Raw genomic sequence first — 271,031 nt, forward strand, 5'->3', positions numbered from 1 at the left:
TCAGTAGAGAAATCATGGAAACACATTAGAAATATTTGAAACATCTGAAAAGTGTGTACCTACTAACTGCCTAGGCAAAAATGGATTAATCTTGCAAATACACTATCAACTCAACATTTAAGTGATTGTTATTGAATCAAAGGCACAGTTACATCATAGAGAGATAGATAAGTGGACAAAAAATTAAAGGAAAATGTTAACGAGTGTCCCGGGGAACTTTTAAGACCTTAAATTGCCCAAAATTAAAAATGTCGAGTGGGCTGACCCAACTTGCCTGGGCATTCCATCCAGCGTAAACGATGTTTTTTCTTCGGCCCCCCGATGTATCTTTTATACTTCCAAATATTCCAATTTTGCCCTTGATAAAAATTTCGGTTCGCAGAAATCGAAGTTTTTTCTAGTTCAAAGTCAGGAAAAATCCAGTTAACAGAACGTAGAAAACGGAGGAAAAAGAACCATGGGGCCCTCAAGAGAAAACATCAGCGTAAACATCTGGATAATCTGGAATGCGACGTGGCATCCGGAAGGTTCAGTGGGCAAACATAGATAAATGGGTTCGAGTTGGCTGGCATAATTTCTTCATGGGCTTCATGACCCACTGGGCCATTCTGACCCATATTTCAATAGTTTTTTTTTTTTTTTTAACTACATACCACAAACAATTATCCGTCAAATAAATCACATGCAATCATATGAAAATAGAATTTTTCTACTATTCTTCTTACATATGAAAACCTTAATTAGTAAACTACAATTATAAATTTATGTACCCACTACCTAGACATGAAATAATAAAAAAATCAAGAGAACTTTTTATTAATAAAATGAATATTGTTTTTAATGCTATAACAATTTTTTTTCTTTAACATGAGCAAATGAAATTTCATATACACAACTTTGTAGACAATGCTCTAAAAGGTCATAACTCACCAGAAACATATGAAGAATTCACTGGAACTCACTATTCTCCTGTCTTTCAAAGTCATAGGTCGTGCAACCCACTACTCTTCTGTCTCTTGAAGTTGCAAGTTATTTTTTGTCAAATTTGAGAGGGACTTGAGTTAATTAATTCACTTTCCAAATTTATTTTTTACCAAAGCTAAGAAAAACTGTTTTTTTAGTATTTTTAATGGATCTTCTGAAGCCCAATTGTTTGGTTGACCTAATATGAGATGGACCGTCTTAAGTTAGAAGAGGTCTGCTATCTCATCTAAGTGCTTTTGGATAAAAGTCCGGTCTGCATATCAACTCAAGACAGCAATTTCATGTCTAACCAATGTATGAATCAATTTCAAATTTTGATTATGGAGCATCACTAACAACAAAAGAAATATAGTACCATGAAAGCTTATCCAGCTTCACTAGAGTCTATAGACATAATCTGGTAAAGTAAATATCTGTTTTGAATTCTTTCATATGTTTGTTTGTATTAGAACTTTGAGATACCAAGTGGAAATGATCAGGATATAGAAGTCTTATAACCACAGTACAAGAAAACAACTCAAAATTAAATACATGCATGTCATTTTCTATGCTTCCTCAAAAACATTAAATTACTAGTTCATGATAGTTCTTATAAACCAACATCTACTACGGTTGCCAAAAACCAAACAACAAAGTCTTTTTGGCATTTTCCTATTTTCTTCTTACCTTCTTGGATTCACATTGGAATTGATTGAGTTTATCAAAAAATTTAGATGCATATATATAGTATTAGTGTGTTAGGAACATATAAAAAAAACATATTGGTTGTTCACGTGGCTCTTTCATTCTGAAAGGGACCTGTGATTTTATTTTGTTTCTGATATGCCATTTGGTTGTTCAATTGTTCAATTAATGGATTTAGTTAAATAGAGGCAAGCCAATTGACAACAATGCAAGAGCAAGGAATACTCATTCCTAAGATAAGTTTGAATCTCTCAAACAGATACTCCAAAATTGTCAAAGTATCAGTGTCTAACACGTATCCAACACCGATAAAAATATGGCCGATGTTTAATGACATTGATACGACACAAGATACAGTTGAATGGCATATACGGCACGAGACACGGCAAAGTGATGAATATTAAACAATTCAATTAGACAAGTGATGAATATTAGACAATTCAAGAATTCATCGAATCAAATCCAACATCTTATATGTTAATCCAAGAGTCAAGTGATGAATATTAGACAATTCAATTAAATGGAGCCCAATTTCTTTTGGATAGTAATAATAAATTTTCTTTTTTCTATATTTATGCTACATAGGTTTGAATAAAATAATTGTTTCTCATCATCCATATTTGGCTTAAAAACAAGCATACAATGAGTTGAACACCACACTTTAACCGGAAACCTTAAGGCGATAGGTTTATGGATCCTCTCACTTATAAAATATTCAACATCCACTTTTCTTTACAATGTGGAACTTAACTCACTTGCCAAAACACAACTAAACATGCATTTGTTAATGTAATGATTAATGAAGTAGAGCTTATCACTTCTATCTTATTTTGAAGTACCCCAATTCTATATACTAGAAAAGATTAAATGGCATCAAATTAGCAACATTGCTTTACACATTCATGCACCAATCTGAAAAGTTACGCTCACACTAACCTACTCTTGCCTTATAACGGATCAAATATTCAAATCTACCATAGTGAATAAATTAATTAATGTTATTCACATATTTCAGCACCGACTATAGTTCTTGTGGCGGGGCCTGAATGGGTTGAGAATAACAGGAAAATACGGTTTTAGTGGTCACAACAAAACATCACGCAACCCACACAGACACAACACACAATACCTCTTCAATATGTGAAACTAGTTTTGAGTGTCCACTGTGACACTTCCAACAAACACTGATTGCAGGCACATGATTTTCTGCTCATAGAGTGGTCCTGTTCTGTGTCATCCATCCAGCACTTGCAATGCTCCTGCTCCAGCTCCAGCTCCAGCCACAATATATGTATCATCTATGTAGCACATCTGATCGAAGACATGTCTGATGTCTGACACGTACCGTTGTCTGACACAATACCAATACATGTAACTACATATCATTAATTAATTAATTAATTTTTTTTTATAAGTATCGACGTGTTAGTGTCCCTATTTCAGAGCATATGATCTAATTTCCAATTTCATTTTTCTCTATAGTGTATATGGCAAACAATTAATTAATTAACAAAGTGTACATTTTCCACTACTCTGGCCCATTGTTGTGGACTGTTGAGTTACACCCTCTTCCCATTTTTTTTTCTCCCTTTTCCATTATGTCTGCTGTCCCACTATCAGTTTTGTGTACGAAATAATAGACATTGTAAGAAGTAGGTTCTATTACTAACATTTGTTTTCGTGTGGAAACTTTCAAAATCTATGATAGCAGTCAAATCTTTCAAGGTTATCTAACTTTCCTCATACATAATAATTGGTCTGCAAAAGCATTTTCTATGGACAATTTTTAAAGTTTTAGTAGTTTATATTTGGATTGAATGTCAATTCTATAAAATCACTACGACACTGCAATTTAAATTGTTTTGCATATTGTTTTCAATGAAATGATATAATTTTTTTTGAAAGGAATTCTTAGAAATGAGTATTGGGCCTAACTCAACCTTACAAAACCGGCTTGTAAGGTGAGGATTGCCTCTAGTATATAAACACTTAGTCATGCCATATCTCAACCGATGTGGGACTCTTAACACACCCCCTCACGCCCAGCACTATTGGGTTTGGTGCGTGGATATAAACGGTAGGTGGCCCGATAGCGGAAACCTGATAACAGGTGGCCCAACGGATCGGGGAGAGACTCTGATACCATCTTAGAAATGAGTATTGGACCTAACTCAACCTTACAAAACCGACTTGTAAGGTGAGGATTGCATCTAGTATATAAACACTTAGTCAGGTCATATCTCAACCGATGTGGGACTCTTACCAGGAATGAAATGATGTAAATTGCTTATGTAAAAAAAAGACAAAAAGATTAATGAGGAATTGGAAATATATGAAATGAATTTCAGAGAGGAGGGTATACATTCAATTATGCATGTCAGTTGTAGGTGATGTAAATCAGAGCATGCTGAATTTCTGAGGATCTGACCTGGAAATATTATTGGTATTATTATATGCAATAAAAAAATTTATATAAAAGTTTTCAAATTTACAATCTATTCTAATTCTTTTTTTTAATCCATGTTGGGTTTCTCAGGATCATTGTTTTTCATCATAATTTTAACAAAATTTATACTTTAAAATTTTAACAAAATCAAGGTATTACCATAAACTATATTGTCGGTTCTTAATAATTATTTTTAGGGTCATGCTAAACAGTGCCCCTGGGGCACTAGTTAAGCATACTAAAAAAGGAAACAAATGATAAAGTTAATGATGAGAGAGAATAACTTTTCACTTCATTAAAACATTGAATGCACAATTTACGAGATAAAATTTCTATATTTGTATCCTTAACTAGTGCCCCGGGGACACTGTTTAGCATTTTCCTTATTTTTATCTTTATTATTTTCTTGCAATATTTTGTACGTTGATATTACTTGGACTGAAATGATGATGGACTCACCTTCTGAAAAAGCCCAACCCAATAATCGTAACAGTTGTTGGGTCATATTCACAAATAGCCAGATGTACGGAAAAAGGGGTCACAGAGACAATGAGAACGTTTGAAAACTTTTTCAGTCAACCAAAAAAGAAAACTTTTCTATTTTCTTTTTCAGAGTTTACTTAAAGTTTTTTTTGACAGAAGAGTTCACTTAAAGAAAGTTAAAAATATGTAATATCTTAAATGCTTATTTTAGCATTGTATTAAATTTGTAAGAATCACCAATAATAAAATGAAGTGGTAAGGGCCTTGAAACCCCCTTAAACATATAGTTACAGATTCGATTCCTAACAACGCAAAATAATAAAAGGAAGAACAAATATACAAAGAGGAAGAACAAAACCAAAACAATAAACAAGGATAAGAATAATCAATCCTCTATAAAATATTTAATTGGCTTGTCATATTTGTGATCTTTTAAGTTTCACAAAGGAGTGGTTTTGGGATCAAGATTTACTGCAGTTGTAAATCCCGATCTGAAATGGACGGATGAGATCTAAAACAGCGTGTAACTGTGTGAAAAGTTTACTGCAGGAAATCCTGTTCCGTGGTTTTGGTCTATCATAGTAAAAGGTGTGGTGTTGGTCTCTATAGTTTTAATTTGCTTAAATAATGAAGTTATAAAGTTCTTAATCAAATAAATTTGATTCCTTGATTAATATTATATTCAATTGCTAACAATAAATTTGATCTAAGCCATAATTTTAAACATATCATCAAGAGCATATTCAATCAAGTGAATATGACTTTTAATTTTCATCGATTATGATTATTTATTATAACTATACTTTTGAAGAATTTGGTCTAGTGGAATGAATTAGACTCCTATAACATAGAAAATTAATTGAAATTTGAATCTCAACTGAGAGATGTATATATGACTCGTCTCAAATAAAATTATTCTTAGTAGACAGAACTTATAGGAAGTACGTATAAAACAAGAATGATCTTTTAACTATTTTGTTGATCTATACTTGTATTAAAGTTGTGAATTAGCTTTGGGAGATCATTATACTTTGAAAATGAAGGAGTTTTATGCCCTACTTTACACTCATTAGTGCATCACTTTTTTGAAAGACATTTGTGCCTAAATCTCTTAGTGCATATGTAAGAATGTCTCCATTCATTAGCACTTTTTCTTTGAAGAGAACTCATTAGCACATTATTATCCCATGATTAATCTTGAATTTGCCTAAAAGCTGCCATACTTTATAAAAGGACATAAGCTTGTTTAAGGGTTTGGTTAAACCAACAACAACATAATACCAACTCCTATAGCTATAGATGGTACTATAGAGGAGTTTTTTTAATTAATTAATTAAGATTATACTAGCTACCATATGAAAGTGTAACACTTAATTATACTACTGTGGACCATGTAATGTCGTGGAGCACATCAGCCTAAACGGCGTTAATTTCGGTGATTCCTTGCTTTCTTTTTTGTCGTTTAATTGATACTCAAAGTAAGTAGTAGTAGTAGTAGTAGTAATAGATTATATGAGATATTAGTATTTGCAATTTTTGCATTTGCTAAGGGAAAGGTGAAACTCAAATTTCAAAGCAACACATGCTTGTATGGCTGTATTCCGATCTCGCTTATAACCAAGAGGAAGCTAATATTCTTCTCTCTCACTAATTGTACACAATTAATTAATTAACTATTACTACTGGATGGATTATTACCATGCATCAACAAAAGCTGAATCACTTCTCAAATCTCGAGTTATTATATATACTATATAATTGTCATTCATGTTTCATTCGGATTTTGATATTAATATTATTGAGCGATATTCATCTCACAATATATATTTGACCATTTTATACAGATTAAGACTTTTGTACTGTTTGAATCTATGTTAAAATGTTTGTAAACACATGACAATCTTGACGCTACACCAATCGTAGTTACGACGGTGAAATGGTTTTGAATATGGTTCCAAACAAACCTTTCTCGACATTTTGACTAAGATCAAGTGTTAGAATGAATGAGAATTGTGACACACTTGAAAAAACTACGTACATTGAAAATTTTGATATTTTTTGCGGTATATCTTTTATTATTAAGACATAAATTGGATATCTAGTATAAGAGATTAACTCTAATACGAACTAAAATTTAAATTTTAGCCAAGAGAAATCCTATATTTAATATTCGTCAATTTTCATATAGGATTACCTCTAATGAGAGCATAAGAAAAATCAAAACAACTAACATTATGCAAGTAGGTTGATGATATTTGGTGTAAGGCCTGCCATGAGTGTCAGTGGATTTAGGTGTTGTTTTAGTTTATTTTCTGTCTTGTGATGTGATCGTATGTGTTTATTTTACGTACTATGCTCGTCTTGCGCTCAATTGCGTTATTAATAAATTTTGGCTATTAAAAAATAACTAACATTATGCAAGCTAGTCATATAGTTTTGGTAAAGTATCATGTTATAGAAATTTGCATAATTAATCATATACACAATATATTGATGAACTTTTAATATATAGTACAAAATTACTTAAACATTTTACAAGATTCTTATTGTCTTAAACACTGACCATTTCATTAATTATTATTGCAAGTTGATATTTTTGAAGCCAAAGTAACATGCAAATTCACTACTACTACTTTGATTTAGAATTAGAAGTTTCGCTAGTTGCATATTTAAATTGATAATTATAACCTAAGAATTAAAAACGAGGATTGCAGCATTGGCACATTCTTTAAATCAATTTTTTTTAGTACATTTTTTTTGTCAAAAAATCCATATTATAATATTTTAATTTCTACAAATCCTTAGCAAATTGATACATTGATTTTATTACTAATACGAATCCTTGCACATACAAATAATAGACTTTAACAAAGTCCACATGAAATTTTCAATTCATGCATTAATTAGTTTTCTATAGCTTTGTGACATTTTTTAATACTACATGCACACACTTGATTTCTATATATTTTTAATTTGAAACCAAATTTCTCTTGTGTTGATTTTTTTGAGTATAGATCTTTATGAAATCTAATAAACTAGGCTAGCTGGTTGTGTAGCACACCACACATGTCTTGCACATTGTAAATTGAATAAAATTGAGATATAATTTAACAGCCAGCATATGAGTCAGGTTGGCCAAAAATAGTAAAAGATAAGCATCACAAGTCAATTACATTAATATGTAGACATTAGCAATTCATTAATTTACTTTGGCTAGCTAGAACATGCAACATCATGTTTGTTCTGTTCTTGCTTTGAGATGTACTATAGTTACTTCTCATTCACAACATGCTCAAATATTCAATATATACTAAATGATAATTAAATAAACCGACAATATTGTAACCTTGAGAAAAAAGGGTGCATATTACTACACAAACAAACTATTGATTTTATAGTAACGATATAAATTAATAACAAAATTGTACTACGTATGAGTAAAAAGGGTAATATGGGTAGTTGAATATATGTTATGTTATTATAAGACAAACACATGGAATATTAATTGGATATATAGCCAAAGCATTTGACAACATAACAATTGAGCCATAGAACGACATGTTGACCGGATATTCTCTAATCACAAGCTTATTGTTGAAAAATTCACGTAAAAACACAAGAAGAGAGAACAAAGAGAAAATATAATGATTAAATAACGTAAACAATTGGTCGTGTTGTTGTAATAAGATAAAGAAAATTAATTAAAGCAAAGTTTTCATTTCCCGGAGAATCTAGAGCGCATCAGGCGCTGACCATGGCTTCGGAATCTATTAACAAATGGAATTAATAACTATGCAAATTGGTAATGATATCTTGCTGTCACATTAATCAACAAGTAAAAACAAAGAATGACAAAGTATAAAAAAATGAGGGATCAAGCATGGGGGTACGAGCATAATTGAAACATACAACAAGCCATAAATGCCATATGTTATAATATGACCATATGCAAATTCTAATGTTTATAAAATTGACTATTTGATCCGATAATTTTCCGAGTTTCTCGGACTCTCTAATAAGTGGTATTAAAATCGTAGTTCAGTTTGTTGTGGAGCAAGAGTGAATTCTTGTATTAGATTAACTATAAAAATTTGCCTAGGTTTTTTTTCTACCGTAGCCCCATCAATTGGTGTTCTTCCCTTTACAACCAAACTCATCACTTTTGGCTCATGGAGCTGTGTTTTGAATTTTGATGGGTCGATTACTTTTGATTCGAGATCGGAAGTTGGGGTCTAGTTGCATTTTTATGGGTCGGGTCGATGTCTTCTTTGGTAGTCTAGAAGCTGAGAAATGTCCTTATAAGAATGAGATTAGAAGTAGATCTCTTTTAGGTGGTGTTTGTTTTGGTTTTCTTCATTGGTGTTCCGCTTATATACGACGTCTTTGTTTTGTAGTTCTTCTATTCCGGGCCTCTGTTCGTTTTGTGCAGAGACCGATTATTATTAATAATATATTTGCCGTTAAAGAAAAGGATCAACGATAAGGTGTGAGAACTCATAATTGTAGGAAGATTGTTGAATTTCAAGTGTGAGTAAATCTCTCATCGACTATAAATTAGAAGAATGTTTGGATTTATAAGAGGTGACTCATTAACTTAATGTTTTAAGACTTTAGATGAAGATATGACATCTTCTTTTCTTATAATCTTGAAGCATTTGATTCGATATTTCTCTCAAGCTCTTCCGAACAAAAACAAACGTATTTGATCTAAATTTTTTAACTCATTTTAACTTATATTTTGGGACGGAAGAATTATTGAAACGAGAATATATAAGAACAAAAGAAGAGAACAAAGGAAGAGACTATAGCTTAGACAAGGTCACGCCCACGAGTCACGTGAGAGAAGCCATGTTGATGCCGAGGAATATGGTAGGTATATTGGCGATTGGAATACACGCGGTGGATGTGATTGAAATATTCTAATTCCAATTTATGATGATCCGATAGACGACATTTGATTTTGATGAGATGAGGTGAGAGATACACAAGACATGGAATATTTGAACACGGAGAGGGAATATTGGATATTGCAACATTACATGCTATGCTATGCTACATCATAATTAATTAATTAATTAATTAATTAGAGACAAATACGTAGCGTTGAAATTTTTAATGTTAACGTTGTAACCAGACGATTGTTTTGGAATCCTTTCTACAATTCCTCCTACTTGCACATTTATTTCACATGAAAGGCTATCGTACTGGACCTCCATAGGATTTCATGCTTCTTAACTATTTTGTCTTTAATTATAAATCTCACGCTTGAGAAATTTTGGACAATATCGTGGAATCTCTACTGAATTTAGAGAAAAACTTTATACCAAGGTTTCAATAACATATATGTCAAATATATATTATGACAATAATTAAGAGTTACAAAGGGAATATATACGTACTAAAACATAAAAGAATTATGAATGTTTAATTATGAGTTAGAATGTTTATCAACATGATGATGTAACGCGTGACAACCGATGCACAAAATACGTTCAATTGAGCGACTCTCAACATATGCTTCTGAAAAGAAAAAAAAAAAAAGTATATATGAATAAACCAAATTCCAATCAGAATAAGAGGGATCGTGAGATTGTTCAAGCATGAGATATGATTGTGCAATTCAAGTGAAGGTTTTATCGCTATTTCTCTATATGCAACAAGATACATCTTTTTTCGATTGTACAAAACATACATTTGTCTTTGTAAAAAAATAAAAAATATATTTGTGAAATGAGTGACCTAACAAAACATGCACAAAAGATTTGTGTTTATTATTTTTTTTTTTTTGGTCTAGTGATTTGTGTTTATTTCTAATACTTATAATTAGTGATGATTTGTCTAATTCTTTTTTCTACGCTTTTGGACTATGGTAATTACAATGGAGTTAGAGAGGATCAAATCTATGACTTCATGCAGACTACCCAAATCTCTTACCACTTGACTAAACCTACTTGCTTTAGACGGGGTAATTAGCTAGCTATATGATATGATCAACGTGATTTGGTTCTTACACTTTTAGACGGAGATATATTTATGACATTGGTTGAAGGGATTGAAAGGATGGGATAAGGAGAGATTGATTGATTCATTAAATATGGTCTACATCATTATGTGGCTCTGCAATCAGCTGGTGTCACCGGACATCACAAGCTACGCTTATAGTCATATATTCCTTCCTCTCTCAGTTTCTCATCAGTGCCCATTTTTTCTCTTCTTCATTTTGATTTTCGGGGTATCTCTCACGTGTACAGCTTGCTCTTTATTTGTATCCATATATATACGTGCCAACTACTTTTAAATCTTATACTAGTATATATGAGTATGAGTATATACCTGCATGCCATTCAAAAAAAAAGAAGAAAAAGAGTACATGTTAATTTTTTTAAAAGAAAAATGCTACCTGAAAGACCGGTTAAAGAACTAAATATAATAAAAATGTTTTGAAATTTATCTATTTTATTTTTTAAAGTTATAAAATGTAACCTAATTAAGAATTGTTGATAGAAATTGAATTCGAGTTTTTCTGTTGATCTTATGGAGAACTTACTATTAATCACTTAAACTCAATGTTTTAGTTAATAGACATTCATTTTTTCATAAATAAAAGTGAGAATCTTATTCACAAATATTTTATTTAAAATATCAAAGATATATTAAAAAAATTAAGTTAGCTTGATTTAGAGTTGGACTTAGACATGAAGAATGTCAAATGTTCATAAAAAATAATTATCAATTTTTAATAGTTGACTATTTTATTTTTTTTCAATGAACTAATTAAAAACATATTAACCAAAATTCATTTGAATAATGTACATAACCAGATAGCATAATATTTGATGTGGTTGCAAGACATATATATATAGTCATAGTCAAAGTAAATAGTAGTGACTAATATCCATTTGAACCACCAATTGGTCATGGTTGGTATCCCATAGCTATAGTTAACAAGAGTTAACCAATGAGATATGATGCCACATGTAAGGGGGGGGCTATCTAAGGTATCCCTAGAAGAGGAGGATATTTTGGCCTGGCAGTCAATCCTCGTTCATAATAAAAACGGGAATATTCCAATTTAAGAAATATGTATTAAAAGAGAAAAATAAATTAAACTTATCATAATAGTAGAAACAAAAAGAGCAGGGAATTTTAATAAGTCACAATCCATCAATGTAAACTATAGTCTCATTTCCCGTTCCAATATTCCATTGAATAGTACCAAATTTGTTGTTTTCTCGAATCCCAACCATATGCTTTGCCAGAAAACTCCATTATATCACTGCACCATTATTTTCATTTATGAGTAAATGTACAAAGAGTAAAGGTACAGACTCCTCATCACATTGAGACTCTTTTTTATGAGATGATGATTCAGTCTATTGACATCATAATACGTAATTTAGAGTTTAAATGGTGCTCTTAAAATGCCATTCAAATAAATAAATAAATAAATAAATAAATAAATAAATAAATAAATAAAATGGTGCTCTTAAAATAGAATTTTGTTAATCATATAGTCTTATCTTACTAAATAAATTAGTGTATGCAGCGTAGAAGGATGCATGACTTGGTGTGTTGTGACACAATGTCGGAGTTAAAAGAGTTAAATGATAAGAAGATTAGTAGTTTGATCTTTATGTTAGATTTAAATCACTAAATTAGGATTAAACACATATACATGCTGAACATATTATGATATATACTTTAGTGCGGAAACAAAATAGTCATAGAAACATGTATAAAATTATAGGATCGACAAGATGATCTTTAGGAATACCTGGATCCATGATGAAAAGTTCTTTTACAGTGATCCTGAAATACAAAGAGATGGTGGCTAGATTGGTTCTTCCTCAACCGGTACCCTGATGCCTTGATTCTCTTCAGATGGGGAGAAGAGAGTGTTTTCTTATGTACGGTGTATTGGGGACCATAGCCTTATATAGGGTGATGGCCCATTAGGGTTCCCATTACCCCGAAATGGGCCATCCTGACATCCACCCATTTGAGCCCATATCTAACTAATTAAATAATTAATTAATTCTAAATAGAAATCTAATAGCCTTTTAACTTTATTTGACCACTTAATCAATTTAGGCTCTTAATTGATAAATAGCTAATATAATTAATATAAATATATATGCCCACATAATAATTATTGGAATATAATAATTGAATAATATAAAATATTCCAACAATCTCCCACTTGGGCAATATATGTTAATAATTATATCATAGTTCTTTAGGCGCGCATCCGAATGCTATTTATCTTTAGATTTCAACTTTACAATCTGGTCCACCTCATACATCAACAATGGGACCACCGCGGCTGTCGTCACTGACGTATAACGTGACGGAACCCCGATGACCACCACATCAATGTACTTGATGACATAGATCGATATGGATGAGTGGCATGAAAATTTCATGCAATGTGATCTCTAAATCATGTCTATTTCCAACTGGTCCAACTAAAGTCTTTATTGAGATCAAACTGAAGTTCCTTAGGTGCAATTCAAAATTAAAATATTTGCACATAACCAAAAACTTAATATTGTTATAACAATAATATCTTATAATAAGTTTTATTTCTGCAGAAAATCAAACATAACATAATGTTTGTACCAAAATTGAAACCAAAATATATAGAACATAATACAAATAAGGAAAAGACTCCCACTAATCTAAGGCAATCTCAAAACCTAGACCCATAGGAGCAACATGCCCATGAAAAGCCTTAGGCGTTAAACCTTTGGTTAGTGGGTCAGCTAGCATCAAGTCTGTCCCTATATGTTCTATCAAAAGTTGTTTCTCCTGAACTCTCTCTTTCACAACAAGATACTTTATATCGATAAATTTCGACTTTGTGGAACTCATATTGTTGTTGGAGTAGAGCACAGCTGCACTATTGTCACAATAAATCTTCAATGGCCTCTCGATGCTCCCAATGATGCGTAGGCCTGTGACAAAGTTTCGCAGCCAATTCGCATGATTTGATGCCTCAAAGCAAGCCACGAACTCTGCCGCCATGGTAGAGGGAGCCACTAAAGACTGTTTGACAGACTTCCAAGAAACAGCTCCTCCAGCCAAGAGGAAGATGTAACCAGATGTGGAACGTTTGCTATCCGGGCATCCCGCATAATCAGAGTCAGAATACCCAATGATCTCCAAGTTATCTGACTTCCGATAAGTGAGTACGAAGTCTCTAGTTCTCTTCAGGTAGCGCATTACACGCTTTACTGCTATCCAGTGCTGCATACCAGGGTTGCTCAGATATCTGCCAAGAACTCCTACAATGAATGCTAAGTCGGGACGAGTGCAAACTTGAGCATACATAAGACTCCCCACAGCTGAAGCGTAAGGAACTTTATGCATCTCTTTCTTTTCAAGATCCGTAGTGGGGCACTGATTGAGACTAAATTTGTCTCCTCTAGCAACGGGTGTGTCTCCTGGTTTACTGTCTTTCATGGAGAATCTATCCAAAACTGTATCAATATAGCTCCTTTGTGACAATCCCAAAATACCTTGAGAGCGATCTCTAAGTATTCGAATTCCTAAGACAAAGGAGGCGTCCCCAAGATCTTTCATCTCAAAATTCTTTGTGAGAAATCTCTTGGTTTCGTGCAATAAGCCTATATTGTTGCTTGCCAAAAGGATATCATCTACATATAATACCAAGAAAACAAATTTACTCCCACTGAACTTTTGGTATATGCAATCATCAACTGGATTAGCTTCAAAACCAAATGAGGATATAACTTGATGAAATTTGTAATACCATTGACGGGAAGCCTGTTTAAGGCCATAGATGGATTTCTTAAGTTTGCAAACCACAGACTTTGGGTCTCCTGACACAAAATTTTCTGGTTGCACCATATATATCGTTTCTTCAATGTTTCCATTTAGAAATGCAGTCTTTACATCCATCTGATGCAGCTCTAAATCAAAATGAGCTACTAATGCCATTATGATCCTAAGAGAGTCTTTCGAAGAAACCGGAGAGAAAGTCTCTTTATAATCAATGCCTTCCTTCTGAGTAAAACCTTTGGTGACAAGACGAGCTTTATATCTCTCAATGTTACCCTTTGAATCCCTTTTGGTTTTAAATATCCATTTACAACCAATGGGTTTCTTTCCTTCGGGTAATTTAACGAGATCCCAAACATCATTGTCAGTCATCGATTTCATCTCATCCTTCATGGCATCAATCCACTTAAGAGAGTTTGAACTTCGCATAGCTTGACTAAAGTTAATAGGATCATCCTCAGTCAAACCAATGCCATCCTCATGTTCTTGAAGAAATATAACATAATCGTCCGAAATTGGACACTTCCTCTCTCTAGTGGATCTTCTTAATGGCAGCCCTTGAGGTTGTTGAGTTTGAACTATAGGTGGTGCTTGAGGAAGAAACTCAGCGTTGTCTTGTTCTTGAGGGATGTTAGGAATAACATCATTGTTAATTTCTGGATCTGTTTCTGGAACAACAATAGGTACAAAGACTTGATCATTGTCAGTAACAGTTTCTTCATCAAAGACAACACTCCTTATGTTTCCTTCCCCTCCAAACTCTACATCCTCAAGGAATCTTGCATTTCCCGTTTCAAAAATTGTTCTAGTGATGGGGTTATAAAACTTATACCCGTAAGAGCGTTCGGCGTACCCTATAAAATAGCAGCTAATTGTCTTTGCGTCCAACTTACCTTCATGAGGCCTATAGGGTCTTGCTTCAGCTGGACATCCCCAAATGTGCAGGTGCCTAATGCTGGGCTTTTTCCCAGTCCATAGCTCATAAGGGGTCTTAGCTACTGCTTTACTAGGTACTCTATTAAGGATATAAACTGCGGTCTTTAATGCGTCTCCCCAAAATGACTCTGGTAGAGAAGAATGACTAATCATACTCCTTACCATATCTTTAAGAATCCGGTTTCGTCGTTCTGCAACTCCATTCATGCTGGTTTTCCCGGCATTGTGTATTGCGGAACAATTCCACACTCATCAAGGAAAAGCGCGAAGGGCCCTGGACGTTGTTCCCCTGATCCATCGTACCGACCATAGTATTCACCATCACGGTCAGACTTGATAGCCTTAATTTTCTTTCCAAGTTGAAGTTCGACTTCAGCTTTGAATGATTTGAACACATCCAGAGATTGAGATTTCTCATGAATCAAATAAAGGTATCCGTACCTCGAGTAATCGTCTATGAACGTAATAAAATACCGTTGTCCATTCCAAGAACCTTAAGGGAAAGGACCACATATATCAGTATGAATTAATTCTAAGACATCCTTAGCTCTTTCCGCATGAAAATTCCTTTTGTTTGTTTGCTTACCCTTGATACACTGAATGCAGACTTGAAAGTCCGACAAGTCAAGGGATCCAAGAATACCGTCTGACATAAGCCGCTGAATTCTCTGTTTAGAGATATGACCTAATCGCTTATGCCATAAAGTGGCAGAATTCTCATTTAATTTTCGTTTCGTACCATGTGACTCTACTTGCATTATTTTGTTATAAGGACATTCAATATCAAGCATATAAAGATTATCATTCAAAGAACCGTAACCAACAACATTTGAATCATATGAGAGACTAAATTTATTATTTCCAAATGAACAAGTATAACCAGATTTGTCCAAAATAGAAATAGAAATTAAGTTCCGTCTAATAGACGGAGCAACATAAGTCTCAACCAAATCCAAATGAAAACCGGTCTTTAACAATAATCTAAAAGTCCCAATAGCCTCAACTGCAACTTTATTGCCATCGCCCACATAGATGAATCTATCAGCATCACTTGGCGGACGGCTCCACAGACAGCCTTGCATGGACATACTAATGTGAGTAGTAGCACCAGAATCTACCCACCAAGTATCCTTAGGTACAGAAACTAAATTAATTTCAGAACAAACAAAAGTGAGAAAATTACCCTTCTTTTCATGCCATGATGCGTACTTGGAACAATCTTTCTTCATGTGTCCAGCCTTCTTGCAGAAGAAACATGTGGACTCCTTAGGTTGTTCCCTTGTTTTCTTGTTCTGGAAAAAATTTCCCGCAGTTTTCTTTAGCCTCTTAAAGTTAGTCCCAATTAGCATAGAGATAGAGTTGATTTAAGCAGTGAAATTAGGAGCTGTGGCAGCAACAACTGGATCGAAGAGAGAACAATAAACATACAATAACATTAGTAGGCATGTCATCAAATAACCATATGGACATGCACAATATTCTTTATATGCAAATTAAATAAGACCCAAACAAGATACCAAGCACACCATTAATTCCCAATCTTTGATTGCAAGAATTAACTGTAAGCGGTACTCTCACGCAACGATCAAATATTGGTAATAAGTCCGGTCAGATAATGTGCGTCTTTGACACCAACCATTACCCACATGGAAAGAAAACTTAATAATTACCACATATTTATCATCACATGTATGCAATTGTTCGGCCAAACTGTGTCTTCCTTTTGGCCGACTAAAACAGCTCGCATGAACAATTACACACTACATCTTTTATAATTTAAATTGAATCAAATTTACGCAACAGAGATTACTTTTGCAACATATTGTTTCAACCAACTCAACTAAAATTATTAGACATTTTAATTTAATAAATTAAGTGGGAAGGTCTTAAAATTCACATAAACATTACCTACGAATGTAATGTCAAAATTGTATGTTATCTGATCGTTTAATAATCAAATAACTATTAAACTAAGAACCTAAACACAAAATTGTGTTTATATCAAGTACATGCCAGCATGCTGGTTGTACTCATGGGGTATGAGATAAGTAACTAATTTCTTTCATAAAGTGCACACTAATTGTGCTCTACGGTGGGAAAGAACAGAAGGATACAAATCCAATTGATTTTACTTTATAATAATAGTGAAATTGAAATGAATCCAAATAACCACTGATATAGTTTCTCAAAATAACAAATACCAATGAATCAAAATTAGCCAATGTTGAATTTAATCAAATGAAAGAAACATCATTAGTTAAGGCTAATTAAAATTAAATAAGCACATAAAATTATGCTCAACAAACATAAGCAGTACGTAGGGGAAGGAAAGGTACTGTACAAACACATTGAATTTATTTTCATCTGTAGCAAAGTTAAAATAAATCCATGAATAGCCATTTACATAATTAAATATGAATGACGATGGCAAGCAAATTGTTACTTATTAAAGTGAACCAAGCACACTAATTGTGCTCAAAGTGTACTGCTACGTGGTAAGAAAAATAATACTCGTTACTATTTATTGTTCACAATAAAATTTAATTGAGTATTTTCTTCACAAAAAATTTAATTGAGTACCAAATAGCCATCGGAACCATGGTTTCTCAACATAATAAGTACCAATAAATAAAAAATTGGCCACAGAAGTTGAATTTAATTAAATGAGAGAAATATATATGATCGGCCAAAACTAATTAAATGGACAGAAAATGATTCATATAGGACAATTATTGAATACCAATGAATCAAAACAAAATTAAGGTGACCTGATTTTGACAATTAAAGACCATAATTGACAATAATTCACAATAATGTTGACAAAATTAATCTGAATTTTTATGTAAAGAAATTGATGACAAAAAATAATAACCGATACTCATATTTGGAAACCAAATCAAATATGTTAATTTGTTTCAAATTAAAACCAAAGGAAACAAATTAGAGTTATATCAATTTATTATTTTTAATTGAAAAACAAGTCAACAAAAAAAAAAAAATTCACTCGGTGAAAAACTAAAAAAAAAAAGAGAAAATAACTTCAACACTAATCCACCAAAATTTTCATGTTCACATTCGATCAATTTGATAAGCCAGATAAAAATAATCACATATATGACATAAACTTGAACCATAATTTGAACAAAATAATTCAAATTAAACATGTATGATAAATATAATATATAAAGGCCACATAGTGAACCGAAAAACAAAATTATACATATGTATGCATAGTGCACATATATATCATAAATACATATATGATACGAACCCAAAAAATGAACACTGCCATGACCACAAATAAAAATTGCAACCTCATAATAGCAACAAACGAAAAGCATATACGAACAAATATACATACTTTCAAAACACTGGATTCATGGCATGCATATATGAAAGCCAAAAAAAAACAAAACCGCAAAATAAAATATAAAATAGATAAACACAAACTTATGTATATTTTATTCTGCGGAATTAATTATAAACGATACTTAAAGGCAATCATATTCATATAAACACAGCCAATCGAAATAACATTAAACCAAATACCATTAAACCAAATATGACCGAAAATATAGATATTCATAAGGATCAATGATGACGTTAGTCATTACATGGAAATAAAGACCATTTTCAAGTATTTTTAGAGGTTTTTGACCTAAATCATGAAGAATGAAACATTGATTTGAAGCTACATGCGAAGAAAGATAGCAAATGAAAATTGGTGGATTGTATAGTATTTTTACGCCTAAAACGGAATTATTTCCGCCTGGGGCGGAAATTTCACTGAAGAACCAAGATTGCTCACTGTTTTGCCGTTTCAGGCGGAAAAAGCTGTGCCTGAAACGTAATTCTTTACGCCTGAGGCGGAAATTCTGTGCCTCAGGCGGAAAACGTTACTTTTGATCATTTTTATAAAAAGGAAACATCAGATCTGGATCATTATCGAAGTTTTGACACTGGGAACAGCATTTGGAGCGATTTTGGAGGATCAAGAGCGACCAAGCAAGGATTCAAGTGTGGAAACACATCAAGATTCTTCTTGTAATCATGCTTTCTTTCATTTTATTTGATGTAATTTCTGAATTTGCAATGTCTAGCTAAATTCTCATGATTGGTCCTTAGGTGATTCTAATTACTTTTGATCTTGAACTATGTGATTGTCATATGATATGATTAATGAATTACGAAGTTAGTTTCTATTGATTGTTCTTTGTGCTTAATGCTTTGTATGAATTCGCGACTTATATGATGATTGCAATGATTTGTTTTACTATGACGATAGGAATAACTCATCGATCTAGGAACGATTGATCAATTAATTTTCACTTAAGAAATTTTGGATTGTTAATTGAGATTAAAAGATTAAAGGTTGTAAACCTCAATTGATCATAGATTACCTAAGACATTAGGAATCGATGATCAAGGGAGAGGATTATGTTACCAAGACATTGGGCATAATCACTTTTGATTTAATCTAATCATGAAACTAATTTGAATAATTCGTTATCATACATGGCGTTACCAAGAGAAATAGTAATTAGATGACCCAAAAAGGACCAATCGCTTTTCTTACATCAATCTAAACACCAAAGCAATTCCAAAGTTTAAAAATTTGAACTTGAAACCAAACAAGAACCCCCTTTTACAATTTATGTCAATTTACATGAGTATGTCTTCAATTTACAATTGATTTACAACAATCCCTGCGGAGAGAACGATTTTATTATACTACTTGACGGCTATTTAGTACACTTGCTAAATTTCTATCAAGTTTTTGGCGCCGTTGCCGGGGATTGTTGATTAAATCAACAAGGCAATTGAGTCATACTTTTACATTTTATTGTTTTATTGATTAAGTTTTTGTTTATTTTAATTATAAATATATAAAAAAAAAATATATAAGTTCTGAATTTTATTTTCATTTTCATTCTTGTGTAGTGCAGTTGCTTCTTAAGGTATTTTCTGGTTGTTTATGCAAGGTAGGAGAGTAGCAAGAGAACTTGTCTTTGATCCGGAAATAGAGAAAACAGCTAAAGCAAACAGGAAAGCAGTTCGGTTAGCCCGAGAGGCTGCCCGGTTAGCAGGTGTTGCACAAGAAAGTAGTGAAGAAGCGGTTTCTAGTCCAAACACATCGGACAACGAAGCCAACATCATGGCTGATAATCCACCACCACCTCCACCAGTTGTGCCTGAGAGGATGTTAGGTGACTATGGGCAAAGAAACAATGGAGAGCTTGCCAATCTGGGTTTTCAACCGCGAAATCATGTGTCATTTGATATCAAGAATTCAGTGCTCAGCGCCCTCAAAGAGAATCAATACTCAGGGGCAGAAACACAATGTCCAAATCTCCACCTGGAGCATTTCTATGAAGCTTGTGACTATACAGACCCACCAGGAGTAACTGAATCAGATAAAAGATTAAGGCTTTTCAAGTATTCGTTAACTGGAAGAGCTAAAGACTGGCTGGATACAATACCACCTAACACCATCAATACTTGGCAAGAGCTAGAGATGAAGTTCATGGATAGGTACTTTCCAATTCACAAGTATCTTGAAAGAAGAGCTGACATTACAAGTTTTGAGCAAGGAGACTCCGAAACATTGTATGATGCCTGGGAAAGATTCAAACTGAGCCTGAAGAAGTGTCCTAAGCATGGGCTCGATAGTCATACTCAAATGCAGCATTTCACACAAGGATTGAGAGCTCAAACTAGAATGTTTCTAGATGCATCGGCAGGTGGATCTTTGAAAAATAAAAATCAAACTCAAGCTAGAGAGTTGGTGGAATCCATGGCTCAAAATGAGTACAGAGTTGAAAATGATCGTGGTGCAAAGAAGAAAGCAGGCATGATAGAGCTTGATACTCAAACTGCTCTTTTGGCCCAATCTACATTGATGAATTCTCAAATGGCAGCTGTGTTGAAACACCTCACTAGCACTCCTAATGCCCAAATGCCAGTTATGGCAGCTAATGAAGTGAAATGTGATTTTTGTGGACAAGGGCATGCTAATGGCCAATGTTTTCCTGAAGGGTCAGAAGAGGCAAAGTACCTAGCCAACTTCAAAAGGAACAACCCAAAGTATGATCCATATTCAAACACTTATAACCCAGGTTGGAGAGATCATCCAAACTTTGGTTGGGGAGGAAATCAAAACTCAAATCAATCTCAACAACAATCTTCTTCACAAAACTCTCAACAACGGAGACCTTCTCAATTAGAGGATACACTTACTCAATTCATAAAGGTGACTCAAGGGAACTTCGAAGCTATGAAGGTTAGCCAAGATCAAATGAAAACCAACCAAGATATTGCCAACAAGAATCATGAAGCTTCAATTAAGAACTTGGAAACTCAAGTTGGGCAATTGTCAAGGCAATTCGCGGCTACTCAAAATAATGGTTTTGAAGGTTCTACAAAGGATAATCCGAGGAATGAAAGTTGCAAGGCGATTAATTTGAGAAATAGAGTGGTTCCTTCACCTGAGATTGTAACGAAGAAAAAGAGTGAGTCTAGTGTTGAGGGAGTGAAAGAAAAAAATAATGTTGAGGGAGAAGTTGAAAATGAGAATGAGGGAGAAGTTGAGAATGAGTTGGAGAAAATGATTGAGATTGAGAAAGAGGAGTTAGTTGAAGATGAGAAAGAAAAAAAAATTGAAAAAGAGAATGATGAGAAGTTAGTTGAAAAGAGAGGCAAGGGTGTAGAGGAGAAAGAAAATTCTGTCCATGCTAAATTGCCATATCCGCGCAAGAAGAAGGCAAAGGCTAATGATCACCAACAATTCAAAAAGTTTATGAAGATGCTTCATGATCTCCAAATTAACATTCCTTTTGCTGAAGTGTTGGAACAGATGCCTGTTTATGCCAAGTTCATGAAGGAACTTATGACAAAGAAGCGGAAACCTCTTGACGATGATACAGTGGAGATGACAGAGGAATGTAGTGCCATAATCCAAAAGAAACTTCCTCAAAAGAAGAAGGATCCTGGAAGCTTTACAATACCATGTTCAATAGGTAACATCTCCGTTGGTCGAGCTCTATGTGACTTAGGAGCTAGCATCAACCTAATGCCATTGTCAATGATGAAGAAGATACCCGGAGCTGTTGCAAAGCCTACAAAGATGCAGCTCTCTTTAGCTGATCGTTCTATTGTACATCCTTACGGCGTACTTCATGATGTTTTGGTAAGAGTTGCTGAGTTTGTTTTTCCGGCTGATTTCGTCATCCTTGATATGGAAGATGATGCAGATGTAGAACCGTTATTATTGGGTAGGCCATTCTTAGCTACCGGAAGAGCATTGATTGATGTTGAGATGGGAGAACTTATGTTGAGAACACATGGGGAACAAGTCATGTTTAACGTGTTCAAAGCTATGAAACACCATGATGATGAGCCACAATGTTACAAGGTTGACGTGATTGAGGAAGTGGTAGAAGATGTCTTAGTGGAAGAAACACCATCCCTACCATTAGAAAGAGTAATTGTTAATTCCATTGATGATTTGGAAGAGGAATGGGACAAGGAGATTGAAATTTGTCTCCGTCAACTTGAAGCATGTAAAGAAGAAGAAGCACAAAATGATTTTGAAAACGTTTACGCTGTGGAAGAGAAAGTTAGTGGTAAGGAGGACTTAAAAGTTACTATTCCGGAGTTGAAAGAGCTCCCCCCTCACTTAAAATATGTTTTCTTAGGAGAAAATGCTTCACAACCGGCAATCATAAGCAGCAGGTTGAGTTCTTTGGAAGCAGAGAAGCTAACTAGAGTCTTGCGAGAAAATAAAGAAGCCATGGGTTGGAGCATCTCTGATTTGAAAGGGATTAGTCCCGGATTCTGTATGCATAAAATAAAAATGGAAGATGAATACAAACCTGTGGTGCAACCTCAAAGAAGACTAAATCCAACCATGAAAGAAGTGGTGAAGAAAGAGGTTCTTAAACTTCTAGAAGCTGGTATGATTTATCCAATCTCGGATAGTGCGTGGGTTAGTCCTGTCCATGTGGTCCCGAAAAAAGGTGGTATGACAGTTGTGAGAAATGAAAAAAATGAACTGATACCCACTCGCACCGTCACTGGGTGGCGGATGTGTATAGACTACAGGCGGTTGAACTCGGCAACAAGGAAGGACCATTTTCCTCTTCCATTCATGGACCAAATGTTGGAAAGGCTTGCAGGGCAGGCCTATTATTGCTTTTTGGATGGATATTCTGGGTACAATCAGATTGTGGTAGACCCAGAGGATCAGGAGAAAACAGCTTTTACTTGTCCTTTTGGAGTATTTGCTTACCGGAAGATGCCTTTCGGGTTGTGCAACGCACCGGCCACATTCCAGCGGTGTATGCTATCTATTTTTGCTGATATGATGGAGGACACAATCGAGGTATTTATGGATGATTTTTCTGTGTTTGGTAAATCTTTTGATAAATGTTTAGCCAATTTGAATGCCGTATTGAAGAGATGCATAAGTACCAATTTAGTTTTAAATTGGGAAAAATGTCATTTTATGGTTAAAGAAGGTATTGTGCTTGGACACAAAATCTCTTCAAAGGGCATTCAAGTTGACCAAGCAAAGATAGAGGTTATTAAGGAATTGCCTCCTCCCGTGAATGTTAAGGGAGTGAGAAGCTTCTTAGGACATGCCGGTTTCTATCGGCGTTTCATAAAAGACTTTTCCAAAATAGCTAAGCCCTTAAGTAACCTCCTCGTGAAGGAAAATGAATTCAAATTTGATGATGAATGTTTGAATGCTTTTGTTGTGATTAAAGAAAAGTTGGTCACCGCGCCCATAATCGTTGCACCTAATTGGGATCTCCCTTTTGAATTAATGTGTGATGCAAGTGATTATGCGGTTGGAGCGGTGCTTGGCCAACGACATGCGAAATTTTTCCATGCTATATACTATGCAAGCAAGGTTTTGAATGAAAACCAAATCAATTATACAACTACTGAAAAAGAGTTGCTTGCAATAGTATTTGCTTTGGAAAAATTTCGCTCTTATCTGATTGGATCGAAAGTTGTTGTTTTTTCAGATCACTCGGCACTTAAGTACCTCCTCACAAAAGGCGACTCAAAGCCTAGACTCTTGAGGTGGGTACTACTTTTGCAGGAATTTGATTTGGAGATAAAAGACAAGAAAGGTGTGGAGAATGTGGTCGCGGACCATTTGTCAAGGTTAGAAAATCCAATGGTGACCACAAAAGAGAAGTGCATTAATGAAGAGTTCCCGGATGAAAAATTGCTGATGGTTTCTAAAAGGCCTTGGTTTGCTGACATGGCTAATTTCAAAGCAGGAAATGAAATTCCGGAGGACTATTCCTATCAACAAAAGAAGAAATTCTTTAGAGATGCTAACTTCTATTTTTGGGATGATCCATACCTATTTAAGGTGGGGCAAGATGGCTTGATCCGTAGATGTGTTGATGAGGAAGAGGCACAAAGCATAATGTGGCATTGCCATAGTTCTCCATATGGTGGTCATCACAGTGGTCCACGAACAGCAGCAAAGGTGCTTCAAAATGGTTTCTTTTGGCCGACACTGTTTGCAGATTGTGTAGAGTTTGCTAGAAGATGTGATAATTGCCAGAGGACCGGCAATGTTTCAAAGCGGGATGAGATGCCTCTAAACCAAATGCTCGAAGTAGAACCTTTTGATTGTTGGGGGATTGATTTCATGGGACCTTTTCCATCTTCACGGTCTAATCTTCATATATTGGTGTGTGTAGATTATGTTACAAAATGGGTGGAAGCTATTCCTTGCCAAGCGAATGATTCTCATACCGTGGTGAAGTTCCTTAAAGAAAATATTTTTACTCGGTTTGGGGTTCCTAGAATTCTCATTAGTGATGGAGGCAAACATTTTTGTAACAAATACTTGGAGAATGTCTTGGAGAAATACAATGTCAAGCACAAGGTGGCCACTCCATACCATCCTCAGACAAGTGGACAAGTTGAAGTATCTAACCGGCAATTGAAACAAATTCTGGAGAAAACGGTTTCTACTTCAAGAAAAGACTGGTCAATGAAGCTTAATGATACACTTTGGGCTTATAGAACCGCGTTCAAGACACACTTGGGGTTCTCTCCGTACCAACTAGTTTATGGCAAAGCATGTCACCTACCGGTTGAGCTAGAACACAAGGCATATTGGGCTGTGAAATTTTTAAATTTTGATGCAGGTCTTGCGGGTGAGAAAAGATTGCTTAAGCTGAATGAACTTGAAGAATGGCGGATGCAAGCATATGAAAATGCCGTGATTTTTAAAGCAAGAACAAAGAAGTATCATGATAAAGGGCTGGTAAGAAAGGAGTTTAAGAAAGGACAGCAAGTCTTGTTATTCAATTCTCGTTTAAGGTTGTTCCCGGGTAAGCTGATGTCTCGGTGGTCTGGTCCGTTTGTCATTAAGGAAGTTTTTCCACACGGGGCTGTGGAAATTTTTACACCAGGAGAGGAGGAGAAATCTTTCAAAGTAAATGGACAAAGACTCAAGTTTTATAAGGGAGGAGATTTCAATCGCCACAAGGTGGCAGTACTTTTCGAAGACCCTTGAGGTTTCGAGACCGTCAAGCTAATGACGCTAAAAGTAGCGCTGCTTGGGAGGCAACCCAAGGTTTTATTTAACCGTAATAGTTTTTCTTTTGATTTTTTGTGTTTTGCAGGTCAAATTAAAAAAAAGAGGAGTGTGGAAAGTGTACAACCAGGAAATTACGTTTGGGGCGGAAAAAAATGGAGCCTAAGGCGTAAAAATAAGGATGAAAAGTGGGTGCTCTCTGTTTTGCCGTTTGGGGCGGAAATTTTGCCGTTTGGGGCGTAAAAAAATACTGAAGAAAGTGGCTGTCATTTATTTTTCCGTTTGGGGCGGAAGGGTTTACGCCTCAGGCGTAAAAATTCTGAATAATTTTGGGTGCTCACTGTTTTGCCGTTTCAGGCGTAAAAACTCACGTTCTAGGCGGAAAAATCACGTTTTAGGCGTAGAAACACATGAAACCCTCATTCTTTCTCTCAAACTTCATCTTCTTCAACAAACCTTATCCTTTCTCTCAAACTTCATCTCCTTCCTCACACGAATCCTCCATTAACAACCATCCAAACCTTCAAACCCAACACAATTCCTTCATTAAAACAACAACCACAACAAATTCACTCATTATCTTTCACCAATTTTTCCCTCAAATCCCAAACCCTTCTTGAACCTAAACCTTCCAAATCCTTCAAAACCCCATTAAAACAACAACCTCTCTCACACCCATAACACCAAACCCACGAAAATTTCTTCCATCCAACTCTATTCTTCAAAACCCATCATCAACAACAACCAATTCTTCAAATTTTTCCAAAACCCAAAATCAAAAACCCTTCAAAACCCTACACGAAAATTCATCCAAAACCACCATAAATCTTCATCTTTTCCATCAATCACCCATAAACCATTACCCTTCTCAATCTTTACCTTTCTCACCATGAAGAACATATTCAAAAAATCCTCAAAAGACAAGGAAGTTGAAGTTGGGTCTTCAAAATCAAGGTCAAAAGTGGTGAAGAAAAGGAGAGTAGTCCGAACTCCTACACCGTCACCTTCGCCTTCTCCTCCACCATCACCGCCTAGAGAGCAATCACCACCTCCTCCACCACCGGTTGTGACTGAAATTCCTCGGTCACGTTTTGTTCGACAAACGGCCTTCAATCGGTACCAGACTCTCAAAAGTAAGTATTTCAAACCCGAAAGGCGTCTCACGGATGAAGTGCTAGCATTTCCCTTAATTGAAGCAGAATTCCGCAACAGGCATTGGTATGAGTTTAATTTCTGTCTTCGGTCTGGAAATCGTACTTTAGCATTAGAATTTTTGAGTAATGCATGGCGAGTGAAAAATTCGTCACCACGGATTGCTAAAGTACGCGGGGTAGATGTAGACTACTCCCCGGAAACTATAAATAGGATATTTCATTTTAATGTTCCTGAATTCTGTGTTCTGAATCATCGACGTGAGAATAGGGCAACCATGGCATCAGATAAGCGTGAGGCTTTAAAATCTCAGCTGACTGCACCCGGAAGTCTGTGGGTGAGACCATCTAGACAGCTCCCACCCCAGCGGTTTAAAACCGCTCATTTGTTGGATATTCCACGGATTTGGGCTGAATTTTGGATAAATAACGTGGAGCCAAGTGGGAACAATTCTGAGATTCCTATGGATGTAGGGCTAGCCCTTCAAGCTATTTTGTTAGGTGAAGACATAGATTTGGGCACAATTCTGAGTGATGATTTGTCTGCAATTATCCAGAAAGATCCCGGGTCATATAGTTTAACACATCTCTGTTTGATCACTAAACTGTGTCTGGATCAAAATGTTGCTACTTTTGATGATGATCAAATGGAAGAGCCTAGGAAAGTCACTACGGCTTTTGTGAGAGATGTGAGAAGAAAAACCTTCGGGAAGACATTCATTCCATTTGCTGATGTGGATGATGTGATGGATTACACGGTTGAGGGAGGAGGTGAAGAAAGGGAGGAGAATGTTGAAAACATGATGCACCATGACATACCACAAGGTCCGGAAATGGAGAGTTTTCCAGCTCCACAATTTGATGTGAATGTTCTTGCTGACATGGTGTGGAAAATGGACATGAGCACCCAACAGGGCATTGATATGGCGGACCACTATGACACTTCATCCGCCTTATGGCAAGCATCCATGCGTTACCGGGAGCAAGTCCCGGCATATTTCTATCCGAGATATCCAACAATGCATGAATTTGATGAAGCTCACAATCAAAGAGTTAGGAGCATGGCGGCTACACATGAAATGAACCGTGCTACCTACATTCGCCAAAGGAGGGCAGCTGGCCTTCCAGATGAAGGAGGGTCCTCATCAATGCAATTTCCTGGAAATCTGCCTCGTTTTGATCATGATCACAACATGCCCGAGCAGGATTGAGGTTTTGTGCCATTCACCTTTACTGTCCTTCTCCTCTATAGATTCTTTTTGGCCTGTGTATTATGATTCCTTTGTTTAATTTGTTGCATGCTTGATGTTGGTCTATAATAAGTACTTGAGCTAGTCGTTTTGTTTTCTTTGAATGTTTTAGTCTTTTTGAAAACTTCACACTATTAAAATTTGTTTGGCTATCATCTTAGATTCAAAATTGTTGACCAAATGTGTGATATGAATTTGTGATGTTTTTGATTGTTTCGGATGCATCATAGTGATGATTTAGGCAAGGCTTAGGGACTCTCACAAATATTGACCATAGTTTAATTCAGCCAAAAACTGTGAGATTTTGAGCCCAAACACTGATTTCTTTTGATGATTATGAGAATTCCACACTTAGCTATGTCTCTAGAATTTGCGCATGTTCTCTTTAATTGATTTATTGTTGTGATGTACACACGAGGCAAGTTGTTTGGTACCTTGAGCCTGTTCTAGCCACCCTTATCATTGCTTATCCGTTGTTTAACCCCTTTTGAGCCTAAAGAAAAAAATGTTTTGTTTGTATCTGACCCAAGTTATCAAAATAATATAAAAAAAAAAAAATGATTTTCTTGGAGAATTAGATACCTTTAGTGGTTTTTGCACAATGCATTACACTAAGTTTGGGGTTGCTTTTGGAACTAGCAACAACTTAAGTTTGGGGTGGATGTACTATACTAGAGAACTAAAAAAAAAAAAATCATGAAAGAAAAATTCCAAATTTTGAAAGAAAAAAGTCAAAAGTTCACCAAGAAAAGAAGTATCGAAAAAAAAAAGAAGAAAAAAATAAAAAAAAAAATAATCATGGTGACCTTCTTGAAAACAAAAAGGAATTTTGTGAAAGAAAATTGTTCTCTAAGTATAAATTCTTACAAAGTAGGGTGGGGTGTTGTATCTATTCGACTCAGTGGTATCTAATTTCAAGTTTTTTTACTCACTTACCAGAAAAGCCACCATCCACCTTTTAACCAGGCCACGTTATAACCTTTAAAAGTCCTCTAATGTGTGTGCTCATGACATGGTGATTGATTTTTGAGAATGTCTGCAAATTTATAGTAGTCTAGTTATGATGTGTTGATTGAGTGATTATATTACCCTTAAACAGGAGAGTCGGTGAGGGTGTGAAGAAATTAAGTATGGTCAATCTTTGTTTGATGCTCTTTGTTTTGCCTAAATTTGAAACTGTGTGTACTTGAATCATGACGAAATTGATCATTGAAATATCATGCAAATTACGTCTAACTTGATTGGGTTTGAGTTTGTTTAGCCAGATAAATCGAGGTAGTGTTTTGTTTTCCTAGAGATTGAGATATTCCTTGAGGACAAGGAAAAGTTCAAGTTTGGGGTTGTGATGACGTTAGTCATTACATGGAAATAAAGACCATTTTCAAGTATTTTTAGAGGTTTTTGACCTAAATCATGAAGAATGAAACATTGATTTGAAGCTACATGCGAAGAAAGATAGCAAATGAAAATTGGTGGATTGTATAGTATTTTTACGCCTAAAACGGAATTATTTCCGCCTGGGGCGGAAATTTCACTGAAGAACCAAGATTGCTCACTGTTTTGCCGTTTCAGGCGGAAAAAGCTGTGCCTGAAACGTAATTCTTTACGCCTGAGGCGGAAATTCTGTGCCTCAGGCGGAAAACGTTACTTTTGATCATTTTTATAAAAAGGAAACATCAGATCTGGATCATTATCGAAGTTTTGACACTGGGAACAGCATTTGGAGCGATTTTGGAGGATCAAGAGCGACCAAGCAAGGATTCAAGTGTGGAAACACATCAAGATTCTTCTTGTAATCATGCTTTCTTTCATTTTATTTGATGTAATTTCTGAATTTGCAATGTCTAGCTAAATTCTCATGATTGGTCCTTAGGTGATTCTAATTACTTTTGATCTTGAACTATGTGATTGTCATATGATATGATTAATGAATTACGAAGTTAGTTTCTATTGATTGTTCTTTGTGCTTAATGCTTTGTATGAATTCGCGACTTATATGATGATTGCAATGATTTGTTTTACTATGACGATAGGAATAACTCATCGATCTAGGAACGATTGATCAATTAATTTTCACTTAAGAAATTTTGGATTGTTAATTGAGATTAAAAGATTAAAGGTTGTAAACCTCAATTGATCATAGATTACCTAAGACATTAGGAATCGATGATCAAGGGAGAGGATTATGTTACCAAGACATTGGGCATAATCACTTTTGATTTAATCTAATCATGAAACTAATTTGAATAATTCGTTATCATACATGGCGTTACCAAGAGAAATAGTAATTAGATGACCCAAAAAGGACCAATCGCTTTTCTTACATCAATCTAAACACCAAAGCAATTCCAAAGTTTAAAAATTTGAACTTGAAACCAAACAAGAACCCCCTTTTACAATTTATGTCAATTTACATGAGTATGTCTTCAATTTACAATTGATTTACAACAATCCCTGCGGAGAGAACGATTTTATTATACTACTTGACGGCTATTTAGTACACTTGCTAAATTTCTATCAATCAAGCATGTCCTGCTCTGATGCCATTTGTTAGATTTAAATCACTAAATTAGGATTAAATACATATACATGCTGAACATATTATGACATATACTTTAGTGCGGAAACAAAATAGTCATAGAAACATGTATAAAATTATAGGATCGACAAGATGATCTTTAGGAATATCTGGATCCATGATGAAAAGTTCTTTTGCAGTGATCCTGAAATACAAAGAGATGGTGGCTAGATTGGTTCTTCCTCAACCGGTACCCTGATGCCTTGATTCTCTTCAGATGGGGAGAAGAGAGTGTTTTCTTATGTACGGTGTATTGGGACCATAGCCTTATATAGGGTGATGGCCCATTAGGGTTTCCATTATCCCGAAATGGGCCATCCTGACATCCACCCATTTGAGCCCATATCTAACTAATTAAATAATTAATTAATTCTAAATAGAAATCTAATAGCCTTTTAACTTTATTTGACCACTTAATCAATTTAGGCTCTTAATTGATAAATAGCTAATATAATTAATATAAATATATATGCCCACATAATAATTATTGGAATATAATAATTGAATAATATAAAATATTCCAACACTTTATTCTTAGTGTCTTTTCTTATAAGTATAACTAGTATTTTTTTCTTATAAGTATTATTAGAATGTATTAGGTTTAAGTGATGATTAGGGAATTGTCTTATGACTCTTAAATTCGATAAATAAGTTTTTTAAAGAACAAATTATCTCTTTAATTTATCACTCTCATTAAGGGTAGATCCAAACATATTATTCTAATCCTTTTTATACTATGTCGGATTCATTATTACAAAATCAATTTGTAAGATGAATGTCAGTTTTTATAAATTAAAATCGATTATTTCAAACTTTTTTTTTCCCAGTAATTTAATGGCTAGCTAGACTTGCATGCTATAAGTGTGGAGAAGTGAGATTTCTAGGATCCAAACTTCAACTCTCTAATAATATATTTTTTTGTTTTGTTTTGTTTTTTTTTTTATTATTAACCCTCTGGTTTATAAGGAAGGGCATAGTAATCCAGAGTTTGGCCGTGAGGTAAATAAAATCTAACCAAAAATTGTTTACACCAGGAATCAAACTCGAATTCTCCCGTACGTACGTTCTTTTTAGTGTGAGCCATTTTTTAAATGGCAAATATATTACTACCTCTGTTTTCTTAAAAGTGTCCGGTTAAAATGATAACACAAAATTAAGAAAGTTGATTTTTGCACCCTATCGTCCTATTATACCCTCATTTTAATTCACTAATAAATTCCTTTTTTTTTTGCACCTAGTACTCATCTTATTTAAATCTTCAATGAACCATTATTAGGTAACAAATTTTGTTTAAATCTGAATATAACAAGGAAGCAACAAACTTTCCTATTGTAAAAAAAAAAGAACAAACTTTGTTTTTTTTTTAAAAAAAAAAGCTTTAGTTTTTCAAATATATATAAAAAAAATATATTGAAAAAGATAACAATAATTGATAAAGAGTATAATTGACAAATCGTATCCTTAAAACACAAACTGGACAGTTCATTAGAAACGCTAAATATGATAGAACTGGAAACTTTTAAGAAAACGGAGGGAGTATTAATCAGGTAGCTGCAAAAGACAAACAAAGACAAGTAAAAAAGAACTACATAAGTTCATAACAGAGGCACCATATATATGCGGAACAACGAAAAACATCAAACAAATACCACCTAATCCTATACTCATAAAGGCCCCCCTCGGCTTTCAGGCCAACGGAGAAGACACCAACATAGCCCAGAAAGATGTCACTAGACACTAACTCCCGATCTCGAATCAAGAGCGACCGACCATCAGAGTCCAAAAACAGCTCCAAAAGGCACAAGATGGATAGGGCAAACGTAGAATGAGAGCCTAGGCAAACAAGTTGCCGCTCGAAGACATTAACAATTTTTTGTTGTTGTTGAAGATAGACGAAATGACAAGTCATTGAAAAAACACACACAAAATGAAGGGATTAAAATTCGAACCTCGATCATGTTGTTCAATCTAATAATTTTAGCATTTCTGTTAGTTGATTTAGGATTTATGACCAAATGTTATCTTTATTCTTGATAGAATGAATAATTTAACACATTTTTATTTGATAGAATTTGAACACACATTTACTCTTTCATTTAATAATATTCCTGTATAGATAAGGAAAATGAACCTGAGTACTCCTCAGCTCTTTCTCTATTCTCACCCCCTTTATATTATAACTTCTTTCTTTCTCTCTCTGTGCATAAATAGTACCTTTGATGACCACTGCTACTAATCTCTTCTCAGACCTCACAGCTTCCATAAATAAATAACACTAGTACACTGCCCTTTTTCACTAACTTTTCGCTCATACAACCATCCCCATAAAAACTCTCTTTTTTCCTCTTTTTTATTTTTCATCTGACTAAGTTACTAGTAGTCTCTGGAAAATTTAATTCATCTCTTCTATTTTAAAATATAAATACAATTCTTAAATTAACCCTAGTTGGATCCTACTAAAAAAGCTATCTCATCAAAACCAATGCAAAAATCATCATGATTCACTCATCATATAATCACTGCTTTAAATCCATCTTTTTCACCTTCTTCCTTCCTTCCTTCCTTCCTTCCTTCCTTCCTTCCTTCCTTCATTCATTCATTCCTTCTATTCTCTCAACTCATATCTCACTTATTATTCCTTCTCTTCTCTAAGCCTTAATTAATTATCCTCTTTTTTTCTTCTCTCTAGCTAGTAGTACTATTATAACTTTTTCATGTTCACTACTAATTCATCACACCCTACAATAATGCAAACTTTATTTTCACCTTTGTTAGAACCAGACCTATCCTTAAACATAAGTCCACCTTCTATTTCAGATTCTCAAGTCAAAGAAATGAAAAACTATGATAAAGGATTAAGTACTAAAGCACTTTATAATGATAATATATGTTCAATATCAACTTCTGATTCAGCTAGTAGTGAAAGTGAGTTAAGTCATGAAAATCCCTTTATCTATCATCATCAACATGTACATCATCATGAGCCAACATTGAGATTAGGATTTGGAAACTCAGATTTGATGAATCCACATCATCATAATCATCATCTTCATCGTCATCAAGTACAAGATGTATCAAGAAACTTCAACCATCAACACTTCCAACCTCACATCTATGGTCGCGACTTCAAGCGAAATACAAGAGTTGTTAATGGTGTCAAAAGAAGTGTTAGAGCTCCAAGAATGAGATGGACCACTACCCTTCATTCTCATTTTGTTCATGCCGTTCAACTTCTCGGTGGTCATGAAAGTAAGTACTTCATTCATATACCGATATACATAAACATTTATATGATCAACGTTTATGCTATAAACGTTTAATAAGTTATTTATCTCAACTAATATACATGATTAGTTTGAATGTTTGATACTTCAATATAGAATATTATTATCACTTTTGAAACTCAGAAGGTCAGACTCCGACCTTCTGAATTTCATACTAATTGTCACTTAAGACTATACAGATGACCAACGTTTATATTTTATAAACGTTTTAATAAGTTGTTTATCCAAACAGGACTAATACAGTACAAGACTAGTTTGATATAAAATGTTATCATTTCCCAAACTCGGGTTTTTCTGAGTCTCATATTAATTGTTGTTTAAGGTAATAGATATTTATCTAATTTTGGATGTGTTGATTAATTATATGATTAATTACTTGCAGGAGCAACTCCAAAATCTGTGTTAGAATTAATGAATGTGAAGGATCTAACCCTAGCACACGTCAAGAGTCACTTACAGGTGGAGAAAATTATTCACCATATAGTCTTTGAGTTTAATGAGTACTATGAATGAAGTTTCCATTTTCACCTTTAAATTATTTTCTGACAAAAGAAAGAAAAAATAGAGAGTATATAATTATAGTCTTATAAGTTGGTTCCAGTAGTGGAGAAAGAAAAGTAGAACAAGCACTAAGGACAAAAGGGTATCTAAAAATTTATTCAAGATATTAATCTTTAACTTTATGGACTTTTTTTTCTTCTCTCATTTTTATTATTTTTCATGCTTGGTGTTTGTTTGTTCATGCAGATGTATAGAACAGTGAAGACCACTGACAAATCAGGAGCAGGTGATTATTTTTTCATAATAATAATTTCTTCTATTAATTATTACACAATTTTTGTTTGTTATATATTCTCTTTGTTTTTTGTGAGATCTTTGATTTGAGTTTGACAGAAGCTAAATCTATGATTTTTTTCAATTAGAGTAATGATTTTGTTTGTTGATGAAATTTTGCAGGTCATGGTATGGTACAGACACAAGGGATTAATAATATTGTTCCTTTGCATGGAGCTAATTCTTGTGAGAGACCAAATTTACCACAAGACAGGTAAAACTATATAATAATTTTTTCTCTGCCACATATTAATGTGAATGTAATAGTAGTATAGACTAGTAGTATTCAGTTATTACTCCTATTGACTACATTATTCAACACAGGGCTATTAAAATTTATGTTAATGTTCTTTTGAGAAAAAAAAAACGATGTTAACCAACGTACTCCTTTCTTCCGTTCTAAAATATAAGTAAAAATTAGTCGAGAAAAGTAAATGTATTTGGTCCAAATTTTAAACCATACGTTTCTTTGACTTATTTTTGTTCATATTTTGAGACGGATGAAGTATGTGCACAAAGGATAAAACTTAGATACATTTCTTTAGTTCGTATGACTCTTAACATAAAATTCACTTTTTGTAAATATAAAAAACTTTGAGAAAATCATGAATTTTAAGAAATCATAGTTTGTTAGGAACCATACGAAAAACACTTAAAGAAATGCACCTAAATTTTGTTCATGCATAAATATTCACACAAATGCCTTTGTGCTTGGTTCCTTTTTATTTAAAAAAATATCCCCAAATATATCTCAATTTTTTTTTTACGAATTAAATATATCTCAATTAGTAGCTACAAAGACATATATGTTTTATAGGATACTATAGCTTATAGCTGCAGAGATATCGATCCGTTTTATAGGATACAAAATTGAATCTAAGACCTCTCTATTTATTCACTTTTAGAGTAAAATTTTGTTACTAGACTATTCAATCATAAACAAAATTAGATAAAAATTTTAAAAATATTAGTAGATTTTATCTTGAAAATATTTCTTGTTTGTTTTTGGAATTTTTCTGCTTGTGTTTTTTGATTATGGTGTTCTATGAGAAGGAGTGTACTAGTATACATAGATTTTGATGAAAAATGCCTAGGGCTTTTATAGGTATGTGGGTGTTCATTTGTTACGATGATGCTTTTGGATTACTCATTCATTACATTGTCAATGTCTCTTGATCCCAATATATGTAGCAAAAAGTCTAGCTTTTGGTGCTCATCTCTATGAAGTACAAAAAAAGCATTGTTCTTTTTTGGTGGTACTAGTATTAGTAACATCTTAGATTAGATAGATTTATATGATCTCTTGACATTTTAGGTTTTAGATTTCAATCAGCAGTACAAAATCGACTATACAATTTTTCAAAGTCAAATATATCTCTGTTTTTTTTTTATGAATTAAAGGTAAATTCTTATAATTTTTAGTGAAAAATGAATTTTATAATAATGTTTTATGTATCTAGGCTTTGTTGTACTCCTTGTACAGAGAGCCCTTTGCTATCATATCATTTTGCTCTTCCATAAAAAAATACAATGTTTATAAGTTTTACATTTAAATTAAATTTTTTTTTATTAAGTAGTCTAGTAACATATAAGAGTTACACATTTTCAGTGTGGTGAAACGAAGAATACGAAATTCAAACTCTATCTCTTTTAATAATGTTTTTGGTAACTACCAACTGAATTAGGACATACTTTTTTTTTCTTTTCTTTTTAATAGGCATATATACAATAATTGTGGTTTAATTTGTGTCCTTGTTGGTTGATGTACGGTAGTAAATCCACCTACTATTTATTTCACTCTAAATTATTTTTTCTTTTCAAGGACCATCCTCTTAAAAGTACACTATGATTGCTCTAAAAATTATTCCATACAATTGACCCCTAGCTAGATCTTAAGTTGATGTTTAGAGATTAAAGTTTCACTTACCAAAATTAATATTGTCAACAATGTTGTCTTGTCTCCTTTCTAGCCAGTAATGAGGATTGTAAAGGAGCAATATCTTAACCAACATTGATCACAAATATCTCACACTATTATTATCAATTAATAGAATATTATTTGTAATCATTGCAATATCATTTGTTATTATTATATAATTATTTGTAATCACTTAGTTGCCAAAACTAAGCACATGTAAATTGGCAATTACTTGTATATATACGTATTGAGATAAATGGAAAAGATATAGCCTTACAACATCTTTATGGTATCAGCTTACCTATCCTAGCCTAATAAGCTTTTCACGATCCAAAAGAAAAAAAAAAAAAAAATGGCCGACCAAACTTCTCTTACCTCTTCCTCACAAACAGATCTTATTGAATTCAATACCAACACTCAACTACCCATCAAACTCAATTCCAAAAACTATCCTGCTTGGTATAAGCAAATTCACTCTCTCCTTGTTGCACGAGATGTAATAGGCTTTATTACTGGTGATACACCATGTCCTTCTGTTACCATCAAAACCAATGGCAAAGAAGTCTCTAACCCTGCATACAAACTATGGATTCGCCAAGATAAACTCTTATACATAGCTTTTCTTGGCTCGTGTGATACTGAAGCTCGCTCAATCATGGCTTCAGCAGATACATCTCGTGAAGCCTTCCTTGCTCTTGAAAGAGCTTTTAGCAACCGATCTCGTGCACGGATCATGTCTCTCAAGGAACGTCTCAGTTCCATCAACAAAGGAAACTCCTCTGTTTCGGCCTACCTTCAATCAATCAAATCCATTGCCGATGAGTTATCCCTCATCGGACATCCTTTAGATGATCTCGATCTGGTTATATACGCCCTTAATGGCTTGGGACCTACCTTCCGTGAATTCACAGCGTCTATACGCACTCGTGACTCTCCCATCCTTTTTCATGAACTGTATGACAAGTTGATTGACTTTGAGATGTTTCTGCAGCGTGAAGAACGCACAAGTTCAGCACTACCAGTCACGGCCAACCATGTTCATCGTCGTAATGGACAATACCCCGCTCGTGGTCGTTCACATGCACAAAATACTTACTCGGGTAACCATACAAAGACAGATGTAGTGTGTCAGTACTGTGGCATACCAGGTCACATAGCCCGCAATTGTCGCAAAATTCGTGGTTATCCTAAGAAACAACGCAATCCATCTGCCCATGTTGCTCAAATTGCGAGCCCATCTTACACCGCACCACCTTCGTGGCTCTTTGACTCTGGTGCATCACACCATGTCACCAATGACTTGCAGAACCTTTCCATAAATGGAGAGTACAATGGCAGTGACCACCTTCAAGTTGCAAATGGTAATTCTCTACCCATAACACATGTTGGTTCTACATCTATCTCAACTACAACATCTCCTCTACATCTCTCTAATGTTTTATTTGTTCCCAATATTACTCAAAATTTAATTTCTGTTTCTCAATTATGTCAAACTAATAAAGTGTCTATTGAATTTTTTCCTTGGCATTTTGAGGTAAAGGACTTGCGCACGGGGGAGATACTTCTTCGCGGATTGAATGAAGATAATGTGTACAAGCTCACTCCATCCCACCGCTCACCTCATACCTCCATGGCTCAAACCACCCCTACCCTTCCGCTATGGCATCAACGACTTGGACATCCATCCTCTCCACCTCTGCTACATGCTCTCAAAACTAGCAACATCTCTTTCACTGGATCGTCAGAAAAATGTATTCATTGTCTTTCTAATAAGAGCCATAAACTCCCTTTCTCTAAGTCCTCAATTTCTAGTAATAATCCTCTAGAAATTGTATATTCTGATGTTTGGGGACCCGCTCCAGTTTATTCAATTGATGATTTCCGTTATTATGTTATTTTTATTGATCACTATTCTAAATATGTATGGCTTTATCCAATGAAATTCAAATCTGATGTTGCATTACTTTTTCCCATATTCAAAAATCTTGTAGAAAAACAATTCAAAACTAAAATCAAAACCCTATATTCTGATAATGGCGGAGAATTTATTAAACTTCGCTCATTTCTCCAAAACCATGGCATATCTCACCTAACCACCCCACCCCATACACCTGAACATAATGGTTTATCTGAACGTAAACATCGTCACCTAACCGAAACCGCTCGCTGCCTCCTCAACCAAGCATCCCTCCCTACTCAATTTTGGTCATTTGCTTTTCTCACTGCTGCCTATCTCATAAATAGACTGCCTACCCCTGGTTTAAACATGAGCACCCCCTACCATATCCTCTTTAATCACCCTCCAAACTACACAAAATTAAAAACTTTTGGTTGCCTATGCTTTCCGTGGCTCAAACCATATACCCATAATAAACTTGAACCACGTTCTGAACCATGTATCTTCCTTGGCTATAGCCTGACCCAAAGTGCCTATATTTGCTACAATTTCAAAACCCACAAAACCTACATCTCTCGACATGTCCAGTTTGTCGAAAACATATTCCCTTTCTCTCAAAACAACACAGTTGTTCCATCATCCACCATAATACCTCTAGAATCTCCACCAACAAACACCTCGTTATCCTCCTCCATACCAGTCTCTCAACCGTTACTTCCCACCCAGCCAAACACACCTAATCCAACAACCGACACACAACCACCATATCCTAATATTTCAGAGTCACTTGTTACCGAACCGCCATCTCACTCAACCCCGGAGCACACATTATCTACGGTTCAATCTGTTGTTGAAGTGCCTCCTCCAACGCCACGTCCCTCGGGCCATTCCATGGCAACTCGTAGCAAAAATGGTATTTTTAAACCAAAGAAGCTTTTCTTGGCTACAAAATATCCGTTGCCACCCTCCACAGAACCAACATGTGTATCACAAGCACTCCAACATGCCGAATGGAAACAAGCCATGTCCGATGAATTTACTGCACTCATGAATAATGGTACATGGTCTTTAGTCCCTCATCACCCTCATCTCAATGTCATTGGCAATAAGTGGGTATTCCGAATAAAGAGGAACCCTGATGGTTCCATTGCTCGTTACAAAGCACGTCTTGTTGCTAAGGGTTTTCATCAACGTCCTGGAATCGATTACAAGGACACTTTCAGCCCTGTCATCAAACCACAAACAATCAAAATGGTTTTATGCATTTCTCTTTCAAAAGGTTGGGATCTTATGCAAATGGATGTTAATAATGCATTTCTGAATGGAACTCTCAACGAGGAAGTCTATATGTCACAACCACCTGGTTTTGTTCACTCATCTTATCCAAATCATGTGTGCAAACTTCACAAATCATTGTACGGCCTAAAACAAGCACCTCGTGCATGGTACAATGCGCTACACTCATTTGTGGTTACTTATGGGTTTTTTAAATCTAAATCCGATCCATCTCTTTTCATCTATCACAAAGACGGCATCATGGCGTACTTCCTGGTATATGTTGATGACCTACTTCTTACAGGAAACTCTTCCTCCTTTTTGAAAGATTTCAAGACCACCTTGGCCGCTAAATTCTCTCTAAAGGATATGGGAAATCCAAGTCATTTCTTAGGTGTCGAGCTTCTTCCAACCTCAACGGGCATTTTCCTCTCTCAGCAACACTACATCCGGGACATATTGCAAAAAGGAAACATGCTTGATGCAAAACCTGTGTGCACTCCCATGGCAACCTCTACTTCAGTCAGCTCTGAGTCCAATATACCCAATTGTGATGCAACACTTTACCGTAGCATCATTGGCTCATTACACTATTTATCCATCACTCGTCCTGATGTTGCCTTTGCAGTAAACAAACTATCTCAGCACATGCAAAATCCCACAACCACTCACATGCAGGCTCTAAAACGTATCTTGCGTTACCTTAAGCACACCATCTCTCATGGATTGCATCTCGCTCGCAACACCTCCCTCACTCTCACTGCATTTTGTGATGCCGACTGGGGTGGTGACAATGCTGACAGAAAATCCACAGGTGCTTACATTGTTTATCTTGGTTCAAATGCAATTTCATGGTCTTGCAAGAAACAATCCACGGTTGCTCGCTCCTCCACTGAGGCTGAATACCGAACGATTGGCTCCACGACCACAGAATTGTTATGGTTACAACAGCTGTTGAAAGAACTTGGCATCCAAATATCTCACACACCAACAATATTCACAGACAACATTGGTGCCAATTACCTATGTGTCAATCCTGTCTTCCACACAAGGATGAAACACTTAGCCATTGACTATCACTTTGTCAGAGACCTTGTTGCAAAGAAGGAACTTCAGGTCTCACATGTTCCCTCTAGTCACCAGCTTGCCGACCTACTCACGAAGCCTCTCTCACGAACTCGGCATGAATTTCTTACTTCCAAGATTGGTGTCGTTGAGATCTCCTCCATCTTGCGGGGGCATAAAGGAGCAATATCTTAACCAACATTGATCACAAATATCTCACACTATTATTATCAATTAATAGAATATTATTTGTAATCATTGCAATATCATTTGTTATTATTATATAATTATTTGTAATCACTTAGTTGCCAAAACTAAGCACATGTAAATTGGCAATTACTTGTATATATACGTATTGAGATAAATGGAAAAGATATAGCCTTACAACATCTTTAGATTGTTGGGTGTATAGTTTAAAAATCTAACACCTACCTAATCAAATTGAAATATTTTGATGTTGACCGTTAAAATATTGCATGACATATATACCTTCAATAGCCAATCACAAATTGCTGGCCATGCCATTTTGAACTTTACATATTTGGAATTGGAATTAGGATTTTGAAATTGTAGTTTTGTTTACAATATGGGCTAAACCATTTCTTTAGCTACTTTAAAACATATATACTTTCTATATTAATTTATTTATTTATTCTCCCTCACTTTATAAATTAATAATTCAGGACATGTTGGCAACCATCAAAAGAGACAAATACAAACAATACCTCAGAAAAATCCGAAATTGGTTTGATGTATTCTCATTTCAAGGAAAATGATACCATGGTAAGTTTTGAGACATATATATAGGGTCAGAAACTGGATCTAGCATGTGGCTTTGTAGTTGTGCTCTATAGTTTTAATTTGTTGCATGTACTTTATTTTTATTTTTTTGAATAGTTTATGACATTAACATTAGTGAATTGTACTATTTAAACAGGTGAAGAGGTTGGATTCTACCCAATTGTCACATTCCAACTCCATGATTGACTTAGAATTCACACTTGGAAGGCCTAATTGGGAAAAAGACCAAGCTGAATCATCAAGAGAATTAGCTTTTCTTAAGTGTTAAATTAATTAATAATTAATAAACACTAATTAACATTTCCTTGTTATTAGTTAATTAATGAATACTACTACTACTACTACTACTACATTGCTAGGAAATATTCCATGTGAATGATTTAATATATCTATCTAAGTTTTGTATGAAAAGGAAATGAGGAATATTGAGATAAAAACATATGCTTGAGTCCAAAGAATTTCAGGGTATTGTCTTTGATGTCATTTTCGTTGCAAGGTATAAACATTAAAAGAAATTAGAAGGGCTCTTTCAAGATATGGACCATGACTTTTAGTTAGGCCAAATAGGGTCCATTTGGGACCTTATATTGGACATGTGGGTCATGTTTTATGCCACACTTTCATAACATCGTTCTCATCATATATGTAATGTTCCAAGAGGACCTTATATTTGAGGTTAGAACAAAATTCAAATTATTTTTCACGAGGATATCCATATATATTAGAAGAATGTTGATATTTGATACAACATTTTAAATCTTTTCCATTAGTGAAATTCTAAAATTACTGGTATTGCATCAACATATTAAGCTACTAAACTAGAAAAAAAAATACATTGACCATGATGCCGTCTGTCGAAGACTTGGCACATGAAGGAACATGTTTATTAGTTTTGGAGGAAAGAATCGTGCAAACTAACTAAATTTCCCAATTTCTACGTGTTTTTCTTGAAAATAAAAGCCAAAGTTTGGAAATAATGGTTCTGATGTGAGGAAAATGTGGATTGGTTCTCTTGATCGCGAGTGTAGGCCTAAAGTTGAGCCGGTTTTGATGAGGAAGAGATATCAAGTCGTCCAATCTTAGCCTTCTAGCTGGGTTTTCAAGTCAGGAAAATGCGATGTTTTAAGTTCGTTGCATATCAATTGATTTAAAAGATGATTTGCAAGTCAGCTACCGGCTGCCTTGAAAAATACCCCACGTTCCACGTATACTGTATCGGAACACTCTATCATGTTTGCTCAACCGGCATAAAAAGATCTTTAAAACTGGATTAAGAAGTCTTTTCTCCAGCATTGAGAAATTCATGACAAAGTAATGAGAAACAATTGTTAAAAAATAAAAAGCAGCGAGAAATTCATTCCGCAATGTTTGTGCACACGACATAAAATAATCTGTATAACCTGATTAAAAAGTTTTTCTACGTCAGTGAGAAATTCATAACTAAGTGATGAGAAAAATAGTAAAAAAATAGAAAATTTAAAAAACAATTTTCAAAGAGTATGCATAACTCATTTGATTGAATTGAGACACCAGAAGAGTTTGGGTTGAAACATAAATTTTTATATATCGCTAAGCCATTATGAACATGAAACCTTTTCAAACATATATTTTGAAAATTCCTCTCAAATTAAAGTTGCATCTACATTGCAATTGAGTTTGGGTTGAAACATAAGGGGGTTATAGGGACTTAGGCTTTTGTGCATTAGAATTGAGTATTAGGTCTAACTCAATACTATAAAATCGGATCCCTTGCATCCATCCAACGATATTGGGTTTGAGGCGTGAACATAAATGGTGGATGACACTCGATTAGAAACTTGTGGAAGAGGCTCTCATACCATCTTAAAATTGAGTATTAGGTCGAACTCAACATTACAAAATTGGTTTATCTAGTGAGAATTGTCCCTACTTTATAAACACATATCCAGACCATCTCACAACCGAGGTGAGGCTTCTTAACACTTTGTGTTCGTAATAGCAATGGAGAATTTGTGATGGCTCAAACACATTGGAAGGTTGTGATGATGTCAATAATTGAAGGGGAAGTGAATGTACTCCTTGAAGCAATTCGACTGGCAAGCAATATGGAATGTGATTTTTGAAAGTGAAGCTCAAATCCTAGTTGAGTCTATTTATTCCCAGTCTAGAAGTATATCTGAATTTAGTGCTATTATTTCGAGTATTATTTATACTTTGTTTTTACATTTCAATTTTGAAGTAATTTTTGTTAAGTGACATGTAAATATGAATATGGTTCTACATATCCTTGCAAAGCCAAAAACTAGAGTTTATTTTTTTAATTTTTTACTCAAAACCTTGAATTGGTTATTCTGTTTGATATGGCCCAAAAGTACTGCACTCTATAGGATCCAAGTCCAAGTAAAAGGCCCACCCATCTGTTCACATTCTTCGTGTCAATTGTCATATTGTACAAAGGAAATATATACCTATTATAAAAAGAGATTTACTTATCGCACCCCTGACAGACACGACTTAGTGTCAGTTACATTAAAGTCCATTGAACATCCCAAGTTAGCCATGGCATTAGCGCACTGATTGATTTGCCTCCTAATAAATATGAGAGACCTTCACTTTCCAATTCTTCTCCAACAATCTCCTAATATGCTTAATCAACGAAGAACCCATAATACTATTAGTTCCTCCTTTTACAACCACAATGTCGGACAGTTACCGAATCAACATCCAATTCAATTGCTCTATATAACCCAACCGCCACGCATAAGGTAAGCCTAAATGCACTACACATATTCGCAAAACCACCCAATCAATTACCACCTCGCCACGAAGAATACCTCCACAACCGGCGGACTATCCTTCCATACTTACATTCCCCATTCGTATTCAACTCCACTCAACCCCTTTCCAATCTATTAAGCCAATGTATATTTGATTCTTCCATACAAGAGGGTGAGTAACAGCAGCAAGATAATAATCCTTTGCCCGGTTCATAATAAATTGAACTTTGTTGTTTGGCCTAACAAATGACTCATCGTGAAGTTCTTTGTTTCGCCCATCCAAACACAATTGAACTTAGTAAAGGATATTTTCAATCAGGTCAATTTTGGGTTAATTATATAGTTGGGAATAATAAATTCTTAGTGGGTTTACACGTGCTAATGCTTCTCTTCCTATTACACAAAACAAATAGTAATTTCTAATATGAAATCTCATATTCGAATTTGAATAAATAATCACAAAAAATGTACAACTTAATAATCTTATTATTATCTATTGAGTTTTACCTTATGAAAATGATTTTTTTATTTTTATTTTTTTATTTTTTTTATTATCATTATATTAGTACCAAGTTTTCGCCGCCGTTAGCAATGACTAATCTGATTTGAGAAATCTGTGGGACACATAAAATGAGTTCTCATTTCTCAACCGAATTTTCTCTTTTTATCTCCATAGTATTGATTTGTATTTGATGTTTTAGAGTAGTATGTATATTAAACCGAAGAGACTATGAAGTTATTGTTCAATAAATTCAACTACAGTTTTTTACTAATAAATTCGACTACAGTTATTTTTTACTAATAAATTCAACTACAATTTTTTTTTTTTGACAAAAGACTCAACTATAGTTAAACCTATTGATTAATAACTTTTATTTTTATGTTGTCTTAACCCCTAATTTCAGAAAAATTTACTTTGATAATTTAAAAATTCAATCAAATTTAAGTAAAATCTTCAAGAGAATTATTATTCCCAAAACATCTTATATGCAACATCGATATGTCATGTAATAAAATATGCTACTAGCTAGTCTTAAACTAAAGATAAAAATCTAAAATTGATTAACAAATTACACTTTTCAATCAAGACTTCTTAAAGAATCTATTTCTTCTATAATCCAATTTCATTTTGACAATATTCTTTCTATAATCCAAATTCTAAATTCAGTGTTTTACACAAAGTAAGACAAAAAAAATCGATTATTATACCATACCCCCCACCGTATAACAACCAACAACTAACAAGACTATTAACTCTAGTTAAGTTAACTAACCCATGATTGTGAAATGCCAGTTGTAGAAAACATGGAGCGTTTAATCTACCGCAAAATAATGCAACGATCAAGCTCAAAAATAAGCAATGTCAAATCCCAAAACTCAAATTCATTCACATTTCATTTTCACACATACGATCCAAATCAAAACCTGAACTGAATTCAATTATTAAGAATTAAGAACCAATGCTAAGAGGTGAAATCGTTGGTTCCAAAAGCGCTAGGCACAGCTCCACCGCCACTGTATCTTCGAATAAAGTTCTTGTGGCGGTTAAAGCGGAGAAAGTGATCTCTAACACCGCATTAGCATGGGCGCTTACTCATATAGTTCATTCTAGCGACTCAATCACACTTCTCGCCGTTTATTCTACCGAAAAAACCGGTATAATTAAATCTTAATCCTGTTTAATTGGATTTAGTTTTAATCATTCAGCAATGATTGAAGTGATTAAGTTTGATTTGGATTGTTTTAGGAAGAAGGTTCTGGAATTTTTCAAGACTGGTGGCCGGAGATTGTTCGAATGGACACGCGGGAAAGTCGCCGGAGGAAATTTCTGATATCTCTGAGTCTTGTGCTCAGATGGTTTTTCAGTTGCACAATCACATTGAGGTAATTTTGAAATTTACCGCGTTTTTTTATTTATTCTTTTACTAGTTACCGCGCTTATTCGTAACTGAATAATTTCCATGTAAGCACAATGAAAGCGACTGGTCTTTTACTTTGTTAAAAGTACGTTATATATCATTCTTTTAATAATAACGACGACTTTTTGACTATATTTGCGTTACGCTGTCGTTTTTGTCTCACTTATTATTAGTCTCTAATCTTGTTGGCACTTTTTTTTGTTGAATAAATGCAGACATATATGACATTTTTTTAATATATTTTATTAATGAAATTCAACTCAATAATTTTGAATTAAGTAAAAAAAAAAAACAAAACTCAATAATTTTGAACAGTAAGTTTTTTGTTTTAAAAATAATGTATATTTTCCCTAGCCAAAAATCACGAATTTTATTTTCAGTAACATGGCAGAGTTTAGGAAGTTTCTGATCTGTTCTACCTTGACTGTAGTTTGTATGGATTCGCATGTGCTTGATAATTCTTGTCTTGATTAATTAATTTAAGAGGATTTGTATATGACGAGGCATTAATAATAATTATCAAGGTTATCAAAACCGGACCGGACCGGGCGGACCATGAACCGGTCATGAAAACTGTTCGGTTTTGAACAAAAAACGGATAGGAAACCGACCGGCAAAAAAACGCGTGAACCGGGGTCGAACCGGGTTGAACCGGCGAACCGGTCAGACGGTTCAAGCGGTTTTACAGATTTTTTATTTATTTTTTTAAAAAAATAAGGCAAAACGACGTTATTTTAAATTTTTTTTTTAAAAAAAATCTGAAACAAAACAACGACGTCGTAGGAATAGAAAATGTTTTTGTTTTTCATCTATTTTTCATTTGGTTTGAATTATAAATTTTATTTTATTTTGACTTGTGATATTTTATCTTTTTAATGTGTAAAATTATGAAATATTGAGCAATTATTCATATATATTTATTTATATATTAATTAAAATATATATTTAATTAAAAACGGTTCGACCCCGATTGAACCCGGTCCGACCAATTGAACCTTAAACCGGTGAGCTCGCCGGTTCGATGACCGGTCTGGTTCTGACAACCTTGATAATTATAAACACATGCATGAAACTTCTAAACAGGCGGTGCCTACACAAAAATAATTTAGATTGTCTTTCTACGTGTATGGTAGCGAATTATATAATTGAATAAGTGAATTATTTTGTTTGAATTGATTAATTTATATTGCTATAACAAATAATGGTATTGCATACTTACATTGGAAAGCCTAAAAAAGACTATAAGCACAGAAATTTGGTTAAAGTTTACTGATCTAATTAAGCATACACTAATATCTATTTCATTCGGTTCATCAAAGTTTATATGATCGAATCAGATTTAACATTTCTTAGAAATGGGTGTTGGGCCTAACTCATTTCTACAAAATCGGCTTGTAAGGTGAGGATTGCCTCTTACTTATAAACCCTTATAGAGGCCAACTCACATCCGATGGAACTTTTTAACAACATTCATAAAAGTTAAAGTAAGCTTCAAATGTAAAAATCACTCATATAAAAGTATTTACACGTTGAGTTGATCCAAAAAATGAAAACCCTCACGTTGACAGTAAAATTTGAACTCACACTCTTGTCAAGTTTGGAATTTGGATCGCTTTCTTATCAATTGTGCTATCTCCCTCCCTATAGTGTGGCTAATGCTCATAAATTAGGCCTCTCATTGTAATTCATATGTGTTGGTTGTAAACTTTAGTCTAGTCCACCACCAACAGACAAGTCAAGAAAATCTCGATGGCTTTCAACTGCTAAATATTCCGTACCCTTTTGTGTAATAAATTCTCTCAATAAACCATTCTTCTCAACTTAACTAATTAATCTTCCAAATACTTAACCATTTCCTTCATTCAAGTTCTTTCGACATGATAGTTTTGTATGGAATTGTATATTTGTTGAAATTGACTAACTTTCTAGTTTTTGTAACTGCAGGTTAGAGTGAAGATTAAGGTAGTCACGGGAACTCCCAGTGGTGCTGTGGCGGCTGAAGCTAGATGGAGTGGTTCACATTGGGTCATACTGGACAAGTAATTAAACATGAAAAAGTATTTCTTTTTTTCTGAACTAAATTAGTTTGCATATTTAGTTAATTGCAAATATATTTTCTCATTAGCTATACTTAAGAGACTAATATTAGCAATCAGCTGAGGTTAAGCATTCAATTGATATAACTTATAAGCAATTATTTTGAATGACTATCTGCATAACATAACTTTCAACCAGAAATAAGGACAACTTTTTGGTGCTTCATGCCTGATCTGTGAAATATTTGTTAGTGAACTCCTTGATGTTACTGAAACAGGAAACTAAAGCAAGAGATAAAACATTGCATGGATGAACTCAGCTGTAGCATTGTGGTTATGAATGGCTCACAGCCCAAAGTCCTCCGACTTAATTTAGGAGGACACTCCGATGAACTTCAAACTCCATTTTTCTCTTCATCCTCTTCGCCAGGTATAGAAATTGGAAAGCTAAAAGGCCGCAGATTGAAGCATTCCACCCCAGTTGGTAGCCCTGAAGTAACAGGTTCTTCTGTTACAAGAAGTATCGGAATAGATTCAGTGTCAAGTTCAGACTCAATGACCTCTCCTTTCCTAGTCTATAAAGAGAACCCTCTGTATGAGGGTCATGGATCACACAAAACAACAAACAAATCAATCAATAGGCCAAAAGATTTCAACTTCCAGCCACCGTTATACTTTAGTTTGGATAGGGATAGCCCACCCCCTTCAAGGAAACCCCCAACGTCATCTGTGACTAGTGATAAGAACACTGAATTTTGGATCCATCAGAACCACATTAATAATGAGAAGCTTCATAGAGCTGAAAACAGGATTATTCAAAGAACTAAATCTCCAAATTCGAAAACTTTACTTGAGAATTTTCTACACTGTGATCAAGAGAAGAGAACAAGTGAACTTGAGTTTAACAAAACTGAAAATAGAAGTTATGTCACCAGTTCAAGCATCAGAGATAGCCCTATTCCTTTGGGTAGAAATTCCTCTATACCTCCTCCCTTGTGCTCACAGTGTCAGAACATAGCACCTGTATTTGGAAATCCTCCCAGACGTTTTTCTTACAGAGAGATAGAAGATGCTACTGACATGTTCTCAGACTTGAATTTTTTGGCGGAAGGTGGATTTGGTGTGGTTCACAGAGGAATACTCAAAGATGGCCAGGTTGTTGCAGTGAAACAATTAAAACTTAGTGGCTCTCAAGCAGATCTTGATTTCTGCAGGGAAGTTCGGGTATTGAGTTGTGCACAACACAGAAATATTGTGTTGCTGATAGGATTCTGCACAGAGGACAATGTGAGGATATTAGTCTATGAGTACGTATGTAATGGATCCTTGGACCTCTGCTTACATGGTATAGTATAGTATTCACCAACTTTTTACATTTGTTTCTATGTTCTTTTTTATATACAATTCTTCTGCTTTTCTCTCTGTCTATTGGATTGATTGTGAACTTTGATGAATTATGGTGTGCTACTGCGATTTTGATAAAAGCTACACTTTTAAGCTACAACAAAATCATAGTTTAATTGTGATTTCATCAAACTCACTGTAATTCCAAGTTCCCAACCATCCACTAAATGTTCTTTGCAACTGCTCACATCAAACTCTATCATTTGTTGAGTATTTAACAGGCAAAGAGGGTATACCTTTGGATTGGAACTCGCGGTTAAAGATAGCGATTGGAGTTGCCCGAGGCTTGCGCTATCTCCATGAAGATTGTAGAGTTGGTTGTATAGTGCACAGAGACATTCGTCCCAAAAATATCCTCTTAACCCATGACTTTGAACCTCTGGTAACTGTAGCCAAAAGTTTACTTCGGTTTTTTATTTTTATATTTTTGCAATCATGTAGTTTCAAGATAATGATGCATAACAGATCACATGGAAAGAGTAAGTGTTAAATCTAATGATTTACCATTAATTTAGGTGGCTGATTTTGGGCTTGCTAGATGGCAATCAGAATGGAATATAAATACTGAAGATCGCGTTATGGGAACTTCAGGGTAATTCTATTATGCATCTTTATCAGTTAAGTTAGGACGACACAAATTACAATTTTGATTCTAATCAAGCTTACCTTGCATGAATCTTAGGTACATTGCACCAGAGTATCTTGATTCTGGAATTCTTACGTATAAAGTAGATGTATATGCATTTGGAATTGTTTTATTGGAGCTAATAACAGGTCGAAGAAATAATGAGTTGGAACAGCTCAACGGACATTCATACCTTTCTGAATGGTTTCACCCCCTACACATGTTAGACCCTAATAATATCTTACAAAACGTTGGATCTCTCAACCCATGCTTGGATTCTGAGGGGTCACTAGAATCTAATCTTCAATTGCAAGCCATGGCACAAGCTGCTTCATTGTGTTTACGTTTGGATCCTGATCATAGGCCTCCAATTTCAAAGGTTTGAATGATTTAGCTTCTTTTTTATAAGCTTGTTGTCGTTGCTTTTACTTTGTGATTCAATTTCAATATATTAAGAAAAAATTTCTTTTTGTTCTGTGATTGTAGATCCTCAGAGTGCTGGAAGGGGGAAATCCGGTTCGTTCGTTGGGTTTAGACATCAATTCAGTTGGTAACACAAGTGGTCGCTTAAGTGGTTTGAGTTCGTATACTCCTCCTAAAGGTACAATAAGCCATTCTCGCATGTTATCACATTGATATCTACACTGGCTCTTGGACTAGAAGGATTCTGTTGTTGTCAATATGGTTCTGTTATGTTTGTGACCTGCATGATAACAATTATTATCTATTTGAAGCATGGTTGTCTCTCATAAGCACATACATTACAAGCACCGTATTTGGTGTTTAAAAATCAATATCTTTGACTACTCGCAAAATATAGTTTTGTAATTTAATCTCCCGATAGCAGAAATTCATGTAGACAATACAATGTGAGGTCACTAAGAGCATCTTCAATGCCAAAATATTAAGAAATCAATTTGAGTTGTATAACCACTATCAACTATCAAGTGATTTCATTATAACAGATGATACTTAAATAATTCATCCATATTTTACTCTAATAGTTTGATTTGGGATTTTTAAGTAATTCATCCATACAAATACCTCTATTGATGTACAATTGGATTTACCTCTAACTCTGTACAGTGAGTTTTCTATACAAAGTTACAAACAACACAGCAACCCCTTGGCTCAACAATTTTTTGTTTTCTTCCCTTCAACTGTTATTTTTTTTGCTAAAATAAATCAGAGTAACACAAACAGAGGAATAATTATAGAACATGCCACCAATATCATGTCTTGCTACACTTGATGTACACCATATATCAGTCATCAAATAAAAAGCACTAGTTTAAAATGACAACAAATTTCTATGCACAGATCATTTATCATGCTGTGACTAATTTTCCCTTCAATCTCATTTATAATAAACAAAGAGAATTCAGAATTACTTTTCAAAAAAGTAACTATTTAAGTCACTACATTAGTACCTTACGTTGTCACAAGAAAGAATCCAGGAGTGAGTTTCAAATGTATTTTCACAATAAGTCCCTCTATTCTCTTTGACTTTCTTTCTTATCTTTCTACATTTTGATATTGCAAATCTCATAACAGCCATGATTAAATTCTATGATCCCTTCATCTGTAAGACTGTTAACTAATTCAAGGATTCCCTGTTCCTATGAATCCAAAGTAAAACCCATTATTTCTATATATCATACACTAATATTAAAAATACCTGCAAATGATCGTGCATATCAGAAACAAACTAAGAAGAGACAACTCAGACAAGTGAATGTGAATGTCTCCCACAGAAATAAGGGAACAGCTAAGCTGTAACAACTGTATCTTGTATGCACACCCTCGTGTAACATTAATGTAGAGTTTTACTATAAACAAATACACCTAATTGCTCAATTTAAAATTAGTTCATGATGCATGAATCATATTTCAATTTTCAATTCAAGAAAAGCTGATTACATATATCTGATCAAAGGAATAAGCTTTGCTGTTCTTTCCCACTTTGGAGTTCTGATCCTCTCTCACAATTGACTCACACACACATGACCCAACATATGCTTACTATTCAACTACATCAAAACAATTATTACACAAATTATATTACATTACATTACATAAATAAAGATCATCATCTTCTTCCAAATTGCCTGTCCCAGCTTTACAAAAACCATCAATCAAAGTCAATTAATTAACAAACAAAAAATTATTATACATACATACATACATACGTATTAGAAAGAGAAACAACAACACAATCATCCCGGAGAGAGACGTGGTAGTAGTATCATCATAATAGGCCAAACAAGCCCAAATAATTAATTCCTCCTAGTACCACCAGTGCGACTCGAAGAAAAACTGCTATCAGATTCAGAAGGTAATGAATCCCCATCAAAACCCATACGTACCTGCTGCTGCAGACTCTCGGAAACACTCCAAACCTTAACCGATTTATCCAAACTCCCACTGTACAATACCCATCGTTGATCACCTCTAGCATCAGAGTCACGATCCTGTTCCACCGCTAAACACTTAACGGGACCATCATGTCCCGTTAAAACAGACACACAGGTGTGAATAACACCATCTCTTTTCCACACACATATAGTTTTATCAGCTGAACCACTAAATACCAAATTCCCTGCAGAAGATAAACACAAAACCGCAAGTTTATGACCTTTAAGGTTCCCACCGTGTGCAAACTGCTTATTGCATTCCCAAAAATTAACTAACCCATCAGAAGCACCACAATACACCATTGTTCCTGTGGGATCAACTGCTAAAGCAGTTACCGCGCATTCTTGTTTTAAAAGTTGTTTAACCTGCACGTGCTTCGTTCCTTTCCCACGTGCTTCCCTACGCCACACTTGAACGGTTCCATCCGCGGAACCAGAGAAAACAATTCCGTCGTTTGCACAGACAACGGAGTTAACAGCGTCTTCATGGCAAGTAATTGATTCCAAGCACTTGGAATCGGAGATTCTCCAAACTTTGATTGTTCTGTCCCATGAAGCTGAGTAGAGGTAGGTTTTGTCTGAAGAAAGACTGAGACATGAAACAGCATCAGAATGTTTGATCCATAATGCAGTTCGGTGTTTACGAACCTCAACATAATTGCTTGGTTTAATCGAGCTTTTGAAAATATCCTTGAGTGTTGGTAATGTTCCAGCACGTTTGTGAATGCTAGGGTTCTTGAGAGAAACTTTCCAAACTCTGATTTTACCGTCTTGGTGACCGGTGAAGATTTTTTGACCGGAGATTATTATTGCTTTTACCAATCCACTGTTGGATTTGAATCCGCAATATTCTTGGAGATTCTTCCACACGCGAATGTTCTTGCTATCTGAGCCAGTGTATAATAAGTCACCGGAAGCTGCCAATGAATATATGTGACCTTCTTCACGAACAAGTGAACCGATTAGAGAATTCTGTGAGGGTGCTTCTTCGTGTTGTGACCATTGTGGCTTTGAGAATGGAGAATTTGTTGTTTGATTCCATGGCGACATCATCATTGGTGAGCCCTCACCACTTAACCTGAATTTCAAATTTCAAGTTAATCATAAGTTAGCAACAATTAATTATTTTAAAATATTTTGGAAATGTGAATTGCACAATGCTCATGCATAGAATCCAATTTGTTAATGTTTGCTCTGAATAGATAAACAGAGTATATTAGTTGTTATACTAGTATTTAGGTTCTTAATCAGGATTTGAACTCTAATCCTTCACTTGTCATTTAAACTTGGCTTAAACCAAATTGAACTATCAAATCTATGGTAAACATTAACCTACTAATATCTACTATATAATTTGTTTATAAAATAAAAAGAAGAAAATGGAAGAGGAGAGACCTGCCGGGGTCATAGTTGTAAGGGCTCATGGGGGATGCCGCACTGCTGCTACGCATGGCGTAGTCATCATCGGTATAGGCTTCCGTGGTGGAAAATCGGGGTTCTGATTGCATGAACTCAGGTCGAGGAATATTGCCATCGTTGTTATTTTTGCTTTTGCTTTTGCTTTTGTTTTTGTTTTTGTCGCCAAACATGATATCTTCTTTTATCTCACTATCACTCAAAATGTAAATGTTTCTTCTTCATTCACCGATTCAAACACACCATAGGAGCAGGAAAATGCAAAACCAAAGAATAAAGAAAAGAAAGAAAGAAAAGGAAAATCAAATGAAGACTTTGATTGATTGGTTGGCCAAAAGAAATGGGAGAGGAAGCATATAAAATTGTATAAATATGGTTATGGAAATGAATGGTAAACAAATAATTTGTAGACACGTAAATGAAATTCATTTCTTAATATGTTCTGACAAAATATAATTTTGGGTCCGAGATATTCGCTTTTCATTGGTAAAATATAGCATTGCTTCTATTGGTAGAAGAACCATTGTTTAGTATTAATGGGTTTCGTGGTCTTAATTTGAGTTCTATTTTAAGGTATAAATAAACAATCAGGTTTTTAACCATACGGCTAGTAATCTACCCAAAAAATGCAATGCATGTGAAAATAATAGTCTTGATGTATAGTTTTTTTAAGACAAAGTAACAAGCATAGTTAGAAAATAACACAAACAATTGCAAACTTCTATATTCAAATATAAATGAAGAGGTGTTTAATCTAACAATATCAGCATTCTCAGTTGAAATATGTCTTACAAACTCGCTTACGAAGTTTGTTTATCCATTTTAAAATGGAAGAACAATTATGTGAGCGGATAAAAATTTTAAAGAAGGCGCTGAAACTAAGAAATTTTAAAATGGAAGAACAATTATGTGAGCGGATAAAAATACGAGACTAATATTGCAATTGAGTCAAAATAATATTAAATATATGATTCATCATTTAACATGACTACATAACCATATTTTTTATTTTTAATATTTTAAAATTAGTGCTTGATTGGTCCTCTAAAAGTGGGATAACAATATGATGACCTTGAGCATGCCTCTTAAGGGAAAGGTAAAAAAAATTGAGAATAAATAACTATAGTTAAATCGACAAATGCATAGCTAGCTAGCTAGCTAGCTAGGAAGTTAAACGTCTTGACTTACTAATATCACATTTAGATAAAGATATCTTTCTTCTACTCCATTGTGTTTCCCTAAAAAATCTATAGTTCCAAAGTTCAAGTAAAAGATAACATTATTTCGTGTGATCTTTACTTGAGAACTCACCATAAATAGGCCGGTGATCTCATCACTTTTGACTCGTCCCTTTCTTATTATTTTTATTTTTTTATGTATGTCGTAGCAAATTTAATGTGTTTTAAATTTCACATTATTTAGAAAAATGAAAGTTAGACACTTTATAAATAAGATGACTCACATAAACCTAAGTTTTGGACAAAATAGTGATGTCCAACTCATTTATATAATTATTTTGAGCTCAGTGTAAATGATCTTCCGACTACCTCTATAATGTATGGGACGAAATGATAAAACATCATAAAACACTTAATTATAAAAATATAAAATGAAAATTGAAACCATATTGGAGTTTAAAGGGGGGCTGAAAGTAGATATAGAAGTGTACGATCCAAAATTTCAATCCCAAAAAGATACAAAAAGTAGCAACCACCACGTACGAGTGACATTGATGGTGTTCGTGGAGAACAATGCTTGTGACACGCAGCAGCTGTTGATGGTATCATCAACTTTGTAGTTTTTACAACTAAAAGTTAAAATACATTGAGTGAGGTTGTGACGCGTGGAAACACTGAAATGTGTGCCCCCAACTGTGTTGTGTTGCCAAATCTTGCCAAAGCAATATTGTAAGAAAGAAAACGTTTTCTCCATTTTACTCTTATTAGACAAAAATACCGTTGCTAAAATAATCTACTTTGTTGTGTAATTGTGTTAGTGTTGTGTTACCATTGGTAAAATAAGCTTTAGACAAAATGTTAATGGTAAGCAATCGATCAGTGGCACTTGGCAGGGATTGAAATGTCTTTGTGAAGGGGCTTATTAGTTTTTGTTTATACATGTTGTTTACGTAATTGTGTTTCAATGGTTTAATTCAGTAAATTAAACTTTTGTTTCGTGAATAAAGTTATTTCAAGAACCATTATAGTGGTTTAATTATTGTAGAAGAACGTGATGCACCTCCATCTCAAAATGAGTGACACAGTCGAAATCCGAGTTGATGGAAATTTTTAACTCAAGTTCAAAAGATTCACCCGAACTCAAACCCAAATCAACGGGCGAAACTCGAGTTGATTGGGTTTGGGTTCTGGTAACACCCGATACCACGGATGTGAGTTTGGGATCACTCATTTCACACCCAAAACCCGAACACCCACCCGAATATATGTTAAATTATCTATATTTTGCATTTTTAAATGACAGATCATGTTTTGTTTTAATTCCCATCAATGACAATATGTTTTGCTTAAATTTACAACATATAGTTTGCTAACCGATTGACAATATGTTTCAATTCCATTGTTTTTGCTTAAGTTTACAATATGTTTTGCTAATTGGCTTGACATACATTGTTTAATTAAATTTGCAAAGTAGTACAAAATGCGTTGCGAGTTTGAGTGAAAAAACCTAAACCCAATGGATGTGACCGTGAGTTCGTTTTGCAACCAAACATCCTATTGATTTGAGTTTGGGTGTGGTGATTTCGGACGTGAGTTTGGGTAGTGTAAAATTCGCACTCGTGGGCATTCGTCGTCATTCCTAACTGTGTCACTCAAATTGGGATGAAGAGAATAATATGTTTCGACCAATAAAATTGAGTTTTTTAGCTGAAATCTAGGAAGTGAATTAACAACGGTGTAAAAGTAAAACATTGTTTTTATATTTTTATTCTTTACTATTAAATTATTATTAAAGTAAAAATAATAATTGGGCAAATAAGTAAACTACTACCGCTCTAGTACTAAATTTTCCTCTTTATGTGCATAAATAAATGCAAGTGAGCCAACAAATCAATCTCTACAGTACACTTTGGAGAGCATTGGAAGGTAGTTTCTTACTCAACTCAATTTTTATTAATGGACTATTATGTATGTATTATGGCTATCATAATTGGCATTAGCATTAAAATTCCAGGTAGCTAGCTAGCGAGGATATAGCTCTGTATTTGAAGCATGATTGAGTGATTCTTGAGCTGATGAATTATGACCCCATGATTTCATATCTTCAGAGTTTCCACAATCCATATGAAATGCAGGTTCCAAAGGCATTGGAAGAGTGACAGAATGACTATTAAGCATCACTACAACAGAAGCCATTGTTGGTCTACTACTTATATTCTCTTGAACACATAGTAATCCAATGTGGATACATCTAATTATTTCATTTCTTGAATCATTGTTTAATGTTGGATCTATGATATTTGTTGCACTCCCTTCCTTCCAATTTCTCCATGCCTACACAAATGTGCCCAAATCCAATTACAATACAAATTTAGATATAATTACACATTAATTTACACTTCTAAACTAATTTAAATTTACAAACAAATATTATAATTCAATGTTTTTAATGATAGAGAAGATAGGATATTGGAATGAAAAGTACGACTTACAAAGCTCGAGAGATACTCTTCATTTTCCTCATCACGAATGCGACTGTTTTTTGTACCACTTATAATTTCAAGAACCAATATACCAAAGCTAAAGACATCTGACTTCACTGAAAATTGTCCGTGCATTGCGTACTCAGGTGCCATATATCCACTACATAACAATATGGACATGTAACCTCAAATTAACCAACAAAATTCTCAATTGTGTAAGTTTTTTTTTTACCAATTTGCATTTGCTAATTAGCTAATGATGATATCAATAACAACCGATACTTATTTTGAATACTTACTAGGTTCCCACAATTCTATTTGTGTTTTCCTGAGTTTGGTCCACAACAAATAGTCTTGCCATGCCAAAATCGGCTATCTTAGGATTCATCTCTTCATCTAAGAGAATGTTACTTGCTTTGAGATCACGATGAATAATGCGTAGTCGAGAATCCTCGTGAAGGTATAAAATGCCTCGAGCAATACCTAAAATGATTTTGTACCGCAATTGCCAATTTAATTGTGCTCTCTTAGCTCGATCTGCATATAACACACACAACCACTTGAATCTTTGTAACTAAGATTAGTATTCAACCACAACCTCATACAAAAAATGAGGTTATTATGAACAAACTTACCAAAAATAAAGTAATCAAGACTTTTATTATGAACAAACTCATATACAAGTACTCTTTCTCTTCCTTCTAGACAGAAGCCGAGTAGTCTAACTAAATTTCGGTGTTGAAGTTTAGCCACTAAAACCACCTCGTTCTTAAACTCTGAATCTCCTTGTCCAGATGTCGTCGACAACCTTTTGACAGCAATCTCTTCTCCATTGGCAAGCTTACCCTGAAAATGGATATAACTATTTTAGGAATGATAAGTTTTCAAAACAAGTATATTAAGAGTAAAACATATTTCTATTAAGGTATAGAAATGTTTAACAATGCTATTTTACTTTGTAAACAATCCCGAATCCGCCTTCTCCAAGTTTATTAAAATCAGAGAAGTCATTTGTAGCATTACATATGGTGTTGAAGTCGAATTGCAAGGATTCGGAAATCTCAATTTTGTCTTCTTCATCTTCTTCTTCTTGAATTTCTACATCGAACCGATAAAAAAGTTTGTCATAGGTTATAAAACTTATACTATTTTTATAAGCAAAATTGCATTACATGACCATAAAATTTAAAATGTGCTCAAACCCTTTGCACAAATTAAAAGAAGGAATTAAAATACACATTACCTTGAAACCTTTTCTTTGGCTTCCTTAGTCTTCTTAAATAGATAAAGATAAAAATGAAGACCATAACAACGATAGCAATTGGTACTCCTACAGCTATGCCAATGATACTATTCTTGTTGCTTTTTCCTGCACAAACCAAATTTCTCCCTGTTGGACCATATGTATTAAAATAATCAACGCAGAAAAATCTAGTAGCAGCTAATTTGGACTCTAATGAATTTAACGCCACTTCTATCATCAACAAGTTCTCGTGCATGTGCATGGTGCACCACTTCTCAATAACTCTACGACGAATACAAATTTTATAAATTTCACCGTTAGATTGAAAGTTTATATCACATAGATCATTCATAGAAATTTTTAGAAAATTTGAGAATAATTTGATATGTTATTGAGACCCGTCAAAATTAACGGTATTTAATAAAAACTCAAAAGCCGTTAATTTTGATGGGTCTCAATAACATATCAAATGATTTTCAATTTTTCTAAAAATTTATATGGATAATCTATGTGATATAAACTTTCAATCCAACGGTAGATTTTATAAAATTTATATTCGTCGTAGAGTTATTGGCAAGTGGTGCACCATGCACCACTTGATCAACTTGTTCATATTAAGCGTGAATTTAAAGGGATCTGGATTCCTGCGGTTGTGAATCACACAGTTTTCACGCTGTTTTGCATCTCAGCCATCCATTATCAGATCGGACGGATCAGAACAATTATTTACAAAATTATTCAAAATAATCACAGCCACACGATTATGATCGGACAGTCCCTAGCTGTTACAGCGTCCTGCTGTAACAGCAGGAAATCCATTTCCAATTTAAAGTCTCCAAAAACATCATATTCTATGGTGATAGATACTGAATAACACTCAATTATAGATTTGAATAAAAAGAATTATATATTCGTGGACAACCTTATGCCCATTCAACAACGTGTAGTCTTCCTTGGTTTATGATCACAAGTCTTAAGCACAGTTACAAAAATATAAGGTTAGAATTATTTTTAAATAACTAAATCATTAAAGAATAAGACTAAAAAAAATCATTAAAAAATAGAAATAATATTTTAGTGAGTGTGCCCAAAATATTTATATTTGGTCTTAGACTCTTAGGACTATACAAGAAAATTGTTCATTTAAAACGTTGCAATGTTGCATAACCACCTATCGTTAGTTGGTTCAGTGGTAATTGACGCTGAACTTAGTAAGGATGACCACAATTCGACCACTCGCAACTGCGATCGAGAGGAAGCTAAAACACTTAATGTGATAACTGACATCCAAATCAAACTAGACTGGTGGTGAAAACAAAAAAAAAACGTTGCATAACCAATATTAGAGAAAATCTCATCCCCTTCATTTATTCACAATTTAAAACCATAAATTAAAGAAAATTCTACGGTGCACTTGTTAAAACTTAATGTACCGGTACTATAAAAGATTCAACCAATAGAAAATTAACTTTTGTCCACATCATCATTTATATATTATATTTTAAAAGTCAATTAAACTAATAGTACCGGTACATTTTTCTATACAAATTTAACCCCATAAATCATACAAATTATATTTCAATATTTAATTTAATAGGAGTAATTTTAAAAATCAATTGATCTTCATCATTTAAATTAAAAAGCAATTATATTCATCTCTCAAGAACACAATTGAAGAACAAATTTATCCCTTACTAAACCTAACCACCCTTCCATGAGAAGATTCAAAATCTCTCCTTTTTAATCAAAGATTTCTGCCCAACTTCATCAGGGACATTCTGCCAAACTCTTTTGCACCTTCAACGGAAACAACACACTTCACACAATACTTCACAATATAAATAAAAAAAAATACTATATATATCTCCAAATAATCAGTATAATTAGAAAGTTTTGAAGGTAAATAATCATCATTCGTGTAATATAAACACCCCTCCCCCTCCCCTGTACGTGTATCTCGCATGAATCTTTAGAAAATCTCCACACATCAATATTGCATATATATAGTCTCCTAATAATAACTAAAATTGAACACATCAATTTAAGAAAATAGTGACAGTTAATTTTTCCATAAATACAAAATTAGGTTTTAATTTAATCTGAAAGAACATAATTGAAAATGAATAAATAGAAATTATAAGGTTTAATTTGAAAAGGAAACTCACATATAATCCATATTCACATTTGCTCAAAATTGAAAACCTAATTGAAGATTAATCAACGAAATCAAATAGGAAATTGAGGGGTGAAAAGTATAAAATAAAATATTTTGTGGTGTTAAATACATAAGTATTGGTCAAATTTAATTGTTACAACATGTCAAATACTATTCCCACATGTCAAGTAACTATTGGTCAATACATTTTATTGTACCGGTACATACTAATCTTCCTATTGTACCATAGAAGCTCCCATATGCAAACATATATATTTTTACTAATGTGTACAGAAGAATTCCCTCTATATTAAAGTTGTTTAAATAAAAAATAGAAGTACTATAATAAGAAAGAGTACTCACTCTAACAATCTATTCACTAGTACAAATATGACATATTACACAAGTAGTTTACATCTGACGAGCATATGTCAGATGTAAAACGCTATATGGAGTAGCATTTACATCTGGTACTAATATCCACTGAAGGGAAAAATATATAGACATAACTTTTTACATCTGGTTTCAATGTACCAGAAGCATAACCGAACGCGGTGGCAATCCTGTAATTATGGCGAAAATTGTCTAAAATAAATTTTCATCTGACCATAATATCCCCCAGATGTAAAACGTCTTTCAAGTGGAAATTATACTAACGCGCTGGCCATTTCCTCACCAGTCACCACTCTCGCTGATCTCTCTTGAACCAAAACCCTAACTGAGCCTCTCATCTCTCGAACTCTCACATCACTCTCTCGAACTCGCTCATCTCTCTCGTTCCCTCTCCCTCTCACTGAATCTCACTATCCCTTTCACGCGAAGCTCACTCTCGAACGGAAACCCTAAACACATCATTCACAAAATTATTCGTATTTTCTATTGATTCGTTTAATGTTTGTTAAACGGTGTTTGTTTGTTTTTCGTTTTGTAGTTCCATCAGTACCAGGTTGTCGGGAGAGGTTTCCCAACGGAATCAGATCCAAACCCAAAAAAATTTCGTATGAAGCTTTGGGCTACCAATGAAGTTCGTGCTAAGTCCAAATTCTGGTAATCAAAATAAATCTCATTTCGATTTTTTGATGATTGTAATTTTTTTTTTTCATTTTTAGGTTTATGGTTTCTTTTAGTTAGATCTGCAGTGTATATGGATTCTGATTGATGTATTAATTTTTTAGATTTCTGAAGTTGAAGTTGAATGTTTTTGTTTTTAATTTTCAGTTTATTGATTTTGACTAGGTATTTTTTGAGGAAGCTAAAGAAGGTGAAGAAGAGCAATGGTCAAGTTCTATGCTATCAATGAGGTAAATTTTTATCTCTGGATATGAATGTTTGGAAATGAATATAAAATATTTGCAGGAGTTGTTGAAAATGATTATACCATTTAGTGATTTTTTTCCGGTTAAGTATTAGAAATTTCTCTGTTGTTGTTGTGATTTTTTTGTACTTGGTATGTGGTTATTTTGGTCTATGTTATGTTGCTTTGAGAGTTTTATGTTAAGAATGTACTTGGATTGTGATATCATAACTCGAGTTTCTAGCTTTTGTAACCAAGTGATAACAGGAAAGCTTGTTGAATGAGGTTACTCTGTAAATGTTCCTTTGATAGTTGATATGGTACAAATCAGTTTCTGTGATTAAATTGTAACAAACATTATGCATCTAAATGACAGTCATGGTATAGATCTCGGAGAAGAATAATTATGTGTATTTGAATCAGGAAATGGCTGGTTCTGTTTTTACTTTGGATGATGGATGTCTCAGTGACTGGTTTGGGGGCATTCTATTTTCAGCAGGACAACAGGCCAATGAAGCAGTTCTAGAAAAACTATCGTCCCTAAGTTTCACTAGGTGCATTATAAATTCCTCTGAACTTTATTATATTTATATATATATATATCTTTATGCCCGATAATTGGAAACTTGTTTAACTGCAAGTCTTTGATCAGCTTGCTTCAAAAATGTCCTATGCTTCAAGTTCTTATAATTCATAATGTTGAGGACAAGGTTTGTGTTTAGTCAAAGCATAGTTTCATCTATATAACTTTGATGTGAAATTAACCAATTTTTATGAAATAGAGTACTCATATTAGAAATTACATATTATTGCACTGTAAAGCAGTTAGTATGGAAAATGAATATTTTATCTTATTCAAGTGTTTTGTTGTCTACAGGAGCAATCACCAGTACTAAGATGGGCTCCAAGCGATGTGTTCACAGTTGTCTTGTATCCCACCTTAAGTTCATTAAATTTCAAGGATTTCAGGGACTACAAGATGAACTATTTATTAAGTATGCTTTTCGAAATGGTATGGTTTTGGAGACTATGATAGTTTCTGATATTTCCTTGGACCAAAAGAAGTGCCAGATTATGAAAAGATTATCAAATGTACGAAGGGCATGTGGAATGTGTCAACTTAAATTTGCCCGAGCTGTATCTCCTAAGGTGTGATTTCTCAACCCTCAATCCATTATCTTCGTGTTGATACCACATAAAATCAAACTCACTAACATTGGATTTAGTTTGCACCATTAGTAGCTCTATCTTGTTTTTAGATCATGTGTCACCACATTTCAAATAATATTGTGGTGGAATTACCTTTGTAGATGAAGCACTTTCTTTTATAATAAGCTTTGTCCAGGTTTTCACTATGCCATATATATATATAGTAGTATTAGATAGCAAGTATGGTTATGTATTTTGCAGTCCTTTGAGGAATAGGCTTAATAGGATTGTAAATATCTTTTGACGTTCATAATTTATCTAGCTGAAGACTCTTTCGAATTTAAGATTGTTCACTTGATCAAAACCTAGCTGGAGATGATTTAACGTGACTTCATATTAACATTGATTCAGGTGATTCATCATCTGCTTTCTTTAGTAGCAGTAGCCTATTCAATGTTGAGTGGAGAAGGGCAGCTGTACACCTACATGGTCCTCATCTCCGAGACAACAACTCCCGGAGTCAATTTGAGATGGTAATCTTGCACTTAAATTTGAACTCCGATATGTCATGAATTTTTTTAATTTGTTGATGATATCCATATTTTGTTTGTGAAGGTATCTTGATGTAGCTGGAATGAAAAGGTCAAAAGTGTATCTCATCAATGGGGTTGTAATATTCATTGGTTGGCTGGTAGGTCAAGTCATTACAGTTTAAAATATATTTTTTTCACCCATTGTGAATCAGATTTCGTGTTGAATTCCCATTCTTATCTTCTGGGACATGCTTACCGAAATGTGGTCCGTCTGCAGGTTGCTAGAATACTTTTGTTCGTGTACATGTTTTACCATGCTTACTTGCACTTTGATCAGGTAATAACTGCTGATACACTTATAATTTAATAATTGTCTTGTGCCCGGTGCTTTGTAGCAGACATCTTTATACTGGAATTTTGGTCTGTTAATGTAGCTACATATTTGCTTCCATGATAATTGGCCCAGAACTTAGATCCATTTATTGCTTACAAGATCACTTTCTCAATATCTATTTATAAGTATGATGTACCGTAGGGGAGTAATTTGTGGTTTTCGTGTGGGGAAGAAGGTGGGATTTTGACCAAAAAAAATTAGGTGCAGGGGCTGGTATTTAAATGTAGTAGTACGTTTTTCCATTTGGTTTATTTTGAGATGTGTTAGGAGTGAGCAGGTCACACAACTATATACTTTGATCACACAACTATTTGTATAGGTTTTCTATCTATATTAAAGGCAAATGTGTAGTCAATTTTTTTTAACATGTTTGTGATAGATATTGTAGTCTTGTTTGGGAATCTGGATAATGCTTCATTTCTTTTGTAATTTCTCTTCAAGCAAAGTCTGCATGGTTAAATCCTGGATCTCATGCCAGTATTCAATTATTTAACAGGTTCAGCAGATGCACACCTTTGGACAAATACTAGTTGTTGTGCCGGTGGTGCTGTCAGTTATGAACTTGAGCTGGGCAACTTGTTTTCTTGACCTATATAATCCTGAGGTAGATTATGATGTCGATGATGAGGCTTAGGAGCTAGCTAGGTTAATTTGTGTGATGTTACAATGGATTCATATTAATTATGATGTTTTGAATTGTAATGACTTGGTATTTTGCTTGAATGTTGAATTAACATTTCGGATGAATGACTTGGTATTTTGGTTGAATTGTAATGACTTGGTATTTTGCTTGAATTGTAATGACTTGGTATTTTGCTTTAATGACATTTGATCATATTATGTAATTGTATTTTGGTTGAATGTTGAATTGTAATGCTATTTTAGTTTTTTTTAATTACAAAATAGGATTTAAAATATATAAATAAATAAAAAACGTAGGATTTTGAAAAAAAAATAAATTAAATAAAGTTACTATTTTACATCTGGTGGACTTGGTCAGATGTAAAAGATCCAATTTAATTAAAATAAATAAATTGGTCAGCTGAAACACGAGAACAGAGGTAAAAGGGGATAATTTTACATCTGGCGAATGTCAGATGTAAAAAGCGTAAACTTACTACTTCTTGTACGTCTACCTCTGTCTGAGTTCAGATGTAAAATGGGGTTTTGGCCAGATGTAAAAAGTGTTTTCTGTACTAGTGATTTTAACATTCATTTTTTTTATGAGATAAAATTCACATTGATCGTATCACTTTATGCAGGATATCTATTCCTAAAATATATAGTAGAATCTAAAATGAATTTCATCCAATAAAAAAAAAAGAGTTTCAGAATAAATATGTAGAAAGTAAAGTACCTTGTGAGGTAGTGTTGCTACCGATAGTGGCGGGCGGAGGAGGAGATGGTGGTGGCGGCGGCGGCGATGCTCTAGGTTCATAAAAAAGAAAGGTCTCAAATCTCATATTACAACTAGGCCTAACAACTCTTCCACCAATCTTATTTTTACAACAACTGGGAATTTGTTGAAAAAGACTCTCACCCAAACATGAATTACAATCACTCTCAGATAAATCAGGTGTACACTGAACTAAACCATATATAACCTCATACTTAGGACCAGGTAAACTTGATGCAGCGTATTTAAGACTAGAATCACCTTTCATAGCTCTACTTGTTAAATTTCCCAACAAATTTTTAACAACTTCATTGGACAAAACAACATCAACCGAATCATTATCGTTACTCGAAGCAAACTTAGGACTATCTTCCATGACGCCTAATATTAATCGGTCCGAATAACGCAACATGCATTTTTCATCTTCAGACCAAAAAATCGCTTCTTTTTTATTTGGACAAACACGTGTAAGATTTGCACTAGCACTTCCGAGGCAACTTAGACAATTGTTCGGGAAAAGATCACCTCGACATAGTCCAATTGCGTAGACTTTGTCGAGGTTTTCGCCGTGAGAAAAATTGTAGAAACCATAGTTGATTTGTGTGTTGGAAGTGAGGGTGGATAAAAGTGTGTTGAGGTTTTTGTGATAGGTGCTATTGGTTGTGAAGTTGCCTCTATTGTTACTATTATCACAATTGTAGTGGTATAAGTTTATTTTATCGAATACTGGTTCAGCTTTGGTTTGAGATGTGAAAATTATGATTAGGAGAATTTGGAGAGAGCAAAGTAAGGAAGGAATAATAGTCATATTGATTTTCCTCTTGGAACCAAAAATTGAAGTTTCTGGTTGGTTTGTAATTTTTTGTGAATTTATAATTGTAAATGAATATCATTTAATATTGACAACTATATGGTTGTTGGTAGGTATATAAAGGAAAGGGCTATACACAGTGGTTGTTATTGTGATATTTTTGGTCTTCAATGTCATTTAAAAAATTATAATAATTAAATATCATTCAAGAACATATTTCTCCTCCTGTATATAGATTTAGTGATATATAAGCAAGAGTTCAGTGTGAAAACTAATAGTCATTGTTTGAAGTTTTGACTTTCATTAGCAAAACATCATTTTCTTGATTTTTCCACTAACTAGATATTCTAGAATAAATCAAGACAACTGAGACATAAATTAGTCCACAACATACCTATAAGGTATCCGAAAGTAGACGGCATGCACTTTTGAACTAGTTTTACATGATTTATTTATAAAATTCATAGAGTGTGTTACCACCGGTCAAGAAATTAGTAGATGATTATAATATCCTTAGTTAAGTATTTGGTCTTACCAGTTAATAATAATTTTGTTTTGTTTTTGTCAAAAAAAAATTACTAATAATTTTGTTTATTTTGTTGGGCCAAGCACTCGCTGGCTTAATAATTTTGTAAAAAAGTAGATAAGCAATGTGGGACTTTTCTCGCTTAATAAGTGAGGAGACCTATAAACCTAACACTGTTGTGAATTCGATTGAATCACACCAATAAATTTGATGTGTGGAGCAAATACGATTAAGCAATCAAATTAAGTGAACGGCAATAATAATCACAAAACAAGGATAAACAGCGAGAAAGAAAAGGACACAATAAAATCGTTTATCCAGTTCAGTCCAATAATGACCTAGTTTGGGGGAGAGAGCAGCTCTTCGTTCCACTATCAAGCTTGAAGTACTTGTTACAAAGAAATTCTCCAAAAGAGTTACAAGAATTAGTCTTGATCCTAATTCTACCCTAAGCCCGAATTTCTTTCCATGACCAAGAAATTCAATATGAAAGTGTTTCCCAAGGTGATGGATCAATCCCAACCCTAGTGTTTGCCCAAGAGAAGTTCTCTTATAAACCATAGTATTTTGTTGGTTTCAGAAACCCTAAAAACCTCTTAAAAAAGTCAAAAAAACGCATTGCCTATAAATAGGCTCGTGAAGGTTGTGCCTCGCGCAGGAGGCAGGAGCTAAAGCTCCACCTGCGTATCACAGCTGCGCCTCGCGCAGGAGGCAGCAGCTCAACCTTTTTTTTTTTTTTTTTTTCTGATCATAATTTCAAGGCAATTCCAACAAACACCTTATTTAAGTGAGGAGAAATGCAATTTTGACCTCCCAATTTTTTTCGATAATTTAAATTTTATTGAAATTATTTAACCAAAACAACTAATATTTGAAAGAGAAATGCATGCTAAACACGTATCCGAAGGTTACGAAAATAAAAATCATAATAAGTGGGGAGGTTGAACACTTTATAAGTGAGGAGACCCACATTGCTTAGAAAAGTCTCACATTGCTTAGAAAAGTGGAGGTTGAACACTTTATAAGTGATGAGACCCATAAACCTAACACCTTAAGGTTTTGGGTAAGAGTGTGGTATCCAACTCACTTGTATAGTTGTTCTTGAGCCCAATGTGGATGGTCTCTCAGCTGTCCCTCTTGATTGACCCAACAGAAGTAACATGTGATTTATGTCCGAGAAGATGTAACACTAGTGCAGAAACTGTAGCACTTATGCTTAGCGACTATGAAGAAGTCCAACCGTTTTGAGATATAATTATCATCTACTTACATTTGAATCAAAATCTTAAATCTTGGATAGCAAGTTTGGCTTGATTTTGTCTTTGCTAAGACACTCGCGCTGCGCAACATTGCATTCGCAATGCTTATGTGCGGTGACTATGAGCTAACGTTGGAAATACAAACTACATGTTTGGCTACGAAAAAGTTTTTTTTTGTTGGATCGAACTTTGTAAACTATTATAATAAGCACTTATATGTGTTCCTAATTCATATATATATATATCATATCTTGGTTGAGGACTTCAATTTTTTATTATGAAATCAAATCGACTATGTATTATGGCTATCATCGATATGATCAAAATCTAGCGAGGATATGGCTCTGTAATCGAAGCCTCATTTACTGATCCTTGAACTGGATTATACTCTGATGATTTTGTCGTGTAATCTTGAAAGTCTTCAGCTCCACTTTCTACGTAAAACGCAGGTTCTAAAGGTATTGAAAGAGTGAAAGAATGACTATTAAGCATTAGTACAACAGAAGCCATAGTTGGCCTAGTAGCTGCATTTTCTTGAACACATAGTAGTCCAATGTGGATGCATCTCATTATTTCATTCACTGAATCATTGTTTAATGTGGGATCTATAATATTTGTTGGCGATCCGTCCCTCCAGTTTCTCCATACCTACAAGAATTTTCCCGTACGCAAAATGTATCGTAAGTTAGATTTCGTTCAACTTAATGTAATCTATACTTAATGTTATAATTCTATACTTCGGATGACAAGGAAGATATCATGGGAAAAACTGAAAAGACTGCTTACAAAGCTTAGTAGATACTCTGTAGTACTACCACGACGAATGCCACTGTTTTTGTGGCCACTTATAATCTCAAGAATCAATACGCCAAAACTGAATACATCTGACTTCACTGAAAATTGTCCATGCATTGCATACTCAGGTGCCATATATCCACTATACAAACAATTTTTTTCATAGTCATGCATATCCTTAGTTAATGATATTAAAACCAACCAATACCACTTTAAAATACTTACTAGGTTCCAACAATTCTATCTGTATTTTCCTGAGTTTGGTCCACATCAAATAGTCTGGCCATTCCAAAATCTGCTATCTTTGGATTCATCTCTTCATCTAAGAGAATGTTGCTTGCTTTAAGATCACGATGGATAATGCGTAGCCGAGAATCCTCATGAAGGTAAATAATTCCTCGAGCAATACCTAAAATGATTTTATAGCGCATTTCCCAATTTAAGTCGGCTCTCTTAGCTTGATCTGCATAGAAATGTACAAAAGAGATATGAGTCTTAGAACTAGGTATTTAAGCTTAGTATATAATCACAACTAAAGAAATAGAGATATGTTCCAGTTCAACATATATTAAAACCTACCAAAAATGAAGTAATCAAGACTCTTATTATGAACAAATTCATATACAAGTAGTCTTTCTCTTCCTTCGATACAAAAACCGAGTAGTCTGACTAAATTTCGGTGTTGAAGCTTAGCCACTAAAAGCACTTCGTTCTTAAATTCTAAATCTCCTTGGCCAGAATCCCTTGACAACCTTTTGACACCAATCTCTTGACCATTGGGGAGTCTACCCTGAAAATATATATATATATATATATATATATATATATATGTTAGTCAAGAATAGTAAGTTTTTAACAAGTATCTTAGTATTAATTGATATTTAATAGTGTTATCTTACTCTGTAAACAGTCCCAAATCCACCTTTTCCAAGTTTATTAGAATCAGAAAAGTCATCTGTTGCCTCTTTTATTGTGTCAAAGTCGAATTGCAATGACTCAGAAATTTCAATCTCATCATCTTCATTTTCTTCTTCAACTTCACACGAGAACAAGTTAAATTATAAAAAGTTTCATGTTATATGAGACTCTATCATTATAAAAATAGAATTACTGTAAAAACAATAATAATAATTAAGTAATGGTAAATGAATACTTCAACTTACTTTTAAACCTTTTGCTTGGCTTCCTTACTCTTAAAGAGAGGCAGATTAAAATGAGCACCATAACAGAACCAATTGGTACTGTTATGGCAATGATAGTGATAGTGTGGCTCTTTCCTGCATAAACCAAATCCAGAATAAAATGTTATCAAGTTCATTAGAAGACATCTAAATCACAATATTTGAAAATGTGTTACCTATAGTTAATTATAAAGGCACATATACATCTCGAATTAGGCGCGTCCCCGTGTTGGACACGTGTCAACCGACACTGACAAATATAAGTGTCTGTGCTTCATAGATACCTATAGACCCAAAATATTGGTTTAGGGACTAAGAGTCTGTTTAGATTGACTTATTTGAGGTTATTTATTGACATAAATACTTATGAGACTATTTTGAAGAATTTATGAACATAACTTATGACATGTTCTAAAGCTATTTTCAGCTTATTTTCATAAGTTAACTAAGAAGATATTTTAACATAATAACAAGTACCTGGAGGTGGAGGAGGAGGAGGAGGAGGAGGAGGAGGAGGAGGAGGAGGAGAAGGAGGTGGTGGTGGTGGTGGGGGTGACGGTGGTGTTGTAGGATCATAGAAGAGGAAAGATGTTTCAAATCTCATGTTACAACTAGGCCTAACAACTCTTCCACCAATCTTATCTTTACAACAATCAATTGGTATTATTGCAATAGATTGAACCAAACATGAATTGCAATCTGACTCAGACAAATCCGGCGTACACTGAACAAGACCATATATAGTTTGATCATTAGGACCGCGTGCACTATCCGCGGCATATTTCAAACGAGAATCACCAGACGAAGCTCTGCTAGTCAAATTATCAAGCAAGTTGCGGACAACTTGATTGAACTCACTCAAATCACTTGCATTTAACATATTGTGTGCATAATATGCCGGTCCTGTTTCCAATAAACCAAAAATCGATCGGTCAGAATAACGTAACATGCATTTTTCGTCTTCATACCAACCAATAGCTTCTTTTTGGTTTGGACAAAGCTGTGTTAGATTGTTGCTTGAACTTTTGAGACAACTAAGACACTCATTTTGTTTAACATCGCCTCTGCAAAGACCAATCGCGTTTACTTTGTTTGTGTTTTCGCCGTTTGAGAAATTATAGAAACCGTAGTTGTTGATTTTTGTGTTGGAAGTGAGAGTGGACAAAATGGTGTTAAGGTTTGTGTGGTAGATGCTGTTGGCTGTATAGTTACCTCTGTTGTTGAAATTACAAAAGTAGTGGAAGTTTTGTGTGTTGTTTGCAGCATTGGCTAATTTTGTTGATGAAAAAAATATGATTAGGAGGAGAAAGGAAACTATATGCAGAGCCATAGTTGATTTTGATTTTTTTGTATACAATGAGCTGGGAATCGAACTCAAAACCTACAGCGTACTACCCAAATCCATCACCACCACCGCTAGACTAACTTAAACTTAAACTTAGTGGCTTATAGTTGATTTTGATTTTGGATATAATAGAGTTGCTATTAGTACTAATATTATGATTTTGTTTATGGAAAGTAGCTTAAAGGAAATGAAAGTAACTTAGATGATGTTGCTTCATGGATGCATCATGCATGAGTTGTTATTATGACTACTAAAATACTAACTAACTACGCGGTTTATTCATTCTCCTTGTCTTGTGCGTCGAACACACGTCAAAATTAATTAAGTAATTGACCCGTTTCCTTAAATAAAAAATGAGCATTGCTAAATGGAACGACAAGTTCCAAGCACGACAACGCACGACCTCTTTAAAACAGATTGAATTTCCTTTTATAATTGATAATTAATTAAACAGTTATTTAGGAATATGTATCTAATTTGATTTATCAATAAATAATATTTTTACAGATATAAAAAAAAATATATATATTTTTACCTGTTCTTATTGATCTTACTTAATCAGAAAGGACGACCGTGCCGATGTTTCGCTCGTGTGAGCCCTTGTTGAAGCGGAGGGCCTGCAGGCACTCCGACGCTCAAGTCAGTGAGGTGAAGTGAAGGTTTTCTGTGCTAAAGTATACGTACATCGAGGAATGGCAAGGAGTTGGGTATATATAGGCCCCAGTGCTAGGTCAAGGCCCTTGATGACATTAATGACCATCAAGTGGCTGCCGAAAAATGGCTGGAAAGCTATGATGAGCAGTTAATGCTCATCATTCCGGTTAACGGCCGTTACAATACGCGTAGGTATTGTGACTGTTGGTGTGTCGAACAGGTCGTCGAGCATTGTTGCGTTAGGGCTTTCTCGGTAGCGGTTGCTCGTAGTATTTTGGTATCCGGGCGTCTAAGCCCGGTCCAAGACACTTATCATCGGGAAAAAAAATCATTTTTAGGTTTATATGTTTGATGTTTCACAAACTAACCATGATATTGGTACGGATACCGTTAGCGATGATTAATTTCAGTCTCTAGTTTATATTACGAATCAAATACATTAAATATTCTATGAATCTAAAAAATTATTTCTCTTATAATAAATACCGAATTGTTTGTAAATTTTAAACAAGCCGAACTTAAGTTGAAAAAAATGATTCATGTCGAACTCAAACTAAGTTTTGAGTGGAACCAATTTTTATTGAATCGAGTCAAGCTCAGAAGAGTTCGACTTGACTCATTTTCAATCTATTAAAAATTTATACAAAATATAATACTCTATAAATAATATAGATTGCTTGATGTAAAATTGTTGTTTTTGGATGCCACCGTTTGCTATAAAAAGATAGGAAAAGAAGATATAAAAAAAACCTCAACAAAATGAATGATCACCGCTTGGAATAAAGATGTCGTGCGTATGAGACGACAATTTGAGTCGTGCAAGAATGAGCTTACCAAAAACGTTTTGAGTCATGTCGTGAGAAAAGACCAAATCAACTATGTGGATCAAACTTTTAACATTGCATATCCTAGTAGTTGACTCATACATCATGTTTATATATATATATATATATATATATATGGGGCTGCTAATTTAGACCCAGTTGGGTCTAAATTAGCAAGGTGCACCTTTTGAGTTGGACAAAAATACCCTTTCTTTTTTTTAAAAAAAAAAAAAAAAACATATTGGCGCTGATCCAGTGTCGCGCGCCTACCGCAGGACCACCGTTACAGACCGTTGATCTCCATCAGACGGCCAAGAGATGATCTCATCATGGTTGTCGGATCAATCAGACAGTCCAGATCATCCATCTCCATGATAAGCCAGCGCGTGCACCACACTAGATCTGCGCCTGGAGAGAGAAAATTTCATTTTAAAAAAGCAGGACACGTGTCAACTGCTGGGTGGTTGGCGTGTTTTTTTTTCATTTAATACTTTAAACTCAATTATTTCGTTGTAAATTAATTTTTAATTTTTTTATTTTTATACCAAAATTCATAATTTTTTTTTGTCTACAAATAGAGACTTGGTTCGTTTGATTTGGACACAAAAAAAAAACTCAATTTTTCACTACCTTTAATTATCTTTATATAATACTGTGAAACCATTTAGCTGGTAGAATGGTTTCACAGTATAACTCTCTGAAACCATTTTACTGGTAGAATGGTTTCAGTGAGTAATTTTTTAATTGTTTGCTTCTGAAACCATTCTGAAACCATTTAGCTGGTACAATGGTTTCAGAGCGTTGTACTTTGAAACCATTTCACTGATAGAATGGTTTCAGGGGAGTTGATTTTTAATTGTTTGCTTCTGAAACCATTTTACTGCTAGAATGGTTTCACAGTATAACTCTCTGAAACCATTCTTCCAGCTAAATGGTTTCAGAAGCAAACAATAGTTTTTAATTACTGTTTTATCTCATTTAATTAACGAAAAATAGTTTCAGGTCTCAAAAAATTTCATAAAATATACCAAAAGTTCCAGAATATTATCTAATATTTTATTAGAAACAAATAAAAACACAATTGGTTTCAGAGTACAAATCTATGAAATTATTATTATTATTTGTTAAATGGTTTTAAATAATCAGCGGAATTTGTGAAAATAATTTCATGACTTGAACTAGGGAGAGTGAGGTACACAAGAGGGTTCTAAATAATTCATAGTACTTTACATAAAATTTTGGAAATTTTTTATGGAATTATAATATTTTTAATTACCTTTTTACTCATTTAATTAACTAAAAATAGTTTCGTGTCTCCAAAAATTTCATACAATATACTAAAATTTCCAGAATATTATCTACTATTTTATTATGAAAAAAAAAAAAATAGAGCCTCCCTGAGGCCGCACGCGCCCCCACGCGCCGCCGGTGAGAGTGGGCGTGGGCGACGCGCACTGTTCATCGTCCCTCCCACCCGTTTTATGCAGAAACGGGTCGTGCGACCCGGTTTTTGACCCGGTTCGATCTCCCTCAATACTCAACGAAACTCGACGTTCCTTATATGGATTTTGATCGTTTTTCAATTTTACAAAGGTTTCCGGTATTATTTTTTGAAATCGGCGTTCGATTCGCACGTAAAATGAGGTCAAAATTTGGAAGAAATTTAAAAAATGTAATAGTTGTTCTATTGTTTCAAAACAAAAAAAAGGGTATTTTTATGATGCAAATTACGTACATGCCCCAGTTGCTCTATTGTTTCAAAAAAAAAAAATGGGTATTTTTGTCCAACTCAAAAGGTGCACCTTGCTAACATAGACCTAACTAGGGTCTAAGTTAGAAAACCCCTATATATATATATATATATATATATATATATGTATGCTTTTTGTTTTATTTTTATAAAAAAAATCTGATTTTTTTTATAATAAAAATCAGTACTTTATTTTAAACAAAAAAAATAGTTTTAAAAATTACTCATTTTTTAATAGAAAAGGTTTTAGAATAATAATAGAACATATTTTAAAAATAATTTTACCAAACAAGTTTTTTCATTTTCTCTTTTCCAAAATAGTTTTTGAAAATAGAATTATCAAACAACTTTTTTTTCTTTTTCTTTCTAAAATTGATTTATAAAAGAGTTTTTAAAAACTAAAAACAAAAACTCAATCAAACAAGCCCTAAGTCTCTTGATGTCTCTTGATTTAGTCTTGCAACCTTTTGCGCACAAGAATGAATCATAGATATTGTTAACATTGCAGAATATCTTTCAAGGGAATTGATTATCTTCATCAAGGGGTATGATTATCTTCACTCTTTGAAATTTATATGCAACTTTTATCATATTATTCTTCATCTTCTTGTTCAAATTATCTACAGCAGACCCCTAACACAAAGATCTAACAAAAAGTTACTATCACATTGGATCAATCAATAATTTGAAAAGCTATTAACCAAACAAGCACTTAAATGTGTTTGTTTCTATTCGTATATATACCAATCTTGGTTGAGGAATTCAACTTTTTATTCTAAAATTGAATTGACTATATATGTCTTATGGCTATCACCTTTATGATCACAATCTAGCGAGGATATGGCTCGGTAATCGAAGCCTCATTTATCGATTCTTGAATTAAACTATACTCGCAAGACTGCATCATGTTATCTTGAAGGCCTCCGGCACCACTGTCTACATAAAATGCAGGTTCTGAAGGTCTTGAAAGAGTGAGAGAATGACTATTAAGCATTAGTACAACAGAAGCCATATTTGGCCTGCTAGCTGCATTTTCTTGAACACATAGTAACCCAATATGGATGCATCTAATAATTTCATTTACTGAATCATTGTTTAATGTGGGATCTATAACATTTGTTGGGGACTCTTCCCTCCAATTTCTCCATACCTACAAAAAATTTCAAAATGTACTGTAAGTTACATGTCATTCCACTTCTAAAGTAATGTAATCTAACACACTGTAAAAACAATCAATTCCATACTTCTGAGTTCTGACCACAAAGAAGATATGATGGAAAGAAATCAAAGGACTATTTTACTTACAAAGCTCAGTAGATACTCCATACTCTCCCCACATTGAATGCAACTATTTTTGTAGCCACTTATAATCTCAAGAATCAATACGCCAAAACTAAATACATCCGACTTCACTGAAAACAGTCCATGCATTGCATACTCAGGTGCCATATATCCGCTACAAACATTGTGAATAATTATTCTCAGTTATACAAAATCTTTTCATAGTCAGGTATCTTAGGTGTATGATATTAACAAACAGCGAATACTTTTGCGTACGTACTAGGTTCCCACAATTCTATTTGTATTTTCTTGAGTTTGGCCTACACCAAACAATCTAGCTATGCCAAAATCTGCTATCTTTGGATTCATCTCTTCATCTAAAAGAATGTTGCTTGCTTTGAGATCACGATGGATAATACGTAACCGAGAATCCTCATGAAGGTAAAGAATTCCTCGAGCAGTACCTGCAATGATTTTATACCTTATTTCCCAATTTAAGTGTGCTCTCTTGGCTTGATCTGCATAGAAACATACAAAAAGATATATGAATCTTAGAACTATGTAATTAAGCTTAGTCTTCAACCTCAACTAAAGTAAAACAGATGCATTTCAGTTCAACGTTTATTAAAACCTACCAAAAATGAAGTAATCAAGACTCTTATTAGGAACAAACTCATAGACAAGCAGTCTTTCTCTTCCTTCTATACAGAAACCGAGTAGCCGAACTAAACTTCGATGCTGAAGCTTAGCTACTAAAAGTACTTCATTCTTAAATTCTAGATCTCTTTGACCTGAATTCTTTGACAACCTTTTGACTGCAATCTCTTGTCCAGTGGAGAGCCTACCCTAAAAATTTGTTAGAGTCATGAATAGTAAGTTTTCAACAAGTATATGAGTATTAAATGGTACTGTATTAAATAGTGTTATCTTACTTTGTAAACAATCCCAAATCCGCCTTGTCCAAGTTTATTAGATTCAACAAAGTCATTTAGTTGCATCTCTTATTGTGTCGAAGTTGAATCGCAATGACTCAGAAATTTCAATTTCATCATCTTCATTATCTTCTTGTGCTTCACAAGGGAACAAGTTCAATTATAGAAGTTTTCATGTAATATGAGACTAACATTTACAATAAAATTCATTGCAGTTTAAATTAAACTAACATTGTGCAGAAAATAGTAAAGTCATGGCAAATCAACAGTTCAACTTACTTTTAAACTTTTTCCTTGGCTTCCTTACTCTTAAATAGATGCATATAATGATGAGCACCATAACAGCAACGACTGGTACTGCTATGGCGATAACCGTGGTTGTGTTGCTCTTTCCTGCATAAACCAAATCCAGCAGCATGGGCCATTTCATATTTTAAGATAATAAAATATTCATAAGTTTGATTCTCAGAAAATATTCATAAGTTCAACTTTTGTAATTGGTTTGTTTAGCATTCTACTTTTGTAATTGAACATTGGTCACTCTTAGAATTCAGAGTTGGCCTAACTCAACCCTCTACAAAACCGGCTTGTAAGGTGAGGATTGCCTCAAATTAGGGGTGATCGTATCCGAACCAATCCAAAAGTAAAACCGCAAATCGAACCAAACCAAACCGAAAACCGCAAAAACCGCATTTGGTTTGGATGTATTTGGATGGCTTTCTTACTGAACCGCAAAACCGCAAACCGCAAAAACCGCGGATAACCGCAAAAACCGCATTAAGTTACTATTATATATTTATATTCCAATATCGTAAAAGAAAATATATTTATATTCCAATATACATGCCCAATTACCAAGTCAGTCGACCAAATTAATCGAACTTCAAGTTGTTTTTATTTTTTGTACTGAAATTTTATTTTGGTGTTGTAATGTTATTTTAAATAAACAAATTTTATCGGTACCGTGATGTTATTTTGAAAATTCAATTTTTTTATATATTTAAAATTGTAAGTTACTATAATGTTATTTTGGATAAATAATTTTTGTTGGTACTACAATGTTATTTTGGAACTTCAATTTTTTATTTTTTTTTTATGCTTAAAATTGTTCGGTACAATCGTTATGTTTTAAACCGCACCAACCGAACCGATCCAAACCGCATTGGTTTGGTTTGGTTTGGTTTGGTTTGGATGACTTTTTAAAAATCAACCGAACCAAACCGAACCGCATGCATTTTTATCTCGCGGTTAGGATGACTTTTATGCTCAAAACCAAAGCAAACCGCACCGCGATCACCCCTACCTCAAATGGTGGATGGCCCGATCAGGAAATTGATAGCAGGCGGTCCAGCGGATCATGGAGGAGGCTTTGATACCATCTTCGAATTCAGAGTTGGACCTAACTCAACCCTACAAAACCGGCTTTATAAATACATATTCAGGCCATCTCGCAGCCGATGTGGGACTTCTTAATAGTCACATTGATATCAGCACAACTTTTGTAAGGATTTAATTTATATACATTATTAGGGTAAAAGTTCTTTACACCGTCAATCAATCATAATCATCGGTTCATTAAAGTCGTCTGCCCTTAATCATAAGTACTTCTAAAATCACACATATAAATAATAGTGTTACCTTAATTTAACAGAAAAAGTACCTTGTGAGGAAGTTTTATTGGTGGTGGATGGAGGAGGAGGTGATGGTGCTGTAGATTCATAGAAGAGGAAATTGGTTTCAAATCTCATGCTACAACTAGGCCTAACAACTCTTCCACCTTTCTTATCTTTACAACAATCAATTGCTATACGCGCAATAGATTGAACCAAACAATCACTGCATTGAGACTCAAACAAATCCGGAGTACACTGCACAAGGCCATATATAGTTTGATCATTAGGGCCACTTGCACTCCCCGCGGCATATTTTAAACGAGAATCACCCGATGAAGCTTTACTTGTCAAGTTATACAACAAGTTCCTAACTGCCGAATTGAACTCATTCAAATCAGTTGCACCCCCCATGTTATTTGCATAATAAACAGGTCTTGTTTCCATTACTGAGCTAAATATCGAATGGTCTGAATAACGCAACATGCATTTTTCGTCTCCATACCAACCAATTGCTTCTTTTTGGTATGGACAAAGCTGTGTGAGATTTTTGCTTGAACTTTCGAGACAACTAAGACACTCGTTTGGCCTAACATCGCCTCTGCAAAGACCGATTGCGTTTACTCGGTCTCTGCTTGTGTTTTGGTTGTTATAGTTATTGATTTTTGTGTTGGAAGTGAGATTGGAGAAAAGTGTTTTAAGGTTTTTGTGGTATGTACTTTTAACTGTATAGTTACCTCTGTTGTTAAAATTACAGAAGTAGTGAAAGTTTTGTGTGTTGTTTGCAGCATTGGCTAAGTGTGATGGTAATAATATGATTAGGATAAGGAGAGAATAAATTAAAGAATGTAACAAACCAGACATTGAAGTTTTTTTTTTTTTTTAGTTGTTGGATATGAATCCTATGAATTATGAGCTTCTATATTGAGATGATTGGTTGAATTGAAGGGCTTGCAAAAGCGTGTTAATCAAAGGAAATTTCCTTTGTAAATTATAGGTTATTATGATTTAGTGGCTATTACACTCTTAGTAACTTTTTTAATAAAAAATTCAAACAGTTATCAATGTAGTTTTGGTCTAAAAGAAGAGTAGTTAGGCCTAGTTGTAGATTTGGAGTATACTGCACTTCTTTGATTGCCAAAGAATCCTCTAGCTAAAAGTTAAAGATTACTCCCTCAATATATGGAGATTTAAGAGGCTACATTCCCGCGAGCATGTGCGGTTTTGTTTCTCGTCAGAGAGATTGCCCGCTTTGAGGTTAACTCTTCATGGTTTTGTCCTTCGTAAAAAATACACCTAAGTGGTTTGAAAGGTGTGGGTGTTGTATATAAACACTCATTAGTCTCGATTACCAAGCGATGTGGACTATTTTGGTGTATCCAAAACATTAGTTAAGGTGTAAAAAAATTCATGTACAAGTTCAAATAAAAAATATTAATATTAACAATTAATTATTGACTTTAAGTTTCATATAAATATTTTTTGCTATTGTTGTAATCACATTTGATATTTTTCATATATATTACAAAAAATGGGTAAAGTAATTAATGTCTATATTTTCTATTTTCTATAGTGTTCAATATGTTTTTAATTCTTATAAAATTTAAAATATATATTTTGTCCCTATAAAAAAAAGTGGTTTTAAAAGATAGATGTGTTAAATTCTGGATTTTATAAAAATTAATAAAAGAATATAATAAGTTTAAAAGATAGATGACAAATTGTTTTTTATAATGGGATATAATTAGGGAGGTGTGAGTCATAATTGTAGTACCTAATCAGGTTCTTTCCTGGATGCCTGTAAGTATGATAAAAGTTGCTATATCACTGACTAATGGGAAATTCCGAAGTCTCCTAGTAATTACAGTATCATCTTCCTTAAGCGTTTTTTTTTTTTTTCCAATTTTCACCACTAGTATTCGATCTATTGGATTATCTAATTTGGTTCGAAGTCAGTCTAAAATCAAGTGGTTACAGTTCCTCCGATCACAGTTTTAAGAGATTGAACCGTGATCCTTCCGATCAAGTCCGGCGCAAAAAATCACTTAACCAACTAATGATCAATTATTTTATCCAATCTTTTGTTATTGTGTGCAGAGAACCTCCAAATTGACCCCTCAATTTACTTTTGAAAAATCTACTATACATTTGGACTTTATTAGTTAGATTTAGTTTTTTTATAAAAGATATAAACCTTACCTTATTTTGTGCCACTGGTCCCAAAAAAAAAATTGCAACAAAAATATATTATTCATTTCATTCACTTTAAAAAGTGACAAATTTATTTGTCAACTTGTTCATCTCTTAGAATTTAGAGGAGAATAATATTTAAGAATGCATGAAGAAGAAAATAAACTCCTTTTTGTTTTTCAATAAGAGCTTAACTATGTCTTTTCTTTAGCAGAATTTCTTTTGCTATCCTATTAATTTTCTCACGCATTCTATAAAATAATCAAAATATTTTTGTCTGCTACATAAGTAGTAATATTAATAAACACGTGTGCCTAAATATATTGAATTAAATTTTGCAATCAACCATAGCAATAATAAAATAAAAGGTTCAACCGTTGTATTTGTTTTGTCTTTGTGAAACTAAAGTTTAGATATCATATTCTCTTTCATTTAAAGTTTCATTTAAAGCTAATTATAGTTAAAATTATTTTAATAATAATTTTGAGATTAAATTGTATGTAGGAAAAATAATTCTAGAAGTTGTCACATTGACTTCGGGCTGTGAAAAGAGGCCATAATTTCATCTATTTAGGCTCATTCTTGTTCGATGCTTTGGTAGTTTTCTTACTTATAAGCCTCATTATCCTCATTGAGGTATTTTTACTATTAAAACGTTTGTTTAGTGCTTAATAATTAATACTACATTTACCCTTTTTAATAGTGATTTTGATATCTAAATAATATTGTGATCCTTTTCTTGTAGATTTTTTTTCCATTGGGAAAGTTGACAACTATGAATATGATCTATGGGTGTTTTTTTATGATCTATGGGTGTCTTGCATTTATTATATTTTGTGGCTGCATTATATTTGACACATACAACATTATCAAGAAGAGGTTCTCCTATGCTCAGTATAAATATGTCATCTTCATTTTCCTATATCTATGCTTCTTATATTTAGTGCTGCCGAGTGGATTAAAAAAAAATTGTAGTGCTGCTGATTGAAGATTGAAGATAATAAAAATACAAAGGAAAGGTAACCTACTCCTCCTTGCGTCGACCTGCCACCATCACCGGCGGCGTTAACCTACTCCTCCTTGACTCATTCTATTCTAAAAAACTCCATTAAAGTTGAAATAAAGGTAAAAACTAAATTTTACAAGTTAGAGTTTCTAAAATTTGAAATTAAAAATCACAATTTTACTATTTTAATCGTATTTCCCAATTCAACTCACATAGTTTCTCAATTCCCATCATTCTTTTTCTCCCAAAATCAATTACGTTTTTTTATTATTATTATTAAAAGGCTACTTTCATATTTCGCACAGAGCCTCCAAAAACTCGGAGACGCCACCGTTAATTTTACTATAATATTTTTAGTGATTAATAACATGATTTATTCTAGATTTTAAAGTAATGGTTTTGGTTCTCATGATCTTTTCTTATTAATACTTTTTTTTTTTTACTAAATTGATTGTTTGTAGTCTTGTTTAAATAACCAAAACAGAGCAGGACTTCCTTACCACATATTTAAATACTCCATTTTGCATGACTTTTGGTCTTGGTCCCCTGTTTTTAATTTCTCTTGAATTCTTTTTCTTTTATCAATTATCATATAGTCTGGTGTCTAGGGTGAATAAATTTTTTTTTTTAATGGCAAATTGTTAGTACGTTGATTGTTATGTTAGTTTTTCTACACCTTTCAGGACTTGAATCTGAACCTCCAACTCATTTAACTCTTTGCTCAACTAATTCAACCAATTGAGCTACCTATCACATAAATTTTTAAGGTGAATAAGTTTCTGTACCAAATTTTAAACTCCAATTTTTATATATTGCATGTAATATTCATATCACCTATGCTCACGGGACAAACTAACAAACCTCTATTATGTCATGTATAAGTAGTTCAGCTAGTAAATCAAAGAAAGTTGAAAGAGTTATAAGAAGAAAGTGTTGAGTTGAGTTCAATTCAAAAAAAATATTGAGACTAGATTGCACATGTGACATGTCAATATCGAGCAAAGGAATATAGCCAAACAAAAGAGTTAGCAAAAATAAATAATTTTCACGTATCAACATAAATGGACAAAGTGAAAAAAAGAATCTACTGTCCAAGAGTACATTTCAGATTCTAACTACATATACTACAAAATTCCAAATCATATACTAATAGTAACATTTTATTTTGAAAATCTAACTCCATATAGTACAATTGGTTCCAAATTCAGTCCCATACACTTCTACAATAGATAGCGGACTACATCTTTTATCAATGCCACCACCCTCATCCCATTCCTAAACTGACTCCTACCAACCAACTCTTATAGTACAACAATGATTGATCACCCACCAACAACTCCATGATCACTCTAATTGAAGATGAGTTTAATGGGAGATGTACTAACATAAATGAAATCAAGACATACTAGTAGTAGTTTAAAACATTACAATTAATAATACACATCCAAAATTAACAATCATATTAACTAGTAAAAAAATAATTAAAAAAATTATTAGAAATTAAAAACTTGCTCTCTTTAGAGAGGTGAGGGTAATAGAAGTACCCAAAGCAGAATTTCCAACTTGAATCTCAAAGGAATCATACCTAAGAAAAAGTTCAACAACCAAAAGCCTAGAAACCAATGTGGTGAAATCTTTACCAGCACATTGTTTATTTCTAACACTTGGAGATTCAGTTTCAGGTCCATTAGACCAAACCACATGTTTCAACAATGCCTCCCCTTCATCGCCAACAAACCTATCCGCGACAAATTCCTCGGCTCTATCGAAAACCTTAGGATCCTTAGTCGCAAATGGTTGATACCCTAACAACAATTCCCCTTTCTTCACCAAAAATCCATTCTCGTGATTCTCGATTACCATATCCCTTTTCGCTCTTCCAAATTGTAATGGAACCGGTGGATCAATACGAAAAGCTTCATAAACAACCGATTTCATCAAAGGCATATTCTCCATTGCCGCCATAGTAACCTCCCCGCCTGCAGCCCTAACTGCCTCTCTAATCTCGGTAGCAAGCTTAGTATGCAACCTCACTCCACCGCGTCCAATCCATTTCATCACATTCGGGAAAAATAACTTAAATCCACCAAACGAATTAAAACACGTTGCAAACAATAAATTATGACAAGCCTCATCTCTCGAAACACCCAAACGCTCCGCCTCATCAAGTGCAAATCCCGAAGCATTATAAAAGAAATCATACAATCTCTGATAATCTTTCTTAATAAGCTTAAACGGAAGACGAAAATTATGAATCATAGTATCTTCCACAAATTTCGGTAGACCCAGTTTTAAAACTGGGCCTAACTGAAACAAAACCCATTTCTGAACCATTTTTGGGCCGTCAAGCCCAAGTTCGGTGTCAACAGGGTTAACACCGTACAAAGAACGACTCAAGAAATTAAAAGCAGCTTGATCATTAGCATCACCAAAACTAGCTTTTCCACTTTTAGCAAGCTCATTCTCCACCGTACCAAAAAGCTCATTATAACACGATCGAAACTCCGGGATCACGTGGTTCCGGCGAGTTTTAAGTAGAAAAAACATAAGGTTTTTGAGCTGAGTATGTTTAGGATCAGATGGATCAAGATAAGAGAGAACTCTATAACCACCGGTGAGTTCAGTTGACGGAGTATAAGTTCCGGTGAAGACATCAGTTTTATCGACTTTGTTAGTGTCAAAGAGGATAGGGAAACTTTTAGCGTCGAGTAAAACGACGACGTTTGGATTCTTAGCGATGAAACCACCGGGAGGAACATTTGTTCGGAAAATTGTAGATTGATATTTTTGGATTCTGGATTTGAAATATTCATCACGACCTTGGTTGTAGAAATAGTCGAGACGTTCTTTGTATGGAGTGATGAAAGGGATGCCGTAGTCGCCGGGGATTTTACGGATCGGAAGTTTTGTTGGGTGTGGTGGTGGTGTGGTTGAGAGAGAAGGTGGTGGATTTGAAACAGAGGATTTGATTGGTGGAAGGAAGGTGGTGGATGATTTGAAACGGTTTGATGATGTGGAGCGTTTTGATTGGTGTTTGAGGAAGTTGTGGTTTGGAGAGGGAGTTGAGAGAGTAGAAGAAGCCATGGTTGAAGTCTTGAAGATTGTTGAGTTGGTGAGTAATGGTGTTGAAATAATTAAGGAGTATTTATTTATAGAAGAATAATGTTGAATTTGTGTGTAGATTTATTAGGTCTGACCATCCACGAGCTAGTGTGTTCTTTTATTGACCTGACAAATAGTAGTAATGATTTGAATAGTAAATGTAATGGAGATGTGAAAATTGTGTGTATTTACCTATAGTTAGTTGGTTTATTGATAAATGTTGATGCTGAACTTGATAGGGAGGATCGCAATTCAATCTCATGACTGGAATTGACAATGATTAGAACTATTTGATGTCAGAACTGACGCTCGAATCAGATTAAACATGTGTTTAAATCTAAAAAAAATATATATATAATTGTGTGAATTTATTTTGTTGTTGTGGTGTTTCCGGCGTTGTTCCTTTTCTTTGTATAGTGTTCTGACCGGTGTTGTTACTTTTGGTTTTGGTGTACACACGGTCACGCGTGTCTTTTCTTGTTTTAGAACAACACGTTGTCAAATTCAACAAAACTAAATGTTTTATTTGTAGAAACACATTCATGTACATGTATAACACACATAGATGCATGTATACACACATGGAGAGCAATAAAAAGGACTTGGATTATATCCTTTCTTTTTCTTTCGATTTCTCTCATAATATATATTTCATCCGTCTTGAAATATAAATAAAAGTTGTTGATAGACTTTGTTTGGTTTGAAGGAAGAAAAATTACGGAAACCGATGGATAAATTTAGACTAACTCAAATCCAAGTTCATCGATTTTCGTAATTTTCTTTTCTTCCACTTTCTTCCACCAAACCAAACGAACCCTAAAAGTGAATGTATTTTGTCTAAATCTTTAACCAATGGGTCCGATTAGTTCTATGAAAAGAAAGTGGGAGGAAAGAAAATCACGCAAACCAATGCATGAACTTGGACTAATGTTAGTCTACATTCATGCATTGATTTGCGTAATTTCTTTCCTCCCATTTTCTTTCCTTAGAACCAAACGCACCATAAGGCTATGTTTGGATTGATGGAATGCGATGAAATGGAATCGAACGAGATGGAGTATAATAATGTTCAATTGTTTGGATTTGTAAAATAATAATGGAATGAAATTGAATAGCATGGATTAGATTCAATATCACCACTTACCTTCAATTTTGTTCCTCTCCTTGTTAAAATATCCAAACAATGGAACGGAAGATTTATTCCATTCCGCTCCACCTCATTCCACCCCACTCTATTCCGCTAAGCTTCATTCCATTTTATTTCATTAATCCAAACAGAGCCTAAGCTTCTTTGACTTATTTTTGCTTATATTTTGAGACGGAGGAAATACATGATAAATGTGATAAGTTGGTAATGTGATAGAAAAAGGAAGATAAATAAATAGATAAATTAAATGAGCGTTGGAAATATAGGGTCCGTTTGATGCACGGGATAAGAGACATGATATGATAACTGTATCATATATTGTCTCAATCTAGTGTTTTGTGACACAACAGGATATAATAAGTTAATCCTGAAGCTTATCATATTATGTGTCTCTAGTTAAATTTTTTATCCTGGATTTGAGCTAGGTTACCAGCAGGACAGGATAAGAAAAAATTTGCTGATTTATTTTATAAAATATATTTTAAAATAAAAAATGAAAATTAATAAAACATAAATAATAAACTAATTTGATAGTAAATTAATAATAAAATAATTATTAAATAAAATATTTATTAGTTAATGATATGAATTAAGTTTGTTAGGTTCAAAAAAAAAATTAATTAATTTTTAAATATATATGTGATTTTCTCACAAGGGTAATTTTGTAATTTATATAATCTAAAAAAATCAAAATTCTACTAAAATTACAATATTTTAAAGTAAAATAATTATTAAAAAAATTTCAAAATAGGGATATTAATTTAAATTTTATAACAAATTAAATATAATTCTTTTGTAATAGTAGTTTCATTATTTACGTATGAGATATATCATATATTTATTTAGTTTATCTAACATGTATAATTGAGTTATATATTTGATCATGATTCATATAAAAAAATTAATTTGTTTATTTTCTCAAGATTTTTTTTAAAAAAATTTATAAATTTATTTGATTACTTATTTATATTTTTATTTATAAAATTCAAAGTATTGCGAAATAATTTTTTGTCATTTAAATATATTATATATCTTATCATATTATTATGAGAAAGTATGTATTAAAAACATGAAATAATAGTTATCATGTTTGTTATCTTGTGTGGACCAAACACATGATAGGATAACTAAGGATAATTGTTATCCTGCTGATATCATATCCTATCACTATCATGTTTTATATCCTATCATGTCACTATCCTATTATGCGCACCAAACGGGCCCATAAGGTGTTTGAAATAGTAGATATATTAATTCATCTCTTGTTTTTGGGAGTGTAGCAGATTTTTCTGATTTAATGTATCAAATTAAATTTATCTTTTAATTTTGGTTTAGTCGTAGAGCAAGTCGTAAATATGGCTATATTATTTATTAATAGGTGAAACATACACTAATCGTTAATATTTTGAATGTATTTACCCAATAATCAATGATAAAAAGATATATAAGTAAATTTACATGTGATATTCATAACTAACTGTTAATCAACTTTTAATTCACATGAATATAGTTTTTCTCATTGAATGTTGGTTAAATACTCTCAAATTATCAACGAGGTAGTAAAAAAAAAAATCTTGCTAACATGTGCCCCTATGCCACACGTTAAAGAACTCAAAGGTGGAAAGCTTACATTGAAAAAAAGTAGTATTTTGACTTTTACTAAATTGAATCATTTTTAGGCAGATATTTCTATATTGAGTTTCTTACCATGTGTCCTTAGAACACATGTTAGCTTTCTCAAAAAAAATTATTGGTATTCTTGTCCTTTTTGTTGTATTCAAGTAGTGGACACTTTGTAGGCTTTATCTTGGCTTCTATGTACCATTTTGATGTACATTTTGTTGTTTAATATATTTTATTATACAAAAAGTACTAGTATTTGAGAGTAGATCACCTCTCGAATCTGAGATTCAGATAGTGAGGCTAGTGATAATTAAGTCGTTGTATGTGAATTGTTGGTAATTGATGGTAGTTGATAAATCGTTGTATGAAGAGGTGATACATATGTATACATTTTGACATTAAGTCAGTAGGCACGAAAGACGAGAGATATGTTTAGGGTTATTATATAGTGTATACCCGATGCAATTTTTTGACAAACTTAAATAAGGAAAGAATTACGGTTGTAAAACCCTAAAATATTTATCTGCCTTTGTGAATTACGATAGTAAAAAGATAGTATAAGGAATATAGTAGTAAGCTTGTAAATAAGATGAGATTAAACGAACCCACTCATACTTTAAGAGTTTAATTTGTTGGGTAATATAACACCTAAAACTCCATAATTTGATGACACCCAATTATTTTTATTTTAAATTATCTTATTAAATTAATTTAAATTGTAAATTAATTTTACTTTATGATACTTGTAAAGTTGTACTTACTTTTTCAGGAAAAAAAATTGATAATTCAGGGTTCAGTAGAAATTAAGTAAAATTTAAATTATGAATTATCAACCAAATCATTAGGCTCAAGTGGTTAATGAACTTCGCTAAAAATAACTGTTTTTGGGAGAACCTAGGTTCGATTCATGGGTGGAATAATTTCTTAGCCGGACTTTACTTACCTCGCGGCTAAACTCTAAACTACTATGGTCACTTTTCCTTATGAATCATAGGTTATAAAACCAAAAAAATATATTATGATTTATCATTTTAAAAATTGAACTTGAATTTTTGAGACAATGTTTTAGAAAATATTCATTAATTATTTAAGTTCAATCACCTAATTTATAATCGCCTTTTCTTCGATGAAAAAAAGTCTCTATCATTTTATTGACACAATGGTTAAAAAAGCAGCCAACAAACACACCACACACGTGGGAAGCCGCAAACAACTGAATTAATCCTCGTTGACCAAGGCATAATTAACTTGAAAATTCAATTTAATCATACTGTACTACTCAAAAATCAAAATAAATTACCACGTTTAGTTGCATTAAAATTGAGTATTTTTTTTCGCATATACTCTTCCATCTCAAATTATAAGGGAAAAAAACCCTTTTTTTATGTCCCAAATTATAAGAGAAAAAATTATTTTCAAAAATGTTTTTTTTCTTATTTTCATAAAATTAAATACAAATTGCATTTAATTTATTCTCTCTCATTTTCTCAATAAACAACAATCAATACAAATTATTTTTACATCTTCCTATGCAACTTATTCCAAGGAAAACCCACAAAAACATACTTCAAATTCTCATGTTTTACTTTTTTTTAATAAGTGTGATTTTTTTATTTTCTCTTATAATTTGGGACGGAGGGAGTAAGCATTAAAATTGAGTTTTAGTAGTAATAGTTATTGGATCCCACAATTAGAATTTAGAAAGGTATCTACGACCGGCTTAATAATACGTGACTATAATAAATAGAATAAATTACGGCGGTTGTATTTGTTAATTGCAGCGGTTAAAATTTTCCTTAAACGTTCTTTTGTTATCGTAATTTTAAGCATTGTAAGTATTTTGTAATGGTGTTTGTAAAAAAAAGAAAAGTATTTTGTGTAGTTAGAACCTAGCACTGGAATCAGCGTCGAAAGAACATTTTACGGCAGTTTATGTGACGGTTTATATTTAGTAGCGGATTGTAACCGCCGCATTTAACATTACAACCGCCACAATTATTTAATTAATTTAATTGTAACGGTTTTAATAACCGCGCAATAAGGTTGTCGTCATTGGTATTTTTTTTAGTTAGTTTAGGGAATCCAATTTTATAAGAATTTAATTTATATGCACCGTCGGTGTAAAGATATTTTGCACATGCGTCCAATAATATACAGACACATCATGTATGGTCATTAAAAACACATGATGTGTCACATTCATTAAATGATGTGGCAACGCGTCATTGGATGTATGTGTAAAAAAAAATTACACCGACGGTGCACAGCAATTAAACTCATTCGAATATTTTAATTTCAATACATTAGAAGTTTTATTAATCTTCAACTTCAAATCAAATTAAAGTCAAGCCATGTTCAGCTTCATTAGTTCTCAGTTCTCACTGCCGACCCACAACTCTTTCATGTGAAAACATTATTTTATTTTGAAGCGATGTGAAGACTTTATTTATTAATTAATAATAATAATAATAATAATAATAATAATAATAATAATAATAATAATAATAAATTTTGTCAAATAATAATAATAGGGCTGTAGGAGTATTATATTATTCTCATTGTCATATTTTATTATTATTACATTGAAAAGTCAAAATGCAGCATTCCGTGGTTTTTTTAACCAAATTGCCACCTTTTAAAACTAAAAATCTAAAACTGCTACTCCAAATATTTCTCCAAATGTCTTGGAAAATGTATATGAATTTTCAAACAATGACATTTTAAGAAATATTTTTTTAAGGGGTTTGCTAACTTAGACCCACCTAAAAATATGAAGGTCTAAGTTAGCAAGGTTCACCTTTTCACTTTTGACCAAAACACCATTTTTTACTATTTTAATATAGTTTCAAGCCAAAGGTAGTTTAGTAAAACTGATTTGATGTTTTAACATGAAGGTCTAATTTAGCAAGGTGCACCTTTTCAAAGTTGAGTAACATGTTTTCTTAAGTTGTCATTTGTTGATTTTTTATGTTGTTTATTTAGATTGCATATATTTATAATTAAGTGGGTGTAAATTAGCAAATGAGTGCACCAACATTTAACAAAATTTACCAAACTAACCCTCAATTTTCTAGTGTAAAATAACTAAATGTCGAGGTTTTTTTGTCCAGAGTGAAAAGATACACCTTGCTAACTTAGATTTTTATGTTTTTAGGTGGGTCTAAGTTAGCAAACCCTTTTTCCAAAGTTGATAGTTTAAAATTTTTAGTTTCAAAAGATGGTAATATATTATAATCAAAAGTTGGCTATATATATACTCCCATGCTTTTTGTCATAGGCTCTCACAAAAAAAAAGTGGACTATTGAGCAATGCAATTGCAAATCAAACTCACAATGATTAATATAAGAATGAAACAATGTTAAATTTTTAAAGATAGATTTGTGTGATCCTATCTGATTTAAGAGATTAATCCCTATTTGTCGTTATAGAATATCGTTATAAGTTCTCAATCGATATTCATAATGAAACCAAGGGAGGACGTAGAACTGTTAAGTTGGCGTTGAAAATGTGATTAAAACTTTGGTTCATATGTGGGGCTGAGATTGAGTGCTTCAAATAGTACTGTCCTTATAATCAAGTTTTTCATCATTGCCAAACTGGTGGCCATGGTTTAGAAATTATAACAATGACAATATAGCAATACTCCTTTTGCACAAGTTCTAATGTCGACTATCGTACGTCCATCGGATCACTGTAGAATAATATTTGAAAATGTTTAAAACTCTAACGATGATTGATGTTCCTCATTTTCAAAGTAAAAATTAATGATTCTCCTCATTCTTAAGATTGAGATAATAGTTTAATTGATATCAGTTTGATTAAAACAACAAAAAATAAATATATAGTTTGCATTAAACTAACATCAACCAAATCACCATCTTATCCATAAAGACGAAGAGAATCATAAATTTATGCTACTAAAAAATATCTTAGACTGTCAATAGAATTTTTAATGATTTTTATGTCTTGATCTACCGTAGATTACTAGTTCAATGTAGCACTCACATCACGTGATTCTTTTTTGTCTCCGACCACAAAAAGTCGAAACAAATATGATGATACCAACTAAATAGATCTAAATCCTCTCCAATTTCTTATGTTCGGTTCTCTCTCATTATTTTAATCCAATGGTTAATTGAGCCACACCAAAAAAGAAAAAGGAGAAAGTGTTGGATGAATAGTTAAAATTATGGTTGTATGAAGAACATGAGAGAAAATGCTAGATATGATCCAAATCTCAACGAAATAGGACGATTTTGTTCTTCAATATGTGCCATTAATTTCTATTAAATTAAACCCTAAACAAACGTGCTACTCCTCCTTTAAAAAATTGACTCCCACTACTTTTGTGTTTCTTTTTAAAAAGGATGTTTGGTTCAAAACTATGACATGGCCACTTACGGAAAACTTTAAACAGATAAAAGCAACAAAAAAAAACTTTGAAATATTAATATATTATGATACTCCCTCCGTCTTAAATTGAGTGATCAGTTTGATCCTGTACACTATTTACATATTTTGTTTTGTTTATATTTTTCTGCTAATAAATAACATATAATGTTGTTGGATTTATTTCAATGAATATTTTTAAAATATCAATTTTTTTAGTTTTTACTGTTATACAATTAAATATATTAATGGTAAAAATTATACATTATACATGTTTAAAACATGATCAGTGATCACTCATTGTAGGATGTAGGGAGTAACATATAGTACTATGCTCTTTTTCTCATGAATAAGAACTCATGTCTTGAAAGGTTTTGATCACGTGAAAAATCTGCCAGTTCAACAATAATAGCGGTTCATTGAAAGTCACTTGACCATACTATAAATGAGTAAATGCCAAAGTTGGCATTAACTTTTGAGATTTGGATCCTCTCCGATTTTCTCTCATATTTTATTTCTTTTTTTTTTTAATTTAAGGATTGATAAATTACAAAGAATAAAAAGGAGAGCAAACAATCCTTGAATTAAGAAAAATAAAAGAAAACATGAAGAAAAATTAGAGAGATAAGCCTCATTTCATATAAGCTCGTTGTATTCCATTTTTTAACTATGTGTTTACGCCTAAAAATATTATAAGTTGTGAGCTGAACACGATAAGCAGAATTGCAGTGGAAAAAAGAATATGTTGATGTTGATTTTATGAATAATTTTCATTTAAAATTAATTATACTTAAAATGATTTTAATAATAAACTTGAAATTAAATTGTTTTCTATTAATGGAAGCATCAAATTTCAACTGTAAGTTAGAATTCAAAATTAGAGATTAAATTAATTTCATACGTGAACATCAAAATTGAGATAAGCTCTTACGAGTTACAAGTTGATTTCACATAAAAAATGAGTTTGTTTAAACCTCTTTTGACAACCTTAACCCTGAGCTTAGTTCGTATAAACCTCAAACCAACGCCATCAAAGTTTAAACTCTCTTGTTAGAAACTATTTCATTCTTATGTTCAGTTTACACTTTTCAATTTTGATGAAAATAACTAATAAGCAATTTCAGTCCAAACCATCATTACCATTAACCAGGTGACAGTAATCAACTAATGTAACCATTCAGTTTGTTGATTAACATGCCAACGTTAATGAGTAATGTTATATGGCTGGGATGTTTTTGTTTCCTCGCCATAGAGCCACCTGACACCATGTACTGAAGAGAGATTCGTGATATTTTACTCATGAGTCGTGGAAGCAAAGCAAATCATCCAGCAACGTTATTTACCGAGTAACGACATGGGCACAATTTCCTTTCCTCTTGCATTTCTATTCAACTAAATAATATTTGAAGATAAAAAATACTAAATAATATTTCTATTCAACCACAAATAGAAGGAAAAATTTCGCACGTCTTTCATTTCCATTTTCCATACAATATACAAATGATCAACTTTCTCTCCTCTCAACTTCTTACTATCTATTTTCTATCCTCACATTATCCCTTTATCACATCATTCGCAACTCATTAAAATAACTTTTGAAAAGAGTGGTTGCTTTTCCAAATAATAATAATATTATTAATAATAGAAGTTAGAACAAATGTGCACAATACTGCACGTTTCATCACGTTTCATCTCATTTGTTCGATGTGTTAAAATCTGTTTCAAAATTCAATCTACAAAAAGATGCACTTTATTTAATAAATAAAATTACATACAACAATAGAAAAAAAAACAAAGATTATAAGATGGAAAAAAGAATAATATATACAAACACAAACATCCTTTACATGTTAGCTAACTGCTCTTTAATCTCTGCAACAGATAGGATTGTCTCATTAGGATAAATCTTAGCAACAAGTTGGGCAAAACTTTCGTACTTGTCAAGAAACTCCTTCTGCAAAAAAGTTTAAGAAACTGTTCACTTGAATGCATTGTGTCAATTTGAAACTGCTCACATAGAAACAGCTACCTAAGAGTATTTACAAAAAGTCATCATTTTCCTATAATTATTAAGCGTTTCTCTACATGTTTTAATTTTACAATCTTTTCACAAATTGATGTAGGAAGGTTGGCCGCGCCAGGTTGAAGATCAAGTGACGCGCAAGAAAGGTTCACTTGAAAAATAGTGAAGATTTAATTTTTCTATATTTTATAAAGATTCAGTGAAGATTTAATTTTATATTTTAGCTAGATTTATTATTTTTATATTTTAGCAAGATTTATTATTTTTTTAGCTAGGTTTGTTATTTTTATTTTTACAATCTTTTAGAAGATTTGTTATTTTTATTTTTCACTACTATTTAAACTAAACTATTGTAGCCTTGAAAGGCAACTTTTTGATTGAATAAAATATAGAGTTTTCTCTTAAATTTGGTGGATTCCAAATTATTCCTTCTGGTGGATTCCGGAAGTCTAGTGGATTCTAGATTAGTTACTCCTTCTGGTGGATTTCGGAAGTCTAGTGGATTCTAGATTAGTTACTCCTTCTGGTGGATTCCGGAAGTCTAGTGGATTCTAGATTAGTTACTCTTTCTGGTGGATTCCGGAAATCTGGTGGATTCCAGAGCCTTATCTGACAGGTTTGTCGCTTGCGAACCTGTGTTTTATTATAGGATTAGCGCTTGCTTTTCCTTCACGCTTCCGTACTGCGTCAGTTGGTATCAGAGCAGGTTTCCCCTGTTCTTTCGTGAAGTGATCAGATGGGAGATCAACCGGTGACGAAAACAGAGTTTGATGGTGCCATAGCGGGTTTAACCGCGGCCATCACCGCTCTGACAACACAGATGACGACGTTATCCAACAACGTTAACAACAACAGAATCAATCTGAACAGGGGAGGAGGTCGTGGAAACAATCATACGATGGATGATTCGAATTCAGAAGAGGAGGAGGTCGTGACTGAAGAAAGAAACAATCGTGGCAATCACCATGATTACCGCGTGAAAGCAGATATTCCATTGTTTTACGGAACGATGGGAGTAGAGGAATTTTTAGATTGGCAGATTGATGTTGACAGATTTTTCGACGTCATGGACGTCCCTGAGCACAAACAGGTTAAGATGGTGGCAATCAGGCTGAAAAGTACCGCCGCTGTCTGGTGGGACAGACTCGTTGTTGAGAGGAAGAGGCAGAGAAAGAATCCCATTCGAACTTGGCGGAAGATGAAACAATTGATGCTTGAGAGATTTTTACCTGAAGATTATGAACAAATTCTGTATAAAATGTATATTGAATGTGTTCAAGGCAAGCGATCAGTGACAGAGTATACCGCTGAATTTCTGCGTTTTTCTGAACGTAATGAATTGGGCGAATCAGAAAATCAGAAAGTGGCTCGTTATATCAGTGGATTGAAAGGATCCTTGCAGGAGAAGATGGGTTTGCAGACCGTTTGGACCGTTGCTGAAGCGTCCAACCTAGCTTTAAAGGCGGAATTATTAGAGAAATCCCCCTTAAATTCCTCAAATTTCATAAGGTATTCTCCAGAGAATAATGTTGATGACAAAGAGAAAAGTGCAACAACCAAAGATTCAAACCCTGTTAACAAAGCAGGCAATTCTGGCAATGCACCGCAAGGCAAGACCCTCGTCCAAAAACAACACAACCCTTACGTGAAGCCTACCGATGATACTTGTTATCGTTGCGGTGGGAAGGGTCACAGGTCCAATGTGTGTCCATCAAGGAGGGTTGCTGGAGTAGTGGAGAAAAGGGATGATGATGATGATGATGAGCATCTTGCTGACAAAGATGAATACGCCGAAACTGAATTTGCTGAAGAAGAATCTGATGAGAGGGTAAGTTTTGTGTTGCAAAGAACTTTACTAGCATCCAAAGATGAAGAGCAGCGCAAAAATTTATTTAAAACACATTGTTCTATCAAGAACAAAGTGTGTAATCTGATTGTGGATACTGGCAGCACGGAAAATCTAGTGTCGCAGAAACTAGTAGACTATTTGAAGTTATCCACTGAACCTCATCAAAAGCCATACTCCCTCGGTTGGGTAAGCAAGGGTCCCCAAGTTCGAGTTACACTAGCTTGCAAAGTTCCTATCTCCATCGGAAAGCATTACAGAGAAAAGGTACTTTGCGATGTTCTTGATATGGATGTTTGTCATGTTTTACTTGGTAGACCTTGGCAATTTGATAATGATATCACTTATCGAGGAAGCGATAATGTGATGATGTTTACATGGGGCACACATAAGATTGTTATGGCTCCTGTTTTACACTTTGAAAAAAACCAAAGGGAAAAGAAGTCAAGCTTCTTGTTGATGAAGCAAAGTGAAGAGGAGCTTAATAAGGATGTTAAAGAAACTGTCAAGGCTAAGTTAGAAGATACTGGGCAGAAGAATATAGCAGTTGCTGAAAAATGTAGAAGTGTTAAAGTTTTCAATGTAGCAAATATATATGAATACCATGTCGATGAGGTCCTTTATCAAGATGAGAACTCGGGGTCGAGTTCTTTTGAGGTAGAGGAGACTGATGTAGGAAGGTTGGCCGCGCCAGATTGAAGATCAAGTGACGCGCAAGAAAGGTTCACTTGAAAAATAGTGAAGATTTAATTTTTCTATATTTTATAAAGATTCAGTGAAGATTTAATTTTATATTTTAGCTAGATTTATTATTTTTATATTTTAGCAAGATTTATTATTTTTTTAGCTAGGTTTGTTATTTTTATTTTTACAATCTTTTAGAAGATTTGTTATTTTTATTTTTCACTACTATTTAAACTAAACTATTGTAGCCTTGAAAGGCAACTTTTTGATTGAATAAAATATAGAGTTTTCTCTTAAATTTGGTGGATTCCAAATTATTCCTTCTGGTGGATTCCGGAAGTCTAGTGGATTCTAGATTAGTTACTCCTTCTGGTGGATTCCGGAAGTCTAGTGGATTCTAGATTAGTTACTCCTTCTGGTGGATTCCGGAAGTCTAGTGGATTCCAGAGCCTTATCTGACAGGTTTGTCGCTTGCGAACCTGTGTTTTATTATAGGATTAGCGCTTGCTTTTCCTTCACGCTTCCGTACTGCGTCACAAATCAGCACAGTAGACATCATGTGAATTTAAGCAAGTGCCCCGCCTGAGCAATTTGTAAATGAAATATTGTAAAAGCATCACAATTTTGTGTTTTGGGAAAAAATCCATTCTCATCACATTTCAATCTAGACTTGCTAAAACATTTTCTCCTCTGTTGTATATTGGGTTGCCAACTTACTAAAACAGTTTGACCACATTATTATGTAGTCAAACTATTTGTCTTATGATAATAACACGATTGCATGATAGTGAAAAAAGGTTCTATAGCAAGATATCAAAATTAAATCCAATTTAATTGCCTTTTATGTGTATATTATCAAAGATTGCAAAATTGCATATTCCCTTGGCACAAAGGCTCAACTCTTGGAAGACACTTCAGATTTGGCCTTGGGAATATTTACTGCACAAGCTTTGGTTCTTATTAATTGAATTACTGCAAATATGAGGTATCTATATGGTTTTTATATTGGGTATAATTCATTTCATTCTTACAAAACCGAATGGATAGCCTCCCCAACCATATTAGGTTTTTATATTGGGCTTAATTTATCCTTACAAAACCAGCTTGTAAGAAGAGGGGCACCTATCTTTATAAACTTTTTCAGATTTCATCTCTTTTGAATGTGGGACTTGGATTTTTCCCAATAATATCTTTGATGGCCAGTAAGGATAAGTATAGTAGCTTACCTTGCATTTGTCCCATAAGGAAGGTAACAGTTCTTCTGAAGTCAAATTCTTCTGTAGTTTCTTATACATCGCATTAATAGACTTGTCAATCTGAGTAGACGAGCAAAAAAATAATTTTCACGGTAAGCATACACCAACAGGAGAGCTCTTTAAAGAAGACAAAGGAGACGCCTTACCCCAGATAAGCTGGATTTTAGCATTTTCCGAAGATCCATTTTTGACAGCCCAAGCTGGAAAGGTATCTGAAATTGATGTAAAATATTTTAGAATTTTCTGGATGTTGAAAGACAAATAGACATAATCAGTATTGATATGTTTCCTTGCTTTTCCATTTCTTTTCCATTATTGATTTTTTCAATGTATTTTATTGCAATTGTTGTTTAGTGTATTAAAAATATACACTTTCTGTCTATAGTTAACTGTATCCAGTTTGTTGGAGAAAAGAATTCTAGATACAGTGAGATACTGTAAAGTAGGAGGCTATGAAGATTAAAAGGACATCATTATACAAACTAACCTCTTCAGGTGCAACAGTGAACATTAAGTCCTCAATCCTTCGAGCAAACTGGAAAAGGCGTTCAAATTGCTTTCCAAGGAAAAACAATGATAATGAGTTTGGTCCTAAGGGATATGAATTCCAGTGTAGATGAGAAAAAAGATGAAAAATAGGGAAAAATTTACTCACGAAGTATATAATCATGCTAATATGGCGTGTGCAAGCTTGTTCATAGGCTTCACTGGCCTGATGATAAAACTTGGCCAAAGTGGGCACAATGTTGGCGAGGTCATACAAACTAAGTAAAACACAGAACAATAAGTTAAAAATGACAGTTGTCTTCTTTGCAAAATCAACTTAATAAACAAAAACTGAAACAGCCTATTGGCAGAAGGGCAAAGAAAACACTTGCCTATTCTGAAAGGCAGCATAGTTCTCAAAAAGAAAAATATCTGCATACTTTGGATCTGTTTGTGATATTTTTTCCAAGGTTGCAAACATTACGCTAACCTGTCAAGCAACATTCCCATCAGCAAACATTATGCCAATGTTACTCAGCAATAGTATATTGAAATAAAAAATGATTATGCGTTTCTTTCCATCTATTTGGAAATATTAATAAATAATTGAAAGTGCCCACAGTAACTGTTAGGATGTAGAATAAAGGGAAATTAGTGTAGTTAAGAGTAGTTAAAGCAGTTAGTTAGTTAGTTAGCTAAAGAAAAGTTTGTATAAATAAAAGGATACAAGAATTGAGGAATTTGAATGAGTATAGTAAACATTTAGTAATAGAACAGCTGGGAGATCCTTGGAAGAGAGAGAACTGATTTTTATCCTCTCTGTTTTGGGAAGCAAAAGTGCTTGATTTCCCAGCAAAATCCTAACTAAGACATCATAAACACAGGAAAGTGTTTTAGAGGAATCACTTACAAATTTTGTATATGCTTGGTCAACCAAATCCCTAGACTGTCCCTGAATGTACTGCTCCATACGAGTTGCAAGGGTGGCAAATCTGTGGAAAATAATTTTAAAAGCATTTAATATCAACCATAGAGACTGAAAAAAGTTGAAATAAATACAAACAAGAAATGAGCAAACAATAGTAGCTGTAATTGCTACTAAACAAGAATAAACTCAACTTATACTAAAATAAATAAATAAATTTCACTCTAAAGGTAAAATATCAAGAATGGTTAAGAAAAAACATGTATATTTCAGGAACCCAAAAACGACCTACCCCAACTCAGTGCAATTTGCAAAATGCAACGGAAATTTTTGTAGATAAACAATATCTTTAATGAATACAAGATAGATTTAAGGGCCTTTCATTGCGATAAGATATATTTTTCTTGGTCTTCCCATGTTCCAAACATTATAACTAGCTGTAAAGGCAGCACACAACTGTTCTACGTTATCATTATAGAATAAAGTAACATTCTCTGTTGTCAAGGGGAAACCCTAGGAGGAGAGATTATCTGCTATTCTATCAAATTTCGTAATTAAAGTGTTCTTTCTTTGGAATTCAAATTTCGGTTTCATAACATTCTACTAGGCTGAAAAGGAAAACATCATAATTCTTTGGAGTTTGGAGAAGAGGAAAAATAGGCAATATGGATCCACTTCACCTGGGAATGTAGGATAGGACACCCATTTGGCGAACATTGCGTTCATTTCTTTCAATTTGATGGCAAGCTTCATCAACAAACTGCCGAAAGATATCCAATCAAATGAATTGGGTTAGTGTCGCAGTCTTCTAAATTATTTGGAAAAATAATCTTCAATACACTAGTCACCTACACGGCTGAACTGCATAGAGATCCGGGACTCTAGGTCGCCAAGCAAAAGACGTACAAATCCTGCTGCATCAGCTTTTTGACCAGAAAGATATCGTTCTGTTATTCCATGCATTGATATGCAGCGTAAAGGATCAATCTTGTATGCCCAATCCACAACAGCATAAAAGTCTTCCTGAAATCATATAAAGCTTCTTTATATCTGTGAACTCTGGCTTCTTTTTTTACAACCATATTACTAAAATCTGATTTTTTAAATATACTAAATTACCCACAACTTATAAAAATATCAATTTATAAGGAACAGTATATAGTTCAGCCTGACCATAATGTCATATTTACCATACAAAAATCCAGTAATGTTGGCCTTTGAAAGGCCTTGGCTTCGTTTTTAAATGTTGCCTTGTATCTAGCATCTATAGCTCCTGTTAGAGACTCAGAGCCTCAATTTTAAACCTAGCCTTGCTGTCATTTGTCTGTTTCCTATATAGGATACATAAATAGAAAACTTGCTCCTACAAACTCCTCTTACCCTCTACAAAGCTGTGAGGTAACCAGAAGTGAGCAAATATATGAAACTCAAACAGTCCAGAGGGGGAAGGGTAGAGAACTAAGAGAATTAAGCCATATAGGGATTCATCAAATTTATCCTGGATTTGGGTACACTTGGGCAACAATACAACTATGTTAGAGAGATGAACAATAACTTGGACCCTCTTTACCATTGTAATTTGTAGTTTATGTTCTTTGTAGCGTGGTGTCAGTAGCTGCACGTAATGAACTGTTTAAGCAGGTGGAGGTTGATTTGGACGGGTTCTTGGAACCAAAGGTTGATTCCTCTGTCGATATTTTGTCTATCTCAAGATTGTTTGAGGTCATTTTTTAGATTAAGATTGACTAGGCTAAAAGTGGCAGAGCAGGGGTCAATACTAACAGTCGAATTTACACCGCTTTAGATATTTTCTTGTGAGTGATGTTTTTTCTTCTACTTCCGTATGTTTATTTTCTTCCTTAATGAAATAACTTCTTGCAAACCACACACACAACCCAGCCCCCAACACCAAAAAAATAAAACTTATCAAAAGAAGGCTAAAACTAGGTACTCTAGTTAACATGCTTATCACGTAACATTGAGAAGATCCAAAATCCAAATCATTTCATCTTTTAAAAATATCAATAGAACAAAATAGATTCAAAACTAGAGCATGTTCTATGCATACTTGAATTCCGTCGAGTAAATCCTGAAGCGATTCATTTAAAGCTGCAAGCTCATCAGAATTTTTTCCTACAAAATGGAAGAAATGGTCAACTTACTAAAAAATCAACTATAGAAAAACTACATTATGCAACAACTAAAACCTTTTAGGAGGAGTCAGCTGCATGCATCAAACAATGTATGGGTCAAATGATGTCAATGTCTTGTAATAAACCATTTAACCATGTCTGTCATTACTAATGACAGATCATTTAATCCAAATCTCTTCTAATGTTTTAGGGTATAGGTGTCTCCTTCTATCTCTAATTGTTGGACTACTATCCTCTATTGGATTATCCTCCTTAACGGTGCTTCTACAGGAGTTCTCCACACAGGAGAAAACGACCTAAATAATGCCTATGTGCATTACATAGCGACAAATGGAAGATTGTGTTACACAATTAAGAGCCAAACTAAAACCTTGTTGGATGTTTATGGCATGGATCAACAAGTATAAATTTAAACTACAATACATTAGATATAATTTCTGAAGTACAAATCCGCTATTTGAAGAAAGCCAGGCATATATACCAGATTTACCGTCATTATCATCAATGTCCATAATTCCCAAATCATCATCATCATCATAACCAGCTTTATTTCCGTTAACAATACCTCCTGGAGGAACAAGTGTGGGAACTTCAAAGCACATGAAGTGTGCAAAAAACGAACTCTGCAATGTAAACCATGAAGAATTAGACATTTTCAATATTAGACAAATTTGTGTTGAAAATAAAGGAATATTAAACTTTCACCTCATCAACCAGAAGTGGGATAAAAATTGTGAGCATCTTTGCATAAGCATCAGAGACTGTAGAAGTATCAGTAGCATTTACATTCTGACCAGAACCAGTTGAACCTTCAAGCCAAACAGTTGGATTTCTAGATGCTTTTGTACTAGCACGGAGTTCGTTTGCGAACTCCCGGGCCTGTAAATGAATGTGAAACTTTCGAGTCCATTAATATGAACACCGAAGTCCAAAACATAAAAAGCAGTACATATGACCTAGAACTCACATGTAATAAGGTTACTTCTCAGTTCATAAAAGATAAAAAAGTAAGTTGTGGAGCCAATTTTGAAATCTTATGATTAAGATACAAATAAAAGCAATATGATGTAACGGACCTCGCGGCGAAGAAGCAAGTTTAGAGAACTGCAATAAGCTTTTCTTAGTGGACCCAAGCAATTCTTGTCGAGACTCTGCAAGTGTGTAGGATACGAAGATAATTAGGTAGAGAACAGAGTATCACTCCAAAAATATACACATGCAAGAGGAAAGTGGGTCCTCCATATTTAAACCTTCAAATGCTGAAGAAGACGTGCATATGTCCTGCATTTGTACCGCAAGTCAGCATGATCAGGCCTCTTCAGCTGTCCTCGCTGTTTAGAGTGAGCAGACAATGTCAAACAAATAAATTCAATCCAAGAGTTCAAAAGTACCAATTCTGAAACAAATTTACATAAAATACCTGAGAAAAGTAACTTTTATCACTTATCATGAAGTCCACCAAACTAGCAAAGTAATTTCTCAAGAATTCAGAAGCTCTCCTGACAAAAGTGGATTTTAATTTTTCAAGTTCTGCCCGCTTCTCTTTAACCTGTAGAGCAGGGAGACCGATCAAAACAGATGATTTTTAGGTCCCAGACATATTTTCCAGAGTTCTCTCTCTTTGCTTTGTGATCCCAAATTCCCAGTACTCTCAAACTCAATTTTCTCCAACCAATTAAAACGGTAGAAAAAAATGAATAAAATCATAATCAACTTGCTTTGCCAGATGATTTAACAAGAGAAAAGTTAAACAGAAAACATACAGCTCTCATGCTTGCATAAGTAGGGTCAATATTGGGCACATCAAGACCACGCAAGGCACTAGTCAGCCATTCACATGCTTCTACATTTTGAAGCATCCGATCTTCATCAAACGAACCTCCTGTCAAACATGTTGCATACTACACCCACAAAAGCATCATTAAAATAAATAAGCTAGGTAAGTTCATCCAGCTAACATTGGATACAATTTACTAATCAAAGGCATACCTCAGAAGGGACACGCAACCGCTCAAGAAGCTTATCAAGCTCCTCAATGAGAGATTTGTTATTTACCGATTGCATTTGCAAGCTGTTATTACGGGTTTCTATCTGGACACAGATACGCCATTAGAACAAAGAAAAGTAAGAGATCCCCAATTTTTAAAACTTCTAATCTGAAATCATATCAACTAGACAACGTACAGAAGCAAACAAAACTGAATAAAACATTCAAAGCAGAATGTAACTTGCCAAGCACCAAATAATGGCTGCTTCTAAACCGTAAACAAAAATTTCAAATATGTCATCCAAATCTAAGTAATATGACAATATCATTTTAAACTCAAAATGAAGATTTTTTTTTTTTGAAGAAGCTAAATTAGCCCACTCAAAATGAAGATATTAAAAAGGGAAGAAAAAAAAAACCTTTTATATTTGCTTATTTTAGAGAAAAGAAGAGAGCTTTGGAGAGAGAAAACAGTATAATGGAAGCTGAATACAAACTAAAATATCCCCACGGATTCACACACCAGAGAGAGAGAGAGAGAGAGAGAGAGAGAGAGAGAGAATCCTCAATCCCTCTCTACCAAAAAGCCCTGGTGAGGCCATACGACAAACTCCAAAGAGAATAAGAGACGACGTCCTTTAAGAGATGACAAGAATTTTTTTTTTTTTTTGCAAAGAGCTACCTCCTCAAACCATAAAATAAAGAAGAAGCAAAAAGAGATTACAAAAAAAAGGAGGGGGACTAGGCCAAAACCTCCCTAAATATGCACCACCCTAAAGAAGGGTTTACCAAGTCTATTCGCCTCAAAACTATCTTTAATCACAAGAGGTACATCATTCCAAATAGTAAGCCTATCTAATGTGAGACCTATATTAGCTAAGCTATCAGCACAAAAATTTCCTTCTCTAAACACATGAGAGACAACGAAGTTCATCGACTGAGTGAGTAATAAACAATTAAGCCATCTGTTTCTTAAAGCCCAAGGGACTAGCGAAGAGGATTTAAAGGCCTTGACCACCAGAGTTGAATCAGTTTCAAGCCATAGATTGTTCCAATTTTTAAAAGCTGCAATTTCTATGGCTTGCATAGCACCACATAACTCAGCCGAAAAGGCAGAAGAAGCAAGATGACAAGAATTTTACTCTTACTAAACATAATTAATAAATACCAACATAAATGCATGCAACATGAAGTTTTTCCTTCTTATTCCAGTTAATTACTTTGCCACTAACACTTCAAACAAATAAAAACTGCTCCAAATTAAGCACAAAAACCCAAGATCAACCAGAGATTTTTTTTATCCTGTTCCTGATTAAACTGGAAATTGGACCGCGTAAAATAGATTGTGCAGTTGTTTTCAAGCAAACATAGATATCAAGAGAGATGGATATGTTTTATTTACATTACTCTTCTTAAGGGCTTTGGGAAGTAAATTTCAAGATACAAATAAATATGAGTTGACAGTATAATTGAGAAAAGAAAAGGGTAGCATCAATAGAAACGAGGCTGGACCATAAAAATTGAGCACAACATACTAGACTAATGCATAAATTTCCTTTTTCTTGCCTAACATAGGAATAAAGAAACCAAAAAAATGTACAGTGATTCCAACAAGCACTACAATTATAACCATAAAGTAAACTGTATCAAGGAAAAATATAATCTCAATTGAGGAGTACAAGCCCTTACTGATGCAATATCCTCCCTCATGTGCCGGAGTTTAACATTGAATGTGCCTAACCATTCATCCATATCTTCTACACAATTTGTTGCTGCTTCAAGCCCATACAACACCTGCAACACACTACTTAGTATGAATCTTTTGAATTTATAGTATTTTCCTTTGAAGTATAAATTCTCAAAATATCACAATAATGTTAATATTGATGTGAATGATATTAATATGTTATGATGGATGTTATTAAATACAACAGAGCATTAATCCTTATTAAAAATAATATATTTTCATATATTCTAACCCTTTTTCATATATTCTAACCCTCCTCCTCAAGCCAAATAATATTAAGCTTTAGGCTTGTTGAAAATGTATTATTTAGAAAACTATCTTATATTATAAGATTTAAGATATTACAAGAAAAGTATCTTCGAGATATATTTATATTTTGGCAAAACTGCACCAGGAGTCCTTTGACTTAATTTAAAATTTCAAACAGGTCATTTATCTTTTTTTCATGGCATATTAGTTTTTTTATCTTCAAAAGTATTTACACCGTCGAACCAACTTTCATTCTTAGTCTATTTCTGGAACAAATTTGTGTACATGATCATTGGATGATATACTCTGAATGTTTCACCACTCAACACCACAATTGGACCCTCAATGACAACAATGAGGTCACAAGCTTGAATAAAGACTAGAAAACATCAAGTTAATTTTGATGGATTAGATACTGTAAAAGTCATTATGATGTAATTTAGATGTTATCTTTACCTTTTTGAATGATTGAGACTTTTGATAACATGGTGTTTGGTCCAACATTGTTAACGTGTTGAAACATAAAGGACTAATATGACACGGAAACAAAAAATGACCTATTTGAAATTTTGCATTAAGTTAAAGCCCCACCCCCTCTCATGCAGTTTTGCCTAACATTCGGATGACTAGAGTACATTGAAGAGATGGTGCCATATTGCTTCTTTGGGATGGTTAATATGCACCCAGCACAGAGTTTTTATCACTCTCCTCCTCAAATGTGAGTAGTACACCCCCCAGAGAGTCGGGCCATGATGGCTCTCTCCCTTTTTTAAGATTTTTTCCCTTTTCTTACTTTGCTCCATCTTTCTATTTTTGCATCTCTCCTTTTTTAAGACTCGTTAATAACATTGGTGTGACTCGCAATGATACGTTGGTATAAATCACAGGTGTTTCATCGCTCAAGCATACACTATTACTCATTGGTAAGAAGATATTGGAGATCATAGGTGGAAAGAGAAGAACATGACTAGCACCGGATGGTGATCATAGAGACAATGACATTCAGCAATTGAAAGAAAAACCAACAACAAAGAGGATGGGTGGTCATGATTTGTGAACAGCTGAATAGGAGAAAAAAAAAAGCATGGGGATATTGACATTTATAATAGAGTTTTGGATATCAGGTAACTCAAATGAGTGAATAGAGATAAGCCAAGTCACCGTGCGAGATGGTATGATAGCATGTTGAACATATAAGGTTGTAAGGTATAGAATAAGTATAAGAAATACTCAAAAAACTGGCTATATTAATTTGAATGTGAATATGTTGGATGTCAATGGACTAGCGAAAGCAATGTTCCATATTTTTAAACTAATAGTAGACTCTAAGGCTTAAGCCCTATTTATAAAAGTAAACAAATAGTCAAATATTTATATTGAAGTTACAGTCTCTTAGATAAAAGGAGTAGAGAAATAATAAATACTTTGGATATGAAAGTGGTATAATATTATTGATACTATCTTGATACTAACTGGATACATAAGACTAAGCACCAACCCCTATTTATAGGAAATTAGAGATACAAGAATCATAATCCTAATTAAATAAGGAAATAAGGACATAAATCATAATAATAACTAACTAATATAGAAACTGATCCTACCAGATAAAGATACTCTAGCATAATACCGAAGGTATCATAAGACACTTATCATCTATTAGAATTTTAGAAAGAGTAGTGCTAGGGTCACACCCTCTAACACCCTCTTTTAACACACTCCGCTAATAACCAGCCACATCATCACTTTCTTTTTTCCCTTTGCCTAATAACCGGTTCAACAGGTTGCTAAACAACAAAGGCTAAATTTGTTGGTTTTTTTTTTAATATAAAAAAAATGAATTGACATTCAATCCTCCATAGCTCCTTCTGATATATCCATGGCTTCCAATTTGGCAGAAGTTTGAGCATGGGTTATAAAAAAAATTAATTACAACACACTGCTATGAGATTTCGTAGAAAGCAAAGATTTTGCTCCTGCTATTCAATTCGGTGAAAGTAGTGATTTTTTTGTTTTCTTTTGTGGTTTTTAAACATTTAATTTTGTTTGATTTAGAGTAATCTGATAGTACGAAGAGGAAATTGAAATAGTGTGTTTTTTTTATTTGTATTGTAAAACATGTGAGATGCAAAAATAGAGTAGCAAGGAGAAGAGAATATGGAGGGGCGAGTGGCAGGGGCGAGTGGCAGACATGAGATGAGAGGAAGGAGAAAAAAATTGTCCCAAGCAACTATTTTTATTTTGACAGAGAACTTGAATGAAGATGAACAGTTAAAATCAAGCAACGATTTTTATAATGGGGTTCAAATAAAAAAAGCAATCAAGAGGGAAAGAAGTTGAAAAAGTTTCAACCTTTGATGTAAGAATTGAAGAAAATTGTGGAGATTGAACTGTGAAAATTGGGTACTAAGTATGTGACTTTAAATTGGTTTCTTTTTGGTTGATAAATTAATTTGGAATTGGTTTAATTTGATTATGTCACACAAAAACACCAGAATCACTTAATTCACTACAACTTTGTATCCAAAGTAAAACGAATGTTTTTCCCTAATTTTTTTACAAGTTCATGATGGAATCATTGAGATGGAAGAGACATGGAAGGTGGAAGTGACCAGAAATATGAAAAGTTTTTTTTATTCAAATAATAATAAATAAATGGTGAATCTCAATATGCAATTGCAACTGGTAGACAGTTGATGAATATAAAAAATAGTTTATGTGGCAATTTTTTATTGGAGTGTGTTAGAAGAGTGTGTTAGAGGGTGTGACCCTAGCATTACTCTTTTAGAAAATATCTTATACTATCTTTATATTATGTTATTATAGTATCAGCTAGAATCTAATGTTCTAATATATTCAAAGTAAAACAAAACATAATGTATAAGAAAATATGAAATTGGGCTTGAGGGAATCTAACAAAGATCAGAAAACATCAAGCCTTATCCCATTAGATGGGTCGGCTACAAAGATTCTTATCATATATTAAGTTCACCAATCACCGCTCACCTATAAATCTCTCTTAATTGCCTTACCCTATAGTTTTTCTTGGTCACCATCTATCTATAGCTATTAGACAAGTATCCCTCTACTCATCCCTACTTATCAATGCGTCAATGGATCTTCACACACATCTAACCACCTAAAATGAGATTATACCATCTTCTGTTCAATGGGAGGTACCAGATTTTCTCCCTAATAGTTGTGTTTCTAATCTTCTCTTATCTTGAGTGATCACTCGTCCATCTTAACATTCTCATCTTTGTAACATTGAGTTTGATTTCTTGTTAATACTATATTGCATAGGGATAGGGTATTTCGGTAAACATGTCATTACATTTATTGTGCTGTCCATTGTCCACTAAACAATACATACGACAAAGTGTTGTGATATGACTCAAATGCTTGTCCCATTTGTCTCCCTGTTCTATACCACTATAAATCAAATGCACCCTCTATCTTTTACTGTTCTTAGTTTCATCTTAACCAATCTAACTTTAGTTTGATTCACGGATTCTCTTCATCTTGAATGATTATGTTTTAGTTGCATTAAGAGTGCTTCCAGTTTTGTACTTCTTAATTTTCGGATTCTCTTCATCTTGCAAATTTGGATTCTCTCCAAGTTCGATCATATCAAGGAATGTAATAACATCAACAAAACAAAAGCAGTCAACTCTGAGAACAGTAATACCTCATTTATCAAAGGCTCACTTTCTAAAATGGCGTGCACATTTGCTGCTTCCAGAGCCTGGAGCTCTCTCTTCAGTCTATCAGAAAATTCTTCTGCTTCACCAACACCAATGACATAACTGCACATTACAAAATATCAATCATTTGAAATTGACATTGCGAAAGATGTGAATTAGCACAAGAATTATGCATGTCCAACCGACATAATCATAACGTTCAGCATTTTCTGTTAATATATGAATTCTCTATACTGGGAAATATGGATACAACCAGGGATGGATCAAGAAAATTTTGATAGTGGGGGGAAAAATAGTCTATAATATTTTCTCAAGAGTAAAGGCCAAAGCGACCTAAGAATTACGAAGACATACTTGTTCCCTAAGAATTGAAAATTACAAATTTGCTCAAAAATTTCAAATGACATACAAGTTATTCCTTGATAAATACTAAAATATCTCTATAAAAGAATATATTTAAGAAGGTCTTAAATTTCTGAAAGAAAAATAAAATTGTATTTAAAATATGGTAACGTAAAAAATTATCTTGTGGGGGCAATGCCCCCACGAGATACAACACAGAAAAATAAAATATGTACCCCTCTTAATCAGAATGATTTACAAAGAGCGACTATACCTAAGATATATAGTCATCCTATCACCCAATTAAGGTAATAAAAAAGAATAAAAACTGTGCAAATCAAATATTTCCTTATAATTAAAAATAGGGTTAAATACTTTTTTAGTCCTTAAAAAATTACGGATCTTTCAAGTCTAGTCCCTATAAAAAAATTTACCGCCCATTTTTATAAAAGGTAGGGACTTATAGAAATTGTAGATATGTGTGAATGATCATGTCTAGACAGAGCACATCTTCTTTATATTTATAATAGAAATAGAATCAATTACAAGTAATGCTAATTAAACATAATTGATATGGCAACTAACAAATCATAACATTTGATTTCTAATTGATGTTAACAGGACTAAAATTATAAAATTTCTACGGGGACTAAAATAAAAAATGAATATTTTATAGGGACTAAAAACATATTTAACCATTAAAAATATTTCCTAATAATTATATTACTCAAAAGGTACAGTAAAACATTTATCTAATGCCAAGGCTCCCCTTGTCATAACAATCACCTGCCACTGTAGGAGTCCGACATGAATATATCCCCAATAAGGGTATAACTACAATTTTAAAGTGTTAGTACTACCTTGTCCCCGTAGATATATTATAAATAAAATTTGGCTATAAATTGTATAAGTGAAGACAAAAGTTCCGTGTGTCCCTAGAATTTAAAGGACTAGCAATTTACTAAATAGAGACATTACATCAAGCATGTTCTTACTCATCATAAATATTTGACCTCAATAACATTTGAGTCAAAGAAGAATATCACTTACGTTCCCAAAAGAGCCTCCATGTCCTCTTCCTCTGCCTGGGAGACAAGGTCTTTTTCAACATTGACTTTCGACTCTCTCTCAATCATAGCGGAAGCAACAGGACCACCATCTTGCACATTATTCTGAGTAGAAACAGGGGCTCTATTTTCCTATTTCATATTTTGTAAAACCAATTACTCCCTCTGTCTCATAATAATTATCACAGTTGCAACAAAAAAATTGTTCCAAAATAATTGTCATTTTCAATTTCAGTGTAAGATCAATTATGTTTCTCAATTATACTATCTAATTAATATTATGTGCATCACTCCCAAGTTATTTTAATTTGGTAAAACTGTTATTCTCTTTCACTCATTTATAACTTCTCCTTAATTTGTGTGAAATGGCCTACTATGAAAAACTTTGCTGAACGAAGGAGTATTTAATGGCATTTAACCACTGATGTGAAGTTCAAAATGAGAGACACTTCAAATTAAGAAGACATCTATAATATTAATATGTTTGAATGGGAGATAAAGAAGGGGGAAAGGATTTATTCAAATTAAATCAGGGAAAGTAACTTTCCAATTTGCATAACTTCTAACTCCCAACCAAGGGAAAGAGAATTATTCTTCTTTCCTCGTTTAAAACATCAAAACAAGGGGCATGAACTCCCCCCTTCCATCCTGTCAGCTCTCTTCCCTCTACTCACAACTTCCAAAAAAGTTAGAGTGTGAGATCCTCATCTTGAAGTCACGGACTCGATAATAAGTCAGACTGTAACACTCCAATGATTCCACACACAGTAACAAATACAAAGTAATTATTATTAAGCGGTAAAGCAAAAAAGTATTCATTAGAACATAATCCTGGTTATTAGATTGTATAGAAACACTTAAGAGACTGGATTATAGAAGACCATCATATGCACCTTAGCCCAGAGAGCCATCTCCACAACATCTATACCGACGACCTTAGGAAGGCGACCCAAAACATCTTTACAGATGGTCAAGATACAAAGAAGGAGACGATTCCTACAATAAAATAGAAAGACGTGATTAGCAAACTCTCCTTCCCTCACATAGAACTCAACCACTATATTATAAATTTTTAAATTAACACTCCTCTCAACAATACAACCTGTCATCAATATTGCGCATTGACCATTGCGGAGGAGCCACACTCTGGCTTCTAAGGTTATCAAATCCCTACAAGACACACACACTCATCAGTTCAAGAAGCAAACGACTAGGAACACATTAAGAAACAACCTTAGAAATGGAATGGTTGCTTCAACTACAGCTTCTGTGCCAAAAACTGAGAACAATATGTGTAGAATCAGAGCATAAGGTCTTTCTATTATGGAACATTACCAGTGTAAATGTACATCCACTGGGATCGTTTGTTAAAACTTCTACTTTTGAGAGATGCCTTAGCTTGTATAGTTTTGCAGGCTGCAAGTACGAGAAAAATATATAAAAGAAGGAATACATAACATGAGGGTCACAAAATCCAATAAAGACAATCAAATTAAAAGTATAATAAACACGACACAAGAAACAAAAGATAAAGAGTTCTCTCTAGCTACTCTGTGCATTGGATATGAAGAGTGTGGTAGGAAATCATGAACTGAAACCCAAAGAAACTACAAAATCAAGCATATCCCAAATAAAAGAGAAGAAAGGAACAAAAATAAATTACTTCCAGAACTCCTCCCGTAGAATACTTCAAAACTCGAAGAAAAGCTGTAGTCGTCTGACCCTTTGTTAATGCTGCAGGAAAATAGCAAGTTGTCACAAACAACAATACAAATAATTACAGGAGTAACACCCGATGAAATAACCACTTACAAGTCACAATCACTTAACCATCCCTCAAACAACATCAAAATATTCAACTAATAAATTTAAAATTCAACTAACTCAAACAACATCAAAATGCTCAACCAATCAATTCAAAATTCAACTAACTATGCAATAAGAACAATAAAAAAATGAAAGCAAACAGCATCACTATATAAACAATAGCTTAGTGCATCATAAAACCTAAACAATTAATTGTGTGAATCAGCATATGAAATCAAAGCTAGCTTCTAAATGTCACTATCATAAAATGACCAATGTTCACATCAAAGTAGTTAATTAATATCTTCAAAGCTAAAACACTGAAGAAATCTAGCACAAGCAAAATCACAACAACGAAAAGTATAAGCAACAGTTAAATTAGGAGCATGAAGAGAAAGAGAAAACGGTTACTGGATAGAGCAAGAACCCTAGGCTTGGCCATTTGACGACCAAGCTTAGAAGATTTTCCTAAGATCCCGTGACTCTTGGCAACACGAAGTGATAAGATGATCTTCTGTTTAGGATCTTCAATTGCAGACTCGCAAGCTCGCCGGAGTTCAACATCGTCGGCGCTGGATTTCGCCATTTCTCGTTTGTTTCTGTGATCTGAAACAAACTTTGGGAATACAGAGAGAAAAACAAAGAAATGAAAAAGAAAAAGTGACGCAGTAAAAGTTTGGGACGGTTTTCTCGCTTTGGTGTTGGATTTTTTTTTAGATTCTTCTTTTTTACTGTGTGACTTTGGTTTACTTCCTTTTTTTTTTACTGATTTTTACCGATGGTGATCAAGGTTCGACTTTGACCACATTAGTATTGCCCAAATTTCTTTAATTTTTATTTTATTTTTGAAAATTCTTTTTTTATAATAATAATTTTTTAATATAACGAGAAGTAGAATAGTATTATGAACAATTTTTTTTGACTACATATTGTGAACAATCTTATTGACCTTCTTTCTAATAAAAATTAGTTAAAATATATTGAGAGGATAAAATTACTGGATATTTTTGGTCTCAAACTAATAAAAATAAGGTTAAGAGTATTACACTAGAGATGGATTGACATTTATAGTTAGGTATGTATCATGTTATTAATTTTTACGATTATAAAAAATTTCTTGTTTCGTCCCTTGAGTTTAGTTTAGTTGGTAGGGATATCGCACAATATGTGCAGTAGCCGGGATTCAAATCCCGGACACTCCACTTACTAATGTTTAAGGTGGATTTTCTAGTCACTAGACTACTTGACAAAAAAAAATTTATTGTTTCACTCATGTATGATTAATTAAATTTTAAGATGAACTCATTTTTATAAGATATATGATCTTAAGTGATTTTAAATTCTAATAATATACTACTTGAGTAGGTAATGCAATCAAACCAAGTTTTCAAAAGGAGAAGTACTGAAAACATTTTTTTTTTTCAACACTTTTTCTAACGCTCATTCTTTAATTGGTTAAAATCAATGTGAATAGTTCACTTAAAAAATAGTCCACATAACGATCAAAAGATTGTTTAAAAAAGTGATGTGTACACTTTTCAAAAGAAAATAGATTCTCACCGTTTCTGGGAGCTGACAATCACACTTGTTCGCATTTACAATTCAGTGCGACGTGCTTATCAAAAACAAAAAAAACAATTCAGTGCGACGCCAACATGTTTTTTTGGGCAAAGCCATAGTAGCTTGATTTAAGAGAAAGAAGAAAAATTCTTTTTGCACCCCATATATCCTTTAAAAAAAAATTGACAAAATTATCCATCTTGGAGTATATTTTCGGGCAGTGCTAGTTTCAATACCTTGCAACTCCTTCTTTAGCCTCCTCCTGTTTTCGTCTGTTAAGTGTTAACGTTTCACAAAATTTCTTCAAAAACTCGCAGTCCACCTCTATTTGTTTTAGCACATTGCTAGCATGGTACACCTCGGGTTCTACTTTAAGGACAGAAACTAAAACCAAATGAGCATTAAAATATATATCCAGTTACGACTCAATCCTAAGTCATATCATCATAAAAATAACCAACTTTAAAAGGGTTCCCCCCTTCATTAAGCAACATTTCTATCTCAGAACTATAAAGGGTTTCTTTTAACAGTGATAAGGCATCTATTGCATCAGTGAGTGATTTGTGGTTTTGCTGGGGAGAACTGCTTCATTGTGTGTTTAGCTTAGATCATTATCCTTGTCATCAGATCCTACTTTAAAAATGCCATTGGAGTAACTGCTATGTCTAGCAAGGGAGATTTATTTTAACAACTACATATTGCTGATTTATTTAGTAGTTTCACACAAAAAATATTAGCAATCTCATAGAAATTCGTGTCAGGAAACAAGTCCAAAGCAAAATCTCTTGATTGTAAGATTTGCCGTTTCATCAAATAAAGTACATCTTTTCTGGAATAACCTACTCAAAGAGCTCATAGTAAACAATCACTGCAAGCTACAACCTATACTGAATTACCGATTATGAGAGAGAGGCTAGAAAAACAACACATATACCTGATTTGAATTGGCTAATGAAAAAAAAATGAAATAAGGAATGAGTTAAATAACTACAGGTAGGCATCGCTTCAACAGTTCAACCAATTTAACTAAATCAGTTTTGCAATGGTTTTGCCTTGCGTATGTGGCCCATGCTATTGACCAGATCCTTGCGGGTGCAGACAGGAAACATGTTGATATTTTTGAATGCTTTCAACTGCCACAGAACATATGGGAAGCTGAGCTGATCCCTAGAAGTGAAGCGAACAACCTCATTAAACCAGACACACATCAATAGATTAGTTAATGGCGTATGCTTCCTCACGATAACAGAGGCTTCACATAGAGCTGCAAAAACAAGTTTGTTTGAACATTACAAAATATTAGTGCAATGGTTGAGAAAAAGTCCTATAAATGAAAGTCAAAGTTTGGCAACAGATGCAACGACAGGATTGGCATCTATCGACATACATATAGCTATAGACAACATCAATTCAAAATATGACAGAAAAATCTTAGATAATTTTTTTTTCTTTTCTGTTATTGAAAAAAGAAGACATGTTAAAATTACCGTTAGCTGATACAAATATAATAAATGCATTGCATACCTTTCTTTCCATTAAATCTCTTGTCTTCAGGCAAGCCATCTTTTTTGTATTGATTCAGTTGCACTTCAACTTCCTCCGGCTTGGCTTTGTTTTTCTTGACAACAGCCTTAGCCTCATCATAGACACTACCGCGAGCTCCGTGTTCTGATATAGCAAGTACAGAATTTGTGCGCCATAGGAGTGCTTCCAACACACCTAGTGGGTCCCTCCTAAATTGGGACTTGGAGTCAACCCAAATAGAGTATTCTGATTGAGGAAAAAGCCGATGGCTTAACATCTAAAAGATCCAAGCCCACACATGGTTGAAAAAGGAAACAAATAACGAAAAGCTTAATAAGAGAATAATAACCCCTCCCAAAAAATAAATAAATCAAGTGTAAAGCCATTATATCCCAATTTATCTTTGACAAAATAAAGCATGTCTCCATGGAGTTAATGAAGACAACAACCATTCTGTACATAATTCACATAGCAGTGAATGGAAAAATAAGAATCTCATGAGAACATTTAAGTAGGGCATGAGAAAATGCAGCAACACAGCAACTATGTAAATAAAACATTATCAAGAGGTAGCATATGACATACAGGAAGAGAGGTGGGGATCAAAGATTTAATACCTTGGGAATTTTGCCATTCAACCTTTGATCAGAAAAGGGAAGATCCTGAACAACAATAATACGCCATTTTCCAACAAATCCATCGTCCCCAACTCTGCGACCCACCAACTCCTGAGCTTTTAGAGTGATTTCATCCCAGAATGCTACATAGCAAACCTGCATACCACTAAATAGATTTGGCAAATAAGATTAGTGACTTCTAAGATACATCAAGAATGAAGTCTTATACCACTTAAATAACCTTCTTAAGTGAAGCCTCTGACATTCCAATCGGTTGATAGAGATCATCTCCACCACCAAATGCACAAGTAGATACCACCACTTTGCAACCTTGCATGTAACTTTTATCTTCATCAGATATCCTAAACCCTCCATCCACACTGTAGAACCCGCAATGTACCATTGCAGTTTTTTTCACCTATACAACAAAGAAATAAACATAATATTATATATATAACTACAACCAAGCATATCAAGTAGTGAAAACAAGCAGCGAAAAATGTGAATTACAATCAACTAATCACCTCAAAACTTCTCTGTCTTTCCTCAAATGTTTGATTTCCAGTAAATAAATTAAAACTTGTATCCGCTGCACGCAATTGAGACAATGTAGCATTGCCTCCTACAAAAGACGCATCATTCCCTGACATGTACAAGACTTTACCAATAGGTAAACTAGATTCTTCTTCCACAGGAATCTCTAGTTGCTCTAGTTTTTCAGGTGGTAGAAGCTTCAAGCAACCTGATAGAATTCATTCATATGTCATACACAACACAGGCCTCCTTAATTTTTGTCAAAATAAAATACAAAACCTTACTCATTCCAACAGATGACATGAAAGAATTAAGGGCAGTAAAAATAAGTGCATGTTTGCATTCACTCGTGTGATAGACCGACAAACATGTTACATGTTACTAAAGCATAAAATCGATTTGGTTTTTACATAGTTGAATGTCTTCCAGTAGAATTGTTTTCTCCCCAGGAATTGATTCTAAATTTGATGTGAGAACTCAAAGCTTTTGACTCCAAATGTTACTCTGTATAAACCTTTCCTTTCGGATATCCAAATATTAATAAGTTAGTGGTTAAGCAACCTATACAGGACAAATTCATTGTTAACTCACATCTTTTTAAGTGATGTATCTGAACATATAAATCCATAAACGAATCCACTAACTTTGAATCAAAATCAATTTACTCAAAAACAATTTGTATAACCAGATACACAAAAAACAACTCGATTTATACTGTTTGATTTTTAAGTTGCTCCTGGGACTGGACAAATTGAGGGGAAATGGACTGGACAAATAGTAAAATTTTTGTCCCTCCCATAATTTCCGACTTTCCTAGTAAATTATTCTGTGTTACGTCGTTCAATACTTAGCTTTTGCAAATCAAACATACCCTAAAAAGAGTTTGAGTATAATTTGTTCTGTGTTGTTTCGTTCTATACTTACATATTTTGCAAATCAAACTTACTCTAGAATGGTGAGAATCAGTTATATTAGTTTTCGGAATCCTAATCACGACATCCTGCTTAAATCTTCTTCGGTGTTACTTAGCTTAGCAAACGAGCTAACTAATCACATTTTTGTAAGTGAATGTATCCGAACATAAATCCGCAAACAAATCAACTAACTTAGAATCAAAATAAATTTGTATAACCAAAGACACAAATAGACACTAAAAAAGGGATTTGATTAAGGACTTACGTTCTTTAACACCACCAATAACATGAGTAACAGGATCAAGACGATTCAAGTTAGTTTTGGTGTTCAATTCTTTAACCAAATCAGAACTAGGTAGATCATGAGGATGATCTTGATTGAGTGATTTAATTGTTGCAATGTTGGGAGAATTAGGTCTAAGACCACCAATTCGTGTAGCTTCATAAAATAGCAAAAACGCAGCTGGAAGAATGATAAGTAGCATCCAGTATTTGACAAGAAGCTTCTTGATGAAACGTTTATTGCCGAGTTTCTTCCGTTTACGACGAGCGCGAACACGCATACGACCTAGTTCATCGGTTTCGTCGTCGGAAAGTGAGATCGGTAGAGAGTGGTGGTGATTGTTGTTGTAGAACATTGGGATTTGGGATGGGAAAATTGATGAAATCCAAAAAATGGTAACGCCGCAGAGAAAGATTTAACGAACCTAATAACTGTCTTTGTTTGCGTAATTGATTGATTTACTTGTGCTTGCGGCACAATTAACCAGCGTTCTAATTTTGGGTCCAGTAAGTATATTGATTTTTTTTTTTTTAAGGTTACCCCTTTTAAGACTTTGGTGAATATTTTTTTTTATTTCATTACCGATTTAATTTGGTTCGTGGATCAGTTTCGATATAAGTGGTTTCCACCCTTCTCAATCGCAGTTGCGGAGATTACATTGTGGTCTTTTCTATCAAGTTTAGTGTTGATTATCACTGAACCAACTAACGATTGGTGATTCAATTTTTTTTGTATATGCATGAATTAAATAATTTTTTCTTTGACGAATAAATTAAATAATTATAATTATATATATTCAAATAAAATAATATTTAATCATTTTTTTTGACGAAAAATAATATTTAAACATATTTTACTTATTTTATAATCAATCAACAAATTATAGACACTTTAGTCACTATGGTCTATTAGGATTGGAGAGGTTATCAATCAACAACTTATTTCGATAGTGTCTGTTAGATTTATTAAAAACATAAGGAACTAAACAAAACAACTTCATTTATACTATTTTATTTTTAAATTACTCCTAAGACCAGATAAATTGAGGGGCGCAATAGACCTGACAAATAATGAAATTTTTGTCCATCCCTAAACCCCAAGATAACTTTTTGTCCCATATACACAAATAAGCCTTTGTCAACTAAACATCATACAAGATAAATAGTTGTTTAATACTTTAAGGGTGCGTTTGATTTGCTAAAAAACAGAGGACCGGACAGGACAACTTTTGTTGTACTCTGTTTGATTTGAAATTGGTTATGGGACTGGACAAATTAGGTAACAAGGGACAGAACAAAAACAAGATTTTTTGTCCCTCACAAAAGGGACAACTTTTTGTCCACAGTACAACTATAAAAAATACGAAAATACTCATTTTATTTTCAAATATAAAAATATTATCGTCCTATATCTTTCCGGTACAGGTTTGTCCTATCTGTATTATCTCATTTTGTCATGTACTGTTCTGTCCCGTCCTTGCTGTTTTACGAATCAAACACACCCTAAAAAAATTATTTTGTCCGGTGTTGTTTTGTTCATTCCTTACCTTTTGCAAATCAAACATACCCTAAAAATATTTCGAGTATATTTTTGGACTTCCTTAGGGTTCTTTTGTTCGACACTTACCTTTTTCAAATCAAACATACTCTAGAATGGCGAGACTTGCTTAGCAAACAAGCTATCTATTCACATTTTTTTTATAAGTGAATATGAATATAAATCCACAAACAAATTAACTAACTTCGAATCAAAATCAATTTGCATAATGAGAAACACAAATAGACACTAGAAAAGGATTTGATTAAGGACTCACTTTCTCTAACACACGTAGCACAAGTAATATAAAAGGATCATCTTGATAGTTTGATATTGCAATGTTGTTAGAACTGAGTCTAAGACCAATTAGTGTGGCAAAGAGCAAAAACGCAGCTGTATGAATGATGAATAGCATCCCGTATTTGATACGAAGCTTCTTGATGAATCGTTTGTTGCCGAGTTTCTTCCGTTTGCGACGAGCGTGAACACGCATACGAACGAGTTCATCGGTTTCATCGTCGGAGAGTGAGATCGGTAGAGTGTGGTGGTGATTGTTGTTGTGGAACATTGGGATTGCGATGAGAAAATTGAAATCCAAATGGTAATGCCGCAGGGAGAAAGATTTAACTAACCTAAGTAATAAAATAATATCTGTCTTTGTTTGTGTGATTGATTTACATGTGCTTGCGGCACAATTAACCAGCGCTCTAATTTTGGGTCCAGAAACAGAAAGTATTGATTTTTTTTTTGTTACAACAGAAAGTATTGATTGATACAGAAAGACAATTTTATTTTGTTGGCAGACCAAAAAAATAAGTTGCTTTTTGTGATAATATTAAAATAAAAATAAAAAAATATGTTTTTTACAGAAAATTAAAAAAAAAAGAATTAAATTAAAACTTTGGTGATTCCAAATTCTTGCTAGGATGGTCAATACTAGTGTGGTTTTTATCAGAAGTAAAACGAAAGATGCTAATGAAATAATTGATGTGCTACAAACCTTGGCTCTACTTGTTGGTGGGAAATAGTCCCAAACCATACACATGGTACAAGGGCCACAACAACCATCTTTGGAAATTTTACAGATAGTTGAGATATTCAGAAACAATGTTTCAAATATTTCGGTACACCTAAACCAGTAACAAATAATACACACAATGAATTAAGAGTAAGGACCATATATTTTAGGTCTCCGAAGAAACCTTCAACATAGTGTAAAAAGGTGTATTTGGGTTTGGCTAGTTACCTACATTTCCCAATTCCATACAGTCAAAAGAATAAGGAAACAAGGGGAAGGATTTCAAATACAAAGGCCTCGGCAGAACCTACAATCGATAGTTTTGAAACCGAAAGTAACCAACTACAGGAGATACAGGGAAGAAAGACAGGGACAGACCATACATGTAAAACTCCAACCTCAACGTTTGGAGTATTGAGGAGCTTTACGAGCTTTATGGAGACCAACTTTCTTCCTCTCAACAGCTCTAGAATCTCTGGTCAGAAGCCCTTGCAGTCTCAGAGGTACTCTATGACTTTCACTCACCTTTAGCAATGCACGAGCAATGCCAAGGGTGATCGCCTGAGCTTGACCAGAGAGGCCGCCTCCCTCGGCTTTGACAAACACATCATAACTAGTGTCATATCCCAAAGTTATTAAGGGAATCTTAACGTATTGAAGCCATAGCGGATTTCCTTGAAGATATTCCTGTACAACATCAAAATCTAAAATAAATCAGATAAAAGAAGATTAAACAGAAACGACAAACTACAACATAAGGACTAAAAAAGAGGTCAGAAATTGAAGAAAATGTTTGGATAGGGAATCTTCTTGGAGCTCCCTCCAACTGATGTTCAACAATGAATCTTCTTTTGCCAAAGCTACATCTGCAGTCAGAGGTTGGCTGTTGAATTCTAACAACCGAGAGAGAGTATCAATCTCTCAGCAGTTGAATTCATCCAATGACTGATTTTTGGATGAGGCAGGAGAGGAACCAAGCACCTTATGTATTTTTTTTGGATGAATAGCACTACATTGGAATTTGCATAAACTGGTTTCCAAATATGCATTGCTCACTTTGTGTTTAAAATAAGCAAACAAAAACATCATATTTCATGATAATCTATCTATATTAATCACTGACAGTAAACACCGGTAATAATTTGATTAACGTAATGAACGTAACCATATATGTTAGTATCATGTCACCCACACTTGTACACTGGACACGCTTTCAACCTCAAGGTTTGATGCAACATTGTAATCCATTATTTTATTCTAAGATACACTAACTAGTACTCCCTCATGCCTTAATTATAAGCAAATATTTACTTTTTAGATCAATTGAATAACTGATGTCCCTGCACCTGGTATATATTATAAAGACCAAATATATCAGTTATTCGGTGAATCTGAAAAGAGAGTATTTGTTTATAATTAAGGCCGGAGGGAGTATTAAACTAGATACTAACATTTACTTGAAATAAAAAATGATGAAGTTCTTAAAATTAAAATGAAAATTTTAGCTTCCTCATCTTTCTAAAAGCTTCCACTCCACCCCCAAACACTCAATTGCAAGAATTATTACCTATGAAGCACATACACATACACAGGACACCGATAATAATTTGAGAAAATGACATAATATAGAGTAATCATAAGTGTCGGTGTTGGTGTTGTATAGGTGTCTGACACAGCATGTCCGGGGTGTCTGTGCTTCAAAGATTATTACAGTTCTATGTATTGAATGCTGCATTTTCTAATTGAAAGTCTCTAATTGCTTAACCAGTAAACTTATTCAAATTCAATCATGAAGCAAGTTCTCATGAAACCCTAAAATCAACAATAAAATCAACTAATCAATAACATGAACATGAACGAAAAGAAAAGACCTTAGCATCACGGTAATTAATAATGATTTTGCCAGTTCCTTCCTGAAGAACAACACGAGCAACAGCAGTTTTCCGGCGACCGGTAGCGAGGATAGTTTGAGCGGCGAAACCACCAGGAAGTCTGGATTTGACGTATTTCTTGAGGTCAGCAATTTCGGGTTCGGGCTCAAGAGCAATGTCTGCTGTTGAAGCGGTTACAGTGAATGAAGGGAATTTGGGAGAGCGGGAGAGGGTTGTTATTCTGGGGAGAGAAAGGGAGGTTGGTATGTGAGAGATGTTGGAAGAGAAGGAGAGTGAAGAGAGGGAAGATGTGAGAGATGATAAGGAAACTGCCATGGTTTAGCTATGAATGAATGGGATTGAAGTGATGGAAGGGTGTGGTTAGAGAAAGGGGATAATGGTTTTATTATTTTTTTAAAAAAAATTAAAATGGATAAATATATGTTGGAGTTTTTGTTGAAAACGTAAAAACAAGTTAAAAATTTTAAAAAAAATTTTAAAAAAAGTGGAAAATATATTGTGGGTGAATAATAAATTAATAATACTATATTATTCTTGACGAAAAAAATACTATATTAGTACTATTATTATTATTATTATTATTTTTGTTTACGATGAATTTGAAGGTCGAACTCAAATTTTAAACTCAAATCCATCATCACTAAATCAAACCTACTAACCTAGTAACTTAATACCATTTAAAATTTTCATACACATCTACAATGTCTTGAAATTTGAAAAAAAATATTGAGTACATTTTAAGTTACTTTCCTTTAGTCAAAAAAGTTACTTTCTTGTCTTTTTTTTTTTATGTTATATTAATTCATTCAGATTGATGAAAAATAAATTCAAAACCACAAAAAATAAAAAAATAAAAAATAATATGGGAACAAACTCAAAACATTCATGTTAATGACATAAACCGACTAATTGCATAAGTCTATATATTTGACAATATTGAAATGTCTAAAATATTCAGCCTTTGGATATGTAGAGTTGATGACACTAAATTCACTGATCGGATCTGCACTAGATTGAACTTATAATTATTTAACATGAAACAAATAAACACCGCACCAAGATGGAAAAACAAAATACACCACATAAGATAAGAAAACAAAATACACTATTATGAAAAATTAAAACAAACAACATCACACTATAAGATCACGAAATCACAAAAAATACAAAAGAAACACTAAATTGGAAAATCTTGTTTTGCGATGTTGTAACAATTGTCTAAGATACTTCTATGATTTATTGAAAATAAAGTTATTCACCAATTTGAGTTATGTCCAAATCTAGAATCATGTGAAATGTTATTGAAGTGCGTTAGGTTGATTTTGACACATCACAACAACACATCAAATTATTTTAATTTATGTAGAAATTATTTTTAATTTATGTAGAAATTTATATGCTTTTGTGATTTGGTCATCTCCTATATTGGTTGTGGGAAGATCTTTCTAAAAGTCACTTCTTATCCCATGTTCATGACCTTCATTCATTCGAGGATATTATTCGTGTCAAAATGGTCTATTATAAGATTAACTTTTTGTGATATTATTTGTCACAAATCAATCATCTGAGAAGAAGTAAATATTTTTATAAAAATTATACAAGACAACATCATTTTTTTAATAATAAGAGAAAACATCATTGTGATTGAAAAAAATTATAAGTACATACACATGATTGATTAAACAATTTTTTGAAACAATACTGGTTAAGCTAATCCATAATAGAAAGAAACTATGCTAGATTTCAAAGATTTTCCAATGTAATAATATATCTTCAGTACAGCTCAATAATCCTAATGTGTGACTTGACAAGGAAGTTGTGCAATGCATTTCATGCCTCCATTGTTCATTCAATCTAAAATAGAATTCAATTTTCATATGCATTTGCTCCTCCCCACTTCTTCACACGGCTTTCTGCTTCATCAGCCTGTGAAATCCAAAGCCATGAAATTAAATTTTAACAAACAACAAGTTACTTACATAATCCCATTAAAAAAAGTAATCATAAACACGGATGTGTAGTCGGTGTCAAGAAAAATATTTAGGGTTCAATTCCTATTCCTTACGTACATATGTTTTTATAAAAGTTAAAAGGATACAACAGACATCCAATTATGTTGACACCCCAAAGAAATATTGCTTAAAAACATATACTTTCTCTCGTAACAAATTAACCACTAACATTTGTCAATTAAAAAAAAGTCCACTAACCTCTTTTTTCCAATTGGTGACTGAAGTGACAATTATAAGGATTATAGTCTGCATTGCTATGCCTCCAATTAGACCCGACCAAATACCCTGATAAAAAGATCATATATGTATAAAAAGAGTTAGAATGAAAGGATGTATTATTTTTTGGTTTTATTAACCCTCCACACCGTAGGAGAAGAGGCTTTCAGTAATTCAAAATTTAATCACGGGTTAAGTAAAGTCTGATTAACAATTGTTCTTGGGTTCCCAAACAATTCGTTCTAAAAAATGGTCATTAATCATTTGAACCTAATTTCTTGGTTAGAATGAAATAATGTATTTTGATTATAGGAAATTACAAAATAGTCATCATAACAAACAATAAATATTAATTTTTCTTTTTGATAAAGAGTAAAATTAAGAGAAAACATTATAAGTTTTAAGCTACTTGAAGCAACTTATCAAAAAAAACTATAAACAAGTAAAAAAATAAATTATAAGTTCATGAGAAAAAATTGTCACCAAACAAATATATTTTGATCATATAACCTTATAAACCAAGTTATTTACTTTAAGCTCAAAATTTTGTCTCTTCAAACACAAAGAGGAGTAGTAAATCACCTCTGCTCCAAAACCAAATGTGATACCCAACAATATCCCTGCTGGTACTCCAACAATATAATAGCATCCAAGATTGATGTATGCTACAAGAGATTGCCAACCAGCTCCAACAGCAACACCTAAAAATATATCAACAAAATTCATTGGCAATAAGCTGCGCCGTTAATCCTAAGTTGTGACAAAAGGACTCATAATTTGATTATGTTTCAATTTGTTTGTGACTTACCAGACAAGACTGGTTGAAGGCTGTTTAGAAGAACAGTGAAACCAAGCAAGACAGCAAGTTTAGTTGTTTCCTCGGCAACAGCATCACTTGAGGTAAACAATTGAGGAAAGAAATCTCTTGTTGATAGTACTATGATCATGGCAACAACACCTATGAATATTGATGTCAAGGAAACCACTATCACTGAGAATTTTGCAGCCTTAAAATCACCTGCTCCAAGTTCATTTGATACTCTCACACTGTTCATAAAATTAACCATAATCAGTAAATAATTATGCACTTAATTGATTTAGATTTGCTTTTTTTAAACCATTTGGTTTCCAGGAGAAGGGGGCCGCGAAGTAAGTAAAGTCTGACAAAGAATTGTTCCCGCTAGGAATCGAATTCTGGTTCTCCAGAACAGTTCGTCTTAGAGGGTTCATTAACCACTTAAGCCTAATGTCTTTACTCCTCAACATTTGTGCTCAATGCTTAGGATAAACAACTTATTTTGCAGGTTATAGCATAAGCGCTTACAAATAAACTATTTTTATTACATAAGATAAAATTGTTTTCCTATAAGCTATCTTGGACAAGTTATGAAAATAAGCTGAAAACAACTTATGAACATGACTAAATGAACATTGTTATAAGTTATGTTCATATAAGTTCTCAAAGAGTCTTGTTTACATGTAAGTTCTGAAAGAGACTCAGATGTATTTATGTCAGTATAAATATTGTCAAGAAAAGAAATAGGATAAGAGATTATCACCTTATTGCAGCATTAAACCCTAGAGCAATCATGATATCCCAACCATTTATGGTCATACTGCAAACATGTAAACATATATTAGTATCAATTGTTAATCTTAATTTTTTTGTCATTTTCTCCTTATATAATGCACTTGCATAATATGCTAAAAATGACTAACCAAAGCCTAACATATGCTCTGTTTTGAATGGCAAACACATTATAATTTTCTATGCAAGAGTTACATTGAAAAACCTCAAGTGCTACATTGAAAAATGATAAGGCCTAAAAAATTATTTTAAAAAAAGTTACACCCATTATCTTATACACCAATTTTGTAAAAATGACAATAAAAAAATATAATATAGTAATATTAATATCACAGTCTATCCATTTACCCCACCAACTAATTATTTAAACATCAAATACAATAATGTTAAGCGTTGACGAGGAATAAAGGAAAAAAAAAACCAATGTCTCATTTTGAAAAGTGATAATACCTAAAAAAAAGTTATATAGAGTATAAATAAATTATGTCTAATATAAAAATGCTAAATTTGAGTATTATATCTACTATACTTCTATAGCACAATGATAAATTGGTTGAATGGAGGGTAAAAAGCTTTACCAAATAGATATGGAATCCAAAGGTACTAGAGGGTTTTTTAAATGTCCTGTTATCACCACCAATATCATCAAGTACCAAAACTCCAAGCTGCCATCAAATTTTCAAAGTTCACTTTAACATCAAAATTCCATCAAATATTAATTAAGTTGAACTTAAAATGAAAAGTTTGAGAAAATATACCACAACATAACAGCTGATGCTAAAGAAAGTTTGACAAAATTAAACAAATCAGCAAATGCTAGCATTGAGAATCCATTCCAAGCACCATCTGATTTAGTGATGAAAATGTACATAAGTTGAGCAATGATAATAAGCCACCATGATGTGTTAAGAGAAATTGCAGCTCCAGCTAAGCCCCATCCAAGTTTAAATATTAGAAGCCAACTAATAATTACATGGAAAACCAAAGCTGATGCTGATATCCATAACATCACAAGGACTTTCCTTTGTGCTTGTAAGAACTTTTGAATTGGAAAATTCAAAGCATATGCAAATAATTGTGGTATCATCCATCGAGCCAATGTGCCTATGCCAATAGAAAAATAGATTTAATAAATATATACAAGATGTACCTTATATAATTATAGTTAAAAGAAAATTTAATTAAGTTGCAACCATTTCTTAATTTTCTGAAGGGGCAGAGGAAAGTGATGCTATATGGGGGGCTATGGTACCACCTACCTGCCTTGCAAATTTTTATGAGCTGAAGTTTTTAACATGTAAACTTCAATAAAAGTGTTCAACTTGGCCCACTAAATAATTAGTATAATTACTCTTTGGTCCCCTCTTTGAAAACACACTAGAGGCCCTATTCCTAGCTACCTTTTTAACTAGCGAAAAGATGAAATTGGATTCCTTGTAGTCATAATCGCAACAATTAATTTAGATCGAACAGTTGATATTTGAGTTTCATGGTGGAATAGCAATGTGACGCGAAAAAAACATAGATGGGAGTGCAAATCCAAACATATGTTTAATACATGTTTGTATTTGCAGTGAATTCGACAAAACCACACGATGCAAATGAAATGAATAGAAGTAACTAACCAGCAGCCTCTGCGACCTCATCGGTCTGTCCAACGAGCTTCAAGAGGGGAGTTGCCCAAATATAAAAAGGTGACATTAAAAGGGCAGCAGTCAACAAGATAATCCATGATCTTTGCATGTAAACTCCCATCATCCTTATATGACCAGCACCAAATGCTTGCCCACATAGTGTCTCCAAGGCACTTCCCATACCCAACTGTTTCCAACAAAAACAAATGTATATAAATCAATCAATTTCCATAGATTATCAATTCCTTAACACATTAATCCAAATATATGAATTTTGAAAAGCATTTTTTGGAAAAATATCTTAACTAAATGTAAACTCTTATTTATAAGTTATTGAAGGTGTCACATTGTAGAATGGTATGGTATGAATAAATGATTAGGTCATCATAAATACAAATTAACTTTTGAAGTTGAGTTATGGCGGACCCTATATTCTTTTGGGGCCCAAAAGTCCGGGCCAACCCTTATTTTGCACACCATAAACATGCTTAGATTCGTCACTGCTTCTACCGTAAACTTTTTCATTATTAATTTAACCCATTGGCATTATGACAAAAACAAATGTACTATTGAAAACAAGTGTAATAGCGTTCCAAAAGTATAATTCAGATGATAAAATGTTGTAGGAATATTAATTATGTTGGGGGCGTAGGGTCGATTATACAATTTCTCACTTTTCATGTGTGTGTGAGTTTCGTTGTTAGACACATTTGAACAAAAATAGTAAAAGACAAGTATAATGTAACAATAAAATGTAGACGAAAAGTTTCCGTACCAAGAAACCAAAGGCAAACCCAGCAATAACAGAGTTTTCAACAGAAAAAGCAGCAAGTTGAAGCTCACCGACATGACCAAGAAATGTAGAAGTAAGTGCACCAAGTGAGAATTGAGATAAAGCAGTTAAGATTGCTGGACCTGCTATTTTCCATATCTTCTTTGACTCAACACCAAATTTGTGAACAATTTTCAGTGGCTTCTCTTCTTCATTTTCAACAACACTAGAAGAGTTGTTGTTAGTGTTGTCTAATAGAGGAGTGTCAGTGGCCATGGTTAATTATATATCACACTTTTTGAATTTCAAATAAACTTTGAATATTAGGAAAGTGTTGCTCTAGATTTATTTATATTATATAGTCAAATGGGCTTTGAATATTAGAAATGTGTTAGCATAGATTATATTATATAGTTAGTTAGTTAGTTGTATCACTTATATGCTACACGACATGAGAAATTTGGAATTGGATTAGGTGCATTCGAATTTTCAGTGCAGTCACTTGATAGCCGTCCGATCACGATCGGACGGTTTAAATAAATACAGTCAAAAAATACAGTTGTTAAATCATAATCATCCGATCTTGATCGGACGGCCATAAAGTGACTGACTGCATGACTGTACGGAAAATTCGACTGCACGGAATCCGGATCCGAGAAATTTGTGTCTAACTAAAATGCAATGGTGGGTAGGTAGAGGAAAAGAAAGGTAGTTGGTTGGTAAGTAAGTGAGTAGTTCCTCAAAATTATTGAATTTAACTACTTAGTAGTAGTATCTAGTTGCCGCTTAAGAAAAAATAGTAGTGTCTACTTCCAATTTAGCTTAATTTTTAAAAATATTTATACTTTTATCAAAATAAAAATACACTTAATAAGTCTCAAATTATAAGTCACTTTGGAAATTTTACACAAGTTATTGTTTGAAAAAGAAAAAGTAAGTTATTTAATAAAGTTACCGTTCATCATTGGTATGAGGAAAATAAATTAAAAAATTGGAAAAGAAAACTAATAAGTAGTAAATAGTCGACTTCCTTAGTCGTAGAACATGTCCCTGGTGATTGATTATAGTATATTAGTAAATGTTTTTCTTAACTAATTTTTTTTTTAAATGAAACTGATGATCGAATACATGACCTCTAGTATACTACATAAACTTCTTACCGCTAGACTAAATTTAGTGGCTTGAAAATTGCCAATTAAATAATATTAAAATGTTAGCTTGATCCTTAACTTGATTATTGTACAAACAAGTTGACTCGGCACAAATAATAACGACAAATTTTAGCATAAGTAAATTCAAACAAAATGGAAGTTTCGATTTGAATGAACGGTCCTTATTACAAAATAGAAATAGTACGTAGCAAGGTTATTGCTTATTAGAAAACTCAATGGAGGTTGGCATGAGATAGGACACTGGTGGCTACACCAGACGGTCATTGAACTCAAAAGTTAAATGTTTAAGCTTATGGCTTATGATGTTTTAACTCTTGAACAACACTTCAATGGTTGGTGAAGTCACAATGTATACTTAACTAGAAACTAGGTAAATGCTAGCCATTTCTAAAACAACATTTGTGGTTTAAAATTTGACACGATCAAAACTTATGTTTGGCCCGACTTATTTTCAACTTATAAGTTACTTTCAGCTTAAAGTTAAAAAACACAACTTAAAAGATAAAGTTAAAGCTGTTTGGATTTTAAAAAAAAAAATTAACATTAAAGTTACTTTTAAAACAATTGTTTCACTGTGATGAAATATATATTTATAGAAAAACTATTACTTTTAAAACTGAGAATATTATTCAGAAGTATGTCAACGGATAAATAATTTTTTTATACAAAATAAAATCTATTGTATTATTCATTTTATGTAAGAACTCTAATGAAGTTGTATTTTCTTAATATTTAAGAACAGTAAAAAAATAAAAAATTAGTTCGAAATTTAAAGAAGACGAAGTGAAGTACTATAGATAATAGTTGGGTGTATATAAAGTACATGTTTGGATTCTAGTTTTCGAACTTTAGCAAGCGGATAATAAATTCTAATTTCATATAATTTATCATTTTATTTCTTTTGTGAATTTTATACTACCATTTAAATATTGCTATTTTATTTGTCAATAAAAATATTCTAGTATATGAAATTGTGAATAAGGTTTTTTTTAAAATAAGGTTTTTTTTAATATAATAATAATCGTCAAAAAGTATATATAATCATTTATTTCTATAAAAAAAAAAGTAATACTGTAATGAAATAAAAAAATGAAATGAATTCAAAAAATAAAATGAAAAAGACGATTATATATTGGACAAACAAAAAAATGATGTGGTTACCTTAAATAATAAATAGGCTATACTGGCATTTCCAAAAAACAAATTAAAATATTGAATGGTTCCAAGTGGGTATCGAACGGGGAACCAGAGAAAAAGGAGGCGTCAGTCTTCTAAAGTTGATATTTTTGACTTTTTTTTGGACTCCTTATATATTGTTTTTCTTCATAAAAAATAAGTCCTTAATTTTGTGTAGAGCTTTTTTAAATTTATGTTTGGCCAGACTTCTCCTTAAAATAAAAATTAAGTCATAAAAAAGTTCGGCCAAACGATACCTATTGCTTATTAGAAAACTCAATGGAGGTTGGCATGAGATAGGACACTGGTGGCTACACCAGACGGTCATTGAACTCAAAAGTTAAATGTTTAAGCTTATGGCTTATGATGTTTTAACTCTTGAACAACACTTCAATGGTTGGTGAAGTCACAATGTATACTTAACTAGAAACTAGGTAAATGCTAGCCATTTCTAAAACAACATTTGTGGTTTAAAATTTGACACGATCAAAACTTATGATCTAGTAAATGACAAATATAATTCAAGATGCAAAAGTCCAATAAAATTCTTAATCAGATTCAAAAATCCAATAAAATTTTATGAAGTACATGATCTAGTAGACGACAAATATTTGCCATTCAAAAAAACATATTTTGACCCTCAATGGTAAATACAAACAAAAACGGTGTTTTTTGTCCAAAAGTTGAAAGAGGAGTATGCTACTTATAAGCAACAATTGGGATTAGAAGTAGCTCCCCTAACATATGTTGTCTAGGAATTTTTTGTTACCCTTTATTTGTGAAGAAAATGTGGTGTTAGCATTATTATTTATCTAAAGTGCAAAACAACTCAACTACAAGAGTTCAGCTATTACAAACAAATTAGAGATTTACTTTTATCACCGAACCAGTTACTCGCGCGCCCTACACCTTTCATTTTACCAAGGTAGGGTGTTTTTTGTAGTGTCCGATACTTAAGTAGCGGACAAGAGTATTTTGGTAATTTCATAGGGCGCACAAGGAAACCAGGGTGGCAAAAGTAAAAACCAACAAATTATAATTTGAAGAAAAGAAAACTCCATATTTCCTAAACTTGATTCAACTCTCCAAGCATTGAGGCCCTCATAAACTCTTAACGCCAATGATAGCTTGAAAATGGCATGGAAAATAGGAAATTAATAATTTACATCGCGATGAGACAAAATTTTTATAAAATAAGACAATCATATTTTGATGCATGGACAATATCAAAGAAGTACATTCAAGATAGTGAAGCACCTCCTTATCACAATGCAGTTTTCCATTACAAATGGTATGAAAATGGTAATTCATAATTTACATCATGATCAGACACAATCTACATCATATTTTTGATGCAGGGACAGTATCAAAGAAATACTTTCAAGATAGTGAACCATCTCCCTATCACACAAGTAGGACAAGCAATGCAGTTTTCCATTAGAAAATGGTTGCAAGTAGAAGTGGATGATGGGTCATTCTTCACAAAAAGAGACAAAATGGTGATATATATTTAAGAGTTCAATAAAAAATATTATTATTAGTCCAGGTAAGTAACTTCAGCCCGTGTTGAGGCTCTCCTAAACCGCAATAGATCTTTCACCAACTCTGGTCCGGTGTTTAAAGCAGGTTTCACAGCCATCTTTTCTAGCACGGGAGAATATTGAAGTAGAAAGTTGACGAAGTCCAATTCAGGTTTGATACCAGAGATGCCATCTATTCTCACATGTTGCACTCGCATGACTGGCCAACTCAAACAGACTTCTTCCCAACAATATGTGTGGTGTGCAATTGGAACAGGCTGCTCCTCAGGCCGTGCCTACATGCAATCATAACACACAAGGGTGGAAGTCTTAGAAACTCAAAAGACTAGATCCAAAAATTGAAAGACACTAGACAAATACTCAAAAGCAAAACAACCTTGAAAAATATAGTTCTAGAGGATAATAACTCGAGGAATGCTAGACAACACAACGATTGGTTGAAATTGAAGTACATTGAAGCACTTTGAGGAAGATCCCCCCAAATAAGAAATTGGGCTCACATAAATCGAGTGTGAGACCCACATAAATTTCAACAAATAATAATAATAATATTTGAAAACAAAAGAGTGTCACGGAATTTTTTTTAATGAAGCCTCAGTATGATTGTGAAAAGTGTGCATCAGGTACCACAAAAAAGATTTTGCTTTCAGACGGCACTTGCTATAACAATTAATCATCATTGGCTTCAATGAACCTATTATGTAATAATGAATTTGAAAAGGAAAAAAAGAAGCAAGGTACAATTTCCTTTTTCAGTATGTAGGCAAAAAACAGTGCCCTTCATCTTAAGTAGCTCTTGTCTAATAATTGTTACAGATAACAAAAACAGCATGTACAACCACAAATCAGCAAGCAAACTCAAATCAAGCTTAAATGAGTACTCACCAATATTTCTAATTCCCGTAAATTAGGTGAGTTTCTGAGCAAGCAAAGAGCAGCTGAGATTTCCTTTGAATCGTTGAAGTTTATGCGTATGGAAAGATAACTTAGATCAATGCAAGGTGTAGGAAGCTTTACTGGCACAACGCCCATAGCCAAATACTGAAGCAAAAAGAAGACAAATGATTGACTCTACATCAGTATATAATAATTTTAATCTTACACATCAAGAGTTGCATAAATGTGGCGGTTCATTTTAATTTAAATTTGTAGGGTAAAAAACAGTATTTGGTCAAGTGATGCAATGAATTAAGCATTATACCTTCAAAAAATAGCTTTGAATCTCCAGCCTCTGTATACGAGGTAGACAAATTAAAAATTCGACCAAATTGCTGGAGTGTCCATGCAATCTACTTTGATTGCTTTCGAAGTTTACATACAGACCAATGGATACCACCGCTAATTGAGAAGTGTTCTCAAAGCTTATATCGTCAAACTTACCCCCAATGTCAAAAAACTGCAGATTTGGGGAACGAATATTAAGATGGTTGAAACCATCAAAGTTCATCAACGTCAATCGTTCAAGCAGAGGGCAACTGGATATCAAGTTTTCAAAAGCATCTTGAGCCAATGTAACATGTTGCAAATCAAGACTCTTCAAGTTTCTGAAGCCATGAAATGTTGACGGTGGTTTAAGCCAGCAGTTAAATAATTCCAAATGATGTAAACCTTGACAAGAAAATAAGCATGTAGGTATCTTATAGCGTTGCCCTTTCCATATTTCCAGCACAAACTCTTTAACAGGCCTTCTAGTTAGATGAAGAGTCCACCGATCAATATCAGTCACACCAATAAGCTCACGATGGGAGAGCTTGAACTTTCTGATTGGCCCAGAATGGAGTAAAAGCACATGATCAATAATTCTTGAAAGCTTGCTCTTGATATCTAAAAGGTCTTCGGAAGTTTCAGAGATACATTGGCTATCAAACACAAGATTTGGAAGTGTCGCCCATTTGTACCTCCATTTAGTAGATAAAACACTTGTTCTCACTGCTTCTTTAATCGACAAATGTGAGAGAATGTGGTCTATTATATGACCCGGTAAGCTACTAATTATATCAGGCTCCGCATCTGTCATGCAAGACGACTGAGATTGTTCCCTTCTCTTTAGATATATTCAGACAAATGATCCAGGAATCATAAAAACAAGTTAGCTTATTGTAACTTAAAACAGAAAACATCAAAATTTAAAAACATGCTAATGTAACTTAATTAAACAAAAACAGCACAACTAATTAGTCCTCTGAATTCAAATTACAAAATGATATAATTACAAGGTTTGTTTACCTACAAGGGAATGATTTTGCATGAACACTTATGAGATTGTTTGAAAGAGCTTATAGAAATAGATTATGGGCCCGTTTGGATTAGCTTATTTTTGAGCTTATGAAAAATATCTTATGCAAATAAATGTTTTTAGGTTACTTCATAAGTTTTCACTAGCAAAAATTGTATCTTCATAGGCTGTTTTTCATAAACTACTTTGATAAGCTTATAAATAATACATAAAAGTTTATTTATTTGCATAAGCTCAAAAATAAGCTAATACAAATGGGCCATATGACTTGTCCATAAGATGAAAACAGCTTATAGCTTATATAAAAACAATTTGAATTCATTTTATCTTGTTATAGAAATAACCTACACATATAAAACGGTTTGAATTAATTTTATCTTGTTATAAAAATAGCTTACTCATGCTATAAGCGCTTAATTAAGTTGTTTTATATTGCAAACAAGAGTCTAAGAATTTACCATGTCAAGCTACCAAGTAGTTCCAGCAAGGGAAATCAATTCGATTGCTACAACAAACAAAACAGAAAAAAAAAAAAAAAAAAAGGATTAATTCGTGATTATTCATTAATTAGAGTAAGAATAAGAATAACTAAAATAGCGAAAAAAATGATGCAGAAATCGAATGATCGAGAAGTACGAACAGTATAAACAAATTGAAAACCGTGGAAGTGATGAAATGAAATTGAATTACATGAATTTGGCAATTGAAGTTGAAATTGAGAGATTAGGATCATCACATCACATACAAACAAAGAGGATTGAAGTTTTCAGACCTAGATTGATGGAGTGATCGATGATGCGAGAGAACAACTGAAAAAGTAGGCCCATTTCCTTTGGACAAATAGGCCCATTATAATCTCTAACTAAAAAAAAAGGCCCAACTAGGAACTCTTTCAAACTCTGAAACACCAATTAATAGAGTAATCAGTCAATTTAGTCCCTAAACTATCACTCTCTCACCAACTTAGTCCCTAAACTATTAAAAACAACTAAAAGGTCCTAATCTATTTTTCATCCGTCAATTTAGTCCCTAAACTATCACTCTCTCACCAACTTAGTCCCCAAACTATTAAAAACAACTAAAAGGTCCCTAAACTATATTCACATCCTTAAATTTAGTCCCTCACAAACATTATTTTATGATTCCTAACAAACCTGTTATAATATCTCAAAGCACTTTTTAACACACTAGCATGGATGAAAAAAGTTAGCTCCAACTAGTATTACCAATAACACAATCAGCCTGCAAAGATAATTCACCATACAAATGCTTGGAATTTAATAAGACTTTGTTAGCATACTAAACCAGAAGAAAAAGGAATAGAAGGATAAAAAAACTCCCAGACCCGCAAGAAACAAGAGATCACAGTATAAACTTCAAAGGGATAAAACAAAATCACAAACCCTTACAAATTTACAAAAGTGAGAACAAAAAACAGACCTGATTTTAGCGTAGTCACTAACAAGAAAAGTAAATGCTTGAGCTTGAGAAGCTTCCGGTCCAGTGGGACTATAAAACTCACTAGGATAAGCAGTATTATTAAACCAGACAAAACAACAAGCTATAAAACCAAAAACGGTTGAATCATATAATTTTTTTTAATCTTTCTGTCAAAAAGTTGAATAAAAAAAATATTCTGTGTTAAAAAAAAAAAGAAACCGACAATTGCCACTTTTTTCATACTAAAGATCTCTTTCGTTCTAAATGATTATTCTGAAAGAATGAATTGAGTTCGGCGACTAGATGTTATATTTGCGTTGCGAGCAAAACGGTTGTTGCCGGAGAGTGGAGTGTGGTTGGCGGTGAGCAGGGTGGTTGTTTTCGTCGAAGCACGTGGAAAAAGAAAGGGTGATAATATTTTAGGGTTTTATAGACAAGTTAACCGAGGACTAAATTGACGGATGAAAAATAGATTAGGGACCTTTTAGTTGTTTTTAATAGTTTAGGGACTAAGTTGGTGAGAGAGTGATAATTTAGGGACTAAATTGACAGATGGAAAATAGATTAGGGACCTTTTAGTTGTTTTTAATAGTTTAGGGACTAAGTTGGTGAGAGATTGATAGTTTAGGGACTAAATTGACGGATGGAAAATAGATTAGGGACCTTTTAGTTATTTTTAATAGTTTAGGGACTAAGTTGGTGAGCGAGTGATAGTTTAGGGACTAAATTGACTGATTACTCCAATTAATACTTCGAAATCATATCCCACACATCAAGAGAATCACTTTTGTCACCCTACTGATTTCTAGGAGCGCCCTACAAAATTACCAAAATACCATTGTTCACTACGTAAATAGCGGATTCTACGTAGGAGGGTGTTTTTTTCTCAAAAATCTCATTTTTATAACATCCGCTAGTAGCGGATGTTATAAGCGAATGTTATAAAAATGAGATTTTTGAGAAAAAAACATCCTACCAAAATTTTTATAACGTCCGCTACTTTAAGTAGTGGAGGTTATAAAAATTTCTCATTTTTATAATTTTTGTAATATTTTAACTACTATATATGAAAGTTGTATTTTAAATGAGACTTTCATTGTAGTCGTTCATGTGAAGTGTGACTTGACTTTGCTTTTAAGGTTGTGAGACAATTTTTTATTTTTTAAAAAAAATCCTAAGCTGTACATTTTTTTCTATATATATAAAATAATGGTTTCCTACGAATCCCATATTTAACTTGCACCATTCAGGATTTTGCCTGCTACTGAAGTTATAAAAATTTTGGTAGGGTGTTTTTCCATCAAAATTTCTCATTTTTATAACGTCCACAACTTCATTAGGGGAAGGATAAAATGGAAAACGCATAGGGCGCACGAGTAACCGGTAGGATGACAAAATAATTATCATACCTCAATACTCCGATACACCGTCCAGACATCCGGTTTATCTCTCATGGTTTTTAACTTTCTGGTATATATGAATCAAATTGTCTCATGAACTCATCTTTAATAGTTCCTCCCTTACTTGTGTATGAGTTTATGATAACTTTGTCATTTTATCTATGTAGCCAAAAAAAATTAATTTTTTTCCCATTATTTCATTATCAACTGTCAATTTAATTTTACCTTAACCATTTACCATTTTTAAAATTTGTGATGCACTCATATAATCGATACCACTCCAATATTTTTGTTTGAACTTTTGGAAGACAATGTTACAGAGACACAATTAATCATTCATTTCATTTTAATTTTCTTTTACTTGTTACCGGATTCATTCTATAAACCATTTATTTTATATTTTTTTATTTATATAATTTAGATTTTTTTATTTATATTATTAAGCAAAGGGTGCTTACTATTTGGTATCATTTTGTAAAAGTAGCATATGACTTCATAATAAAGCAAAATATAATAAATAATTGTTGATAATATTTATATCAATCAATAATATTATACATTCTCAATTTTAAAATTTAGTGTATGTCAACTTGAAGAATGATAGGGTGTATATATATGCATGGAATGACCTAGTAGTGTAACAAGTCGAGTAAAATACGTTGAGTTTGACTTAAGAAAAAATTGAATGGCTCAAACATAACTTTGTGAAATAAATAGATTGACGAAGCTACTCATATTTAAATGAGCACGTAATATGAACATCCAATCATTTTGCTTAATGATAAGAATGAGAATATATAAAATCTCAATTTCGCTATTAATTACAATTTAATTTTACTTCAATTCAGTCTCCAACAAAAAAATTAAATGAATTCAGGGTTGGAACTCCGTCTCCTATATGTAATATCTCAGTCAATTGAACTAAGGTTACATGACTAAATTTTTGTATTATAATAATTTGATATTATTTTTGTTGGAGACTAATTGGACGGCTGATAGGGACTACTAAGTCGATCGATTTTTAGTCTACAAATAATAATAGCTTTGGATGTACAAAAAATAAAAACTTAGCTTTGAGTATCTTGACACTCTTGTATATTGTTTGAATTGTCATCCCACAGTATAGGCAGAGTTGCTTGACGTAAATTGCATGGCATGCTTAATTAGTCCAGACAGACAGATTGTTCTTTTCAATTTTGTTTTCACTTCTTAATTCCATTGTCAACGAGATCCAACCTACCTCACCAAAATATTTTGATTTTTAGACACGTGATCCAACTTTTGAACCACTAATTGAAAATCTCTAGAATAGTATAGCAAAGTCTAGTATAAATATAGCAATAAATATAGCTCCAAATTCCAAAGTCAATCAATTTAATTATTATCATTTCGTCTCCTTCAATATTCAATCTTTTTCACTCAAATTCATTTTTTGTGCACTAGCTCGTTTTTAAATTCTTGTTTCTTAATAATGGGGAACCAACTTTGCAAAAGGTAGTACTCCTATATATATATGATCATCAAATTTACTTAATTATATGATGTGAAATTGTTTATCTTAATTTCTATGCTAGCTGCCATTTAATTTATCAATTAAGTCTCATGTGTTCCAATATTAATTTTTTTTATGTATGTGCAAAATTTGCAGAGGAAAATTATCAAGGTGGACGAAAAGGCCAACCGGTTTTGTTCATGATCATCAAACTTTGCCATCTGAGATTGGGATAAGAACTGTGAGTGTGGATAAAGCTTGTAACTTCTCCACCACTTCAAATCTTTGCATCTCCATAGTTACTTGGAATATGAATGGTCAGGTACATGCAGCCAATGACTATATATAAACATATTTTTGTTCAAAATTGGATATCCTCCATGCATAACTGCGCGTATATTATTCCATTATGGAATTCAAATAAGCAAACTAGCTAGTGTTATACTCATGCATGCTCGCTGTGCCTATAATTTTTGTTTTGATTAATCAGGTTTCGTTTGAAGATTTAGCAGATATGGTTGGTAGCAACCGCGATTTCGATCTTCTAGTTGTTGGCTTGCAAGAAGCTCCAAGAAAAAATGTTGCAACTATGCTTTTAGCAGCTTTGGATGAAAGTCACACGTAAGAAGATTGGCCACATTATGTGTACTTTTAATCTCAACATTGGAAATTGAAATCTATAATTAGCTTCAAGTTTGTCCAAATTCTAAATATATTATCTCAGGTCCTTTTTGTAAAAAACAGTTAACTTTTAGGTTCATTAAATAACTGATGTATTTAGTCTATATCATGTTTAAGTTGCTGACATAAACTTATTGGAATTTTCTTGTTTTGGAAATGAAGGCTGATAGGTAAAGTTGCCATGCAATCTTTGCAGTTGTATCTGTTTGGACGAAAGAATGCAGGATCATTCATTGAAGGTGAGGTTTTTATGTCAAATTATAACTTTCTTAACTATGATTAGTTTTAAACTAATAATTATAATTAATATCTGCTAAAATGAGATGTTTTTAAATATTTTTATGCAGAATTACAGGTGGACAAAGAATCTGTTGGAGGGTGTGGAGGAATAATTGGAAGAAAGAAAGGGGCTGTAGCAATCCGTATTAACTACAATGGCATAAGTTTGGTGTTCATCTCGTGCCACCTTTCCGGTCAGTAACTACATATGATTGGTTAATTCCTTTCTTTTGCTAACAAAAGCGACATTTTTAGCCCCCGTTGTTAAAGTCTAGTGATTTAGTTGTGATCATATTTTATGTGGAATTCTGAGTTCAAACTCGGGTCAACACATTTTGTTGGGAATAATGCCTAAATATCTTTTTTGGAAGATTTTATATTTAAATATAGTTTAGATTTATATTTGAAATAATATAATATTAGAGTTTATGATTTATATTTCAGTTTAGAATATTTAAGGTTTGTTTAAATTTTATTATAGGATTAGTGTTTTTTTATGTAGCTCTATATATAGAGCCATAAGCATGATGAATAAAATAAGAACTTTAGTATTCTTCATATAATCCTATATTTGAGGAGAGTTTTCTCCCTAAATTTATATCTCACCAAATTCCGCAATACAAAAACACAAAAAACCATATCAGTGGCATCAGAGCGCCGTCGTTCACAAGGACCCATAAAGATGGAAGAAGGAGAAGATGAAGATGATGAAGCAGAAGACGAAAAAATCAACAAAAACCCATAACAAAAAATCATAACCACAACTACATCTTTATGTGTTACATGAAATATGCACATGTAATAACCCATAACCAAAACCAAAATCAAAACCAAAATCAATACATGAAAAGTATGATACCTACACATGTATTAATAACCCATAACCCATAACCAATACATGAAAAGTAGGATACATACACATGTATTACAAAACCCAAAACCAATACATGAAAAATATGCTCATGTACCATATGAAGATGTAGACAACAACAACAACAAAAAAACAAAAATCAACATGAATCTCGGGCTGGATACAACACAAAGATATTCAGTCAGGGAGGAGTGTTAAACAAAAACAGCAACAAAGAATGTGGATGAACAACAACAACAACAACAACAAAAATCAACATGAATCTCATGCTGGATACAACACAAAGATATCCAGTCGAGGAGGAGTGTTAAAAAAGGTTTTTTCAACTCAAATCTCATGTCGGATACAACACAAAGATATTCAGTCAAAGAGGAGAGGCTTGAGAAACAAAAAATACAATTAAATTTCAGCGCAAATCTCATATTGGATACAACAAAAAAAGATATTCAGTCAAGGAGAAGTGTTGGGAATAATGCCTAAATATCTTTTTTGGAAGATTTTATATTTAAATATAGTTTAGATTTATATTTGAAATAATATAATATTAGAGTTTATGATTTATATTTCAGTTTAGAATATTTAAGATTTGTTTAAATTTTATTATAGGATTAGTGTTTTTTTATGTAGCTCTATATATAGAGCCATAAGCATGATGAATAAAATAAGAACTTGGTTAAATAGTGATATACCCCCCTGCAAAATAGGCGAGTTTTGCGTTACCCCCTGCAAAATATTTTTTTGAGATTACCCCCCTGCAATGTCAAGATTCCTTGCGTTACCCCCCTGGCTCAACAAGTGGGCATATGACATGGAAGAATCTTGACGTGGCATGACACGTGGAAATTAATTTATTTTTTATTTATTTTTAATTGCCAACTCATTAATTAATGTGGGTTTTTAATTAAAAAAATGAAAAAAAAACTTAAAAGTTGTTATATTTTTATGAACTTACTTAAAAAAAAGTTTTTTTTTTTTTACTAAAAGTTGTTATTATATATAAAAAAAAAAGATTTTTTTTTTTTTGACTAAAAGTTGTTATTATATATATATATATATAAAAAAAAGATATCTTTTTTTTTTACTAAAAGATTTCTTTTTTTTTTTTTACTAAAAGTTGTTATTATATATAAAAAAAAAAGATTTTTTTTTTTTTTACTAAAAGATTTCTTTTTTTTTTACTAAAAGATTTCTTTTTTTTTTACTAAAAGTTGTTATTATATATATAAAAAAAAAGATTTTTTTTTTGTTTGACTAAAAGTTGTTATTATATATATATAAAAAAAAAAGATTTCTTTTTTTTTTTTGACTAAAAGAATTCTTTTTCTTTTTTGACTAAAAGTTGTTATTATATATATAAAAAAAAGATTTCTTAACCCCAAAAACAAAAATAATAACAATATCACTTATTTTTTCAAGAACGTTGAATCCAATTGTTGTAGGGTTTTTTGTTATTATATATAAAAAAAATTTATTTTTTGACTAAATAATAACAACTTTTAGTCAAAAAAAAAAATGAAATCTTTTTTTTTTATATATAATAACAACTTTTAGTCAAAAAAAAAAAAGTTATATATAATAACAACTTTTAGTCAAAAAAAAAACTTCTTTTAAGTAAGTTCATAAAAATATAACAACTTTTAAGTTTTTTTTTTCATTTTTTTAATTAAAAACCCACATTAATTAATGAGTTGGCAATTAAAAATAAATAAAAAATAAATTAATTTCCACGTGTCATGCCACGTCAAGATTCTTCCATGTCATATGCCCACTTGTTGAGCCAGGGGGTAACGCAAGGAATCTTGACATTGCAGGGGGGTAATCTCAAAAATATATTTTGCAGGGGGGTAACGCAAAACTCGCCTATTTTGCAGGGGGGTATAACACTATTTACCCTAAGAACTTTAGTATTCTTCATATAACCCTATATTTGAGGAGAGTTTTCTCCCTAAATTTATATCTCACCAAATTCCGCAATACAAAAACACAAAAAACCATATCACATTTTCCCCCTCTCCGCATGTCTTAGTTGCTAGGCCAAATTGCAATCCATGATGTGACTCCATGTAGTCTGGAAATTTTGCATTCACGCAATCAACACATCAAATTAAGATAGATTTCTCAAATTTTAAGTTTGATAGAAAAGTTTAAATGAAAAAATATGCAAATTTTAGGACCATTTGATATTGATCTAAAGGCCACCGATATGTTAATTGCGTGAATGAAGAATATTTCAATTGCGACCACAACTAATCCATTTCCACTTAACTGCCTCAAATATGAAAATTAACAAGAAACAATGAATGCTTTCATAAACATGTTTTTCATATTGGTTAATACTAATAGCTAGATTATAATTGTATTGTACATGGTGTTTTTAATTTTGTTGCAGCTCATAGTCGCAATGTGGAAGAAAGAAATTATGAATGCAGACATATATCACACTCCCTCTTCTCCAAGATTTTGAACCCAAATTCTAGACCGGCCCATATGATTGTTTGGCTAGGAGATCTTAACTATAGGCTTCAAGGGATTGATACACATCCTGCAAGGAACCTAATAGACAAAGATCTTCACCATGTAATTATTTTCATCACCACTAAGTGGACTCATATATAAGCTAGAATTAGTTTGCAATTTAATTCAAAATTCATAATATACATAATTGATAATTCATTTTGTTTCATTTGATCAGAAGCTGCATGGTAATGATCAACTCTTGCAACAAGCTGGAGAAGGACAAATTTTCAATGGATTTTGTGAGGGGACATTGACATTCAAGCCAACATATAAGTATAATAAAGGAAGTAGCAATTATGATACAAGTCATAAGGTAAGTTACATCTTCTTTTCTTTTTTGATGCAAATATAACATTTTCCAATTCAACATAAAAGATTTAGTAAAAAAAACATAAAAGATGTATATATAAGTAAATGTTAGCAATTTCTAACCAAAATGTAAATTTTAGCAAAAAAGGCTTATTTCTAATATCTCTAAAATATCATTCTATGTGAGTATGTGACCAAATATAATTTTTTGGTCACACTCACAATATTTTATATTTTATTCTTTTAATTATTTTATAAATAATAAAAATGATATGAATATAACTATATGGTCACGTGCTCATGGAAGTCTTGCTCATGTTCCATAATAAGAGTAGGAAGGAAAAAAAAAACTCTTTATAAGTTGTTTTATAGTATCAATCATTATAATCATTATATATATGTACCTTACTTTTAGAACCTACGCTTTAATTACTTGAGTTCAATCGTGTCAGTACTTAATTATTTTTGTTTAATTTTTCATTTTGACGGATATCTTTATTTACTTAATCATATAAAAATATCTTAAATCTCTTTGTTTGTTTAACTATGTTAGTAGACACATCATATTTTATACACGTATAATCTTAAATCCCAAAAATACCATTTATTTATCTTATAAGGTACTCCTAAAATTTTGGCCACATAACTATTACCGACCAAACAGAAATAAAAGTCTCATTTATTTCATTGTAGTTTTCGAATTAGAAAAACTAGCACAAATATTGACTTAAAATCCCACATAAAATTGCTACCACAAGAAATGCTGGCTTGAAAAACAGCCTAGAAAATCCATCATATATAATATATCCATTTGTGTGACATGTTAAAGATATGATTTGGTGACGTTTAACGATTCTATTGATGATGTGTACATGTTGATTTTCAGGTTAGAGTACCAGCATGGACAGATCGTATACTATTCAAGATAGAAGACACATACAACGTGGAAGCAAATCTACGTTCCTACGAGTCCTTAGATGAAATATACGGTTCAGATCATAAACCAGTAAAGGCACAAATCTGCTTAAGACTTCCTCAAACTCAATCCAATTAATTGTAGTGAACCCTTACGTCTAAATTACAATATTTTTTTTTGTAAATTATTGTATTATATATAGTCAGTCAAATGCAAAAAAAAAAAAAAAAAGAAGAAAAATACAATAGAAAAATGCTAACTTGTCAATGGTGGATTTTGCGGACCAGGATTTCATGCATTCGATTTTTGGGTGCAGTTGTGCAGTCATTTCATTTATAATCGTCCGATCAAGATCGGACGGTTATAATTTAAAACTGTAATTATTAACTGAATTTATTTAAACCGTTTGATTGTGATCGAATGGTTATAAATCAACTGCATTAAAATTTTGACTGCACATGATCCATTTCCAGATTTTGCATTTTGTCGTATGATGGAGACACATGAATCCTGGTCGGTTTATTGGATTGCGTGGTGTTCTGATTATGATTGAATTTATGAATTGTTCCAACTAAATCTTTAAGCCAATAAAGTAATTTATCATTCAAAGTTGACCCATTTAGCCTAGAAATAAATTTCTTTTGGATTGAATTTAATTTTTTCACAAAACGAAATTAATTCATATTATTATGGTAAGTGTGAGATGAATTAAGTTTTGCATATTTCTTAGGGTTCATGAGGTTGAACATTTAGAATTCAAGTCTTAAAATTTTAGATAAAAGTGTGGTATAGAACCCACTTATACTTCCTTCAGACCTATATATAAGAATTTTTTTTTAACCAATATATAAGAAAATATTTGATTCTTAGATTAATTGTAAAACCAACGTATTTAGACAACACAATGTATCTAAAAAGTCAATATTTTTTAATATATATATAGGACTAAAAGGAGTATATAGTTGTTGTGAGTCCAATATAAATGATCCACCTAAGACTGTCACGGTCACGTATTCCAGGGGCGGCTCCCATGCAAGTGCAAGATGTGCTACAGCACAAGGCCTCTGATTTTAAGGGCCTCATATTTCTAGATAGTTGGAGGTTCCATTTTATAAACTCACCCTTTTATAAACTCACGTGATGTTTTATTGTTACTAAATCACTTTGCAGTAATAAGTATTTCCCTTTGTCAAAATGATATTTGGTCCTTATAGTATTTTAGGTTTCAAGCTAGTCATCTCTATTTAAATGTAAGGGATCAAATTGAAACATAAAGTAAACTTAAAACTAAATTGAAACTTTTTAAGTAAGAAACCAAATTAAAATCTAAAATAAACACACGGGACGAAAAATGAAATTAAGTCACCCCGAATCACGTTCATGTTAATTATTGATTATAATATGATATTTTTATGTTAGTTATGATATAACTATTTCGTATGTCATTGAAAATTTAAATAAAGGATGCTTTTTTTTTTTATATAAATAAATATAAAAATTGTGTTTTTAATAGGGTCTATTCTTAATATTTGAACAGGGTCTCGAAATAGTTAGGGACGCCCCTGACGTATTCCAACACATATTACTAAAAATCAAATCTCCATACATGTTGGAATGTCAGAATCTGATCTCCATAGACTATAAAAGTTCATAACACAACTATAAATATTTCACTTACTAGTACGAACAAATTTCAAACAACCAACAAATATTAAAAATCTATATTTCCTAAATTAATTCAAGTCTTCAGTCTTTGAAAAGCCATTAAGTTCACATTATTTACAGTTAGATGTACAGTCTCACATGTACGACTGATATAATAAATATTGTACAATTATTTGATATTTTAAGATGCGGATTTAAATCTACAATTATCACTTCTCAGCATTTAATATGTTGGTTTCAAACCAGAGTTAGAGAAGGTCCAATATGAACTTCAGAGTTCAGACCAACAAACTATTGGTTTCCTAAGCATAAGTACGATGTGTAAAAATAAATAAAATAAAAGCATAAGTAAGAATATGTTAGCTATGTAATTCAAAAAAACAAAAAAAGTTAGCTATGACTACGTTTGACAAAAAATAGCGAATAGATGATAAGGTAGTTTATAACGGATAACTTATAAGTTAGCTTTTAGCTTATAACAAATAAGCTACCTGATTAAATTTATAGTGTTCGGTAAAATTAGCAGTTAAATTAACTTATAAGTATGAAATGACATAAAAAAATATGTTTAATTAATAGTAATTTTTTCATGTAAGATGATATCGGTAAAATTAGAAGAAAAAAATGATAAGTTATAAATTTATAAGTTACTTTTAATCTATAAACTAGCTTATTTGTGTTAAATTATGGTGATGTTGTCTTTGCCGCGTGCAACAACACTGTGATTGTGTTAGTGACTATTGGGCCACCCGTTGTTAGCAGGCTTTAATTAGCCAGTCTGAAAAGTTCAAGCTGAAATTTTAGAAAATTTCTTTTGTTGTTTTACTCAATCATCCGCTACTTAAGTAATAGACGATGTTAGTGAACGATGTTTTTCCTAATTTTTTCTTTTTTATTTATCCACTATTTAAATATCGGCTGAATAAAAATAGAACGTACGAAAATTTTTCAAAATTTTAAGCCTTAACCTTACATTTTAACGGGTTTGATGAACCGACCAATTCAAACTAGCTCATTTTATTTAACAGCTCAATCAAAAAATAAAACAAATAGATATTAATTAATTGTTTGATACTTGTCTTCACACTCCTTCCTTCTTATCTTAGGAGCATGACAAGGAAGTAAGTAATCTTAATCTATACTCTCTTTAGTCTCATATGTAAGTAAAAATAGTTTTTTAGATTAATTGAAAAGTGATCTATTTAGTTTATATTTTAGATCAAATACATTAATTCTTCAATAAATCTAAAAAAATTACTTTTACTTACGTATGAGGTCGGAGGAAATAATAATGTATAATAATAGGAAAATGCTAAACAGTGCCCCGGGGCACTATTTAATGATGCAAAAATAGTAATTTGGCATTGGAGTTTGTGCAATCAACTCCTCAAAAATTTAAAAAGTGTTCTTTTCTTTTCAAAACTTTCTTTTTTTGGTTTCCTTAACCAGTGCCCCGGAGGCACCGGTTAGCATGACCCATAATAATAATAATAATATATGTCCATAAATCTCCGTATCCGTAAATATTTGTAATTGCTACACCTAACCCAACCCCTCCGTTTCCTCCGCCCCAACGTATTCAATCAATCACCCATAACAACAAATTATCATTTAATAATTCCATAAATAAAAGGTCTCTTCTTTCTTTCTTCTGGTTTTCTTTTTCTCAAACAAACTTTTTTGTCTTTTAGGTTGGGTTTTGCTTTTATAGTTTCCTTTCTTCATAACAAAGTTTGATACAAACAACAAAGAATAAAGGGGTGTGTGTGAACAAGGAGGGTCCCACACACACCTTTGCATTTTTCCTTTTCAAATTCTCCTCCTAAATTATTTCAAAATTAATTCATCAAAAATTAAATCTTTTACTTTTCTTCAAATTTAATTTGACTTTATAATCGCGTGCACTTCTTCAACTTTTTTTCTTTTCCCTCTTAACTCATCTCTTTTTCTTTCTTTTTTCATATAAAAATCAATTTTTTTTTCTTTATTCTTTTTCTTCATTTGTCAATGATCTAAAAAAGTCTTTGCGTTCTTACTCGTTTTTGAATTATTCTTCCAACTTTCTCAATTAGATCACACACTTCACACGAGTCAAGAAAACAGAATCAAACAATTTCTATTTTCATTCTTTTTTTTGTTATAATTTTGGGTCTCTCGCTGTTTCTGCAATTTCTTAACAGGTTAGTTAGTTACTTCATAATTCAAGGTTCTGTTTCATAAAGTTCTTTACTTTTTATATAAACCTGCAAAACCCTCTTTTTTATTTTTTCTATAATTTAGTTCTAGTTGGTTATGGAATTGTAGAATTATGTTTTGTAAAATGTTTTTTTGATTGTGTTAATGTTTATTGTGCAGGAAGGAACTGTTATTGTTGAATATAGTTTGATTGATTGATTTATATGAACATATAGCTATTTTTGATTTATGGGGTGGCTTAGTAAAATTTTTAAAGGCTCTGACCAAAAGGTTTCAGAAGGACATTACTATAAAGACGATTCGAGTTATTACTTGCCGTCGACTTCAGGGGTAATCGGTTAAAACAATTCATATTGGTTTAGAAATTAGAAGTGTTGTTTTAGAGAATGTTGTGGCTCATGTTTTGGTAGGGTTTTGAATGTAGGATGTTTGGGCTGAGAACGAGAATGAAGATATCGATCGTGCTATTGCATTGTCTCTAGCAGAAGACACTCCTAAAGCAAAAAAAGTTAAAGGTGAGTGAGATAGCTCCCAAAGATTGTTGCGTTACATACTTGCGTTGGTTGCTATATCATGATGTAATTTGGAAGTTCTGAGTTTTGTATACTTGTTTCGCATTTGTTGTAGATGTTATTATTCCTGTTTATCCATTGCCGATTTCATCATCGGATTGTAATTAGGAGAAATTTGATATGAAATATGTGGTCAAATCATTTGATAAAGGAAGAAACCAGTTGCTTTCTGTTGAATTTCATGCATGAAATAGTACTGTTCTGTATTTATGGTTTTTTCTGTTAATCTTGTAGACCACAAATCACAGTTAGAAGAAGATGAACAACTTGCCAGAGCTATAGAAGAAAGCCTAAATGTGGAGTCACCTCCCAAACATGGAAATGATATTAATATGTATCAACCAATTCAGTATTTCCCGATGGGGTACAGGTATGAATTAGAGGATAACATTTTGTCCATTACAATTCCCACTTATTTGTGCTGGTCCTCCTGAACTACTTGTTAACTGATGATCTTATGATTCATCAAGAATATTCTTTGTAGGAAGGGGTTGATGTAATTGAACTATTAAAAAAACTAGACTAGAATGTAGTCTAGGTACATTGTTCTTCGTACTTTTTAGTCTCTTCAAATACCTTGTACCAAACAATAGCTCAGTGAAGATTGCTGCAACAAAACTGATCTACGGTGTTGTAGACACTTGATCATTGTGAGATGAATTTATGAACAAATAATCGTGTAGTCCTATGAATTAATTTCCACATCCAAAGTAGGGATAGCTTTTGTATCTTGTGCATCATGTTCAATGCTCATAAACAAAAGGAGAAAACATCTACCCAGAATTTTTCTGTTTGTTTTCAATTGATGAAGAAGTTATTAACTTCTTTCAGTTTCAGTTTGTTATTACATTAGAATATCAACAACATATACATATGTAATGCAAACACAATTATGGGTATCTAATTATTTTCATTATAGGATATGTGCTGGCTGCAATGTTGAGATTGGTTATGGACGATATCTAAATTGCTTGGGTGCATTCTGGCATCCTGAATGCTTTCGCTGCCGTGCTTGCAACCTACCAATCTCTGATTATGAGGTGCAGAAATTTCCTTTGACCTGTCACATTGCTCATTTTAATGTTTTCATAACCGGTTTTTATTATGTACTTGAGGTATTATTGGTTTTACATGTAAATATCCATGCTTTTGTAGTTTTCCACATCCGGAAATTACCCTTACCATAAAGCATGCTATAAGGAAAGCTACCATCCGAAATGTGATGTCTGCAAGCACTTCGTAAGTATTTCACCTTGATAACTTTTACATTATTGCTTCTAATACCTAGCATAGACTTTCGTATACCTTTACTTTTTGATATGTGTAAAAAATGGATGGGGAGAATGGAAAACATTATCCAGATTACGGCCTTATGGGAGCCATATCTTATGAGTATAATCACGCTACATGCAAATTTAGGTACTACTAATAGCATCACTAGATTGTTTTATCTCCAGGAATATTAATGCTTTTGCCGTCTTTCACAATTCACTCTTTTATGCATTTTTTATGCTTGCAATTGGAGCAACGAGTTGTATCATTTCCATTTCATTCATGAAGTTTATTGCTTTTCCATGTTACAATTAAATGAAGGCATGCTTTTTAGTTTTCACCTTGACTTTAGCCATATATTTCATGGCCTGTTGCTGTTAATTTTTGGTAATATATATCTTTTTCACAGATTCCAACAAACCCTGCTGGTCTTATTGAATATAGGGCACACCCATTCTGGAACCAGCATTATTGCCCTTCACATGAACATGATAATACTCCTCGCTGTTGTAGCTGTGAGAGAATGGAGGTCAGTCCCACTTAAATATTTTATATTATCAAATATTAATACTAGGCTTACCTAGGGAAAGGTGGATGAAATTGTATGGTACAAAGTGAAAAGAATGTAACGGAAGATGTCTCTCTTTATATGCAGCCACAAGGGACAGGATATATTGCCCTTAAGGATGGAAGGAAGCTCTGTTTAGAGTGTCTTGATTCTTCTATCATGGATACTAACGAATGCCAGCCCCTTCATGCTGATATACTAAAGTTCTACGAAAGCATAAATATGAGACTGGATCAGCAAGTTCCCCTACTGTTGGTGGAAAGACAAGCACTGAACGAAGCAAGGGAAGGAGAGAAAAATGTAAGTGAAAATGCATTTCACCTGTTTGCAGTAAATATAATTGATAATTTGATTGTAATGGCATTAAGTGGTTGTGAGGAACTATTTTTGTTATTGATGGCTTTGAAAATGCTTGATGATATGTTAAGCACATAATGTATAAAATAAATGATTCAATTTGACACACATACATGATATAAGAAATTTAAGAGCAAAACAGATACAAACAAATACATTCAGATTTAGAAGCCTAACACTTGTAATAGGGTAATACTTCCCAAGTCAAAATGCTTTGAAATGTGAAGTTTCTATCCGTAAGTAGTTCACAATTAAAGGAATTGCTTTTCATCGTTCTTATTTTATTCTTCATCTTTCAGGGCCACTATCACATGCCTGAGACCAGAGGACTCTGCCTCTCTGAGGAACTCAGCACTGTAAGATTTCCTGTTATGTTCTGCTAACATATATACATATATAAATATATATCAAGTGTGATGAGATAACTATTTTTATACCAGAGTAAGATAAGTAAATCTTGATCACATAACCATAAATGCATGGCCAAATTTTAAAATTACTTAATGGTCACAAGAACCACTTAAAAATCACAATTTTATGCTTTAATCTTGATCATTTCTTCTTAATTTTAAATATATCTCTCTCACTTGATATAACCTTTGTACACATATATATATTATATTCATCAATACCAATAATTAGCTATATATTTATGCTTCATTGATTTTAAACATGATCAGATTTCAAGACGACCTAGACTTGGGACAGGAAGTAAAGCAATGGGCATGAGAACACAACCATACAAAGTGACTGCTCGATGTGATGTTACAGCAATTCTCATTCTATATGGTCTTCCAAGGTAATAATTTATTGTTTATTGTGTTGGATTTACAACTCAAATGACAAGCAGTGACAAATCTAAAAGACACGAAGAAATTTCCTGAACGATGAAAATACCTGTTAGCAACAGCACATGAAACCATAAAATTTAGTTTGCATCTAGTTGCATAGACTATCAGATCCAGATGATATTTTACACTGGGCAGCAGCAATGTTTTACATGGTATACAATTTATATCTGCAGCCAATCATGCATTGCAATGTTGACATTAGATTATATAATAATTCTTGTTACATCAGGATTCTGTTCGGTGTATTTAGATTTTTTTATTTGGTCTATTTTTTATTTTACTTAGTAGATCTTTTGCAGGAGGTTTTGTTTTCCTGTTATCACATCAGCATCTTTGTTTCTGTCTTTCCCTTGGGTGAATCATTTTATGGATGAATCCAATTCTGTTTTTTTCACAGATTACTTACCGGATCAATTCTAGCACATGAGATGATGCATGCATGGCTGCGGCTATCAGGTACTATTTCTTTATTGCTATTCATCTAGAAAGTCATTGCAGTTTGAGGCATGTATTCTCTTGGTTACAACATGTGAACCATTTATTCATTTTAATAGTTGAGATTTGTCGAGTAACATCAAACAATTTTATTTTGTTGGGGTTGCCTCAATTTTATGCCAACTTCTGTATATATGAAGGTTTTCGGACTCTTAGTCAAGACGTTGAAGAAGGTATCTGTCAGGTTTTGGCTCACATGTGGTTGGAGTCTGAGCTTTCTTCTTCATCAGGAAGCAATTTTGTATCAGGCTCATCCTCATCTGCATCATATACATCTAAGAAAGGTAAAAGACCTCCTTTTGAGAAGAAGCTTGGGGAGTTCTTCAAGCACCAGATTGAATCAGACATTTCCCCAGTTTATGGTGATGGATTTAGGGCAGGTCAAAAAGCGGTTCGCAAGTATGGCCTACAAAGAACCCTTCACCATATCAAGATGACGGGGAGTTTCCCATATGAAGTATAGATATCTCCCATTTATCTTATTGTTTCTCATTCTTTATATAGATAAAGCCTAGCCTGTTGTTATTAGAAACGGAGGCTAAGGTACTTTGGCATTAGCTTTGACGCAATGCTGATTTTTTTGTACTTGTAATTAATTGATACCTTTGCTCATGTATCGATTACATTCATATGATTTTTTCAATCTATTTTAATCACACGGGTTATTATTTGTTTTGCCACCTCTCAAGCTCTCTAAAAATTCCCAAAAATAAGAGGGGGGAAAAACCTATTCAAAAAAAAGAGGGGGAAAAAAGAACACTTTGTAAGCAATAATCAGAAAAGTGGAGGCCATTGCAAAAAAGGAAAGATTTGTTGTATAAACAAATGCAGAGTAACAAACTTTTGTATCTAAGAACAAACAGTTAAAAAAATATCGCTATTCTGTCAACCTCAAATAGGATTGTCTCCTCTTGTAGGAGGATAGTGGTGAATTTCATCCAAAACAAAAAACAATGACATTGGTTCATATAGTGTGTATAATATATATACAAAATAACTGCAAAAGCAACAGAAGTGTGTGTTGCATATCAGTTAGCCGAAACTCTATCATTTCACCTCTCCAGGCTTACGCTTTTGTTGATGATGGGGGATATTCTTTGTTGCATATCATTTGCCTGTATTTTCAGTAAGCTAGAGACTACCTCTTCAATGTTTGGTCTGCTTTCTGGTTCTTGGATCAAGCAGGCTAGACTCAGTTTAACTAGCTGCAGTGCACATGCTTTCCTACAGTTTTCAGTGAGGCAAGGATCAATGAACAAACTCACCTTCTCTTCTTCATTCTCTTTGCCAACGATATTTTCTATGATTTCATAGAGCATTACTTGTCTTCCATCTTGTAGGGTAATAGAATCTTTGCCAGTGATCAATTCCAACAGCACAACTCCAAAGGCGTAGATGTCCATTTTGGTACTGACTACCCCTTCCTTGAGATACTCGGGAGCCAAATAACCGACAGATCCTACGGCATGTGATGTGGGACAACCAGAAGGTATCATCCTTTTTGATTCTTCAGCACGAGCAAAATTTGCTATCTTGGCCCTTAAATCTTTGTTCAGTAGAACGTTTCCACTGCTTATGTCCTTGTGTACATAGCAAGGTTCTGTGAAGTTGTGAAGATACTGAAGTCCATTGGCAATATCCAATGCAATCTGTATCCTCTTTTCCCAACTTTGGTGTTCAATGGACCTATTCTTGCTAAGCCATTCTCTTAAAGATCCATTTTCTATGTATTCATAAACAAGATATATGCAATCATTGTTTTCACAGTAACCTTGCAGTTTTATCAAGTTGAAATGATTGATCCTTTTCAGCAAATTGATTTCTGTGGAAGCATCTCTTCTCATTCTTTTAACAGCCAACACGTCTTTGCCATTGCCGAATACACCGCGAAATAAAGAACCTTTGATTATGTTCTTTGGACTAAAATTCTCAGTCGCCTCTTTTATTTCCTCAAAGCTATACACTTTGGAGAGATGTTCAATGATCGCTATCTCCTCGCGGATCTCTTCAGAAAACAGCTCTCTTTTATTGTTAAATTGTGTTCCTCGCTTAACGAACCTTGCCGATCTCTTTCTGAGCAGAAACAGAAACATAAACAGCACAAACAAGACACACAGAACCAGCACTGAGGTGGTTAAAGCAATGAGGAGTACTTTCCTGTTTGATTTGCACTTTTTGAAGCTGCAACCAAGAGAGGTTGGTGGTGGTGGGGTGGGTGGTGGTGGAGGATCATTAACAACTATGGTTTTTAAATTCACTGGTTCACTTGCCAAAGGAATCAGAACAGTTGTGAATGGAAAAAGGAGTTGAGTCTCTGTGGAAAAACCATTGGCATCAATTAGATTACCTACTGTTACATTGAATCTTGTAGCAATATTTGAAATGTTATCACCCCAGGTCACAGAATATGTGAGTAAATACTTGGTGCCATTTGTTTTCTGATGATACGTTGGACAAGCGCATCGGAGTGGCACATTCAACTCTATTCCTTTATGCAAATCAAGTTCCCCATATGGATTCGCACGCATAAGAGAATCACATGTCGACAAACCCTGGAACGTGTCATTTGCTATTATGAAATATGTTGGGTTTAGACCCAACATATATTTGGTTTCAGCTTGGTAATAATCCTTGGTTAAACAAGAACAGTTGACAGGAACAATAACCTCTTTACCAGGTGGGAAAACTGTAACCAAAGTAGCGCGGTTGATTCTGGCTAGCTCATTCGGATTCGATGATGTGAGGTTGGAAATTGTGGCAACAGAGTTATAAGGAGGATTGGATTTGAAGGTGAGAAAGGCCAAGCATGATCTGTTGAGGCCATTGCAGGTGTAAAGAAATGCCGGTGAAGGTCCCGTATCATCGTTGTTCTTGCAGCTGAGTATTGAATTTCCTGAGTAATTTTGTTGTGCCTTGGTTTTTGATGAAAGAAGAATGCTTAGTGTGAATAAAATGAAGTTAAACACAACTTGATTCATGGTGAAGCTATTTTTCTTTATGGAAATGAAAAACTAAGCAGTGTCTATAAGAAAAAATGTATGATAACTTTAGACTAAGCACATTAATATATGAGAATAACGTGTGATGAGTTAAAAGACATAGTCTAAACTAAATCATTATAAGTCTAAATCATTGTATTATATTATTTAATTATATTATATTATGTTGTTCATTAAGTAGGCCCCTAGATTCTAGTACCTTGGTCTGTTAATTGTATTGGTTGATGGATTATATAATTGGGTCATATTAAATCATAATTGACCAAGTTTTGTGTTTGCGTCATAGATGAAGAATATTCTGATAATTCTTTTCATATTGAGAATGAGAATGTATTAAAATATATAACCACTTGAATTATATTGTCAAGAAATTAGTGTCATATTTTTGTTCACCAACAAGTCTTACCTTACTGATTGGACCATGTTGTATTTTATTCAAGACTTGATGATTAATTGATTATTATATCATATGGTATGATTAAGCTGCTGCTTTCTACTGCCTGCTTCTAATGTCAATATATAATCCGGCTTTTCTTCAATCATTCCTTTTTGTTGGAAAAGATAACATGTGTATATAAATCTGAATAATTTTGAAGATCAAATGAATAAATATATGAAACCAAATAAGTCAATAGCATTGAACTATACGTTATTAGACCCATTCAGAATTATAACTAAAAGTTAGTTATAGTCTGTTATTGTTAGTTTGGTTTTAGTGTGGGGGGGACAAAATCCGGAGCAACGACTCCAAGGTTTTAGTACCGATGTATCGTATATGTACTCTAGTTTATTCAAAGTGTCTCAATGGTGCAATGTGGCAATTTTTCTTTTGGACAACTGTTCATCGTTGGATCTAGGCAATATAATCCCTTATTGTTTTTATTACCGAGATATCTTCTTTTTTCGTTGTTCCTAGGGATTTTTTTTGGTAATCTGCTCCCATGCTTCAAACAACCAAATTTGAAGCAAATCTTGTCGCTCTTCTTTCGTTGTGGGCAAGAAGCACACCGGTAGCGTGTGTTGCGTCATTCAAATATTTTGTGCAGTCAATAGTCAGCTGTATTATAATATCTACAATTGCATATAAACATATATTGGTTTATCAATTTTTCAGTTGAAAAAGTATTTTTGGATAAAACAAAATAAAAAAGAAGTTGATAGCTTCCAAAAGTAAATTTTCATGAAGGATCGTTTTTTTGGAAAAAGATAATGAAAATAGAAAAGAAATCTGTAAGCTAGACTTGTATTAAAAAAAAGTAACAGGTGCGAATAATAGAGCCCATTTGCATGTCCAAAATCGCTGCAATATTGGGCTTCACTCTTCTGTCAACAAAACCCATTGGGCCTTTGTAAATAAAATCGTTGGACCATTCTCCCTCCCTGTTACCTTGTAGAGAAAAAGCTAAAGAAGAGGCAAGACTGAAATAGGGTTGACATCTGTGGCTAGAAACCGACAGATTCACGAATTGTTATATTGACTTTCAAGCAACCTCACAAAATTGCATGCATTTTCTTATTAATAAAATGCATTTTAAAGTCACTCACATTTTCAGATAAGAGATATCTATAAAATGATCAACATTGGTTTATCTATAAATAGTTTCATTTGATGGAATAGTTTGTTTAGCTCTATTTGAAATGATTTCAACATAATATGTTGGATCCGGATTCCGTGCAGTCGAATTTTCCGTGCAGTCATGCAGTCGGTCACTTTATGGTCGTCTGATCAAGATCGGACAATCATGATTTAACAACTGTATTTTTTTACTGTATTTATTTAAACCGTCTGATCATGATCGGACGGCTATCAAGTAACTGCACTGAAAATTCGAATGCACCTAATCCAATTCCTAATATGTTAGGTTTACTTTTATATAGATTTTTTTAACTTTGTTGTTTTTGTTTATTTTTAGTTTATATCGCTGCACTTTTTTTCCCTTCATCAAGGTTTTGTTCTATTGTAATTGAGTTTTTCTTAGTAAGATTTTTAACGAGGTACAGAGTTACTTACACCTTAGGTTTTGGTCTAATCCTCCCAAAGTTAATTTGCATCCTTCTTATTTTATATGCTATTAATATATTTTTATCGACTACTTTTTACGTGATTTCTTTAGAATGTCAACCTAATTGGGATATCTTAATTGTCATCTTTGTATCATTTTGGTCTTTAAAAAAAAAAATCAACAAATTTCCCCATGCCTTCAAATATGTTGTATAATGGCATAGATTGAGACACTTTCTATTGAGAGGAGGAAATGGGGAGCATGGAGCTTCAAAAAAGGGGAGAAAAGGAAAAGATAAGTCTTCCAACTTGATTGAAAAGTTTAGTGAGAAACTCAAAAATATTAGGGGATATGATTTTAGAGACCTTAGTTAGGCAAAATTTTCAAATCATTTTCATCACTTTATAATAATTTTACAATTAACAATTTATTTTACTAAAGTTAAACAATATCATCTATTTAAATTCATAGAATATATCAATATAATACATATTTACAATTGTTAAAAAAAAAATCTGAAAACTTATAATTTACACGCTGATAACATAAAATGGCAAATTTATCTATACTTAAATTTTTAAATAGCAATATATTGTTTTAAAAAAACAGTGACAAATTGGTTAAAATTGGACAATGGCATTTGTTCTCTTATTTTGGAGAAATCTATTTGTTTTCTTATTTTATAAAGCTTTGAGTGTGGGATTAATTGTTTAGGCCAGTTGTATTTGTATTTGTTCCCTAGTAGAATATTAAAAAATGCTACTAGATTTTATCTTATCTGATTGGACAGTTGTTAAGATTAGATTACCACTTCCTTTCAAGAAAAAAAAAAGATTAGATTACCACTCATATTTTTTCACAATGAATTGTCTTTTTCTCATAATCATTAAAATTTAATTGAACCGTTTAATTACCTCTTTTCAATAGAATCTAATATTACATCGTTGATTCATTTATCTAATAACATATCTTCTATCATATAGAAATAAAATTTTGATCTTTAAGTAGTTAATGAGTTCCTCTAAGACATCTAGATTGCAATGAAAATCTGCAGAGAGGAGGCTGAAACCACTTGATGTTAGAACTGATCTTCGAATCAGATTAAACTGGTGGTAAAAGCTAAAAAAAAATAATCTCTGTTTTTTTTTTTTTACGCAAGCAAAATCTCTATTCTTAGTAATTATATATTGTTAGTGTTGATTTTTTTCACCTCGCTACCAAGATTTTTAAACTCTAAACCTTAACTCATTTTTTCTTTAGTTCAAACCAGTTAAGCTATCCACTCCACTCATTATATTTTTTAATAAAAACTTGAAAGACATTAAATCTTGGTTCAATACATAACACTCCAACACCGTCAAAATCCTATTGGAGATAATCTCATCTCATTTATCCACTCTGATAGATAGGATCATAAAATCTCCAATTATGTGGTATATAGTGCAAGATAAATATGTAGAAAATCCTTAAAGGAATGTTTAAAATAAATAGTAAAAACACAAGTGTCACATAATTTTCAATAATTTATAGACTTAGGTTTAGTATTATAATTAATTGGTAGCTAGGGAAGTAAAGTACAGAGGACAAAGATTTATGGAGGATGGATGGTAGACTAGACAATAAAACATATCCCATAGCGATTGAAAGAGCCCTATGATATTGATAGACTCCATATAACTAATTCATTGTACATTATATTATATAGTACTGCTCATGTATTTCATTTTTTTCTTCTCACAAATTGTCTTCACACGATGTAGTCAGAGTTAACGTCTTTGATCAGCTTATATAAGGGATTTGACGGGACAAATCTAATTGTACTGTATTTGATTGTAAAGCTGTTTTAGGGACTGGACAAACCGTAAAACAAGAGACAAGACAAAAACCGAAATATTTGTCACTCACTAAACATTGTATAAGACAAAAAATTACTCAATATTATAAAAAAATTCCGATCTCATTCTGCATGTATTGTATTATTATGTCTTATATTGTTCTGTTCAAGACTTACTCTTTTAACAAATCAAACATACAAATATATAAAACTTGAATGATATTTTATTATGTAAAACTTGAATTTTGGTTGTTAATAAAAAGATAGAGAAATGAGTGAGAGAGTGAGAGTGAGGAAGCATTACCAGGAAAGTGGGACTCAACTCAACAACTAAACAAATCATGTCACCCACACAGTGTTCTATTTCTGTATTTCCACTACTTCAACGCGTATTTCTTCTTTCTTTCCATCAATTTGACATTTTGATTCTATCCATCGATTTTTCATTTCCTCTCTCCACCGACACTCATTTTGTTTTTTTGTCTTGTTATGCAATAAAATATTTGAAATTCTTTTATTTTATTTCAATGTGAATCTATTTTATTCTTTTAGTACCATATTATATGTATAATTTTTTTATGGCGGTTTAGTGATGAATAATTACCGTTGAAAAACCTGTGGAACCGAAGCTGTCATAACCAATTATTTTTCATACACATTAGTTAAAAAGTTAAACATCAACAACCTATTTAAAGAGCGGATTCAAATAAATATTTTATGGGGAGGCGGTCTTGTGGAGAAGAAGTTATACTGGATTAAGTAGGATTATATTTGTTTACTAAAGAACCAGGGTGGATTAGGAGTAAAAAATTTAGAACTTTTCAATACGGCATTGCTTAGCAAATGGAAATGGAGATTAATTGATGAAAGACAGGGGGCATGAGCTGATTTGTTGCGGTTTGGATATGGGCATCTACCTACTAAAATTTTGACTGGAACAACACCTCAGGTTGGGACTAAGGACTCTATTTGGTGAAGGGATATTTTGAGCATAGGCAGGACGGCTGATGAGGAATGGTTCAAATCGAATGTGGGTTGTTGTGTTGGTGATGGTAATGATATCGGCTTTTGCAAATTCAAATAGTTTGGAAATAACAGTTTTTGTGACTTATATCCTAATCTGTATGCAAAAGAAGCTTTTAAGGATGTTTTGATCTCAGATAGGTTGAGTCGAAATGCAGCAGATACCGAGTGGCATTGACAGTGGTATGAAGAACTTTCTGACAATGACGCACATCATCTTCAAGCTCTTAAGCAACTTTTACTTGATAATCCTTTTGATCAAGCGAGGTCGGATAGATGGCGGTGGGTGCCGGATTCGGTTGGCCTCTTTACTGTTAAATCGTGTTATAGTTTGTTGCTTCAATATTCTAACACGGTTGTTTCTATAAAATATTAATAATTTAGACACAACCCTTGGACCCGACCCAACCTGTTTATGATTTGTTTGGTTCGATTTTACCATTGAAACGGATTGAGTGATGAAACCAAACCCATGAAAGGAGATTGGGTTGAAAAACAGGTTAGATTAAATTCGACCCAATTCAACTCGTACATGCACACCCTCTATTTTTGCACGCATTTTTTTTTTCTTTTTTATAAAATTTTTGAGACAATTTCAGTTAATTCTTGATTACAAGGATAATTTTTTTTTTTCATTTTCACCGCCAGTAATTAGTTGCAATAAATGAACATTCAAACTTTTTTGAAAAATACTTAACAAATATATGTCCCGTTTAAGTTCATCCTACAAGTAATTAATTTTAAACTATCATTTGTTTACCAAAAATACCGATAAAAAATATTGTAATAAAGTTACATATTCTTAAAATTTAATTTACCAAAATTAAATTTATACTATATTTTGTTGATTAACGAAAATAATTGCTTATTTCTAACTAATATTCATGTTTTTAAATCTACGAAATATAGATTTTTAGGCACATGAAATACTGTTAGTATATATAAAACTATCATAAAATATTTCTATTCTTAAAAATATTTCTTCAATTCTTAAAATTAAATATTTTATATATTTATCTATTTTTTTACAGTAATTTTTATTTATTTATTTTTTGTCAAATAATCCGGTGGCTAGATCTTTATTTATTTATTTATTATTTTATTATTATTATTATGGTAAAAAAATTCTTATTTTATTCGTATATTTTAAAAATATATATTTATAATAATATTGAATAAAATACATGGCATTCATATTACAATTAATATTTGTCTATAGTTAGGAAAATACTACGACATAAATATTGAAAAGTAAACAAAGTGGAAATCTTACAGGTTGTCAAGTGATGATGATCATATCGTCGTATTTTGATAAAGGTCATTGACTTATTGCCAATTTTTTAATCTATTTTAGAAACAATATTATTTTTTCTATTTTTTTCTCTTATCGAAGGATTTTTCATTTTTATTCTTAATTCTTATTTTTTTTCTAAAACAAATATGCGGTGAGATTGTGAAAAATGTTGAAGCTGATACAAAACATCTTAATTTAGAACTTGCATTTAAGCGAAAACGAAAGATTTGATAAACAAGATGTTGTAGCAAGTATGAGGTGTGTTAAATCTTTATAAATGAGAGGATCCATAAACCGAACGTATTAAGGATTTGGGTAAAAGTATGGTGTCAAAACCCACTTGTATCGTTGCTTTGACACTAATGTGGATGATCCTCAGCTGCCCTCCATGATTCAAACAGTGGTATCAGAGTCGGTGGTTAAGTGAAGGGTTCAATCAACTTCTTGTATCGAAAGTTTTCCTGACAAAGGTGGTCAGACGACGAGTTTGGTTGAGCAGCTGCAACAGCGGTGCAAGTGTATGTGGCTTAAAAAAGCTTCCGTTTGAGAGGAAACATAAATTAAGAATTGAATGACTCACATTTGAGGGAGAGATTGTTGTGGCAAGTGTTAAGTCTCACATTGGTTATAAAATTGGAGGTTTGACACTTTATAAATGGCACACATAAACCTATCGTTTTAAGATTTTGGGTAAAAATGTGATGTCAAACTCACTTGTATCATTGCTCTGAGTCTAATGTGGATGATCCTCAAATTGCTCCTCATGACCAAACCGCAAGATGTGACACAATCGGATATATATAGTTGGTTTTAATATATTTTTTATTAAATAGAAGTTGAAATTTCATACAATATGAAGAAGAAAAAAAACTATGGTTAAAACTTAATCTTATTTTTCATCTTGTAATCTCAATTTTGATTTATCATGGGTGTCATTTCAATTAATTTTTTTTTAGTTGAGGTGGCTAACACGTAGTCATGAATACACGGATGTGGCAGTAAAATTGTTGAATATGAAATGAAAATTTGAATATTAGAACCCTAATTTAGTTTTGAAAACAAAACTCTTTCCACTACATGAACTCCACATGCATTGGTTGCTAGCGATATCATCTTTTACATTAGCTGCACATGTACTACTTGTCACAATAGCACTGATGACAATTTTACGAATAAACCAAAATAGCATAATATATTAATACCATAAAAGAATCAAAATTGTATTTAAGATGATATAGTTAAGTGTTCATCTTTTGAACAGTGTGCATATAGAAATAACATTTCTTAGTAGAACCAAAATGTTAATAGACGACCACTTCATCTCAAAAATCCATTCTATGACTATTTAGTATTTGTATTTTTAAATTAGATAAGCATTTAAGTTCCTTGCAAGGTATGTACGTATAAGACTTATAGCTTACTACTAAAGAGTCATCACGCCAACAACATAAGTTAAACTCATGTTTTTCGCGGGATGAATAAATTTTTATTGGTATAGCGGTTTTCTTGGATTTTAGGGGGAAATTGCACATTGCGTATTTGTTGGATTGCCTCGACATAAATGGGCTATTTTGGATAACATGGTTTGGACATGACCACTTGGTGCAAACACCAAATCCTACAACAAGTTTCAATGGTCTTTCAATCGAGAGTTTAATATCGACGCTTTTGACACCATTTATAGTCAAAATATTTTTGTAGCGGCCAAAATTTTAATCAGTACCTAAATAGATAAAGACATAAATTGTGGTTCCTCTTATCTTTATTGTCATTGATCATGGACGAACAACTGTTTTAATTAACTTGCCGGTTAGGTTTTACATGATTGATTAGTCATGCCAATTTTGCTTTGTCACTCATGTTACTCTTGTTTGTTTGGTTAGGCTCTATTGCTATAATTTCTCCAAAGATATGAATACTATCCAAAGCCATTTGCTAGAATCAAGTTTAGTAATCCTTTTCGCTTTTTCTAATTAATGAATTTGCTTATACCATTAAAAAAAAAACCCTACTAATAACAAAGTAATATAACCACTAAAAAAAAAGGGTATTTTGCATTATTATTTTTTGTGTAGAGGCTGGAGGATACAGAGCATTGAGATGCCTCTCATAATTTATCCATATTAAATATTAAGTTTGTAATTTTATTTTATTTTTGTGACGAATAGTATATCATATTTTCTTCCCCTACAATCATTAGTCTTTACTTTCCTTTCACCATCAATTATTATTAATTAATGCCCATCACATGGTATTGTTTATCAAAGAAAAGTTTAATCAGCTGGCACAATACCTTTCCAACCTTACCCTATATCTTATGAAGACAAACACTCAAGAGAGAATACAATTGAAAAGATAACAAAACAAAGATAAAAGTTGGTATATCCAACATTAATTTGTGTATCTTAATTCTTCAACCTATATATGTGAGATAGCCTTAGAACATTATAAGGGCCTTTTCAATAGTCATAAATCAAACAAATTTTTTTTACATAAAAATAGTACTTTATGAAGAAGTTGTTGTAACCTGAAAGCTGATGCATCCAAATTAACAATCATATAATACACATTAAATCCTACTTTTTAAAAATAGGCAAATCACTTTAAAGTTTAAAATAATCAATACTAACTAATGAGGTATATGGAAATTGACAAATACACTTTGATATTTAACATATATGCATATTTTCTATAGATGTCTCCAACAATTTTTTTTACTTTATTTTCTACTCATTTTACACAAGTAAATTTCAATTTACTAAGAATTTATATACTATGATAGTTGTTTTAAAAAAGTACAAAATCAATGTACCAAAAAAAAGTACAAAATCAATTATCAATCAATTAAACCATAAAGCCTCAAAATCCTTAGAACATGCTTAAAGGAACAAAATCATCAAAACTCAAGCAATGTTGCTAAACTACAAAAACAAAAACAGAGAAAAAAAAAAGGAATGGAATGCCGGGTAAATATAACTCAAATGGTAACAAGTTATTTGATATGTCGAAACATAAATTTGAATCTGTAATACTATTCTTCTCCGCGCACGTTATCGGTGTAAATCTGCCGCGCGCGCCCCACTATTTAAAACCCAAACATAAATTTGAATCCGTAATACTATTCTTCTTCGCACACGTTATCGGTGTAAATCTGCCGCGCGCGCCCGACTATTTAAAACCCAAAATAAAAAATCTGAACAAATCAAAACAAAATTTCTATACATAAACTTGAATTTGATGATGTTCTTATACAGAACAAAATTTACTCATTGAATTTAATCATTCAAAATATGCAGCTCTCTTCAGCTATATACAGAGCCATGTATTATTTTTTCCCCTCAACAACATTATATATATATTTTTTATTAATTACATTTAAACTTTGTTTATTTTCCCTTAATCAAGATTAATCAAGATTCAAGAGAAAATGGTGTCTTCAAAAGATCATAAGGTTCCCAAAGAGTATCCAAAGGACAAGGTCTATTAGCATCCAATCTCACCCATGGTTTACCTTTTCCACTCCAATGCAATAAACTCACTGGACCAGGATGAAGTTCTCTACATAGACCTCGAAAATTATCGCCACCAAGACCATGTTGATTCCATCTATGATCCACAGGAACAATTTCACCTGCAAAAACAAGTAAAAAAGGTGGCAATGAACCAAGTTCATAGATTCTAATCCTCTTTTGTAATTCCATCCATTCTTCAATCTTTGTTGTGTAATCGCCTTCGCGCCATTTTTCTAGATCGATTACCATAACTCCGGTATTAAAGTAACAAGCTTTTCGATTCGCGAATGTTAAAGACAAAGATGGGTTGGACCAAAATGTTGGTGTGAAGTAATATGTGAAATTTGCATTGCAATATTCTGGTGCTGCTAAAACTGCATTTTTTTCGGTTAATGGTGTTGATGCAAGTTTTATGATATCATCAACTAAGATAAGGTCTGAATCTAAGTAAACAATTTTTCTAACACATAATGGAAGTAGATTTGCCAAGTAGCTTCTTGCATAGTTTAAAGGACAATCAAGTGCTGATCGAATCGAGGATGAGATTAGTCCTGAAACGATCGATTCATCGAAATTGTAGACTTGGAATTTAAGGTAAGGGAAAGATTTTGAGATTGTGGAGCTGAGAAGTGAAATGTTTGAAGAACAAACAAAGTGAAAGATGATGTTTTCTGGGCATGATGTGTGTTGGAGGACAGAGAGGATTGCAGCCATGGATCCTCTGATGTATGTTGTGTCTAATGTCATTGCCACATGTACTGCTTCCTCAGAGCAGATGTAGTATGTATCAGTGTCTGTGTCTTGTTCGGTGTCTGATTCTGCTTCAGTGATGGAGGCACAATATGGTGAATTGTAGAATTGAGGAGCTTCTTTGAATTGATCTTTCATGATTGTTTTTCTAGTTTTTGAGGCATTGAGAAATGGAAGACACAATAGGGTGAGAAAAATGAAAAATAAAAGTTTTGATTTTGGTATTTTGAACTTCATTGTGTTTTTTGATTTAGAAGGTTTTTTTTTTCTGGTTGAGAAGAGTGAGATCTATGAGGTGCTTATAATTAGAATTTGAAGGGGTTCAAACAAGCTTTTGAGTTAGAAAAAAGTTTTAAATTTTTAGGAAAAAAAAAAAGATGAAGAAAAGAGGGAGGGTGAGAGAGAAAGAGAGAGAGGTGGCTTGCTAGCTGGATGGGCTAGTAGCATTATGAGAGAGGGCAAAATGAAGAATATATATGAAAATGTAAGAAGGGGTGAAGTTGGTGGAGTTCACATATGTAGATTTTGGATTTTTCATTGATGGTTTAGTTTTTTTGTACCATTTTTCAGGTATGGGATAGGGACCCTTACCATACTCTTATTAAGGTTACATGAAGTTCCTACATGTCTTATTAATATTAACTTGTAATTTTTATTTTTTATAGTATGTTACAGTGTATATGTTTCCAGGGTATGGTTTTATGCACTCAATTAATTATGGATTAAACCATGGGATGGTGATATTAAAGAGGTTTTATCCACTTACAAATACACAAGGTAGACATGGTTTTGTGCATTATGTATCATAAAAGAGGATATGTATGTGATGTGTCAGAATGAGATTGCTCCCACATGTTAGCCTTCATTTATATTTTTATTTACTATTTCACAACAATGGAAATAGTGTGTGTAATTTTTTTTTCCCCTTCATTTATTTTTTATTTTTTTAATAAAAGCAATGAACATTACTCCACTATAAATAACTACTAGAACTAACTCCAAATAAAGAAATCAACTTATCATCACAAAATTTGTCTTTTCTAAATTTTACTTCTAGTTATAATAAATTTAAAAAGAGATAATAACTAAAAAGAAGAAAAAAAAGTCATAATAACTAATATAACTAATAAGAAAACAAAAAACAAGTCTATGTGAACTTAGCTCAGCTGTTAAAGAAATTGCATTATAACGAGACTCTTGACAAATATAATAAGGAGAATGTTAACTTGTGTCCTTAAGGCACATGTTAAGAAGATAAATGTGGAAAATATTTATTGAATTTGTGTTGTATTCAATTATCTAAACATTAAATTCTTTGTATCATTAAATGCTATATATTTCTATTTTTAGGTAGCTTAACATGTGCCCTTGGCACAAGTTAACACGACCCATAAAATAATAAGAAAAAATATAAGTAATAAATGTTCTTTATTTTTTCTGTGGAGGTATTTTTATCATGTGGAAGGTTGCCACGTTAAGAAAATGCTCTTACAACTGTCATAAATTAAGAAAAATTACTCTTATAAGATCAGATTTCTTTTATTCTAACAATGTTAGTAATTTAAAATGGATCTCCTTAATTAGTTTTTTATTTTTAAATTTTGGTAAAAGTTTTTTAGTCTTCAATTGTTGTGCGCAAATGATACTTTAATTTTAAAAAAAAGTTAATTTTTCATCAGTAGAAAAAATAATAGTAACATATATGTAGTCCTCAAATTGATTATGAATATGAGTGTCCTTACATAAGAAGCACTATAAAGAGAAATTTCCATGAAGATGTCATGTGTCACCTTGGATTATAAATTTAGAAATAGTGAAGATGAGATGAGAGAGTACTTTATGGTAAAGTAACAGTGACACGAGACTGGTAAAGAGCATCCATGAAGATAAATTAAACTAGCTAGGAAGTCGTCACATATTAATTTGGCTTTGTAACTATCTAACGTTGTTCTTACGGCTAGCTTCTTATTCATTCAAGGCACATTCAATGTTGTTCATGCTTCATAGTCATGCATTTAATTTTATTTTTCGTTCTTGTAAATGGTGGAATCATCACGCATTCATACATCTGAAAACTACCCATCAACTGAATATTTCTTTTTATAATAAAATGGGAAATGTGAGAAGATTGTAATTGTAAATAATAAACTAATAAAACTTAATTAATGTCATTCCATGTGTCTCAAAAAATTATTCATATTTACAATGTTAGCTAGGTTTAATGCGTTTATCCGGATTCAAAGTCGGGATCTCGCAGCATGTATGAATTTCAGTAGTATTTGTTATTTTGTTTATAGACAAAAAAAAGTTATAAGTGAAGGAAAAAAGAAAATCAATTTTGATTTTTAGCAACTTATTTTTGTTTTTATTTTGATAAAAAAAATAATATATTAGACTCAAGTGGTTAATGAGCTCCTCCAAGAACGAATTGTCCGGTAGAACTCGGATTCGATTCTTGGTGGGAATAATTCTTACCAAGTTTTACTTACATTACGGCAGAACTCAATTAACAAAATCTCATTTCCCAAAAAAGAAGCATAGACAACACTATTGAATCTTACTCAACATGAAGTCATGAACAAAATTGAAACCTCGCTCTAACAATAGAAATCTTCAACCCTTTCATAGAAATTCATGTCTCAACAAAGTCTATCAAACATGCACTAATTAGATTAACATAGCCAAATATAAACCTCCCACAATTGTCACAAACCACACAACCACACGCAATCATGTCTCAACCTGGTCAAACCTCGTTGTGAAGAAGGTGGTTGTACATGCACACACTTCAACGATCAGGTCAATATGTGTCGAAGGTGAGAGGCATATATTAAGGGTTAGATATTGCATATCAGACCTAATCTTTTTGACAGGTTTATATAGGGCAATAATTATTGTTGTAAGAACCTAGAATATTCTTGTGCATATGTGATCGAGACAAGTGTTGTATGATGGAAGTGTGACGGTATCGGGCGGTCCACATGTCCATGTTGAGCGGTAATCGTCTATTTTTAGGGCTTGTCTACTGTATGGTCCGCTTTGTCATATGGATCCGATAAATCGGTCTAGTTTATGGAACCGCCATAATTAATTTTAACCCAATTCTCATCCGGAGGAAACCAACAAAAAGATGAATAATCAACATCTGAAAAATTAGGTATTATAGAGAATTTTTATTTTTAAGGCCAAATACTTCAATCTATCTTCCTTCATGAAACCTTACCAAAAGTTTGTAACACATCTCCATGTCTCTCACAAATGCATATATATCGAATCATCAGACATACCACTATATGATGTCTTTTCAAAGTCGTTAGGAGGGTTTACATGAACAATTTTCCAAAGGTGAGCATGAATTATGGTAGTGAAGATAGGATTCAAATCTTCAACTTCATTGGTCACTGGTCAATTATTCTCAACGGGCCAATTTAAGAAGTCAGAGTAGTCAGGAAAATGAAGTTGAATATCAACAATCTTTTAGGATCAAGGGGTCAATTTAATACGAATTTGTGACCTCAAAAATTTTAGGATTAAAATTTGTCAAATTTTTTATAAAGACTAAAAACAAAATTTAAAAATTTATAAGGATCAAAATATTATATAACCCTAAACAGACAAACTCATATTAACCACAACTATTTTATGATGTCAAATACGTGTGAAATTGTAGAGAAAAATATACTACAAAATCTGACTTGCCATTATATTTGCCAGAAGATAGATTGAAGTATTTCCAATATTCTTGATTTATATTGTTATATTTAAATATATTTTTAGGCTCTTCCTATATACACAAAAGTACATACGAATGGATTAAATTATTTATCTATTACTAGCTAATGTATCAAAAGAAAAATTTATTTTGTCGACATAAAAAATATCATTTTCTATCTATTCTTGCCAAATGTAAATGTCAATGATTTTTCATGCTAATCTGTATAAGTCAGAGGAATTAAAAACAATCTTGATATATTATATTTTAATTGAAGTTACTTTACCTCAATCAACATCGTCCTTATTTATGTACCAAAAAAATCAACATCGTCCTTTGCTTGTAGATTCAAACTCCTTCAACTATTCGCAATAGACTAGGCCAATAGAATATATTGTGATAAAAAATTCTCATACACCACGTAGGGTTTGATAGGTTATTGTTATTTTAATTGTTATGGAATATGGGAAACCAATTCTTATATTCCATTCAATTGATGTCTTTTAACCATTAAGTTTTCCTCCACCAAACCATAAAATTTTCCCTAATTTACCAATTTAGAATGTGAGACATGAGATTGAGATCATTAAACTAGTATTATTTCTAGTCCAACATTATTATTACTAATAGCACGTACTATTCTTGTTTAACACACCTTTAAATTAAAATTGTCAAAATAAAATTGATTAAACAAATTAGGCTAAAGTGCATTTTTTGCCTCATAACTTTCACAAACTTGTTATTTTGACCACTTAACTTTCAAAATAGCACTTATGGCCTCTTAATTTTTACAAACTTTTGATTTTGGCCCCTTGATCAAGTCAATGCACATGTGACAAGTAACCCACATGCCACATCAACATGTTTTGCTACATGGACAATGACTCACATGTCACGTCAACATATGTGTCAAGTCATGCTAAAGTGGCATGTGAGTAAATGTCCATGTAGCAAAACATGCTCTTATGAAATATGAGTCACTTGCCACATGTGTGTTGATTTAGTCAAAATCAGCGGGGTCATAATTTTGCAAAATGTACTAAAGTTAAAGGGCTAAAATTGAAAGTTTGTAAAAGTTATGGGGCCAAAAGTGCTATTTTGAAAGTTAAGAGACCTAAATTCTAAGTTGGTAAAAAAAATTTTTGAACAAGAATAAGTTGGTAAAAATTAAGAGGACAAAAGTGTAATTTAGGCTATAAATTAATCGTGAAAGGCAACACGTAGTTTGCAAGTAATTAATCTGACGTTTTAGCTACAAGGGAGAAAAAAATTTGAAACCTTTTGATCACGTTTGACACATTGCAGCTTCTTAATTGGTTACTTGTTTAAGTAGATTTTTTTCTTTTTTTTGACAAGATACTTTTTTAAGTAGATATATACTATATATATGAATTAAATTTTCATGCATGTTGGTATAAAGAGTTTTAAACTGAAAGCGCATTACAATTAATTGTGTGTGATTTTAAAAGTGATTAAGATATAAATTAATATTTTTTAATAATCTAACGGTTATAATTGAGTGACAGTGTAAACACATTTATACATACTATATATATATAAATTAAATTCATATTTATATTATAATTAATCATGTTATTTCTACCTTCATTTCTCTGAGAAGCCAAATTAAATAATACTCAACAGAAAAAGAGAAGCAAAATTAAAATGATAAGAAGCTTCATCATAAAAGAAAAATCAATTAAAATGTCTATAAATAGAAACAAACAGTTGCATAATGAATACTATCAACAAAGTTTTGAATTAAGGTTGGTGATAAAGCTAGCACATGCTTTTTCAAAAGGATCACATTCACATACAAGTTTTTCTGTTTTGGACCCAGCAATTAATATTTTTTATCCATAAGTACATTTTGTTTGTTTCTCAAAAGAAAAATGTTATAATCACTCACACTTCAAAGTTTAAATTTAAATATATATATGATATCACACGCTATATAAATGAATTTAATTACATTCCAAAAATAATAAACGCGTTTGAGTGATGACTTCACATGAATCTTAAAAGCCAGTTTGCATGTTCATATGAAGTGACTCATGTTTGTAGCTTCCAATAGTTTGGCTAAATACATATTCAAAAGTCAAAACAAAGTATACAGTCTGTCATAGCTCAGCTACATTTTATGTGTCACATTATCAATCCCATTCTTTATAATTTTTCATTCAATATTATTAATGCTGCCTTAGTTTATAGTACGTAATTGAAGTCGGTGATATTTTATGTACAATCCAATTAATAGTTATGGGCATGCTTTACTTTCAGGGTTCGTGTAGCACCCTGTTCACATTTCCTTATCAAACTGCCTTAGTGGTACAAATTTAACTTCTTTATGCCACAGGTTAAGCTTAAGCAAACAAGGAATTAAAGTTTGGTATTCTAATTTATGACATTGTTTGAATAAATTAGGATGTAAGATATATAATCGCCTTAAATGATTAATGAATTTTACTTATATATAAATTGTTTAAGAGGATCTAAGTTCGAGTATTAGTTAGAACTTTTTTATTTAAACTTTACATATCCTTTGGTAAAACTCCAAATTATTGTCATTTCGTCTATATACAACCAAAAAAAAATATCCAAATTACTATGACATTTTTGTATGAATTTGAGGCAGCACGCCAACACCATTTCTAATATATTATGAGCCCTAGACAAAACGTGAGAAAATAACTTATTTTATTTAACATAATACTCTTTAATAATACAAAAATATAAATTTATCGCTAGTATAGTATCATATAACTCAAAAAAGTTAATCCAGCAAAAATAATAATATTAAACCTTGCATAATAGAAGAAAAATAATAATAAACAATAAATGTACAGAACAATAGCATCTGAAAATTGATAATTTTACCGAATAAAAATGGATCGTTTTGCAAAACAGAAATGGAAGAAAGTGAATGTTCTACAATAGAGGAATACAATTTATTGTTCGCAGGTCAATCAAACTAACTGAAGTTATGTACCAAAAAAAAAACTAACTGAAGTTAGTATACTTTTTTTATAATATAATAATAGGTATATAAAAAAGTTTGGCCTCTACATATATATGAGCCCTAGGCCGTTGGGCCCAATGTCTATGCTTAAAACAGGCCCTAAACCGGCCTTGATCGGAGGGTTATGACATTGAGGATTCTTGTTGAAGACCTCGGAATTGCCTATGTGAAACGAGAGGCATACCTAGAGCGAGAGGTTTAGGAAACAAACCAACCATTTAGGTGCGTCCAAAAATCCACTATAAAATAAACCGATTAAATTGGTTTGATTTTTTCCGTGTTCGAAACCAAAACAAACAAACTCGACATCTATTTATTCATGTATCAATTTCACTTCATCAGTCATTAGTTTATTTAGCTTGTTTCAAACCGTGGTGGAACAAGGCATGAACATGCGTCTCCCAAACTCCAAAAAATGTAGCTTCTTATTTTCACGTCAAATTACTTCATAAATGCACCATGACAACAAATCGAAGTGTATCCAAACATACGCTTAGACATATTATGTTGCTATAAAGACATGAGTAGGTCTTTTTTGCATACAATTTTTTGTTATTGGTTTGCCCTATTTAGGAGAACTCATCCCATGTCAATAGGATTTAGGAATGAGAATAGACCCCAAACTAGACTTTTCAAGCATGAGTCTAACTTTGTCAATAACTTATTTTTAGACATGTAGTTGACATTAAAAGACCTAAACACCTCTTGTAGACCAAAAGATTATGATTACATTTGACATGGAAAGGATAAAGAAAATATGATTACACTTTATCAACTTGGACCATAATTATATGTCCAAAGTTCATTAAAGATTGATAACAAAAGGTTACCAACAAAATATGGTGCAGTCTTTATCAACACCTATTTTTGCCATACATTCAAGCCATGTGACTGAGAAGAATTTTGAGTATGTTCTTAAGGCCCATATTGGTAGCAACGTAACCCAAAAAGAAAAAAGAAACACGTAACAAATATCTCTGTACAAGTGGATCTCATTATTCTTGGGCCATAGAGTAAAAGAAACATAAAATTTAGGTTTATACTTAATTAATAAAATGGTCCCTTAAAGATATTTTTGGTTTCATATTGGTCCCTTAAAAAAAAGGTCTAAATAGGTCCCTTAAAGAAAAAAAGGTCTGAATAGGTCCCTTAAAGACATATCCGTTAATCAGTTTGGTCCTATTTAGACCTCTTTTTAGGGACCAAACTGATTAACGGAGATGTCTTTAAGGGACCTATTCAGACTTTTTTTTCTTTAAGGGACCTATTTGGACCTTTTTTTCTTTAAGGGACCAATCTGAAACCAAAAATGTCTTTAAGAGACCATTTTATTAATTAAGCCTAAAATTTAATTCAAAGTTGTACTCTGAAAAATACAAAATGCAAGGTCGTGCAAATGCTGTCCTTGAAAGAACCTTGAACTTTAATTCTGAAAAGTGGTGAATGCTTTTTCATTTTACAATGTGCAATAATTTGAGGTTTAAGATAATCTGCTGCAGGATGTAAATGAATGTGTGGCTGAAAATATTAATATACTAATAACATAAACAAGGATTGTCATACCAAAAAAATAAAATTTAAAATTGGACTTACATGGTTATCAAACTTTTGGTTAAACTTTACTTACCTATCGCCGTAACAGATTGGATTCAATTTTATCGGATGCCCACGACCACGAAGGAACTGGCTTCCGTCCAATTAATTGCTTATTGTGTTTTTTTGTAATTGCAAGCAGTTTTATAAAAAAAAAAGACGCAAAACAAAAATTGAAACGAAATAAATAATACAGTAACTCCTGTGCTTTAGCTAGCAAGCATAATAACATCGAGAGCTACTTTTGTCATCCTACTGGTTACTCGCGCGCCCTATTTTTACACATCCGCTACTTAAGTAGCGAATGTTATAAAATCAGAAATTTTGACAAAAAACACTGTCCGCTACTTAAGTAGCGGACAATGTTTGAGTAACCCGTAGGGCTGCAAAAGCAACTCCCAATAACATCACTTCCAAACTGTAAAGGCTAATTTAAGACAACTGATAAAAGTTAAAAACATAAACAAACCAAATTGTTTGCAATAACAAGGTTTGAAATCCAAGGGACAGAGCTAGGAGCTTTGATCTATATAGGATGCACACTATAGGATGCACAATACTGTGACTCTTTCAGAATGCAATTCATAATTGAACTCAAGGTAGCATAATGTGCAAAATGGCCTTACAAATTTTTACTAGAGCTCAAGGTAGCACACTGCTGTACTCAACAAACTTGTAACGAAAAAAAAAAAAAAAAAAACTTGTAACGAAATTAACAGATTTTATAATACATCAGTCAACAGAGCACAGGAACCAAATTTTAAATAAATAGGATTAGAAGTGATTCTTTGCTTATAAATTTTGCACACAGAAACTTCTCACAGGATATAATGACAATTGTATACGAGTAAAATGTGAATGGTTGTGATTAAATTTGTGAAGAATTTGAGTGCCTCTATTAATGTAAAACTGTTAAAAAGTAATAACTCAATAAGCAATTTGTCTTATCAATGAAAGGTGTAAAATTCTTGAAAAATAATATTTTGCCAGAGTGGAGAAAAACTAAACTGATACCAATACAAATGGTGAACCTAATGTAATATGAACTACACTAGAATCTTTGCACTTAAATGTCATGTACTACCTACAAACAGGAAAGAAAGTGCAAAAGTCCTTAAATTTCTACATATATAATTAATATTCTAATGTGTTTTTTATAATAAAATAGAAAAATGCATCATAAAAACGATCCAAGTGAAAAACCATCAACAATGCATAGTTTGACTAAAAAAACAAAATCATAATGCATATGTCTACCCTCATCTAGAGGCAACCTAGTAGTGCTATAAAACTTCTGCCATTATGATTTCTAAGGAAGAGTCAGACCCAACACATTGTAGATCTATTATCAGCAGCCGTACCTTACATTTGCAATAGACTGATTTGGACATGTGACCTCCCTCCGAGTCATACAGAAGTAACTCAAACCATTCCTTCAAGGCTCCCCTTCTTAAATCAATCTTTAAGAACAAATGAACTAACAAGCATAACCACACAACATGTATTTAACATAGAGAATAACAAACACCGAGAGAAAAAACTATAATTTCCATAATCATGCCATAGCTATATATTATCAGCATATAAACATCAAACTAACATCTATATCTGCATTTGATTTCATTATCTTGAAATGAAATTTTGCTTAAGGATGCATATCAAGATCGATAAACTAATTAGAGACGAACTACAACAGTAACAAGAGAGTATGATATGAACAACCTCCACAGTTACAAAATAATAATAGGAAAAAAAGGCACACAGGAAGATTGATAAGAGCTTCAGTCCGGCTCTATCAGCAGTCTGAATCCTATCCAATCTATTGCCAAAGCAGAGCAAGTACCACGCAGAAAATAACAAACATCAGCAGCCTCTTCAGATAATAATCTTGTTGGCCTTGACCTATGTGCGGAGGATATCTATGAACATGGCCACCATGAAATGAATTAGAAAATCCATAAGGGAAACCAGCTGCTCCGCCATACATGGCTCCACCGTGAAATCCATGCATCTGAAAGTTGAATAAAGATGGTATAAAACTGCCAAATCCTGCAGAAAATGTGAAATTCCCAAATCTTGCCGTTGTTGCTGGTGCAAATCCTCCCAGTCCACCCAATCCACCTGTGAATCCAAATCCATGTTGAGAAAAAGGATTTGATTCAGGTGGAGGAGCAGTTTCAGGTCTCTGACCAGCAGGGCGATGAGGGATATTAACACCGGGAATAGATTTCGATCTTGGATCAGTTGACGTCTTTCCTCTCCCATATAAAGGAACCAACTTCTCCTCCTCAATCATTGCCTTACAAACTGGGCATTCTCGTGACTGTGAGTGAAAATGAAGCCATTTGTAAAGACAAGGCCAGCAGAAAAGATGACCACACAAAGTAATAATAGGATCTTGTGCTAAGTCAAAGCAAATGTTGCATTCAAAATTGCCAGCATCATTGTTATTATTATTGCTCGAGTAGGGAGGGCTTGGGGGTGACCTGCTTGTTGATTCCCCAAACCCACTTGCCATCTGTCAAATAAAATCCCAACATCAGATTACGGACTTGTTAGAATAAACAGTTTAATTAAGCACTTATAGCATGAAGCACTTGTCATATAAGTACTTATGTATAAACTATTTCTATAACAAAAGATAAAATAAATTCAAATGGTTTTCATATAAGCTGAAAACAACTTATGAACATTTTTCACATTGTTTTCATAAACTCTCCCAAATAGTCTCACAAGCTATGAAGCACATACACTCCTCAGATTAGGTGTGTCCCGACACATGATTATATTGAATTATGTCATTTTTCTCAAATTATTATCGGTGTTGACGTGTCAGTGTCTGTGTTGTATCTGTGCGTCATTGCTCACAACTCACAAGTGCTTGTCAGTAAATAAGCTCAAATAAGTCAATCAATAATGTCATGCATGACGGTTCTTGCACATAAAAACTCAATTCTGTCTAAAAACATTAGATCTACCATCTACACATATTGCTAAGTCAAATTATTCAATCATTTAAACTTTAAAAGCATCAACAGTAGGTTAAGTAATCCATAGTTTCATTTTCATACATGATGAAATCATGAAGCTATGAATGTTATAGAGAATAAGAAAAATTTAGGGACAACCTCAATTTGATGAGAATTTAGCAAAATCAACACGAAACGAAGGTCCAATTCAAATTGAAAAACTCAAAATCATAACCCTAACTCAAATTTCAATTTAAACATTTAGACAACGATTTTCAAACAAAAATTGGAATTATCTGCATGAATGAAATCAAAGGTTTATAAGTTAAGAAAATTAAAAAATCAAATTGCATAAAAATAATAATAATAAATAAATGTAATGATCGCAGATTGAGAAGAAGTTACGAACCTGAAGAAACGATAGATCTTTTGTTGAAGTCAAAACCTCGAAAGAGAAAATAATGAGTTATTATTATTTGGATGGATTTTTATTATTTTTTCACGTGATGCGAAGGGTAAAAGAACAGAGCGTAAATGGAAATAAATGATGATTTTATATTTTACTATGGTACCGTTTGTGCGGTTTTTTTAGGTGTAAAGGTTTTTTTAATCATAAAGTTTGAAATAATAAATTTTTAACTAAAATTAAAATTATTTGATAAATTTTACTTTTTTTTTAATAAAAAAATAATTAAAATTTGTTGTTTTATTATAATATGGTTAAAAGATATGTTTAATAATATATTATAATTTTTCCTAAAATATAAAAGTTGTTTTTGTTTTTTACTATAATTTTTAAAAATTATTGTTTGCCTTACTTTTAAGTAAAAAGAAGAGAAAAAAAAATTAGCTCAAACGGTACCTATGTTTAAGATTGTTTCTTCTTTCATTGTAAAAAAAAAAAATAAAATCATTCAATTTAGTTCTGATACCAAGTGATTCCAGTTCATCATGATGACAGTTGTGGGATTGACTCATAGTCCTCCTTACCGAATTCAGTTTCAATTACTACTTAACCGGCCAACTAACTTGATTCTTTCTATATTTTTAAATTAACAACGGTGTTATTTTTTAGGCTTAATTAGTAAAATAATATTTTTTTGGTTTCACATTGGTCCCTTAAAGAAAAAAGGATAGAATAGGTTCCTTAAAGAAAAAATGTCTGAATAGAGTTCCCTTAAAGACATATCCGTGAATCAGATTGGTCCCTTAAAGACATCTCCGTTAATCAGTTTGGTCCTCGAAAAAATGGACGGAAAAAAGACCAAACCGATTAACGGATATGTCTTTAAAGGACCTATTCGGATATTTTTTTTCTTTAAGAACTTATTCGGACATTTTTTTTCTTTAAGGGACCAATGTGAAACTAAAAATATCTTTAAGGGACTATTTTACTAATTAAACCTATTTTTTATATAGAAATGATGACTTTCCACGTGGTGGTTAGCTATTGGTTACTTGTGGTAGTTTTAGTATTGCCAACGCAAAGCATTAAACCATTTTGATTGTAAATTCCAACCAACTACCAAGTATAGTAAGTACTATCTACACATACATTATTTTAGTTTTTAGTTTTTTTTTTACTTCAAAGTAGCTCAGTGGATTCTCATACATTTAAATATAGAGAAATGTATAATCTGAGGTTCGAATTTCAGCTATGTCCCTGGAAGCTACCATTTGAGCTATCACATTATTTTAGTTTCTAACTGTTGCCATGGAAAAATGTTAAGTAAATACCGGAACCTCTCCATTTATTTCCCTTTGATTGTTTAACAAGTAACTATAAGTACTAGTTAGCAAAATCTTTTTTAAAACATGTGACTGTGTGACTAAAAATGTTCAACCACTATCTTGACAAAATATGCCGGTGAAATTGTTAAGTGGAACTCTCTCTTACACACTTGTGTGAGTTTTGAATTTAAATTTGAATGAAAGTATTTAATATAGTAATATTATGGTCCGTTTGGTGCGCAGGATAGAATAGTGACAGGATAGGATATACAACAGGATGGTGATAGGATAGAATATCAGCAGGATAACAGTTATCATCAGTTATCCTATCATGTGTTTGGTGCACACAGGATAACAAACATGATAACTATTATATCATATTTTTAATACATATTTGTTCATACCAATATGATAAGATACATAACATATTTAAATGACAAAATTACCCTCGTAAAACAATTGTTATTTGTTAAAAATTATATTGTAATACTTTGAATTTTATAAATAAAAATATAAATAAGTAATTGTACAAAAAGAAAAAGTAATCAAATAACTTTAAATTTTAAATACAAATCATGAGAAAATAAACAAATTAAGTTTTTTATATGAATCATGATCAAATAAATAACTCAATTATACATGTTAGATAAGCTAAATAAATATATGATATATGTAAATAATAAAACTACCATTGCAAAAGAATTATATTTAAGTTGTTATTAAATTTAAATTAATATTCTTATTTTGCAATTTTTTAATAATTATTTTAATTTAAAATATTGTAATTTTAGGAGAATTTTGATTTTTTAGATTATATAAATTACAAAATTACCCTTGTGAGAAAATCACATATATATTTAAAAATTAATTATTTTATTATTAATTTACTATCAAATTATTTTATTAATTTTCAATTTTTTATTTTAAAATATATTTTATAGAATAAATCAACGATTTTTTTTCTTATCCTATCCTGCTGGTAACCCAGCTCAAATTCAGGATAAGGATTTTAACTAGAGAAACATGATAGGATAAGCTCCAGGATTAACTTATCATATCCTGTTGTGTCACCAAACACTGGATTGAGACAGGATATGATATAGTTATCCTATCATGTCTCTTATCCTGTGCACCAAACGGACCCTTAGTATTTGTTAGTTGAATTATATCTTGCGGATATTAAATGGATAATATTATTTAGATAAAATATTTTTAAAAAAAAACTTACAAAGCATCGCATTGTACCAATTTACTTAATTAAAATTCATTAAATTTAAGTTATTAGATTTAGTCTAGCAATAAGGAATTTACAGTAGTATGTTATGGATTCTGAGTTCGATCCTAAAGACTTTAACTCTATTGTAAACAAATAAAATTATCAAATTTATCTTAACTCTATTATAATTATAATTTAAGGTATCGCTCTCACATTCACAATGATGAAATGCTCTCCACTCCAACCTAGTAATATCCATAAATCAAATATATCTTATAAGCACCCGAATTTGCTACAGCTTGATTTTCACGCAGTTCAACATAATAACAAATCTAAACCATTGATGTGAGATTGGACGGTCTAGATCATATAATCAAATCACACATTAAAACAATCTCAACCCTCGATTTAAATCGGACGACTGTGAGCTATAACTGCGTCACACAGTTACGACGGGAAATCCAACTCCATCTTATAACATAGTGTGTACCATTAATATTATATTCACCTCAACAAAAACATGGTAAAACAAAAAGGAAAAAGAAAATTGATGAGCAATATGCTTTGATTTCTAATCTCATTCAAAAAACGAGTCAAAACTATAAAATATAAAGAATCACTACAAAACTTTAGCATGTTGATTATTATATTGTTAGTTTTGGACTGTCGGCTCACCTCATCAATAAAACCGAGTATGCAATGCCAAGCAACGCGTTGAATGCATGCCTTAATTTTTTAAGCATTATGTCCCACACCCATCACAATGATGCTACTAAGAAAGATAGATAAAAAGGTAATTGCCCAATCAATATATAACATTCATGTAGCCACCCAAAAAATATATATATTTCAATTCTCACAAGTCTTCTTCATAGTTCATGCACTACATCACAAGACATTATAATACTTATAGCTAGACTTGACAAAAGTTTGTTTCATTCTTAGTCTAAATTATATTCCACATACTAATATCAAAATCAACAACTACCCATCCATTATTTTTCCATACTCCAAATTCTTCCACCTACCATACAAAACAAGACAAACCCACTTGCAAGACTTGAACAAACATACACAAGACACACATTTTTCCCCATTCAACTCTTAAGTTTTATTGCAAACAACATTTTGTTGCAAAGTTTAGTCCCAAAAAAAAATTATTTGATTGCTAATGAAATTCCAGATTATAGAGAGCATGAAATATTGGCTAATAGACCATCCAACCATAGTTTGGTTCCGATGGAGTCCTAGCCAATCATGGGGCTCCACGTGGCCATTCCTTGTCACTGCCATCGCCACTTATATAACGGCTGCACTCACACTACACGTCATCCTTAACATCTTCAAACGCCGACGCGCTGTCCCACTAGGACCCATTCCCGCCATACACTACCTCATTATGTCACTAATCTCCGCCACAATTTTCACCGGCATACTATTCTCTGCGGCTGCAGAACTCCGTGACACACGGTGGCTACTCCGGCGAACTAAAACCACCCCTTTTGAATGGTTCCTCTGTTTCCCACTTGGTATTCGCCCCTCAGGTCGCGTTTTCTTTTGGTCTTACGCTTTCTACCTCTCTCGGTTTCTCCATTTATTTCGAACGTTCTTTGTCATTCTCCGTCACCGGAAACTCTCATTTTTCCGGCTGTTCAACAACTCCATTCTCTTGCTTAGTTCTTTTCTATGGCTTGAATTTTCACAGTCTTTTCAAGTTTTGGGGATTCTGTTTTCTACTTCGGTTTATTGTTTGGTTTATGGATTTAGATTTTGGATTGAAATTGGGTTACCAAGTAAGAATTTTTTGTTTACAGTGAATTGTCAAATGATTTTGTTGGGTTGTAATTTGGTTTGTCATGTTGGAGTTCTTTGGTTGCATTTGTTGAGAGGTGGGTGTAATGGATTTGGAGCTTGGATTTTCAATTCTGTGTTGAATGCTGCTATTCTTTTTCTCTTTTTGAAGTCCTATGTCAATGTGCATTGCCAAAAGAAGAAGAATAGCACCGCTAGTAGTACTTGTGACGAAGGTTTTAAATTGCGGTCACAATAACAATTGAGGTTGTGTCGCAATATAATCTTTGATATTGCAGAGAATTGTGTTTAAATGGAGTTGAATACAGCCTCAATCGCTTTGATGTCATGGTTTAAGTCGCGGCCGCAAAACCAATTGAAGTTGGGTCTAGTAAAATGAGCTAGTCTCATGAACCAACCAAAATTTGAAACTTAGTTAAAGTTAAGGGAATTTATGGAAAATTTTATTGGTGAGGCAAATACTTAGAACTTGGTTTCCGTTGATGTAAATTTTGGTCTTGAGCTTTTTGATGCTTTAGTTTAATTAGGCTCACCTTTGTCTCTTTGAAAATGTTGAGACAAGGAATTGGATACATCATACATAACATATTTCACATACTTTGTAAAGCTTTAATTGATGATTTTCTAATTGAAATTATATAAATATTCAGTGCAGTAAAAAAGTAAACTGCAAAAAATGAACATGGTTTGTTTATTACTCGTACCAAGTCTGTGATTTTTGTGTGAAAACTGGCGTGGGAGGAGTAATCACAAGAGAACCAATATGGACACTAAAATATTTTTTTCCAATGCGGGTTGCAATGCGGGCCGGTTTCAGTTCGAGTGTCACAGCAACAATGATAACAGATAACTATCAAAGTGGCTCTCCCACTTAAATAGCCAATTTTTGTTCCATAAATTATGTTAAATTTAGTATTTTTTTTAAAAAAAAATGTTAAAGGGTAAATGATCATTTACCCCCTGCAAAATAAGCGAATTTTCGTTTACCCCCTGTGCAGATTTTTTTTCTGTTTACCCCCCTGCAAAACATAGATTCCCTCATTTTGCCCCCCGGGTGTACAGCAGGACATGTGACTGTGCACATATGCTGACGTGGCTTGTACGCGTGGAAAAATTTTTTTATATTTTTTTAAAAAATTCCACATAAGATAATATATTATTTTTTTAAAAAAAAATTCCTAAAATAAATAAAAAAAAAAAACGAATTTTTTTATTTTGCATCAAAAATAAAGATTTACTCCAAGATTTACTCCCAAATAAAATTAATTTTTAAAATAAAAATTTTAAAGATTTATTTTCAAATCTTTTTTAATTAAAAAAAAATAGAATCTTTATTTTTTTAAAAACAAAACTTTACTTTTTTCTGCATAATTTAGTGTTGCTGATATAGTGCAAGCAAAGGTTGCTGCATAATTAAATATCACATAAGAATTGAAACTTAAAGTGAATAACTTCGTTACAAAAAAAATTTGCTGCAGATTTAGTGCAAAATAGCACATAAGAATTTCATAATATAGTGCATAATATCATTACATGATTCCAAAAAGAGCATATATAGTGCAAAATTCATTACATGATTTCAAAAGAGGTGCATCAGTCATTCCAAAATGGCACATAAAGTGCATCACTGATTACATAATGAAAAACATAAGTCATTACTAATTAACATCATAACTACTTTGAAATTTTGTTCCAAGACTTCATAGCTCTAAAACAGGTTTCAAGCTTTGATTCATTTCCCAGGACCTATAGTTGGTTTTTTAACCCAATTAGCCTTCTGCCTTTCACTTTGTCTTCTTTTCTCAGGTTCAACCATTGTAGTTTTTTTCTTGACAGTTTTGGCCTTGTCCTTGACTGGCATATCCTTTACTGCATTGTCCTTCACAGATTTGGCCTTCTTTGGAATATCATCATGATTGATTTCAGGAACTGTTGCCATAACTTCATCAGGTATTTCATCAAAAAAACTCTGACTAGCATCAATGACAGCTTCAACTTGACTCTGACTAGCATCAATCACAACTTCAGTGGTTGCAATTGGTTCAGCAATTTCAGTGTTTGCAGTGTCTTGCTTGGATTCACTGTTTGTATTATCTTTGCCTCTTGGTTGTTTTCTCTACAGTAAAGATGTTTAATGAGAGTGGAAAGTGAAAAAGATTAAAACATGAAAGTGGAAAGTGGAAAAGTAAGTTTATTTACCTTTCTGTTCATTGCTTCTGGGTCTTGAGTCTTGCTTTTACATGTTGCTGCATTGTGCTTAAAACTATTACATGTGGTACATCTATATTTTACACCTCTTTTCCTCTTCCTAACACCATCCTCATCAAATTCTCTAATTCTCACCTTCTTTGGCCTACCTGGACCAGTTTTGTAAATAGGTGGCAAAATTTCTGGTCGCTCTTCAGCATTTTCAGGTTCAGGCCACATGTCCATACCATTTATAGTACTCACACCAAAACCATAACAAAGTGCATATTTTTCCTTTGTATAATAGTGATCTACAAAGTCTGAAGGGTTTTGTTTCCTATAACCTAGTGCAGCAATAGCATGTCTACATGGAATCCCAATCAATTCCCAAAAATTACAACTACAAGTTTTTTTGGCAATATCAACTTTAAACTGTTGACCATTAAATTGATGTGCAACTTGAAATTCTTCATCTATGGACCAAGTTGTAATCCATTGACCACTCATATAGACCTCTTTATCTAACCTTCTCATAGGCATGGGCATGATTCTATGTTGCCATTTCTCTAACTTGGTGGTAGAGGTTGCCATCCTATTCATAAGGTAAGTTCTAATCCATTCACACATGGTCAATATAGGCTTATCCCTAGCAACTAAGATAGTGGCATTAAATGACTCAGATATGTTGTTCATCAAAACATCACATTTTGAATAATAAGAAAATGCATGCTTACACCAATTTTTTGTGGGAACTGCCATTAACCAGTCCCAAGCTTTCTTATCAAGAGCCTTAAGTTCATTCATCTTCTGCAACCAGCCTTGATAGTAAGTTGCCTTAGCAGCTCCCATCATCAAATCTCTAATATGAGTTCCTCCTCCAAATTTCTTCTTAAAGTTTGCATATAGGTGCCTGAGACATAATCTGTGCTCAATACTATCAAACATTTCTTGAAACACAGCTATCAATCCCTGCAAAAAAACCAAATACAACCCAACAAAACAACCACTTAATATAACCAATAAAACAATCACTTAATTTAAAATTAGGAAACATGAATTCATTTTTACCTTTTGCTGATCTGAGATAAAAACATATCTCTTATCTTGTCCAATATCTTCCATCAACAACTGGAGAAACCATCTCCAGCTCTCCTTAGTTTCTGTCTCAACAACCCCAAAAGCCAATGGAAAGTATTGGTCATTAGGATCCCTACCAACAGCTATCAGAAGTTGGCCACCATATTTTGTCTTTAGGTGACACCCATCAACTCCAATAAAAGGTCTACATCCATGGATGAAACCCTTTTTACTACCCTCGAAGCAAAAGTAGAAAGAACTAAACCTTGGTAATAAAGATGGAGCTGGTCTTTCAACATTAATCTTGATGGTATTACCATTGGAAACCCTTCTTAACTCATCTGCATACCTCCATAGCATAGCATACTGATTGTTAGCATCTCCATCAAGAAGTGTTGTTGCTATCTTTTTTGCTCTCATTGCTCTTCCAATTGTAATACCCACAGAGTAATTTATTCGTATGTCTTGCATTATATCTCATTGCACAGTCACATGTCCTGCTGTACACCCGGGGGCAAAATGAGGGAATCTATGTTTTGCAGGGGGTAAACAGAAAAAAAATCTGCACAGGGGGTAAACGAAAATTCGCTTATTTTGCAGGGGGGTAAATGATCATTTACCCAATGTTAAATTATAGTTTAAGGCATTTCACAAGTGATATAAATGCAAAAGCCAAACTAAGCAAATCAATTTATCAGGTCTTCATGGAGATGTCACACTTACTATTAATTTTCATGGTCATCTTTAGAAGGCTGTCTGCCTTTTATGTTGGTGAATTTTTGTCCTCTTGTTGGTTAGATTATGAAAATTTAATTCCTGCAATAAGAGAAAGAAATTAGTAAGTTTTCCAGAAGTTTTCAGTTAATCAATCTTGTGAGACCATCCAGTAAGTGTGTATTCTCACAATTGTTAATTTTCATTGTCATCTTTAGAATCACATGGGTAAGATTATATGCCACTAATGTTGGTGAACTCATGCCCTCTTGTTGGTTAGATTATGAAAGATTCGATCTCTGCAATTTAAAGAGAAGAAATTAGTATGTTTTCCGGTTAATCAATCTTATAAGATCTGTTTTTTGTCAAAACAAAAATCTTATGAGACCATCCAGTAAGTGTGTCTTCTCACAGTTCTTAATTTCAACAGTCATCTTTAGAATCACATGGGTAAGATTGTCTGTCATTTATGTTGGTGAACTTCTGTCCTCTTGTTGTTTAGATTATGAACGATTCAATCCTTATAACTTAAAAGAGAAAAAATTAGTAATTTGCTTTGAATCCACTTACCTAGTCCATATTTGGGTTGTTTGAATTGTCATACATCATTATAAATAGCACAAAACATTTAGAGTTGCTCACCTTATCTTTCCAAAGTCAAGCTCAAGGGTTGCAGTAAAGAGTGTATTAAAAAGGAACCGAACAAATATTGCTCATTTGTCTGTCAACCTCAAAATTTTCCAAAACCACCGCTTCAAGGATCTAACACTGTGCGGCCATAACTCTTTGACTACATGATGTCATACACATCTCGATCAAAATTTGCTCAAAATCGAACGGCAGAGATATGTGCAACCATGCAGTCACAATGCATCTACTCCCAATTCCTATAAGTTGTACAAATCATTGCAAATCTTCTACCAAATTTTATATGGAAACCATTGCAAATTTGCAATAAAATTCTAACAACTGCAAATATAGTTGATGACCATATTATCAATTCACATTACATGTAATGATCCATGAATTGGCGTTACTGGTATCCAAAAGCTAAATGAAAACATTAGCCCGAATGTGCATATTTCAATATTCAATAGAGTACGGTGTTTCATTCGTACTAACAATATATCAGAATCAATAATATTAACATTACGAATAGAGTACAAGATTTCCATTGGTGTATATCTAGCTGTGTTTCTTTTCAAGTTTTATTGCAACTGATATAATTTACATGTCAATCTTGTTTGTCAAATTTACATGACGTCCAGAAACTTGGACTATCACCTCATACAACGTCTCATGTTACATTAGTATTTTCTCTAAAACCAACTAGCAATTTTCTTAATCTTGGTTCTCTGATAAAAGCCAAATGAATACCAAAACCAATTTATGTGTAGTTTTTGCCAGAAAGCCTTAAGCCTTGTTGAACTGCAAGATCTCGCGGTGGCACACTGGAAGCCAATGGCTCATTAGAATCAACACACTGCCTTAAAGCGGTCCTTATTTCCTTTAACATCTCGTTAATCTTGATATGCTTTCTGCAATAAGAGACAACATGAAATTTTAACCTAGGACATTGGGGTTCTTTGAATTTCTTGAGTCAATGTTGGAAGTCTAGCTATAGCCTGAAAACAAAATTAACGAACATGCTTGTTGCAGGACTTATTTTTCATATTACAAGATAATAATAGGAAAGGGTAGGCTTTGGTGCAATGGCAAAGTAAAATGCCTAGTGCCAAGGTGGTCCTGGGTTCTAGATGTAGACACCGAGCCCCGGCTATAAACGTATGACCCTTACTAGTCACTAAACTCCACAATGATGGGAGCCTTGTGCACTGAGCCTCCCTTTACAAGATAAATAAGAAACTAAAAGATATACTCAAACTACATACCTCTGGCAGGTCAATCTTATTAAAAACAACAATGTATGGTCGTTCGAGGTACTCGGGGGTTATACATGCGCACCTCCTGCAAAACAGATTAGTATGGAGAAAGAATGAGCGAGAATAAAAACTTCAAAACACGAGGGAGAGATGCAAATTCCAACAAGAAAAGTTGGACTGGCCACAAATTCCTGCCAGTGACTCAAAATGCTAAAGCAAAATAAATGGCAAAGAACAAACAACAAACAGCAGAGTTGTGATAATCAATAGATGGTTTTTGAGAGGTAATTAATCACAGCTAATGAAATTGACACACCAATTAAACTCCCTTCTAAGCATTTGACTGAAAAATTGATTAAAATTCAATGGCGGACATTATGTGAACATGATATTAAATCTTAGATGTGTTGAAATTTCAAATTTTGAATTTCCTATCAATGATTGAGAGGATTTTCAACATTATGAAACTCCCTTCTAACTATAAGCATTTGATTTAGTATTTTTTGTGTGTTGAGGTTTGTTGGTTTTTCTATTTACGGGGGTAAATCTTATATGTCCTCTGCGTCGTTTTTGCAGTGGCATAAACTATGTATATTCCTAGCATACCTTGTGCTAGTGACTATTGGTGATATATTATTAATGTTTGCTTCTTCGGGAAAACAAAAGGAGTCTAAAGGGTGTAAACTAAATAGCCAACAACTTTGATTAAAGCTGCTGAGCCAACAAAAAACCTGAATCTAAATTATAAAATGCAAAGTCCATACTTCTCTGATACTTCTGTAGTCATTTACAGGGTTTTCAGTAGATGCATCAACAACATGGACCAATAGTCGGGTTCTCCTTAGATGCCTCAAAAAATTCGGAATGCATCAATTAAATTCGTCCAAAAAAGAAATTTGGAATTTTAATTTGAAATACAAATAAATTTGAAAATTGGAAGGAAAAGGCATATGAGGCGAGACCCAAATACTCTCTGTTTCTACAATTAATTACTTATTATTAGACATGAGTACAAAAAGAGGAGAGTGGTTATGGTGCATAAGCTTTTTCCTTATACACCATGCATAAATAATAAAAATTGCTTAACGCACCCCCAAATTTCTTAGCGCCCCCCATATACTTAGCGCAACCCCAGTTTTTCTCGCGCGCCCCCAACTTTTTTCTCACGCACCCCCTCCCAAATTTTCTCGCGCGCCCCCCAAAACCATTTTTGTTGTGGAATGGTTTCACATTAAATGTACTTATAATGCCAAAACTATTTTTACTGTCGAATGGTTTTATAGGGTTGTAATCTAAAACCATTCTTCTTGCGAAATGGTTTTGTGTGTTATTTATGTTGGTGGTGGGGGGCGCGCTTAGCAAATTGGGGGGCGCGCAAAGCAATTTGGGGGCGCGCTAAGTAAACTAGGGGTGCACTAAGCAATATGGGGGGCGCATTAAGCAAATTGGGGGCGCGCTAAGCAATCTGGGGTATTTATGCATGGTGTGCTTAAGCAAGGCTTATGCACCATAACTTATGCCCAAAAAGAGAATACATCAATTATATTTCAAAATTATAGAAGGTCATTTGTGTAGAGATAATTTGAAATTATTGGCAATTATTATAGACAAATAAATTAATTGTCAAATGCATCAGAGAATAGAATGCATGAGAAACAAGTATTTTATAGGAGAGAGAAAGAGGAATAGGTCTGACTTTATTCATATTATAGATTATATTTGAATGAATGTCATTTAATCTAATCTTCAAAATTGGTGTATTTATTTTTTTCAAGTAGTATAGTGGTAGAAATTTCACCCTTAAAATAAATAAGTGGGATGACGGAGTTCGAACTTCAACCCCTACATATATAATGTAATATCTCTATCAACTGATCTAACTTCTAAGCTTACATGACAAATTTGTGTACTTTTTAGTATGACACTAGCAATTTAGCTTTTTAGTGACTAGTGACTAATTTTTTTCTCGAGTTAGCCGTGATCTATTTAAGGCATCAATTTCTTTCAACAAATATTTTTCTATATGTACAACCAAAGATCAAATATTAAATTAAATAGTTAAAAATTAAATATCTAATATTTGTGTTACATATTAATGTTTTTCTGTACCACGTATCATGTTTTATTATCACATATCGTTGTTGGTTAGTACAACATTATATTTTACTCCAAACATTCAAGGACAAGTTTTTTAGTCTTTTATTATTATTCCAGACATATCCAATGATATAATCCTTGATAGTAACTTGTGTCAACAAATTGTTTGTTCTTAACGCCATGGGAAACATCATAACATAACTAACTACAATGAGATCGGATATTAGTATCCCATCCCATTGTCATTGATATGATATTCCTTGTTTGAAGGCTGCTGGGGAAGCTTCCTCGAATGATTCATTAAAAAGGAACATTCCACCATTGTTTTCTACCTACTCTTTCTTTCTAAAAGCCAAGTGGGTAGTGGGTCATATTTTGACTTTGTCAACTATTTTATGCTACACACCCCACCCAAATATAATTAATTAGTTTGTCATTTTAAATACGCATATTTTCCATACTATGTGTATAATTTTTTTATAACCTATCATTTTTTTAGAAAAAACTGATCCTATTTTTTTACGAAATCTACAAATTTGGATTTTATAAAAGAGTATTATATTTGTACGTATTTTTTGTATGTGCAAAAATAATGTAAAAGACCATGCTTGTATTGCTAATATAAGTTGGTTTGGTTTTGTTTATAAAGATTCTACTCATATATCTCGCATAGATATAAGTTTGAATTTTGTTATTGATATGAATATTCTGACGGCGAGTAAAATATAAGTACTCTTTAAATAATATTGAAACTTCTCACTTAAATTTTATTTTCTTAAAGCTTTTACCTTTTTTTTTTACGCGAAAAAACTCTTACCTTAAAGATAATCATATCCGAGATACAAAGTGAATTGTTGTATAAAAAAAGGTTTGTCGACATTATAAAAATCTAACAATATGAAAATTATTCATCTAATAGTAAATTTTAGTAGGGTTAAATAAAAAAGAGATATGGTACATATATTTTATGATTTATAAGACTAATTTGTTTAAAAAAACTCAAAATGTAATAGTTTATACTACATTTAGTCTGAAAAATAAAATAAATCGTCTTTCACAATCCCGACTAAAAATGTCAATAGTTTATATCTAATATAAATTTCAACACATCTCATTTAATTTAATAGTAAAATTTATTAATCGATTAATGAAAACTACAAGATAAAAGACTTGGATCATTTAGATCTTAAATTCTTTGCGGTCGAAGAGAGATGTGATTGCAATGAGTTCTAAAGGATCTTAAAATCTCTAGCACAACTTGAGTGACTGCATTGCAGACCGCAATCAGTATCTAAACTATTAGATTAAAATCAAACGGTTCAAATACTTTTCATAAAAATCAGACGATCCAAATTTTAAACTTAAATTTTATATTTAAAATCAATTAAAATCTGACCTTAATATTTGGACGCACGATATCGATTAAACAGTTCAGATGTCCTGTCATACGTTAAAGTGACTGCACACTCTCCGTATGATATGTACTCTGACCGTCAAATACGTCGGTTTTAAATACGGAAAGAATAAAAAGCAAAAACAGAAAAAGAAAAAAAAAAAGAACATGTGGGACAATAGGAGCAGAGAACGGGATCTAGATCCATTCTAAAGTGGACCAAACCAAAACCCACTTGGCAATGCTCTCTCTCTTATAGTAGTTATTATATATCCATTCCAACACTAAAATACAAAACGCTGACGACTACTGTACATCTCGGTGAGGTACACCGCTTCTGATTTCATCCCTGCCTAAACGGTATCCTAATTTATGATTCGCACGAAACCAAACCAAACTCCTGTTACATTCATTCTCACACACACACTCACAATTTCATTACTCTTCAAAAAATACAATATATATATATCTAATAATCTACAACAACATAACCAAAACAGAAGATACAAAGAAAAAACTGATTCTAACCAAGGTGAGTCAATTCTACTATACTCATTTTTATATTCAATTATTCGATCCAATTCGCTGTTGTGTAATTCTCCACTTTCCACTTCAATTTTTTCATGCGTTAATTCAATTTCATTTATCTATGTTTTCTTTCAGGATTTTAGACCTTACTTTACTGTATATTATGAATGAATTCAATTCAACAATATATGGGATTGGAATTTCCTAATTCTGATTTATTTTACGATTTACTATCCCTAGCTATAGCTTCATCAACAAGATTTCAGATTCAAAACGCGATTTACATGTGCTTTTTATTTTGAGGTGTAATTCACATGATAGAATGAATTTAGAACGATTCTTCTCAACCATTTATTTAGTGACTCAATGCATTTTGTGTTTCTAGCTGAAAGCATGAACGTTTTGAAAGAATTTGATGTAGATCATACTATAGATATGAAGCATAAAACATGAATATTGAATTAAATCTACGGTAACCGTGTTGAGAGATGCTTCTACCTCTCACTGATGAGTCATTATGCGTGTTCTGGTTTTTCCAGAGTATCTAACGTAATGGGATGGCTAGGGTATATACTCATGAGTGGAGGAGAGACCTCTCAATAGGCTGACTAGAAAGAACCAAGTGAATATATTTGATTTTATACACATTTAATTATATTTTAATTTATTAATTAAAGTGAATCCAAATATTTTAACAAGTTTTTCACTACTGCTAGCATTCATACAGTTCTTGAATCTGTATTTTTAATTTTTTTTTACATTACTTCATTAATTTTTCCTATTTTCTGCTTATGTTATGTTAGTCTTAACTGGTACTATATTTTGATAAGTAAGCGGGAATTTTTGGCATTTAATTTAATGAATTGCAGCATTTTTGTCTACTTGGAAACTTTAGGATTTGAATAATCTGTAGCCACGTATCATGAAGTCGTGGATCTTATCTATTTGATGGAGATCAGATGGTTTGTGTTCGGAGTTTTATTTTATTTTAAAGCGATTTAATGTAGTACGAATACAAGCCGTCTAATCACCATCCCACAGTTAAGATCCCTTGACGCGTGAATGCACCATTGGTTTGTAGCATTTTTGTTTGCTTCGAAAGTTTAGGATTTGAATTTGAGTCATGTGTAGCCAGTCGGCACGTGATATGCAGTCATGGATCTTTGTCATCTGATGGAGATTAGATGTTTGTGTTCCGAGTTTTTATTTCAAAGCGATTTAATGCAGTAAGAATACAAGCCATCTAATAATCATTCCCGCAGTTAAAATCCATTTAGGATTTGAATTGTCTGTAGCTCGTGACATGCAGTCGTAGATCTTGGTTGTTTGATGGAGATTAGATGGTTTGTATTTTGAGTTTTATTTTAAAGTTGATTTAATGAAGTGAGAATACAAACCATCTAATCGTCCTTGTATGACTGCAGAGTTGTGTTCGAAATTTTTCTTTGTTGATCATTGATACTTTGACATGTCAAAGTTGGAATTCTTTGTTTTCTGTACTTAGTAGTTAGTACTTAATGTCTTGCTCCTCTGCTACTTTTGATTGTCTATGCTGAAAGGAATACTGATCTTAAATATCTGGAAAATCATCCCTTTGAACCATAATTAGCTTATTTCTATGATACAATTGAAATTTAGCAAAATATTAAATCCATTCATATCATGTAATTCCAAATTGCCAAGAATCTGTGAAAAAAATAGTGCTGAAAGAGCATGTTCTGTGAACTCAAAGGGCATTTGAAACTATGAAGTAAGAACTGACTTAATATCCTATTCTCCCCCTCAATGCCAAAGCATTAAGACTCATTTAAATTGTGAATTGCTTAGTTCTAAGATTGAATTATCTCTTTCTTTTTTTTTCTATTTAAGTTAGTGTGTGATTTTGCCCAACTTATATAGCAATGCATTTACAAATTACAACCCGAGGCTCTCTTATTATATTAGATTCCTCACCTCTCGCTTAGCTTATTGTAAATAAATGAGGATTTATACTAATACTATTATACTTGTCCACAACTTTTTGAATAACCAAATAACATTAAAGTACCTTATTGCAGAAGGGAGGTTTTCCAACCGTTCATTGAAGATGGAAGAAGTTTGCACACCTCTCAAATCTGATAGTAGATTAAAGCACCGTCCTTTGACTCCTCTTAGGCTTTTAAGGGGTGTGATATGTTTGGTTGTGTTTCTTTCTACAGCTTTCATTTGTATAGTATATCTTTCGCCTCTGGCAGTTGTAGGATTGCGACTGATCAGCATTCGTTATAGTAGGAAAGCAGTATCGTTCTTCTTTGGTCTTTGGCTATCTATGTGGCCCTTTCTATTTGAAAAGATAAACAGAACTAAAGTTGTCTTTTCTGGGGATAGTATTCCGATGAGGGAACGTGTGTTACTTATTGCCAATCACAGAACTGAGGTTGATTGGATGTACTTGTGGGATCTTGCTCTTAGAAAGGGAAGACTAGGATCTATAAAATACATCCTTAAGAGCAGCTTAATGAAACTACCGATTTTTGGTTGGGGATTTCACCTTCTGGAATTCATTGCAGTGGAGAGGAAGTGGGAGATAGATGAGCAAATATTGCAAAAAAATCTTTCAACATTTCAGGATCCGAAAGATCCTTTGTGGCTATCTCTTTTTCCTGAAGGAACCGATTATACGTACTGCCCGATATCCCTCTCACCTCAAATCTAATGTTTTCCTTTCTAAGTGTGATTACTATTATTATTATTATTATTGATAACATATTAAATTCATTTCAATTCCACAAATTATTTTATTTGTATGTATTATATAAGCAATGTCTGGACTAGCTTTTTAAAATATGGGAATCATGTTTGACATGATTTGCTTTTTATGCAGTGAACAGAAGTGTAAAAGTAGTAAAAAATTTGCTGCTGAAGCTGGGCTTCCTGTGCTGTCAAATGTATTACTTCCAAAAACGAAGGGATTTCACACTTGCTTGGAAACTCTACGAGACTCATTGGATGCAGGTTTATTTTATAACTCCTATTCCTTTTATTTTCTACTATGACACTTGGTTAATTCATAATGACTTTACAGTGATATTTATAAAACTATGTATGTTTCATCAAGATTACCTGCAGTCAGCACATCGGTAGTTGTTAGATTGAGATCAGACGGTCTAGATTTCAAATTTGGTATTTTATTTTAAAATCAAATCTGCATTGAAATATGGATTGTTCGATCTCAATCCAATGACCATCAATGTGCAAACTGCATGAAATTGCTGACTCCGAACAATCCAAATTTGTGTATGTTCCATGTCACTCCCTAGGGAAATAGAATGCCAGTTACCAAAACCAAATTTGCTCGTACTAGCCTACTAGGTATTCAATTATATTTTGACATGGCAGTTTACATAGTGTTCCTTCCTTTTCAAGATTTGTATGTTAAACTTTATCTCTCAATCAAATGCAGTATATGACGTGACAATTGCATACAAGAATCAATGTCCTTCATTTCTGGACAATGTTTTTGGTCTCGATCCTTCAGAAGTGCACCTGCATATTCGGCGTATTCCTATAGAGGAGATTCCAATTTCTGAAACTAAAGCTGCTTCTTGGTTAATGGATGCATTCCAAATCAAGGACCAATTGCTTTCTGATTTCAATGTTCAAGGCCATTTCCCTAACCAACTAAATGAAGAGAAAATCTCAACCTTCAAGTGCCTACTCACTTTGATCGTGATAATTTCGTTTACTGCCTTGTTTACTTATTTTACCTTGTTTTCTCACATCGGGTTCAAGTTGTATGTAGGTCTATCTTGTGCATATCTTTCTATTGCAACACGCTTCAAAATTCAATTGAAGCCTTTAGCAAATTATGTCCATGCATTCTATAACAGCAAGAAACAAAAGAATGCATAGAATAGGGTTTTTTCAATTTTAAAGGTCAAATGTGCAATTTTGGTCTTGAATTTGATATTGATATGTACATTATTTGTTTAATTTGATTCTTTTAGTAGCGTTGTTCAGACAGTACAGAAAATTAAATGTACAATATTACCAACTGGGATTTATGTTGGAAATTGGTATTTGATAGAATTATTTCCCAAAGCCATATTTTGTGCACATTTGCAAATGGTATTGTATGTACTTGTACCAGCATGGTTCCATCTAATGTAAACAAGAGTGTCAAATAAGACCTAACAAGTTCAATATTTTAAGTAGCAATCATCAGTTAAATAGAAACTACTTGCTTGACCAAAAAAAAAAGGGAAAAAAAATTGAAGTTACTTGAATTGTTTTCGTCATAGTGTTTATAAAAACAGAAGCATTGCCTTTTCTTACTGATGTTCATTGTAAATTGGAATTAGCAGCTCTATCTTAGTCATGAGGATTCCCTTCTCAGTTCTGGGTGTAAAGCTTGCTCGATTTCTTGTGCTTGTTAATTTCATTTTCAGCTGGTAAGACTTATGATATCTGAGAAACTCATTTTCTCGTTCTGTCCACCGCCAATGGGGGGTGGATAAAATTGAATACGGATGGACCTAGTAAGAGTGATGTTGCTTCTAGTTGTGGAGCCTTGCTGAGAGGTTCGGAGGTTCGGACAGAGAGTGGCTTGGAAGCTTGGTGGGCATGTCAAAAGAATTTGTAAGTGTAACACTTACATTGCCGAATTGTGCGGTGTTCTTGAAAGATTGAATTTTGCTAGAGATAGAGGTTTCAATGTTTGAGCTTGAAGTTGATTCTCAAGCTGTAGTGTGTAGTATCCAAAGTAAAGATAATGTGAATATTATGGGCTAGATTGGTTTAAAAAATAAAACAATTTCTCCAACTAGATTGGTTTATTGAGAGACAAACTATTGTGCGGATGCTCTTGTTAATATGGGATCGATCATACATAATTCTTTTATAATTTATGACGTGTATCTTGAACATGTCAAAATGTATTTTCATGCCAATCTATGTTGTTTTTAGAGGCCATGGTTTATAGTTTAAATTAGCACATACATCATCTAACCTCAATACCTTGATAACATCATTGTATTTCTTAATAGTATGTATACTAGATCCAAAACTTTACACCAATAGTAGGTTATTATCATGTTTTTTGACAATATATCATTGTATTTCTATGTCGTTTTTAGAGGTCGGGATTTAGGGTTTTAACTAGCACATGCATCATCCAACCTCACCCCGAGATAACATCATTGTATTTCTTAATAGTATGTACAGTAGATCCAAAGCTTTACACCAATAGTAAATAAGGTTATTATCATGTTTTTTGACAACATCATTGTATTTTTATGTTGTTTTTAGACGTCGGGGTTTAGGATTTTAAGGAGCACATGCATCATCCAACCTCATGCTCCAAGATAATATCATTGTATTTCTTAATATAACGTACATAAAACTTTAAACACATTCATTTTTAAAATGAAGTGAGTAGTAATTAGCCTTTTTGCATCCAAAAAGAAAAAAAAACCTTTGGAAGGAGAGAGAGAGAGAGAGAGAGAGAGAGAGAGAGAGAGAGAGAGAGAGAGAGACAACAAGGTTACTTAAATCAATTAAAGATTTAGACATGTGATATTAAGTGAAATTAAATTATAATTATAGTACCATTAAAATTACCTTCAACAATACTAATCATTCCAAATCAGTTACAGGTCCAAAACAAGGCAAGCAAATAAGAAGTCCTAACAAGGCAAGCAAATCAATAAACAAGTCTCCAAACAAGGCATGCCATCGTGACTTATGCATATAGATAGACATGACACGACTCATCACAAGATGACCCACATTCTTAAATTTCTCACATAAAGATAGGCCACATTTATTTAACCAAACTTACTAGTATAAATTCAGTTCCATGTAAACCATATTTTCATCCCATCCATCATCACAAATCATATTCATTTTCTACTCTTTGTTTCATCCCCAACTTCCTAACCATTTTTCTTTCCTTTCCACTCTTCTCTCAAAATTCATGATGGCCTTCAATCTAAACTCAAAATCCTCTCTTCTCTTCAACATGTTTATCCTATTATTAGGTAAGTAAACAACATTTCCCTAGTTCTTTTATATCAAAATAATTTGTAATGTTTTATTTTCAATTTTCTTTTCATTGTTTAAATAATTTATGGGTGAATGTAATTTTCTTGCAGGTAATTTAGCATATGCTACAAAGTTTACCATAGAAAACCAATGTAGTTACACAATTTGGCCGGGAACTCTTTCCGGCAACGGTGCTGCAGTTCTCGGTCAAGGTGGTTTTTCGCTAGCCCCTGGTGCATCAGTTGACTTGACTGCACCATCAGGCTGGTCTGGACGCTTTTGGGGCCGTACTGGCTGCAACTTTGATGGTGCGGGCAGTGGAAAATGTGTCACCGGAGATTGTCCCGGTGGATTAAAATGTACCGGAGGAGGTACTCCACCGGTGACATTGGTTGAATTCACTATCGGATCAGCTAGTAACGGCAACAAGGATTTCTATGATGTGAGCTTGGTTGACGGTTACAATGTGGGAATGGGTGTATCGGCTACCGGAGGAACCGGTGATTGTCAATATGCGGGATGTGTTACTGATTTAAATGGTGCTTGTCCAGCGGAGCTTAAGGTGAACAGTGGTAGTTCCGTGGTGGCATGTAAGAGTGCGTGTTTGGCTTTTAATACGGAGGAGTTTTGTTGCACTGGCGCACATGCCACGCCGCAGACATGTTCGCCGACACATTATTCCGAGATATTTAAGACAGCCTGTCCAACTGCTTACAGTTATGCTTATGATGATGCTTCAAGCACTTGCACATGTTCTGGATCCGATTACCGTATCACGTTTTGCCCCAAAAGATCATCCTGATCATAGTCGTTAGTTAATGTGTCATGTTTAATTTTTTGATGAATGTAACAAATTTAATGTTTGATTATTACTTTATTGATTATCATTATTATGATTATTATTATGGAATTAAGGAGTGGATTATGTATTCAGGACTCATACTATATATTATTTCTCTCTTTTTATCGACCTCTTTGTTCAAATAATATTTCTGTTATTCATGAGCACTGCAATGGAGTTCCAAAGTGATTTAGGCTGGATTTTTTCTGGGGAGTAATTTAGGCTGGATTTAGTGCACCACTTTTTGTAAAATGTTCCTCTATTAACTCAACTGATTTTTTTTTAAACAATACGATTTTAATTTCAATTCTTCTGAAACAAAATATCGTAATTTCTCTATTTTGGGTACATTGTTTAAGTTGTTCTAACTTTAATTCAACATTTCATCATAATAGTAAGAAAAAGGCAGATCAAAACATAAACAAAATAACAAATTAAAACACTGAACTAAAGGAAAATAAGAAAAATGTCTATCTATATACACATGTAAAGGAATGAAGCATAGAAATATTCCTTTCCTCTATATGGCCTTTGGCCAAAGCTCTAAATAAGTGACAATCATGTCATTTTCCTCTTTTCTATCATTTTTCTTACTTCCTCTCAGTTACCAACCACTTCCAAATACTCCCTACTTTTCTCTACAAAAGGCTCTCTTTGAAAGCCAAATATGTAACCTTCTCATACCAATTTTTCACTACGAATTTTGGATGAGTAAGCAATCCCTAAATCTAAGATGATATATGCCTTTTTTTTTTTCTCTATAGTAACTCTGAAAATTACGAGTTGAGATCCTCTCCATTTCTTATGTTTTCCATTTCTTCCATTACCAAAGTTTTTAAATATTTTGGGGTGTATAAATGACATTTGGACCCACTTGATGTCACATTTTTGCATTTATATTCCCAAAACTATATAATAATGGAGGAAATGGAAAGAATTGGAAATGGAGAGGATCCTAACTCGAAAATTACAACCCAACCCCTACCACCCAAAAAGGGAAAAAATAATTGAAGCTAAAGCTGCCTATTTTTTACAAGTATTTCATTTCAGGAACTATTTCGCAAAGAAAAACTTCTTCTCAATCGATTAAACCATGACAATTTCATCTCACCAAAACCAGTACAGTTACCCTCACCCTCCTCCTTGCTGCTGAAAAGGGTTTGCTCACTGCAGTCTAGTGAAACTCCACACGCAAGATTGTAAGACTCACACGCAGAATGACATACTAGTAGCCTGTTGTCTCCATCCTTGTCACACTTCTGAATTGAGATCTGAAAATTAAGAACCAAGCTCTTTAGACAAATAGGCAGCATTACCACTTATGCTCAAATTTCTAGATAAACCAAGTTACCTAGCATGCACTCAATTCTCATGAATTTGCTTAAACATTACATACACTCCATTTCTATTTTCTAAAAGACATTTACCTCCTTTCAATTACATAGACCACCTAAATTGTATAAAATGGAGGGGAAGTCATTTAAACAAAACTAAGGACAGGTGTATGCAATTGGAGCAAATTAGGGGGTGAGTGTTAGTGTGTGCTAGGTTTGTGCAATTTCCCCTTGAAAAATATAATCGTAGTTTTATGTTTTTAGCATCCTCAAGTGATAGTGATAGAACCAGCAATAGCATCTTGCGAAGTCAGGATTTTCTTGGGTTAACGGAATAATCATGTTATGTGTTATCTTAAAATCAACTAAGGGCCCATTTGGATTGACTTATTTTTGAGCTTATGCAAAAAAAACTTATGCAAATAAATAAACTTTTATGTATTATTGCAAGTTTTTCAGGGTAGTTTATGAGAAAATAGCTTATAAAGATACAATTTTTGTTGGTGAAAACTTATGAATGAACATAAAAGTTTATTTATTTGCATAAGCTATTTTCATAAGCTAAAAAATAAGCCAAATCCAAACGGGCCCTAAATTTGATTTGCGCTATTGTTTTATCATAATAGAAGGCCAATGCAATGAATAAAAATTTCGAGTCAAGTATGAATAAAAAGAAATATAATAAAGGAAAAAGAAAAATCTAAAAAATAATTGACATGGAAAGATAAGATTTACCCAGCAAGCAAGCCGTTTAGCTGCCTCATCACAGTACGTGCTGCCAAATATATTAAATAATTTCCTAGCGCCAACAGGGAATAAATGGTTGTAGTTGGGCATGACAACCACTTCTTCTAGCTGCTGCAGTATGCTAGGTTCTCTGGGTGCACAATGCTGCCCAGAAATATCACTTCCTAGAACATTTTTGCAAACTGACAGAGTCGAGAGGAGCACGGAGGTGTTCTGGCAACTGTATGCCCCATAGTCAGAACAGCGGAATTCGCAAACTCCATTATCACAGACCCCACCATGAAGGCTGCATTGCTCATCACAGATAGCTGTGTGTCATATCAAAACAAACCAATTATCAGGAGCTGTGTTACTTATAACTACAGTATATTTTAGAAGTATAATGCAAAGGTAAGAATAAAACTTTACCAGTGGAACAGTCAACGCCAGTGTAACCAGGTTTACATTCACATATTCCATTGTTGAGACACAAGCCATTACCAGTGCAATTTCTGGGGCAGGAACCTGGAATAAGTTAAGAGAACAAACAATGATTAAAGGAAAACTGAAAACTATAATCTGCTGAAAAACAGAAGCAAAATGAACTCTGAAGATATAGTGTGAACTCACGTCTACTGCAATCATGCCCATAAAATCCAAGAAAGCAGTGGCACCTTCCATCAACACAATCTCCATTGAAATTACATGCACTGGGACATTTCCCCGAGTCAACCGCCGTGTCTGTGTTACAGAGCTCATGATATGCAGGGCAGATCAATTCACCTATTGAAAACATTAAAAAAATAGAAAAGTAAGCTTTCCATTAATTGGGAATTTAACTTCAATGTGAAAACAAACAAAATAACAATATATTAACCATTAAAGCCGGGGAAATGAATGGACCCGCCAGCCTGAGGACACTCTCTCCACAGACCATCCACAGCAACCTGTATGTAGCATGGAGCTTCTTCAGCAACTTTCATGATAGAGAAGAAAAAAAAGACGCGTAATAAACAATTCAAATCTAAGCTAAAGAAACAACAATTCAAAGTTGTATCATACATTTCTTTAACATTTAACTCATGTAAGGAGAGGTTGACAAAGGACACTCGTTTAAACTTTTTAAGAATGTAATCTTATGGTTTGTGTAATAAAGTACTTTTCATAAATTTTATGCATGGCAGTTGATTTGTTTTGGTATGATTAGTTATAAAATGGACTTTTTGTTTTAGACAGTAGAGACAATCTTTTCACAATGTGATTTTTTTCAAAAGCATAAAACATACACGCTATAAATTTCCAAAAGTGATTTAAATAAAAACCCTTAAACAAATGCTCTATAAACTTGTTTCCTGTTTAGTTTCAATTAAGTTCAATTTCAAATCCTTGGTGTCAATTGCAATTATAGTTCCATTAGACTGTCATTCAACAACAATCTTCGAGGAGATAGAATTGTATCATGCTCATTCCAGCCGAAAAAAGCATTTTGGAAACAAATATTTCACTTATATCGACACTCTAAATCTAAACTATACCTCTAAAGAGTTGTTGATACACCTGTGCTGATAACAACCATTTCCATTGGTTGGAGAACCTCGTACAAATCCTGTGCGCACTAATGATGAGGCCATACACCTACAGTGAATGAGAATAGTTAGCAATTCTACAGCTTCATGTTTTATATAAAACATACAACATGGAATAGATTATAAGTAGGAACTAGGTAATCACAGACTGACCTAGAGTTACTTCCTCGGACTTCACCTAGCACTCTATCAGGTTCCCGTGCACTGGTGGTGTCTGTACATGATCCATCAGAGTATGCAATAAAATAAGCGCAATAATCAGCTAATGCAGATTGTCCACCTGAAACAACCAGCTAAAGGTGTGAGATTTAAATACAACCAACCCATCGTCATATAACATAACATTCAGAACAATTTACAAAAACCCATCAACAAGAAGAAAAATGAATTGTCAGTGGTAAGCCAATAATATAAGTTATAAATCAACCAGAATGCAACAGCTTGTAAACTACAATTACTTGACAGTCAAGCATCATTATAACAAATAATCTGGTCGAAGCAACATTAGTATTGCCTTAAATATGGGAACGAAGACATGAAAGTACATACCTTTATTAGCTTTTGGAAAATACCGAGCCCACTGAGGAAGGTCTCCGCTATAAGTTACAATGGGACAGTAACCCTCTGCCTCTCTGTTATATGTACAACCTGAAAACTGTGTGGTGTTGCAATGATAGCCTCCCTTCCAGAGATTGCAAGGGGAAGTAACAAACTCAGTACCTTGGTTGCGACCCCAATCAAGACGGTCAGCCATGCTATAATTGGCTTTGTACCACCCGCTATCTTCTAAGAGAGCAAGTGTCATGTTTGAAACTACAGATCTTGTATCCACTGAACCAGTCATGATCTCATTCATCAGAAGCCTTTTTTCCCAATGAGACCCTACAAGCCATTTAACAGACTTAGTTTGATCATTTAAGTTGGTTGGTAGCAAAAGTACGTGACAAATTCAATATCCCATTTTGCTATATAACTTTTAAATAACAAACTAACATGACGCATACTTTATAAACAAAATATTGCGACAGTCGGGATTCATTAGTCTTAGTACAAGTATGGGTTGGACCAGAAGCACTGTGATTATATATATATATATAGCGAGCAAGAGAGAGAGAGAGATAGAGAGAGAGAGAGAGAGTGAGAGAGAGAGAGAGAGAGAGAGAAGACATTTGTTTATATTAAGAAAGAAATTTTATAAGATTAAAAACCTGATGTGCCACGTCCTCCACCATCTTCCAGCTCCAAACCAGTAAAATTTCCTGAGAACGCCTGCCAATAAATCACTCATCAATCATTTTTCGAAGCTTCTGATGAAGGACATTGCAAATATGAAAAAGAAAAATGACTGGAATTATACAAAAAATGTTCCCAAGGAAATACCGCATAATGATGTCGCGAATGCATGACAACACGTGGAAGCACCACACGTGTTACTGTTCGCCCAATCTTTTCATCCATAACTTGTTCAGTTACCTGAAAAGACAAGATCCTAAATGTGAGCACATAGATGCCGTATAGGAAAAAGAGTGGTTAAAAACAGAAGTTTACAATACTCATACTGGGAAGGAAAACACACGTAATAGTAATAATACAAATAGGATAAGATATAATACAAATGTGCCACTCAGTTAAATGCCTGGACATTTTGCAATTTTCTCCCAAATGTCCTATATCATTGATAATTCTCAAAACACAGGTCGAAGATATTGTATACAAATACCATTCACCAGAATTAGCACAATTTGTCTCCACGGATACAAACAGGAATTGCACTCAACTTTCAAGTATTTCAAACTTCATATATCTAATAATAGTAATAAAGTAACCTATAATGATCATTATAATAATGAGAATAACGACAAACAAGAAGTGCTTATATCTCAATGAGAGAAAAAGTAGTCATGAATTAGTAAGTTCAATATCCTAAACAAACAGACAAACAGTTTATGACTTTATGCAACTATGAAAAAGAAATCTTACAACAAGAAAGACAACCCTTACCTTATTACGACGTCTTTTCCTTTCGTCTCTAAAATGAACAAAGGCATGAGGATCGAAACCAAGAACATGCATAACCTGAAAAGGATCACATATGATGAACAATGCCACAAATAGCTGCCCATGTTTCCAATCTCAATTCCTCTATCAAGACATAACATAAACAAAACTAACCTCATGTACCAGAGTAGCTGAAAGCAAAGTCTCCGCCTCAGCTGTCAAATGACGAGGAGCAACATTAATATGCCCTGCACACAAAATAAATAAGTAAATTACTGAAGTGTTCCTGCTAGATAAAGAAAAACATTAGAACAACACATTTATCGGACAACCTACCAGCTATAGCACGGCCCCATTGATCGCGTTCACATGCCACTGCCCAAGCAAGTGTATTCCCAGTTGTAGGTCTTGTAGTCACCAAAAGAACTAAGTCAGCATCAGAGACTCCCTCTGAGGATGTGATGAACAAAGTAGTTAGAACTCTGGCCATATTTTGTTAAGAACTATGTTTACCAGTAAAAGGAATGTAACAAATGAATCATACCTTCAACATATTCCCGAGGAAGCTGCACACCTCCATCTTGTCCACATGCAGAATATCCACTCAATCGCAAGTTCCCCTTGACAGGCTCAACAGCCAATGCTCTCCTAAACCAGTCAGCTGTCTGACCTAACGCCTGCATTAAGTTTCTACCAAAAGTAAGTATCTCTGCCACCTTTAGGCAAATAGTAATACAGTAAATACAATTATAGTATTAAAGCACCAACCCTGGAGAGAAATAAAAAGCTGGCATAAATAATACACCATTACATGAAATTATTGGCCAAATCAATTGGAGACTTAATACAATAGATGGAGATGAGACCGACTCAATTTATAAGTTCGAGTCATGGAACCAAGCCTATTGCAAGGGTAAGGTAAACTACCTACCTACTATAGGCTATAGTCTATAGACCCGCATTAAATGGCGAGTTCAAATGGACTCAACACATAGCCAGATCTTTATAGCACCATGTAGCCCTATTTTTATGTTATTAGCCTAATGAAACAAATCAAAATTAAAGGGAAAGATAAAACAAATTCACCTTACGAAGACGCTGCTTTTTATCATCTCTCGATATATCTTCAGAAGTGCAGTTATACCAACAACCACCGAGGGTTGGATGATTAGAAAGAGGATTACAAGGCGGCAAACCAGGAAGAGAAGTAATCGGGGGATCCCCAAGCTGTTCACACAAGTTTGATGATTAACTATAGTACATATATATGAAAGAGAATTACAATGTTATGGTTAGACTTATAAGCTCTAGATTCTTTTTCAATTCATACTAAACACCCACCTTAACAATGTCACCAACTTTTTTACAATCCCTGTCAGGGGAGTGGTCAACAGCATCATAATTTAGATATATCCTAATAGGTTGCTTTTCATCCTTTTGGGGCTTTGATGATGTTGATATACCAAGTAATGCCCTACCTTTACGATGAAGGGGCTTCGATCTACCAGGCTCGTAAACTTGTGGGGTAACTGAATACACCTTATGACCAGGTCGCTTTCTCTGTTCAAGTATATGGTCATGTATGCAAGAGTGTGAGTCAATTTTCTCAACCTTCCCTTCCAATCCTCCCCATTGAAATTGTTGTTCTTGGGCCGTTACATTATTTGCTTCCAACCATGCCAATATCAATACAATCTGAAGCAAAATTTAACAATAGATATCCAACATAAGAAACTATACTGTCTAGCTGCTATACTCTTACATCAAAACTACGAAACAAAGCTTCTCAAAATTTTCTTTCTATTAATGAATGAATATCAAAATAGTAACTTCTTAGTTTGTATGAAATCCTTAATCATTATGACTTATAATTTCCTAATTTTAGCTCATGAATGAACCGTCGTCAGTTAAATCATGAAATATTCTAAAACAAATTAACTTCCTTTTTTTACTAACCCACCATAATTAGTATTTTTGGCCTCAGTAGGCACCTCAAGGTATCCCCCCCCACGGCACGGCATAGGCCGATTGGGCCCGCTGGGCTACCGCCCAAATGGGCACCCCCTGAAACCAAATTTTGTTACTGGGGAAGTCATGTTGTCAACTCTCCTAACACCGTTCCTTCCTAAAATATATATGTGGATTGTTGAATACAGGCAAAAATATATCAACGGTGGAGATCAAAGAGGGCAAAATCTTCGCACCAAAAAAAGATAGAAAAAAATAAGTATAACATTGCACATTCAAAAATAGAATGTTAAAATTCTAACAAAAAAAACAATTGGAATTTTTTTTTGACGAAATAGAATTCTTAATATACCAAAAAAAAAAACAAAAATAGAATGTTAATAAATTTGCCATCTTCAACTACAAATTATAACCTAAACAAGAAATCTTTCATCAGATTACGTAGAAAAAAAAAACTAAGCCCTAATTAACTTGAACAGCGTTGAACTAAAAAATCAACAAAAATAGAAAAAACAGAAAGTGTTGAAGTAGCAGAATTTATTATACCTGGAAAACGACGATGGCGAGTGAAAGCTTAAACCGAAATCTGAACGGCATGCATGAACTAAAGGGAAGAAAAACCAAGTCCATTGAATGGCGAAGACTAAGTCACGAACGGCGGTGATTCCATCAAACCGACGGCGAGTTACCGATCGGTTTCGGAATCCGATGCATTTGAAGTAAACAGAGCAAAGCTTTTGATTCTCTCTAACGGTAATAAGTTTGGAATTTGAAAAAATGCAGAATGTTTGAAGAAGAAGGTTTGTGTGATTAATAATACTAATGAGTTAATGAAATAGACGTTGTTGGAGATAGTTAAAGGTTGATTAGTTGTAGTAATTATAATTAATAATTTGTTGTGGGTTGTAACTAAATGGGGGAAAAATAAGATAGTGACTTACAGAGAAGAGAAGAGAATGAAGAAAGAGACGAAGTAAGGAAGGTGAGAAAACTAAATATATATGATGAATAATAATTGGGTACAGACTACAGAGTGGTTAGATTTTTTGTTTTTTAATATTAGATATGTTTCTTTTTCTGGATAAACAATTTTTATGTTAAATATCTATTTATTTTTGGGAAGTATTTCATTAAAAAAAAATTGGGAAGTATTTGATTGAAAAAAAAAAACAAGTATGATACTTTTTGTTTTTTTTACTAAAGAAAAAGTATGATAATTTTTTATTCAAAAAAGAGTATTTCTCCTTTGTATATTTTTAGGTTGGCATAATATTGGTTCGAAAATTCATCGTCGTTATCGATGATTAATCTCTGCCGGAAAATTTATGGTAGATTCTCCCCTCCCAACTGAATTTTCTCTACACACGCATGACTCAAAAATCGAACTTCTGACCATATGTTTAAGAGAACCAAGACTTTTACCACTTGGACAAATTTATTGTTGGTTTTCCTCTAGTACTTTGTATTTTGGGTCTCATAGTTTCAAATCAAAAAATGAAAACAATTGAATAAACAAGATATCCCGAGTTCGAACTCAACCCTGTATATAAAATGCAATATCTTCCATTTTATTAGGCTCATGAAAATAATTTTCCTTTTAAAAAATTGATTATGTTGCTCTCTCAATTATCACTATCACGTTTTTTCAAATTTTTTGACTCAACTTAGGGTGCGTTTGTTACAGATTAAAAGAATAGTGATTTTGATCTAAAATAATTTAGAGATTATATTTTAGAGATTTTTAGAAAAGTTGAATTTACTTTGTGTTTGTTTATTATAATAAAAATCACTTTTTTTTAAATAAAATAATCTTTAGTTTGTTTGGATACAACTTATAAAAGTGATTTTTTTAATTACAAACAATTATCTCCTTTTAATATTTCTTTTCTCTTTCCTCTAAAAAAATCTATTATTTTATAAGCTACTCTTAGTAGCTTCTCATTTTTATCTGTTTTTTGATTATTTTTAGCTTATGATTATTTTAAAAATTTGTAACAAACAGACGCAAAACAATTAAAAGTGATTATTTTTATAAAAAAAGTGATTTTTTTCTAAAATAAGTTATAACAAACAGTTTTTTTTTTCAAAAGAACTATATTTTTTGCCTTAAAATGTGACTCTTGGCCCTAAATATTTATATTTTCTCTCTAGATTTAAAAAAGCACCTTAAAAGTTAAAACACTTGTGATTTTTTGGATCCATTTAAATGTGAACTCCCCTAAAATATTATACGGAGTAATTAATTTGTAAAAGATAAGAGTCTTATTGTTTTAGAAAACAACTAAAAGTGAAAACTCAAAAGTGACATTCCTCCTTATTCCTTTATTCCTTCCTTTTTCTTCCTACGTTTTTTCTTCACCTCTTAATAAAGTGACTTTTTCTTGTATCCCATATATTCTCTATATATATTTTGGGGTAACGTGAACTAGGGTTCTTAACTTCTTTGTTCTCTTGTGAGTTGGTGGGAAGATGAGATAAGACAAACCAGTAATAAAAGAAGGATGACCTAGTTACCAAATCCTAACTACTAGAAATTTATTTTTCACTCTTTGTTTCCAATGAAGTCTCATACAGCTAGAGAAATTAAAAATTAAAAATAAAAGAAAAAACAATACAAAATGACACTTATTCACAAGTGTTATCTATTTCCATTTTCTACTTGGGACAAATTATAGTTGCACAGTTTTTTGATATATTGAGCACGAATGTGAATCTACGATTTTTCGCTTCTCAATCCTTTATTTGGGTTTATAGACGAAATTATAAGCATCATCTAAAATTCATTACACGTACGCAACTAATTAAAAAAATATATATATATATGGAGAGGAAAAAGGATGTAATGCTTAGTACTTAATTAGGGTGTATACATCAATCTAAACAATGTTTATTTTGAATCCGGCAAATTGGGGCAATGGATTTAAATTCATTTACAAGCAAAAGACCAAATCATAGGCATATCTGAAGAGGACGACTTCAACAACGTTGGATAGGTTTTGTACTTAGATTGCATATAATACAAGTTTTCCATTACTATATTTTAAGCCATTTTGACCTCCCAACCCAACCTACTAGTGTTAACCACTAAACTTAATTAGATAAGTATATACATGTATGATTAAAATAATATTTTTGTATTACTAGTTTTGTTCACGGATGTATATTAGCTCAACGACGTTGATTAGGAATTTGATTACAGCTCATCCACCTAGCTAATTGTTTATCATCAACTAGCACAAATATGCTACTTGTTTATCACCAACTAGCACAAATATGTTAGTCCACCAAAATTTAGGTTAAATGGGTTATTAATAAATTAGATTCTCTACAACCGATTTAATTTATGATGCAATTGACCGTTAGACCAAAAATAAATTAATTATTTATCTTCTTTTTTTTTTTTACAGAAATTATTTATCTTCTAAAAGATATTTGCTCTTAAGGCAGCTTAACTATCACATTTTTTAGGTGATTTTCATTATGATTATAACATATAGAATACTTTTTTTAAGATGATTTTCAAATGAAAGTACATCATATTTTATATGTAGGGGTTGAAATTTAAAATTCGAACATTTTACTGATTCATCTTAAGAGTAAAATTTCAATCATTAGACTACTTAATTGAAAAAAGACAGAATAAAAGAGACAAAACGTAGCATTGAATTCTAAATATACGATTGGTGGAATGAGCGAGTGTTGTAAATTTTGGAATGCGGAATTCTTATAAATTTTGGAATAGTGAGTTTGTTTGCTTGATCATTAAAAAAAAAATGGAATAAAAGAGTAAGTTGTTTAAGTTGTTTTTTAGAGATAATTTTTAATTAAAAATTTGATCATGAATGAAAAAAAAAACAATTTTAATGCTTTTGAAATTTTAAGTAATTTTAAATAGTTGTGTTATTTTATTTGACAACAATTTTTTATATTCAAACATCATTTCCCTTTCTAAAATGAGTTTTTAATAATTAGATGTGAGAACAAATTTACATTTGAATTTTTAAAATTGGAATCAGCTTAAAGCTAAAAAATGTTTCTCTCTACAGTCTAATCATTTTCTTTCTTCTGTCACTGGGCCAACCATGTGAGAAAAGTTTTATTTTTTGTTTTCAAGATTGTATACAATTTTTAAAGTAATTTTTTTCAATTTTACCCTTTAATAATTTTTACTAGTAATTAAAAAGGTTACGTGTGCAACTATGAAAAGTGAATAATAAAGGTATTTTAATTATTGTACAACTCTCTCTTTTATTTATGAATTTTTCTTAAATTGTGTGAAATAGTCAAATAGATCATTTAAAATGGGACGGAGGGAATACTAGACTACATGCTATACCGAAGATGGTTCTTTCTTCATATATTCCTACTGTGCAAAAAATAAAAATTACAATTCATGTATTTGTATTTATAATTGAAGACTAGTATTTAAGTTAAGTTTAGAATCTAATTATTTAAAGTATGCATTTTAGAATATTTAGAATTATAAAAAAAGTCTATATATTTTTAAAAATATATCTAAAGTTTTGCCTATGTGTGTGTATTTTATAATTTTAAGTTTTTAACTAATAATTTGTTGCATATAAAAAATAAAAACTAATAATTTGTTGCATGTATTTGAAAGTGACACCATAGACATTAGTCGTGGTCCTAAGTCCTATGACTAGTGAAGATTGGGGGCCTTTCTAGTCGTGGTCCCAAGGGACTTGGCCGTTGGCCGGATTTGGATCATGTGTTGCAGTCAGTAAATTTAAATTGTCTGATCAAGATTAGACGGCTCAGATTTTAAGATTATATTTTAATTATAAAATTTGATCTTAATCTAATTTGATCTTTCAGCAAGGTTTTAATGTGAAGAAATTCTTAAAATAGTTCATATCCAAGTGAAGTGCTATTTATGGTGGAGTATAATTGTCGGTATAGACTATAGACAATGGAAGCAGAAGATGAAACTCTTACAATCAAGTGGGGATTGTTGAGGTTGATTGTCAAGTCTCACATTGTCCAGACTCTTAAATAAAGAATGAGGAAGCCACCATGTTTGGTCCAGTGTGAGGGGTTTGGGTAGTACATTATATGTTCTGGGTTCGATCTCCAGCTCATTGTAAACAAAAAAACAATAAAAATAAAGAATGAGGTTAAAAATTAACTATTGGAGAAATTCTTCATTACTTAGTGTGGTGAGGCAACGTTATATATTAGACGTAGGTTCTTTGTTTTTAGATGCACTATGTGTCTATGTCTATGTGTTTTAAAAAAATTTACATAGTAATGGTTTTCTATTTGTCGGTTTAGATAACAGTCGTGATTTTTCTTCAATTTTAAAGTTTCCACATTATAACGGTTGTGATTTTTCTTCTCTGTTATTTGCTAACAATTTATCATTCTACCTTTCTACCAATTGTAAAGATATAAATAGTTAGGTTATGAAATGAAGTATTACAATGAAATATTGAAGAGTGTTAGCAACACTCTTTTTAATACTTATTTTTTAATTAGATAAAATTCATATAAAGATATTATCATTGTGACCTATTTTTAAAAAGAGTGTTAACCTTTCTCATGAGATATTTCTTCTAGTTTGTCACTTACACAATATATGTAGGTAGGGTAGCCACAAAAGTTAGTTAAGTGCAAAAAAAAAGAGAAGCAACAATTTAGAGTTTTATTACTCAACAACAATCTACATCATCAATTTGTTCCTTTCTACATTTTATTGCCAATTTGGATTTTAATTAACCATTACTTTTTGGTCCAGCATATAATTAAACAATAAGGTTACTTTCACACCACCGATTCACTTGTTTTGTGTATCTTCAAATGCAATGCAACCCAATTTGGGTTTGCTTGCTTTTAACTTTGAGGAGGTTAAAATAGCAAAGTTAGGTGGTCCAAAAATATTTTTTTCTAGGACAAAATTAACTATATTTCTTATTTCACAATTTATGCATTAACGTGATACATAGTATAATATATATATATTTTGACACAGAAAATAACATAGATAATTTATGCATTTTTTACATGCACTCCAAGCTAGTAAGAGCTTCTATAAGTCAAAGAAATAAAAATGGTAAGACCACATTAATTAATAGTACTCCGAATGATAATTGACTACACTATATATAATATGTTCAAGAAGTTCAATAAATTAATATAAGTACTCCACATTAATAAAATGTAGTAGATAGCAAAAGTTCAAGAAGTTGTTGATAACTGTTTATGTTTGATATTTATTTGAAATCAATCTATCTAGGTAGACATCCCAATTGCTTCTCCTAGATGTGGGTGTTAGTTATGAATATGTACCCACACTTGAAGCAAAAAAAAAATTAGAAAAAGAGAATGATATTGAGTAGCATGACCCCAAGTTAGGACAGGTCCAACAACTTGCCACATGGAAAGGGACCTAATTCAAAATATGTGGTACATGGTGGGGTGGCAAACTGACCTGGTATGTTTCTACATAATAATGCATTCAAATGCATGTATTATTAGTTTGTTATTTCTTTTAAGACTTGTGACATTATTATTTGGTATCGCAGTAATAATATAGAGGAGGACATAAGTTTCACCAAAAAAAGAAAAGAATATTATTGTGGCATAGTCTTATTTTATATTTTTTTGACTAAAAATAAAGGATATTCATTCATTCAAACTGATAGAGTACATCGATGTAATACAAATTCAAATTTGCTAAAAACAAAAAGGATGAATCTGCAACCAAACTCACAGCATCCATGTTAATAGCATAAAACGGCAAATTACATAAGCCTACATATATGACTATATTGAAGTGTCTGGAATGTCCATGCCCCCAGATCTGCAGCGTTGATGACACAAAAGTCGACATTGGATAGATTTGTACTTGATCGGATCTAATCCTTCAACCTGAAACAAATGAACACCGCACAAAGACGGGAAAACAAAATACACCGCACAAAGACGGCACAACAGAATACACCGCACAAGGACGGGTTAACAAATAACACAAAACCAAACAAATATGTGAAAATCACACTTATTTAATAACGAGAAAGAAAAAATAATTTGGAGGGGTGATTTAGGTCAAGATTTGACCTGAAATCACCCCTCTTTGATAAACTAAGAAGAAGAAAAAAAGTGACGGCTAGGGTTAGAACTTAGGAGAGATGAGAGAAAAAGTAAATTTTTTAATTTATAGGTTGTCAATGCATTTGTGAGAATCATGAGCAGAATAGAAGTAATCTGGGACGTTTCTAAAAATTCGGTGGGTTGAAGTTAAATCTACAATTTGGTCCTAATTAATAAATAGTTAAAACTAATCAATAAATTTGGTGACTTTTAACTAGATTTTATCAATCAATATTTAAATATCAAGAAAAAATAAAATGCTCTATTGTGGTTGTTCACTATGACTACTTAATATGAGAAATCATTTGACAAGAAGCTAGCTATAACAACCTTTATATTTCTAATAACTTCTAATCCAGCCTTACAAATGTTGAGGATATAACATAAATTTTGCGTATAGGGTTGAGTTTGAAAAAATCATAATAATTTAATAAAAGTTAGGTCGTGTAATGCCGTTTGGGCAGTGTTTTGAACTCTCTACTTTGAGTATTTATCTCGAGTAATTTTTGAGATGGATTCTAAAGTGGTAGTTGGTATGGTGAATTCAAAAAGGACTAATTTTTTCAAAAAGGACTAATTCAAAATTCGGAAAATACATTCTGAAGTTATTTTTAAAGGTAAAAAAAATTCGGAAAACGCGTTCCGAATTTTTTGACCAAGGGCAAAAATGAAAAAACAGAGGTGAGTAAGAAAGTGAGTGGGTGGGATGAAAAAATTTCAATAAAAACCATCTCAACGATATAATTGGTTTTAAATTTTTGGATATGTATAAGGACAAATTCAACCCGTTTAGATAAGGAGACTATTCCAAACCCGTACTAAAAAAAAATACGTTGAAATATACTTTAAAAAAATTCCATCCGAAATTATATTTTTAGAAAGATGTAATTGTGTAAAAGAAAAATTGAAAATAATTGACAAAATCAAAACATGGAAATTAAAAAATATACCAATTAGAAAAGAGATTTGTAGAACATATGGGTGAAAAAAGCTCCTTAAATAGAAATGTCTTTTTTTTTTTTTTATCAAGTTGTTTAGTAAAGTTACTAGATTCGTACACTCTATTTAAGTACCGGAGAAGTGAGAAATCCTGAATACGAACTAAAGTCTTTTTGCTTTATACATCTGTCCAAAATACTTATTTAAGGGAGCTTTTTTCCCTTCCTATGTTCTAAAAATCTTCCTTATTTATTTCTCGAAGAAATCTTCCTTAAGAACATATGTATTTTTTTGGACATCATTTCATTCTGTTGAAAAAACACATTCACGACTAATAATAAAAGTTAGAAATAAATAATAATAATAATAATAATAATAATAGTAAATATTCATTTTTTTTTACAATGTAAATATTCATTTGTTAAACAGTCTAAGCAAAAGTTTGAAACACCTTGTGCTAAGATTAACAGCCGATCTTATATACAAACAAATTTTTACTTTTTAGGGAAATATGTTTGATTGAAACAAATATACTCTATAGAAATGGGAAGGGTAAAATGGTCAAAAGTAAAAATTTGTTTATATAGCGGTGTAGAAGAGAGAACCACGTTATAGGATCATCTCAAGAGAGGTCCAAAGTTACTACTAGTAAGGTCTCTTATTATGCGTTGTATGTGACGATATATCACAAAGGCTTAAATGCTTAAATTCTCTATAAAGGTCTAATGGTGAGAGGTTTAGGTAGTATGTTAGAGGTTCTGGGTTCGATCCCCAACTTATTGTAAACAAAAAGAAATAAAAAAATCTCTATAAACACGCATCTAAATGTGCAAAATTGGTGACTTATTTGGATGTATTATAATTCTAAATTAACGTTGGTGGTGAGGAAAGTATCCTCCATCTAGTTTTGTTTGTACAACCCCAACTAAGTTGATCAAGTAAATACTAGTAGTTGTGTTTCTTTTTTAACAAGAGAAGAAGACCAAAAAGACTAAAAGAGTAATTATTATTTAGTCAAACACCACTTAAAAATCCAAACATGGGTTACCTACTTAAGTACATGAACCAAAATGTTTAGAAAAAAAAGGGTTGCATTTGGCTCTACATGATCTAAAAATACTACTTAAACATTTCTCAACACATTCTTCAACGATGCAAGGCTCTTAGAAGTGTCTCTTCAGCATTATGGATAGTTGGAGAGAAAGTTTCAGCTTTTCCATTTGCACCAACATGATTACTTGGATAACAAGCTTTGCATAGCTCATTATACCTATGAACATCAAAGTTATATGTCTTCATGAGACGTTCTTGTTTGGACATGAATCTACGATGGAAATAGCCTTGAAATGTTGGTTCAGTTGAAGTCCTTATGAAGAATAGGTATGCAAAAGCAAAGTGTAGGGAAGTAACAAAGAAACATATAGGTTCCATAACATCCCAACTTAGCTCCCAAAATGTGAGTCTCATGAATCCAAGTGTTTGGATTGTTAAAAAGCCCAATCCACAATAGAGCTCAGTTTGGACTTGGGCTTTTGCTTTTTCATCAATTATTGATTTTTGTTTCTCCAGATTCTGTAGCTCCTTCCTTCTTGGGTCATTTGGGCTTGCTATTGATTGATACATTATACTCTCAATTGATTTTGCCACCTGTAATAAAAAAAATAAATTAATAAACAACTTTATAAATCATCAACAAAAAATTATAAAAAAAAGTTAAATATGTTTTTTGTCTCTATAATTTCACAGAATTTTTGTTTTAGTCTCTGAAGTTTGTTTTTACATTTTTTAGTCCTGAAGTTTCATCAGTCAATGGTTTTAGTCTCTGCCGTCTATATGGGTTTAACGGAGGAAGACGTGGCACTGACCAAAAATAAAAATAAAAATAAAAAATACACATGGTAGTGCCACATCACTGCCACGTCATCATCCGTTAAACTCATATGGACGGCAGAGACTAAAACCATTGACTGGTGAAACTTCAGGGACTAAAAAATGTGAAAACAAATTTCAGGGACTAAAACAAAAATTCTGTGAAATTATAGGGACAAAAAATATATTTATTTAACTCAATATTTTATTGGATTTGTTTGACATTATATAATGGCCTCCACAAAATTTTAAGATTTTTTTTTGACAAAAAAAGAATATTTAAAATATATTTTCTTGCCCTTTTGATGAAAATTAGAGCTCATGGTCCAAAAAACTAGTTAAAGAGGTGCAGCCAGGGAAGGTCCAAAGTAAGCAGATTTTGCAGGCAATGCAGAGGAAAAGGGTGGGTAGGTAAGGCAGGTGTCACACACACTTAGGGTGTATGAAAGACAACACAAAAAACCATATATAGCAATAGCACAACAGAACAGATAACAAGGGAGAATCATTCACTCACTCAGATAAGTCCCTCCCCAGAGGAGTACTAAATTTAAGTTAGGAGTTAAGACTCACTCACGTCAATTTCCTTAAAATAAGTGCCACCGATACATCTTTAATCACTTCCTTCCCGGAGACATGGCATAATATGTGTAAATGAGTAGTAGGTTTAAGTTTGGAATATAGTATCAGAAAGTGTAGGCCATTTTGCAAGCATTTAGTTGATGATTTTTTCACCTTTGCCACCTTGGGCTTCTTGTATAAATTTGTCTTTCATAAATATTCATGTTTTCTTTATAAACAAAAAAAAAAATGGAAAAACCGTATTACAGTAATAGGTAATTTTACCATTAAGAATGCTACCCTTTCAAAAAGAAAAAAAAACATAAAGTCTTCAAAAATATTCATGTTTTCTTTATAAAAAAAAAAGGAAAAAAACCGTATTACACTACTAGGTAATTTTAACATAAAAAATGCTACCATTTTAAAAAGTAGTTATGATTAAAGTTAAATAATTTTTAAAATTGATTGATAGTGTGAAAATTATTTTCAAAAAATATAAATTAGTACTAGATCCTAATTGAAAGAGTTCCATTTAACAATAAGTTATTTGGCTGTTTTTAATAATTTGGTATTTTTTTATATACTTTAATAATAATTCGATCATTAGTTAGAAACAAAACAACAAATTCAATGCAAGTTTAAACCCAAGAGTCATAGCATCTGGATTCTTTCTAGCACTTTCTCTCATCATGTTGCTCATCTTGTTCTCATCTCAACCATCAACTCATTTTTTTTCCTCTCTCTCTTATACACTATCTTTTTTGTTGATCAACAACCTTTAGATTAGAAAAATGAAAAAGGACCGGACATAAAGTACATGAGAGAATCCAATTTCAAAATTTTATGAATAATCTTCAAACCAAAAAGTAATCCTACCTATAAGCTATAAGCTAACGAACAATACTTTTTTTGATTTTTAACCTTTGGTTCTCAGAATAAAGAGACTTGGTAATCTAGAATTCGGTCAAGAGTTAAGTAAATTTTGGCTAAGAATTATTTCTATCAAAAATCGAACTTGAATTCTCCCGAATAATTCGTCCAAGATGGCTAAGAATTGTTCATATCAGACATGAACTCGGATTATCTCAAATTATTCGACATAGAAGGAACTCATTAACTGTTTGAGCTTAATATCTTAGTTAACTAGCGAACAATACTTGATATTAAGTTTTTTTTTAATTAAAAATAGTAGTCATTAGATTTAGATGTTCTGCTTTTGCATGTATCTTTGATTTATGTAGAAAATACAAAAATATATATTTTTAATTTGTATGTATCTTTTGGTTAAAAAAAAAATTGTATGTATCTTTGATTTATGTAGAAAAGACAAAAATATATATTTTTAATTGAATCAAAAAAATTGTGATTTTTTTATTTTATTTTTTATATATGTTTGATTTAAATTCAAATTACCAAAATACTATGCTCTACTTTTACATGCATGTTTGATTTATGTGAGAAAATAAAAAGATACTCTTACAACTAAATATACACACAAAATCAAAAACAATTATTACCATAGTAAGTAAAAGTTAAAATTAGTTGACTAATTAATCAAAAGAAGAATATTCAAGCAGTTACTTAATAATAAAAAACGAATATTCAGGTAGTGAGATATGAGTGGCCGTGAAAATATACCTGCTCCGGCCGGAGATAAACTACGTTCCCCAAAACGATGACGTTTCCAGATTCATCCAATTTCTTCGCAAATTCAACACCTTGTTCATGATTCTCACATGATTCAACACAGATCCGCAAAAACTCACTGTAACAAACCGAATTCTCCGGAATGTTTCTCAGTTTCGCTTTCAATTTCTCCATTTGAGAAGCTCTCAGAATCTTCCTAGCATCCTCAACTGTAAATTCACTTCCGGTGATCGTCGCCGTAGCCGCCGACGGTGAAAGGTTAAGATCACGGAAACGATCTCCGGTAATGTTGTTAATGCCTTTGAGTTTCTCCCTTAGTTTTTCTCCGACGGGAAGAGAGAGAAACTCCGGGAGCTTGGCCGTGCCGGAGTGATGCACGGCTCTCCGGGGAATAAATCGACGGAAAACGCCACTGTTTTTGGAAGAATCCGGTGAGGAGAGATACTCGCGGTGGAAGTCTGTGTTGGAAGTGTTTGGAGGAACTATGGTTTGTTCTAATGGTGTTACCGCCGGCAACGGTGTTTTGACGCCGGTGAGAAGACGCTTTGTTAAGAGTTTTCGAAGCGCCATTGATGGAAAATAAAAGAAAAAAATTGATGCAACAGTGTGTAGTAAGGTTGAAGAGTTTTTGAAGGCTCTTGAGATATATGAAGATAGTTTTCGTCCTTTATATACACGTCCAACGTTTGAGGAAGATATTGAAATTCGGATTTTTTTTTTTTATTGAGGATATTAAAATTTGTATATAATGACTTCAATTATTTTTATACAAATCTTGTTAAAGATTTTGGGTTCAATCTTCGACTAAAACAAAAGAAAAAATCAAATAGAAATAGAAATATCTTACACATTTCTTGCCTCTATCCTTAAATATAAGATCTTTTTTAAGATTTTACTTTATTCGTTTTTTAATTGGATGAATGTGTAATCTCATTCATATACAATTAATAAATATATCCATGTACATAACTAATGGTTAGTTGGTTCAGTGACGATTGACGCAGAACTTAATAGGGAAGATTACGGTTCAATCTCCAACAACTGCGATCGAGAGGAGCTGGAATCACTTGATACCAGAACTAATCATCGAACCAGATTAAACTATGATGAAAGCAAGAAAATAAAATAAAAAGTTGCAAAATTAGAGTTTTGAGGACTCAAAAATCTAAAAAGATGCACATATATTTTATATATTTTGTATTTTGAACCATTAAATTTTTGTTTTGCAAAATTAGCCCAAAAAAATTCAAGAACTCAAAAGTTTGAACTCATAACTTAGAGTCTTTACTCCGCCATTGGCCCAATATAATTTTTTTGGTTTTTCACCAGTTGAATCTGGTTCGAGGGTCAGTTCTGACATCAAGTGGTTCCAGCCCCCTCCCGATCGCAGTTGCGGGGGATCGAACCGCGGTGCTCCCTACCAAGTTCAGCGTCAATCACCACTAAACCAACTAACGATTGGTATGGCCCATTATAATTTGATACATGTAACATGTATGAATAAATCACACCGTTGCATATAAATTAAAACGGCAAACAATGAACAAAACAGTACAGGACATGATAAAATTGTATCGAAGAGATATAGAGCAATAAAAAATTTATATTCGAAAATAAAATGAGTATTTTCGTATTTTTTATAGTTGTACTATGGACAAAAAGTTGTCATGTGGTTCAATGAGGGACATAAAATCTTGTTTTTGTCATGTCTCTTGCTACCTAATTTGTTCAGTCTCATAACCAGTTTCAAATCAAACGGGGTATAACAAAAGTTGTCCAGTGAAATCCCCTGTTTTTTTAGCATATCAAACGCACCCTTAACATTTTATAATTTTATATAATTGTGACGTTATATATGTAACATTTATTTTATTTTTGGTAGAAAAAAAATAAAAAATAGTTTATTTTCTTGGTAGAAATAAAATATAACATGTTTTTAAAGTTATTTTTAATGATTAGAAATTGACAGTTTAAAGTAAATAAGTGATAAATCTCAAAATTAAAATCCAATTCTACATATGACATTATCTTGGTCTGTTAAATTTTTTTTTAAAATCCCTACTAATTAAATGATGTCATATCCCTATATATAACATTTTTTTTATCAAAAAAAAAAACATATTTTTTTAATATATAGACGAAATGACAAGCCATTAAAAACTCACACACAACAAAGTGGAAGGACTGAGGATCGAACCCCGATCATAACATCCGACACTAACAAATTTGATATTTTTATCAATTAAACTAGGATTTGCGGACCCGGTATATATAACATTTTATTTGGCCAAGAAGAGAAGCATATGTCATGACTCATGAGAATCGTATGGACTATCGACTACCTCTTTTACCTTTTGGGCAGCACAAGTATTGTGCCAACCAACGTACAATCAATTTGTCAATTTATATTTTATTCAAAGGCAAATAGAATCTTTCATTCATCAAATTGGCAATTAGAATGTTTTCTATACATAAATTGCCAATCAATTAACATTTCTCAAATGAAAATTGTATTGTATATCACTAAATAAAAGAAGCTAATATACTTGTCAAAAATGGTATTTAAATTTTAATAAAAAAATATTGCCTTACGTATATCCTTTATATATTAAGACAAAGGAAAATGCTAAACAGTGCCCCCGGGGCATTGTTTAAGGAACCAAATATAGTAATATCATATTGAAGTTTGTGCAGTCAACGCCTCGAAAGTCTAAAAAGTGTTATTTTCAATTTTAAAATTTCCTTTTTTTGGTTTCCTTAACCAGTGCCCCGGGGGCACCGGTTAGCATAACCCTAAGACAAAAAACAAACTTCCCACCTAAGTGTATAATATATGCCGCCCAAACTTTAATTTTTTACAACCAAACCTCATTTATACCTTTTGTTTGTCTATGCTGCTAACATAAATTTGAACCTATTAATCTTCCAAAAGTTCAATTAATATTCCTTCTCATCCCAAGGCCTTTGTGGGACGTTACTTCCTTTGTCACCGGTCACATGATTCCAAAGAAGTCTAATTTCATAATTACTACTAGTATTTACTATACATGTTTCTATATCTTTTCATTAATTATTTTAAATTTTAAAAAAATAGGATTATATACTAACATGTGGTCTAAAGACACATATGTTAAGATCTAAATTAAATATAAAAATTTCGCATAATATGAAAAATTTAAGGTGAATACTCTGATATAAATCTTATTTAAACATCTATCAATACATTGTTGAGGTGGAAAATTCTAATAGATCCATAAATAATATTTAATATAGGAAAATTAATAGACATTATATGTGAACTTATCACAATTATCCAACCTAGCAAATGTACTAATACATATTTAAATAAATATTTACCGAAGAATTCATCAAAGTTAATACTATTTAAAAGTTAAATTATAAGTTCTAAAAAAATGTTTTGACATTTATCTCTCTTTAACATGTGAAGGACACATGCTTAATTTTTTTTTTTTTTGGTATACACATGTTTAATTTTTTTTATTATTATTATTAAATACAATATTACTCTTTCCGTCTCATAATCATTGTTGCATTTGCTACGAAAATTTATTTTAAAAAATTGTCATTTAAATTTTCAATGCAACATTAATTGCTTTTTTTTTCTTTTCCTTTTATCAATTATCATTTTTCTTAATCTATGTACCATAAAAAAATAACTTTTTAATCTAAGTGAGATAATCAAATACAATTTTATTTTACTCAAAAACAATAGTATTCATTCATTCATTCATTCAAATTTATAAGAAATACATTAATCAAAATCATTACATATTCAATTTCGCTAAAAACTAATAAGAATAAATCTGCAAACAAGCTCACAACATTCAAATTAATAGCATAAAGCAACCTAATGTCTATGACAAAGCCTACATTTGATATGACAAACTTCAAAAATGTCCAGGATAATCATGTATCAGGATAATGATATTAAAATCATTGAATCTGCACTGAAATTGGATCAAAACAAACCTGTAAATCTGAACAAAAACAAACATCGTACCAAGACGGGACATACACCATACACCATACTGAGACGGAAATTTAAAACAAAAACTCTGTATTAAAACGGGATTAAAACAACACCAGAAGAAACAAATCACGAAAGAGAAAACTCGAATAAAACCTAAAAAATATATGGATATATATCACTTATTTGAATACGTGGCTCTTTGCAATCAAGTAGTATTTACTTACCAATCTTTAACTTTTAAATTTCTACACTGATTTATAATTTGTCCTGTGCATCACACGGGTATACGGACTAGTAATTATATAACATATGCAATGGTTTACGGTTAATATGAGCCTGTTTAGATTGACTTATTTTTCAACTTATGAAAAATAACTTATGTAAATAAATAAATTTTTATGTTAATTTATAATTTTATGCTAAAAAAATTGTATCTCCATAAATTGTTTTTCATAAACAACTTTAACAAACTTATAAATATAATATATAAAAATTTATTCATTTAATTTGCATAAGCTATTTCACACATAACCTATAAAAAATATGTCAATTCAAACTAACCCGTTAATTTCTTCACAGAACATTTATTTTGACAAAACTCACTTTTAGTACATACTAGTATTATGTAAAAGTGAACGGATTTAGACCAACAAAAAACACTACTAGCTCTGTTTCATAATAGGTGATTCATTTTGACTATATGCACTATTTATATATCTTATTTTGATCATATTTCTACTAATAAATAAAAATAAATATTATCATAAGATGTTGTTGGATTCGTCTCAATGAGTATTTTCAAAATATCAATTTTTTATAATTTTTACTATTATAAAAATTAAAAATATTAATCGTCAAAGTTATATGTATCAAAATGCGTGAAACGGTCAATTGGGTCACTCATTTTGAAACGGAGGGAATATGTAAAGTGAATGCATAATTCATTGTAAAATAGTGTCGTTACTTATACTTATTCGCCATAAGAAAAGATAAAAAAAATTAGCTACTAGATTACTTGACAAAAAAATTAATGTCATTATTTCTCTCCAAAGAGAGTTTATCGTTATTCTTGTGAAAAAAACAAATAGTTGCGCATGCTTTCATTTAAACTGAAAAAAGGCGTTGACTGAAATAAATCAACTAGGTACCCATGCGTATGCGCAAGTACTCCATTCGGTCTTAAATATAAGCAAAAATCAAAACGTATTTGACTCAAATTTAAACTAAATACGTTTTTACTTTTGTTTATATTTAAGACCGGATGAAGTACCTTACTACTTTATTTCTAAACTAGCTCACAAATATTTACAATGTGAGTTACATAGGTAAATGCCATATATATATATAGGAAAATGCTAAATCTAGCGAAATTAATCTTCACGAAACAATCACGACTGAAGTGATTTAGTTACTTATCACCACTACTAGGTTGATTTCCGCCAAAACCGGGATTAAAGTGATATGCAGTTTGTGTTTTAGACTTAAAAAAAACCTGCTCGCAAGATTTCACGAAAAACAATTCGCTATATATAGCACTAGTGATATATATATATATATATATATATATATATATATATATATATATAGAAGATGTATCATATGAGAATGGTAAAGATATATGAGAATATGAGAATGATTTTTTAGCCATTAGATTAAAATAAAGAGTTTAATTGCTGTGCACCGTCGGTGTAAATTTTTTTTACACATACATCCAATGACGCGTTGCCACATCATTTAATGAATGTGACACATCATGTGTTTTTAATGACCATACATGATGTGTCTGTATATTATTGGACGCATGTGCAAAATATCTTTACACCGACGGTGCATATAAATTAAATTGTAAAATAAATGGTTTAGATTAAAATGTTTCACAAAAAATTAATGTGTACTGTCCACACTTGGTCCAATCTTGTTTCATCTTCTCCAATGGCAAACCCATCCCATTATCGTCGTCGCCGATTGCTCGCCGATTACTTCTCAGTTCTTATCTTCTAAAAAATGAACGAACAAGAAATATACAGAGCAAATTGCAAAACACAAAACAAAAATCCCAATTGATCATCTTAAAAAAAATTAAAAAAATCCCAATTTATGACATCAATTTTAATTCATGAGATCCTAATAACAACACCTGCAACATAAAACTCAAGAAATCACTAATTCCAAAAATAACAACACCTAACCAAAATAGAGAATTACACCACAACCACCATGCAAATTCCACCGCCCCATTTTCAACCAAACCTCCAACTCAATTTCCACAATCCCCGTTTCAGCAATTCCATTTTCCTGGTATCAAAATCCAACTTTTCCACTTCCCTTAAACCCACAGAATTATCAATTATTCTCTTCAATTTGTCACAATTACTCCTTGGAATCAAAATCATACCTTTTCACTTTGCTTCAACCTCACAATCATCAACGTGTTTTCCGGGAGATAGAAAGATATGCAAGGTCACCGCGAGAGAGGAGAGAGAGTTGTTCGCCGAGGGAGAGATGGTCGCCGGAAGAGAGAGACGGCCGCAGGGAAGAGAAAGATTCTTCGAAGGAAGGAAGAGAGAAGTTTAACGGTTTGTGATTGAGTGTAATAGACACATTAAAAAGTGTTTTAATCTCAACCATTCATTTTAATCTAATGACTATTATTCATTCTCATATTCTCATATATCTTTATCATTCTCATAATATACATCCCCTATATAGAAGATGTATCATATGAGAATGGTAAAGATATATGAGAATATGAGAATGATTTTTTAGCCATTAGATTAAAATAAAGAGTTTAATTGCTGTGCAGTCGGTGTAAATTTTTTTTACACATACATCCAATGACGCGTTGCCACATCATTTAATGAATGTGACACATCATGTGTTTTTAATGACCATACATGATGTGTCTGTATATTATTGGACGCATGTGCAAAATATCTTTACACCGACGGTGCATATAAATTAAATTGTAAAATAAATGGTTTAGATTAAAATGTTTCACAAAAAATTAATGTGTACTGTCCACACTTGGTCCAATCTTGTTTCATCTTCTCCAATGGCAAACCCATCCCATTATCGTCGTCGCCGATTGCTCGCCGATTACTTCTCAGTTCTTATCTTCTAAAAAATGAACGAACAAGAAATATACAGAGCAAATTGCAAAACACAAAACAAAAATCCCAATTGATCATCTTAAAAAAAATTAAAAAAATCCCAATTTATGACATCAATTTTAATTCATGAGATCCTAATAACAACACCTGCAACATAAAACTCAAGAAATCACTAATTCCAAAAATAACAACACCTAACCAAAATAGAGAATTACACCACAACCACCATGCAAATTCCACCGCCCCATTTTCAACCAAACCTCCAACTCAATTTCCACAATCCCCGTTTCAGCAATTCCATTTTCCTGGTATCAAAATCCAACTTTTCCACTTCCCTTAAACCCACAGAATTATCAATTATTCTCTTCAATTTGTCACAATTACTCCTTGGAATCAAAATCATACCTTTTCACTTTGCTTCAACCTCACAATCATCAACGTGTTTTCCGGGAGATAGAAAGATATGCAAGGTCACCGCGAGAGAGGAGAGAGAGTTGTTCGCCGAGGGAGAGATGGTCGCCGGAAGAGAGAGACGGCCGCAGGGAAGAGAAAGATTCTTCGAAGGAAGGAAGAGAGAAGTTTAACGGTTTGTGATTGAGTGTAATAGACACATTAAAAAGTGTTTTAATCTCAACCATTCATTTTAATCTAATGACTATTATTCATTCTCATATTCTCATATATCTTTATCATTCTCATAATATACATCCCCTATATATATATATATATATATATATATATATATATATATAATTAATAATAATAACAACAAATCAAATAAAATAACAATAATAACAACAAAAGAAATCACAATACTAGACCCATAAAAAAAATCACAATATATAATAACAAAATATAATGATCAATCTTATAAATAAATAAAAATTCAATGATCAATTATTCTTAAATTATTTATTAATTATATTTGAAGGGAAATCAAAATAAAAAAATTAAAAAAGTATCTTTTTTATTTGCGACAATTGTAAAACATAGCCTTTTTTTATGGTTTATAAATTATAACCATCTGGTTCCTAGAGAAAAGGGACCCTAGTAGTCTAGAGTTCGGTCGCGAGGTAAGTAAAGTCTGACCAAGATATTATTCCACCCAGGAATCGAACCCAGATTCTCCCAAAATCCATCTTTTTTAGTGAAGCTCATTAACTACATTAGCCTAATTTTGTTAATACTAATAACGCAACCCTTGAAAATTGTTCCTAAGATGGCTAAGGCGACACTTAATAGGTATTGCCAAAAAAGTTCCATGGTCACAGTTGAAAATTGTCCCCTATTATATTTTAAGGAACAATTTTATACATGCTTCATGCGTGGAACGCATGAACCAGGTTTGTTATATAAACCTACGAGTTAATTTTGACAGATTTTCTTGGGAATGTGTGCTAGGATTTTGGGGAACTTATAGAGGCAAATTGAGGGAATCATTGGATCATTAATAACCAATGATTGAGAGTTTTTTGGGATGAATTTAAGATTAGGAAACACATTACAAACACCCCGAGAAAGAGATTCATCGTTCATCTTTGTTGTTGTGAGGTTGAGATATATGGTTAGAAATTAGGGATTATTTCTTGATGTTAATTTCTTGTACTCCATTTGAGATATCTTGTAAACATTGATTATAGTAGTGAAGTGGAGAGTTGATCTCTCTCAGATGTAATATGTCATTATTAGAATTAACTGGGTAAACAATATTTTGATTTTCTTTGTTCTTTCTTTACTTGTTTTTCGTTGAGATTTTAGTGTCTGTGCTTAGATCGTTGGTTTTAAATTGTTTAGTTTGCTTGCTTGTTGATTGCTATTGAAATAATTTGTTCCACTCTTTTGTGATTATTATTTCGTGAAGAGGTTCGAATTCATAACAAAGTTGTCAATTAGATATACGTGTAAAAATGTGTCATCACGTCATAATAGAAATAAATGTTATCATGTTATGTCGTCATTCGTAGCTATTTTTTTCTTAACTTTTAAATTGTTTCTTTAGATATATTTTATTGTAAAAATATTTTTTATTCGTTGTATTTTTTTTCTTGAATTAAAACAAGCTAGTTTACAAATTTTGGCTCAGATAACAGAAATACTAATTACTAGTGTCAGACGCTATAATCGAGGTTCGAACCTCGATCTCTCCGCATCTATCTACGAAAAAAAAAATCATCACCCTTATGGTTCATTATTCATTACAAACGTTGCATACGGTGTTTTTGTGACACTTTGTAAGACGGTCAAAATTAATGAAAATATTTTAATTTCTTTTTTTGGTTAACAATGAGCTGGAAATCGAACCTAGGACCTATAGAGTACTACCCAAATCCCTCACCACTAGACTAAACCTAGTGGCTTTAATTTCTTTAATTTAACATCTTTCTTTTATGATTTATTTATCCAGCAAAATAGTTATATCTCTCTATCACAATTCTCTATATATTATAGCTTCACTTATTATTTATGTACTTGTAAAAAAATTTGACATGTGAATCACCTTAGCAATTTTTATTTATGATCCAACTCGCTATGAGGTTTTTCAACTCATTTATCTAAATTCAAATAATAGCCATTTCAAATCTTGACATATTTGGTGGCAGTGAGAGTTGACGCTCGTTTTTTTTTTTTTGTCAGGTAGCCTAATGGCTTGAAAATCCACCTTTAAAGATGGATAAGTGGAGTGTCCAGGGTTCGAACCCTGGCTCATGCATATAAAATGCTGATGTCCCAACCAATTGAGTTAAGCTCATGGGGACAAGTTGACGCTCGTTTTATTCACGTGGATGCAAAGAGTAGTTCTGCATTAAATAGTGCAGCTTGGAATGAACAGAACTGTATTGTTGTAGTCTTGCTTACTTTCCTAATATTTCTCATACAACTTTAAAAATAAAATAAAAAACTCTCTTACAAAATTTACACTATTTGAAAGAAAAATAAAATAAAATAACTAACCTCTTTATTTTCAATATGTATTAATGACATTTTTCTTCCAATTTTATACTATAGTTTATGGATTAACACTATTTGTATACTCCTAATTTAATATCTTCTATTTTTTTTATAAATGAAATAACAAGTTATAGAAAATTCATACATATAAAGTGCAAAAATTATTTAATCATAGTATATGATTTAATAATTTCGGCATTTCTGTCAATTGAACTATCGTTAGATTAATATACTATAAGAGTTTTTTTTTTTTTTTTTTACTAATTTGGCTTTGCATGGTGACACTTGGCTTTCATGCTTAATTAGCTGACACGTGTAAGTTGCCAAAAAATAAGGTTACCAAAAGAGACTTGAATTCACATGCACACCGGTCACCAACACCTAACAAACGTGTAGACAAGCCTGTTCATATATATCACAGATTATTGCATTGAGACTTGAGAGTGTGAGATATTTTGTATTCATTATAATTACCCTTCAAATTTCCTACAATTAAAGTTTTATTAAAATGAAAGAATTCACTTTATATATACATCAAGTTTTTAACTAAGAATATTAGTCGATGTGATTGTGAAAATTTGGCACCTATAATATGCATGTAGGGGCTGCATTGAACATTTTTTTCACTCATTTGATAAAAACATTTATCCCTCTTTGATAGAAATATCAGTTTATAAAATAATTTTTAGAATGGAGAAAATTAGGGGCTAAAATTACAAGCTTGTAAAAATTTGAGGGTAAAAAATACTATTTTAAAAATAAAAGATCAGAGTCATAAATTTGTGAAAGTTATGAAGTCAAAAATGTAATTTAGCAAAAATATTATAAAGTAGGAGTGGGTTGTGGGCTCGCGGCCCACCAATTGGCCAACTCCTAGGACCGCCCGATTGTTTGGTAACATAATGAAACTTAAACACCGAGGTTGAGCATCGTAGCATGACATTGACATACACACCACCATTATATTATTGTGGATTCGATCTTCTTGAAAGACTAAACTCAAACTCCTTTCATGCACCATCCTTGTTAACGGTAGGCTTAGACAATCTTCAATGGTAATATCTTACTCAATAAAAAGTGGTACTTAATTATTAGGTATTATTATTAAAGCAAAACGAAAATGAGTATCTATTAAAAAGAGGTGTTCCGGTACTCTAACATTTGAGACAATTTTTTGGACATCTCTCTCATTATGTTTGTCTTATAAGAAGACGAAACAAAAAATTGTTCTAAAAGTTGTCAAATATTGATTCTACACATATCACTATTTTTTATAGAAATTATAAATGAGTGTTGTATGTATGTATGATCTACTTAAATATCTAAAATTGAATTTCTCCGTTGTGGAGATTTTTATGCACTTACGCGTATAATCACATTCCATTCTCCATTTACGCACCAAATACATGGAGTTGAACATTCATTTTCTTTGAGAAATAATAATCTTAAAATAACAAATTATCTCTCGTGTTCTTGCTATTCATTTTTCCTCATTACATTATATTTTCGTGTTTTTAGATTTGGAAAATGCTAACTTATGTAATCAATATATTTAAAATATGGACAATGTTATTTTTAAAACAAAATTTACTCTTTTTAATTTTTTAAGTAGTGCCTGGAAGCACTAATTAGTATGATCCGTTTTGTAAATTCTTAACCAATGTTCTTATTCTTATTCTTATTAGATTTTATACACACCAATATTTTCCAAACAAATTTAAAGAGGATTTTTGTAAAAAGATTCTCAGTCGTAAGGGACAAGTTTTCAGCAAGAGAATTATAAACACAACAGGAATCCCAAAATATTTGGAGTGGTGTCTGATTGAGTGGGAATCGTATTGGTTGTTGGTTTCCTAATCATAGATTCTATTGTTGCTTTATATGATAGTGGAAATCTACTAGTACTAACTACACCCTTATCATGTTTTTTTAAAGAGATAGGAGAAAGTTTTATCTAAATCAGTATACTCGCAATTGTAGAGACTAATTATTTGAGATGGATAAAATTACGATGAACGTGTAAAGTTTTTCCTTAAAAAAATTAATACTACTTTAAAACTGAATTTAAATCTAAAACTTTTAGTTAAATTAAAAGAGATATTTTGTTGTCTATTTAAATGGTATTGAGTAAGAATTTAAGGGTGTTTAAGCCTATTTGGAGTTGTCTATATGCTGTGCTCATCAATTTCTTCATTGTTCAAGTGTTCCAACATCTTTTCAAAAAACAAATTTCCTAAATATACTAATTAAATTGAATTACTAATATTTTGGGTGCATAAAAATTTATTTTTTTTATATAAAATAGTTTAATGATTAAATTTGCACACTTTAAATGTAAAAATACGAAGAATGTTGGATTCAAACAGATATCCTATAAATCAATGAGATTAATACAAGCAGACAAAGTAAAACAATGTTACACAAAAAATCAATAAGATCATTTCCAATAGTGTAGTATCTAATAGTTATTCATGGTACTTATTACGTACTACTATTGGAGCAATACCCATTTGAGTACCTAATATATAGCTAGGTACTAGTTCTACGATAAGTATTAGTACCTATTTTGTTTTCGTGGGTCCCATTTATAATTATGTATAGATATTGGTAGGCCCAATTTAGAACTTTTTAAAAGATGTTGGGTTGGTGGGATAGAGTACTTATTAGGTACTATTATTAAAAAATAATTAATTAGTGATGAATAGACGTGAGACCCAGTTAAATACTCAAAAATGAGTAATGTATGGTTATTTTGAAACCACTTATATGATATGGAAGAGTGATGATTTCTCATCGGATGTCTGTGTAAACTTTTATTAAACTGACTGCTTAACACCTTTAAACTATAAATAAATTATGTTCATAATAATTATCAATCGGACACACAAACACACACCAATTAGAATGAACATCTTTTTATTTTAGTAAAAAATAGTATTTTAATGAATATAAAATTTACAAAATCTATTGTAGAATTGAACATGTACGTATATCGTATAAATCACTAATGTAAAATTTTATACAAATCTAAAATCATTTGATATGTTATTTAGACCAAATGTAGATTTTGTAAATTTCATGTAAATTAGTTTATATTTCTTTTAAATTTTAAATAATAATTTATATAATATATACTTTCAAATCTCTAAAAAAAATGTCACCGGCCATTCAAATATTTTAGTCTAACTCAACAACTGATTCACTAATTTTTAATAGGGTCATGTTAAACAGTATCTCCGAGACACTTGTTAAGCATACTAAAAAAGTAAATTAAAAGATAAAGATGACTTTTATGTTTTTAATATGTTAAATGTACAAGTTTTAACATAAAACTTCAACATTAATATGTTTAACTAGTTTCCCTATGGCACTGTTCAGACTTCAGAAGGGCACTAGTTAAGCATTTTCCTTTTCAATAATATGAAAGAAATAGTGTCTTTTAATATTTTTTTTGGTAGATAGACCAAATAAAAAAAATCATTCTAAATTCATAAATATAAGTGGAGAAGTTGAGATTCAAACTCCGGTTATAACGTCCAATTTAATATTTTTTGACTTTTTTTACCGGTTGAATTAGACTTTCAAACATTTTATCACAATCTTTAAATAAATGCAGGGGACATCTTTTAATCCAACCTTCCCTAGAAAATGACAACATATATAACTCTTTCTCATCTTTTAAATGCACCCATTTACTATCATATATCCCACATTTTTTGCATTTTTGGCAAGATCTAACATATTGTTGACATCCAGTCAAAAATGTAAAACATATCGGTACGGTAACACCTAGTTACGTACCCAACATTTGACATTAGTTAGTGTATAATGGATCTTGCATTATTGTCAATCCCACATTTTTTGCATTTTTGGCAAGCTCTTATCATATTGTTGACACCTAGTTACGTACCTAACATTTGGGGTAATATTTGACATATTAGTGTATAATGGACCTAGTTACGTATAGCACAAACATTTCCATTAAGGTAAGCGCACTAATATTGTAGGGTAGTCCCCCCATTGCCGTAACAATAGCAAGACAATATATATAATTTAAGGTCAGTGACACCCCAATGCAATAAGTAATTGAAGCAAAACAAATTCAACGTCACGTTTCAGTGGTGGCTTCCACAGCTAGAAGCAGAATTCTAATTTTATGTATTTTTGTCGTCTCATTTATGACATGCATTATAGCGTCTGTGCATATTTATACGATAATTGTTATTTTAGAATATCAATTATGAAGTGTTAATTATTTATGTTTGTGAATACAAACTCTTGTTCAAGACAAAAAATAAATAACAATGACAATCAACAAATAAACAGTTTAAGTAATAATAACTTCAAGTTTCTTCAACTAAAAAAAAGAAGTAATAATAACTTCAAAACAAAGAAAAATTTGGAACATATGTGTATAGCAAAATCACGCAATCAATATAAAGATAAAAAGAATAGAGCAATAAGCACGCCTAATCCAGGCTCAATACAAACGGTCCAACTATAAAAAATTCAACCCTACTTATTATCATTCTTCACAGCGAGCCTAAGGTCACTTATGCAGCATACAAGATATCTCGTACTCCCGTGACAACAAATCTTTCCCTTATGATGCCCTTGAACTGTTGGATCAATCTCAACAGCTCCTCGCATTCTTCGTCGGATATAGTGGACACATGATCTCATGCGGACTTCAGCGTCGTAGTGCTACACATGTTTTGCAGTACATTCATAAACCACCACCATAAAAACCTATAACCGTTGTACCACACTGATCATGCCTCACCACCTTAGTTCAAAGTAATTATCAATGAGTCTTTACAAGAAATGCAAAAGAGTTGCAAAAAAAATTTGTTCAATATATAGGTCATAAAGAGCAATCTTTAATTTCTCTCATCTCATATCTCAATCCTTGCTTGGTAGTTTTCACTCAAGAATTCATTAGTGAATACTTATAACCTTTTTTCAATGGTTCATAACTATCGAGGGTGTTTGCTATGTATTTATGTATCTCCGAACAAGGATCCTCTCCGATACTGGAGGAAGTCCAGTAAAGATCTACACCCATTATTATTATATTATTTTAATAATTTAATTTAAATTTCATTTGCTAGAAAAAAATGTATGAATGAGATTTCACTGCAGACAAATTTAACCACATAGAATTCACTCTCATATCTCGAATCCGAGAATCTTACTCAAAAGACACAAGTCCTTAGTTCCAAATTTCCCTAAAAAAGCTCCTCCTTTGTCTCGCAAGATACTTTACTCTCTAAAATATGCTCAAAAACCAATATTTACACATAATTTTTTAACCGGCCACGTACAATTCAAATATGACAATTGAACTAGTAGTGAGGTTGATTTTTTAAAAAATAAAAAATACTCGTATACGTTAATTATTTTTATAAATCATGACATCATTAATTAATTTAATTATGTTAAAGAAAGGCATGGTCACTTTTAAATATACTTGATTGTTAAATCAAATAAAAAATATACTTGATGGTGACTCATGAGGCTCTTCACTTGAAATTAGAGGCCAAGTTTAGCAATACGACGTCATATATATACTGTATTTTAAGTTTTAATGGTACTTTTTCTACCCAAAAAAAAAGTATTAGTACTTTTATTAAAGCAACAGAGAAAAAGAACATATAAAAAAAAAAAAAGGAAGATGCAATTGGCCATTCCAATTTTGTAATATACACTTGCAGTCTTTGCCTTGAAATGTTATGAAAAGGACATAATATTAGTGTGCAAGTATATACTTCTTTTAGCCCATAAAGAACATGCCTTGAATTGATGTAAATTAGTGGATGTTTATTGTTCCAATTCTGTTTTGTAGTCCCAAATTTTAACTAATCAGCCACTCAGTTTGTTCTCCTGTAGTGAAGCTTTCTTCTTAATGATATTTTTTAAAATTTTATTTAAATTTTTAATTAAATTAAAAGTTTTTTTTTGAAAACTTGGTAGCCTTAAGACCGACTAATCTAAGGGGACCAATCCCACCGCCCACTTGCGGGGGCCCCATTTAAAGCCAGAGTTTTTTGCTCTGTATAGACTTAGCCCACCGAAATTGGCAAAATAGTAATGTTCATTCTTACGAATCAACCAAAATACGAAAGGCGTGAAATTCGCGATCATTAATTTTTGGCTTAATTTTTACCAACAACAGATGTGATTTCCTTCAAAGTAAGAAATTACTATTTTCCTATTCTCTTAAAATTGTATAAGTCACACGTACTCTTGCCTTTCTTGTGTAAAGTGCTTTGAAATATTTAGCAATGCTCTAGTCAAAACTTTTCAATCTCTTTAATTTGATTATATAGCACAATAATGGTTGCAGTGTAGTGGCCTTTTACACGACAATAATAGAGAATGGATTTGCGTGATTTCTTAAAGAAAATGGTATATTATATATGGTATATTATACTTGAAGAAAATGTTCACTCAATGAAATAAATCTATAATTATGAAGGAGTAGAGTATGTCTCACCATATTCATTGAGTCCATCTAACATAATTTTTTTGAAAATTGTCCAAAGGCACACTCTTACTATTTTTGATATAGAAAACAAATTTTACATTAATAGAAAATAAAAACAAATGTATATTCTACATTTGGACTTGTCTGTATTAAAAGGTCCATTGGATTTGGTTTATTTTTGAACTTATGAAAACTAGTGGCCAGTGTGGCCCAATTTTATGAAAATAAAATGTGTTAAAAAATGTAAATGATTTGATGAAAATAAAAAAGCATAGAAGTTACTTTTTGTTTGAGAGAAGAAGTTACTAAAATAGAAGTTAAAAAAATGTGGAAGTTAAGAAGAAATTAAAAAAAAAACTGTTATGGGTATTACAAAAAAAGGCTACACCAAAATTTGAGTATTCCCTTTATTATTAGTATAGCTAACTTATGCAAATAAATAAATTTTTGTGTTAATTCATAAGTTTTCACTTACAAACATTATATTTTTATAAGTTATTTTCTCATAAATTAACTTGAAAAACTTATAATAATACATAAAAATTTATTTATTTGAATAAGTAGTTTCGCATAAGCATGAAAATAAGTCAATTCAAACGGGACCTAAATGTCCCATATTCATTAGATCATCTTACAAATATATATTCTTAGTATGTGTCTACACATTACACACACATACTACATAATTTTAGTGGTTTTAAAATATTCTATTTTCTAATTAAATTACTTTACATGGAACTCGATCATTGACGTTTTTGAGAATGACTATAGCACAGAGATACCATTCCTACATACATTGAATATATGAATTGACATGATATTATCAATTTGAAGTAGAGAAAGCAATGTTTTATGTTAAATATATAATAAGAGTGTGTTTGTCATATTTTCCATGATTCTTGGGGAATAATGTAGTCCAGGCTAAGCCATGCATGACGTCTAAAACTAGATACCAAGTATTAGCTTCAAGAATAAAGCAATTTGGCATTATATATATTAGAATTAGTATTAGCATATTAGATGAAGGAATATAGATATAATTTAGCATTTTCTTGTCGCACAAATTTGTTAGTAGTTTAGTCTTCTTTTCATGACTCGCTTTTTAAGATAAATGAAGGAATATAGATATAATTTAGATGGTTTTGTCTATTTTATTTGAGTTGTTACTTTTGCTTACAAAAAACTAATATTTCCACTATTGTTAATGTAGCTAAGAGGACTCTATTTGGATGCACCCATTATTTTAGAGTTTTTCCGTTTAAAATTTAAGATAATTTTGTTGGCTTTGTTTCATTGTTTGGTAAGTTTTTTGTTCTGATTATAGGTATGAGAAAATGAGAAAAAGAAAATTAACAAGCTTTGAATATTTTGTCCGCATCTAATCCATCAAGTAGTTTTAGCAAAAACATTTTTTTAATCTTAATAATTAATTTTTTGTTTTGTTTTAACGACCAGTATCCGGTCCAATAGACCATCTAATCTAGTTTGAGAGATAATTTTAGCGTCAAGTAATTTCAACCCCTACCAATCGCAGTTGTCGGATTAATTATATAATTTTTGTTCAACAAAATAGTAGAACTCATGACTTCTTTATCATCACTCTAATTTTTAAACTCCACACCCGGAACTCATGACTCATGGACACTTGAATTGAGTATGACAAAGTTTGTTTGGAATAAAATAGTGATGACAAATAATTTAGTTTACAGAGTAGCAAATGGATTTATTGTGAATATTTTAAACATTTTTTTTTCTTTCATTTCAATTCCGCACATATTTAAATTCTATTTATACGGTATCGGAGTAGTATTTGCCCAATTTTATGACTAAAATATATTTATACTTTCAATTTAGAAAATCACTAAATTAGTCTAGTATATGATATTCATAATCTCTAAAAATTTATCTTAAAAAATTACAATATATAACCTCTTGTGTTCTTTTTATGATATATAATATATAATATTTGTAAAGCATTCTTAAATAAGCTTTTAGAGATTGTGAATATTTTAAATAGGTTATTTATATTACTAGTTGATAGGAAGATGTAAATGATTAAATGTATAGATCAATTTAACAACTTAATAGAATTAATATTCTTTCTTTTTAAAATATTTATAATTTCAAACATTTTTTTATTTAAGAATATTACATAATAGAATTAATTTGGTGATTTTCTTGTCAAAAGATAATCACAGGTAAAAAGTTAAACTGTTCATTTTTTATATTAATTTTCTAATTTTTAGAGGAAAGAGATTCTAGTAAAAAACTAATTTGAGATAAATAAATAGATAATCACAGATTTAAACATGTGATTATCTATTTATAAAATCCTAAATTCAAAGTCGTGTAAATTTCACATCTAATTCAGTAATTTTTGTCATATCTAATTATAAAATCCTAAATTCAAACTCGTGTAAAAATATCTCAAACCTTACATATATAATATTAATATCAATATTTTCGGATGAGCTAACAATACTAAATGATAATTTTATTTTAGAATCTATGTGCAATGTGTTGAAGTGGTTTATATTATTAGGATTTAATTAAGGGAGTAAAAGAATTCAAGTGGTAACAACGAAAAAGTTGAATCAGTGGATGCACGCTGGAATGCATGCGGTGCTACTCAAATTGCGTGGGGGGTAAGGTAACCAAATAAAAGACAAGAGTATGATAAAAAAAGATTTGACTGGAAGCTTTTCTTCTTTTTTTAAAAATCATGCTAACATATATCCTTAATTCTAAGGATATATTCTTAATTTTAAAGATATATATTAGCATTTTTTTCAAAATGAAAATTATATGTATGAGTTAAAATCAGAAATGTAAAAATTTAAAGGATTCTATTAGTGTTATTGAAAAATTTTGAACGCTGTCGAGATTGATGATTTATTGACCTTAAATAAAATAGACTAATGACTTTGAGGATCTTAACACATTCAATGGTCATGTCTCCAAAATAGTACATATAAACTCTGGCGGTCCCTGTTTCCTCTATGAGTGGGAGGTGCGTCCTATTTTGTGTTGATTTATTAAGGTGAGGTGGGGATGTGGTGCTTAGTTTTTTTACATTCTGGTTGAATAGTATTTATTGTCGTGCTCTCTCATCGCTAGTTTGTTCCTCTCTTTTTTTTCGGCAGCTGCCTCAGGTGGCTGTGGTGGTTTTCTAAGAGTCATTTTTGGTGTTTTTGTGGTGTAACGTTTTTCTTATTTTGTCGTTTATTTTGTTGTTGAGTACTTCTGGTACTCCTGATTTGTACTTTAACTATTACTGTTGTGTACTTATTTTGACCGTAATTTTTACTAATATATAAAGACAAATATTAGTAAATATGATTTTGTTTGATTTGTCTTAATGATATTTTCACAATATTAAACTAAAGATATTGATGATTCAAACTATACATTGGTATGTGTAAGGAAGATTTAATTTTGAGATTATGATTATATGTAAAGAAGATTTAACAAATTATGTCAAACTCGTTTATTTTTCAATCAATATGATGATGGGGCTTGAGAAGAACTCTAAATATTATGTAGTAATTTTGGAAAAATGGTTTAGGCCTACAAAAGATGAGTAAATTAAAGCCACTAAAAAATTTGTGTAATATGTTAAAGGTCGTAGGTTCGACCGTTAGCTTCTTTGTAAACTCAATAAAAATGAGTAAATTATTTGAACTCTAGTGATAAATGAGTTCTGCCTACGACAAATTATTTGAGAAAAATCAAATTTAATTCTTAAAGAAAAACAATTTTTAATCAAACTTTATTTATCTCACGATCAAATTCTTAATCAGTAGTGTCCCTTTTTCAAAGAACCAAAAGGCTAACCCAAAAAGAAAAGATATATTATAAGGTGGTGTGAATCAAGATTCAAACCTTAATAATAAAGATGGCTCCAATATCTATTTTTTTACAGAATATTAGGTTTTTTTTTCTTTCAAGAATATAAGGCTTACTTGAAACCCAATCCAGACCTAGATTGAGCAAATTGGATATTATGGGCCTACGGTCCAATGGCTCCACAATTTCTTATAAGATATTTACTTTTTATGCCCCCTATAAATTCTCACGTGCTCCTTTAAATTACCAAAGTTACCTCTCGCATTCTAGGATGCGAGTATTGTTCGCACCTATTTTGAGAGTGGAAATTTTATTTGACTCAATTCCAACATCTGCGCCCCCCCATAAATATTATGATAAATAAAAGTTCTCATTCTAGTATGCGAACTAAAAATCCAAAAACATTATAAAAAAAAAAAAAAGAAACAAAATAACACTTAAATACATGTTATTTCATTCATCCAACTTCTACAAATTCTATAACACCATTGAAATTTGTTTCTCTTCATTTTTTATTATCTTCACCTTGAAGAAAAGCCAAATAGTAAAATAGTAGTAGTTTTTACTATTTGTTTTTTAAAAGTTATGAACATTTTTATTATGAAAAAAATACACTATTTATTATATTAATAATTTTAAAAAGATCATTCTTTTGAAATTATAAATGCAGAGAAATTATAAAAAGATCATTAAAAAAAAATTGTTAACAATTCTTTAAAAAAAATCCTCTACTGGTGTTGACTGTTGATTGTTGATTCATTTTACTCACAGTCCAAACAAATGCATGTGTCCAATGGGACCCGTTTTGATCCTAATATCCACCGGATTTTGACTCACGTTCACATCATAAGCCTGACCTATATGTTGTTGCTCTGTTGGATTGGATGTTTGTTCACAAAGTGAATTAGAGACATTACCCTTTCTCCCACAACAAAAATAAATTAGAGTCATTACTCATTACCACACATATTAACCCATAGCTTTCCTTTTTCATACGAGTATTTATTTTTTGGGCATGCGCATCTTGTTTTGTCTCCAAATTTTAAGCTTTGGCGTCTTAATTTTGGACGTTGCCTACAAATCTTTTTGCCATAGGCCGGGACAATAAAAGTAGTTGTGTGGGTACCGCAAGTTTTTTTTTTGAAGAACCTAAATTAGTCCACTTAAATTGACATCCGGAAAAATCAAACTTGAAATCCTAAGGAGGAGTACATTTCCAGATCTCAAGTTAATATCATCAAACCAACTCAAGTGGGTACCGCAAGTTAATATACTTATATCAATTGTTTTTATTGATTGTTGGGTAATATTTTTAAATTATTAAGAGTACCTAATTCAAAATTACAACTATAACGGTCATTATTTAAAAGTTTATGTTGTTCTGAATTGTGTTGAAGATCATTTTCATACTCGATTAAGTCACCTTCAATCACCGGCGTTTGTGCAAATAACTTCACAAACGGAACCTAGAAGTACACTTGATTAGGGTTGAACGCCCCATCCCGACCCGTTAGATGAAGGAATTTAGTATATCTCCTTACACCTATACATTAATTAGGACAAGTATTCAAGAGAAAGCTCCATAATCTAAAACTTTAATTTTCTCACTATAAATTCGAACATGCAATCTAAACTCAGGTATCCATTATTCTAACTCTAAAATTTCAAACCATAATGCTTACTTAATCAAGTGGTTGTTTGAATATACACTCCCATCTTGAAAAGTCGTTGATCAATCATCCACTGTCAAAATCTTTATTCACTCTTTCATGTTAAAAATCTTAAGTCCGAAAGAATCACATACTAACAACTGTTCTGAAGATATAGTTTAAATATTTCATAATACAGAAAAAAAAAATCGTGAAAATACAAGTTAAATTATCGTCAAAATAATAGTTACATCACTTTTCTATGCAAAAGTTATGTCTTTTAGTACCTTAAACAATATCTTTAAGACCTTTAATAACATTTTTCTAGTTTAAAAAAAGTAAAAGTAAACTGTTATTATTAAAGAAAAAAGAGTAAAAGTACACTACTAGTACTACTTTTATTAAACGAGCATGGCCTTATTATTCATTTCTTTTTTTTTTGATAATACCTTATTATTCATTTCAATCCTCTACATATATGTATATAAAGATAAGATACTATAAATGGCATATTGGTGACTTTAAGTTTCAATGTAAGGTCTCTTTTGACATCATTAATTTGAAAGTTTGAATTCGAAATTGCTTGAAAAATGAGGTTATCCAGCTGGTCACAGCTGGCAATTTGTTTCTAGATGAAAATTTATAATTGCTACTACTTTGGAAAAATCTTGTACTATAGGATTTGAATATTATATCTTAATTCAAGTAAAAATACAACCACTACTAAATTTAGAGTAGTGTTATTTGAACACATAAAAATGTTGTCCCGGGTGGACAACAATTTTTTTCTATCTATGCACGCAAATCGATGCAGGTCAAAAATAATAAAAAATAGCAAAAAGGTGACGGGCCCCTCGTTTGTTGTTGTTGGACAACTTTTTTTGTTGTCAAAATAACATTTCTCTAAATTTATTGTTTTTTTATGTCAACTATTTAATCTACTCCAACTATAGTCTATATAGTACCTTTGTATATTGGGAAAATACCAAAACAAAACGTTGAAAATTTGTTGTGAATTAAAAGCTATATATTGCACCAAAAAACAAATTAATAAAAAAAAACTATACACACATTGAAGCTTTTGAAAATCAGTGAGAAATGTCTTAATTAATGTCCATCAGACACATGCTACAACAAAAAAGATAAACAAATTTTTTAAGGTTATTTTTTTACAGGAAATTTTTAAGGTTGTTCCCTATTGATTACTATTTGACCAAACTTAAACATTAAATAAAATGGTTTATTCATTTCTGAAAGAAAAATACAGTCAACTCCATTTAAGCTTCTCCTTTAACTGTCCCTCGCCGAGTCGCCGGACGCAGATCCTCTTCAGTCGGCAAATACTAACTTCACATAGTCAACCAAATCTTCGCAATTAAAAAAAATCAAATGGTTGACAATTTAAATAAGTTTCATGATCAAAACCTTCTAATTTTTTCAAAGGCCGAGATTACTCGTGCATTCACTTCCCTCCCTCGACGCGAAGCACAACTATACACCAACTCATACATGAGAATAATCAAGATATATACATTCATAAGTTTGAAGAAACCCACTTCCCATGTGAGCAGCAAGTACATTATAATCATAAGCTAAAGGAAGTCATAAAACTTCCATGAAGATCCAAGTGACAAGGTCACATATCTACATAACTAGGTGATGCTACAAAAGAGTTGTTCTATATATAACCTCTTAATCAATCTACTACTAATTGAGATCCGAAATACTACTACTTGCTATTGCTAAATATGTTACATAGTACCAAGGGAAGTGGATTATTCATATTAGACACCGTCATCTTTGTTAGCATTAGAAAATATATATAACTTTTATGAATATATCAGCATTTCGCTCCGCTCCGCTCCATCATTTGCACATAGTTGTCTTAAGTCTCTTTGCAGCTTTGACAAATCCCCTAATAACTTGCAACTCGTCCATTTGCTTCACAAATTAAGAATAAAACGTGATATCAGACCATCATATTAACCAAATACTCGTCCTACATCAAACAACTTGAAACTCTCGAGTGATCATTCATAATTCAACAGATTTAGACTCCCTGAAGTCACAATCCCATGCATTAACACATTCAACACATTGGTGGTCGTTGGATTGAGATCTAATGTGTTGACCAAGGTTTTAAATAGCGGTCGCGGTCACGGTCACGGTCGCGGTCGCGTCAAGGATTTCGCGATTTCGGCTGTTACGGCTGTTGCGTTATGAAATACGGTCGTCGCGGTGTGAATAAATCACAATATCGCACAAATCTTATTAAAATTATTTGTACTATGATATATGTATAACAACTTAAATATGAGATATATGTAAAGTTTTGAACTTGAAAAGAGTTAAAAAATATAACACTTTATAATTTATGTTCATATTTGTATTAAAAATGTGATTTTTATGCATTTCTATTGGAAAAAATAGAAATCTCTATCTATTAGCATTTTGTCGCGGCCATGTTGCGTTTCTTTGCGGCTGTATCGGTGTTTCGTCGCGGCCGTAACGGCGTTTCAGCGTGATTTTTTTTCACCATATAAAAACGGTGAAAAACGGTAACGCTAGGCCCCAATACCTTTTTGTCGCGGCCGTTTTCGCGGTAACGGACCTTTATTTAAAACCTTGGTGTTGACTTTGTGAATACGTGGGATTAGTGACTGCATGAAATCCAAATCCAATTGGAACTAGAGATAATGCTCAACCAAATAAGTGTTATAGGAATTAGGAACTGAACAATTACTAATAAAACAGAAAGAAAGATCCTAATGCAAACATTAATGTACCTGTGACATGAAATGCCTCTGAACAACATCTACCAGCTGCTCTTTTGATGGGTTTGGAACAGCATCCACCTGCATTACCATTTTCAATATAAGCTACGATTTCCACCAACCAGTAAAAGACAAGATAGGTAAAATAATTTGCTTACCAGATTGAAGTGTCGCCAATATCTCCACAACGCAGACATTTCCAATTTGCTCAAGTCAACCTTCTGCACAATATTTTTCAATCGTTGAATAATCAACACATTAATTGGTTTCAAACATATAACAAACTAGAAAAATCAACTAGTGTAAGAGAAAAAATAGTCAAGTTGATATGTACCGTCCATGCGTGAGGCATAGAAATGGATCCCTTCGACTGTGAATCAACAGAGAAGGACCTGCTGATGCTCTTGTGAGACGATCCTAATGATCTTTGCATTCTATTCCTTGATTTGTTGGACTTTTGAGTGTCATCTGATGCTGAGGGAAATCAAACATAGCACAAACAAAATCAGCCATAGCGAAAATCAAAAGGAAAATAAACAATTACGCATGGATTCCAAGTAGAAATCAATCGAAAAATAATAAATATCCTTTGCAAATACACTCATAATTTCCTAAAATGTAATTGAAATAGAAGAGAAAAACAAAAACTTGGAAAGATAGAAAAAGAAAAGTAACATTCCAAATTGAATCTCACCCATATCTGATCCATGCCAAATGGTATTTTCATTTTCAAATTCAAGGTCGTCATCTTCTTCGTTACCGGTAGGTGGTTCAATCACACTAAGAGCATTCCTCTGCAGCTTCACTTCAATACCATTGGTAAGAACCTGCAATTTTATGCATGTAAAACAGTGTAAAATTATCATCCATGCTAAAATTTTATAAAACAAAACTATAAAATTCAAGATTTTTTTTTGTCTCCAATAACATTGATTCAGATCCAAGCAAAATATGAAAAAACTTGTGACTAAAAGATATAATACCCTGGTTCAAAAAAAAAAGATACAATACCCCATATACTTGTTTTTTAATTTATCCAAGAAAAAAGAGTTAATGGTCAAAGCATGCATGAGCTAAGAACAACAATCAGATATTAAACATCAACAAAAGATGAAAAAAATCATCAAGTAGAGATTTTTGCTCTTCAAAATAGGAAAAAATGAATAAAATTGGCAAAATTCAAGTTCATGAAAGTTACCTCATTTAACAAACAATTTTTTTTACCAAAACCCATTTTAAGAATTACCAATACCAAAAACCCAAGCAAAATCATAGAAAAATTTCCTTTAACCAACAAAACCAAAAAACATACACAACCAATCATTCACAATGAAATTAAATTCCAAAACACTAGATCCATAACTAGAAGAAAAAAAAACTCCATGAAAATTATAAAAACCAATAACCCAATACTTAAAAATGTACAATTCAATGATTTCACTTTGAAATGAATTGGGATTTTGGATATATAGGATTTTTATTAAAAATTCAAATGATTTGAGTTATGAAAGTTATAAAAAAATTATCTTGCAAGTATAAAGAAAACATGCAAATAAAAACCAAAAACACATTGTTTTGTGTTACTCCAAAACATGAATACCAACAAAAACATAAATAAAACAACATTTTCAAGACAAAATTAGAATAACAAAAAAAAAAAAAACTGAAATTGATTAAGAAAATTAGTACCAGCCAATGCCATCCACCAAGACCAACAGCTTTCTTAACAACACCACGAAGACCAACAAGAACTGATTTAGTACGGTTGTTACCAGTTACAACAACTTTGGTATGACGAGGAAGAACAGAGAGTTCTTCTTCACTACTATCTCCAAAGCTTTGTAAATGTTGTGAGAATCCACCATTCACTGAACTTTCCATTGCTTCCAACATTTTCAGTTTCAAGAGAGAAAAAAAAAGTTATTATAGATCAAAACCGTGATCAGGGTGGTGATGATCCTGCATTGAGGGAGAGGAAAGTGGGGAGAGAAAAATTTGGTGAGAGAAGATGAGAATGAAGAGAGTGGTGGGTGGATAGAGGAGAGAGAAGGGAATGGAAAAAGTAGTGAGAGACAGTACAGAGGAGAGAGAGAGAGAGGGGGGGTGTAGATATGAATCCCGACGAGAGGGGATGGACGAATGGGAGAGTGCCACGTAATGAAAAGAGGTTGATGTATTCAATCATGTACGTAGGATGGGAGAGAGAGAGAGAGAGAGAGAGAGAGTACATGATGTAATGACCCCACTCATTAAGGAGAGGTTTTTTGGCTTTTGTTTTTGAGAAGAAGTTACTCATGTTGACTTGTTGACTTTGTGTTGTTTCTTTGGATTTTTCTTTGCCTCCTAATACCTATATTCCAATACTGCCCTTCTCTTTACTACTAGTACTATATTCAATCACTATTATAAAAACAAATTACTTTTTAATTTCATTGAAAACCAATGTGTTCGGCTATATTATAGACTAAATATATTATTTTTTAATAAACTTAAAAAAAAAAAAAAAATTTACTTATAATAAACCTAAGAAACATTTGACATGTACTCCCTCCGTCCCGGAATATAAGCAAAAAAAAAATTTCACACTTATTAAGAAACTCTAAATTTTACCAAAACAAACAATTAAGTTTTCTATATTACCCTTGTTATAATTACTTCTTGTTAATGGAAAAAATCAGCTTTTTGAATGATGAAAGTTAAAAAGTCATATTGAAATAAGCTAACTACCCAAAAGTTTGTTGGGAAACTAAACAATAGTGAATTATGACTAAGGGTAATTTGTAACTTTAGGATTAAAAAAATTGTCTTTTGCTTATATTTTGGGACATCAAAAAGATATTTTTTTTGCTTATATTACGGGACGGAGGGAGTATTATACTCCGTAATTAGTTATAAATTGGGCCTGAGTCCAGTGGCGGAGCCAGCTCAAAATATTGGGGAGGGCCGCATTTTTATTTTTATTTTTATTAATTTATAAATCAAATGTATAAGTCTCTCATTGCCACTAAAAATATACCATTGGATCTATTAAAATAATTGAATGGTTCGGATCTATTAAAACGTAGTAGTAATGCATAGGACTTCCGTCACCCAATCCCTCCTTTATCTCTTTCCTTAACTAATTTTTCTTTGTATTCTGTCTTCCTACTCTTCTCCATCGTCACTCATCAATGGAGAAGCACCATATATACAATCTTTCTTTGCATTTTGTCTTCTCCATCTTGTGACTACCTTCAGATCTAAATTAATGTAACCTTAAAGAAACAGGCGAAAAACAACAACATTCAACAATAACAATTTAACAAAAAATCTGAGAGAATAGAGGGGTTTCATAAGAGATACATGAGAACAGAACCAGAGAGATGAGGTCGACGGTGGAAGGTGGCGCGGTGGGTTGCGCAAACGGTGCTTCCGTGTGGTTGCCGACTTACCAATGACGTTTGCGTGTGAGGGTGAGGGTGAAGAAGCAAGAATATTGTCACGCGTGGGTTATGTTGAAATTTAAGAGAGTTAGCAAGGGTATAAGAGTAGTTTCCCATTGTAAGAAAAAAAAAAAAAAAAACTGGGGCAGGCCACGGCCCTGCCGAGCCCACAAGCAGCTCCGCCCTTGCCTGAGTCCAAATTAGTGTTGAGCATGGTCATATAAGCGTCGAATTCGGTTCAATAACATGTTAGCCAAGATCATACGTTTCTGCTCAACGGTTATATAAGTTGTTACTCATGTAATGGCTGACATCGAAATAATTGACATTTAGTGTTAATCATCATTTTTCAACTATTATTCGAATAGTCATTAACGTCGAGACCGCAAGATTCGCCCTCGCATCAATGACGATGACTCGTGTTAGGAACTGTATATACTCTTCTTATGCATATAGTCGGATATTTTATTTTTACTCTTAAATTTCTCACTATACACAAAAATTGATCCGAGTATCAGAGTGTCCCATAGGTACATCTCACTTTACCACCATCGTATTGAAAATGTGTTCTACCAGCCTGACTATTCTGATTAGGTCATAAAGTTAATATAAGTACAAAAATAATTTTCTATGATCCGTTTGGATTGACTTATTGTTGAGCTTATACAAAACAACATATGCAAGTAAATAAGTTTTTATGTATTATTATAAGTTTGTCAAGGTAGTTTTTGAAAAAATAGCTTATTAAAATACAATTTTCATTAATGAAAACTTATAAATTAACATAAAATCTTATTTATCTGCATAAGATATTTTGCATAAAATAAAAAGTAAATCAATTCAAACGGAGAGTCTATAATATAGACTAAATTTATTCATTATTCAATTAATCTGAAAAATTGATTTTTTGCTTAAATCAACATATGTTTATATCTTTTGTTTTTCACACTTTTAATTTTTTTAGCACCATAGATTGCAGATATTTTAAAGAGTTCAAAGAATTATCCATAATAATACGGTGTCTCATATGTCTCTAAATATAATACTTCATTCGGTGCTACATATAAGAAAATGTTGACTTTTTAGATTTATTATAAAATTAATATATCTAAACAATAATATACTCTAAATCCATTAATTCTATTCTATAATGAATCTAAAAAATTATACGATAAATCTAAAAAAGTTAGTCACATAACATATTTGCCTAACAAACATAAAGTGACACACACCCGAAATTGATGGTAAGGGTCCCACTTGTACAGAAGGATGTACCTTGTAGTTGATGTTCTTCTATCCAACACAGGAAATTTCCATAACACGCGCCATCAGTTTCACTCTCGCAGTTGTAGAAGAAGATACAATCATTTACTCTTATTATTTAATTAATTTAATTTAATTACTAAATTAATAAAATATCTTCTCCCACTCACTCTCCCCAAAAGGCACGAACAGACTCTATATTTCCCGCCAAATTACTAAACCTGTACATTATTTTCCCGCGACAGAGGAACAACATGAGCCGTAGATGGACACCGTTGGATTATTTTAGGCACAGCCATCAAGTTTTGTGATACAAACAAAATAAGAGAAAAGCATCGGAACAACAAAGTCATAAAGCATATACTACTACTTACTCAATCCAAAAATATAAGAATTAGTTGATCACTGCACGTACACCGATGCATAACTTTGATTACGAATATTTTTAATTGTCCATTAGTTAAAATTATAAAAATTTGATATTTTGAAAATACTCGTCGAAACAAATCAAACAAGATCTTATACGATAATATTTGCATTTATATACTTTTAGAAAAATACGGTCAAAACAAGACATATGAATAGTGCATTTGGTCAAATGATGTCTTATAAAATGGGACAAAGGGAGTATATACAATGATCATGCTTTTTATACTACCTTCATCCCTAATTATAAGACTTTGTTTGACAAAAGTATATTATTCATTTACCTTGTTTTAACCATATTTTTTATTAATAATATATAAATGTAAATATTAGTATATATGATCTTGTTCAATTTGTATTGATGATTATTTTTAAAATATTAAATTTTTATAATTTTATTAATAGACAATTAAAGATACTAGTAATCAAAATTGTGAATTGCCGTACGTGCAGTGGTCAAACAAAGTTTTATAATTAGGGAGAGATGTAGTAGTTAAGATTCTATCTAGTTTCTAATAAATTTGGTTTAAAATTTGTCCAGAAAAAATTGGTTTAAAATTTAATTTTGCATAATTAAATGCATAAAATTTAATCCATGATTCAACTTAAAATTGTAACCGCCGGTACATCGAAGCGTACAGTCGGATATGAGTCAAAGATTGTTAAAAAACGATCATAAATACTCCATCCGGTCCTTTTTATAAGAAACAATAGTGATTTTTTTTGTTATAATTTTTATAAGAAACTTTGACCAATATTTAAGTTTACATTTTATGTTTATTTTCATTTGTGCCCTTATTTATTATGTGAGAGAATCTTAAAAGTAAGTAAATTTGTGAATTTAAGAGTGATTAAATAGAGATATTCAAGGAATACTTTAAATTTATAAGAGTATTAAATAAAAATAACTATTTACAATGTGTTTTTTTTATCTATGTGAATTTTTCAAATTATTTCTTATAAAAAAATCGACTAGAGTAGTTGCATAGTTAGTGACATATGTTTCTAAAAATTTATACAATGCAAATTATTATTTTCTTCTTTGATTTCGCGTGCCTTTACAACTCAGTGATATGTTGAAGAATGAATTGTAAAAATTGTATTTGTATCTACAAATTTCAAACAAAACAATTGCATGTCACCCTCTTTATTGTTCATGCAGTTATTATATCTTTTGTTGCCGTGTATAAAAGCTGTTGAATTTTTTAAAAAAATAAAAATTTATGGATCATGGAAATTTTAGATGTAGCAACAACAAAATTTTCAAGCTAACCTGTTAAGAATGATCCATTCTACCCGTCAATCATATAACCTGACACCCGAACTAAGAGAATATGTAAACGATCAAAATTGAACCCAAATTAAGAGGTTAATTTTTTATCGGTTTGTCGATTTTCAGACCAAATCCAACCAGTGTTCAACCCTATCTAACTCCAAGGATTTGGTCAGTATCCAACTATTTAGTCCATAAGTTATTTATTTTTGTCAAATAGTCCAAATGGTTATAAATTTAACTTTTAATATAAATAAGTGGAGATGTTTGGGTCCGATTTCCGTTTCATAAGTATATAATGCGATATTCATATTAACTGAGTTAAACTCACGAACACAATTCATAAATTACTCCCTCCGGTTACATTTATTAAAAAAATGGATGTATGAGGTCTATAATATATGTCACATACATTCATTCTTCGATGTATAAAAAAGTTAAATTTGGTTATAAATGTGGCCGGAGTGAGTATTAAACAATTAAAAAATTGATAAATATTCAATTTTTTTAGGTGTATATTCAATAATTTTACTGTTCGCAGTTCGCAACAGCAGCATCGAGCACGAAGCTGTGAGTGGTGGAGAGAACAAATGGAAGATTCACAGAAACTACCATTGTTCCACGAATCCGGTATCTACCATTTCAACGATTCCAACACCGTTTTCATCGATCCCGTACGCGTTCTAAATCGTTCTTACAACCGCTTCACTATTTCACCATCCACCTACTATCCTCGTTTCTTTGAATCCCGAACCCTAACCCCCAAAAACCCTATTTCCACCACCGTTTCTTCATCTCCCACAAAACGCAAACTGAAAAAACGAAAACGGAGTTCCAAAGATTCTCGACCGTTGAACGATAGAGAACAAATTGCACTTCAACGCCATCAGGTTTTGATTTTGTTGATTGTTAATGAAATTTGTAACCTATTGTGTTTTGATTTGATTATTGTTGTGTTTAGTGTAGGAATTGAGGCCTTTGTTGTTGAAGGCTCATGAGTGTTTGTTGAAATCGAATGGACTTTTGGATGCTTTGAGAAGTTTGAGAAGTGAAAATGTTTCGCATTGCTTGAAAGAGGAATGTGAGGGTAGTGAACAATGTTTTGTCGAACTGGGGCAGCAATCGCCGGATCTTGTTGTAACGCTAAATTTACGGATTCGTGACTCTGATAAGGACTTGGAAGGTGTGATTTTCGTTATCCTAAGTTGATCTTGATTGTTTAGTATTTTGGCATTAGGGTTTGATCGGACAATTAATCATAGCTGAATGGAATAGAACAAAATGATGGAACACAATTCTTATAGGTATTGTTTGGATATTTCATGAAGAAATGAATGAACGTAGCTAATACTATGTGGAGTGTATGACATTGTATTAAGATTAGAATCTAGTAACTATTGACTTGCACAATAAGTCTCAACCGCGTTTCACCATTTTATTACATTTACTGATGTGAAGAGTTAGAGAAATATTTTTATTTATCATTATCAGTGTAAAATTATTGAACTATTGAGATTATTTTCCAGTTGGGATAAGAATGAATAATTGATTATGGCATTATGCATTGGATCCTATGTTATGAAATACTCTATATTTTAGTGAGTTTCTTACCACTTTATCACATTTAAACATCAAAACAACGACAACGAGTGTTATTCCTATTTCTTCTCCTCTACTCCCACCTTCTCATCAGGATGAACATAGAGGTTAAGACTTGCAATCAAGGGTTTTTAGTATCACGCGTTAGATATTTGTTTATGTGTTGCTACCAAATAGATTTAGTTTCTTAAATTATTAATACATTACTGGACTATTCATTACTTAGATTGTGTGTAGTTGCTGCTGTAGGAAATCTTACCGTGCTAATTTAAGTCTTTGATTTCTCAGATTCCCCAAATGTATACTGTGAACAGAGGTCTATACTTCCCGCATTCAATAATTTGGTTGCTAATGACACCGAGGATGACGCGGTGGCTGATATTTTGAACAATCATTATATAATGCCTCGAGAGAGCTGTTTTTACATGGTATGTAAGCCACCAAGCTAATTTTGGAGACATGTTTACTTACATAGGTTGTTTATTATGCTTTCAATCCCACATTCAATGGAGTATGTCTTATTTAACATTTTTTCTTTTCATTTATGGAAGTCAGATCTGGGACAGATTCGCAATCTCATTCCAGGTAATGGTTGTTTATATGCATTGGTTCTTCATCATATCTGTGGTTGTTTATTGATATAAAAATATAAGTGTCATTTTTATGCAACAATCACCTTTATAAAAAAATTACCAACCTTTTTACTTATCAATGACATTTCTAACTATGTTCATTTCTTATCACTTTGAATAATTCTCCTCAAAAGTTGCATGACATTTGAATTGAAGTTTTATTGAGTCTTGCCTTCATCAAAATATGCTAGATGGAAGGTGTTGCCGGTCCACCTGCATTATATGTGGCATTTCTTAACCAATAAAGAACTTGTTTTTGTTTAGCTGGTCAAGTATGGGGCAGTTGTATTTGATATTTAATTTAATTGGGGTTTTTAATGATTTTATGCAGCTCATACTGACTGTGGTTTCAATCTCATAATGGTGGATCCGCCTTGGGAAAATGCCAGTGCTCATCAGAAATCAAGGTGTTGCTCATCATATATTGTCTCATTAAAGAGATTTTTATGAGACAATTTATCATTGTATCGACGTTAAAGACTTGCTTCTCTTTGATCTTTATTGTTAAGATATATCTTTCTCCCACAAACTTATTGAGAGTTTGAAACCTTTTTTGAAAATTTTATTTTCACTTTTTTTTTTGTTGGGGGTGGAGGATAGTGCATGAAAAAAAACTGAAATTTATTTTAATATCTTGATTTTGAGATATATCTGAGTATTCAATAATATTGTAAATAGAACTAGCTTGACAACTTACTGATGAACTTAATAGCTGTTACTCAGTTTAAACTGGCTGGAAAATGTCGCTTATTTGAAATAAATCTCAGCTATGGTGTATCATCTATGTAGGTATCCGACCTTGCCCAATAGGTACTTTTTATCCCTGCCTATTAAGCAACTTACTCACACCGAAGGTGCCCTTGTAGCATTATGGGTAACCAACAGAGAGAAGCTGCGTAGTTTTGTCGAGAAAGAGCTTTTTGCTGCATGGGGGGTCAGCTATGCTGCAAGTTTTCATTGGTTGAAGGTGACTTGAAGTTACTCCTATTTGCTTGCCATACACGCGTTTGACGCCATTCCAAATTCCAATCTCTTATACTTGTTGTCTATTGCAGGTGAAAGCAAATGGATCCTTGATTAGTGATTTAGATCTCTTCCATCATAGGCCATATGAAAGCCTTATTTTGGGATACAGTCCTGGGAAGGTCAGGCCTTGTAATGTTTAACCAATTGGCCTTCTAAGTTATAACTATCACTTTTTCTCTCACTTTATTTTTTATCTCTCACTTGTGTTATACGGTACCTTCCAGGTAAAAAATTCTGATAACCAAACAAAATTTAAGCCTTTGAAGGATGATCATGTGATTATGAGCATTCCTGGGGATTACTCAAGGAAACCTCCAATTGCAGGTATTGTTGTCTGGATTATTATGTAGTGTTTTCACTTTATAAAAGCATGAGTAAATAAGTAGTGCTGAAAGTTGGTACACTATTTTAGTGCTGAAGTTTCTTCATGCTGGTGTGGTCAGATTTATTACAGGAGTATATTCCTGGGGTCAAGCCTCCCCGATGTGTTGAATTATTTGCCAGAGAAGTTATGGCTGGATGGGTTGCTTGGGGGAATGAACCACTCCATTTTCAAGATTCTAGATATTTTGTCAAAAAGATGGATAGCTGATTCCTTAAAAAGGAGATCCCTACTTGGTGATAATTTATGGTCATCTCTAAATTTTCATTTCAGTCTATGTTAAGTTTTATCTTTTTTCTCTTTTCTTCTTCTCCATTTGTATCAGTGATGTGAATTTGTTCTGGGTGGCTGCTAACAATTTTGTACTCAAATTCGCAGCCGTAGGAATTTTGTACTGCTAGTGCAGTCGGTCCATCTAAGTCCTTAGGTAGAGATTGGAACACCCAAATTCCGAGTTTAACAAATTGGGAAACCACAATCTCAATGGCATATCTAGATCAACGATCGACTTCACTGACTTCAGAGAGTAGAGAGTACTATGTTTTCACAATTTTTCTCTTTCTTTTTGTGGTTAAGAGAAAAAACAAATATAATAGTGAAGTCCTGCTTCTACTGGGAGTGTAGTTTTAAGTTCTGATATATGTTGTGCTGAAAGGTCTAATGGTAAAACAAAACCAGTTTCAGCACAGAAAGAAAGGAAAAAGAGGCTTCAATTTTTAAAGGTTTTTTTTTTTTGGGTGGTTGAAGACAAGATATTTCATTTATTCAATAAGCTAAAATAGCCAAAGATTACACCATGAGCAGATCACTATCCACTATTGGGGTGAAGTACATATTTCATCTCTAACAGCAACCTCCCATAGCATTTGAATCGATCAATTGGCCACTGAAGAGCAGCCTCAAAAGACATATTACTGCCACGACCTGGATCGATAGCCTTGGAGTCAGATTTGAGACTGTTGGAACGAAGAAGCACCAAAAAACTTAAAAACAACTGAACACACAAACCAAAATAACAACCCCAGGTGGAGGAGGGATGGGTGGTGAACAAACAGAGGGAGTTGAGACATAACAAAAGATGAACACGACAATCTAAAAAGAGGGGATTGGAAAGTGATGAAACAAACAACTAACAATGAACAAACCATGAACAGCTTGAGAGGGTGGTGAGAAACAAATGATGAATAAACAACTCAAAAGATATAATGACAAATCTAAAAACAGGGTGTTGAAAAACTAATATATTGAGAGGGAGGTGGTTCCGGTGGATGTCACGACAGAGAATGCACTTTTTCTACGCACCCCTTCTGTTTTAAGGTCGGCAGTGATAATAAATGAGCAGTTACGCCAATGATTATGAGGTCGATATTCATGTTTATTTTCATGTAGGAACTTTGGAAATTGAGAGTTGGTAAAATGGAAATCATGTTTTATTAGTAATAAATGATATATGGTTACACCATGAGCAGATTACCACAGAGGGAGTTGAGACATAGCAAAAGACGAACACGACAATCTAAAAAGAGGGGGTTGGAAAGTGATGAAACAAACAACTAACGATGAACAAACCTTGAACAACTGAGAGGGTGGTGAGAAACAAATGATGAATAAACAACTCAAAAGATATAATGACAAATCTAAAACAGGGTGTTGAAAAACTAAATCTACCGAGTGGGAGGTGGTTCTGGTGGAGGTCAGACTAACGAGAGAGACATACTTATCGAAAAGATAGGACCTAGCTGTTCCAGGTGAAACGAACCTAGCTGGCGCTAGGCGAAACTATCTCGTCCTTTCATGTACGAACTTTGGAAATTGAGAGTTGGTAAAATTTAGACGGCCGAGATTGATTAGTGATGAAGTGGACCCAACTAGAGTGAGGAAAATGATATATTAAGGCCTTTTGTCACATGTGGATTACTTCTTGATAACCTAATTACGAGGATTATTTTTATGCCCCGTTAATTTCTTGAAAATCGCAACCCTTTGAATTTACCAATCCAAACAAAATCGTAACCTACTTAAGGCCTTTTGTCATTTTGTTTTGATTGGTAAATTCAAAGGGTTACGATTTTCAAGAAATTAACGGGGCATAAAAATAGTTCTCATAATTAGGCTATTCAAGAAGTAATCCACATGTGACAGAAAGGCCTTAATGCATCATTTTCCTCACTCTAGTCAGGTCCACTTCATCACTAATCAATCTCGGCCGCCTAAATTTTACCAACTCTCAATTTCCAAAGTTTGTACATGAAAATAAACGTGAATATCAACCTCATAATCATTGGCGTAACTGCTCATTTATTATCGCTGCCAACCTTAAAACAGAAGGGGTGCGTAGAAAAAGTGCATTCCTCGTGACTAGTGAACCTGCCACTCTCACCCTCGAGGATTAAATTACCAGTGACATACTAATCGCGTGTTCACTTTCTCTCTCTACACAATGGATTCCAACGGAGAAACTTCGGCAATGAAGATTCGGAGGAAGTCGTCGTTGAGGGAGAAAGAGAACAAAAAAATGAGAGAAAGAAGAAGAAGATCCATAACAGCAAAGATATTCAGTGGACTTCGATCTCAAGGGAACTACAATTTGTCGAAGCATTCTGACAACAACGAGGTCCTCAAAGCTCTATGTGAAGAAGCTGGTTGGTTCGTCGAAGAAGACGGAACCACCTCTCGCAAGGTAATTTATAATTTTCATTTTGCTCCTCTTTGTTTCCTTGTTAATTACTCAGTTATACCCATAGCCAATCCATTTATACTATATTATTGTTGTTCTAACCTAACTAAGTGATCTTTTGGGTATAATTTAATTATGTGATTCTGATATGTTTCCTATGTAATTAGATTTAGAGAAGAAAAATGGAAATCATGTATTTATTAGTAGTAATAAATGATATATGGTTCATTTTCTCACTTCAGTTGAAAAAAAAAGGCGAATCGAGCATAAAACATCAAGCATGTTGTGTTTGGATTTTAATACCTTATGTGCAATATTAGTGTCCATTATATGTAATTTTGGCTGTAATTGTTTTTTTTTTCCCTCTCTTGTGAATAGGATTACAAGTCTCCAGTTAACAACCATGCAGGCACCTCAACCAGAACCACCCCTTTCTCTTATTACCAAAATCCAAGTCCTGTTATTTCACCCTTTCCAACTCCTATTCCTTCATACCAATTCACTCCTATGTCTTATCCTCCATTGTGGACATCAAACAGTGTAACACCTCCTCTCCACTCACCAACATCATCAACAAACATCAAACCAATTCCTACATGGGATTCTACTTCCAAAGAATCTATGGCTTTTTTCAATTACCCTTTTGTTGCATCTTCTACCCTTGCTAGTCCCATTTCTGATCAGTCGATTAAGTTCCAACCTTTTGGCCAATCTCCATTTGCTGTGCCAAATTCTTCATCTTTCAATGTTGCGGCCGATAACTCAATTAGAGAGATGGGAAGTTCAAAACTGCTTGGGATGCAAGTAAAGCCTTGGGTTGGGCAGAAAGTTCACGATGAAGGAGTGGATGATTTGGTGGAACTCACCCTTGGAACTGGGACATCAAGGAGTTAGGCAGCTATGATAATTTTGCATAATTTGTGTTCTGTGAGAATGAAACAATGAAATTGTGTTTGATGGTTTTGGTTGTTTATCCAACATGTTTTGGGTACATTTTTTGTTTGTATTAATTTATGGATGGTTGGTTTATTTATTTGTTTGTTCATCATGTTTTGGGTATATTTTATGTGTGTATTCATGGTATTTTTGTTTGTGAGATTTTAGGAATGGGGCAATTCATGGTTGGGTGGGGATGCATGGATTTGTGAGATTTTATTTTGCCGTCCTACATATTTCTCGTACGCTTTACGCGTTTTCATTTTTACCCTTCCACTATTTAAATAACGAATGTCATAATTTTTTTTTTGGGTAGAATGTCTTTGGGAGTATCCTCTATCTAAATATCTGAATTCATGCTTCGCTTATCCTCTCCTTTGGCTCCTTAAATGTTTTTGTGTGTGAGCACAATTTTTATCAGAACTATATTAACTTCATAACTATTTAAAACAAGTAATTCTTTCAAACAATTCATTTCCTCAATATATTTGTGATTTCAAAAAGTAAAAAGTACAGTAAGCAATTCTCTACTCCTAAAATTCTTCATCCAAAGACATATTTACTCTCTAATACTGCTCCGGTTGTCACACAATTACAGCAATTACAACATTAATCAAGTGATTCACCCAAAGTGGTTAATATTATCTCTACAAACGGATTGTCTCCGGTTGATTATGTTTTTTTTTTAAATAATTAAAATTTTGTGTTAAGGGAAATGTGTGGATGAGATTTCATCGGACATAAAATGTCACATGAGACTAGGCATGACAATAAAACTCATACATGCGGGTACCCACTCAAACCATACCCGCTTTGACGGGGAAAACCCGAGTTGACTGGGTTTGAGTTCGGGTTTGGGTTTTCCCCGATTTCGAAATATGGGTTTGGGGCGGGTAATGGGTACATTGATACCCATCCCGAACCCGTCCCCGAACCCGCCCCGCTTATACTAAAAATTAGATTTTACCTCTTTTAAATTAGAAACGCTTGAACAATCTCTTAAATTACGTTCATATATTTATTTTTTATTTTAATTTGAGTATTAAACAAACCATTTTCTCTATTATTTTTTTCTTTATTTAAAAAAATATTGTTGAGAGAAAATAATTTTGGACATTTAACTTTTTTTTTAATAAAAAAATACTAAAATATAATCTAAATTCACGTGGAAAGAGGCGTAATGGGGATACCCGATCCCCGTTGGGTATGAGTTTGGGGTTATCATTTTTATCCCCGCTCGAATTTGGGATGAGTTTGGGGAAACCCGAACTTTATGGGTTTGGGTTTGGGGAGGGCAAAACCCGTCCCCGCCCCGCCTCATTGTCATGCCTACATGAGACGAGAGAACCTATCCTACTTAAATAACACATCGTTAGTTGGTTCAGTGGTGATTGACACTGAACTTAGTAGGGAGAATTACGTTTCAATCCCCTACAACTGTGATTGAGTGGAAACTGAAACCACTTGATGTTAGAACTGATCCCAAAAATTAGATTAGACGATCAGTAAAACGAATATTGAGTTCAAAAAACAAAAAAATAACACATCATTACAATTCAGTTTATGTGTAAATCAATTATTAATCAACTTTATTTATTTTTTCATCGAACTCTGAATTACTATACTTCCTTAGTCACTACAAATTAGTCGCACCTCTAATATAATACAGTAATCTAAAAAAAATCATAAAAAAAGTTATCAAGAAAATGAGATAAAGAAAAACTTTGTGATCTAAAAAATAGTAAGTACAACGCAAAAATATTTGATAAGTTGAAAAGAATAAAAAAAACAAAAAAAAACAAACTACGAAGTATTTTAAAATGTTTTTTGTTCCATGTTTGTAAGTTCTTCTAGCAACATTTTTGTACTTACTAAGACAAACTAGCACAAGCCTTAATTAATCCTCGTACTGGGTTCGTTCGTTCTTCCATTTCGAAGCATCAATGGCTTCCGAACCTGCAGCTCCATCACCGAACCAAAACCCACCAAAACCAACTAACGCCGTCGTAACGTCAAAACCAAAACAAAGAGATTTATTAACCCACGTCGAAGTATACCTCACAAAACGTGACGGCGTCGACAAACTTCTCAAAATTTGCCGTTACGCCACGAAGCTAATCCTCGCCTCTAACCTCATAGCTTTGGATCCGAACCTCTCTCACCGTCTCAAAAGCTTCGAATCAAGCGTCGGCGTTAGCCGAAAAGCTTTCCGACTCGGAAAATTCGTTCAAAATCTCAACGCGCTACGAAACTCGCGCGTCGATTCCAAACGCGTGTTGATTTTTTCATTCATCGCTTACGGTTTTGAAGGATTATACTATTTTATTGAACAATTCGTTTGGTTATCGAAATCCGGTTTGATCGATCCAAAACGTTCTAGAATCTTCTCGAAGATTAGTGCTTATGCGGAATTTATTGGTTATTTTGGTAGTGTTGCGTTGAAAATTAAGGATTTGGAGATTATTATTGAGGATGAAGATTGTTTGAAATCGAGTATTAAGATTGGGATTTTGAGAGGTGATGATTGTGGTGAAGAGGAAATTAGGTTGGGGAGATTGAGAGAGAAGAAATTGATGAAGAGACTTTCAATTGTTCAGGATTTGGCTGATGGAGTAATGGCTTTGGATGATATATTGGATGGGAATGGGCCGTTTTCGAAGCCGATTTTGATGTCTTCTGCAGGGCTTTTGTCTGCACTCATTAGTACTCATAAGAATTGGGTTTCTTGCTGAGTGAGTTTCTGATGCGTTTATTTGTTCTTTTACACTAAATTAATGAAATGTAGTATATTTATCATCACTTAATAATAAATTAATAATTGATAGATGTCTGTAATACCTAGCTCAATTCAAAATGCGAAGATTGTTAGGCTGGACACTCTTTTTCCGGTTAATCCGGGTTTGAACCTGGGATCATGTGAGTTTTTAGGTGGTGTTTGTCATTTCGTCTACACACAATCAATAATCCACGACTGTATTATGTTACTATGGTTTGTTTTTGCAGAACTTTGATCTATGATATCGTCATTGATTGAGATGATTTTGCAGCTCGCTAGTATTTGATCATTTTAATTAAGTGGTTTACACTAAAAAGAATTATAGTAGTCATGGTTTATTGATATTGGGGAGTGTTGCAATGTAATTTGGTTATTGCAGACCCTCAATCCTGGTGAATGCAACGTCGTCTACTCTAAATAAGAAAAGCTTGTTGTTCTGGAGAACATATGTTTTATTTAAACCATGACAATAGAATAATATTTGTATTATTTTTTACGTTGTCAATCAGCGGGGTTTTGTTGAATGGTGTAAAATTTCTAATGAAGTGATTAGATGGATGGCCGGTAATGACAATAGATTTGCTTAAGTAGTTCTGAAACTTATGTGATAGCTGAAGGATAGTTTATTTTATTAGTTTCATAGCCCTATCACTTGTTTGCTAACTAGCATCTCTTTTACATGGTGGGAAAGTTGTTGCTGACTGACTTTCATATAATCTCTAACTTTCTTTGGAGGTGTTTTATTTTCTTCCCTCATCCAAATTGGAGAATCGGGAGTATGGTATAGATTTGAGAAATTCTGTTCGACTTGTGAACTTCTGGCCACCAAGGAAAAATGAAGTAAAATGCTTGCTATTTTAATTCTGTTAACTTTGTAGTGTAGTACTTTACAAAGGTTTTTGGTGTGATTATAGAGGCTGTAATATTGCTTAGGATATTTTGTTCCTGGCAACTTTCAGTATGTTGTGTACTTTTTTGGGGTTGTTTATCTGGATTCTTTTATGTAAGTATAACAGTTTATGTGTTTTACAGTAGTTGGGTACTACTCTCTACTTCATTTGGATGAATATACGGTAACAACAACATTGCTTCATATATGTTTCTTTGATTTTCAGAATTATTGTGGTTCTTCTAACATTACAAGGCGGCATTTACCATGTTTCAAACAAATTTATAAACTGCTTCATACTGCATACTATTACTGACTGTTACAATGCTGCTAGCCTCTCAGCTTATCATGGCAATAAGTTAAAAATGATATTAATGTCCGCTGGTTAGATTGCATCGCATTTGGTTTGGCTCACAGTTGAGACCATTATTATAATATCTAGAGGTCAAGGATTTAATATGTTCTCTGTTCTATTCTATATGCCATATATATGGTCGTCTAGTTTGAACTTTGAAATTGTGGTAATATCATGGTTTGGTTAGTAATTTGTTTTCCTTTCATGGTTGTTCCGTTAAAGAGTGAACTTTTACTCAAAAAAAGGCAAGGTTGCTTTATTGTGTCCCTGGCTTGTTGTCACGACTCATGAGTTCTAATTGTTGAACTGTACTTTATTCTAGGAGTGCAGCTTTGCTCCTTTTCCATAGGCTCCTTTTATTCCTTTCCCTTGCATAGATGATTGACATGTGGCACATAAATATTCAATGGTTGTGATTAAAAACCTCACAACAGTGTTATGCTGGTATCCAACTTACGCTGGTAAAAAAAAAAACTATCCCTGTTGAACCGACGCTCCCACCACCGTCATGTCCACCGCTCCGTCACAGTGCCTCCAGCACAACTGCGTTCTTGTTCAGTTGTTCTCCTCTCTCTCTCTCTCTCAAGGAACAGATCGAAAAAGACAAGATTTTCAGGACTACAATATTTGTTCTTAGTCCTCTTCTTTGTTCTTGATTTAATTTTCTTCCAATCCTTTTTGAAGAACTTTGAAATGATTATTTGAAAATTTAATTTGAGAACGGCTTCCCAATTTTAGTTAGTCACGCAGACACACACAATCGTACAATACCAAACAATACACTCTACTCCACAAATCTATTTTGTATGAAAAAGAACAACATAAACACCACTTCAATTCACTAATGTTAAATTCCATGACCAGATTTTTTATTCTGCATCCTTCAACAATTGATTACATCTACCATATGTTAAGTCCTACAATTGAAAAAGAGGGGCGCGAGATGAAGAGAGACGAAGGTTGAGAGAGAGCAATACGATTTTCAAAGATTAATTGTCTCGCGTAATTTGTAGATGACGGCGAGACACGGCGGTGACGAGAATCTGCGACGAAGATACGCTACGACGGCGGCCGGTGCATCGAGAGAAAGTGGAGAGGCGTCGAGGAGAAAGAAGAAGATGGAGCGTGTTTTTGCCCAGTTCCCAATTTCTGTAGTTTTGCTTTTCTGTAGTTTTGATTCTTGTTATCTTTTGATCTCAGCCATTTGATATATTTTTGCCATATGTCAATGATCTGCGTAGTGAAAAGGAATAAAAGGAGCTTCAAGAAAAGGAGCAAAGACACATCTTATTCTACCGTAATCACAGCATGTTTGGAGTCCGCTGCACTCTCCAACATACTAGCTTGTGGAAGGAAAACATAATTTCTTTAGTTGAGATGCTGTGGGAACTGGGAACAAAAGGAAAACGAGTGGGCTACAAACAATAAATTGATCCAAGGCTTATAAATATTTTTTGATCCAAGCGGTAAGAGTTTTTGAATCTTAATCCGCATCATATTCAATGAGGGATAATATGATGAAATCTTCATATTACAGGGAATAATCGAAAAAATATTAAATAAGTAAATCAAAATTCGCTAACAATGTAAAGAACAAATACTATTTAACCCTAAATATTAAATGCCAAAAAATTGCTATCTATGGCCACCACTTTCATGTTAGCTATCACAAACAAGAGGTGGATTGTTATACGGTTTTTTTCTCTTTAATTCTTAAAATCCAACAGCTTAGACAAATTTTTCTTTGACAAATTAAGATAATCTTTTTCCAAATATATAGCTCTTTATTCAATTCAAGACACTAGCAATAACACGGTGAGTAGTCTTATTGATATTCACACTGGTTCTTGGAATCGTGAGTGTGTGCGAGACACCTTTGATGCTGGAGATGCAAAAGCAATTCTTCAAATTCCACTCTTTAATCAAGGTAATCAAGATGAGGTTATTTCGAAACTGGAATAAATTATGGGCATTACCTAACTCACCAAAAGTGAAGCATTTTATGGGGAACTTAATTGGGGCATTTTTATGTGGAAAGTTTTAAAGATTTTTTCCCTAACATTTTGCAGCGTTTTAATGAGGCTCAGTTGATCACATTTGCGATGACAACTTGAAGTTTATGGCCGAAGAGAAACACATAGTTATGGAAAGACAAAGTAGAGACTGTCTTGCAGGTTATTGGTCGCGCAAATCATACTTTATATGCCTGGTATAGCACGAACAAAGTACTGCCGCTAACCAACCAACACTGCGACAGGAAGACCAACTAGCTCCATGGTAGCCGCCGCCACCTACCTACTTTAAGCGCAACATTGATGCAGTTGTTTTCATGCCAGAGGATGTTGTTGCCATGGGAGCATGTCTTATATAGATGAGGTAGGAGGCTTTGTAGCAGCTTTCTCATGTCATGATAGTGGTATTTTACTGCACCAGAGGCGGAAGCTTGAGTGGATTGCTTTGATAAAATTTAATAAGGTGATATTTGAAATGGATTGCAAAATAGTAGTAGATGTTGCTTCGAGTATGGTTCACTTATTTATAGTTGTCGAACCTTACTTAGAAATTACCCTGGCTATGTAGTTGTTTTTACTAAGCGAACAATAACGTTCATGCTTTTACGCGGACAACTTACGTTACTTTTGATGTTATTTCCTATTGCATTGCTTCTAATATTTTAACTGAAATGCGCGTCAAAAAGTTCAATTCAAGTTACCAATGTCATGTTTTAAATAAGAATAGTGACAGTTTATTATTATTTTTTTTTATTTCTAGAGAAGAGAATAGTGACGGTTAATTGACAAATTCTCCGTACAATATTTAACTGGTTATTAACTGTCAAATTTCTTTTTTTTTTTTGTTGGTCAATCAAATTTCTGTTTCTTTCTGTTAAATAATAAATAAATAAAAAAATCTTAGTTGCTCTATTTTATTTTTAGTTAAAACATCTATTAAGCTCAAAAAATAAAAAAATCATGTTTTCAAAAAAAAAAATAAAAAAATCATGCAAAATTAACAAGTACGTATATTTCAAAAAAACAATTCCCAACACCAACGTGAATCGTTCATGTTCCTTCCACGTTCTTCTGCAGAACAACAAAAAACAAACTATTGAATTTTGTGTTCTTCATCCAAAAACCAAAAACAATGGAAAACTCTTCAAATGAATAATCTCAAAATTCTTCAACAACAATGGAGGAGGAGTCAGAACTCCAAGACATAAATTTAGACCCACCAAAACAACCCGACCCGATTAACGACGACCGTCCTCTTCTCAAACCCATTACAATCTTCGCTTCCGACACCGAAGAACTTGAGAGGAAATTCGCTCCATATGTACGCCACGATGTTTACGGAACAATGGGACGCAGCGAGTTACCAACCAAGGAAAAGTTTTTACTTGGCGTTGCATTGGTTACGCTTGTTCCTCTCAGAGTTGTTGCTGGAATGACGATTTTGTTATTGTATTATTTGATTTGTAGGGTTTGTACGTTTTGGTCTGTTCCTAATCGTGAAGATGAACAAGAAGATTATGCACATATGGTTGGATGGAGAAGGATTGTTATTGTTCAGTGTGGAAAAGCTTTGTCTAGGCTTATGCTTTTTGTTTTAGGGTTTTATTGGATTCGACAATCGCGTCGCCGTGAAAACCCTACCGACAATGAGGTATTTTTGTTATATACTTTGATTATTGTGTTCAATGTTTCAAATGTGAAAATTCTATTTTGCTTGGATACCAAACATTCTGGAGTATTCACCATGATACCAAACATAACTTTAAAATATTATAAATATAATAGGCTTGAACTTGATTAAGCACATGTTTGGAACCACTGTGTTGGTGAATGATTAAGTGCATGTTTGGATTGCTGGTGAGTTTGGTAGAATCACATTGTGTTATCGCATATTTGACAAAATCTATACAATACACTATGAGCCCGTTTGGATTGACTTATTTTTGAGCTTATGCAAATCAATAAGCTTTTATGCATTATTATAAGCTTTTTAAGGTAATTTATGAGAAAACAGCTTGTAAAGATACATTTTTTGTTGGTGAAAACTTATGAACTAACATAAACCTTTATTTATTTGCATAAGCTATTTTCATAAGCTCAAAAGTAAGCCAAATACAAACGGGCCCTATATGTTTGTTTGGTTTCACTTTTAGAGGAGGCAAAATTGATTTTAGAGGTGTAGAATTGATTTTGACTTGTTTGCCTTCAGAATTGGTTATGACTTGAAGTTAGAATTTAAAGTTTTTTCCTCTACAATTGATTTTAAGCCTAGTTGTTGAACCCACTTATATGAATTATCTATTCTAAACATAAATCACATTTCATTCAATTCACTTTTTGTCAAAATCATATTTACAGAATGAATTGTGTCACCGCAGAACCAAAAACAGATGAAGATCATTTGTGTGTGTGTGTGTGTTTTTTTAATATATTTACTTTCCATTTATTTGAGTTGCTGTACATATTGTGGTGCCAAAGCATTTTTTGAAAAACTTTGCCCCATATTGGTCCTTTTTCCTGAAGGGGCAAAGAGAAGTTGTGAGAGCACCTAATTAGATAGATAGATAGATACCTTGGTTTGTTACTATCTTATTTATTTAATTTCTGCAAGAAATGTTTTCTGTGTTGGTATTTGGTTTTTACTTCTGCTTATTTTATTTCTTCTGTCTTTTTAATGTACGAAGGAAAACAAAGACCAGCCGGAAGAGACAGAAAGACCCGGTGTGATAATATCTAATCATGTATCATACTTGGATATTTTGTATCACGTGTCTATCGCATTCCCAAGTTTTGTTGCTAAGGTTTGTGCTGTTGTGACAAGTTTTCCCACCCTCCGTCAGTTTTTGTTAAAGCATGTTTCATTATTGATCTTTAGTTTTTTACTGACGCTTTTCCTTCATCTGTTGTGCTTCATTTTGATCTTGGATCTCGTCGATGAAGAGATCAGTGGCCAAACTTCCTCTAATTGGTCTCATCAGGTCTGTTCTCGTACGTTCTATCTGTTTAAATACGAGTTGTATTTTCTTTATACACAGGATTATTCAGAATATATTGCTTACATATTATGGCTTGTTTTCTGACAGTAAGTGTCTTGGTTGTATCTACGTTCAGCGGGAGTCAAAGTCATCAGACTTCAAGGGTGTTTCAGGTGCATAGATTATTGGTGTGTGTGCACTTTGTAATCATTCTGAAAATGTGTGCAACTCAAATGAATTAAATTCTTTTGCATCTTGGATTTTAAATTGTTGAAGAAGACAATGTCATTCAATTTCCACAATGTTGTTCATTTATAGTTGTTCATTTTCGAGTTCAAATTTGTTCCAGTGATTGATGGATTGGTAGGATTGAAGAACTTTATTTGAATTATCTGACATTGAATCATCTGTGAGAACCCATCTTATAGCACCAAATTGGGCTGACTTTTGTTACTGGGCTGGTTTTTGTTTTCAGAGTTTGTTAGAGTGTTAGTTAGAGTTCTAAGTTTTTACAGAATGTGGCAAAGATAGGCTATGAAGAGACAGAGAGAGAGAGAATTAGGGATCATTCTGGATTATTAGAGATTGGTATTTGCGGGAGAGACCTCAGGCTTTCGAAATATTGTGAAGTAACAGCAGCCTAGCTTGTATTCATCCTTTCCTTCCTATCGTGGATTAATCACTGACCCTGGTCTCAGGGAAGTTTCATCTACAAAATTTTATCTTATATTACTTTCCTTCCTTTATATCTGAACCAGCATCTGTCACGTTCCTAAGCTGTTTGTCATGTGTAGCGGTGTTAGTTGTTCGTCTATTAGGCATATTCACGTGTATTAACAAGTAACAAGTCAAACTAGGATCTAACACTTTGTTTAATTATGAATATTTTCCAGTTTTGCAACGTGTGTTTATATTTGATACCATGGCCAATCCTTTTTTGAGATATATAGATCTTTAAAATGTCTGATAAAACTAAACTATGACCTTTATTCTTGCAGCTGTTGTCACTGAAAGAATTCGAGAAGCTCATCGAAATACATCTGCTCCAATTATGATGTTATTTCCAGGTTATTATCGTTTAGTTTTTTTCTGGGGATACAGTCTTCCTATTGATTTGTCACTTGGTTGATTTTATTTTTGTTTCGTACTGTTAAATAAAATGCTAGTGTTTTTCTACATTTGAATTTCTTATAGATAATATGGTAGTGAATTACATTAGTGATTTGTATGATCTATGTAGCTAGCCAATCCTATCTATCTAGGAAAACTTTTATTATTGTATCTTCAACATAATCTCTCCTGCATATTTATGTTCTTCTAATCATGTAATTTGATAAGGTTGTATATTTTACAGAAGGTACAACCTCAAATGGAGAATATCTCCTTCCATTCAAGAGTGGTGGTTTTTTGGCAAGTGCACCAGTACTTCCTGTAATTTTAAATTACCATTACCAGAGATTTAGTCCTGCCTGGGATTCCATTTCCGGGGTAAGGCATCCATATAGTATTAGAGTTTCCTATTTTCATTAAGTTATTGTTTGGTTCTGCAGGGGCGTAAATTGATTATAAATGAGTTTTTGTAAAATGAATTTTGGTTAAAAGTGAATTGAATGCAAAGTGATTTATGTATGAATATCTTCACATAAGCTCCAAAACAATGAATTTGAGGCTAAAAATCATATTTGGAGCAAAAGCTCCAAAAATCAACTTTATGTTAGAGTCTATTTTTGACTCAAAACTAATTATACCAGAGTCTCGAGAATACCTTTACATGTCAAAATCAAATTTATTCTTCTAAGGGCACTTTTGTCTCTCACGGAAGTGAATCTAAACATGTTATAAATGTTGTAAAAGAACTATTTTATTACCAAATATCTGAGCTGCTCCTCTGTTTTGGTTTATACTACTATACTATGGTCTTGTAAGATACACATTGTTCTAGTTTGCAAATACTCGTGTTTTAGATTATAAAGGTTCTTTTGTCCGTTCTTGTTGATAATTTGATTTTCAGCCTTATTGCTTAACAATTTTTGTTGTTGAAAAGCTAATATACATGTTTATGGCAGGTGCGTCATGTGATTTTTCTTCTCTGTCAGTTTGTAAATTATATGGAGGTGACAGAGTTACCTACATACTATCCCTCACAAGAGGAGAAAGATGATCCCAAACTATATGCAAGTAATGTTAGAAGATTGATGGCTACTGAGGTATGTAAACTCCCTTCAATAATTAGCATATCTTATGAAAACTGAATACTACATCCAATTTCTTTTCGGTGACATCTTGTCCTTCCCGTCTCTCCCTTCTACTTTTAATAAAATTTCTTCACTACTGTATCCCCTACCGTCCCCCTGTCTAAACAGTTGCAAAAAAATACCCCATTGATGATGGTCACTGTTAAGATATGAATAAACTATCAAGCCTAATCTCCGCTTCTACCTCACCTCGTGCTCACGAGACACAAGACTCATTCAATCACCACATTTCATTTTTCAATATTCCTCATATAGACTAGTAATTTGCCAATAATCAAGATTTTTCACTAACACCACATAATATTTACTTATTATTACTTATAAAGTGATTCTAGTTACTTCATTCAAAGAATTAATAAGTGTTTTGTCATGTTGATTTTGGATTCAAAATTTTGAAAACTTAATAATATGTGATGGATTGATCCTTTTTTTTCTTTGGTTTGAAACATATATCGACTATAGTAGTAAGTTTGTGTATAGTAAGGTGTTTGCCTCCATGTTATGTATTGTTTGTGTGTTTTCATTGCAGGGTAATATGATACTTTCAGATATTGGGCTGGCTGAGAAACGAATATATCACTCTGCTCTTAATGGTAACAAATTATATTAACTTTTCTTACAAGTCTCATTAATCCGATTGAAAGTTTCCAACCCAAACATTTAAACTTTTTTAATCAATCCATGACTTTACATGTTTCTGCAGGCTTGTTTTCCCAATGCTAATTTTAGCTTCATGCCCTGTGGCATTCAATGTATGGTTGTTAACAAAGAAACTTCCGTGCTGAGCAAGATTCATATTTGAATTGTATCCGATCATCGATCTTCTTTTGGAGCGTCAGTGCAGTTCAGCATAAACTTATTGGTACTAACTTTTTGGCTGATCCTCTCAAGTTGAGGTGGTTTACAGTATAATTGCTGATTCTGATGATTTTTTATTGATTAGGGAGATTTAGCTCAAATTTTTTAACCTACTAATCTTGATAAGTGTTGTTTGCTGAAGTTTTTATTTTATATATGGTAGGAATTTAAATATTTAGGAGGGGGCGCAGATAAACACGTAAATATGTAAAATATTTTATTTGTTTTTATGAATTACATTATTTCATCTAGTTAGAGTTTTTTATTTTCATTTTTATTGAACCTACCTAGTTAAACACTTTTTTTTTTTACTCAAAACCAAGTTAATTCATATTATTACTCAAATAGTTCATAATACAATCCGAGAAGTATAAAAAATCAATTCAAAGAGCAAAAGAGATAGACACTTTTACCATAATTAGTTGTAATTACCTTTATATGATAAGTTGATTATAAAGAACTATTTCGTAAATTTAATAAAACAGGGAGAACAAAAATAAAATAAAATAATAGCATAATAATAATACAATAATCTTTTACTAGTAAAAGGAAGGTTGAATTGCTCATAGGCCTTCATTGTGATGATGTGGCATGCTTTAGAGAACTTCTCATATCTATTTAAAATTTGTCCCACAATTTATTTTGTGTGTCCATTCATCCTCCAAAGTAATTATCTATATGTTACAATAATAATGGCTCCTAATAATAATGAAAGAAAGAAAAGAAAAAAAAAAGACAAATTACAAAAAGAACAATGAATAGATATATGCTCTTTCATATTTTACACTACCAAACATAAAATATAAATCATGCATGTGTAAATATGATTTGCAATTTGCAAAAATTTACTTTAAATAAATAAACCAAATAAAAAAATTACTCCTCAAAAAAATTTCATGCTTGACAAAATAAATTTTATGAAAAAAAAATACTTTAGTTGTTGAGTTGCTCACAAGCATGCATTGTGATGATGTGACACTCTATAAGAAAAGTTTATAATCTCTATTAAAACCTTTTCATATTTCATATAATAGAGTTACTCTAATAATAATAATATATTAAAATATATATTGTATGTTACAATTCTCTATTAATGCAATTGAAAACAAAGAATTCTTGGAGACACTAATATTGAATATGTAAATTTAGCAAATTATCAAACACAAGCTCTATATAAAGTTAACCCAAAAGCTAATTATCACCACCACCATATCAGGAAGTCTACCTTCTATGTTTTAACAAAATTTTAATTTGTCTATCTCATGACAAAAACTCTATGGTTTCTTTGTCTAACATCTCCATGAGAAAAAGTTATGCATCTTCACCTTCCATATGTTATAGTTACACATTATAGTGTCTTGAATTGA

At 32.7% G+C, this 271,031-nt stretch overlaps 28 protein-coding genes and 1 pseudogene across 40 annotated transcripts; 12 read left to right on the forward strand and 17 right to left on the reverse strand.

Annotated features, from left to right (window-relative positions):
- Positions 1 to 32,944: 32,944 nt before the first annotated feature.
- Positions 32,945 to 42,391, forward strand: LOC123885996 (probable transcription factor KAN4). Its single transcript, XM_045935340.1, has 6 exons — positions 32,945 to 34,129; positions 34,547 to 34,623; positions 34,912 to 34,951; positions 35,122 to 35,212; positions 41,837 to 41,936; positions 42,091 to 42,391. The coding sequence occupies exons 1-6, from the start codon at positions 33,595 to 33,597 to the stop codon at positions 42,220 to 42,222; spliced, it is 975 nt and encodes a 324-aa protein (XP_045791296.1). The 5' UTR covers positions 32,945 to 33,594; the 3' UTR covers positions 42,223 to 42,391.
- A 3,453-nt stretch (positions 42,392 to 45,844) lies between these two features.
- On the forward strand, positions 45,845 to 51,610 carry LOC123886006 (inactive protein kinase SELMODRAFT_444075-like). Of its 2 annotated transcripts, XM_045935347.1 has the most exons (8): positions 45,845 to 46,366; positions 46,458 to 46,594; positions 48,574 to 48,668; positions 48,944 to 50,010; positions 50,291 to 50,451; positions 50,585 to 50,661; positions 50,752 to 51,073; positions 51,181 to 51,610. In XM_045935347.1, exons 1-8 carry the CDS (start codon positions 46,171 to 46,173, stop codon positions 51,328 to 51,330), a joined length of 2,205 nt encoding a protein of 734 aa, XP_045791303.1. In that variant the 5' UTR covers positions 45,845 to 46,170; the 3' UTR covers positions 51,331 to 51,610. The 2 variants fall into 2 exon arrangements, with proteins under 2 accessions (XP_045791303.1, XP_045791307.1); XM_045935351.1 differs by lacking the exon at positions 45,845 to 46,366 and having other exon boundaries at positions 46,559 to 46,594; positions 48,574 to 48,686.
- A 1,128-nt stretch (positions 51,611 to 52,738) lies between these two features.
- On the reverse strand, positions 52,739 to 55,077 carry LOC123886027 (protein JINGUBANG-like). The gene is made up of 2 exons (XM_045935366.1): positions 54,504 to 55,077; positions 52,739 to 54,186 (listed from the first exon to the last, which is right to left on the reverse strand). Exons 1-2 carry the CDS (start codon positions 54,695 to 54,697, stop codon positions 52,971 to 52,973), a joined length of 1,410 nt encoding a protein of 469 aa, XP_045791322.1. The 5' UTR covers positions 54,698 to 55,077; the 3' UTR covers positions 52,739 to 52,970.
- Positions 55,078 to 57,628: 2,551 nt separating this feature from the next.
- LOC123886022 (putative receptor-like protein kinase At4g00960) lies at positions 57,629 to 67,324 on the reverse strand. The gene is made up of 7 exons (XM_045935360.1): positions 66,311 to 67,324; positions 59,429 to 59,554; positions 59,141 to 59,283; positions 58,821 to 59,031; positions 58,485 to 58,722; positions 58,195 to 58,345; positions 57,629 to 58,036 (listed from the first exon to the last, which is right to left on the reverse strand). Exons 1-7 carry the CDS (start codon positions 67,155 to 67,157, stop codon positions 57,725 to 57,727), a joined length of 2,028 nt encoding a protein of 675 aa, XP_045791316.1. The 5' UTR covers positions 67,158 to 67,324; the 3' UTR covers positions 57,629 to 57,724.
- LOC123886045 (TLC domain-containing protein 4-B-like) lies at positions 61,983 to 65,821 on the forward strand. 5 transcript variants are annotated; one of them, XM_045935398.1, is made up of 9 exons: positions 61,983 to 62,630; positions 62,820 to 62,884; positions 63,301 to 63,431; positions 63,755 to 64,026; positions 64,412 to 64,420; positions 64,474 to 64,559; positions 64,642 to 64,717; positions 64,837 to 64,896; positions 65,450 to 65,821. In XM_045935398.1, exons 4-9 carry the CDS (start codon positions 63,775 to 63,777, stop codon positions 65,585 to 65,587), a joined length of 621 nt encoding a protein of 206 aa, XP_045791354.1. In that variant the 5' UTR covers positions 61,983 to 62,630; positions 62,820 to 62,884; positions 63,301 to 63,431; positions 63,755 to 63,774; the 3' UTR covers positions 65,588 to 65,821. The 5 variants fall into 5 exon arrangements, with proteins under 5 accessions (XP_045791354.1, XP_045791339.1, XP_045791347.1 ...); XM_045935391.1 differs by lacking the exon at positions 64,412 to 64,420 and having other exon boundaries at positions 62,199 to 62,630; positions 64,438 to 64,559; XM_045935387.1 differs by lacking the exon at positions 64,412 to 64,420 and having other exon boundaries at positions 62,199 to 62,630; positions 63,345 to 63,431; positions 64,438 to 64,559.
- A 1,087-nt stretch (positions 67,325 to 68,411) lies between the features above and the next one.
- Positions 68,412 to 72,307, reverse strand: LOC123886033 (cysteine-rich receptor-like protein kinase 29). Of its 3 annotated transcripts, none has more exons than XM_045935375.1 (7): positions 71,444 to 72,307; positions 70,904 to 71,023; positions 70,640 to 70,776; positions 70,320 to 70,530; positions 69,966 to 70,203; positions 69,732 to 69,882; positions 68,579 to 69,593 (listed from the first exon to the last, which is right to left on the reverse strand). In XM_045935375.1, the coding sequence occupies exons 1-7, from the start codon at positions 72,249 to 72,251 to the stop codon at positions 69,273 to 69,275; spliced, it is 1,986 nt and encodes a 661-aa protein (XP_045791331.1). In that variant the 5' UTR covers positions 72,252 to 72,307; the 3' UTR covers positions 68,579 to 69,272. The 3 variants fall into 3 exon arrangements, with proteins under 3 accessions (XP_045791327.1, XP_045791331.1, XP_045791336.1); XM_045935380.1 differs by having other exon boundaries at positions 70,640 to 70,785; positions 70,913 to 71,017; positions 71,399 to 72,307; XM_045935371.1 differs by lacking the exon at positions 71,444 to 72,307 and having other exon boundaries at positions 68,412 to 69,593; positions 70,904 to 71,014.
- A 3,757-nt stretch (positions 72,308 to 76,064) lies between these two features.
- LOC123886015 lies at positions 76,065 to 80,224 on the reverse strand (annotated as a pseudogene).
- Positions 80,225 to 83,903: 3,679 nt separating this feature from the next.
- On the reverse strand, positions 83,904 to 85,987 carry LOC123886063 (allene oxide synthase 1, chloroplastic). Its single transcript, XM_045935405.1, has one exon. It carries the CDS (start codon positions 85,595 to 85,597, stop codon positions 84,014 to 84,016), a length of 1,584 nt encoding a protein of 527 aa, XP_045791361.1. The 5' UTR covers positions 85,598 to 85,987; the 3' UTR covers positions 83,904 to 84,013.
- Positions 85,988 to 94,423: 8,436 nt separating this feature from the next.
- Positions 94,424 to 113,745, reverse strand: LOC123886071 (exocyst complex component SEC3A). 2 transcript variants are annotated; one of them, XM_045935411.1, is made up of 25 exons: positions 113,462 to 113,745; positions 112,908 to 112,978; positions 112,580 to 112,660; positions 112,347 to 112,414; positions 112,138 to 112,240; positions 111,228 to 111,376; positions 109,820 to 109,937; positions 105,825 to 105,929; positions 104,138 to 104,239; positions 103,912 to 104,049; positions 103,569 to 103,697; positions 103,399 to 103,479; positions 103,225 to 103,299; positions 102,854 to 103,027; positions 102,630 to 102,771; positions 102,064 to 102,128; positions 100,848 to 101,018; positions 100,676 to 100,755; positions 99,981 to 100,062; positions 99,463 to 99,560; positions 99,240 to 99,348; positions 99,072 to 99,140; positions 98,731 to 98,796; positions 98,555 to 98,644; positions 94,424 to 94,729 (listed from the first exon to the last, which is right to left on the reverse strand). In XM_045935411.1, the coding sequence occupies exons 1-25, from the start codon at positions 113,634 to 113,636 to the stop codon at positions 94,619 to 94,621; spliced, it is 2,652 nt and encodes an 883-aa protein (XP_045791367.1). In that variant the 5' UTR covers positions 113,637 to 113,745; the 3' UTR covers positions 94,424 to 94,618. The 2 variants fall into 2 exon arrangements, with proteins under 2 accessions (XP_045791367.1, XP_045791372.1); XM_045935416.1 differs by having other exon boundaries at positions 102,639 to 102,771; positions 113,462 to 113,737.
- A 1,582-nt stretch (positions 113,746 to 115,327) lies between these two features.
- Positions 115,328 to 119,026, reverse strand: LOC123886081 (probable hexosyltransferase MUCI70). Its single transcript, XM_045935423.1, has 6 exons — positions 118,465 to 119,026; positions 117,276 to 117,493; positions 116,993 to 117,169; positions 116,752 to 116,907; positions 116,135 to 116,411; positions 115,328 to 115,874 (listed from the first exon to the last, which is right to left on the reverse strand). Exons 1-6 carry the CDS (start codon positions 118,835 to 118,837, stop codon positions 115,642 to 115,644), a joined length of 1,434 nt encoding a protein of 477 aa, XP_045791379.1. The 5' UTR covers positions 118,838 to 119,026; the 3' UTR covers positions 115,328 to 115,641.
- Positions 119,027 to 121,180: 2,154 nt separating this feature from the next.
- LOC123886085 (30S ribosomal protein S9, chloroplastic) lies at positions 121,181 to 123,338 on the reverse strand. Its single transcript, XM_045935427.1, has 2 exons — positions 122,908 to 123,338; positions 121,181 to 121,723 (listed from the first exon to the last, which is right to left on the reverse strand). The coding sequence occupies exons 1-2, from the start codon at positions 123,241 to 123,243 to the stop codon at positions 121,436 to 121,438; spliced, it is 624 nt and encodes a 207-aa protein (XP_045791383.1). The 5' UTR covers positions 123,244 to 123,338; the 3' UTR covers positions 121,181 to 121,435.
- A 1,160-nt stretch (positions 123,339 to 124,498) lies between these two features.
- LOC123886090 (protein DETOXIFICATION 33) lies at positions 124,499 to 129,527 on the reverse strand. Its single transcript, XM_045935431.1, has 9 exons — positions 129,154 to 129,527; positions 128,370 to 128,565; positions 127,503 to 127,848; positions 127,323 to 127,409; positions 126,716 to 126,772; positions 125,965 to 126,203; positions 125,739 to 125,857; positions 125,139 to 125,225; positions 124,499 to 124,854 (listed from the first exon to the last, which is right to left on the reverse strand). The coding sequence occupies exons 1-9, from the start codon at positions 129,424 to 129,426 to the stop codon at positions 124,795 to 124,797; spliced, it is 1,464 nt and encodes a 487-aa protein (XP_045791387.1). The 5' UTR covers positions 129,427 to 129,527; the 3' UTR covers positions 124,499 to 124,794.
- Positions 129,528 to 132,686: 3,159 nt separating this feature from the next.
- Positions 132,687 to 136,112, reverse strand: LOC123886096 (F-box/FBD/LRR-repeat protein At1g13570-like). Of its 2 annotated transcripts, none has more exons than XM_045935438.1 (5): positions 135,966 to 136,112; positions 135,734 to 135,780; positions 134,241 to 135,083; positions 133,925 to 134,080; positions 132,687 to 133,314 (listed from the first exon to the last, which is right to left on the reverse strand). In XM_045935438.1, exons 2-5 carry the CDS (start codon positions 135,734 to 135,736, stop codon positions 133,036 to 133,038), a joined length of 1,281 nt encoding a protein of 426 aa, XP_045791394.1. In that variant the 5' UTR covers positions 135,737 to 135,780; positions 135,966 to 136,112; the 3' UTR covers positions 132,687 to 133,035. The 2 variants fall into 2 exon arrangements, with proteins under 2 accessions (XP_045791394.1, XP_045791399.1); XM_045935443.1 differs by having other exon boundaries at positions 135,916 to 136,042.
- A 3,354-nt stretch (positions 136,113 to 139,466) lies between these two features.
- On the forward strand, positions 139,467 to 145,418 carry LOC123886107 (type IV inositol polyphosphate 5-phosphatase 11). Its single transcript, XM_045935449.1, has 8 exons — positions 139,467 to 139,609; positions 139,764 to 139,929; positions 140,098 to 140,228; positions 140,451 to 140,527; positions 140,636 to 140,761; positions 143,828 to 144,015; positions 144,131 to 144,268; positions 145,151 to 145,418. The coding sequence occupies exons 1-8, from the start codon at positions 139,587 to 139,589 to the stop codon at positions 145,316 to 145,318; spliced, it is 1,017 nt and encodes a 338-aa protein (XP_045791405.1). The 5' UTR covers positions 139,467 to 139,586; the 3' UTR covers positions 145,319 to 145,418.
- A 2,942-nt stretch (positions 145,419 to 148,360) lies between these two features.
- Positions 148,361 to 153,836, forward strand: LOC123886115 (protein DA1). The gene is made up of 12 exons (XM_045935457.1): positions 148,361 to 149,025; positions 149,201 to 149,371; positions 149,466 to 149,556; positions 149,848 to 149,983; positions 150,533 to 150,653; positions 150,769 to 150,852; positions 151,295 to 151,414; positions 151,541 to 151,753; positions 152,110 to 152,166; positions 152,491 to 152,609; positions 153,059 to 153,117; positions 153,297 to 153,836. Exons 2-12 carry the CDS (start codon positions 149,270 to 149,272, stop codon positions 153,617 to 153,619), a joined length of 1,425 nt encoding a protein of 474 aa, XP_045791413.1. The 5' UTR covers positions 148,361 to 149,025; positions 149,201 to 149,269; the 3' UTR covers positions 153,620 to 153,836.
- A 372-nt stretch (positions 153,837 to 154,208) lies between these two features.
- LOC123894241 (lysM domain receptor-like kinase 4) lies at positions 154,209 to 156,134 on the reverse strand. The gene has a single exon (XM_045944189.1). It carries the CDS (start codon positions 156,132 to 156,134, stop codon positions 154,209 to 154,211), a length of 1,926 nt encoding a protein of 641 aa, XP_045800145.1.
- Positions 156,135 to 165,503: 9,369 nt separating this feature from the next.
- LOC123886123 (probable galacturonosyltransferase-like 1) lies at positions 165,504 to 167,138 on the reverse strand. Its single transcript, XM_045935463.1, has one exon. The coding sequence runs from the start codon at positions 166,806 to 166,808 to the stop codon at positions 165,720 to 165,722; it is 1,089 nt and encodes a 362-aa protein (XP_045791419.1). The 5' UTR covers positions 166,809 to 167,138; the 3' UTR covers positions 165,504 to 165,719.
- A 9,275-nt stretch (positions 167,139 to 176,413) lies between these two features.
- LOC123886129 (E3 ubiquitin-protein ligase RNF5) lies at positions 176,414 to 178,443 on the reverse strand. The gene is made up of 2 exons (XM_045935471.1): positions 178,274 to 178,443; positions 176,414 to 177,413 (listed from the first exon to the last, which is right to left on the reverse strand). Exon 2 carries the CDS (start codon positions 177,411 to 177,413, stop codon positions 176,715 to 176,717), a length of 699 nt encoding a protein of 232 aa, XP_045791427.1. The 5' UTR covers positions 178,274 to 178,443; the 3' UTR covers positions 176,414 to 176,714.
- Positions 178,444 to 181,631: 3,188 nt separating this feature from the next.
- On the forward strand, positions 181,632 to 183,257 carry LOC123886135 (elongation of fatty acids protein 3-like). The gene has a single exon (XM_045935476.1). The coding sequence runs from the start codon at positions 181,983 to 181,985 to the stop codon at positions 182,859 to 182,861; it is 879 nt and encodes a 292-aa protein (XP_045791432.1). The 5' UTR covers positions 181,632 to 181,982; the 3' UTR covers positions 182,862 to 183,257.
- An 845-nt stretch (positions 183,258 to 184,102) lies between these two features.
- Positions 184,103 to 186,358, reverse strand: LOC123886143. Its single transcript, XM_045935484.1, has 4 exons — positions 185,879 to 186,358; positions 185,545 to 185,779; positions 184,823 to 185,463; positions 184,103 to 184,739 (listed from the first exon to the last, which is right to left on the reverse strand). The coding sequence occupies exons 1-4, from the start codon at positions 186,356 to 186,358 to the stop codon at positions 184,356 to 184,358; spliced, it is 1,740 nt and encodes a 579-aa protein (XP_045791440.1). The 3' UTR covers positions 184,103 to 184,355.
- A 5,856-nt stretch (positions 186,359 to 192,214) lies between these two features.
- LOC123886162 (probable 1-acyl-sn-glycerol-3-phosphate acyltransferase 4) lies at positions 192,215 to 196,586 on the forward strand. Of its 2 annotated transcripts, none has more exons than XM_045935502.1 (4): positions 192,215 to 192,506; positions 194,560 to 195,163; positions 195,366 to 195,496; positions 195,945 to 196,586. In XM_045935502.1, the coding sequence occupies exons 1-4, from the start codon at positions 192,347 to 192,349 to the stop codon at positions 196,391 to 196,393; spliced, it is 1,344 nt and encodes a 447-aa protein (XP_045791458.1). In that variant the 5' UTR covers positions 192,215 to 192,346; the 3' UTR covers positions 196,394 to 196,586. The 2 variants fall into 2 exon arrangements, with proteins under 2 accessions (XP_045791458.1, XP_045791463.1); XM_045935507.1 differs by lacking the exon at positions 192,215 to 192,506 and adding an exon at positions 192,556 to 193,124.
- A 1,748-nt stretch (positions 196,587 to 198,334) lies between these two features.
- On the forward strand, positions 198,335 to 199,534 carry LOC123886177 (pathogenesis-related thaumatin-like protein 3.5). Its single transcript, XM_045935516.1, has 2 exons — positions 198,335 to 198,519; positions 198,634 to 199,534. The coding sequence occupies exons 1-2, from the start codon at positions 198,456 to 198,458 to the stop codon at positions 199,323 to 199,325; spliced, it is 756 nt and encodes a 251-aa protein (XP_045791472.1). The 5' UTR covers positions 198,335 to 198,455; the 3' UTR covers positions 199,326 to 199,534.
- A 279-nt stretch (positions 199,535 to 199,813) lies between these two features.
- On the reverse strand, positions 199,814 to 208,004 carry LOC123886150 (leishmanolysin-like). 2 transcript variants are annotated; one of them, XM_045935489.1, is made up of 18 exons: positions 207,523 to 208,004; positions 206,350 to 206,703; positions 206,095 to 206,235; positions 205,553 to 205,685; positions 205,345 to 205,458; positions 205,183 to 205,256; positions 205,012 to 205,086; positions 204,391 to 204,483; positions 204,219 to 204,279; positions 203,560 to 203,892; positions 203,164 to 203,290; positions 202,960 to 203,059; positions 202,302 to 202,371; positions 202,055 to 202,207; positions 201,854 to 201,949; positions 201,434 to 201,753; positions 200,336 to 200,635; positions 199,814 to 200,144 (listed from the first exon to the last, which is right to left on the reverse strand). In XM_045935489.1, the coding sequence occupies exons 1-17, from the start codon at positions 207,604 to 207,606 to the stop codon at positions 200,411 to 200,413; spliced, it is 2,553 nt and encodes an 850-aa protein (XP_045791445.1). In that variant the 5' UTR covers positions 207,607 to 208,004; the 3' UTR covers positions 199,814 to 200,144; positions 200,336 to 200,410. The 2 variants fall into 2 exon arrangements, with proteins under 2 accessions (XP_045791445.1, XP_045791450.1); XM_045935494.1 differs by having other exon boundaries at positions 199,814 to 200,133; positions 200,327 to 200,635; positions 207,523 to 207,938.
- Positions 208,005 to 216,008: 8,004 nt separating this feature from the next.
- LOC123886185 (calcium uniporter protein 4, mitochondrial) lies at positions 216,009 to 219,750 on the reverse strand. Its single transcript, XM_045935520.1, has 2 exons — positions 219,094 to 219,750; positions 216,009 to 216,672 (listed from the first exon to the last, which is right to left on the reverse strand). The coding sequence occupies exons 1-2, from the start codon at positions 219,670 to 219,672 to the stop codon at positions 216,172 to 216,174; spliced, it is 1,080 nt and encodes a 359-aa protein (XP_045791476.1). The 5' UTR covers positions 219,673 to 219,750; the 3' UTR covers positions 216,009 to 216,171.
- A 22,894-nt stretch (positions 219,751 to 242,644) lies between these two features.
- On the reverse strand, positions 242,645 to 246,156 carry LOC123886191. The gene is made up of 6 exons (XM_045935525.1): positions 245,598 to 246,156; positions 244,603 to 244,735; positions 244,243 to 244,382; positions 244,067 to 244,129; positions 243,921 to 243,989; positions 242,645 to 243,075 (listed from the first exon to the last, which is right to left on the reverse strand). The coding sequence occupies exons 1-6, from the start codon at positions 245,799 to 245,801 to the stop codon at positions 243,001 to 243,003; spliced, it is 684 nt and encodes a 227-aa protein (XP_045791481.1). The 5' UTR covers positions 245,802 to 246,156; the 3' UTR covers positions 242,645 to 243,000.
- Positions 246,157 to 250,818: 4,662 nt separating this feature from the next.
- Positions 250,819 to 254,682, forward strand: LOC123886196 (methyltransferase-like protein 2). Of its 2 annotated transcripts, XM_045935535.1 has the most exons (10): positions 250,819 to 251,182; positions 251,259 to 251,475; positions 252,180 to 252,319; positions 252,443 to 252,476; positions 252,855 to 252,930; positions 253,313 to 253,490; positions 253,579 to 253,668; positions 253,774 to 253,873; positions 253,993 to 254,167; positions 254,310 to 254,682. In XM_045935535.1, the coding sequence occupies exons 1-9, from the start codon at positions 250,883 to 250,885 to the stop codon at positions 254,139 to 254,141; spliced, it is 1,284 nt and encodes a 427-aa protein (XP_045791491.1). In that variant the 5' UTR covers positions 250,819 to 250,882; the 3' UTR covers positions 254,142 to 254,167; positions 254,310 to 254,682. The 2 variants fall into 2 exon arrangements, with proteins under 2 accessions (XP_045791491.1, XP_045791488.1); XM_045935532.1 differs by having other exon boundaries at positions 253,993 to 254,682.
- Positions 254,683 to 254,824: 142 nt separating this feature from the next.
- LOC123886207 (protein BRASSINAZOLE-RESISTANT 1-like) lies at positions 254,825 to 257,728 on the forward strand. The gene is made up of 2 exons (XM_045935543.1): positions 254,825 to 256,611; positions 256,987 to 257,728. Exons 1-2 carry the CDS (start codon positions 256,372 to 256,374, stop codon positions 257,500 to 257,502), a joined length of 756 nt encoding a protein of 251 aa, XP_045791499.1. The 5' UTR covers positions 254,825 to 256,371; the 3' UTR covers positions 257,503 to 257,728.
- A 1,621-nt stretch (positions 257,729 to 259,349) lies between these two features.
- LOC123886214 (peroxisomal membrane protein 11A) lies at positions 259,350 to 261,417 on the forward strand. The gene is made up of 2 exons (XM_045935549.1): positions 259,350 to 260,276; positions 261,056 to 261,417. Exon 1 carries the CDS (start codon positions 259,488 to 259,490, stop codon positions 260,274 to 260,276), a length of 789 nt encoding a protein of 262 aa, XP_045791505.1. The 5' UTR covers positions 259,350 to 259,487; the 3' UTR covers positions 261,056 to 261,417.
- Positions 261,418 to 264,602: 3,185 nt separating this feature from the next.
- On the forward strand, positions 264,603 to 269,916 carry LOC123886219 (lysophospholipid acyltransferase LPEAT1-like). Its single transcript, XM_045935554.1, has 9 exons — positions 264,603 to 265,227; positions 266,261 to 266,377; positions 266,517 to 266,554; positions 266,660 to 266,724; positions 267,550 to 267,618; positions 267,906 to 268,039; positions 268,618 to 268,758; positions 269,336 to 269,399; positions 269,510 to 269,916. Exons 1-9 carry the CDS (start codon positions 264,754 to 264,756, stop codon positions 269,527 to 269,529), a joined length of 1,122 nt encoding a protein of 373 aa, XP_045791510.1. The 5' UTR covers positions 264,603 to 264,753; the 3' UTR covers positions 269,530 to 269,916.
- The last annotated feature ends 1,115 nt before the right edge of the window (positions 269,917 to 271,031 follow it).

Source organism: Trifolium pratense, linkage group LG1, assembly GCF_020283565.1.
Source record: "Trifolium pratense cultivar HEN17-A07 linkage group LG1, ARS_RC_1.1, whole genome shotgun sequence".
NCBI classification, from domain to species: Eukaryota; Viridiplantae; Streptophyta; class Magnoliopsida; order Fabales; family Fabaceae; genus Trifolium; species Trifolium pratense.

Excerpts from the sequence above, each read along its gene's own strand:
- LOC123886150 (XM_045935489.1), bottom strand. The coding sequence starts at position 207,606 with ATGGACTTGGTTTTTCTTCCCTTTAGTTCATGCATGCCGTTCAGATTT. Across the intron at positions 205,459-205,552 it reads TCCTCGGGAATATGTTGAAG|AGGGAGTCTCTGATGCTGAC; the intron begins GTATGATTCATT and ends TCACATCCTCAG. Across the intron at positions 205,257-205,344 it reads ATGGGGCCGTGCTATAGCTG|GGCATATTAATGTTGCTCCT; the intron begins GTAGGTTGTCCG and ends TTTTGTGTGCAG.
- LOC123886090 (XM_045935431.1), bottom strand. The coding sequence starts at position 129,426 with ATGGCCACTGACACTCCTCTATTAGACAACACTAACAACAACTCTTCT. Across the intron at positions 128,566-129,153 it reads GGTTTGCCTTTGGTTTCTTG|TTGGGTATGGGAAGTGCCTT; the intron begins GTACGGAAACTT and ends TGTTGGAAACAG. Across the intron at positions 126,773-127,322 it reads TTGGATTCCATATCTATTTG|TATGACCATAAATGGTTGGG; the intron begins GTAAAGCTTTTT and ends ACATGTTTGCAG.
- LOC123886191 (XM_045935525.1), bottom strand. The coding sequence starts at position 245,801 with ATGTTGGAAGCAATGGAAAGTTCAGTGAATGGTGGATTCTCACAACAT. Across the intron at positions 244,736-245,597 it reads TTGGTGGATGGCATTGGCTG|GTTCTTACCAATGGTATTGA; the intron begins GTACTAATTTTC and ends ATAAAATTGCAG. Across the intron at positions 243,990-244,066 it reads ATTGGCGACACTTCAATCTG|GTGGATGCTGTTCCAAACCC; the intron begins GTAAGCAAATTA and ends ATGGTAATGCAG.
- LOC123886063 (XM_045935405.1), bottom strand. The coding sequence starts at position 85,597 with ATGGCTTCTTCTACTCTCTCAACTCCCTCTCCAAACCACAACTTCCTC.
- LOC123886123 (XM_045935463.1), bottom strand. The coding sequence starts at position 166,808 with ATGAAGTTCAAAATACCAAAATCAAAACTTTTATTTTTCATTTTTCTC.
- LOC123886027 (XM_045935366.1), bottom strand. The coding sequence starts at position 54,697 with ATGTTTGGCGACAAAAACAAAAACAAAAGCAAAAGCAAAAGCAAAAAT. Across the intron at positions 54,187-54,503 it reads TACAACTATGACCCCGGCAG|GTTAAGTGGTGAGGGCTCAC; the intron begins GTCTCTCCTCTT and ends TTTGAAATTCAG.
- LOC123886081 (XM_045935423.1), bottom strand. The coding sequence starts at position 118,837 with ATGTTCTACAACAACAATCACCACCACTCTCTACCGATCTCACTTTCC. Across the intron at positions 117,170-117,275 it reads AAAGACAGAGAAGTTTTGAG|GTGAAAAAAACTGCAATGGT; the intron begins GTGATTAGTTGA and ends TTTGTTGTATAG. Across the intron at positions 115,875-116,134 it reads GAGATTTAATGGAAAGAAAG|CTCTATGTGAAGCCTCTGTT; the intron begins GTATGCAATGCA and ends TTGTTTTTGCAG.
- LOC123886071 (XM_045935411.1), bottom strand. The coding sequence starts at position 113,636 with ATGGCGAAATCCAGCGCCGACGATGTTGAACTCCGGCGAGCTTGCGAG. Across the intron at positions 104,240-105,824 it reads TGAGGGAGGATATTGCATCA|ATAGAAACCCGTAATAACAG; the intron begins GTAAGGGCTTGT and ends ATCTGTGTCCAG. Across the intron at positions 103,480-103,568 it reads ATAAAAGTTACTTTTCTCAG|CGAGGACAGCTGAAGAGGCC; the intron begins GTATTTTATGTA and ends CACTCTAAACAG.
- LOC123886196 (XM_045935532.1), top strand. The coding sequence starts at position 250,883 with ATGGAAGATTCACAGAAACTACCATTGTTCCACGAATCCGGTATCTAC. Across the intron at positions 252,477-252,854 it reads GATTCGCAATCTCATTCCAG|CTCATACTGACTGTGGTTTC; the intron begins GTAATGGTTGTT and ends GATTTTATGCAG. Across the intron at positions 253,491-253,578 it reads CAAGTTTTCATTGGTTGAAG|GTGAAAGCAAATGGATCCTT; the intron begins GTGACTTGAAGT and ends TGTCTATTGCAG.
- LOC123886207 (XM_045935543.1), top strand. The coding sequence starts at position 256,372 with ATGGATTCCAACGGAGAAACTTCGGCAATGAAGATTCGGAGGAAGTCG. Across the intron at positions 256,612-256,986 it reads ACGGAACCACCTCTCGCAAG|GATTACAAGTCTCCAGTTAA; the intron begins GTAATTTATAAT and ends TCTTGTGAATAG.
- LOC123885996 (XM_045935340.1), top strand. The coding sequence starts at position 33,595 with ATGTTCACTACTAATTCATCACACCCTACAATAATGCAAACTTTATTT. Across the intron at positions 34,130-34,546 it reads ACTTCTCGGTGGTCATGAAA|GAGCAACTCCAAAATCTGTG; the intron begins GTAAGTACTTCA and ends AATTACTTGCAG. Across the intron at positions 34,952-35,121 it reads CACTGACAAATCAGGAGCAG|GTCATGGTATGGTACAGACA; the intron begins GTGATTATTTTT and ends GAAATTTTGCAG.
- LOC123886214 (XM_045935549.1), top strand. The coding sequence starts at position 259,488 with ATGGCTTCCGAACCTGCAGCTCCATCACCGAACCAAAACCCACCAAAA.
- LOC123886096 (XM_045935438.1), bottom strand. Across the intron at positions 134,081-134,240 it reads TTCAAAGCTATTTTTTGAAG|TATTTGGCTATGGGCGTTGT; the intron begins GTATAATGCTTA and ends TTTTTGCTTCAG. Across the intron at positions 133,315-133,924 it reads TACGGGAATTAGAAATATTG|GCACGGCCTGAGGAGCAGCC; the intron begins GTGAGTACTCAT and ends GATTGCATGTAG.
- LOC123886129 (XM_045935471.1), bottom strand. The coding sequence starts at position 177,413 with ATGGCAAGTGGGTTTGGGGAATCAACAAGCAGGTCACCCCCAAGCCCT.
- LOC123886135 (XM_045935476.1), top strand. The coding sequence starts at position 181,983 with ATGAAATTCCAGATTATAGAGAGCATGAAATATTGGCTAATAGACCAT.
- LOC123886219 (XM_045935554.1), top strand. The coding sequence starts at position 264,754 with ATGGAGGAGGAGTCAGAACTCCAAGACATAAATTTAGACCCACCAAAA. Across the intron at positions 266,378-266,516 it reads TCCCAAGTTTTGTTGCTAAG|AGATCAGTGGCCAAACTTCC; the intron begins GTTTGTGCTGTT and ends TCGTCGATGAAG. Across the intron at positions 267,619-267,905 it reads AATTATGATGTTATTTCCAG|AAGGTACAACCTCAAATGGA; the intron begins GTTATTATCGTT and ends TATATTTTACAG.
- LOC123894241 (XM_045944189.1), bottom strand. The coding sequence starts at position 156,134 with ATGAATCAAGTTGTGTTTAACTTCATTTTATTCACACTAAGCATTCTT.
- LOC123886033 (XM_045935380.1), bottom strand. The coding sequence starts at position 72,251 with ATGGCTCTGCATATAGTTTCCTTTCTCCTCCTAATCATATTTTTTTCA. Across the intron at positions 70,786-70,912 it reads AGTAAGGAAGCCAAGCAAAA|CGTGTGAAGTTGAAGAAGAA; the intron begins GGTTTAAAAGTA and ends TTAACTTGTTCT. Across the intron at positions 70,204-70,319 it reads TCTTGATTACTTCATTTTTG|ATCAAGCTAAGAGAGCCGAC; the intron begins GTAGGTTTTAAT and ends ATTTCTATGCAG.
- LOC123886107 (XM_045935449.1), top strand. The coding sequence starts at position 139,587 with ATGGGGAACCAACTTTGCAAAAG. Across the intron at positions 139,930-140,097 it reads CTTGGAATATGAATGGTCAG|GTTTCGTTTGAAGATTTAGC; the intron begins GTACATGCAGCC and ends TTGATTAATCAG. Across the intron at positions 144,269-145,150 it reads ATTATGATACAAGTCATAAG|GTTAGAGTACCAGCATGGAC; the intron begins GTAAGTTACATC and ends GTTGATTTTCAG.
- LOC123886115 (XM_045935457.1), top strand. The coding sequence starts at position 149,270 with ATGGGGTGGCTTAGTAAAATTTTTAAAGGCTCTGACCAAAAGGTTTCA. Across the intron at positions 149,557-149,847 it reads TAAAGCAAAAAAAGTTAAAG|ACCACAAATCACAGTTAGAA; the intron begins GTGAGTGAGATA and ends TTAATCTTGTAG. Across the intron at positions 149,984-150,532 it reads TATTTCCCGATGGGGTACAG|GATATGTGCTGGCTGCAATG; the intron begins GTATGAATTAGA and ends TTTTCATTATAG.
- LOC123886006 (XM_045935347.1), top strand. The coding sequence starts at position 46,171 with ATGCTAAGAGGTGAAATCGTTGGTTCCAAAAGCGCTAGGCACAGCTCC. Across the intron at positions 46,367-46,457 it reads TTATTCTACCGAAAAAACCG|GAAGAAGGTTCTGGAATTTT; the intron begins GTATAATTAAAT and ends GGATTGTTTTAG. Across the intron at positions 50,662-50,751 it reads CGCGTTATGGGAACTTCAGG|GTACATTGCACCAGAGTATC; the intron begins GTAATTCTATTA and ends CATGAATCTTAG.
- LOC123886162 (XM_045935502.1), top strand. The coding sequence starts at position 192,347 with ATGATTCGCACGAAACCAAACCAAACTCCTGTTACATTCATTCTCACA. Across the intron at positions 192,507-194,559 it reads AAAAACTGATTCTAACCAAG|AAGGGAGGTTTTCCAACCGT; the intron begins GTGAGTCAATTC and ends ACCTTATTGCAG. Across the intron at positions 195,164-195,365 it reads CCTGAAGGAACCGATTATAC|TGAACAGAAGTGTAAAAGTA; the intron begins GTACTGCCCGAT and ends CTTTTTATGCAG.
- LOC123886177 (XM_045935516.1), top strand. The coding sequence starts at position 198,456 with ATGATGGCCTTCAATCTAAACTCAAAATCCTCTCTTCTCTTCAACATG. Across the intron at positions 198,520-198,633 it reads CATGTTTATCCTATTATTAG|GTAATTTAGCATATGCTACA; the intron begins GTAAGTAAACAA and ends ATTTTCTTGCAG.
- LOC123886085 (XM_045935427.1), bottom strand. The coding sequence starts at position 123,243 with ATGGCAGTTTCCTTATCATCTCTCACATCTTCCCTCTCTTCACTCTCC. Across the intron at positions 121,724-122,907 it reads TTAATTACCGTGATGCTAAG|GAATATCTTCAAGGAAATCC; the intron begins GTCTTTTCTTTT and ends GATGTTGTACAG.
- LOC123886022 (XM_045935360.1), bottom strand. The coding sequence starts at position 67,157 with ATGACTATTATTCCTTCCTTACTTTGCTCTCTCCAAATTCTCCTAATC. Across the intron at positions 58,346-58,484 it reads AATAGAATTGTGGGAACCTA|TGGATATATGGCACCTGAGT; the intron begins GTAAGTATTCAA and ends ATTGTTATGTAG. Across the intron at positions 58,037-58,194 it reads AAGAGTATCTCTCGAGCTTT|GCATGGAGAAATTGGAAGGA; the intron begins GTAAGTCGTACT and ends ACATTTGTGTAG.
- LOC123886045 (XM_045935383.1), top strand. The coding sequence starts at position 63,715 with ATGAATATTTTATCTTATTCAAGTGTTTTGTTGTCTACAGGAGCAATC. Across the intron at positions 64,560-64,641 it reads CCCGGAGTCAATTTGAGATG|GTATCTTGATGTAGCTGGAA; the intron begins GTAATCTTGCAC and ends TTGTTTGTGAAG. Across the intron at positions 64,718-64,836 it reads TAATATTCATTGGTTGGCTG|GTTGCTAGAATACTTTTGTT; the intron begins GTAGGTCAAGTC and ends GTCCGTCTGCAG.
- LOC123886143 (XM_045935484.1), bottom strand. The coding sequence starts at position 186,358 with ATGCAAGACATACGAATAAATTACTCTGTGGGTATTACAATTGGAAGA. Across the intron at positions 185,780-185,878 it reads TTATCTCAGATCAGCAAAAG|GGATTGATAGCTGTGTTTCA; the intron begins GTAAAAATGAAT and ends GTTTTTTTGCAG. Across the intron at positions 185,464-185,544 it reads AGTTCCCACAAAAAATTGGT|TTGCTAGGGATAAGCCTATA; the intron begins GTAAGCATGCAT and ends CCACTATCTTAG.
- LOC123886185 (XM_045935520.1), bottom strand. The coding sequence starts at position 219,672 with ATGGCGCTTCGAAAACTCTTAACAAAGCGTCTTCTCACCGGCGTCAAA. Across the intron at positions 216,673-219,093 it reads TTTATCTCCGGCCGGAGCAG|GTGGCAAAATCAATTGAGAG; the intron begins GTATATTTTCAC and ends TTTTTATTACAG.